The 288,358-nt window shown below is 40.0% G+C and overlaps 2 protein-coding genes, 1 long non-coding RNA gene and 2 pseudogenes across 4 annotated transcripts; 3 read left to right on the forward strand and 2 right to left on the reverse strand.

Moving 5' to 3' along the window:
* The first annotated feature begins 1,000 nt into the window (after window positions 1-1,000).
* Window positions 1,001-142,525, forward strand: HIBADH (3-hydroxyisobutyrate dehydrogenase). 2 transcript variants are annotated; one of them, XM_077996983.1, is made up of 9 exons: window positions 1,001-1,163; window positions 4,469-4,566; window positions 14,206-14,366; window positions 31,601-31,710; window positions 34,524-34,645; window positions 124,920-125,053; window positions 129,897-129,973; window positions 136,700-136,856; window positions 141,595-142,525. In XM_077996983.1, exons 2-9 carry the CDS (start codon window positions 4,491-4,493, stop codon window positions 141,751-141,753), a joined length of 996 nt encoding a protein of 331 aa, XP_077853109.1. In that variant the 5' UTR covers window positions 1,001-1,163; window positions 4,469-4,490; the 3' UTR covers window positions 141,754-142,525. The 2 variants fall into 2 exon arrangements, with proteins under 2 accessions (XP_077853109.1, XP_002803390.1); XM_002803344.4 differs by lacking the exon at window positions 4,469-4,566.
* Window positions 129,569-132,756, reverse strand: LOC144339880 (uncharacterized). The gene is made up of 2 exons (XR_013415426.1): window positions 132,565-132,756; window positions 129,569-129,815 (listed from the first exon to the last, which is right to left on the reverse strand). It is a non-coding gene; the product is annotated as an uncharacterized LOC144339880 (long non-coding RNA).
* A 26,209-nt stretch (window positions 142,526-168,734) lies between the features above and the next one.
* Window positions 168,735-169,811, forward strand: LOC100428526 (coiled-coil domain-containing protein 86 pseudogene; annotated as a pseudogene).
* Window positions 169,812-198,962: 29,151 nt separating this feature from the next.
* Window positions 198,963-200,952, reverse strand: LOC703151 (26S proteasome regulatory subunit 4-like; annotated as a pseudogene).
* Window positions 200,953-212,083: 11,131 nt separating this feature from the next.
* Window positions 212,084-212,800, forward strand: LOC698724 (2-iminobutanoate/2-iminopropanoate deaminase). The gene has a single exon (XM_015133814.3). It carries the CDS (start codon window positions 212,121-212,123, stop codon window positions 212,532-212,534), a length of 414 nt encoding a protein of 137 aa, XP_014989300.2. The 5' UTR covers window positions 212,084-212,120; the 3' UTR covers window positions 212,535-212,800.
* Window positions 212,801-288,358: the final 75,558 nt, after the last annotated feature.

A 288,358-nucleotide genomic window follows, 5' to 3' on the forward strand; every position in this document is an offset into this window, starting at 1 on the left:
ACGGTGCAGTGGCTCACGCCTGTAATCCCCAGCACTTTGGAAGGCCGAGGCTGGCGGATCACTTGAGGCCAGGAGTTTGAGACCAGCCTGGGCAAAATGGCGACACCCCGCCTCTACTAAAAGTGACAAAAAATTAGCCGGGTGTGGTGGCGCACGCAGGCCTGCAGTCTCACCTCACCTACTCCGGAGGCTGAAGTAAGAGAATCACTTGAACCCGGGAGGCGGAGGTTGCAGTGAGCCGAGATCGCACCACTGCACTCCAGACTGGGTGACAGACTCCGTCTCCAAAGAAGGAAAAAAAAAAAAGGACTGTCTTTCTAATACACATACATATACTACTACTTTCTGGATTTTATATTTAGTTTTGCTTACAAAATGGATTTAGGCTGTAGAATTTTCAAGTATTAGAGAAATACTTGAAATAGAAAGTGCAAGTTTCTAGTAATTCTTCCCTTCAAAGATAATGTTACCAACTTCTTTTCCTACTATTTTTAGAATTTATTGAGAAACTGTTGTGTTAAACAAAATCAAATGAATTTAAAAGTTATTACACACATGGTAGCTTTCTGAGTGTTTTTCAAGCTGCGAGTCAGTTTTGTCCTTTTAAACACGCAATACAGCTCTCCGCAGGACGGTTCTGGGGACAGGTTTTCCAAAGAGGCGGGAGCCAGAGACGGCCACCTGCTCCCACACGCCCTCTGCTTTGGTAAACAAGCAGACTCCCGCCCGCAGGCTGTAAATGAGGCACGAGCTTGGGGGCAGAGCCAGGGCGCCTGACGCCACTGTTCAAAAAGACCTCTTATTGGTCCTTCGCGCAGCGGCGGATCTGGGAGTTCTGATTGGTCTGTTTCCCTGTCCGTAAGGGGATTGACAGGCTCTGCCGCGTCAGGCCGCTCCTCTCGGCTCCGCGCTCCTTCTGTCGCGCGTGGGCACCCGCCCCCGAGCGGTGAGAGCGCGTGCGCGCGCGGCTTTTTCCGTGGCCGAGCCAGCTAGTCCCGCTGCACACGCTCGCCGTCTGTGGGCCCTCCAGGAGGCGGCGGCGGTCACCGCGGGGAGGAGGGGCGGGGGCAGCATGGCAGCCTCCTTACGGCTCCTCGGAGCTGCCTCCGGTCTCCGGTACTGGAGCCGGCGGCTGCGGCCGGCAGCCGGCAGCTTTGCAGCGGGTAAGGACCTCACGCCTCCTCCCCCTTGTCCTTCTTTCGGCCGCTCGCTTCTTCTGTCCAGACGGCCGAAGAAGTCTTTTCTCGGGAGGTGCTGCGCTTGGGCTGGGGCTTAAAAACCAATATTTTGGCTGGTCCTAAAGGCCTGTCCTCTTCTCCGGCCGCCACTCCGCGAGTACCCCCCTCTGCCTTACCTCCCTTTCTCCCCGGCTCCTGATGAACGGGTTCAGCGCCCTTTTCGGTATTTAGGAAGAGGTGGGGAAGAGCTTGCGCTGAAGGGAAGAGTATTTGGGACCGCGGCATGCTGCTTTGGAGTTAGGACTCCGAGGACTTTTGGAGGGCCCAACTCCAGGGGCAACCCCGCACTCACCCCAGCGCCCCCTGGCCTTTCAGCGCCCCCAGGGTGCACCTTGGATTGGGGACACAGTTGGGCAGCAGGGCCTGATGTTTAACCACTTGAGTACGAGGGAATGGCCTTATTACACAAGCGGTGTCTGTACAAGCCAGGCAGTAAATCTTCCAGCAAAGTTTGAGTCAGCCTTGACCAGCAAGACGGGCTTCCCCCCTCTACTGTAACTGTGCCATCTAAAAAATGTCATTTCTGTCAAATTATGAACCAAAGCATGTTCAGCGTCCTCAAGATTGTGGGCGGAATTTATCCTGCCTCCCTCCTCTTATACTATTGTAAATTGTGGAAGCTAGCCATGAATTTATGAAGAGACAGTTGTTAGAGCCAGGATGAAGATCCACAGTCTTTCATATTCCGCACGAGGGACATGAGGCCCCTTGGATAAGTGAATCAGGATATTCCCAGCAAGATCTAGGAAGTAGTTCTCAGTTCTACCTAATTCCTTCACTTTCTATCACACCAAGACTCCTCTTTAATTGAAAAATTGGTTGATTTGTGGGGACACTGCCGTTTTCTTGTGAAAGTTTGAGAGTTGTAACAGTGCACCTTGTAGCAAGATGATACTGAGGATTAACCACAAAAATATCTTGGCATTAATTTTTTCTAATGTTTGGTTAAAAAAGTGTGGTAGGTTAGGATTTGAGCCTCCCCCATCCTGCCCCCCCCCTTTTTTTTTTTTTTTTGAGACAGGGTCTCTGTCGCCCAGACTGGAGTGCGGTGGCCCAATCACACTGTTCACTGCAGCCTCGACCTCCTGGGCTTAGGTGATCCTCCCACCACCTCAGCCTCCCGAGTAGCTGGGATTACAGGCATGCGCCACCATGCCCGTCCAGTTTTTGTATTTTCACTAGGGACAGGGTTTTGCCATGTTGCCCAGGCTGGTCTTGAACCCCTGGGCTCAAGTGATCCTCCCAGAGTGCTGGGAATATAGGCATGAGCCACCGTGCCTGGCCTGGAATTGTAAGAACTTTCTCTTAAAATTCTTAACAGCTTGCCATTCTCCCCCTCAGTGAAACTTCTGAATTTCGTTTCTGGTTGGAGGACAGAGGCTTGGCGAGATGCAAGAGAGCACGTGTCTGATACAGAACCACAGTAACAAGATAAAAACTCAGAATGTGCCAAACCTGAATGTAATCACTATTTGAGCTTATATATTGAGCTACAAAAATGCTCCCGACTTTTGAGATAACCTTAAAAAAAAAGACACTTTTCCACAGTAGCAGCACTTTTCACATGAATTCACAATTCTTTCAGTTCTAATTAGCCAAGGAAGACATATTTGCTGTTTAGTGGTTTTACAAGGTGTTCTAATGGTATTTTAATGAACCCTTGATGTACCTTTTAGCGTTATGAAAGTTCTTACCAGTTCATGGTGAAAGAGCCTGAGGCCTAAGACTAATAGGTGCCTCTGTAAACTGGGAGGTCCTACCTCAAGAGTGCTGATTAGATTACTTTGGCATATGGTCTTGTACTTTGGGTTCTTTGGCCCAAAGATATTGTAAGAATGTAGATTTCTGATAAATTTTAAATAGTTCTTTTGTGACAAAGTGATTAGATCACTTCACCAATTGTTTTTTTCTCTGGAATTTTTTTTTTTTTTTTTTTTTGAGATGGAGTCTCGCTCTTACCCAGGCTGGAGTGCAGTAGCGTGATCTTGGCTCACTGCAAGCTCCGCCTCCCGGGTTCACGCCTTTCTCCTGCCTCAGCCTCCCGAGTAGCTGGGACTACAGGTGCCCACCACCACGCCCAGCTAATTTTTTTGGTATTTTTTAGTAGAGACGGGGTTTCACCTGCTAGCCAGGATGATCTCCATCTCCTGACCTCGTGATCCGTCCGCCTCGGCCTCCCAAAGTGCTGGGATTACAGGCGTGAGCCACCGCTCCCGGCCTTTCTCTGGAATTGTTTTAAACATTTAAATTTCTGTTAATTTGAGTTTACTGCAAAAGTGTTAACTTTTTTGACATTAGATTCTTAAAGAGTAGAAAAAAATCTACCTGCAAGTTTGGAGTCAAATGACATTAAGAAAAAGAACCATGTTCAGGCTGGGCGCGGTGGCTCACGCCTGTAATCCCAGCACTTTGGGAGGCCGAGGCAGGCGGATCACGAGGTCAGGAGATAGAGACCATCCTGGCTAACACGGTGAAACCCCGTCTCTACTAAAAAATACAAAACAAAATTAGCCGGGTGTGGTGGCGGGTGCCTGTAGTCCCAGCTACTCGGGAGGCGGAGGCAGGAGAATGACCTGAACCCGGGAGGCGGAGCTTGCAGTGAGCTGAGATGGGGCTACTGCACTCCAGCCTGGGCGACACAGCGAGAGTCCGTCCCAAAAAAAAAAAAGAAAAGAACCATGTTCAAATAATAATGTGTGATGTTCTGAATTCTCTTGGATATTTGTAGTATGTTTAAGATGTTTATATCATACAAATGATAATATAAGGATCTATATAATTTATTTACTGTTTAAAAAAATGAAACCTGAAAGTTGCCAGTTAGTAGCACATCTTTTTAATTTTTTTATAAATACGTTTTAGAGACAGGTCTCCCGGTGTTGTCCAGGCAGGAGTACAGTGGCACCTACTTAGCTCATTGCAACCTTGAATTCCTGGACTCAAGTGATCTTCTGCCTCAGCTTCCCAAGTAGTTAGGATTGCAGGGGTGCACCACCATACCTAGCTAATTAAAAAAAATGTTTTTTGAGACAAGGCTAGTAGCCTACTACACTGGTTTAGAACTGCTGGCCTGAAGCCATCCTCTTGCCTTGACCTCCTTAAGTGTTGGGCTTGCAGGCATTAGTCACTGTGCCCAGCCTGCCACATCTTAATTTTTAAATGTTTGTTTGTATGTTTGTTTATTTATTTATTTATTTATTTGAGATGGGGTTTCTCTCTCTCTTGCCCAGGCTGGAGTGCAGTGGTGCAGTCATGGCTCATTGTCACCTCAACCTCCTGGGCTCAAGCAATCCTCCTGCCTCAGCCTCCCAAGTAGCTGGGACCACAGGTGCACACCACCACGCCTGGCTTTTTTTTTTTTTTTTTTTTTTTTTTGTGGAGATGGAGTCTCACCATGTTGCCTAGGCTGGTCTTGAACGCCAGGAGTCAACTGATCCTCCTACCTCAGCCTCCTAAAGTACTGGGATTACAGGCATGAGCCGCTGTACCTGAGCCTAATTTTAAAATACTTAAAGCATTGAAAGGGAAATAGAAGAATGAGAAATATTAAATTGTATGTATATTACTATTTCATCACCTGTTTGATACAATTGTGTATGTTATTTTACAAGGTAATTACATTTAGTTTCAGACTTATTTATACAGAGAAAAAAATCTATGGATGTAGGCCCTCTACAAAATGTCTTGTTGTGACTCTCCAGCTTGTACATGGAAAAATAAATCACATCAGATCATCTTGAAGTGACCACCTGACCAAAGGTAGAATGGAAAAGTTAGCATCATGTATAGAAACAGGAATACAATTTTTAATATTTTTGGTCCTTCTGTATACATGAAATTTACTTTCAAAGTAGCATAACTCATTGGATAAATCAAATATATAATGGCGGTTTTTCCCTTTACCTTAGCTTCTGGGGCTGCACATGAAGTTCTGAAAAGCTGCTCGTGGTCCTGGGACTAAAAGTTGACCCTAAACTTGTGAAATTACATAAGGAGCGTATTTATTACTAAAATAAGTTAACTGAGACCATAAAGGCCTTTATAGAGAAAGTCCTCACCCTTAGTTTAGTAACTCTTAATAGTAAAGCAGATAGAGTGCTTATGATGCAGTATTATGTGATAAAATAGACATACATTGTATAGAAAACCTAATGATACAATGAAAAATGCAGTCGAAAGACTGAAGGTCCATGCAAAATGTTTTTATTTTTGTGTAATGAGATTGTTTCCCCTTATGACTATATACTTTTTCATTCTAGTTTTCTACAATGAAAATGCATTACTTTGAATAGAAAAGAAGCCTCAGAAATGTAAAGTAATTAACTTGTTACCAGTTTTTGCATTTTGACACTTAGTGAAACCTGGTTTTTGGTAGCACTTAAGGTTGTCAAGATACGGATAACTCCCCTTGTTACATTGGAGAAAGAGGTCATGATTGGTAAATTTGCATCTATAAATTTAGAAACAAACTTTGCCAAGTTTTCTAGCTAGTTTCTTTACATTGGTCCCCAGTAATAGACACTAATGCTAGTTTCTTAACCGGTCAACCAGTATCACCTTTGTATTTTGTTGATTGATTTTCTCCCAGTTTGGTTTTATTTATGTTTTAACTCTACTTTTTCCACTCTCTACTGTCAGAAGTTATTTAAAGAGAGATGCGTTATTTAGGTTTGAAAGTTTTTAGGGCAATAATCATTCCATTATGCTCATGGATTTCTGCTCCTTTGGTTGCAAATTCTTTTGTATTTGCCAAGTGCTTATTCAGGTGCTTCACCTTAACTAAAAGCTTTCTTTCCCCAGATACAGGGCTTCTCCTACAGGCATCTATTCCTTTTTCTATCTCTTTGACTCTTACTTCTAACCCACTAGGCAAAATGGGGCAGTTGGCATAGGACTTCACCTGTACTGCTACTTCTTGACCAATTTTAGTAAGAGTAAGTAATACGTATTATCTGTCATGTGTCAGGCACTGTTGAACGCTTTATATGCATTATCTCAAGTAATCTTTACAATAACCTTCTGAAGTAGGTACTTTTATTGATCAAACAATGTCTTGAGAAGTTAAGTAACTTGTATACATCTGAGAAGTGAAATTATCTGGATAGGAACCTAGGCCTTCCCAACTCAGAGAAAATTTTAAACATTATCACTATCAATAAATAACTTCTTCTCTTTTGACATCAGGTCATCTAATTATACTGCCCTTTCTTTAACTTTGCCACAGGCAAAGATGAAATAAAGAGAGCTGAGCCCTTTGAAAACTTTATCTTCATTCACATTCATGTTGGCCCATCCAACATGGCCTCATTGTTCTTCACTTCTTCAGCTTTAGTAACAAACATCAGCACTCTACTTGAGCTTCTCTAGGATCTTAGTAGTGGGAGTGATTCTCTTGCCGAGATTTCACCAGCAGAACTAGTCTTCTGGTTGATTTAACCCCCTCTGTGATTCTTGTTCTAACAAACATAATGTTACATAATGCTCATCACCTGGTCCTTTGACTCCCTCCGTTTTCCTCCAAGTACATAGACATACTTTCTTGTTTCCTCATTTCGTTAGGTCTCTCTCTAGGTTTGTCTGTATCCAGTCTCAAACTTATTTATAATTAGGAATTTCACTGATGCCTAATACTATTTTTTTCAGCCTCTTGTTGTATTTCTCGATAAATCCGTTGTTGTGGTCTGTTTGTGCCTTTCCCCAGCTGTCACTTAGCTTAGTGGTATTGAGAGTCACAGAAGTTTGCTGATTAGATACAATGCTTTCATTAATTTCTTGTTCATTCCCCATTACATTTGCAGACTTTCCACAGCATTTCTAGAACTTTAACTTAGGGCTGGCAGCTCCTGAACTAGTCATTTGGCAGAAGGATGACATTACCATGTATTAGTTTAGGCAGTTTGGAACTTGACCTCGGATCTAGGGGAAAGAATATTGGAGAGTCAACCTGCAATGTGTAATGATTGCTGTGACACTGTTTACCTTTACACAATCCACTTTTATCAGCATCATTACTTTGTAATTGCTTTAGAACTGGCTTTTATTCCCATATGCCTATTTGATGAAACTTACCTAGTTTATTATTCATTCACATGGCATATATTAAATTTCACTGTGCCACTTTATGTATTTAATTTTATTATAAAAGTAGTTACAAAAGTTACATGCTCATGGTAAAAAAATGGGAAAGGTTATAAAATGTAATATTTTCTTCAACTCTGACCCAGTAGTCCAACTCTCCAGGTGTAAGTACTGTTTCGTGTGTCTCCATACAGAAAATCAGAAAACTTAATGCGTATGTATCCTTTTTTCTCCTCTCATACTCTATCCTATAGATAATGTTCAGCGTTTTGTGGGGTTTTTTTTCCCACTTAATAACTTATCCTGGAGATTTTTTCCTATAATTTTAGATAAATATATCACCTTTTTTTTTAAACATTTGCACATTTCATTGTGTTATTTACTGTGAATTATCAAGTGCCCTACAATGTATATTTAGTTATGAATTAAGTGCCCTATTAATATATAATTAGTTATGAATGAAGTGCCTTATTAATATATATTTGCAGTTTTTTGGCTGTTACAAGCAGTGGTGTAATAAACTGTATCTTTGTGTTGTTCAGAATTTAATACATAGTAGGGATTGCTATGGCCCTTAGTTGGGCACCTTTTTTGTGAATAAAATTGTATTGGAACACAGCCATACCCATTTGTTTGTATGTTGTCTATGGCTGCTTTCAAACTAGAGTAGATGAATGAAATAGTTGTAACAGAATGAAATAATTGTAAATAGATGAATGTAATAGTTGTAATAGTTGTGAGCCTTATGGCTCACAAAGCTGAAAATAATTTACTGCCTGACCCTTTAAGACAAAGTTGGCTGGCCCCTCATGTGTACTATATATTCTTAGAAATGGAATTGCTGGGTCAGAGAGTATGCATGTTTTAAATTTAAATTTTAAATAAAAGTTCAAATTTTTTTTTTTTTGCCAAATTACCATCCAAAAGGTTGACCTAATATACAGTTGGACAGTATATGAGAGCATATGTTTTCATCAGTTATTTCTTACCAAGAGCAGTTTTTATCAAAGAAATAAAACGTATCCAACAGGTGAAAAATAGTATTACATCATTTTGTTTTGCATTTCTCTAATTATGACAAGTTGGGTATATATTTAGAGGGTTTTTTGGGAGGTAATTTACAAATTTTCTGTTGTCATTTCGTGATTTTTGCCTACTTAAAAAAATTATATTTTCTTCCAGATTTTAAAGTTATTTTACATATAAAACAAAGTAGCCCTATTTTTGTTATGTGTTGGAGTATTTTTCTTGTTATTTGTATTTTATCTGTTTGTGATATTTTTTCCACATAGACGTGCTAAACTTTTCCCCTTTGTTTTATTATGAAAAATATGAAGCAGAAAGTATTGAAAGAATAATATAACTGGCATCCATATACTCTTTCCTTAGAAACAACAGTTGTTAATATTTTGCCACATTATCTTTTTTTGTTCCACATATATACGTATTCCACTTGAATGTAAATTGCTGACATGACACTTTAACCCTAATGCTTCAGCATGAATCTAAGAATGAGGATATTCTATGTAACCAAACTACCATTGTCCTACCTAAGCCAATTAGCAGCAATTCCATGGTATCATCTAATGTACAGTTTATATTCAAGATTTCATTATTTTTTTAAAAAAGTCCAGCTTTTTTTAAAAAGGATCTATTCAGACTTCCTACTTTACATTTGATTAATCTATCACTTCAGTATTTTTTAATTGAGAACTGTCTTGTTTGATTCTATAAATATGGTACTGACTTTAAAAACAGCTTTGTTAGCAATATAGTGACATACGATAAATTGTACATAAAGTATACAATTTGGTAAGTTTTGATGTATATAAGCCAGTGAAGCTATCCTCACAGTCAGGATAGTGTGGCTTGGTGCGGTGGCTCACGCCTACACTCTTAGCACTTTAGGAGGCTGAGGCCTGTTGATTGCTTGAGCTCAGGAGTTTGAGACCATTCTGGCCAACATGATGAAACCTCTTCTCTACAAAAAAATACAAAAATTAGACTGGCGTGGTGGCATGTGCCTGTAGTCCAGCTACTTGGGAAGCTGAAGTGGGATATCTGAGCTTGGGAAGTTGAGGCTGCAGCGAGCTGTGATCACGCCACTGCACTCTAGCCTGGGCGACAGAGTGAGACCCTGTCAAAAAAAAAAAAAAAAAAAAGTAAACATATCCATCACCATATCCCTGAGATTTATTCATACCTGTGGAATATACGAATGTTTGTATATTTTTCCTGGTTATAGATTTCTAGCTTGACAGTTGTTTTTTCCTTCTAGTGTTTAAAAAATGTTGCACCACTGTCTTCTCACTTGCATTGTTTCTGATGAAAAATCTGCCTTTATCCTTATCTTTTTCCCTTTCTACATAGTGTGTCTTTTTTCCTGTGGCTGCTCTTATGTGTTTGATTGTGATGTGTCTTGGTATGGTTTTCTTCACGTTTTTTGTATTGGGGTTCATCCAGTTCCTTGGATGCGTGGGGTGTTTGTAGTTTTCATCAACTTTGGAACATTTTTGGCCATTCATTCTTCACATATATTTTCTGCCCCACTTCTCTCCCCTCGTTTGAGGACTCGAGTTACATATGTGTTTGGGTGGTTGAAGCTGTCTCACAGCATATTGATGCTCTCTTTATTTTTTAAATTGTTTTTTTTCTCTGTGTTTTAAATAGTTTCTATTGATTTATCTTCAAGGTTATTAATCTTTGGTATCTATTCTTTGGTTAATCTTCTGGTATAATTTTCATCTCACACATTTTATTGGTAGATTTCAGCTCAAGAAATTTAATTTGGATTGGTAAAAATATCTTTCATAATTCTACCTTTGGAATATATGGACTACAGTTATAATTTTTAATGTCCTTGTTTCCTGATTCTAACATCTGTTTCAGCTTAGGGTTGGTTTTGACTTTTGAGTATACACATTCTCTTGGGCTTCAGAGAGGTTCAGCTTTTGACCTTCAGCCTCTTTATACTCATCTGGTGATTTTATTAGCTTTTACAGATTTCATCTCTTACTTTGAGACAGGTGGCTACCATGTATATCTCTTTTTTCTCATCCTATAACTGAAACCTTGGTCATGATATTTCTAATAGTCTGTTGGACGTCTTTCAGCTCATTGACAGTTCATCGTTGCCCTGTGTAAAACTGAGCCAGATCTCCTTGATTTTTTCACTTAGGTATTGATAACACTATTCTCTTGCTGTCATTTTGGACCTCACCCTTATTTTAGCTTATAATCCAATCCATTGTTATATCCTTTTACTTCTGTCTTTGAAGTATTTTTTATACCTGTCTTTTCCTGTGGCTACCACACTTTATTAACTTTGACTTTGTTATGGACTGAAATTTTATGTCCCTACAAAATTTTTATGTTGAATTCCTTTTTTTTTCTTTTTTGAGATGGAGTCTTGCTCTGTCACCCAGGCTGAAGTGCAGTGGTACAATCTTGGCTCGCTGCAGCTTCCACCCCCCTGTGTTCAAGCGATCCTCCTGCCTCACCCTTCTGAGTAGCTGGGATTACAGGCGCATGCCACCATGCCTGGCTAATTTTTGTATTTTTAGTAAACACTGGGTTTCACCATGTTGTCCAGGTTGGTCTCAAACTCCTGACCGCAGGTGATCCACCCACTTTGGCCTCCCAAAGTGCTGGGATTATAGGCGTGAGCCAATGTGCCTGGCCAAAATTCGTAACCCTCAATATAATGATATTAGGAGCTCGGCCGTTTGGGAGGCAATTAGATCATGCAGGTAGAGCTCCTGTGAATAGGATTAGCGCGCTTATACAGAGAGACGTGAGAGCTGCTTCTCTTTCTGCTCTCTACCGTGTGAGGATACAGTGAGAAAATGGCCATCGGGAAACGAGTAAATGGGCCTACCAGACACTGGATCTGCTGCCACCTTCATGTTGGACTTCCTGGCCTCCAGAACTATGAGAAATAAGTGTTCGTTATTTAAGCCATTATGGTATATTTGTTATAGTAGCTCAAACTAAGGCATCTAGAGGATTACCGTTGCTTTTATATTGGTCTTCTTGCCTCCAGACTCTTTAAGTTCATTCATTGTGCACTGCTGCCTCTTTTCTGTTCCTAAAGTATTAAGTCTCATCTGTCATTTCTCTTGCCCACCATTTCAGTAACTACCTCTTGCCTACAAAATACCAGTTGTTTAGCATCCTTCCATCCTTCCACATTATGGTTGCATTTTTTAAAAAATCTTAATCTCTTGCTGTTTTGTTTCTTTGTGCATTCTTTAGGAAGAATAGAGGGCAGTATCATATAGTGTTTACAAGTGGAGACTCTAAAATTAGAATGTCTGGATTTGAATCTTGGCATTACAACTTAGTAAAGTATTGGGTATTTTACTTCAGCTCACTAAGCATCAGGGTTCTCAGCTGTAAGATGGGCTTCATATATAGCATATGGTAATAAGTCTGTTTATAAAGTGCTTAGTACAGTGTCTGGCATGTAGTAAAATTGCAGCAAGTATTAACTATTACTGTCATTTCTTCATGGCTCTTCTAGTTCCTTGTGTATATTCATGTTCCTTTTTCTATTTGGAACTTTTTCTCCTTACCCTCCTATCCATTTGAAATCCTACCCCTTGCTTAATATCCAGGTCAGATGCCACCTTCCTCAAGTTCCCACACCATGAATTCTCATTTTTCATCAGCATTCTGTTTATCCTTAACTGTCTTATGTCAGTGTTTATGTACATGGTTTATTTCTTCTTGGGTTTTAAGCTTGTTGAAGGCAAGGACTGTGTCTCTTACCTTCTTTGGCATCTCTTTTGGTACATGTGATAGTTGCTTAATATTTGTTGAATTTGTAATGAATTGTGGTTCTACCTGACTGTACTTACGAAGTGTTTGACCTAGGGTGAATTGCCTGTTAAATTAACTGTCTTTAAATTATAATCTTCCTAGTTTCTAATGTTTTTAGATTGCTAAATTATACCTTTTCAACCTTAACACAGTAGTCAGGCACAGTAATGCCACATTGTCTTTCTGGCTATTATTGCTAGTTTGTTTGTGAGCATTAGTTAGAGTTCTCGATGAAGTGTACTCATTTTTTTTAAATATCAAAATAAAATTTCAATTAGGTGTCACTTTTCTGTTACTGAATTCCTCGTGGGCCAGAAAGACAAATTATACCAATGTACTATTATATCAGTGTATTAAACTTAGCACCTGTTAAATGATGTTGCACGGAAATGACACCCACATTTAATGGGAGTGTTAGTCAATCATTAAGTTAAAGGAATTAAATATGCTTCTAACCCAAGAAGACCTCTAGTTCTTAAGCATTAGGGCTTCAAATAATTTGCTTTTAACAAGTCTCATTCCATTCAGATTCAATTCAGGGAAGAGCAGATTAAGTTCAGTTGAGGGGACCTGAAACTTAAAAGAGGGACTGTGATTAGTTGTTGCACTACAAATTTTAAAGCTGGAGTTCTTGAAAGAAAAAAGAAAAAGAATTCTGGGAAATGAAAGGGCAAGGAGAGTTATTTCTCTTTCTTCCCTCACTAGACTGTGAGCTTTTAAAGGACAGGGACCATACATTGCTTGTGTCTATCTCTGAGCTCTGTCGTAGTACTTCATGCAATTAATATTTGTTGAGTGGAGTTCTCAATCTAGAAAGTGAAAAACTGCATCTAATGTTATTTCCATAGTAATGTAAAGCCTCCCCACTCTGTAACGCATTACTTTGATTCATATGCCCACAGAGTAATTTCAAAAAGTCTTATATGAAAAAGAAAAGAATAAATAAAATCTGTATAGTTTTTAAGGCTTTTTTTTTTTTTTTTAAATGGCAGTCTGGTCAACAGAGTGAAACCCTGTCTCTATTAAAAGTACAAAAATTAACCAGGCGTGGTGGTACGTGCCTGTGATCCCTGCTACTCCGGAGGCTGAGGCGTGAGAATTGCTTGAACCCAGTAGGCAGAGGCTTCAGTGAGCCGAGATTGCATCACTACCCTCCAGCCTGGGTGACAGAGCAAGACTCCATCTCAAAAAAAAAAAAATAAAATAAAATAAATAAATAAATAAAATAAGGAAGTTTCTCTTTTCTGAAAGTTCAGAGTTGTTAGACCAAGGTCCTGATACTGTTATACTTGCCATTTAAAGCCTATGGAAGTGTCTCCGCTTTCTCCCCCAGGACCACCTTTATAAACCGATGATTCCATTCTACTGGGTTTAACATCTTTTTGAGATTTTTTTTTGTTTTTTGTATCATTGGAGGAGATGGTTTCTGTAACTGTGGGAGTGGGAAGGTGAAAAGCTTTTCCATTCTTGGAGCTGGTCCAAGACATAGGTCTTATTGAATACTTCTGTCTTTTATACACATTATTAAGGGAGATAATATAGAATACTTCACATTATAAGTGAATCACATATTAGGTGTTTTGTAAATGATAATGTTATTTAGTTTAGTGTTAAAAATGGTAAAGGAATGTTATACAGGTACAAAACAGGAAAAATGCTTAAAATTTTGTGACTGTGCCCCAGAAAACTAAATAATTAGAAGTTAGTCTGCCTGCACATTGTTGATAACTTTAAATGTGGTTAGGTCCATTAGTTTAAAATTAACCTTTTAAAAGTTAGTGGGATTTTTTTTTCTTAAATAAATGTATTATTATTTTGTGTATTTTTGAGATGGGATCTCATTGTGTTGCCTAGGCTGTTCTAAAACTCCTGGGCTTGAGCAGTCCTCCTGCCTCAGCCTCCCAAGTAGCTAGGATTATAGGTGCGCACCACTGCACCTGGTCCTAAAAGTTTCTTTTAGTTAAAAAAAAAAAAAAAAAAAACCTAACAATTGACTTGCTAATATTAAATGAATGTTTACAATAAAAAATATTATTTGCCCCTATTGAATATAATGTATTGAAATCAGTGTGTTCTAGGTCAGTGGCTTCAAAGACTCCAGTTGGATTCATTGGACTGGGCAACATGGGGAATCCAATGGCAAAAAATCTCATGAAACATGGCTATCCACTTATTATTTATGATGTGTTCCCTGATGCCTGCAAAGAGTTTCAAGATGCAGGTGAACAGGTAAGACCTTTTCTTTAGATTTGTTTTAGATTTTGAGGATTAAAAATGAATGTACATTCAAATAAGTGACAGCTTGTTAGAAGTATACCCAATGGAGTTGTAAACCTGATTCAATGTTAATTTTATATATATGTAAACATCCAACATCCAGATTTGCAGTAAAGGAGAGTTCTCGTCAGACACTCAGGGGTATCTATTCTTTGGCGGTGACTTGGAACATTTTGCACATTTGGTGAGAGGGCCTTGCTTTAGCTCTGTATCAGTTTTCTGAGATAGTAACTTTACTGATTGTGCTGTTAAAGTATTTAGTTTGGTGGAAATAATCTCCTGTGTTATTAAAAGCACAATTGTCTTTAAAACAAGAGTAGACTGAGAGATATAAAGCTTAGTTTGGGTTCTAGTTCAGATAGTTACGTGCTTTCTTACTGGGGGCAAGTTACATCACTTCTGCTGATTTCCTCATTCTTAAAAGGTGAATGATGACAACTTACGCCATTAGGTTGTGAAGCTCAAATGAGAGAATGTATGTGAACATACTTTGTAAACACCATATAGCAGCACTTTGTGCATAATTATTAGTTATTGGCCATAAACCAGGAGACAACCTAAAAACACTATGTCTTGTAATGAAGAGTTGAGTTATAGTGAATCTCTAGTGTTTTGTTTTTAGGCTATCATTCATGTTAAAGAATTTTGGTACTAGAGTTTATCATGTTGGATGATAGTATCTGCTGGTTAAGTCTTGAGTTGTTTGGATTTGTTAAACTTTATCAATAACTCAAATTATAGGAGACCATGTATCAGTATCTGAATATAGAGTTTGTTTTTTCTAGATATGAGGAAATCCTTCTTGGTCAAGTTGTAGAATGGTAACTGAGGATAGTATGTGACCCCAAAACAGAGAATACTAAAAAATTCCTGAGAAAAAGGTGAGAGAAAAAAATTAGTCAACTTCTAGATAATAGACTTGAAAATAAATACTGATAAATGCTATACCTAGATACAGAACAGCTTTAGGTAACTTAGAGGCCATTTTCACAACTAGATATCTGAATCTTTTCCCTTTCCGTGGTTTTTGTGCCATATGGAAATTGCAGCAGTGTAGTGTTAGGGTGGAAGTATGACTTTGGAACTTTTCAGCGTAGTGTTGTGGCTGCTTCTGCCTGTTCAGTCGCTGAATACAGATACTATACTCCCAGTACAGCAGGCTTATGGGCTTAATTAATGTAGGGACTTAGTAGCCTTGTTGGAGAAATTTGATCAGTTGTATAGTAGAGAATCTGGGAAAGGTGGCCTTTTACCATCTTCAGAGATGGTGAGCATTTCAAGTTGATATTCAGTCTGAGATGAACCAATTAGTAGTTATTTTGAGGAGATGGTTATTATTTTCTGGGATAACACATCTATTTGGTATTGCCGTTTTACAGTGGTTTATCTGTTAGTAAGAGTAACAAGGGTACTTCATCTCTAAACAGAGGAAATATCTTCAATTAAATACAAAATTTGACCAAAGAGTGGAATAGGAATTGAATGGAGACTATTACCCTAGACCGGCAAAGCAGAAACTTGTGACCTTTTAAATTGTTACCAACACAAGTACTTTCCCTCTATCCCTGTAGCACTTCCAGCTTGTCTGTGGAACAACTGTAATGATCGTCACTGCTTTGTGAATCTCTCCTGTGTTTTCCCAGAATTCTAGAGCTTTCTGATGCCCTACCTGAATTACCTCATACTCTGAAGTTACCAGGCCTACCTCTATTTCCCAACAAGTTTATTATTTCTTTTGTGTTGCTAATTTTAGGTAGGTATGAAGGAAGCCTACCTTAAGAATAAGAGAATCTGGGAAAGGTGGCCTTTTACCATCTTCAGAGATGGTGATTCATCCTGTGTGAATGAGATATTTATTTTCAAATAGGTATTTTTGAAATAGATATTTATTTTGAAATAGATATATTTTGACAGATATTTTGAAAGGCAGAGAAAAGAATCTAATACAGTATTTAGTGAGCACCTACTATGTGTCAGGTCTTTTGCTAAATATTTTGTGTATATTATCTCATTTTGTCTTTGCAACAGAAGTGTTATCAAGAAATTGATGCTTGGAGAAGCTAAATAATATCCCTAACGTTATACAGTGGTTCTTATTATCTGTAGTTTCACTTTCTACAATTTCAGTTACCTATAGTCAAATGTGGTCTGAAAATGTTAAGTACAAAATTCAAGAAATAAACAATTTATAAGTTTTAAATTGCATGCCGTTCTGAGTAGCATGATGAAATCTTGTGCTGTCCTGCTCTGCCCACCCTGGATGTGAATCATCCCTTTGTCCAGTGTCTCCATGCTGTAGACACTCTCTGGCCCATCAGCCGCTTAGTAGCCGCCTCAGTGATTGGCTGTTGTGATATTGCGTGCTTATTTTCAGGTAATCCTTATTTTATTTCATAATGGTCCAAAGTGCAGGAGTAGTGATGCTTGCATATCGTTATAATTGTTCTATTTTATTGTTGTTAATTTCTTACTGTGACTAATTTGTAGATTAAAACTTTATCATAGAAGTGTATATTTAAAGAAAAACTGGCTGGGCGCTGTGTCTCACGCCTCTAATCCCAACATTTTGGGAGGCCAAGACAGGCGGATCACTTGAGGCCAGGAGTTCAAGACCAGCCTGGTCAATGTGGCAAAACCCCGTCTCTACTAAAAATACAAAAATTAGCCAGGCGTGGTGGCATGTGCCTGTGATTTCAGCTACTTGGGAGACTGAGACATGAGAATCACTTGAGCCCGGGAGGCGGAGGTTGCAATGAGCCGAGATTGCACCACTCTGGTCCAGCCTGGATGACGGAGGGAGACTCTGTCTCAGAAAAAAAAAAAAAAAAAAAAAAATTAGCTGAGCGTGGTTGTGTGTGCCTGTAGTCCCAGCTACTTGGGAGGCTGAGGTGGGAGGATTACTTGAGCCTAGGAGGTTGAGGCTGCAGTGAGCTGTGCGCTGCAGCCTCGGTGATGGAGTGAGACCTTGCCTTAAAAAGGAAAAAAAAAAAAGGAAAACATAGTCTGTATATTTATATAGACTATGTTCTATAAACATATAGAACATGAAGTGAAACATATAGACTATGTTCTATAAACATATAGACTATGTTATAGGATTTGGTACTGTCTGTGGTTTCAGACATCCACTGCGAGTCTTGGAATGGATACCTCTCAGAGGAAGAGTTACCACTGTGCAGTGAATGAATAGCAAGAGCCAGTGTCTAAACAAAGGTCTTTGACTTTGGAGTTTTGGTTCTTTTAATTACGTGATGTATAGTCACTAATTAGTGAAACTAACGTGAACGACGTTTTTGAGTGTGTGTGTGTGTGTGTGTGTGTGTGTGTGTGTGATCTCTGTTGATGATTCTGAAATGTAGCTACCTGTTAACCTATTTATAAACTAGATTGCTGGAAAATAAAGTACCTAGATCAGTCAAGCCACTGATCATTTGTCTCCCTTGCCCCTTCTCTTTTGTGGTTCTGTACCCATGGAGTTAGAATTTAATAATAATTATCTATTGTATGGGTTGTTTAGTGGGTTGAATAGTGGCCCACCTCCCCAACCCCCAATGACGTCTTATAAAATTGTTAGGAGAAAACACAGAGGTAAATCTTTATGACTTTGGATTTGGCGAAGGATTCTTAGATATGACATCAAGAGCATGAGCAACAAAATTACAAATAGGTAAATTGGACTTTATCAAAATTAAAAACTTGTTCTCCAAAGAACATCATCAAGAAAGTGAAAAACAATTCACAGAATGTGATAAAATATTTGCAAATCATGTATCTGATAAAGGAATTTGTATCTATAATATATGAAGAAGTCTTACAACGGAAACATAAGACAAGTAACTCAATTAAATAGGCAAAGGATTTGAATAGACATTTCTCCCAGGAAGATATATGAATGGCCAGTAAACACGTGAAAAGATGCTCAACATCATTAGGCATCATAGAAACGTAATCAGAACAGCTGGGTGAGGTGGCTCACGCCTGTAATCCCAACACTTTGGGAGGCCGAGGCAGGTGGATCACTTGAGGTCAGGAGTTCAAGACCAGCCTGGCCAACATGGTGAAACCCCGTCTCTACTAAAAATACAAAAAAAATTAGCCAAGCGTGATGGTGCGCATCTATAATCCCACCTACTCAGGAGGCTGAGGTGGGAGAATTGCTTGAACCCAGGAGGTGGACGTTGCAGTGAGCCAACATTGCCACCACTGCACTCCAGCCTGGGTGACAGTAAGAGTCTGTCTCAAAAAAAAAAAAAAAAGTAATTAAAACCATGAGACACACCCACTAGAATCTAGATTAAAAAGTTAGATAGCAAAATGTGTTTGTGAGGTTGTAGAAAAATTGGAGCCCTCATATACTGCTAGTGGAAATGTAAAATGGTACAGCCACTTTGGGAAAGAGTTTGGGAGTTCCTCAAACAATTAAGCATTAGAATTATGCCATGACCCAGGAATTTCACACCTAGCTATATACTCAAGAGAAATGAGAAATTTGTATCCACATGGAAATGTGTATTCAGCAACATTATTCATAATCACGAAAAAGTGGAAACAACCCAAAAATCTATCAGTGGATAGAATGTCCAAACAAAATGTGTTATATCCATACAATGGATGATTATTCAGTAATAAAAAGAAATGAAGTACTAATATTTGCTGCAACATTGATGAACCTTGAAAACATGTTGCGTGAAGGAAGCCAGTCATAAAAGACCACATACTATAGACTTCCCAGGAAAGTCCAGAATAAGGAAGTCTGTATAGAGACACAAAGTAGATTAGTGGTTGTTTAGCACTGGGGAAGAGGGAAAGTTGGGCATAGAGGCATGATAGCTAATGCCTATAAGGCTTCTTGTTCTTTGTTTTTTTTGAAATGGAGTCTCACTCTCACCAGACTGGAGTGCAGTGGTGCGATCTCAGCCTACTGCAACCTCCGCCTCCCGGGTTTAAGTGATTCTCCTGCCTCAGCCTCCCGGGTTTAAGTGATTCTCCTGCCTCAGCCTCCCGAGTAGCTGTGACTACAGGCACGCCCCACCACGCCCAGCTAATTTTTTTTTTTTTTTGAGATGACGTCTTGCTCCGTTGCCCAGGCTGGAGTGCGGTGGCGCAATCTTGGCTCACTGCAACCTCTGCCTCCCGGGTTCAAGCAATTCTCCTGTCTTAGACTCCTGAGTAGCTAGGATTACAGACACATGTCACCACACCCGTCTAATTTTTGTATTTTTAGTAGAGATGGGGTTTCACCATACTGGCTAGGCTGGTCTCGAACTCGACCTCAGGTGATCCACCCACCTTGGCCTCCCAAAGTGCTGAGATTATAGGTGTGAGCCACCGTACCTGGCCAATTTTTTTGTATTTTTAGTAGAGACGGGGTTTCACCATGTTGGCCAGGATGGTCTCGATCTCTTGACCCTCGTGATCTGCCCACCTCGGCCTCCCAAAGTGCTGGGATTACAGGCGTGAGCCACCAGGCCCGGCCAGGTTTCTTCTTGAAAAGTTTCTGAAATTGATTGTCATCATGGTTGCATATGTCTGTGAATATGTTAACAGGGCCTTTGGTACACTTTAAATGGGTGAATTGTATGCAAATGATATGTCAGTGAAGCTATTAAAAAAGATATATTCAAGTTCTAACTCCTAGTACCTGTGAATGTGACGTTTTTGGAAGCAGGGTCTTTGACGATCTAAGTAAGTTAAGAGAGATCATCCTGGATTTAGGGTGGACCCTAAAGCTAATGACAGGTGTCCTTACCAGAGACAGAAAAGAAGACACAGAGACACAGAGGGGAAGGCCATGTGAAGATGGAAGCAGACATTAGAGTTTCGCTGCTGCCAACCAAGGAATATCAGGAGCCATCAGAAGCTGGAAAAGGCAAAGACGGATCCTCCCCTAGAGCCTTTGTGGGGAGCGTGTCTCTCTTGACACCTTGATTTCAGACTTTTGACCTCCAGAGCTGTGAGAGAGTAAATTTCTGTTTTAAGCGACTGTGCTTGTGGTAACTTGTTGCAGCAGCTATGGAAAACTAATGCAGCAAACATTGGGAATCTACAAAATGTGTGGGTTTTGAATCTTTTTTTTACCACTTAGTATCTGTGCAATCTTGGGCAAGTTTTTCAGTGTCTCTATACCCTTTTCCACATGTATGAAGATTAATCATACTGTTTTCATAAGAGTTGTTACAGGGATTAAGTGAGTTAATTATGTATGGAGCTTAAAATAGCATTTGGCACATATTAATCACTGTATGTTAATGTTAACTATAAATTAGTTTCTGTATGCCTTAGTTTCATCTCTGCTGTACACAGCTGTTCCTTTTCTCATGTTCTCCATTCAAATGGTAGTATCAGATATTCTCTTCTGTGAAGAAAAGTTACTTTTTATTGCTCTAATCACTATGGGTTAAGGCTACTATAGACTACCTTAGCAAAACGGGGGATAGGACCTTCATTAAGTCACTAATTTAACAGATGTTTCTCGAGAACTTTCTATGTGCCAGGCACTGGGAATACAGCTCAGAACAAGATAATCACAGTCCTTGCCTTTAGGGACCAATAGGGGGTGTTAGATTGTCAAATCACACAAATATGTGATTCCAAACTGTGATAAGTCTAAAGAAAAAGTAAAAGGTCACATTAGTTTTTAATAAAAATCTGTGTTACATTAGGTGAGAGGGTGGTTAGGGGAATTCTCTCTAAAGACTAGATATTTAGGCAGACAGCAAAATAACAAATAGGATTTATCCAGATTAAGAATGAAGACAAAGGAGCAATTTCCTCAAGAAGTGGAGCCTCAGTCTTTGCTGAAGACTGTTACTTTAGGTCATCAGAGATAGCTTGAGTAACTACCATATGTCTAGTAGTTTACCTAATGCTCTTGGGGAATAAAACAGGTTGAGTTGGATGTGACAAGGTGTTGGATATGCCTTAGGTGGCAAGACCAACTAATACTGCAAGGAAGTTTCTACTAAAATTGTAATTTGACTATAATTAAGTGCTAAGGCAATTTTTGAGGTAGAAAAAAATAAGCAACTCCTAAGGGTCATTTCATTTCTGATAGGGAATTACAGGATTAATTCCCTATTAATATAAACAGGATTAATTACAGTAAAGATTGCATATAATCTTTACTCACCCAACAAAGATTGTATTATCTTTGTAGTCTGAAATGAAAGTCATGAAGGACAAGGTCTCCAAGATTCCTGCATAAAAATTTGAGGGTTCCAGGACATAGACTCAGTTACTGGGTTTTCCTTTTTCTTCTTCCTTGCAATATGTCACTGGTTGTAAAGAAGGAAAGAAGGTGGGTTCTGGGTCAGTGCTCCTCCCAGATTAGTGAATAGCAAAGACTTAGCTTCTTGTGTACAGTTGCCACTCCTCCCCCAATACACAGTGGGGAAAATTCTGTGTGTGGTTCACACTGAGGCAGGAAGCCTGGAAGACAGAATCTTCTTGCCTCTCTTCCTCACATCTCTCGTTCTCTTAAGCATCTTGACTCTAAGAGGTCCTTTGAGTATTGATTTTAACAGCAGTGGAAGGTAGGACAATGTGAAATTCAGATGAAGTGAGAAAGGTAAAGGGTGAAAAAGCTTTGGTCCTGAGGGCAACAGAAAATGAAAGCATTTGTTGATAAATGATTTATGTTGGCAGCTTAGAGAATGTTTGGAACAGTGGCGACATCATCAGAACAAGTGTGATTTCCTAAGAGCACTCCTTTAAAAAGTAATATTAATTTAGATAGGTTCTGATATATTAAAATGTCAACATTCTTATTTCATAGCTATGTTTAGTTTTTTAAAATGTTGGATAAAAGAAAAAATGAATTTCATTCTACTACTATAAGGCCAAGACACAACTTGGGATGAGATGGAAAAGTATGTGTGAAACCTTGAAACTTTTTGCCACAATAGTGCCCTGAAGGGTTTAAAGGTTAAAAAATTCAGGGTATATTTGAGTTGACTCATACATTTTTAAGGATGGGTGTCCATTTCCTCCTTCTGTGTTACTATATCAAGTCAAGCTGATGAAGTGAGAGTCAAAGAAAACAAGCCCATCCCCCAACACCCTGCCAAGATTGCAGAAATGCTGGCTAGTTGATTTCTAATGTCAACTGTTCTTTCAGTGAGAGATTTGCAGGGAGGAAAATCAGATGTCGTTTTGAAGAAGTGCTTTTCTTTTTTTGAAAGCAAAAACTGAGAATTTATTGTTTCATGTATTCGAAGAGTTGGGGAGTGGTCTGACCTCTGGCAGAGTTGAATTTAGTGACATAGATATAGCCAGATTCTTTTCTTTTCTCTTTGCCTCTTGAGTCTGCTTTTCTCCCTTAGGCTCCTTTCTCCCTTCAAGGTGCAAGATGGCCACCTGCAGTTCCAGGTGAAGAAGTGTTTTAGAATATTATGACCCTGGAGGCTTTTCTTCAAGTTTTAGTAAAACTGTAGTCATGCACCTCATGAGGATGTTTTGGTCATGGACTGCATATAGGATTGTAATAGAGTATTTTTACCGTACCTTTTGTATGTATAGATACATTAAATACACAAATTCTTACATTATGTTACAGTTGCCTACAGTATTCAGTACAGTAATGTTGCTGTACAGGTTTGTAGCCTAGAAGCAATACACTATACCATGAAGGTCTGTAAGTGCTTTCTCTGACGTTCGACACCATGAAATAGCCTAACAACTGTCAACCTTAAATAACGATTCAGAAACTGTGATTAGGTATAGAGTTTATTCAAGCCCAAAAGGTGGAAAATGTCCACCTGGAAGCATAAATTCAAGTTGCCTTGAATATATGTGATTACCATATGTTACAAGTGATTTTGTTTGTTCATTTCTTTTGAGACAGGGTCTCTCTCTGTCACCCAGGCTGGAATGCAGTGGTGGGATCACAGCTCACTGCAGTCTCAACCTCCCAGACTTAAGTGATCCTCCTGCCCTGTCTCCCAAGTAGTTGGAACCACAGGCGTGTACCACCATGCCCAGCCAATTTTTGTATTTTTGTAGAGACAGGGTTTTGCTTTGTTGCTCAGGCTGGGCTTGAACCACTGGGCTCAAGTGATCAGCCCGTCTTGGCCTCCCAAAGTGTTGGGATTACAGGTGTGAGCCACTGCACCTGGCCCCAGGTGAGTTTTTAAGGAAAAAAGAAGAGGCAGTTCCTAAGTTGTTTAGCAAGAGTTTACGTTAACATAAATTATTAATTGGCTGTACACTGTTCTTTGTATTCCAGATTTCAGGAACATGACCGTAATAAGTGAGGCAGCTAGTCAGGAACAAAAATGCCTTTAAGTAATTACCACTGGGCACGGAAGGTGGTGGTGACCAAAGTCCTATGCTCACGTCTCTCTGGGCCTGATAAATTTTGCAAACCTCACATAGCTCAGATTGCTCCAAGTTGTTTTTCTTTTCTCACAACGCATTTCTCAGAACGTATCTCTTTTGCATGACTGTATGTGGATTATTAGGGAAATAAAAACTTTGATATGTTTAATACGTTTTACATGACTACTTAATAGCTTGTTTATGCCTTGAAGTGTTAACCTATTCTGATAGGGCATTTATAATTGGTTGAACTTGTTGTGGTCATTTTCATAAAATATGTAGACATTTCTATTTCCTTACCCCCTTTTTTTTTTTTTGAGACGGAGTCTCGCTCTGTCATCCAGGCTGGAGTGCAGTGGCGTAATCTCGGCTCACTGCAACCGCCACCTTCCAGGTTCAAGCGATTCTCTCGCCTCAGCCTTCCAAGTAGCTGGGATTATAGGTGCTTGCCACCACACCTGGATGATTTTTGTATTTTTAGTAGAGACGGGGTTTCGCCATGTTGGCCAGGCTAGTCTCAAACTCCTGACCTCAGGTGATCCGCCTGCCTCGGCCTCCCAAAGTGCTGGGATTACAGGTGTGAGCCACCGCACCCGACCTTATCCCTTTTTTTAAATTTAAAAACATCAGAGGGAAGTTATTATTATATAAGCGTTTATTAAAATAAGTTGGGCAGAATGATGGACTCAGAAAATGAGTGTGTTTGTAGGGCAGCCTCCAAGCCCCGCAGGAAGCTTGCAGTTGAAGATGTTTTTTAACTTTTAGGTTCAGTGGTAATGTGCAGGTTTGTTATATAGGTAAATTGCATGTCACAGGAGTTTGGTGTACAGATTATTTTGCCACCCAGGTAATAAGCATAGTACCTGGCAGGTAGTTTTTTGATCCTCACCCTCCTCCCTCCCTCCACCTTCAGGTAGTCCCAAGTGTCTGTTGTTCCTTCCTTTGTGTCCATATGTACTCAGTGTTCAACTCCCACTTATAAGTGAGAACATGTGGTATTTGGTTTCTCTCCCTGGATTAGTTTGCTTAGGATAATGGCCTCCAGCTCTATCTATGTTGCTGCAAAGGCCATGATCTCATTCTTTTTTATGGCTGCATAGTATTTCATGGTGTATATGTACCACATTTTTTAAATTCAGTCTACCATTGATGGGCATTTAGGTTGATTCCATGTCTTTGCTATTGTGAATAGTGCTGTGATGAACATACGGGTGCATGTGTCTTTATGGTGAACTGTTTATATTCCTTTGGGTATGTACCCAATAATGGGATTGCTGGGTTGAATGGTAATTCTGCTTTGAGTTCTTTGAGAAATCACCACACTGCTTCCACAATAACTCATCTAATTTACATTCCCACCAGTGGTGTATAAATGTTCCCTTTTCTCTGCAACCTTGCCAGCATGTTATTTTTTGACTTTCTAATAACAGCCTTTCTGACTGGTGTGATACTGTATCTCACTGTGGTTTTGATTTGCATTTCACTAATGATTAGTATGGTCACATTTTTTCATATGCTTGTTGACCATGTGTATGTCTTTTTTTGAGAAGTGTCTGTTCATGTCCTTTGCCTACTCTTTAATGCAGTTGTTTGATTTTTGCTTGTTGATTTAAGTTCCTTATAGATTCTGAGTAGTAGACCTTTGTGGGATGCATAGTTTGCAAACATTTTCTCCCATTCTGTAGGTTGTCTGTTTACTTTTTGTTGATAGTTTCTTTTGCTGTGCAGAAGAAGCTCTTTAGTTTAATTAGGTCCCATTTATCAATTTTTGTTTTTGTTGCAATTGCTTTTGGTAACTTTGTCTTGAAATCTTTTCCAGGTCCTATGTCTAGAAACAGTATTTCCTAGATTATCTTCCAGGGTTTTTATAGCTTTAGGTTTTACATTTAAGTCTTTAATCCATCTTGAGTTGAATTTTGAGTATGGTGTAAGGAGGGGTCCAGTTTCAGGTTTTTGCATATGGCTAGCCAGTTATTCCAGCACCATTTATTGAATAGGGAGCCCTTATTGCTTGTTTTTGTTGACTTTGCCAAAGATCAGATGGGTGTAGGTGTGCAGCATTGTTTCTGGAACTCTTTTCTGTTCCATTGGTCTGTGTGCCTGTTTTGTTCCATGCTATTTTGGTTACTATAACCCTGTAGAAAAGTTTGAGTTTGAAGTCAGGTAACATGATGCCTTCAGCTTTGTTCTTTTTGCTTAGGATTGCCTTGACTATTTGAGCTCCTTTTTTGGTTCCATATAAATTTTAAAATAGTTTTTTTCTAATTCTGTGAAGAAAGTCATTGGTAGTTTGATAGGAATAGCATTGAATCTATAAATTGCTTTGGGCAGTATGGCCATTTTAACAAAATTCATTATTCCTATCCATGAGCATGAAATGTTTTTCCATTTGTGTCATCTCTGATTTCTTTGAGCAGTGTTCTGTAATTCTTGATATAGAGATCTTTCACCTCTCTTGTTAGCTGTATTCCTGTATTTTATTCTTTTTGTGTCTATTGTGAGTAGGATTGTGTTCTTGATTTGGCTCTTGGCTTGAGTATTATTGGTATATAGGAATGTTACTTATTTTTGCACATTGATTTTGTGTCTTGGGACTTTGCTGAAGTTGTTTATCAGCTTAAAGGGCATTTGGACTGAGATTATGGGGTTTTCTAGATATAGGGTCATGTCTGCAAACAGGGATAGGTTGACTTCCTCTCTTTGTATTTGAATGCCTTTTATTTCTTGCCTGATTGCTGTGGCCAGGACTTAAAGTACCATATTGAATAGGAGTGATGAGATAGGGCATCCTTGTCTGGTTCCGGTTTTCAAGGGGAGTACTTCTAGCTTTTGCTCATTCATTATGATGTTGGCTGTGGGTTTGTCATAGCTTATCCCTTTATTATATTCGTGTTTCTGTTGGAAACAGATGCATCATTTCAACTTTTAGCATCTTTTTAAAAAATGTAACTGATAATAATGATCAGATCTTCATATTTTAGAAATTTTGAATCAATAAATTGTGAATGTAGTGATTTAAAAACATAAACCTTGGAACTAAACTGTCTGGGCTCAAATCTCAGCTCTGCCATTTGATAGCTGTGTGACTTCAGATGACTTAACCTTTCTCTGCTTAAATTTCTTACTCTTATATAAAATGAGGATAAGAGTATCTTTCTCTTAGCCCAAAATAACCTGGCACATAGAAAGTACCACTACTGCTGCTGCTACTGCTATTATTGCTGCTGCTGTTGTTATTACTGCTGCTGCTGCTGTTATTGTAGCTATAGCATTTTTCTCCAAAATCTTTATTCTCCAACACACCTCAAACACCACTGTCTCGGCTGCATTATTGAGTCCAGAATATGTTGAAAGAGAGTCATAGATATATTTTCATTCTTGATTATAGCCCAAAGGCCAAGAAGTGATACGGAGACATATTTCTAAATGAAAGAATGAAGATACAAATTAAAACCAAGCTAGGCGGTAAAGTGATTTGGCAGCATTCCTGTTTGAGTCTATTCTGCACTGCCCCTTCTGACCCACCTTTATTTTGCGGAAGATACTGGTTTTTCTTTTTAACTTAGGCCTTAGCATCAAGGACATGCGACTTGTGCTTTGTTTTCATTGTCTAGGATTTTCCTTGGAGATGCTCCTGATCTATGCCAAAAGTCTGGGATGTATGCACCACTTCTGTGTGAGTTTTCTGATTGAACTAGGCTTAATTAGATTCTCTTTTCTTTTGTTTTCTCTTTAAAAACTTGGAAACCATTTTGTTGTTCCTGAGTTGTAAGGCTGAACATGTTTGCTTAAGTAAATCTCTTGGGATCTAATCTGGCATCCACTCAGGTCTTGTTAAATGAGAGCGTTAAAAGCCTCTTGCTGAGTGGGCTCCATCATTGTTGACCAAATGTTTCAAGATGTAGGCACAAAGCACTTTTGTCAGTTTTCCAAGTGTAGTGTAATTTTGAAGTAATTGTGCTTTTCTACTTTTAAAGTATTTAAAAAGTACTTTTAAATAGTACTTTTAAAGATTAAAAAACACAGGAGTGGCAAGTTTAACAAGATCAAGTTCTTCTTGTTTCTTTGTAAATTTCTGTTACCCATCTGGTTTACTTGGAAGCAGTGCTGAACTTGACTTACGTGACTGTTTTATCTAGAAGAGGCAGCAAGATTTTTCCCTTCATGTAAAGCAACTAGGTAACAGTTGTCTTCTCCCAATGGATATGTAAAAAGAGGGTGTAGTCCCTTCAGATTACTCTTGGCTCTTCACCCCCCTCCTCATGCAGCAAAGCAGATTTTTGTTTTTATTAAACAGATCTTTAATTTATTTTAGCAGATTTTTAATTTATTCAGTCCTCTGCTCTTTATATTAACACACCCGCCGTTGATGCATACTGGCATACAGATGAAGTTAAATTCAGATAAGTTGGCTGCAAGAAATCTTAAAGACTGTGTTGTGGTATACACAGAAACCAATTTCCTATAGTCAAAATTGAGATAATAGAAGAGTAGAATTGTTTTAATTCATAATAGTATAAGTGTGAGGCAGTTGGAATTAGCAGATCTGTCTGGGGCAGCCTTGACAATCAGAGCAGAGCCATGTCCCAGAATCAGCCAGGCCAGTGACCATCCCCGGTTATGGAGGTGTTGAAAACCTGCACGGTGAAAGTCCTGCTAATGCTGTGCATTTGTGCTGAATCATTGCACGTGCTTCCAGTCCCCTCAGCCCTTTTTCATGGGAACTATACCTTCTTAGAACTTGAGATTACTAAATATGAAAAGTATCTCTGCCTAAGTTTCCTTTTTACTTTGGGGATGGGAACGCTGAGAGATAATCCAAATCACTGTTTTTATTTTATAGATTTGGAAACTGAAGCTGGAGACGTTACATAGTTTACACAAAATCACCCGTGACTTCTTGGCTGAGCTGCAACTAAACCTGGGTCTCTGGCTTCCCAAATTAGTGTTCCTTTCACTGATCCATGCTGGCTTTGCTTATCCATTCAATTAGCAAATGTAATTGAAGGGACTCTAATTAGTTTGGCTTCTAAAGGCTTTTGTAGTTGATGTCAGACTGGCAACAAGGTTGATTTTTTTTTTTTTCCTCCCAGCTTTTGAGTTGTGGCCAGATTTGTCAGTCAGTTATTTCAGGGTCTTGAAGTCATCACATGGATGGTGAGATTATTTGAATGTCTGTTTATCTGTCTAATAAACATGCCTTTGTAGTACAAATTAGAGACTTAGGATATACCATATATACATGTATATCTGTATGTCTATATATCTACATATATATATAGAGAGAGAGAGAGAGACTGTGTGTTATTAGATTTAGAGCAGCTGTGGCCAGTACAGTGGTGACATTTCCAGCTATCACTACTGTTGTGTGTTTTTTCTGGGCCTGTGAGCTTTGACACTACTTTCCTGTATAATTGAGGGGTTAACAGTATTCTGGCAATGCAACTATCTCAAGAAGCAGATGCTAGAGATGCAGGGGGCTGATTGGCCACCCCATGCACTTGGCAAGTGCCTGAATTGGCACTGCCAGTTCATGGGATTAGGAAACTTGGAGGTGTGAAACACCCTTGACCTGTGAACTAATTGTTGGTGCCCTTCAGGGCCCCTCTAAAGGAGTTATGTAGATGGAATTTAATTTCCTTCAGTGAGAGAGAACTCAATTCCTAAGAGGAAGTCTGGAATTAACTCTTAGACCTCATGGCTTACTGATGTCCTTGAAAGATCTAGAAGGATGGAGCTGGAATAGAAGGAAAGTATGCCATTGTTTTGCATTGTGTTTATTAGAGTAGGATGAATAAATGGGGCCGTCTAAGTAACATATTTTTGGTATAGTATAGGAATAGAGAAGTATGACTACTACAACTTGTTTTTCTTATTTCACTGAGCTCTATTTTTCTTGAGTAAACTTCAACTGTTTGCCAGGAAATAGTTGCCTCTTCTAGAGTCTCAATATTTATGAAGGTGTAGGAAAGGTTTTCATGCAACTTAAGCATTTCTTTGTAATTTGATGGAAAATTTTTTAATTTTTAGAATTATTTGTAGCAAATCCTCATTATGTATCAAAATATACAGGTTGAATGTATCTCATTGTAGATTCTAAAATGCTGCATTGTCTTTAGAGTGAAACATTAAAAGAGAGTTTTTGTTTGTTTGTTTTAGGGTCTGAGATGTTTTATAATGTCATTTCCTACCTTGTTAATACACCATATGCCAGGATACTTGATTTACTGAAATTTTAAAGTGTGACTTATGAAACTGCTTTTTGTTAAAGCTACATTTATCTTGAATTTGATTTAGAAACTCATAGTCTCTTGTGGAAATTGAAATGTAATTACTTCTAGCTCTTAATATTTAGATTACACACTCTCTTTGGCTTCCTATTCTTTTACTTTCATCAAATGCACGTAAAATATAAAATGTGTAAACTTCTACCACATGAAAAGCAGAGGCGTTCCTATTTGTAAGATGCTTACATGTCACTTCACATTTTCTAGTAGAAAATACATGTTTCTACATGCATAATGTATGTAGAAATATGTCTCTTTTTCCATATGTGACTCATTCTGGAGAGAAATCTTCAATAATCTGCCTGATAGTCTTTTGTCTTTTTTCAACGAAGAGAAAAAAGGCTTTACAGAAGATGTTGTGACAGTTGGGATGCCGGATTTCTTTTTTAAGAGACAGGTCTCGCTCTGTTGCCCAGGCAGGCTGGACTACAGTGGCGTGATCATAGCTCACTGTAACCTCCAACGCCTGGGCTTTTTTAAGTTATCCTCCCATCTCAGCCTCCCAAGTAGCTGGGACTACTGGTGCGCACCACTGCACCCAGCTAATTTTTCTGTTTTTTTGTAGAGATGGAGTCTTGCTGTGTTACCCAGGCTGGTCTTGACCTCCTGGGTTCAGGCAGTCCTGCTCTGGCCTCCCAAAGTGCTGGGATTACAGGCATGAGTCATCATGCCCAGCTGATTCTTTCTATTAAAGGGTAATTTGAGTCAAGGAGGGAGCTCCTGGTCTCTCCTGACCTCTTTGGTTGCCAGTTGACTGGCCAGGTTTCTCAAGTTGAATATATGGAAAAGAGCGAGAGAGCTGGGGGTGGGGGATTTGAGCGACAGTGCATCTACTCATGCATGCACCTATACAAACAGGATAGACAGTGCAGCTTTCCTTTGCAGTATGTTTGTGGTCGTTAATAAAGCAGAAATGAGGGTTGAGAGAGTGCCCTGATGCCTATTCATATATCTTTATTCTGTATGTAGTTTCCACATAAGTTTAGGTAGCTCATACTGTTAGCCTTCCTGGTGGTACTTGCAGTCATTGTAGTAAGTGTTTATGTCCTTGTCCTGACCTTTTCTTTTCTGAAACAGACTTATATTTTCTTCTTTTTTTGCTTGCAAATAGAGACTGGAGGATGGTGGGGATTGGGACTTGAGATTTTGTTAAGGGATTTTGCTGCCCACCAAATCACTAATGAGTCCTACAGTTGAGTTACCAGCGTTGTTGTACTATAATATTTTTCTTAGTCAAAGTGTATACCAAAGATTATGCTGTTTAGGAATCCTACTTGGAAGAACCCATGAGAAGTGTGTCTGTTCCCAGGACTGCTGGGTTTTGCCCTTTTACCCTCAACTCTCTTCACACTTTTAAAAATAAACGATAGATTTGATTTCACAGAAACTGCATCTGTATATGTATAATGATGTGCCTTTATTTTGGGCAGTAAGCTTTTTTTTTTTTGGTCGTTTGCAAACAAGGATTAGTTTTTATGCACTGTCACTGTTACAGGCATGCATGAAAAGTGGATCCTGTTTGTGCTCTAGAAACTGCTTACGTTATAATTTAAATAATGTGCCTTTGCAATTTTTTTTTTAAAGGTAGTATCTTCCCCAGCAGATGTTGCTGAAAAAGCTGACAGAATTATTACAATGCTGCCCACAAGTATCAATGCAATAGAAGCTTATTCCGGAGCAAATGGGATTCTAAAGTATGTATTTCTCAACTGTGGATATTTTCTTGTTATGATAGTTCATGAATTTCACGTGTTAGAACTATTAGGAAATTATAATTGTGTTTGTTAAACCTTTCTATACTGTTCTTATTTCATACAGTGAATAGTGTGGTTTTCTCATTGTAAAGGGCTTATTTTTTTTCACTGAAGTCAAGTATGTGACATTGTGTATAAATTTTTTTGGTTTCATTTTTTTCCTTTAACTCTTGGATTTTAAACTTACCCTTTCATTGGTAACATGTTTAGGAGACTTTTAAAGCTTACATTTTAAGCTGCAACTATTAATAATATAATTTTCTTACAGCTTATAGAAATTCAGGAAAAGAGTTTTAAGAAAAATATAGCCAAACATTGGAAAGAACACCATTGTTTAACATTTTATTATATGAAAAAAGTTATCGTATGTCCTGTGGGTTAGTATGTTTTTAGTAAGAACTTTGGGAAGTTGGAATTAAAGGTTAGCAGTAGCTCTTTAACCCGTTTATGTTGGAGGTTGCAAATTTTTTTGTGAAAAATCAGACCTTGGCAATGACCTTGAGCAGTAGGATGTAAATAACTCCAACAAACTTAGTGTAAATGGAACAGTAGGCATAAATGGGCTAAGTAAAATAAAGTTTAGGTCAGAGTTTCCTAATCTGTGCCTGTCTTCCCTGGCTCTGAGAAACCTTTTGGTTAATTGCTGCTTATGGCCAAACCCTTGTGGTTATGTTAGGATGATAGTGTTTGAATTCCCAACTTAGTTTTCTCATCTCACTGTTTCTATTCCTAACTTATTTTGTTGTTGAATTTCAACAAAGAGCTAGAGCAAACTGGTAGATGCTGTAGTCACAAGAAGGGCTAAAAGAAAGGGTTTGATTTCAGGAAACTGTAATATGTGAAATTTGAAGTTTTTGGAAATTGAATTGTGTTGGAAAACTAACCAACTTGGAAGGAAGCAAAAGACACTTGGATATTAGGCAGAAAACTGATAAGATAAATGTTTAGATTTCAGGGAAGGTTAAAAGACACTCATTTTGGATGGAGCTCTCAGGGCCACAGTGTGTGTGGTCCAGAGGCATCCTAGCTGTCCTGTTACCTAGCCTGTTTCAGTTATGGTCCTGCTTTGCCTCTGAAGGAAAAGTTACTAAAAACTTCTGAGGAGACATAGCCCTATATTTGTTAATATCCTTTGCTAAGGAATATGGTGACTAGCTATCAGAGCAGTTTGGTCCAGGATGTGTTTTTAAAAAGTTTGACTTTACCTTGAGCTATAATTTGCTTCTTATGGGTGGTTATTTTTTTCTGGGTAAGGATCATTTCCATACACCCACTGCATGTATAATTTTTTGGATGATTTTCCATTGGTTTGAAGGTTTAAGATCTTAAAATATTAAGATCACAGATTGATAAACTTAATTCTTATTTTTTTAGGCTAAAGAGAAACCTACATACTCGTAGAGTATGCTATTTCTCTTCTGTGAAATATACCCAACCATTGCATTTGAATTGTAACAATTCATATGTCTAAAATTGTTTAAACAATTTTTAATGTATATATTTTTCTTTTCTTTTTATTTTAGACGAGGTCTTGCTATGTTGCCTAGTCTGGTCTCCAACCCATGGCCTCAAGTGCTCCTTCTGCCTTGGCCTCATAGAGTGCTGGGATTACAGGCATAAGCCACCATGCCTGGTTATGTTTAAATCATTTTGTGTGCTATTTTTTTAATAGAAAGATTTTTCCTTTTAGTAGTTTTTATCAATGATTTTTCTGTTTTCTTCTTCAGTGTTTACATTTATTCAGTTTTAATTTTCTAATCATGATTCCATGTCCTCTGGGTTAGTATATCTATAGTAAGAACTTTGGAAAGTTTGGCTAGGCACAGTAGCTCATACCTGTAATCCCACCACTGTGGGAGACTGAGGCAGGATGATTGGTTGAGCCCAGGAGTTCAAGATCAGCCTGGACAACATGGTGAGACCCCATCTCTATAAATATAAAATTTAAAACTTAGATGGGTATGGTGGCATGCACCTGTGGTCCCAGCTACTTGGGAGGCTGAGGTGGGAGACCATGTCTTAAAGAACTTTGGAAAGTTTGAATTAAAGGTTAGCCATACCCTTTAAAGAAATTATAATTTAGGTTAGAGTTTCCTAGCTAGTGAAGATAGACAGTGCCTTATAGTGTATATACGTAAGTTACCCTAAAAAGCCAAAAAGACTGTGAGATTTCCAGATTCTTTCATATATTTTCCTTTCTACCTGTTTGATATTTTATTTTGTCATTAAAAAGTTACAGTTATAAAGTAATATGCCATCTCAACACAAATGACTAGATTTTAATTGCTTATGTTTATTCTTCATAGTGGAAATAACACAGATATATGAAATTTGCAGTATGGCTTGTTAAAGACAAATAAATTACTTTTTAAAGACCCAACTACTTTACAAACAAAAATTTAAGTCCTATCTAATACCCTTTTAAAGTTAATAGGTGTTTTAAATTGCTTACGCCTTAGCTTCGTGTTTATTATTGTGGTTAGTGTGTACTTCACCTGAAATCAGAATTTATACCATGTAATGTATCAGGTTTTTTTGGATCTTTTGAAAGAGTTTGGCTTTACTTTTGAACTATAATTGATCTCAAAAAGAATATGAGATTTTTAAACCTATTCTAAAATAATGTTTTTAATACTAAACTAAAATCCTCCTTGATATATGGCAGCTTTTTAGCAGATTCTAATTCTATAGGTAGGTGCATGAAATTTTTACTCGGAATTGTAAACTAGAAATATTTTTATTTATTTACTTAGAAAAGTGAAGAAGGGCTCGTTATTAATAGATTCCAGCACTATTGATCCTGCAGTTTCAAAAGAATTGGCCAAAGAAGTTGAGAAAATGGGAGCAGTTTTCATGGATGCCCCTGTTTCTGGTGGTAAGTGGTAGCTAAAATATATGCAAACCTATTTATGTTTATCAGAAGTAGCAATTATGGTTTTGTGGTACCATATGGTTTTGTGGTAGTTATTTTTAGACTTGTTACAGGATTCTCACTCATTAAAAATAAAAACAAACCGACATGTTATTTAGTACTCTCAAGTCTAAGTAACATTGTTAGTCTTAAATTCAGATAAAAAAGTGTCATAACTTTGAAGTGTTGTGAATTTTTGGTCCATTTACTGTGGATAGGAATATATCAGTTTTTAGAAAATTTTTTTTGGAACTAATGTAAAAAAAAATCAGCTTAAATAATCCTGTAACTGTTAAATTGAACAAGTGGAAAAAAAGAAAAACAGTTGTTTCACAAGGGAAACATTGGCTCAGATCATTTTACAGATGAATATTACCAAAATTTCAAGGAGCAGATCATCTAAATTTTATACAAACTTTTCCAGAGAATAGGAAAAGAGGAAATACTTCCCAATTCATTCTGTAACACCTGTATAACTCTGATGTTTACACCAGATAGAAATGTTATAAAAAAGAAAAAATAAATGTAGATTTATTTTAGTTATGAATATAGATGTAAAAACTTTATATTAGCAAACTAAATCCAACCATGTATGAAAGAGATTAAACACTATAACCAAGTTTCCTTTAGCCCATGTATGCCAAGATGGCTTAATTTTAGAAAATCTGTGCATATAATTTACCATGTTAACATGGTTAAAAGTCATATGATTGTCTCAATTAGAAGAAAAGACCCAGTAATGAAATTCTAAAAACTTACTATTAACTCATATATTAATAGTGGGTATCTGGGTAGTTTGGAATGGCAGGATTATAGTATGGCTTTTCTGTAATTTCCAAGTTTTCCAAAATTACTGTGTAATCAGAATTACTGTGTACACATTTATATTATGTATTTGTAGCAGTATAGCAGTAGGCAGCAGAATATGAATTTTATTCCAGTTACATTAAACTGGATTGTGGGCTTTAGAATTAAAAAGTAAAATATAGAAATTTAAATCATTTTGTATTTTTTTTATAAAGAACTTAATGATCTTGTAAAGGTACCTTATATCCCAAATGATTTTTGAATATAGGTGGAGGAATAAATAATTGCTAGCTCTTCTGATTGTTATATTGAATTACTTAAATAGGATTTAGGTATAAAGATTTATGATGTGGTATAGGTACTTTGAGTAAAAGTACCTACAAAATACTAATAAGCGGTTTTAAGGTTGGTGTTTGTGTGGTTTTTATTGGTTGGAATTAATAAACTGAACAGGTCTTTCTTAGAGTGGTTCTACAGTTGAATTTGAGAATTGATATGGTACAAATGTTCTTGCCATTGATTGATTTTCTTTGGCCTCAGGAGTACAACCTGAAATTATAATCTGATAATAAAAAATACCAATTTGAGTTTTAAACATTGTTTTAACCTTTAAAATACAATCTTGTGAGAAAACTTTGAAATTACTCTTTAGTTCTTGTCAAGCAATTTTTAAACTTTGGTTTGTTGTTTTAGTGTACAAAAATGCTAATATAACTGAATACACCTGAATCTGCACTATACAGTAGATTAAAAGCTTTGTGCAGGGATGATTTGTGGCAATTTATTGGTTGACACATGATCATTATGAGGTTAACCAGTATATAATAACAGCTTATTTATATTGGTCTTATTGTTATTATGTTTATATTTTTTTTAACATGGTGTGTTACAGACTGTTCTACCTTCCCACTTAAATGGGCTGGTTTAAAAATTATTGTATTTTAACTAAATAAAGTTAAACCAAAGTGTTATAGGACTACTGGGTTTGATTGCTTGTTGCATGGTAACAGACCAGTATGCAGACACAATGGGAGTTGCAGTAGAGAAAGAATTTAATAATTGTAGGGCAGTCAAATGAGACAGAGGATCCTTCAAATCCTCCTCCCTCAAGGGTTTGGGGATGGAGCTTGTAAAGGGTCTGAACAGGTAGGGCTAAAATGTGGGGATTGCTGATTGGTCAGGAAGCAAGGGGTGAATTCCTGGGACAGGGAGATGAAGAAACCGCATTCCTGTGCAGAGTTCTTTGGTTCCTTGGTTGACGTCTTTAGAATGGCTTCAGCCATTCTGCTGGAATTCAGGACCTGAAAATGCCATAAGCAATTCTTGGGTAAAAAGGTCCAGTGTCAGAGATTCTGTCTATAGGAACAATGGGGGAGCAGGTGGTCAGCATGCCACATGACCCTTGGTTAGTTACCAGCTACAGGGAAATGGGTTGAAGTGCCCCAGTGCACCCTGGTCAGTGCCTGACTATAATTCTGCCTAAAGCCTGGCTTGTACTTCTCCATCAACTCTGTGAGGGTGGTGGTTTCAAAAGGGAGGTGGGAAAAGCATGGCTTAGATAACGAAAATGGGCCCACAGTTTTATAGAAGTCCTGTGTTCATCAATCTTGAAACGTAGAGTATTTGAGATCATTTGAAAAAAACTTGAAGAATTTCTCCCCATCCCTTTCTCCCAAGTCTTCATCTATTTCCTATTCCAGACTTTAAAAAATGCATCATGGATTTATATATAGGTACATACAAATAGAGTAGTATTCTAAAACTGTAAATGGAAACATACTATACTTCTATTAGTCTATGGTTAGTATTTTTAAAGAGAAGTTTTTTTTAAAAAACTCAGATGAATTTAAAATAGTATTGATTTTTGAGAAGCAATTGGTTTATTTAGTCAAGTGTTTCCCCCTACTTCCTGCTAAGTATTATTCTGGGGAGTAAAGTAAGAATTATTACTTAATCATTGTTCTAGCCTATGGAGTAACAGATTGAAAGTTTTCCTCAGGTTTCATTTTGATACTTATTAGACCCACTGTGTAATGGCTCCTGCATACATTATCCTTATTCGAAAGAATACAATTATATTTAAGTGCTGTATGACTTCTTCTAAAAATCAAAAATAAGTAATGCTTAAACTTGTTATATTTATCCTGAAACCAGTGTGAAGAACCACTTTAATATTGGTGTAGTTATCACTTTATGGTATAGATAGTAGTTTATAAAGCACTTTGGCATGCCTCAGCCTATTTGGTGCTGCTATTTGTTTGTTCTAATTTTAATTTTTGTGGGTATATAATAGGTGTATATACTTACAGGGTAGATGAAATGTTTTGATACTGGCATGCACTGCGTAATAATCACATCATGTAAAATGGGCTTGGTGCTTCTTTTTGAAGCTGTCAAACTGTACATCTTTTTTTTTTTTTTTTTGAGACAGAGTCTTGCTCTGTTGCCCAGGCTGGAGTGCAGTGGTGCAATCTTGGCTCACTGCAACCTCTGCCTCCTGGGGTCAAGCAATCTTGGCTCACTACAACCTCTGCCTCCCGGCATCAAGCAGTTCTCCCTGCCTCAGCCTCCCGAGTAGCTGAGATTACAGGCGCCTGCCATCACACCCGGCTAATTTTTGTATTTTTAGTAGAGACAGGGTTTCGCCATGTTGGCCAGACCTTAGGTGATCTGCCCTCTTCAGCCTCCCAAAGTGCTGGGAATACAGGCGTGAGGCACCATGCCCGGCCTTGATGTGTATGTCTTTATCAGAGCCCACATCACACTGTGTTTATAGGCTATGATTCTCTTCCTCTTGAGTTTAAGCTTTTTAAGTGCAGGGAGTAAGTTTTTTTCCCCAGTTTTTAAAATTAAATATTGAATATATGTACAAGATATTTATAAAATATATGTGCAGTATAAAGTATACATTGAACTAATACGTACCCCCTACTCAGTTTAAGAACTAGAGCCTTGCTATTTATTTCCTTTGAAGTTCTTGCTTCCCTGATCCTATTTTCTTTTCTCTCTGATGAGAGGTAACCAGATTCCTGAATTTCATGTCACATTCCTTTTTTTTTTTTTAAATAGTTTAACTCCGTATGTTTTTATTTCTAAACAGTAGTTTATTTTCCATCTTTGGAACATTGTAGAAATGGAATCATAATGAGCATATTCTGTGACTTGCTTTTTCACTTTACATTGTATTTCTGAATTTCATCCCTGGTGTTACTGGAGCCACTGGCTTACTTGGTGCCTGTGTGAGAATTAGAAAGGGCACCTGTCTGTACCAAAATATCCCTTCAGATGAGCAGAATGAACCTTTGTATAAAGAAAAAGGTATGCCTTTCTGTGGACACATGTGACCTTACGTCAGGCTTTGCGGTTTGACACACTGAATGTGGATTAAATGTCAGCCCCTGCTCACCCGTTTGGCTAGATGCCCATGTGCAGTACATAAAATGTATCTCTATTACATGGTTGTTACATGTAGTTCATTAATTTTAACTGCTCTGTAGTATTCTATATAAATATATCACTATTTCTTCTTTCTATTGTGATATACATTTGGATTATTTCCAAGTTTTAAAAAAATTCACATTCTTACACACTATGAAATGTGTCTTTTTAGTCTCTGTTTTTCCAGTGTAATGCTTAGAACATGGTTGGTCTTCAGTAAATGTTTAAAAACTTGGGTTGACTTCAACTGGAAAAACAACCATGTGAAAATAGACAGGATAAGCAGTGATACTCCCATTTTACCAAGGATGGAAGTAACACCAAGAGATATTAGATAACTTACCTCAAGACCATACTATTAATTACTGGCAGAATTGAAGGACTGATATGATAGTTCTTTTGTTGTTGTTGTTGTTGTTTTTTTCAACTTTTAGAAACTGATGTTTATTTTTCATCAACCATTTATCCATGTTGCTTAAGAGCCCGTGCAAGAACAGCTTAAGACCATTCAGTGGTTGCTCCTACCCATTCAGTGGCCTGAGCAGTGGGAACTGCAGACCAGTCTTCCGTGGCAGGCTGAGCACTCCAGTCTTAAGTAGGGAACTGCTGAACAGGCACAGAGGGCACCTGCACACCTTCAGATAGTCTGCAACCTCAGGCTGAGTAGCAGTGAACTCAGGAGCTGGAGCAGTCCATTCACCCTGAAATTCCTCCTTGGTCACTGCATGATAGTTCTTTAATGCATATTCTACTGTATTAGGAAATAATATTTTCTAAAGAGTTCTCATGTATTTCAAGAGGGAAATAAAGATTGCTAAATACAAGAATTAGTGACCTTAGGGCTGAGCAGCAGATGAACATTCCAGCTAGACTCAATCTAAAGTGCTTATCAACAGAATTGTGAACAAGTAAGGCCACTAAATTTGGGGGTGGGTGTTTTGTAGCAGTAAATAATGGATGCAGCCAATAAAGTTGATATTTCCATAATTATGTAGTAATGTTGCTTGTATTATCAGTGTGCTACCTGTGCTTATTTAGTACAAGTGTTATAAACTCTTTCTGAAGGAGAATAATTGTAATGTGGTTTTGATATGAAGGCCAGCTTGACATTACTATAGCCTTGGAATGTTTTGAAGTCAGGTAATGTGGCGTCTCTAGCCTTGTTCTTGTTGCTGAGGATTGATTTGAATATTCAGGCTCTTTTCTGGTTCCATATGAATTTTAGGATTTTTTTCTAATATTATGAAAAATAACTTGGTAATCTGGTAGAGATTGCATTGAATATTTAGATTGCTGTGGGCAATATGGTCATTTTAACAATATTAATTTGGCCGGGCACGCGGTGGCTTATGCTTGTAATCCCAGCACTGGGAGGCCTAGGCAGGGGGATCACCTGAGCTCAGGCATTTGAGACCAGCCTGGGCAACATGGTGAAACCCTGTCTCTACTAAAAAGACAAAAATCTGACTGGCCACGGTGGTGTGCGCCTGTGGTCCTAGCTACTTGGGAGGCTGAGGCAGGAGAATCAATTGAGCCTGGGAGGCAGAGGGTGCAGTGAGCTGAGATCGTGCCATTGCACTCCAGCCTGGGCAACAGAGTGAGATCTTGTCTCAAAAAACAAAAAACAATATTAATTCTTGTGATCTATGAGCATGTCATGTTTTTCCATTTGGTTATATCATCTTCAGTTTCTTTCATCAGTGTTTTGCAGTTTTTCTTGTAGAGATCTTTTACCTTGTTAGTTAAATTTATTCTTAGATACTTTATTTTTCATAGCTATTATAAGTGGGATTGCCTTCTTGAGTTTCTTCTCGGCTAGATCACTCTTGGTTTATAGAAATGCTACTGATTTTCGTGTGTTGATTTTGTATCCTATAACTTTACTGAATTTACTTATCAAATCTAAGACTTCTGGGTTGAGTTTTAGGTTTTTCTAGGTGTAAGATCTTATCATCAGCAGAAAGGGACAATTTAACTTCCTTTATTCCAATTTAGATGACTTTCATTTCTTTCTCTTTCCTGACTGCTCTGGCTAGGCCTTTCAGTACTTATGTTAAATAGGAGTGGTCAAAGTGGGTATCTTTGTCTTGTTCCAGTTCTTAGAGAAAGTCTTTCAACTTTCCCCCGTTCAGTATGTTGTTAGCTGTGGGTTTGTTTTATATGGCCTTTATTATTTTGAGATATGTTCCTTCTATGCCTAGTTTGTTGCATGTTATTATCATGAAGGGATGTGGAATTTTATCAGATGCATTTTCTGTGTCTATTGATCATACGGTTTTTGTCCTTCATTTTGTTGTTGTGATGTATCACATTTACTGATTTGCATAGAACCATCCTTACATCCCTAGTACAAATCTCACTTGATCGTGGTGTATTATCTTTTTGATGCGCTACTGGATTCTGTTTGCTAGTGTTTTGTTGAGAATTTTTGCACCTGTGTTCGTCAGGGATATAGGCCTGTAGTTTTCTTTTTTTGTTGTGTCCTTGTCTGATTTTGGGATCAGGGTGATTCCAGCTTCATAGAATGGGTTAGGCAGAATTCTTCCCATTTTTGGGAATAGTTTCAGAAAGATTAGTATTAGTTCCTCTGTACGTTTGGTAGAACTCAACTGTCAGTTTGTCTGGGCCTGGACTTTTCCATGTTGAAAGATGTTTTATTATTCATTCCATCTTGCTAGTCATAATGTCAGTTCAGGTTTTCTATTTCTTTCTGATTCAATCTTGATAGGTTGTATGTTTCTAGAAATTTTTCATTTCCTCTAGGTTTTCCAGCTTTTTAAGCATATGATAGTTCATAATAGTCTCTGATGATCTTTTGTATTTCTGTGGTATCAGTTGTAATGTGTCATTTTTCATTTGATTTTATTTGAGGCTTCTCTCTTCTCTTCCTGGTTAAAACCAGTGGTTTATCAATTTTATTTATCTTTTTGAAGAGCCAAATTTTTGTTTTGTTGATCCTTTGTATTTTTAAGTCTCTGTTTCATCTAGCTCTGCTCTGATCTTTATTATTTATTTTCTTCTGCTCATTTTATGTTACGTTATAATCTTTGGGCATTTATTGCTATAAACTTCCCTCTTAGTACTGCTTTTGCTGTATCTCACAGGTTTTGGTATATTGTGTTTCTGTTCTCATTTGTTCCAATAAATTTTTTAATTTCCATGTTTTCTTTTTTTTTCTTTTTTCTTTTAAATAACTCTTGCCCTGTCATCCAGGCTGGAGTGCAGTGGTGCAATCACAGCTCACTGCAGCCTCGACCTCCTGGACTCAAGGGATCCTCCAGCCTCAGCCTCTCAAGTAGCTGGGACTACAGGTGTGCACCACCACACCTGTCTGATTTTTGTAGAGACGGATTCTCACTGTGTTGCCCAGTCTGGTCTTGAACTCCGGGGCTCAAGTGATCCTCCCATCTTGGCCTCCCAAAGTGCTGGGATTACAGCCATGAGTCATGGTGCCCAGCCTTTATTTTCATCTTAATTTCTTAGTCAATTCAGAAGCATGTTCCCCCCCAACCCCACCCATGTATTTGTAGAATTCTTCTTGGTATTGATTTTAGTTATATTTTATTGTGGTATGAAGAGATACTTAACAGGTTTTCAGTTTTTTGTTGTTTGTTTGTTTGTTTTGAGACTGAGTCTCACTTTGTCGCCCAGGCTGGAATGCAGTGGCGCCATCTCGGCTCACTGCAACCTCCACCTCCCAGGTTCAAGCAATTCTTCTGCCTCAGCCTCCTGAGTAGCTGGGATTACAGACTTGTGCCACCACACCTGGCTCATTTTTGTATTTTTAGTAAAGATGGGGTTTCACCATGTTGGTCAGGCTGGTCTCAAACCACTGACCTCAAGTGATCTGCCTGCCTTGGCCTCCCAAGCTGCTGGGATTACAGGTGTTAGCCACCACGCCTGGCTGTTTTCAGTTTTTTAAAAGTTATTCATACTTATTTTGTGGCCTAATAAAAGGTCTATTCTGGAGAATGTTCCATATACTGATGAAAAAAATGTATATTCTGCAACTGTTGGATAAAATGTGCTGTAAATGTCTGTTAGGTCCGTTTTGTCTGAACTCCAGTTTAAATTCAATGTTTATTTCTTGACTTCCTGTCTAGGTGAGCTGTTTAACATTGCGAATTGGGTGTTGAAGCCCCCAACTATTATTGGATCTTTCTTTTAGATCTAGTAATATTTGCTTTATGAATCTGGGTACTCCAGTGTTGGGTGCATATAAATTTGGACTTGTTATATCATCTTGCTGGATTGATTCTTTTTTCATTATTTAATGCCCTACAATTAATGATTGTCTTTTTTTATTGTTCTTTATTTAAGTCTGTTTTTTTCTGATGTAAGTATAACTATTCTTGCTTGCTATTGGTTTCTGTTTGCATGGAATATCTTTTCCATTCTTTAACTGTGTATGTGTCCTTATTAGTGAGGTGAGTTTCTTGTAAGCAGTTGGATTTTTTTTTTTTTAATCCATTCAACCATTGTGTATCTTTTAACTGGAGAATTTAATCTGTTTAGTTACTATCAAGGTTATTATTGATATGAGAGGCTTTGTCCCTGTCATATTGTTAATTATTTTACAATGATGTTATATATTTTGTTTCTTTTTCTCTCCTTGTTAGTCATTATGGCATGGTGGATTTCTGTATTGATACCATTTGAGTCCTTTTTTCTTTGTGTGATTGCTTTGCCAGTGAGTTTTATACTTTTGTGTGTTTTCATGATGGTAAATGTCTTTTTGCTTCCAGGTTCAGGACTCCCTTGATTATTTCTTGTAGGGCTGGGCTAGTGGAATTAATTCCTTGAGCATTTGCTTCTCTGGAAAAAACTTTATTTCTTCTTCATCGTGAACAGTAATTTTGTTGGATACAGTATTCTTGGCTGCCAGGTTTTTTTTTTTTTCTTCTTCCTGTCAGCACTTTGAATATATTATCCTATTCTCTTCCGGCCTATAAAGTTTCTGCCGATAAATCTTCTGTTAGTCTGATGGGGTTCCCTTTATAGGTGTCCAGGTCCTTTTGTCTTGCTGTTTAGCTTAGATCTTATTTATTTTATGGCCAGGCACAGTGGCTCACACCTGTAATCCCAGCACTTTGGGAGGCCGAGGTGGGCGGATCAAGAGGTCAGGAGATCGAGACCATCTTGGCTAACATGGTGAAACCCCATCTCTACTAAAAATACAAAAAATTAGCCGGGCGTGGTGGCGGGCGCCTGTAGTCCCAGCTACTCGGGAGGCTGAGGCAGGAGAATGACGTGAACCCGGAAGGCGGAGCTTGCAGTGAGCCGAGATTGCGCCACTGCACTCCAGCCTGGGCGACAGAGCGAGACTCCATCTCAAAACAAACAAAAAAGACTTTATTTATTTATGTATTTATTAGAAACTAGGTCTCAGTCTGTTGCCCTGGCTGGAGTGCAGTGGTGTGATCAAAGTTCACTGCACCCTTGAACTCCTGGGTTCAAGTGATTCCCCCCAACCCCAGCCTCCTGAGTAGCTAGAACAATAGGTATGCGTCACAATGCCCAGCTAATTAAAAATTTTTGTAGTGATGGGATCTCAGTATATTGCCCAGGCTGATCTCAAACTCCTTGGCTCAAGCGCTCCTCCACCTTGGCTTCCTAAAGTGTTGGGGTTACAGGAGTGAGCCACCATATCCCGCTGGCTTCGACTTTAGCCAGTCTGATTAAAATGTGTAGTGAAGAAGATCTTTTAGCATTGTATCTTTTTGGGAATTGCTGAACCTCCTGTATCTGAATATTTTAATTTCTTGCTAGACTTAGGAAGTTTTCACCTATTCTTTTGTTGAATAGATTTTCTAATCTTTTCACTTTTTCTGTGGGTTTGGAGATACTGATAATTTGTATATTTGGTCACTGTATGTTATCCCAAATGTCATGAATGCTTTACTCATTCTTTTTAATTACTTATTTTTGTCTGACTGCATTATTTAAAAAAGTCTATCTTCAAGTTCTGAGCTTTTTATCTTCTGCTTGTCTAGTTTATTGTTGAAGCTTTCTAATGTATTTTATATTTCCTTCGATAAATTCTTCAGTTCCAGAGTTTCTACTTGTTGCTTCTTAAAGATATCTATCTCTTTGGTAAATTTCACATTCATGTCCTTAATTGTTATTCTGATTTGTTTGCATTGTGTTTTAGAATTAATCTGTTTTTTACTGAGCTTCTTTAAAATCAATATTTTGAATTTATTATCTGGAATTTTGAAGATTTTAAAAAATTAATATATATTGTTGGAGAATTGGTGTATTCCTTTGGAGATGTCATATTTCCTTGCTTTTTCATGTTTCCTGTCTCCTCATATTGATATCTATGCATCTGGTGTAATAGTCTCTTCCTCCTATTTTTGAATTTACTTTTTGTAGGGGAAGACTTTTTCTTAAAGATGTATCTGTGGTTTCATGATTGAGCAGGGCTCTTTGGCTTTGATTATGGTTGCATGCAGTATTATAGTCACTGCATGATTTCCTTGGCTGTAAATAGCTTTACTGGTATCTGTTATTTCCTTGGAGGATTAGGGTGAAGTTATTAGTGGAAGCTGTGGTGAAGTTGCGGTGTGGACTGGGAAGCCAGGTAGGCCAGTCTTCAGGCCCTAGTGGTGGCAGCAGTGGGCTGTGCATGCTTTGTTCCCCAGGGCAGTGTGTGATTGGTACAGTTTGGATATTTGTCTGCCCAAGAATGTAATCCCCAGTGTTGGAGGTGAAGCCTGGTGGGAGGTCATGGGGGCAGATTTCTTATGAAAGTTTTAATACCATCCCCTTGGTGCTGTCCTCGCAATAATGAGTAACTTCTCAGGACACCTGGTTGTTTAAAAGTGTGTGGCACCTTCCCCCTTCTCTCTTGCTCCCACCTGGTCATGTAATATGCCCTCTCCCCCTTTGCCTTCCACCATGAGAAAAGCTCCCTGAGACCTATCCAAAAGCTGTGCAGATGCTGGTGCCATGCTTCCTGACAACCTGCAGATCCAAAAGCCAATTGAACCTCTTTTATTTATAATACCCAGCTTCAGGTATTTCTTTATAGCAATGCAAGAACAGCCTCATACATGCTGGCACCTGTGTCAGTGGTTATGGCGGACCAATTCTTGATGCCTTCACATGGCTTACTCCAATGCCAGTAGTGGCAGTGGGGGCTGGGTAGGTGAGCAGGTTCTCATATCCCTGGCCAGCTGGAGTGGTTTGGGCAATGGCAATATTGGTGGTTTGATTACCTTCTGGGTCCCTATCTGTGTGGGCTGGTGATGGTGGTGGCTGCAATATAGGGTCACCCCCAACAGCCCCAGACATGCTGCTGCCAGGCTTTCCTGCTGTCTATAGCAGCAGTGCTGCCATGCTATACAGAGTGGTGTAGGGGCCCTGCCTTTGCATGTGAGCCTTAGCATGGAGGCCATGCTGCCAGTGGGGTTTCAGTCACCACTCACTGCCCCTCACTGGTAGCCCTCCAGCTTGCCTAGCCCAGCCTCCAGTGATAGCAGGAGCAAGTACACAGAGCAGGGGGAAGGGTACCATGCTCTGTGTGTGTGTGAGAGCTTGATCACAGAGGCTGTTCCACCCGTAGAAGAGTTCACTCTCCCTTTGCAAAGCCAAGCACAGGGTTTGTGAATTGCTGGGCTTGGAGTCACTTCTCACAGCCCCGGACAGGGAGCTCTCAGACACTGTAGAGTGTGCTTCGGTTTCCTTTGTCCCAGGTACTGCCTTTCAGTGCACTGTACCATTTTTTTCCTGGGGAGTAGTATACCCTGTGGGTTAAAGTCCTTTGGATTCAGCCAGTGCTGTGCCACCACGGCCATTCAGGTCTTGGGGGATGGCGAATGACCCAGGATGAGTTTCCTGTCTGGTGCAGTGCCTGCCCTTGCAGCGTCTGCAGATCTCCACCTGCGCTAGTGTCAGGGTTCATGTAGGTAGAGGAGCTCTCTTGTGGTTCATCAGATCGCAACAGTCCGTTGCAGAGACATGGACTGCTGAAGCTCTTTTACTTACCATTTTCCTGTAATACAGAGTCCCTCGGGGCTCTTGGTTGATCTTGGTTAAGCTGACTGCTTTCTTTCTTCTCTTTCTATGCCTCTGGTGTTTGCTGTGAATTCACCCGTGGACTCTAATGTTCTCTTCTACTTGAGGTATTTTTATTCCTAATTTTGGCTTTTCTTTCTGGAGAGGGTGGCTGTCTGATATCTGTCGTCAGCCATCTTCAACCAGGTAACTGAGTTTTGACCAAGCTGGTGAAAATTTAATAAAAGTTGTTATAGTGTTCTTCAGACTGCTGGGATAAATGCAGTGTTGTGTCACTTAATGTAAAGCAATTTCATCATTGTTCAAATATCAGAGTGTACTTACACAAATCTGAATCTAGGCTGTATGGCCATAGCCTATTGCTCCTAGGCTGTAAACCTATACAACATGTTACTGTACTGAATACTGTAGGCAGTTATAACACAATAGTATTTGTGTATCGAAGCATATCTAAACCTAGAAAAGATACAATGTTAAATACAATATAAAAGATAAAAAATGGCACACCTGTATAGGGCCACTTACCATGAATGGAGCTTGTGAGTCTGGAAATTGCTCTGGATGAGTCAGTGAGTGGTGAGTGAATGTGAAGGCCTAGGACATTACTGTACACTGCTGTAGACTTGATAAACACTGTATACTTAGGGTACACTAAATTTAGAAAACATATTTTTCTTTCTTCAATAATCAACCCCAGCTTACTGTAACATTTTTACTTTACTAACTTAAATTTCTAAAAAACTTTCTGACTCTTGTAATAATACTCAAAACAGCAACACATTATACAACTGTACAAAAAATATTTTTTTCCTGATATTTTATAAGCTTTTTTCCTATTAATTAATTTTTTTCCTTTTAACTCTTTTCTAAAAAAGGAAGACACAGGGGCTGGGCGTAGTGGCTCATGCCTGAAATTCCAGCACTTTGGGAGGCCAAGGTGAACACACACTTGAGCCCAGGAGTTCAAGACCAGCCTGGGTAACATGGCAAGACTCCTTCTCTGCAAAAAATACAAACATCAGTTGGGCGTGGTGGTGTGCACCTGTAGTCCCATCTACTTAGGAGGCTGAGGTGGGAGAGTCGATTGAGCCTGGAAGATTGAGGGTGCAGTGAGTCGTGATGGCACCACTGCACTACAGCCTAGGCGACAGAGCAAAACCCTATATTTAAAACAAAACAAAAAAAACAACGAAGACATGAACACACACATTAGCCTGGGCCTTTCCTAAGCCTTCACATTCACTCATAGGATATTACTGTGCTCTGGTTTGGATGTATGAGCTCTCCAAACCTCATGTTGAAATTTGATCCCCAGTGTTGGAGGAGAGACCTCATGGGACGTATTTGGGCCATGGAGGCAGATCCCTCATGAATAGATTAATGCTATTTTCCTTGCAGGTGAGGAGTGAGTGCATTCTCAGTCTTAATTCCCGCAATATTGGGTTGTTAAAATGAGTTTGGCTCCTTCCCCTTTTTTCTCTTGCTTCCTCTTTTGCCCTGTGATGTCTGCACATGCTGGCTCCCCTTCACTTTCTGCCATGAGAGGAAGCAGCCTGAGGCCCTCAGAAAATGCATTGGTGCTAGTGCCATCCTTCTTGTGTAGCTTGCAGAACTATGAGCCAAATAAACCTCTATTCTTTATAAATTATCCAGCCTTGGGTATTCCTTTATAGCAACACTAAATGGACTAAGACACACTGTCTTTCACTTATACGTCTTATCTCACTGGAAAGGTCTTCGGGGGCAACTAACAGGCATGGAGATATAATGTCTTAAAATAACAGTGCTTTCTTATGGAATACCTCCTGAAGGACCTGCCTGGGGTTGTTTTGTAGCTTACTTTTCTTTATCAATAGAAGGAATATACTCTATTTATTCTAAAATTATAGTAAATCCATCAACTAGTAGCAGGGTTGTTTTATTTTCATCAGCAAGTATTATGTGCTGTACGTAATTGTTGTGTGCTACACTTTTATCTGACTAGCAGTGCAGTGGGTTTGTTTATACCAGCATCACCACAAACATGAATAATGTATTGTCCTGTGACATTACTAGGTGACTGGAATTTTTCAGCTCCGTGATGATCTCATGGGGCCAATGTTGTATATGCAGCCTGTCATTGACTGAAGTGTCATTATGCAGTGCATGGCTGTAGTATGTCTAGCTGTTAAATGTCTCTTGTGCTCCTAGACTTCAGTTTTATTATTAGACAGGACCTTACTAATAATTTAATTTAACTCTGTTAACATTTTATAGATGGAAAAATCGAGGTTCAAAGAGGGTAAGTGACTTGCCCAGGGTTCTCTAGGTTTTTAGCAACTCTAGGACTAGAATCAGTTTTCCAGCTAAATCTAATGTTCTTCCCACACTGTGTCACACCTTCCTCCCTTCAGTCTCATTCCATGGTGGCATCCTCTCTTCTTCATAGCAGTCATACTTATCAGATCGGAAGGGATTCTCATAACTCCATTTGTATCCATTTTATTTACCCCAGCAACTGCTCCCCATCTCCTATGTTGCTAGCCGATGGGCACTGGCATGTAGTAAAAATAGGGAATCGCCATATTTCCTAGTCCTCAGAGGCTAGCTTATAATCTGAAAGAGGCTTAATACTTCTGTGTCAGATTCACATGAGAAGGAATCATTGAGAAGCCACTGTTCTTGAATCTGGAGAACTCAGGAGAGATCAGATCAGTCCTATTAGGTTATGTCCATCCTGGAATGTTTGTTAACTGGCTCTAAGGGGCATTTGTTCTGTGGATGGATTGCGATGGAACCAGTTTTTGGGGTCTTTCCTGATTGAGATCCACCTGACTAGTGCTGTTTCATCAAATAAGCCTCCAGAGAAAGAGAAAGTAAAGTGATACCTTGACATATCTTTAACATGTTTTAGTTTAATGGGATAAGATCTGTTTTTAGGTATAAGGATTTGTGAATTGAACAGAATTATAGTTGAAAGCAAAGGGATGAGAGGATTTTTATATAGCAACAATGATAGTACAGAATCTATGCTATTGCAAGGACAACTGTGTTACACTTATATTTGTGCCTGTCTCTTCTGCTAGACTGAAGAGGGCAGACACCATATCTTATTTAATTTATATCTCCAATGTATATCTCCTTGTAGACATTTAATAAAGTATGGTTGGTTGAATCAAGAATCTTTTCTTATTTTAAAATTCAAGACTGATGTTAAATATTTTGAGCTGAGTTAATTCATCTTTCTGAAGCTGTCCTCCAGGTTATCTCCAGATTATTTATCTCTCTGTGAAGTGTGAGCTAACTGCCTCTACATTTTGTTATCAGTCAGGTAGCAGGTATATACTATGTTTAAAATATTGTATTATAATATTAGGTGCCATTGTGGTGAGTGTGATTATGATCAATGTAGTAGGGATGAGATAAGAGAAGTAGAGAAATACTCAGAACAACTTAAAGAGGAAGTTCTTACATTAAAAGTTTAGAATTTAGAAAAACATACTAATACTTGCAAATAGTTACGGAATGCAAAATACTGCAATATGGCAGTATTCCCAGTATTTAACAAGCAGAAATGGAACTCCTCATTACCAGTTTAATCTCTAACAGCATTCTAGGCACTGTAAAGAAACAGTCCTCATCCCATCTCGGTTGACTATTACTGTTTACACTTTTATCTCCTAGTCAACTTTCTGGATGTTTAAAGAGAGTAACACTAGATTTAGGCCGGGAGCAGTGACTTATGCCTGTAATCTCAGCACTTTGGGAGGCCAATGTGGGTGAACCACTGGGGCTCAGGAGTTTGAGACCAGCCTGGTGAAACCCTGTCTCTACCAAAAAATGCAAAAATTACCTGGGCATGGTGGCATGTACCTGTAGTCCCAGCTACTCAGGAGGCTGAGATGGGAGAATCACTTGAACCTGGAAGGTGGAAGTTGCAGTGAGCTGAGATTGTGCCACTGCACTCCAGCCTGGGTAACAGATGAGACCTGTCTCAAACAAAACAAAACACAACAAAACAAAACAAAAACCACAACAAAAAACCCCACTAGATTTAATCTATACAGCTTATTCCAGGCCAACAGAAGGACTTTTAGTTCTGGAAATGGAATGTTTCTGTTAAAGATCAACTGGAAATTTTTTAAGATGCTTCCCAGTAACAACCTGGGGGAACCAGTGGAATTTGGAATTAGATTTGACAGTTCTTTAGTACATATTCTTTAAATAAAGAAGAAAGGGAATTAGTTCATATAATTCTCCTACCACCTTTAGGTTTTTTGTTGTTGTGCTTTTATTAAAGGATAAATTGAAAGAAGTTTCCTTGGATGGTAGAAAGAACCTGGTTCATACATACATATATATATATATATATATATATATATATATATATATATATATATATTATTTATTTGGAGATGGTCTCCGTCATCTAGGCTGGAGTGCAGTGATGTGATAATAGCTTACTGCATCCTTCAACTCCTGGGTTCAAGCGGTCTTCTGCCTCTGGAATATCTAGGACTAGAGGCATGCACCACCATACCCAGCTAATTTTTTAATTTTTTTGTAGTGATGGGGGATCTGGCTGTGTTGCCCAGGCTGATCTCCAACTCTTGGGCTCAAGTGATCCTCCTGCCTTGGCCTCCCAAAGTGCTGGGATTACAGGTGTGAACCCCTGTGTCTGGCTGAGCCTGGTACTTTTAGAAAGAGAATGTAATTGGCCAGGCGCGGTGGCTCATGCCTGTAATCCCAGCACTTTGGGAGGCTGAGGCGGGCGGATCACCTAAAGTCAAGAGTACGAGACCAGCCTGTCCAACATGGTGAAACCCCATCTCTACTAAAAGATACAAAAATTAGTTGGGCTTGGTGGCAGGCAGCTTGATCCCAGCTACTTGGGAGGCAGCGGCAGGAGAATCGTTTGAACCTGAGAGGCGGAGGCTGCAGTGAGCCGAGATTGAGCCATTGCACTCAAGCCTGAGGGACAAGAGCAAGACTTCTCTTAAAAAAAAAAAAAAAGAAAATGAAAAGAAAGAGAATGTAACTTTAAAAATCAAGGTCTGCATTTCTTTCTTCAACAAAATATCTTGTACTTGAAATTATTTATATAGTCCTTACAAGATTATCTACTTGTTTCTGATTATACACTTTAATCTCATCTTCTGTATTATGCTGACAGCATCTTCACCACAAGGGACTTGCCTCATTTTCCAGTTCATATAAAGAAGGTAGAGAAATACTCAGAACAAGATGAAGGGATAAGGCTTTAAAGATACTCAAAGTCCTTTGCCTCTTGAAACTTACAGAGGAATAGAGAGAGTTAACATAAAAATAATTTCAGTGATAATTGCTATGAAGGAAAAAAAAAAAAAGGAAGAGTAACAGTTTGGGAGATAGAAAGTATTGAGAGTGCTCTTTTGGATAGAGTGGATGGGATGCCCTTTCTGGGGAAGTGATATTTAAGCAGAGGTTTGAATGAAAAGGTTTAGGGAAGAGTGTTTCACTGAAAGGAGTTGCTCTGTTAAGAGCTCCGAGGCATTGAACTGGCTTGGTGTGTTCATGGAACATTTATCTTTGTATCACCAGACTTAGCAGTTGTTTCCCTCAGAGTTTGTTAAACTGAATAACCTGTACCTGACTCACCATATGTCTAATACTATGCCTTTGTTGATCAGTTTGTTGTTTCCAAAGTAAAGCGAACTGGGCTTTATATAAATTAGCCCATGACACAGGTCTCATAAGTATGATGCCCTATTAACTTGTGCAAATCACATTTTTATGAAAGTTGTAATCCTTATATAATGTCTAATGTTGTTTAGTCATGCCATTTTGGATACATGCACATGTGTGTATGTATGTATGTGTGTGTGTGTGTGCACGCAGTGGGTCTGCTACCACAGCGTTGGTTCTAGCTTGATCAGCTCTCATCTATAATGAATGCTAGACATAGAGCAAATTAAAACTAAATTAAAAACTATTGCTAGTGACTGATGACCAAATACTGTTCAGTCTGCTCCCAGGGCATCATTATAGCTGTGCTTGAATAATTGAAGAATAAACTCACTGATTGCCCAATACATCTGTAGATTTGCCCAGAGACCTTAAGTTGAAGTGATTCTGAAGTGGCGCTTGTAGTTAGCCCCAGGCACTGCATGCTGGCAAGCCTCATTGATTTGCTAAACTGTATTGTTCCAGGTAGGAGTTAATGTCAAAATTAAATAATTGAACTTGTGTGTACGTGTTTGTATAACAGTTCCATACCAGAAAACCAAATTTTATACTCTACTTGGCTGAGTTAAGTTTTAGTAATTTGTTTGAGGCATTCTTAGAATAAGCGCAAAACCTATTAAGAAATTTCTCTTAGAGTGCTAGGCTTGCTTGGTAAATCTCAGTGAGTTTCCTATAGACTTCATTATTGTTTTTAAAATCAACCATTCAGGCTTGGCCTTTACTGCTCACTGAACTGGATACCTACTGTTTTTCCACTAGATCTGTACCTAATTTATGGTAAAAGGACCACAAAAAATTATTTCTATTTTGGCACCTAACACTATTATAGTTAAGGGTCTGTTGGCATTTCCATTAAAACGTTTTCTTAGAGAAGTTTGTAACTTGGCAGTTTTACTTGGCTTTGGGCTGAAACATTGCTATTTTTGTCCAAAAAGCAAATTCTTCTATCAAATTTCATATAACTGAAATTGTAATGTGTAGAGGGGGAAGAGCTATCAGAATAGGTCTTTTTTTTGATACTCTCACAAGTGCTTCGATTATACAGTAGTCTTGTGTGTGATATTTATTCTTACGTTTTATTCTTATCTCAGTAAGAATTTATTTTTGTTATGCAAGATAAGTAAGTTCTAGAGAGCTGTTGTAAAACATAGTGCCTATAGTTAACAATACTGTGTTGAGTATTAAAAATTTGTTAAGAAGGTAGATATCAGGATAGGTGTTCTTACCACAAAGCAACCACCACTACCACAACATGTGGGGCATGAGGAAACTTTTGGAGGTGATGGAAATGTTTATTACCTTGAATGTGGTGGTAGTTTTATGGGTATTTGCATATGTCCAAACTCACCAAATTGTATACATTAAATATGTACAGTATATCAGTTATTCCTCAATAAGGCTGTTTAAGAAAGAATTTTTAAGAATGATTTGAAATATTTTGGTAAAATAATTCATCCCCATGGGTTCCTCTCTTTAAAGAGTTATAGTACTATTACATATTTTAAAGTTACTTTTGACCAGGCGTGGTGGCTCACGTCTGTAATCCCAGCACTTTGGGAGGCTGCGACGGGCAGATCACCTGAGATCAGGAGTTCGAGACCAGCCTGGCCAACATGGTGAAACCCCATCTCTACTAAAAAAATATAAAAATTAGCTGGGTGTGGTGGCATGTGCCTGTAATCCCAGCTACTCAGGAGGCTGAGGCAGGAGAATCGCTTGAACCCAGGAGGCTGAGGTTGCAGTGAGCCAAGATCGCACACTGCACTCCAGCCTGGGCAACAGAGCAAGACTCTGTCTCAATAAATAAATAAATTTTTAAAAAACTTAACTTTTTAATTAGCAACTTCTGTTATTTATTATAAAAATTAAAGTACTTTGTGCATTGACTATTATATGAAAGGCTTGAATTATACTATCTTAAAAAAATTAAGTAAAATAAGACTTTCCTTGGTCTGACTTTCTATTATTTAAAACTTCGGTGACTGTCATAATTAAAGTATCCCTTACGTTGTTTGAGGGACAAATCCATTTCCTTAGAAATGAGTTAAGATTCATCAGTACTAGTACACAGAACTGGGTCAATTATGTTAGCCATTTACATTTTCCCATAATTTTACTTATCACTCTGTATCCATAAAGTATCCTTTCTGTCTCTGGAGAATATCTTTAGCCTGGGATTTTCTACAGTTTGCACAAGTAGTTCAGAAATGTTTGGTAAATAAATTCCAAGGGTTTCTTTGAAATTAGTCCTGAAGAAGAGGTGCCCATAAAAATCTCTTTTTACATTCTTTGGCATGCCTAAGACTGCCTTACAACAGTTGTCATAGACAAGAATTCGTTATATAAGGTGTTAAGTTCTTAACACATTCAAAGAAGACTGCTGACTCACTGCCCAAGATAACATGGTTGAGGCAGCTCCAGCAGTTTGTCTCCTAAGAAAATTACAGAAGAATGTGTTAGAGAAGGCAAGGTGATCACTTTTACAGTATTTTCTTATTATTGCTTTCATTATTTATTGTTAGTGATAATTACTATTATTGCCAACAAGCTACTTTATTTCTAAAATTTTGCTTTCACAGTTTGACCAAACCTGAAGGCCAAATATTAATTGCATTGTAATTTCCAATCAAGTAACCATGACACCGGCTGCTCTTGCCGGGCTCTATTCTGTGGTGGAGGGGGAACCTGTGTTCTCTTCACATGGCTATGCTGGAAAGTGTATGGATAAGGCAGGGGTCCTGCCTGAAGTAATCCCAGTGTATTTTTAATGTCCTTTAATTGCCATTCAGGATGTAAGTCAGACCAGACACAATTGGGTCTGGTCACAGTTTAGGACTACTGAGCCCTGTTTATATAAAGGTGAATTTAGGAAATAAATCTGAAGCTATTACTTATGTACAATTTATTTTTCTTTAACATCTATTGATTTCTAAGCAATGTGAAACTAGTTCCAGAATACTCTATGTATTATATGTCTTTATTTGGCTTTGTTTGTGACCCCTGGATAGCATTGGTAGTGAAGTGGGAGGAGCAGATGTAATTCAGAATTTGACAAGGGCCTTGCTACCATAATCAAACTGAAACCTTATCAGACTTATTTGAAGTTTTCAAGAAGTCCGATTTTCTTAAAATTTGATAATGTTAACAGATGAAAAGTATATGAAGTTTTAAGTCTGTCTTTCTATATATTTGCCATAAAATTCTGTTTTGTTTTGCATTGCTTGGGTGATGTAGTTGTGAACATTTTAAATTTACATGCAAATTTCATAGTAGTCATCTTTCCTTCGGGTCCAAGGAAAGTATGGCAGCAGGTATGCCTTCTGTCTTCTGCCTTGGAAGGATTTTGACCTGACCTGAAGATTAGAAGATTGTTGCTGTTTTGCATTTAGCTTGGGTTACCTACAGGGATAGGAAAGATGTGGATTCCTTAGAGTACTAAGAATTTTAACATTAGCATCTGACATCTTTTTACACTGAGTTATTATTGACTGTTAGTTTTGGTTACCATCATTGTTTATCTACTATAGCCTCTAGGAGGACATTGTTCCTAGGGAGATTTTAAAAACCAAACTTAGTATGAGGCCAGAATACAAATAATTTTATCATTAATTACATTTCATTTCCCCTAATTCTTCTTATGTGTGAGAGTAATACTTGTTCTTAAGTGACCAACATTTTAAATGTACTATGTGCATATATTAAAAGAATAGAAACCAGTCTTGGCAGACACTGGAATAGTTAATTGGCTTTTCCAGCCAAGATAGGTTTGTAAAACTTTGTGAAAATTAAGAAATGGGAGGAAAAGTATGTTTCTATGCACTAATGGCATATTTTATTAACCCTTTACCTTAGGCTATAACATTTTTTTTTTTTTTTGCAGCATTCTTTCGTTAGATAAGCAGCTGGAGGAAGGAGGCTAGTTAGTTTACTGTAAGTGTTAAATATCTGCAAACATTCAGATAGTTAAAATAATTATTTTCATATAAAATCCTGGGTAGAGATGAAGTTTTTCTAAAAATAAATGATAATTTTGAGAAAGGAATAAGAGCAGTGACATAATTCTGACTTTGAGACCTGTAATCTTTAATAGCAAACTTTTTTTTTTTTTGAGACAAAGTCTTGCTCTGTCGCCCACACTGGAGTTCAGTGGCGTGATCTCAGCTCATGGCAACCTCCGTCTCCTGGGTTCAAACGATTTTCCTGCCTCTTCCTCCCATGTAGCTGCCATTATAGGCATGAGCTACCACGCCCGGCTAATTTTTTGTATTTTTACTAGAGACATGGTTTCACTGTGTTGACAAGGCTGGCCTCGAACTCCTGACCTCAGGTGATCTGCCTACCTCAGCCTCCCAAAGTGTTGGGATTATAGGCGTGAGCCACGGTGCCCAGCTGCAAACTTTTAAAAACAGCATTTAGAAAGGTTTGATGATATCATATGGTCTTTAATTGGACTGAACTTTTATATTCTTATTAGTACACGTATAAAATCAACAGCTTTTCATGATTCGGCATTTACATCTTAAATCTTGCACTCTGCTCTGTTAGGAAATAGAGCAACACTGGATATTTTGAAGCCAATAGGAAAAGTCTACATTTGTTATGTAAAAGTTACCTTACGCAATATTCAAGAGCAAGTGAACAAGGGTTGGGGGATGGGGGTGCCAGAGAGCAGAGCATGCAAGAATGAGAGTGCGATTACATTGTCCTCTTCCATTTTAGTTGGTAGTTTGTACCGAAAACTGTAAAGTCAAACTTTTTGGAATTGTAACTATCCCAAGTGGGAATGTAAACTATATTGAACAAAATTTATTTAGCCTGTTAAAAAGTCAACCTAAAACTATAGTTAATTAGTTTATATTGTTACATCACTTTTAATAGAGACTCACAATCAGTGCAGAGTAAGAGGAGCTATTATCAGGTGAGCTGACTGCTACCCATATGGGGCTTTAAGATAATGATGAGTTTAAATTTCCTCTTAGAGCTAAGTGAGAATAAAACTGGAGGCAATAAATACTCTTGGCCAAAGCCATTAAATGAAAAAGCTGGGAATTCTCCAGCTCTTGACTTAAATTGTTTGTTTATCAGCTGGCGCCTAGTCTGGAGTCAAGAGCTGGAGATTTCTATCTGTGACAGAACTTTGAAACTCTTGCAGGACACTTTCATTTCAACTTAAGGTAACTTGAGTTTATAGCTTTGGCTTTAAAGATTACTAATGATTTACTCATTTCCTTACCATTTAACCAGAGTGGACTTTTTCCCAGGAAGGGATCTGTGTTTATTTAGGGCCTTTGTCTGCGGAGGGATTAAAAGGCAGCCCACCAGCATTGTGAACTTGATGGTAATAAAAGGTCACCAAAACACACCATAAAAACATTCTTACCATGGAATTAATTATACAGTGTAATTTTACAAAGCAACTTGGTTACTCCATCTTATCCCCTCCCCCATATTTAAACATTTCAACTTTTAAAAAGTAAATCTTTGGTATAATTTTGGTTTATGAAAAAAACGTTTTTTTGTTTTATGATGTTTAAATGCTGAGGAAGTTGTCATGTGCATATGTACAGTTTAATTGCTTAAGAATCTTAAAAGTTTTTAAATAAAAATGATCATTTATTGTTAAACTATGGGATGAATAACTTGTTTGGGAGGAGGTTAGTCAGAAGGGTTGGTTAGTATTTTGTAGAACAGCTCAGTTTCTAAAAACCTAAGTCCAGCTAAGAATTTATCTGTGCCACCAGGTGGCATTGCATCCAAACCTGCTAATGATAAAAGGATTATAAAATATATTTTTTTGTTAAAGATATAAAGATTTTGCTTTTGAAGTTAACTTAAAACTACATCTGATATCAAGGTTAAGTATCTCCAAAGAATTGAAAAGATTTCTAAACTCTGTAAATATTTTTTAGGTTGTTGATATTAAAACGAAAGTAAATGAAATTTAAACATTGAGGGGATTGCTATTTTTCATTTAGTAAAATAAGCATTTAACATTTGGCTTTTTTTTTTTTTTTTTTTTTTTTTTTTTGCTCGTCTAAACACTGGAGAGGGGAATCCAGCCTATAAAGATTCTCACAAATATTTCAAATCCCCGCCCCCTACCATGTGGCAAGATTCCACCCCCCTCCTTGGGTCTTGTAAAAAAAAAAAAAAAAAAAGTGTCAGCAGGTTTTACTGTATGGGAATTTTTAAAAAGAGGGAGAGACCTCTGAAAGGTGCAAGTTGGTCCTTTTCACAAGCCTCACTATGAGATTCATTAGGAGTTCATGTTCATGTCTTAAAAGCTGTTTTTGGGAAAGTAAATTCTTGAGTTTCCTGTACTGGTTTTCAGGGAGTCTTTATAGTCTTTTGAATCAGCTCATTTTAAAACAGTGATAATGTAAAAAGCACAATAAAAAAAGGCTCATTATAAATTTTATAAAAGTGTGATTTTTTTCATTAAAATACGTATTCATGTTCTATTTTTATGAAGCCATAAATATTAGTTAATAAACTGTAGCAGAAACAATTAAATTACTTAATACAGCTATCCAGGTGCTAGGATATGTTGTCAGAATAAATAAAGCTCAGTGTATATTCTATTGATTTTTATTCTTTTAAAAAATGTATTCACCATGCAGAGAGATGTTTAATGCTTAGCTTTGATCATTTATCAAAAAGCTTAGTGCTACTCATTTTATACTCTTGCCTCTTCTCTGAGGCTTCTTAATGTGCACAACCTGTTTAAGAAATGTATATGTTTTCAAAGTAAATGTTTGACCTCCCACCTTGATGTTCCCACTTAAAAGCAAAACCCTTCTCTCCCTTATATTTTGAATAACTTGATGAGAATGTGTGTTGTACTAAAACTAAATATACGTACCCTTCAGTATTACCAAAAGAGACCTTTTGGTTTTAAAAATTAGGAAATTTCACATTTGAAAGTAATCTAGACAAAGGTACTCATGACATTTGACCCTGAAATTTTTACTTTTAAACTTGATACAACAGTCTGCTTCTTAGCTTTGTTGTATGCTAATATTTCTACTTATTTAACATCAAAAAGCTGTCGAGGTTTCTCTTTATAGATTAGGCCTGTGTTCTGGAATTGCCTCCTGCGGTCCATGAATTGCTTCTTGGCTTGTCGTGTTAGAATTTCTCACCAGGGTCTTTTGTGAGCTATGTAGCCAACATTTAAAAAAAAAAAAAATCAAATTTGATAGAGCAAACTGGATTAGTAAAAATTATACTTACTATTCATAATTATAATTGAGGTTTCTTGGCTAAGCATATCAATTTTATGCAGTAAGAGTAAGCACATGCAAATCTCATGTAATGATATGCATACATATAGTTGCCCACAATGACTGTATTTTTCTACTTATTTCTATAATAAAATGATGATTTTTTTGCTGAAATTTCAGAAATCTAAAAACATTGAAAAATACTGATCATGAGAAAAACAATTCTTACTTGTTAGGGTATATGTTATTTAGTAATGAAGCATTTAGATTTTGGATTCTGTAATTTCAGTTGGAAATAGTATTGGTGTAAGTGAGTGTTGCCATGGGAACCTCCACATAGATATAAAAGGCAATACTGTCTAAGTGGAGGAGGAGGGGCGATGTACTGAAATACCAGTGGCCTAAATGATCTATTTTATGTATGTGTTGGTGTGGGGGTGAGAGCTAGGATGAAAAGGGGAGAGAAAGTACTACGGAAAGTAAATGTTACCAGTCAAAGCAATTTACTCATACTTTTGGATTCTTTTAGATGGAAGTGTTTTAAAGCTTGAAATGTGATTCTTAATTATTGGTATCATTTGCACATACTGGGGAGTCTTTGCATACCTTATTTTTAACCTACATTGGAGTATGTTTAACTTACTTGGTTTTAGATAAAATTTAATTTAGTGAAATTTGAGAGTTAGGATTTCAGTCTTTGAAATGGCTTTAATTATACATGTTATTAAAGATGGTTATCATATTTAATTCTTTTTAAATATCTGAAATTTAGAAAAACTAAACTGACTAGGACACAGTTAATGTGACTTTCAAAGAAAAGCTAGCATTTTGGCTTTATAGTATTTTTAGTATTAGATTTTTAGTAATTTTCTATAAATATATAGGCAAGGAAACAATGACTTACTGTATCTACATGTATAATATTTTATGGTTTAAAAAAATAAAGAATGAAAACAACAAAACCTAACATAAAATCTTTTTATATCCCTTAGGAGCACATAAAGATTATAGAGATAGAGATGATTAGAGAACAACCAATTTAACTGCATGCAAAGTAACATTTTTGTTTTTTGTATGCTTAGGTTACAAAAAAACAATGAAATTGTGCCCAACCTGAGTTAGCCTGGTAAAATGCAGCAGCATCATCATGGCAGTTTTAACACTATGGATTCTGGTTGTCAGATACAAGTATAAAAAAAAAGAAGAGATATTAACCTGACAAAAACTGTTTAAACTTACCTTTTTAGTCAATCCAGAGAAAAAGCTGCCAAGGTAATAAAATATCCAGAAGTTTTTAAGTTAAAATGAGTAATTTAAATTAAAAGAGGTGAGGGGGCATGAGCAAGCAAGCGAGAAGAAAGAGGGGTGAAAACGACAGGCACTGTGCTTCCCGGGCCTGGCTGTATCTGATGTAAATTAACCAGCAGTGGGGAGTGTATTGTTTCCAACTCCACATAAACAATGCTGGGTGTCTCTTTGGGAGTGGGTGGGTGCTGGGATGGATGGGGGTTGTTGAGAAGGGAACTGGCAAGCAGAGTTTATAATCTATTAGTGGATTTTTTTGGCATGCAAAACATAGTAGGAAAGAGAGTAAAGAATGAGAAAGTATGTTTGCACCTAAAATGGATCAAGTGAAACCTTAAAATGATGTGAAATAATTCATAATTGTTAGAGAATGCTTAGTTGTCAGTAATCTTCAGGTTAAAAAAAAATTTTTTTTAAAGACTGACGCCTTATAATGTAAAACGTTCAGCAATGAAGATGCCCAGTTTTAAGTGTACTTTTGGCATAGTCGGCTTAGCTCTAAACATGGCTTCTAAAAACTAAAAGACTAAGGAAACTTGTGTTTCTTGGAAAAACAGGTAACAAGGGATGAAAAGTCAAGTTTATTTTTAAAAATAAGAGAATGAAAGTAAGAGCTACAACATCCGTGTTGCTTTTCTGTTTCAGTTTTTGCCTGCTGCTTTTTCTTCCCCGCACCTTCTTGGAGTAAAATCTGATAGTCTTAACGGAGTGGAAAGTGTGAAAATGCACACAGCCTTATCAATAAGTAGATTCAAAACATCTCTAATCACCTTAAAGTTTTATAGTGCAGAATTTTCTAGAAGTCAGCTCATTTATTAAGTACTTTTTGTGTGTCAGGTTACCTCACTGGGTTGTTTCTGTATTTTAAAACATTTCATCCTTATAGCATCCCCATGAAATGCAGATTATCCTAAATTTTTTTTTTTTTTTCCAGTGAGGAAGTTGAGTCTCAGGAAGGCACGATAGGACAATATGTAATTTTAAGAATTAGCCTGATTTAGCAAAAAGAAGACAATTTAGGTAGAGGATTTTCAATATTATGGCAGGACTAATACATTCAAGTTTGGAGTTTCTTTGGGTTGCTAGAATAACTAAAAGGCTTTGGTTTGTTTCATTTAAAAACAAAATAGAGAAAAATACTTTTTCTTGCTCTATCAATATCACACCATTCAATGACCCCAACTCCCACACACGTACCCACAATCAAAATACAGAAAGAATTGTTAGCCAGCCAAAAAAAGTTCACATAGGTAATCTAAAGTAATTTTAGTTTTGGTTTTAAGTGCTTTAATCTAGTTAACCAAAGGAACAGGAAGGGCAAACATGTATAAACAAGTGAAAACCAGAACTTTTAACCTTCTAACATAATTTCCTTCATAGGTCTTTTAGCAATTGGATTAGGAAAAAGAGCCAGAATATCTTATTTAGTCATTAATTGTAATATGAGCACACAGGACAGCTTTACATATTTTCCCCTTTACCTTATATTTTTAAATTTTTATTTTGCAACATTACCCAGTTAAATGCTCTTTTGTAACTTTTTAAATACCCAAAATTGACCTTTACAAAATATCAATGAGAATTTCAGTATTCAACATTAATCACTGATAAGCTTTTTTTAAGTACGTTTATAGTATAGGTATTTAATGTTAATACATGATTAACAGTGTATCAAGCTTATTGCACGATCATAATAAAATACACCATTCAGTGCTAAGTAGACATTGCAATTATCATTTGGTGTTATACTGAAAGACTTATATTGGTAACTGATGATTTTCATCTTGTTAGTATTTTTAATCCCTCTCAACATATGTAATCTTTCAGTAGTTTCATCAAAAGAAATCTGTTCCGACAACTTTAAACAGAGGACCTTCAAGAGTGTGAGATGTGTGTGTTTTAATAGTTTTATCTTGAAGAGAACTCAGTGAAAGATACTTTCTAGAGTATGTTAGAAAGACCCAACCAACCAGCCCATACTATCATCATGACTTAACTTTTGGAGTTTTATACATAGGTTTCATTGAAGGCTGTAAGAAAATCTGATGTTTATAACATTTTCCTTTGCCAGTATTTGTCTGAATTTTGCAAAGATCAAGTATCCAAAGTACGAAATGCTAATGTATTTTCGGAAAACAAACCAAAATCCACTTGCCCAGTATATTTTACATATTTTAAGAATGAGAATTCAATAGTCTAATAAGTCTGGCTTCATAACTCATAGATTTCTTGCACCAAATAAGATTGTCAGCAGTTTGGAAAAAAGAGTAAAGAAGAGGCTCTTCTTCTTACATTGGTGTGTTCAAAAGTAAAATATAAACCAGTATTTTTGTTACTATAGCTTGGAGCACTAAAGAAGAGCCAGCTATCAGTTTCCAGATTGTTTTAGAAGTAGTGTATGAAGACCTTTTCATTTCAACTTGTTCTTATTCTAAAGATTCCTGGCTCGTTATATACTAAATTGTTTCTAGAAATGCTTACTAGATAGGTTGCTATGAAAGGAAAGGTTTAGAAAAGGGTGAGTAGAGAAAATTACTTTTGAAAATATATTCTGACCCTGACCCTCAGTGGGATAAAGTTCCAAGGGAATAAAGATTATTGCTAGCCAGAAAATTGCCCAACTAGGTAGTGATGAAAACTGGAGTTTAGCCAACTCTTATTTTTGTGTGATTTTACTCACTCTTTTCCTGTAGTTGGTTGGGTTGGCAAAGACGTTTAGTGGGTTGTTTGATTATGGCAGGACCAAGGTCAAGTTTAGCTTTGCCTGACTTCAGTGTTATCTTTTCAAACCAAAATGCCTTATAATAATGAGATTCTTCATTGGAAAAAAAAATGAACAATTCTTTATCTTTATGCATGTTTTAAGTGATGTGTTTTTTGAAGATAGAGGCTGTAAGTTTAAAAGGGTGGATTGTTATATTCTAGGAAGTATGCTAAGTGAACATGACAGTGTTTTCATAAAGGAGAGATGATATGGGAAAACCATAGCAATGAAGGTGAAGAAAAATAAGGAACGTGAAAGAAGACCCTTTCTATTTTTGTTGTTTAAGGGAGAGAACTCCCTGACTCTGTCAAAACATTTTAGCATCTAAGAAATAAGAAGTGACTTATCTCTGTTATTTCTTCCATATCCTATAGTAACTTAAACTTTGATTTTTTTTCCCATTGGTGACAAAAATGTGATATAGCTTCCTTTTATTTATGTCTGAGTTTTGAATTTTTTATTTGATTATAAGACAATGTATACAATTATAAAGGACCAACAAACATTTACTTATAATTTTCCATGCAAACCTTTTTTGAAGAAAAAAACTTTCCTTAAAAAAAAAAACAAAACACTGAATCTTTTAAACAATTGGTATTTGGTTTTATTTGTATTATTTTACTTTCTCTTGTTCAGTTTTAATCAATTTTTAAAACTAATTAAAAATTGAAATACAAAGGATTTAAAACAAAGTTTGGGAAGGGAAATTGATCTAATTGACTCTGCTGTTTTTCTGCGTTTTCTATAGAAATTCCTTTAAAAAATGTTCTTTCATTTTAATCCTTCTTTAAGTTCAACCTAAGGAACACATTTGATAAACTTTTTTATTTGGATCCAAAATAGCAACTCTGATGGACTAATTGGTACATACCTCATATGTGAACACATCTTTGATACGATGTTTGCTTTCTGAAGGGCTGCTTAATTATTCCCCCCCGTAATGAACTAAAATTGTTGAATGGGATCAATCACATATCATTGTAAGGTGTTCTGCATTTGACATAGATGATTATGCTACTGTATGTCGAGTTTGAATTGTACTCACTTTATGCCTCTTGGTGGTCATACTTTTTCTTTTCTTTTCAGTGCACACTCAGTACATAAAGCTTGTGTGGGAAAGAAGTCCTTGTTTCCTGTCTTTGTTGGTATTTGTAGGTTCCTAATCTTCCAAGAGTCTTGGGATGTAGATCTGTACATCACGACTAGGGTTGGGTAGTTTTTATGGTGAGGAAGAGGGGAAAAGATAGTATTGAAGCAATTCCTGTCTAGGTCTGCAAAGTGCAGATTGCATTTCTCTTGCAGTGGTGTTAGGTATATGGCCTTTTTTTGGGAAAGTGCTATTAAGTGTTTGGAGACCTTTATCTTTCTCTGTTTTGTTGTAGCAGATGGAGTTGTCCTGTGGTGTTTTTGCTAGGTATGATAAATGTTGTACTAAAACTGCTTGGTGGAAGTTTGATCTGGAAAGATTACTGTTCCTTTCAGTTTCCTGAAGAAAATGGAATCATAGTATTCAAACCATTGAGCAAACAAGTCCATGAGCCAGACCAGCAATAATAATGTGTACTTCTAATTGATGCTTGTGATTCTTTTTCTTTCTTTAAAACAAAAGGTTTAGGAATAAAAACCAGGAATGATTGTTAGTTTTGTCTGAAATAAAACAAATGGTAGAAATAGTCAAACCTTTTTCTTCAGAGCTTCTAGAAAGAAATATCTAGATAATGAAGGATTGTCCTTATTTTATAAAAGAAAAATAAAAGCAAAGAAGTTACTTGGTTCTTTCATATTCCAGAAATAAAACATTCAATTCTCCCATTCATGTAGCATAGCAGTCTTTAGTTTTATTCTGATTAGTTTGACTAATAGTATTTTTAGATAATTGTGTACTTCTAATAGCTTTTATGCAATCTGTAATTTATCTACACTTGTGTTGAAAGCTGTTAGCCACCACTTACCTATTGGATGGAAATAAATTTTTGATTAAATTCTCCCAACAAATAAACTTGTTACTAAAAACAAGTAGGAGGTTCTAATCAAATTGCTTGGCATTTAAAGACAGAGTTTCTTTCTTCTTTCTTGGGTGATTCCCACTGCAGATATGCTCTGACACAATTGGGAGTAAATTTATAGCCTGAACTGAGTCTGTGGGGTGATTTGCAAACTTTTATTATCCTCCATCTCAGCTATTTGCCGTTAATATTTTCTTACACTAATATAGGTAATTAGAAATTGATGTTGGATCTGAAACTCCCTCTTTGAATTCCTTTATATTTTATTTTCTATCTTGTATGTATTCTTTCCTTCAATAGTTAGGAGCAAAATAAGATAGCAGCAGCATCCGCAGTCTTAAGCCCCTCTTTTTATTGGTGTCGGGGGAAAGTGATGAACTATGATCAAAACAGTAAGTGGTCTCAGTGGTATCTGGAGTCCACTCATGTCTTTGACTGTGATTACGGCATCTGAGATACAGGATGCAAAGGAGTCTGGTTAGGGGGATTCTGGTAGTGCCTCTTACAGTGGTGTTGCCTCTGTACCCAGCATACTATTCTAAGCCTGAGAATACAGGATTATTGACTCAGAGCATCATGGTTTTTTTTTTGTTTTGTTTTAACTGAGGCTATGGGAAGCTCGGAGTTACATTTTGGTACCCCATAATAATCATCGTTTTTCCCCTGGCCTTCCCTTTTTCTGTGTGGTTTCTATTTTCACTTGTGTCTTTAGCTTAAAAAATATTTATTTAGTCCCTGCTATCTGCTAGGCACTGAGAATACAATGGTATACATGAGAGACCTGCTTTCCTTCCTCTTAGTACTTATGGTCCATATGTTTGTGTCATCTTACAAATTATCTCAAAATCCTTTTTGGAAGTAAATATATGAATTATAGGGCCATCAGGTTTTTGTGCTGCTCTGTCTCTTTTTAAAATCTTTCTCTATGTACTTTTATTCCTGCCTTAGTTTTTATTTTCTTTTCTAATTTTTAAATAAAATTAAGACTCCCTACCTCTACTTTTCTCTTAACTCTTGCCTTAATATTTAAAAAAAGTTTTTATTGCATATATATGCATATACGCACTTCTTTAAAAAACAAAAATGGGATTTTTTTTTACAAATTGCTTTTTAAAAATTTCATATATCTTTTTTTTTTTTTTTTTTTTTTTTTGAGACGGAGTCTCGCTCTGTCGCCCAGACTGGAGTGCAGTGGCGCGATCTCGGCTCACTGCAAGCTCCGCCTCCCGGGTTCACGCCATTCTCCTGCCTCAGCCTCCGGAGTAGCTGGGACTACAGGCGCCCGCCACCACGCCCGGCTAATTTCTTTTTGTATTTTTAGTAGAGACGGGGTTTCACCGTGTTAGCCAGGATGGTCTCGATCTCCTGACCTCGTGATCCGCCCGCCTCGGCCTCCCAAAGTGCTGGGATTACAGGCTTGAGCCACCGCGCCCGGCCTCATATATCTTTTCATATATACAGCTTGAGCATCTGAAATCTGAAATGCTCCAAATCTGAAACTTTTTGAGCACTGACATGATGCTCAAAGGAAATGCTCACTGGAGCATTTCAGATTTTGGATTTTTGGATTTGGGATGCTCAGCCAGTAAGTACAATGCAGATACTCCAACATCTGAAAAAATCTGGAATCCAAAACACTTCTGGTCCCAGGCATTTTAGATAAGGGACATTCAGCCTGTAATAAATTTACTTTATACTTTCAAGTTACTACAAAATATTTTATATTGTAGACAGCCTTCTGCTATTACAGAGGCTACTCTGAATATTCTTGAGCAGAGATATTTTCATGCAAATGCAAATTTATCAGTAGGAGAAATTTTAAGGAATGGTATTTCTAGGTCAAAGAGTATGTGCATTTTAAATTTTGGTAGATGTTGCCAGTCTTTTCATCAAAGTTTTTACTTCTACCAACAATCTAGGAGAATTTTGTGGTCTGAATGTATCCCCCAGAATTCGTGTGTTAGAAACGTAATTCCCAATGCAACAGTGTTGGGGACTTTTGGGAACTGTTCAGATCATGAGGGCTCTGCCCTTGTGAATGGATTAATAATGTTAGAAAAGGGCATGGTGGAGGGAGTTTGGTCCTTTGGTCCTTTTTTGCCTTTCTGCCTTCTGCCCTGTGAGGACACAGCATTCCTCCCCTCCAGAAGACACAGCATTCAAGGTAACTTCTTGGAAGCAGAGCTGGAACCCTCACCAGACAACAGACCTGCTGGCATCTTGACTTGGACTTCTTAGTCTCAGAAATGTGTGAGAAATACTTTTCTGTTCTTTATAAATTACCCAGTGTCAGGTATTTTGTTGTAGGATCACAAAAGGAAAAAGAGTATTTATTCATACGTTTGCAACAGTCTGGTTGGGGGAACTGATACATTATCTTTACATTTCTTTTCTTCTAGTCTAATAAGAAGTAAAAAATAGTATAGTGTGGTTTTGATTTTCTTTTCTTTTTTTCCTCCAAATTATGATCTTGTTTGAGCATTTTAGGAACACTTATTGGCCATTTATTTGCCTTTTTAAAAAGTGATTGCGAATTCGTGTCCTTTATGCATGATTTTATTAGATTTATTCATTCAGCAGCTATTTCTTGATTATGGTGTGCCAGGCACTGTGCTAGGCATTGATCTTTTCTAATCGGTATGTATGAGTATCAAATGCTCATTCATTTATTCAATAAATATTTATTATCTGTCATATACCAAGTACTAGTCTAGGCCTGGGAATATAGCTGTTCACACACACACACACACACACACACACACACACACACACACTCCTGCCCTTATGGAAATTACATTTTTTTTTTAATTAAAAAAAAAAATTTTTTTTGAGACAGAGTCTCTTTCGCCTAGGCTGGAGTACAGTGTTGCCATCTAGGCTAACTGCAACCTCTGCCTCCCAGGTTCAAGTGATTTTCATGCCTCAGCCTCCCGAGTAGCTGGGATTACAGGCACGTACCACGACGCCTGGCTAATTTTTGTGTTTTTCATAGAGACCGGGTTTTGCCATGTTGGCCAGGCTGATCTCGATCTCCTGACCTCCAGAAATCTGCCCACCTCAGCCTCCCAAAGTGCTGGGATTATAGGTATGAGCCACTGCGCCTGGCTGGAAATTACGTTTTAATGAGTATGAATATGTGTGGGAAGATAAAAATGTTGCAAATATTTTCTGCCAGTTTGTCCTTTCTTTATTCAGTTTATGGTAATTTTTAAAATATGGAAGCTTGGAATTATTGTACAGTTGAGTGTATCAGTCTTCTCCTTTATGGCTTCTGAGTTTGATGTCCTATCCAGAAAAGGTTTATTGTCACTAAATTTGTAAAATTAAAAAGAAATTTATGTATATCTTCTTTTAGTTATTTTATGATTTCATTTTTAGAAACTTAAATTTTTGATTCATTTGCAGTTTATTTTAGTTGAAGGGGTGAGGGTAGAAATCTAGATTACTTTTTCTCTTAAAAATTTCTTGAATGAAAATCTTTTTTCCCTTCATTTCAAATGCCCCATTAATTTCATACACTCAGTTCCAATATGTATTTGGGTCTTTTTCTGAGCTCTCTGTTGATATCTCATTGTTGAGTGTTTCCTGAGTAGGACAACTTTCCATTGCTTTATTTTACTGTCTGGAAGGGTAGTCGTCTTTCATTGCTCTTTTTCCCTGCTCAGAATTTTTCAGACTACTTCTGCTTGTTTATTGTTCCAAAGAGACATGAAAATCATTTTATCATGTTCCTCCCAAAACATACTGTTAATATTTTCGTTGGGATTGCACTGAATTTATGGATTAATTTATGGAAAATTTACATAGCTAAATCTTTCTATTTAAGAATAAGATATACTCATTGATTTCTTTTTGTGTGTCTCTTACTAGGACTTTTAGGTCTTCTTTAGGCTGGGCGCAGTGGCTCACGCCTTATAATCCCAGCACTTTGGGAGGCCAAGGCGGGTGGATCACCTGAGGTCAGAAGTTCGAGACCAGCGTGACCAATGTGGTGAAACCTTGTCTCTACTAAAAATACAAAATTAGCCAGGTGTGGTGGCTCATGTCTGTAATCCCAGCTATTCGGGAGGCTGAGGCAGGAGAATCAGTTGAACTCGGGAGTTGGAGGTTGCAGTAAGCTAAGATTGTGCCATTGCATTCCAGCTGGGGCAACGAGTGAAACTCCGTTTCAGAAACAAAAAACAAAAAACGTCTTTATGTAACAACCTAAACATTTCTTCAACAGCTTATTCCCAAGTCTTTTTACCTTTATTGTTACTGGTATTATTTTATTTATTTGTTTATTTTTTTGAGATGGAGTCTCGCTCTGTCACCCAGGCTGGAGTGCAGCGGCGTGTTCTCGGCTCACTGAAAGCTCCACCTCTGGGTTCACACCATTCTCCTGCCTCTGTTAGTGGTATTGCAAACTGACTCCTCTTTAAAAAAAAAAAAAAATTTCCATTGATATTTATACATATGAGAGGTATTGATTTCTATATATTAATTTGAACCCTACTTCCTTTTTGAATTCTCTTATTCTACTAGTTTTTCAGTGGTTCTCTGATTTTCTAGGTCTAAAAATGATCATTTTGCGCCTTTTTTTCCTAAATCATATTGCCTCTTTTTGTTTTTTCTTTCTTTCTTAACTGGTTATTAAACATTTGGTTAATACTTCCAGAATAATATTGAATAATAGTAGTGATAACAGGTGTTCTCGTCATGTTCCTGACATTAATGAAAATGCTTTCATTGAGTTAATTTTGAACACAGTGGTAGCTTTGGTTTGAAGGAGATTTTTGAAAAATTATGTTGAAGAAATATCTTTTTTTAAATGTATGTTTGCATTATTAATTTCCTCAACCAATATATAATGTTTCTAGTATGAGTCAGTCACTGCATTGGCCCTGGAAAGTGAGCAATCAGAATAGGCACAATCCCTGCCCTTGGAACTTACAGTCTGTTTGGGAGAACTGATACCGATTGATTATAGATTTGCCAAAATGCTTGGGACCTGAAGTGTTTTGGATTTTGAAGTATTTGCAGAATACATATCTGGATGAGCATCCCTAATTTGAAAATCCAAAATGCTTTAAAATCTAAAGCTTTTTGAGGGCTGACATGATATTCAGAGGAAGTGCTCATTGGAGCATTTCAGATTTCAGATTTTTGGACTGGGATCCTCTCAACCTGTATTAATCATATAATCATAAAAACTGTACCATATTTTGCCCTGTGCTACAGCAGGGTTACATTGAACCATAGGAGTATTTACCTAAGGTGGATTTTCTTGGAGGTCAGGAAAGTCTTGCTGGAAAAAGTAACCATTGATTGTGACCTTAAAGGAGAGTTTGAGTTAACTAGACACAGAGGAAGAGCATGCCGAGCACCTGGTGGCACATTTTAAATAGGGAAGTATGGTGTTGGGTGAGGCTGAAGAGAGAGGTTGGGCTGGACTATCAAGACCTTTTTCACCACGTTACTAATTTTGTTCATATGCTAAGAACAGTGGGAAGCCATTCAAAGTTTTAAGTAAGGAGACAGCATAATCAGATTAGGATTTCTAAAAGATTATGGTAGCTATAGTGTGGAAAACTTGTTAGAGACAGGGTGTGAGTAAAAGCTGGGAGACAATTGGGAGTCAGTTGTAGTAGTCCAGGCACGCAGGGATGGTAGCCTGAGCTACAGATATAGAGATAGAGAAAAGTTGTCAGGTTTTTTTGTTTGTTTGTTTTCTTAAAAGTATCTTAAGTTTAGGCTTTACAAGAAGTCAGCCTATAACATTCACCAAGAATAACTCATAGGATGAATGGGGCCGGGTGAAGGTGTGGCTTTTGGGATAAAAAATAACCAAGTTGGTCTGAGTACTTTTTGTTTTATTTTTATTCTCATCCTGCTCTTTTTTCTCATCTTTCCTATTTTGGTTTCTGACCTAAAAATTCAGTCTCTTTTCTTCAGATAGTCTCTTCGTTATCTTAAACATCCTTTCATCCAGCAAACATTTGAGTACCTCTTGTATCATGCATTCTGCTGAGTGCTGAGGAAAAAGATAAATGGATGCTCAGGGACCTCAAGATCATCATAATGTATTAGGTGAGACAGATGCATATTCATAAAAAACACATTGCACTAAATGTAACCCACAAAATGAAGCTGTTGATACATTTGAGGCATCATTTGGAAGCCTTTCTGGAATAGGTGAGGTTCAAATTACATTTTAGAAGATTAATAGAGATTTTCCAAGTGAGGAAGGGGAAGGCTGTTTTCAGGCAAAGGGAATATAGCATTTACAAAGACACAGAAGCGTGAAATAATACAATGTTTTTGCTGAAATTTGGAAGTTTGAAATTTCTGGATTTTGGCATTTCTGGTTGTAAATGGAGAGGGAAGTGGGAAGAGATGAGATTGGCTTGATTGACAAGACACTCACATGAAGGTTCTTCTAGAATCGCTGTATTCAGAAAAGCATTTACATTGGGGGATATAAAAAGCTAGCATGAAAAATTAACATAGCAATGTATTTAGATTTTAGAAGCCCACAGCTCCATTTAAAAAATGCCCTTTTTACCTAGGTTAACAAGTAAATTGTTAAACTCAGTTTCAAGGGGACGATTTAGTTGTACTTTTTAGAAAATACTGTCTTGATAAATGCCTTACATTGTATGTATATGTAAATGCTTGCAGATGAAACAAAATAATGAAAGTTAAACAAAATCATGAAATTCCCATGCTCTTCACTGAAAGCAGTCAGAACTTGTGGTGGGTTAGGTGATAATCTTAAGTGAGCTGAAAGGGCTCAGGTCCTCACCAAACTTAAAATTTACTTCTAAGGAGAGACTTGGAGAGTCTCTGAGATTCGTAGAGAATTTTTTAAATGATGTTTTGATCGTACCCATTTAACTAACTGAATTTATATAGTGCCTCGATTTAGGAAAACTGAAAGCTAAACTTCAAATTAAAAAAACTTAGATGAGACCAGTTGATACCAAAATATGATGGTATCAGTTAAGTTCCATATACAAGGAAAAATTGACTTTTCTCTTGCAGTGTTAGTATTTTTCCTGAGCTCCTGTCTCCTCCCTTTAAGCATTTTTCTGTTATTTGAGGGAGATATTCAAGGATTGAAGCTAACAGAGTCCCTCACTGAAAGGCTGGAAATATAATTTCACTTAACCATACCTGGTAGCATCTTCTTAAATGGTATAAGAAAGTGCTTTTCTAATTCAAATGATTCAAATAATAATAATTGCTAATATTATGACCAAACTTTGAAGAAAGTGATAGTTGTATTTTATAGAATTAAGTGAGATCCTTATCTGGGACTATGAAAGGATTAACAGATACCTTCAGAATGCTTTACACCTGAGGTGTATGTAGATCGCTGTAGAGCTCTAAAGGGATTAGATGGGTGGTGGTTAAGTAATAGCAGATGTCACTTTTAAAATCTGCAAACCAGAGGTCTATTAAGTACAGTGCTTAATTTTTGCTGACTTGGTTCCATGAGAAACCTTGATGTTTGTAAGTGCTTCTGAAAGTATCAAGAAGAAACTATTCAGATGATTTGGAAATTTGGGGCCTACTCTTTTTGCTTTGTAAAATGGACAGTTTTGGATAAGCAGGAAATTCTGACTGATGGGCAGCAGAACAATTAATTACAGTATAGAAGTGCATTAGGTATAGTCAAGAGAGCACTTACATGAGAAATCTGAAGATAGATCTGAGTTCTGTTACTTCCTCTATCTGTTGTGTGACTTTGGGCAAATTAACTTTTCTGAGCCTCAGCTTTTCTGGGTGTAAATAAAAGTGATGGGACTGTTGGTGCTGAGTCTAAATGCATTGCTTATTTTGAGACTTAAATAAAATGATGTACCATTGAATCTCTTGGAATGGGCATATTCCTTTCTCTAATGCCATTTTTAGGGCCTGTGCTTTTTGTGAACATCAAATGAGATTTTGATGTTTTCTTTTTTTCTCACCGAAATCCTAACCTCAGGGATGACTTTATCAGAATGTTCTAATGTAATCATTGTGGAAAGATACAGATTAGTACTTAATTGAGAATGTGATAACCCAAATCAGAACTCTTACTCTGGTTCACAAAATAGGACTTCTGGAACTTTGAGAAGAGGCAGTTTGGTGTGATGGAACGATCACGGGATTTGGATTCAGGACTCCAATGTAGGTCACTTACTAGTTGTAAACTTGGGTATGTGTGAACCACATATTCAAAAGTGAACCACAGAGTCTTTGCCACAGAAAAGGTTGCTCAGAGAACACAACTGTCTTCATTTTATATACAGAGAAGTATTTCCCCAGATTGCCTTTTTACTGATTGTCTTACAATCAAGTGTTTGATTTCAGTTTTCCTTTTAGTTTCTACCATACATTTGAAGACAATGGAGTTAGAATCACTTTCTCTGATGCATACTAGGCATATGTCCTAGTTATTTAATATCTCTGTGCCTTACTTTCTACATCTGTAAAATAGACATTATTATATAATACATACCTCAAGGGTTGATTTCTCAAGGGTCTAGAAAAGTACCTGATCCACAGTATGTGCTGAATAGTGTTAATTACTCCCATTGTTATTAAAATCCCTGTTGGAATGATTAAGGGGAAAACACGAATTTCTCATTTAGTCAATAAGAATTTGAGAGCTAGCAGCATAGTTTAAGGATAAATTCTAGTTACTGCTTTTCTACTTGTGTATAAAGATTTGAAGGAAAATATATTATTCACTATAAAAATTTAAAAAATTAGGTTTTTCCTAAATCAAATATAAGCATTTTAGTGATTTTTAAAAATGTAATAGAAGCATACTTACCCTTTTTTGTTAATCTGAATTTATAAGTGGAAATATAACATGTTGATAAAACCATTTTGTTACATAAAAATACACATTTTCAATATACTTGTATTACCTAATAATGCCATTCCCACATTTTAAAAGTCATTCCTGTGGGATAGCTATATGTCCCTGCAAATGCAGATAGTTCCTAATTTTCATACATATTATTCACATACTTGAGTGAAATAGTTTGCTTTCAGTTTTAACTAGTATAATTTAAAATAACTTTGGTCGGGTCTCTCAAAATGTAAGAGATACTGATTTTAAAAAATGATTACAAATGAGGCATTTGAAAAGCAGTTCCTAAACAATTGGATTTTAGGGGTTTAAGGCCAAGCATATAGGCACTCTACTTTTTCATTTCTGATCAAGAACAGAGTTCAAAAGTAAAAATAATTAGAGAATATAACACTTTATGCTTTTAGAGTACTGATTGCTCAGATGGAATTGAGAAAATTTTAATAATTTCTAGAAGCAAAATTATAGAGTTACTAAAATCATCTTAGCAGAAAATAAGATGGCTTCATGATCTATTTTAAAATACTCTTATACTGGGCCAGGTGTGGTGGCTTATTCCTGTAATCCTAGCACTTTTGGAGGCCGAGGCAGGAGGATCACTTGAGGTCAGGAATTAGACACCAGCATGGGCAACATAGCAAGACCTTGCCTCTACAAAAAAATTTTAAAAACTTAGCTGGGTGTGGTGGCATGCACTTGTAGTCTAGCTACTTGGGAGGCTGAGGCAGGAGGATCACTTGAGCCCAGGAGTTAGAGGCTACAGTGAGCTATGATCATACCACTGCATTCCATCCTGGGTGACAGAGTGAGACCCTATCTCTTAAACAAAAGAAAATAAAAAAATAAACACTGTTTACCAAAACTTCTTGCTTGTATTTATCCTGGATCTCCTTTCCTTACACATTTTCCAAGTTCACTTAGAAAATAAAGCAAACCAAAAAACCAACAACCCTCCATTGTCCATAAGCTTTAAACTTGAAACACGGTTGCATTTGACTTTGACTTGTGCCTGGCCAGCAGTCTTTTCATTTTTTTAGTTTTGTAATCAACAGTTAATTGTTATTTTCAGAGTAAAGATCCTAAAGATTTGTGCATTAGAAACATTCCTTGGGGACTGATGTCCAAATATCACTCTCTCTGTAATACCTATTTTAGCTAAATTTCTGTTGGTATTTCGTATCATTGCATGATTCATAAACAGACATTACTTATTCCCTTTCTCTTCTAAACTGCTGTACTCACTCATGTTTGGAAACTGCTATTTTGAAAGTGTAACTACTGATGGACTCTTTTTCTCTTAACCTCTTCAGTTTAAAATGTCTCATTTTGTGATGACGTTGCTTGGGTGAGACTCTTGGAATTACAGCTGTACCTTGGAATCTTTTCTCAGTTGTCTTGAATGGATTAGAAATGGTTAAATGCCTTCAAATACTTATCTCAACCTTCAAATCACTGCTGGTTTAAAATGAATTATTGAAAAAGAACAAAACCTCCTAATTGTAGCTGTAAGGCTAGAGGGTATAGGCAGTGGGGAGAGGGAGTGCACGTGTTTGGGAGTGGCATGGCTAGGGCTAGAGGGTGCAGGGGAGGGGAGAATGTAGACAAGGCAGTGAGCCATCAACATGAACTTTACCTGATGAAATGTCTTGTCACTTCTTTCCTTTTTATTTAAAAGTAGGTATTAGTAAATGCTACTACAGCATTTTCTCCTAATAATTCTTTTTTTTTTTTTTTGTCTAATATAACTTGTTATACCAGATTTTCCTTTCGGTCATTAAGATTTAAATTTCATATTTCTGGTAGTAAAATCATCTCTGTCAAGTGTAGGGAATCTGCAGCTTTAACACCACTTCATGTCTGATTAGAAGGTTTTCTTTTTGCAATTAATTTTCCTCTCAGCTCTTTGTGGAGAACAGTAGCCCACTGTAGAGAGGTTAGAATACCGTGGACTTTGGCTGTTCAGCTTTAATGATACAAGGAGGTAGCAAAGCAAGAATAAATGAGGTACTTTTTGGTGAACAAAAAATGTGAACTGTCAGTGTGAGATCGGTTCTAGGAGCAGTTAGCCAGCAGTAATAGGGCACACTTGAGTAATTGAATTTGCATAACAAGGCTTGCTGAAGAGATCTGACAGGCATAGAGATTTGTCTAGCTAGAGCGCTCCAGATGGACGTGACCATGCAGCAGCTGGGTGGCACGTTGCTCAGCGTGGACAGCACCGCCCAGACTGGCAGCTGGACCCTGGCGACTGCAGGGCTGTGGCAGGCCAGCTGGTGGCTTCTGACAGCCAGTGGCCCTGTTAAAGAGCCTTTTTATAATGGCCTGTCAGGGTACTGTACCTGCAGGGACTGGCAGGAGAATGTCACAAGTCACCAGTGAGGGTGGTTAAGCTGAATAAATCTGTCCCAGGAAAGTAGAGATGGTCACTGTTGCAACCACAAAGCTAACACCTCATAGGGTGATTTCCCTCCTTTTCTAAGAGTGCAGGCCTCTTTTCTTTTTGTCTCCTCCTCCTCCTCTTCTTCCTCCTCCTCCTCCTCCTCCTCCTCCTCTCTCTTCCTTCCCCTTTCCTCCCCTCCCCTTCCCCCCTTTCCTCCCCTCCCTTTCCCCTTTCCTTCCCCTTTTCCTTCCATTTCCTTCCCTTCCCCTTCCCCTCCCTTTCCTTCCCTTCCCCTTCCCTTTCCCCTTCCCCTTCCCTTCCCCTTCCTTCCCTCCCTCTCTCCTCCTCCTCCTTTCTCTTTTTCTTTCTTTCTCTTTTTCTTTTTTTCTTTCTTTCTCTCTCTCTCCCTCTCTCTTTCTTCCTCCCTCCCTCCCTCCCTCCCTCTCTTCCTTCCTTCCTTCCTTCCTTCCTTCCTTCCTTCCTTCCTTCCTTCCTTTATACTGCAGTCACTCTGGATTATTGTAATATTCTTAAAACCTTGAAACCTAGTTGCCAAACTTCCTGAGCGCTCGTATAGACGATCAGTTGGAATGGAAAAAGAACGTTCCTTTTTGTGTTTTCCTTCTGTTTTTGCATATTCGCAACAAGGGCATATTTGTTTTTTTTAGAAATTGGTGATAATCTAATTTATATTAAATGTATTGTTCATAGGGAAAAAAACATGTTTAAAGAATAAATTGCAGAGAAAAATGAGTGAACTGATGTGAAGTCAGTTTAAGTCACCTCCCCCTTTACGTCCAGGTGGACTGAATTTATGTGGAGGAATTACATAACCCCATATCTTCTTAGATTAGAATAGAATAGCATGAAAGAAGGCCAGCTCTCTACCTGCTAGTAATAAAGTTTACATCTGTGTTATTAAATTGAGAATTTTGTCATCTTATAACATTTTCTCCAAAAAAATAAAAAAAATAATAAATCATGTACCTAGAAAATACAACCATTTTTAAGGGCAGGAAAACTCTAGATTCATTTTTCACTAAAACAGAAAACTTAAATGTTACAAGCCTGAAAAGCCCGAAACTCACTCACTTTTAAGGCAACCAAAATCTAGTGAAAACAAACAATTTATATACTTCCTTTGAGTGTGTGGGCCACACAGTCTTTCTGGCAGTCAGGATGGTTCTGAAAAGTTGTTATGTTTAACCTTCAGATTGGCAGAGATACAAAAGTCTAGTCTTAGCATAGATAGGGAAGGATGTGTAGCTTCATAGACTGCTTTGGTGATGTAAGTTATTTGAACCAACTCAGAGAACAGTTTGGTAGTATGCATCAAAAACTTAACTTTTATGCATACACACGTGTGTGCATATACATATATACACATGTGTATATATGCACGTATGTGCACATGCATATACGTACATGCACACATACACACGTTTTATACATGTGTGTATTTATACACATATACATATATAATATATAAAAAACACCTGTATGTATGTGTAAAAGCTATATATAGATCTATAAATTTACCTAGTAATTTATATATGTCTATTTTTACAAATATATATAATTTACCTAGTAATTCCACTTCTAAGAATTTATCCCCCCAAATTAAGAATACTTGTAAAGATTTAACTGAAGTTAAATCTTTAAATCTTTCTTTAACTTTAGTTAAAGGTTTAACTAAAGTATAAGAATGTACTTTTAGCATTGTTAAGAACATTGGTTCTCAATGTGCCCTCCATGGATCCCCCAGGAGGCCATAAAGTGAAAATTATTTTTCTAATAATAGAGTATACTCATGGTGCAAAAGGAATGGTGAGTAAAACTGCTGCCCTTAGCAAGAGTCAAGACAGTGATATTGTATTCTTAACAGCTACACATAATGCAGTTCCACTTAATGTTCCTTGATGAAGGATTAACAATTATTAATTTTATTAAATCTTGATGTTGAGTACATGTCTTTTGTATATTTTATTTGACATAATGGAAAATATGCCCCAAATGATCCTGCTAGTGTTGGTATTGGGGTTGCCTTGAGAAGTATTTAGGTGATTGAGTTGCCAGCTAAACTATCTGCATTTTTGTGGAACACCATTTTTATTTCAAAGAAGAACAAGACATTTTATAGAAAGAAAAAAGTGAGTCTTACTTCAAGGAAAGCATATGAGGGTATTTGTAGCTAATGATAAAACTGGATCTTTAAAGTAAAAATTAGAATTTTGGAAAACTTGTATCTGACCATATGAACTTAATAACTTTCTAATCCTTAAAGACTTTTGTGAAAAGATTGTTGGTGCAGTTGAAGAATGTGTTTCTGCTATTGTATACTGGGAATTTGGAATATCTGCATAACTAACTGAACCAGTATTTTCCAAGTGACCATTGTATGATGTTACAAAATTATGCCTAGATAAAAGATGAAGACAAAGTACAAAATAGAGGGATAGATTTTAATGTAACATAGTATAAAAAGTTCTTTCCACATTGCAACAAGCCTTTAAGAAACCACCATTTGTCAAGTTTGGGTTTAATATAAAAGAAGGATATCCACAATTATCTGAAAAAGTTATTAAAATTCTCTCCTACTTTTTTAAACTGCATTATCTATATGAGGTCAGCTTTTCTTTATGTATTTCAACCAAAACAACATATATCTGCTTCTGCATTTAATCTACTATGAAAATCCCAGCTGTCTTCTATTAAGCCAGAACTAAAGAGATTTGAAAAATTGTAAAACAATGCTACTCTTCTCACTAAAGTTTTTTGCTTGTTATTTTCCCCAAAATATGTTAATATGTAGTAGGTTTATGATTGTTTTTAAGTCAATTGAGAAATGTTTTTAAAATTTGTTTTGATTTCTAATATAGTAAATACCAATAGATGCAATTCATATAAACAAAAGCTTTTGTGTCCCCCAAAATATTTAAAGAGTATAAAGAGATCCTAAGACCAAAAAGTTTAAGAATCACTGGTTTAAAATGATAAGGACTTGGAAATAACCCAAGTGTCCAATAAGGGAGAAACGATTAAATTACATATTATGAATCAGTGATGTAGATAAACATTTGACATGAAAATATTTTACAGTATTTTGTTAGTAGTAAAAGCAGGTTATGAAACAATACATGATTTAATGTCACAAAAAGTTAATATATAATATACTTAATATTGTATTCTATAATACTTAGGTATTAGGCAGCTTTCTCTTGAAAAGGAAGGTAGAAAAAGTTTTTTTGAAGTTGTCATAAGAGTATTAGACTGATTCGTGAGATACTGTTTCCTTCTGGCTTTTGATGAAGGTATTTGCTCTTTACTAGTTTTGTAACATTGGCCAAGCCTGAATTTTGTTCTCCTCACTTTAAAAATCAGATCAAGCTTGTTAACAGAGTAAGCTGTTCAATGTATTTTACTTCCCTCTAACATCTCCCTTAACTTTTAAAATTCTGTATAATAGCGGTGTATCTGTGACATTTAATGCTTAATAAAGTTTCCCTTGAAGTCAAAATAAGGGTCTTTTGAAACAAGAACACATCATGTAAATATCATCTTATTTCTGTGGAAAAAAAGGTTTTGTGGAATAATAGCTGTAATACAGAAAGTAAATTATCATCATGCAGATGCTTATTGATAAAGATAGGTAAGGTAGCTTATGATTATACACTAAGTACTAGGCCAGGTACTTTATAAAATTGCTAGTACTTTATAGACATCATCTCATTTAATCCCCACAAAAGCCCTGTGAGGTCAGTATTGTTGTTATCCCCATTTTACTGACGTGGAAATGGTCTCATAAAGAGGTTAAAGAACTTGTCCTACTCATTTGTAGTGGTGGAGCTAATTCAGACATGAGCCTGGATGACTGTAAGGTTTGTGTTTTTTATCCATATAATAATCTCTGATTAAAGAGAAATGAAAAACCACCATATGGACACAAAGAGCAGCTAGCCCAGCTTCTTACTCTGGGAGACCAGATTGATTTTGAGGTGGGGAGAAGCCTGGATAAAGTCCCATACACTTAGATCTCTAGGTCGTAAAGATTCATTCCACAATGTTCAATTAGAATAATGTAAATGTGTAAAACCCAGTGCCTGGTATATAGTAATTATTCAGTAAGTGGGAGTGAACTATTACAATCATTCTAAGACTAAGCCAGAAGTTTAGGTTCCTGTTCATAAAATAGGAAAAGAAAAACTTCCCATAAGCCCACAATCCCTTACTTGAAACTCTTAGAGTCATGTGAGTTTTGTTTTAGAATTATAGAAAGATAATATGTATATTTACCATATACTGTGTAACATCCCTAGCAGAGACCAGGGCAGCCCCCTGTAATCAAAACACATTAATTTATGCGATGAAATATATGCATATTCACACTAAGCAGAAGAAATGAAGACTGTAGCCTTAAATCAGTTCAGGTAAAGTTTTGCTTTCAAATGAGTGAAGAAAAACTCTTTTGCATTTCAGAGCTTATTGTATAAGAGTTGAAGGGAAGGGATTGCATACTTGTAAAGCATATAACAACATTTCAAGAATAAAGAAGCATCAATTACTTTACTAAGTTGAATAGACAAGTGATAGCTCTGTTCAAAGGACTCTTAATCCTAAGTCAAAGCATTAAGTCTTTTTGGCCCCTGATTTCAAATGCTAATAGTTACATCCAAAGAGAGAAAACAAGCATCTCTTATTTTATCTTCTTTCAAATAAGTATGTGTCACTTTACATGAAGTTGGGGACTAATATCAAGTACCATATTTTTTTCTAGAGGATCTGTGTTTATTAAAGAAAACACAAGAAGCTAAATCCATTTGAATTGGTCTTTCTTTGTAGATTCCTTTTCATAATAGAATCTCATTTCTTTTAAATGAGAATGAAAAAATGATATTCTGTATGGTGGTCTTTAAGTGCTGAAGGATCCACAAATACTAGATTCTTCTGAACTTTGAAAGAAACTAAGTTTGGCCACTCCTGAGCAAAAGTAATCTAGAAAAAGCGGTAAGTATGTAAGGTGATGGATATGTTAATTAGTTTGATTTAATCATTGCACAATGTATACATTTATCGAAATATGTTGTATATCATAAATCTATAAAATTTTTATCAATTAAACCTTAATAAAGTTGGAGGAGAAAAAGAAATCTATCTTCCATCCTTCCGTAAAATGAATTGAATAATTCTAAAGGAAGGGAATTTCAAATTTTAGGAAGATAAGCAGTTATAGTTGATGGCAGTACCTGTTGTAGATAAAACTGAAGCAGAATAATTAAATACGTTATTCTTTATCTATACCCTCTTCATGTCCTAACTTCCTTCCCTACTGGTTTATATTCCACTGTACATGATTACACATCCTCAGCTCCCTCATTCTTCCTTCCCTTTATTGAATTTGACCCCATCCCTGGTCAAATCCAACTGTTCATTTGCCCTGCATTGGCCCTTGAGTAGCTGAACATGGTTGGAGTAAATGGATGACCATGTGGGTCTGGCTTGAATTTTAAATTAATGATCAGTAATCCCAAGTTGGCCTTTAGGGCTGCTTGACAGTTCCCCTTCATTTCCGTAGTCCATTCACTCTTTTCCATCACCTAAACAATTATTTCACACCTTCTCTTATCTCTGCGCCTCTGGTATTCTCTCCCAGTGTCAGCTGATGACCTTCCTTTTTACTTTCACTGAGAATAGACACAGTCGAGAAAGAACTTCCACATGATCCACCACCCCTTAACCTGCATGCATTTGTATGCACATACTCTATCCTCCTGTCACAATTGGCCAAGCATTAGTGGTCTCTCTGAAGTCAGCCTTTCTACTTCTGCTTTGATCTCCACCTCTCTTACCTTCTCCCCAGTTAAATCAATTTCTAAGAGTTGTTCCTTAATACGTAGTTGGGATTGAGAACCACTCTGCTAGAATATAAACTCCACAGACCAAAGATTTGTTCTCTTGCTCACTGCTGTATTCTCAGTGTCTGTAACAATACATAACCCAACAGTAGGCACTCAGTCTTGTGTTGAATGGATAGATGAGTGAATGGATAAATGAACGAATGAATCTTTCTGGTAAAAAAGATATAAATTACAGTACAAGCTCTGAAGAGCACAAAACACACTTAATAAATAATCTTTCCTTGTGTTGTATGATCAAATTGGAGCTAAACTGTTCATCTTACAATGTTCATTTAAAGAGTTTTCTGCTGATTTACTGTAACTGTCCTCACCTGAAAACTTTTCCTAGAATTTTTATGCAGACAGTCCTAGTTATCTGGATTTTTGTTGTTGTTGTTACTGGGAACTGAGATTTTTCTGATTTCTAAGTGGTTAAGCTTTGGTTTTCAAACGAATTTCTCTGGTGGCAGTTTCACAAGTGAATAGATCTGTACAAATCCAGAACTGTTCATTTTACTCATTACTGCTACTTCGAAGACCTGAGTTCAACTGCCTGCTCCATCACTTTGTCTCACTGAAGTGAATCTGGGCATGATTCTTGTATTAAGAAATGCCTAGTATAGTCTCAATATAATTGATTGCATTTCTTTCATTAAAATCAGGGGAAGCATGTTTGTTTCCCTGACACCTGTGTTTCATGAAAAATCATAGGAAAACAGCCACATTTTTAAAATTTGGTTCTATATCTCTTTTCCCTGAATCCTAATTTGTAGAAGTATGGCTGTTCAAACAGACTCTCATGTATTTTGAAATACATGCAGTGCAGTTTTAGTATGGGAGCAAGTATTATGGATTTTCTTGGGCTATAACTTAGTAACGTGGCAGTATGTTATAGAACCAGTCCATGAATCCTGCAGTTCTTACTAATGTGAGTCAAATGGTATTATGATAAAGATGCCTCGCTTCTTTTTTGGTGGCTGTGTTTTGTAAGACAACCCTAAAATGGAACTCAGCTAGGTCATTTCTAAACATAATGTTGTAGTTGATAGCCTAGAACAAACACGATTAATGTGGTTAGTCATTTACTTGGAAAGCTATTGCCAGGGCAGACTCAGAGCTACTAGAGACAGAAAGCACATACGTAAACCTGCTTGTTAAAGTGGAGATAAAGAGTAACTCAGCAATGTAATAATAGAGTAACGCAGCAATGTAATAATATAAATTAATGGTTAAGTATTCAGTTTACAGAAATTTGACTCAGATGTTTCAATAAAATATCCTTTTTATAAATCAAAAGATAACTATTTACCTCCATTGGTATTTGGGACCAAAGTTTTTCTCCTTCACTTTCTGCCCTTTTGGAAGACACAGTAAAAGTAGAGTTCATGAAACATTTCTAAATAATGAGTGTATAGAGATTCTCTTTATGTGTGGTATCAGTGCTCTGCTATCTAATTATTTGTTATATTTTACATTTCAATTTATGTGTTCTCTTTTGCCCCCTTCAGCCCCCTGCCACACATAATTTTTTTTTTTTGGTGGAACCATTCAGCCTTAAACCATTCATACTTAAAATACTTTTAGTATGTATCTTCTGAGAATAGGGACATTCCTCTATATAACTCCAAGACTGCTATCACACCCAAGAAATTTGACTTTGATTCAGTGCCATCTTATTTGTGTAACCCATATTCACATTTTCTCAGTTGTCCCACAAATAACTGGACTTTCTAATTTTCTTTGAGCCAGCATCTAATAAAAGCTCCTGGATTACATTTAGTTGTTCTGTTTCTTCATCTTTCTTTAATGTAGAACAGTTCCCATGCCCTCCCTTTTAAAATTAAAATCTTTCTTTACATTTCTGGAGTCTAGACCAGTTATTGTATGAAATGTTCTTCATTCTGGATTTGTCTGATTATTTTCTTACTGTTAATTTTAGGTTAAATCTTTTTGGTTACCATATAGAGTCTGATTATTTTTTAAGAAGTTTAGCATTCAGTTATAGAGAATCTTGACTTGTTCTGCCTGCTTGCATCTGCTTTTCTTAGAGTCCTAACCTCTCAACTCAGGTGCAAGGAAGCAGAGTTTGACTACTTTTTATGGGTACTAAAGACCTAGCTTATTGTAACAACAAAAAAAATTTCATTTTATTTTTAGTAAAAATTAGTGTCCAGTATGTGCTCTAAATATAATCTGGTTATTTTTGAAATTTATGTTAAGAAGTAAGCATTTGGCTGGGCGAGGTGGCTCACATCTGTAATCTTGGCACTTTGGGAGGCCAAGACTGGAGGATTGCCTGAGTTCTGGAGTTCGAGACCAGCCTGGGCAACATGGTGAAACCCTGTCTCTACTGAAATATAAAAAGTCAGCCAGGCGTGGTGGTGGGCGCCTGTAATCTCAGCTATCAGGAGTCTGAGGCATGAGAATTGCTTGAACCTGGGAAGCGGAGGTTGCAGTCAGCTGAGATTGTACCACTGTACTCCAGCTTGGGCAACAAAGCGAAACTGTCTAAAAAAAAAAAAAAAAAAAACTAAACATTGAACTTTAGAACCAAAATGAAATCTTACTGTAACCCTAATATACAGTACTAAGAAAACAAATATTTTCATTGATATATTGAACTTATAAAATAATGTATCTTCAAAAAAAATTTCTCTTGGTTTTAACAAATATGTTTAAGTAATGTCTTCAGCTTCACATTTTCAGAACCCTATTGACTCTCACTTAGCAAAATTAGCATACTGAACTCTAAACTATTTCTTTTATTTAATGATTTGATTTATATATTTTCATACTCATGAACAATGGATGCTAATAACAGTATTCTGTGAGGAGTAAGGTTTTTTTTGAGGTCAGCAGTGTTTAGATTAATCAGGTTGACATTTCTTGCTGGTGGGTCATGAACTGTTGATAATAGCATTAAATGGTGATTCAGTTGTTGCAGAAGGTACAACTCATTATCCAGCTACTATATTAAATCATTACAGGAACAACTGGCATTCCACACCCATGTGTTCTGCAGCAGTGGTACATCAGGGAAGTATATTTGTTTCTTTTACTTACATCTCAAATTTTTTGGAGGCTTACTTACATTCTCAAAGGATGCTACAGCATTGCCACTACTTTAGGGAACCAGGATGATTATCTTGACTGATTTGGGGGGATGAAGGGATATATAATCCTTTTAATAACACACCCAAAGTCTTCTCTTTATGTTGTGAGCCTTTCTGAAACCTTGTTTTCATAATGAGTGTACCTGGGTTGCAAGTAATAAAAACAAATATATTTGTGGATTTTTAAATTGGGTTTAAATTTAACATAAATTATTATTATAAAGATATGGGTCTTTTAAAAAGATTTGTATTCATTTTAAGGGAGAAATGATGCTTGGAAAGTTCACAAATGTGCTGTAGAAGTAATTTCTTCCAAAAGGTCATTGTTATAGAAATCTCTTTACGAAAAATTTAAGAGATGAACTGGATTTGTTTTTTATAGTTGTTAATCTATTGCCTTTTAAGATAAACCTCAGTAATTTGGTATGCATTGAATCAGAAATTATTGATGTCTTTGAATTTTAAAATCAGGTATGTTTTCAGTATATCCCGTGTGTATAGGCAGTGAATAGATAGTAGCATGACAATTGTATTAATGTTGATTTCATTTCTCATTGGATAGTAAAAAATTAGTGAAGTCAGTTTCTAATTATTCATAAAATATCCCAAACACCCAGCCCCTGGGTTTCACAAATAGGTGCTCGATCATAATTTGTTAATGAATGTGTGACACTTTGGGTAGAAGCAGGAGAGCTTTTTGGCATTTTGTATTTGCCAGAATATACTTTAAGGAGCTAAGTGCAGGAAAAAGGAATATTTCCCTTTATAATGAAAAGGAATATTAACATCTTCAGAGTAATTGCCTTATTTAGGGTAAATAGGTTCTTCAAATCTGTGCTGACTCTAAGAGAAACAATATAGCATTGGAAAATTATGGGCCACTAGAGGTCACTGTTTAGTAATCAACTTTTAATGAACCAGAACGATCAGGAGAGCCAATAAATTACAGTGTTGGTTTTTCTAATTATGGATTCATATTTAATCATTCAATGACAAGTTAACTTTGGAAATGGTTCTATGTACTTTGCATACGTGGTTATGCTAATACACTATTATATTTCTCTGACGTTGGTCCTCCATCATTAGAATGGAACATAGCCAAAGGCTTTGTTATATAATCTTAATTACTAATTATGAGACATAATTAACATTACCGCCTCCACATCTTTTGTGGGCCACAGGGTTTTTGGAAATAAAGTTTTACTCTAAATAACAATTACTTTTAAGTGAACATAGGTGTAATGGTTATGATCAGTTCCTTCTTCTCCCCCATGTCTTGTCTTCCTGCTTCATTCTTGGTTTCTGTTGCTCCCATCCCTGTTCTCTGCTCTCTCATTCCTTTCCTTCCCTCCTTTGGATTCCTTTTCCACTTTATTTTGTCAGTGATTGAATGTTTCTTCTCAAGCTTTCCAGCCTTGATTCAATGAGTAGAAGAACGTGACTTTTACTGCATATGTTAAAGTAATCCTAGGGTGGGCAACTTGAGCTGAGCCAACCAGCAGTGCAAAGGAAGATTGTATGCATATAAGCAAGCATGCTGCTGCTGCTGTTGCTGCGAGCAGATGGCTGTCTTCAGGCTGTCCAGCCCAGAATCCATTCAGGAAAAGGCAGATTTCCGTACTTATGTGATAAAAACTGTTTTCCTCCTTACAGGCTAGGCTAGTTGCCCAAGAGGAGGCCTTATGATCATAGGGAAAAAACAACATGTGCACATGTGTTTCCTTTTTTTGAAAACAGCCCTGTGCATTCTTTCTTAGAAAGCAGGCATATCACACCATTCCTTGGACTTCCTCTACTTCTTGCTGCTTTTACCATCCCTGCTGCTATGCCAACTGCTATACAGTTATATCCCCCTCACTGTTCTGAGATTTGTTTCAGTCTGCCCAAGATATACTTCTGATAAATTGTTCAGAAACCTTCTCTGGTTCCTGATGCTCACCCAGTCCAGCCCAGTCTTCCTTCTCAGCCTGCCGTTCAAGGCTCTCCACAGTCTGGATCCAACTTACTTTTCCATTCTTATTTCCTGCTACTTCTTTCCACATGCCTTAAATTCTAACCAAACTGGACTATTCACTAATTCTTATTTACTCAAGTCCCTGGTGCTTATTTACGCTTTTCTTCTACTAGGATTTTAACCTTTTCTTCATTTTTTATCTGTCAAATTCTAAGCCCAATGTAGATACCACCTCCTGTGATCCCTCCTTAGGTAGAGGTCACCCTCCCTGTGAAGCACCATGACAGGTAGGGTCTCACCTCACATTGTAGTTACTGTGTACCTATGTTCTCAGCTACATTGTAAGTCCAGAGATTCTTGACAAATAAATCAAGAGTGCTAAAATTTCCAATTAAAAATCCTATTTGGCAGAGTATCTGGCTTTCTAATTTTATTCTGGGAAAAGTAAAATAATTTTATAATGCTAAGGTTTGTAATATTAGGGAAGACTGTGAGATATCCTTTGCTAGAACTCTCATCTACAAAAGATAGGCCTTTGTCCAATAAGTTGAGCTCTGTCTGAACACATGAGAATAGTAGTCAGCTTGCCCTTCTCGATTACCTGCTTTGTAATATCACTGGGAATACAAACAGTTCTATATTAAATCTCCTAAATGAAAAGAAAATGTATTTTATAATTTAAAATGGTATGTACATTTTATATGTACATGGCTCTATTTTGAAGAAATTGAGTTTTGTTAAAAACAATCTTTTGCTTATAACAGCTCCAGATGGCTTGTGTTTTGGTAAAAATAAGATATGTGGAAGATACATGAATTTTGAACTTGAACTATATTTTGGGGGCTCTTTTCAAGTATTATTTCCAGTGGCTGAGTACAGTATATAAATTTTCATTATTATTAGAGGGGGAGATGTGCATAACCCCTTTTTTCCTCTATCAGAGCAGCAATAATAAAGTTCTGCATGTCTGAACCTATCTATGTCCTTAGTTATGATAGAAGCTAACTTGCAGTGTTTTTGGTTTACAAGTAAAAAAGGTTAAGAGTTACCTGTTAGAAGTTTGGAATGTACTTTTCCTTGGAAAAATATTTTCTAATATATTTAGGTCCTTATTTTCAACCTCACATATATTCAGAATATCCCTAAATTATAACACAATTGTCATCGTATTTCTGTAGGAAATGATTTCAGAGATCCTTCGTGGGATACCAGCCCCTCCTATCCTATCCTTTGAGGAAAAAAATCACCTACTGTCTCTTCCTCCCCTTTTCTAAGCTGTGGGATCTAAAATTTTCTCTGGGGATTCACCTGCTTTTCCAAAATTCCAACTATCTTGTTTCTAAAGAGATTTTCTAACTCTGTATTTCCATCACAGACTTTTCTGATTTCTGGATCTGCATTTTTATTTATTGGACCCCTTCAATCAAGCTCATTTTTGGAGTCAAGCTTTTCTGTTTCAGTAAAACCACCTCTTCCTCTTGGTCCTCTATAGTATATTACAATTTCAATTTTTCTGATCTTTTAGGTTCAGATTCTGAAAGTAGCACTGTCCAATAGAAATGTAATATAAGCCACATGTGTAATTTAAAATTTTTTAGTAGTCACATTAAAAAAGTAGTTAGAAACATAGGTGAGGATAATTTCAGGAATACATTTTATTTAACCCAGTATATCAAAAATATAATTTCAACATGTAATCAATATAAAAATTAAGATATTTCACATTTTTTCACACTAAGTCTTTGAAATGTGTGTATTTTACACTTAAAGCACATCTGAATGTGAACTAGCTATATTTTAAGTTCTCAACAGCCACATGTTGCTAGTGGCTACTCTGTTGGACAGGACACAGCCTTAGAGTCTGCCGCTACATTTTTCTCTTAGCCAATGACATTCTGGTTCTGCACTGCCTTTCAATGTTCGTTAAATACATGCAAGGAAATTTACAGAATTTTTCTTGTTCCTTTTTTCCCATACTTCCTACATTCCTGTTTTTAGAATAATATGTGTATCAGCCACTTTGTTAGAATAAGTCATAGCCTTTGCTCTCAAGGAGCTCATACTGTAGTCTAGAAGATGCCTAGTCAGTGAGATGGGCATGGAAAAAGATACTGTGTTATAGTGCAGATTGGTAATTGCCATAACAGAGATAGAAACAAGTTCCACGATGAGACGATGATGTAGTTAGGGTCATCCACATTTACCAGATCTGATTGCTAGGCAGTTGCTTTCCTGAAGAAGTAATCCATGTTTACCATATATATGGGGTTGGAATGAGGACATTCGAAGAAGAGATAGTATTCAAAGTTGAGAATTAGAAAAGGGCATGGCATGTTTGAAGATTAAATGAGAGTCAATGTTTCTGGAGTTTTGTTTGTTCTAACTTCAGCTACTTAGGATTTTCTGTACAAATCCCCTACTTTTTTCACCTTTAAGCATTTGCTTTTGCAGATCACTTTACATAGAATTTCTCTCTCTGTCCCAAGTCATTTCTTACCAGTATATATAATCTTAATCATCTTTCATGGCCCGTATTGATCTGATCTTTTTAGTGAAGCTTCTTTTGCTCTTCTGTTGTAGTTTTATGCCCCAAATGAATGTGATATTTCTCTTCTTGGAATTTTGAACATTTTAACTTTTGTATGACAATATTTTTTGTATTAAAGTTAATTTTATAATGTAGTAATAGTCTGGATCACCAAATCAAATTCTTAATTTGAGCAAGAATTACATATTAATTATTTTTGTATACCCTGAAGAGCTGAGAGTGGGTTCCTTGTATACAGAAGATATTCAGTAAATACTTGATTTGTGAATAATAAGTATTTTTATGAGATATTTAAAACAAAAGCACAAAATTGAAGTTATCTAGAGATTTCAAGTACCTAATGTTTCTTGTAGATTACTTTCATGGAAAGTCTTCATTAACATGATTGACTGCTGTATGTAGTTAGATGATTTCTTGATTTCATTTGTAAAAGTAGATGCCATAAAAGCAACAGTCTGCTGTAATAGTGAATAATGAAGGTGCTAATGGTTAAAGATGAAACCTGTTTTATTATGAGAAAATAGTTAAGAGTATCTTGGCATAAAAATACAATGGAAATGAATTTTTCGTTTAACATTTAAGGGCCTGTTTTGTTTCTTTACATAGCCGTCTACTGCTTCTGGCAATATGGTGGACTAGGGTATATTAAAATACCCTGCTGCAATAAAATACCTGTGCTGGATATATTACAATAAATGTACTTTTAACTGTACTTTACATTTCTCAGTAGAGAAGGGAGATCTTCAATGACCAAATAATTGAGTAGTAATCTGAAATAAGAATAATAAATATAGCCGAAAGCTCTGGCTGACCTGGAAGCAAATGCTGATTCCAGAAAACAGGGGCTCTGGATGTTAACATTCGTGAGTGAAACAATCATGGGGTAATGGAAACCTAGGCCCTATGCTCACACAAAGTGAGGAAGCCAACCCTTATGCCCCAACAAAGCCAGATGCCCAAAGAGACCATAACTTCTGGGAGAAAGGGTGGTCTGTGGATAATAAGCCTGCTAGTTAAAGAATCCAGGAAGTCTGTCTGTCTATGCTGGTTATAGGTTGAGAAATAAAGTATATTAGTTTCTCCTGAATCTTTATAACAGTAGCTCTGAATTTGTGGGCATAAAGTTCAAATTTAAATTACTCATCCAGTTGGGAAGGTACCCAACGAATAATTAAATTAAGACCTTAATTTGGTAGGGCTAGCACTTGTCATCCATAGAAAGAATAAAAATTCTTTCTGGAGAAAATCATCCTTAATCCAGAAATCTTAGAACTCATAAATATCAAGTATAATAAATATAAGCTCACAGTTAAAAAAAAAATTACCAGACACATAGGGAGACAGGTCACCAGACAAGCCAACAGGAACAAAAATATTCAGTCTCTACAAACTGTAGACACTGACGTTTCCAAAACAGAATGTGAAATGACTATACATAAAACATTTAAAGAAATAAAAGATAGCTGGGAGCAGTGGCTCACGCCTGTAATCCCAGCACTTTGGGAGGCTGAGGCAAGTGGATCACCTGAGGTCAGGAGTTTGAGACCAGCCTGACTAACATGGAGAAACCCTCTCTCTACTAAAAATACAAAATAATTAGCCAGGCCTGGTGGCACATGCCTGTGATCCCAGCCACTTGGGAGGCTGAGGCAGGAGAATCGCTTGAACCCGGGAGGCAGAGAGTAAGTCAAGATCACACCATTGCACTCCAGCCTGGGCAACAAGAGCAAAACTCTATCTCAAAAAAAATTAATAAAAATAAAAAGACTGAAAATGAATAAGGATCCAGAAAATGTCAGACATGACTGAATTTAGAAAAATCATTGAAATTTAAAAATTAATAGATAAGTTAAATGGTACATGGGAGCTGAAGAGACAGAATTAGTAAATAAGGAGAGAGATCTAAAGAAATAAAGATACTACAGAAAGAGTTGGAAATGGAAAATATGAAAGAAAGGTTGAGCCATGAATAGAAAGCTAGAAAGAAAAAGTTATACATGCATCTAATTGGAGTTCCAGATAGAACAGGGAGAGAGTGGTCAACATGATGAAATCTGAGAATTTTTCAGAATTGACAAACCCACAGAAACAGGAAGCACAATGTATATCAAATAGGAGTTTAAATTTTTTAAAAAAAGAAATCTTACTAAGTACATGATAGTAAAACTACTAAGTACCAAATACAAATGTTTAAGCAGCTAGGAAAAAAAGACACATCACCTATAAAAGAACAATACAGCCTGTTACCATACTTACTTTTTACTCCCCCCACCGCCCCCAGCATTATTGAGGTATAATTTGTATACAGTAAAATTTACCTGTTTGAAGTGTGGAGATTGATGAATTTGGACAACTATATATAGTTGTGTAACCGTCATCACATTTAAGGCAGAGGGGAGTTTCTGTCACTACAGAAACTCCCCGCATGCTTTTTTGAAGTCATTTCCTTCCTCAGCCCTAGGTAAACACTGATTTGCTTTCTGATACTATAGTTTTGCCTCTTCTAGAATATCTTGTAAAAATACCATGTAAATATCATGTACATATGCATGTAGAATTCATACAATAGGTAGCCTTTTGTGTCAGTAGCAAGACTTCCTAAGAACAACTGAAGCCAGAAAACAGTAGAACAGTATCATCAAAATACAAGTAACTGTCACCTTAGAATTTGCATCCAACAGAATCAAGAATGATAGTAGGTTCCAGTTGTGGTTAAGATGAAGTGAATACACTGTCCTTTCTCTCCTACTGAATGTGGCTAAAAACCTTGGGCAGAATGCCTGGGGAAGCTGTCTGAGGACTCTGAAAGGTAAATGATAGCAAGTAGCTTGGAGAAGAAATAGAACTTTAAGTACAAAAGCTCTGGTGGTGAGTTTCCTGGATCCTTTCCCCACTTTTTGTATCTCCGAGTCTGAATTCAAAGACAGCATGAATCCTAGGACTGTGCACAGGTGCAAACAACAAGAATTCCAAGGGAAATTTCTGATCCAAGGAGCAGGAAGAGAGGCTCTATGAGACAGAAAGTGGAAGAAATGCTATCTCTTGTTTTTCTTCCCTCCCAGCGCTGCCACATGATCCTCACTTCTGAACCTGCAGTTTTGTGGTAGCAGCAGTAGCCAACCAGACGCTTAAAAATCCAAGGGAGGTGAATACTCTCTGATCAGAGGAACTGTGGTCCAAACAGTGCAGAATGATTTCTATTGCTTTTTTCTTTTTTTAATTCTCTTGCTGTTTGGCCCCAGAGACAGATATAGTTGTAGGAAGTACAAGACTTTCTAGTCAGAGGACTGGGTGGCAGTCGGGGATGGAGGTGGGGTAGTAGAGTGTCAGAGAGTGGGGCCCTTCACAGGTAAGAGGGAGCTCATAAAAGGGACCACATGATGTTATGTATGAACTTCAGGGCCCACCCTTGAGCCATACAACATGGATCTGACCCTAAACAGCATATCAAGCAGCTATGGAATAGACAGCAGACTGACTCCTGACTGATGCACATCTAGGACAGAGTCAAATACATCCTGTTCGTCATAGAATTTGAGCAAGATCTAGAGTCTCATAGCATTTTATATCCCAAATGTTCATGATATGGTACAAAATTACTTGATGCAAAAAGAACCAGGGAAGTCCGATTAAGTCTCAAGGGAAGACAAGATACCAACCCTGAGATTACCCAGATGTTTTGTATGAGGCAGTGATTTTAAAACAGCTGTTATAACCATGCTTTAAGAAATAATAGTCTCAGTTAAGAAATAGAAGCTATAAAAAAGAACCAAATGGAAATTTTATAACTGGAAAATAGAACAATTAGAAATGTGAAGAAAATCACTGGATATGTTCAAAAGCAGAGTGCGTGTGACAAAGGAAAGAGTGAGTTTGGAGATAGAAATTACATGAATGGAAATTATCTAATCGGACCAAAAGAGAGAAAAAACTGTAAGAAAATGGACAGAGCCTTGGGATACTCTGAGATAATACCAAGAAATATCTAACATTTGTGCTAGTGGAGTTTCATGCAGAGATGAGTGTGGTACAGAAAAAAAGGAAAAAAAGGTGGCTGAAAGCCTCCTAAGTTTAGTGAAAGACAAACTTAGAGATTTAAGAAGCTCAGTGAGCCCCAAATAGAATAAAGAACTCTATGCCCAGATTATCATAAACTACTGAAAACCAGACACATAGAAAAAAATGCCGGCTGGGCGCTGGCTCACACCTGTGATCCCAGCACTTTGGGAGACTAAAGTGAGTGGATCACCTGAGGTCAGGAGTTTGAGACCAGCCTGGCCAACATGGTGAAACCCTGTCACTATTAAAAATACAAAAAAAAATAAAAAAAAAAGTTAGCCGGGCCTGGTGGCAGTCACCTGTAATCCCACCTACTCGGGAGGCTGAGGCATGAGAATTGGCTGAGCCCTGGAGGTGAAGGTTGCAGTGAGCTGAGATCACACCACTGTACTCCAACCAGGGTGATAGAGACTCTGTCGCAAAAAAAAAAAATAAAAGTCTATTTAAAGAAATAACATTTTTTGAGATCAGCTAGAAAAAAAAAGATGCATTACAGGGGAACAATGATTGCAACAACTTCAAAAAAAAAATATAGGTCAAAAGACCAGTGGAATAACATTTTTGAAGTGTTGAAACCAGAATTTTATATGTGACAAAAATACCCTTCAGGAATGAAGATGAAATAGAGATATTCACAGGTAAAGGAAAACTAAGAAAATTCATCTCCAGTTGATTGCTTTGCAAAAAAAAAAAGGTAAAGGAATTTCTTCAGGTAAAAGGAAACTGGTAACAGAACTATAGAACCTCAAGAAAGAAGAAAAAGAAACAAATTGTAAGCATTTGGATAAATACAGTATTTTTTCTACTTTTAAGTTCTTTAAAATATGTGTGATGGTCGTGATTAAAAATTGCCAATGCTCCTTGACTTACAGTGGGATTACATCTCGGTAACTCCTGCATAAGTTGAAAATATTATAAATTGAATATGCATTGTCAACTTAGGATGGGTTTATCTAGATGTAGCCCCATGGAAAGTCAAGGAGTGTACTGAATGCATATGGCTTTTGTGCCATTGTAAAGTGAAAAAAAATTGTAAGGCAAACTAAGTCGAAGGCCATCTGTTAAACATTGGTGGAATTTTGTATGTATGTAAATGTAATACAGATGGCAATTATAATATTAAAGGTAGTAAGGGCAATTTTTCTACATTTTGCTTGATGTAAAATATTAATTTTCAATGGACATGAAAAGTTTAGTATGTATATTGTAATCCCTAGGTCAGTCACACACGCGCATGCACACACACACACTCTATACAGAGATGCAATAGGTAAATTAAAATGGAATATCAAAGAAATCCTCAAATACTGTAATGCAGAAGAAGGTGGGAAAGGAGAAAGAGAGGAACTAAAAACATAGTGGACAAGCAGAAAATAAACTGGTAGACTTAAATCCAAGCCTATCAATACTAACATTAAATGTAAATGACCTAAATACACCAACTAAAAAGCACAATATTATCAGATTGGACTTAAAAAAGAGACCAGGCTGGGCATAGTGGCTCACGCCTGTAATCCCAGCACTTTGGGAGGCCGAGGCAGGCAGATCACGAGGTCAAGAGATTGAGACCATCCTGGCTAACACGATGAAACCCCATCTCTACTAAAAATACAAAAAATTAGCTGGGCGTGGTGGTGGCTGCCTGTAGTCACAGCTACTTGGGAGGCTGAGGCAGGAGAATGGTGTGAACCCGGGAGGTGGAGCTTGCAGTGAGCCGAGATGGTGCCACTGCACTCCCGCCCGGGCAACAGAGCAAGACTCCGTCTCAAAAGAAAAAATAAAAAATATTAAAAAGAGACCAAAGTGTGTTTACAAGCAATCCACTTTAAATATAATGATGTACGCAGATTAAAAGTATAGAAAAAGATATACCATGTAAGTACTAGTTGAAACAAAGAGCAAGGAAAATTACCAAAGGTAAAGAAGGACATTACATAATGATAAGAGTCAATGTACCAAGAAGACACTAACAGTCCTAAATTTGTAGGTACCTAATAATAGAGCTTCAAAATACATAAAATAAAAACTAGCAGAATGAAAAGGAGAAATGAACAAATCCACAATTATTATTGGAGACTTCAACACTTCTCTCTCAGTAATGGATATGACAAGTAGACAGAACAATCAACAACAATATGAAAGAATTGAGCAACATCGTCAATCAAATGAACCTAATTGACATGTATAGAACACTCTGCAGCAACAGCAGAAAACACATGCTACTTAAGTGCACATTTACCAAGATGGATGTTATCCTGGGTCAAAACCACCCTTAACAATTTGAAAAGAACTAGAATTAAACAAAATGTATTCTTTAACCATAAGGATTTAAACTAGAAATCAGTAACAAATATATATGGAAATTTACCCCTCAAATATTTGGAAATTGAATAACACATTCCTAAGTAATCTATGGGTCAAAGAGGAAATGTCAAGGGATATTAGAAAATATTTTGAACGGAACAAAAATATAAATACAACATATTTGTGGGATGCCCCTAAAGCAGTGCTTAGAAGGACATTTATAAAATTAAATGCTTGTATTAGAAAAGGAGTCTCATATCAGTAATTTAAGTTCTATTGTAAGAAACTAGAAAAAGCAGAGTAAAATAAAACCAAAGCAAACAGAATAAAGGAAATAATAAAGAACAGAAATTAATGAAATTGGAAACAGAAAAACATTAAAGAAAATCAATAAAACCCAAGGTTGATACTTTTGAAAAACCAGCCTAACCAAAAAATAAAAGACACAAATTGCCAATGTGAGGAATGGAGCACTGTAAGTAACTTTATTGACATAAATTTTGCAGTGTAAATGAAAGGGACCTTTTTTTTTTTTTTTTTTTTTGAGAGCCACAAACTACTAAAAATTACTTAAAAAGAAATTAAAGCATGAATTTGTAGTTAAAAACTTTCTGAAAAAGAAAAACACAAGCCTAGATGTTTTCTCTGGCGAATTCTACCACATTTTTTCTTATTTAAAGAAATACCAGCAGTTCTACACAATTTCTTCTAGAAAACTGGAAGAGTATGCAGTATTTCCCAACTCATTTTTTGAGACCAGTGTTACATTGATAATAAAACCAGATAAACTATAAGAATAGTACAGATTAGTATTCTTTATACTGTACACATAAGAATTCTGATCAACATATTAATAAATTGAATCAGCAATACATAAAAAGAACAATACAGCCATGTGGGATTTATCTTAAAATGCAAATCTTGTTCAACTGAAATCAATCTTTGTAATATTAATAGTCTAAAGAAGACTTCATGCTAATATGTGTGTGTATATATGTATACAGAATATGTATGACATATATAAGACATATATCTATATGTCAGAATTCAACATCCATTCATGATAAAAGCTCTCAGCAAACTAGGAATAGAAGGGAACTTCCTAAAACTGATAAAGGCATATACCAAAACAAAAACAACCTATAGCTAATGTTATACTTTACAGTGAAAGACTAAATGCTTTCCCCCGAGATCAGACAACACAGGATATCTACTCTCACCAGTCTCTCACTAGAAATCTTAGCCAGTACAATAAGAAAAAAATGAAATAAAACTATTCATATTCACAAATGACATGATTGTCTATCTCGAAAAGTTCAAGGAGTCTACAAGTAAATGCTTATAAACAGTAAATGAGTTTCCTAAGGTCATAGAACACAAGGTCAACATGCAGAAATTCATCATATTTCTCTATACTAGCAATCAACATTGGTGTTTTAAGATACAGAGTTTATTATTAAGCAGGTATAGTGAGGCCAACAGATCAGGACACCACTACCATTGAGAAGATAGTTTATTACTCACAGTTCAAGAGGAGGGGCCATGTCACACCACACAAGACCATATGGGTATGCATCAGGGTCTATCAGGAGGCAGAAGGAACAGGAGGAAAACGTGGGCAAGAGCCTTTGTAGCGGTTTCCACATGAAAGAATGTGTGAGGCAGGGTAAGCAGGCTTAGGCTTGGCTAGTTTGAATAATTTCAGCAGTTTTGGGGTATAGGGGCTATCTCTAAGTGTCTGGTACTTGGCCCTGGGGTGATTAGGGCAGAGAAATAGTAGCCTGGAGCATAAGAGCTGTATAATGGAGGTGGTTGGGGATATGAGCTTTAGATTGGTTGGTTTGCATATGAAAGGCACGCTTAAAGGTTAGTCTTTTACTCTCTCTAGGAATTGATTAGCCCTGGGAGGGGCAGTCTCTCCAGGATCAGCAAGGGCCCAGATTTCAAAGCATCAGAAATAAAAGGCATAATTAATGCAATTGGTAACTAACATTTAAAACATTATTATTTACATTTGTTTAAAAAACTAAATTACTTGCTATAAATCTAAATGCGCAGAACACGTGAAAACTACAAAAGTTGATGAAAGAAGTCAAAGAAGACCTAAATAAATGAAGTGTACTGTGTTCATGGATTGATGGATTTGAAGACTCTGTGTAGTAAAGATGTCAATTTCCCCCCATTTAGCACTATTACTTTTTATTGCATCTATAGAGGTTTGTTACATGTGTATACATGTGCCATGTTGGTGTGCTGCACCCATTAACTCATCATTTACATTAGGTATATCTCCTAATGCTATCCCGATCCCTCCCCTAACCCCACAATAGGCCCCGGTGTGTGATATTCCCCCTCCTGTGTCCAAGTGATCTCATTGTTCAATTCCCACCTGTGAGTGAGAACATGCGGTGTTTGGTTTTCTGTTCTTGAGATAGTTTGCTCAGAATGATGGTTTCCAGCTGCATCCATGTCCCTACACAGGACATGAACTCATCCTTTTTTATGGCTGCATAGTATTCCATGATCTGTATGTGCCACATTTTCCTAATCCAGTCTGTCATGGATGGACATGTGGGTTGGTTCCAAGTCTTTGCTATTGTGAATAGTGCTGCAGTAAACATACGTGTGCATGTGTCTTTATAGCAGCATGATTTATAATCCTTTGGGTATATACCCAGTAATGGGATGGCTGGGTCAAATGGTATTTCTAGTTCTAGATCCTTGAGGAATCGCCACACTGTCTTCCACCATGGTTGAACTAGTTTATAGTCCCACCAATAGTGTAAAAGTGTTCCTGTTTCTCCACATCCTCTCCAGCACCTGTTGTTTCCTGACTTTTTAATGATGGCCATTCTAACTGGTGTGAGATGGTATCTCATTGTTGTTTTGATTTGCATTTCTCTGATGGCCAGTGATGATGAGCATTTTTTCCTGTGTCTGTTGGCTCTATAAATGTCTTCTTTTGAGAAGTGTCTGTTCATATCCTTCACCCACTTAAAATGGGGTTGTTTTTTTCCTGTAAATTTGTTTGAGTTCTTTGTAGGTTCTGGATATTAGCCCTTTGTCAGATGAGTAGATTGCAGAAATTTTCTCCCATTCTGTAGGTTGCCTGTTCACTCTGATGGTAGTTTCTTTTGCTGTGCAGAAGCTCTTTAGTTTAATTAGATCCCATTTGTCAATTTTGGCTTTTGTTGCCACTGCTTTTGGTGTTTTAGACATGAAGTCCTTGCCCATGCCTATGTCCTGAATGGTATTGCCTAGGTTTTCTTCTAGGGTTTTTATGGTTTTAGGTCTAACATTTAAGTCTTTAATCCATCTTGAATTAATTTTCGTATAAGGTGTAAGGAAGGGAACCAGTTTCAGCTTCCTACATATGGCTAGCCAGTTTTCCCAGCACTATTTATAAAATAGGGAATCCTTTCCCCATTTCTTGTTTTTGTCAAGTTTGTCAAAGATCAGATGGTTGTAGATGTGTGGTGTTATTTCTGAGGGCTCTGTTCTGTTCCATTGGTCTATATCTCTGTTTTGTTACCAGTACTATGCTGTTTTGGTTACTGTAGCCTTGTAGTGTAGTTTGAAGTCAGGTAGCATGATGCCTCCAGCTTTGTTCTTTTGGCTTAGGATTGTCTTGGCAATGCAGGCTCTTTTTTGGTTCCATATGAACTTTAAAGTAGTTTTTTCCAATTCTGTGAAGAAAGTCATTGGTAGCTTGATGGGGATGGCATTGAATCTATAAATTACCTTGGGCATTATGGCCATTTTCACGATATTGATTCTTCTTATCCCATGAGCATGGAATGTTCTTCCATTTATTTGTGTCCTCTTTTATTTCATTGAGCAGTGGTTTGTAGTTCTCCTTGAAGAGGTCTTTCACATCCCTTGTAAGATAGATTCCTGGGTATTTTATTCTCTTTGAAGCAATTGTGAATGGGAGTTCACTCATGATTTGGCTCTCTGTTCATCTTTTATTGGTGTATAAGAATGCTTGTGATTTTTGCACAGTGATTTTTGTATCCTGAGACTTTGCTGAAGTTGCTTACCAGCTTAAGAAGATTTTGGACTGAGATGATGGGGTTTTCTAAATATACAATCATGTCAACTGCAAACAGGGACAATTTGACTTCCTCTTTCCCTAATTGAATACGCTTTATTTCTTTCTCCTGCCTGATTGCCCTAGCCAGAACTTCCAACACTATGTTGAATAGGAGTGGTGAGAGAGGGCATCCCTGTCTTGTGCGAGTTTTCAAAGGGAATGCTTCCAGTTTTTGCCCATTCAGTATGATATTGGCTGTGGGTTTGTCATAAATAGCTCTTACTATTTTGAGGTACGTTCCATCAATACTGAATTTATTGAGAGTTTTTAGCATGAAGGGCTGTTGAATTTTGTCAGAGGCCTTTTCTGCATCTATTGAGATAATCATGTGGTTTTTGTCTTTGGTTCTGTTTATGTGCTGGATTACATTTGTTGATTTGCATATGTTGAACCAGCCTTGCATCCCAGGGATGAAGCCCAATTGATCATGATGGATCATGATGGATAAGCTTTTTGATGTGCTGCTGGATTCGGCTTGCCAGTATTTTATTGAGGATTTTTGCATCGATGTTCATCAGGGATATTGGTCTAAAATTCTCTTTTTTTTGTTGTGTCTCTGCCAGGCTTTGGTATCAGGATGATGTTGGCCTCATAAAATGAGTTAGGGAGGATTCTCTCTTTTTCTATTGATTGGAATAGTTTCAGAAGGAATGGTACCAGCTCCTCCTTATACCTCTGGTAGAATTCAGCTGTGAACCCGTCTGGTCCTGGACTTTTTTTGGTTGGTAGACCGTTAATTATTGCCTCAATTTCAGAGCCTGTTATTGGTCTATTGAGGGATTCAACTTCTTCCTGGTTTAGTCTTGGGAGAGTGTATGTGTCCAGGAATTTATCCATTTTTTCTAGGTTTTCTAGTTTGTTTGTGTAGAGGTGTTTACAGTATTCTCTGAGGGTAGTTTGTATTTCCGTGGGGTTGGTGGTGATATCCCCTTTGTCATTTTTTTATTGCATCTATTTGATTCTTCTCTCTTTTCTTCTTTATAAGTTTTGCTAGCCGTCTATCAATTTTGTTGATCTTTTCAAAAAACCAGCTCCTGGATTCAGTGATTTTTTGAAGGGTTTTCTGTGTCTCTATCTCCTTCAGTTCTGCTCTGATCTTAGTTATTTCTTGCCTTCTGCTAACTTTTGAATGTGTTTGCTCTTGCTTCTCTAGTTCTTTTAATTGTGATGTTAGGGTGTCAATTTTAGAGCTTTCCTGCTTTCTCTTGTGGGCATTTAGTGCTATAAATTTCCCTCTACACACTGCTTTAAATGTGTCCCAGAGATTCTGGTATGTTGTGTCTTTGTTCTCATTGGTTTCAAAGAACATCTTTATTTCTGCCTTCATTTCATTACGTACCCAGTAGTCATTCAGGAGCAGGTTGTTCAGTTTCCATGTAGTTGAGCGGTTTTGATTGAATTTCTTAATCCTGAGTTGTAGTTTGATTGCACTGTGGTCTGAGAGACAGTTTGTTATAATTTCTGTTCTTTTACATTTGCTGAGGAATGCTTTACTTCCAACAATGTGGTCAGTTTTGGAATAAGTGTGATGTGGTGCTGAGAAGAATGTATATTCTGTTGATTTGTGGAGAGTTCTGTAGATGTCTATTAGGTCCACTTAGTGCAGAGCTGAGTTCAATTCCTGGATATCCTTGTTAACTTTCTGTCTTGTTGATCTGTCTGATGTTGACAGTGGGGTGTTAAAGTCTCCCATTATTATGGTGTGGGAGTCTAAGTCTCTTTGTAAGTCTCTAACGACTTGCTTTATGAATATGGGTGCTCCTGTATTGGGTGCATATATATTTAGGATAGTGAGCTCTTCTTGTTGAACGGATCCCTTCACCATTATGTAATGCCTTCTTTGTCTCTTTTGATCTTTGTTGATTTAAAGTCTGTTTTATCAGACACTAGGATTGCAACCCCTGCCTTTTTTTGTTTTCCATTTGCTTGGTAGATCTTCCTCCAATCCTTTATTTTGAGCCTGTGTGTGTCTCTGCAGGTGAGATGGGTCTCCTGAATACAGCAAACTGATGGGTCTTGACTCTTTATCCAATTTGCCAGTCTGTGTCTTTTAATTGGAGCATTTAGCCTATTTACATTTAAGGTTAGTATTGTTATGTGTGAATTTGATCCTGTCATTATGATTATAGCTGGCTATTTTACTCACTAGTTGATGCAGTTTCTTCCTGGCATCGATGGTCTTTACATTTTGGCATGTTTTTGCAGTGGCTGATACCAGTTGTTCCTTTCCATGTTTAGTGCTTCCTTCAGGAGCTCTTGTAGGGCAGGCCTGATGGTGGCAGAATCTCTCAGCATTTGTTTGTCTGCAAAGGATTTTATTTCTCCTTCACTTATGAAACTTAGTTTGGCTGGATATGAAATTCTGGGTTGAAAATTCTTTAAGAATATTAAAAACAACAACAACAAAAAAAAAAAAACAATGTTGAATATTGGCCCCCCACTCTCTTCTGGCTTGTAGAGTTCCTGCTGAGAGATCCGCTGTTAGTCTGATGGGCTTCCCTTTGTGGGTAACCCAACCTTTCTCCCTGGCTGCCCTTAACATTTTTTCCTTCATATCAACTTTGGTGAATCTGGCCATTATGTGTCTTAGAGTTGCTCTTCTCAAGGAGTATCTTTGTGGCGTTCTCTGTATTTCCTGAATTTGAATGTTGGTCTGCCTTGCTAGGTTGGGGAACTTCTCCTGGACAATATCCTGCAGAGTGTTTTCTAGCTTGGTTCTATTCTCCCCATCACTTTCAGGTATACCAGTCAGACATAGATTTGGTCTTTTCACATAGTCCCATATTTCTTGTAGGCTTTGTTCGTTTCTTCCTACTCTTTTTTTCTCTAAACTTCTCTTCTCGCTTCATTTCATTCATTTGATCTTTAATCACTGATACCCTTTCTTCCAGTTGATCGAATAGGTTATTGAAGCTTGTGCATTTGTCACGTAGTTCTCATGTCATGGTTTTCAGCTCTATCAGGTCATTTAAGGACTTCTCTACATTGGTTATTCTTGTTTGCCATTTGTCTAATCTTTTTTCAAGGTTTTTAGCTTCTTTGTGATGGGTTTGAACTTCCTCCTTTAGCTCGGAGAAGTTTGATCGTCTGAAGCCTTCTTCTCTCAACTGTCCAAAGTCATTCTCCGTCCAGCTTTGTTCTGTTGCTGGCGAGGAGCTGTCTTCCTTTGGAGGGGGAGAGGTGCTCTGATTTTTAGAATTTTCAGCTTTTCTGCTCTGTTTTTTCCCCATCTTTGTGGTTTTATCTAACTTTGGTCTTTGATGATGGTGACGTACAGATGGGGTTTTGGTGTGGATGTCCTGTCTGTCTGTTAGTTTTCCCTCTAACAGTCAGGACCCTCAGCTGCAAGGTCTGTTGGAGTTTGCTCGAGGCCCACTCCAGACCCTGTTTGCCTGGGTATCAGCAGCAGAGGCTGCAGAAGATTGAATATTGCTGAACAGCAAATGTTGGTGCCTGATTGTTTCTCTGGAACCTTCGTCTCAGAGGGGTACCCGGCCGTGTGAGGTGTCAGTCTGCCCCTACTTGGGGGTGCCTCCCAGTTAGGCTGCTCGGGGATCAGGGACCCACTTGAGGAGGCAGTCTGTCCGTTGTCAGATCTCAAACTCCATGCTGGGAGAACCACTACTCTTTTCAAAGCTGTCACACAGGGACATTTAAATCTGCAGAGGTTTCTGCTGCCTTTTGTTTGGCTATGCCCTGTCCCCAGAGGTGAAGTCTACAGAGGCAGTCAGGCCTCCTTGAGCTGCAGTGGGATCCACCCAGTTCGAGCTTCCTGGCTGCTTTGTTTACCTACTCAAGCCTCAGCAATGGTGGGCGCCTCTCCCCCAGCCTCACTGCCGCCTTGCAGTTAGATCTCAGACTGCTGTGCTATGACAGAGGCCCCATGGGCTTGGGACCCTCCGAGCCAGATGCGGGATATAATCTCCTGGTGTGCCATTTGCTAAGACCCTTGGAAAATCACAGTATTAAGGGTGGGAGTGACCCGATTTTCCAGGTGCCATGTGTCACAGTATCCCTTGGCTAGGAAAGGGAATTCCCTTACCCCTTGCGCTTCCCGGGTGAGGTGATGCCTTGCCTTGCTTCAGTTCTTGCTTGGTGGGCTGCACCCACTGTCCTGCATCCACTTTCCGACATGCCCCAGTGAGATGAGCCCGGTACCTCAGTTGGAAATGCAGAAATCACCTGTCTTCTGTGTCGCTCACGCTGGCAGCTGTAGCCTGGAGCTGTTCCTATTCAGCCATCTTCTAGAATCACACTTCTAAAGAATTTTTTTTTTAGTGGAAGAAGTCATAAGAAAAAATGTTAGAACTCAACAATAATGAAAATACTGTCTAGTAAACTGGGATGCAGCTGCAGCAGGACTTTTAAGAAACTGAGAATGCAAGTTTTGAGTGGAATTTGAAAATATAAGGGGGCAAGGTGAGTATAAGAAAACTTGAATTTTTTCCAATCTAAAGTACATAGTGAAAACTAAAATGAACTCAACAAGAAGTGAATAACCCAGCTTAAAAATAGACAAAGGATTTGAACAGACATTTCTCCAAAGAAGATATACAGATGACTAATAAGCACATGAAAATATGCTCTACATCACTAACCATTAGGGAAGGACAAATCAAAACCACAAAGAGATTATACTTAACACGCATGAGAATGGCTATTACTAAAACAACAAATAGAAAACAAGTGGTGTTGAGGATGTGGAGAAGTTAGAACCCTTTTGCACCGTTGGTAGGAATGTAAAATAGTGCAGCCACTGTGGAAAATGATATTGGTGGTTCCTCAGAACATTAAACATGTAATTACCATATGATCCCGCAGTTTTACTTCTGGGTATATGCCCAAAGAATTGAAAGCACATATGTTCATAGCTGCAGTATTCATAGCAACCAAAAGGTGGAAACAACCCAAATGTCCATCAGTGGATAAATAGACAGACAAAATGTGGCATATGCATGTAATGGTGTGTTATTTAGCGTTAACATGGAATGAAATTCGGATGAGTTCTACAATGTGGATGAACCTTAAAGACATTATGCTAAGTGAAATAAGCCAGACACAAAAGGACAAATAGTGTATGCTTTTCCATACATCAGATTCCTAGAAGATAGAAAATAGAACAGTTGTTAACACAGGCATGGTGGCAGGTAGAATAGGGAAATATTGTTTAATGGGTACAGAGTTTCAGTTTGGGTTAATGAAAAAGTTCTGGAGATGATGGTGGTGATGGTTGTGTAACAGTGTGAATGTACTTAATGCCACTGAACTGTACACTTAAAAATTGTTAAAATGGTAAATTTTATGTACATTTTACCATAAAAAAATCACTAAGTAAAAATCCAGGAACGAAACTTTTTTTTTTTTTTTTTTTGAGACGGAGTCTCGCTCTGTCACCCAGGCTGGAGTGCAGTGGCCGGATCTCAGCTCACTGCAAGCTCCGCCTCCCAGGTTCACGCCATTCTCCTGCCTCAGCCTCCCGAGTAGCTTGGACTACAGGCGCCCGCCACCTCGCCCGGCTAGTTTTTTGTATTTCTTAATAGAGACGAGGTTTCACCGTGTTAGCCAGGATGGTCTCGATCTCCTGACCTTGTGATCCGCCCGTCTCGGCCTCCCAAAGTGCTGGGATTACAGGCTTGAGCCACCGCGCCCGGCCTCAGGAACGAAACTTAAATGATTAACAGTCATGACTGACTTGAATTTTACTATGAGACAAGATTCTCAGGATTAGAGAACAAAATGCAGCTCTTTGCTCTTTTTAAGAAATATCTGAAACAAAATTATATTAAAGGCTAACAATAAAAGAAAAAACAAAGACATATTTATTTTGGGTATAATATACACTACTCAGGTGACAGGTGCTCTAAAATCTCAGACTTTGCCACTATACAGTTCATCCATGTAACCAAAAACCATTTGAACCCCAAAAGTTAATGAAATAAAAAATGTTTAAAATAAATGAATAAAAGGCTGGGTGCAGTGGCTCACACCTGTAATCCCAGCACTGTGGGAAGCAGAGACAGGTGGATCACTTGAGGCCAGGAGTTCAAGACCAGCCTGGCCAACATGGTGAAACCCCGTCTCTACTAAAAATACAAAAAATTAGCCAGGCATGGTGGCGTGCACCTGTAATCCCTGCTACTTGGGAAGTTGAGACAGGAGAATCGCTTGAACCTGGGTGGTGAAGGTTGCAGTGAGCCAACATCGCACCACTGCACTCCAGCCTGGGCAACAGAGCAAGACTCTGTATCAAAATAATAATAGAAATATAAACAAGATTTGATGGCAACATCATATTACAGAAACTAAAACTTAGGGCAAAATTTGTGATGAACAGGGATGTCTTACAATGGAACAAAACTGCGCAACTGTGAAGAGGAAACAAAATTATGCACTTTTATGCATATGGCATCATTATATATCAGTGAATACATAAAGCCAAAATCTTTAGAAATTTACGAGTTTGATTTAAAACTACAATTATTTTGGAAATTTATAATAGTTCTCTCAGCATTTGACAGATCAAAATGACAACGCATATAAAAGTAACAGTGATGCTTAGTTTAATAGAATACTACAAAAATAGAGAATATACTTTCTTATCATATTTCCGTGGGGAGAACTGGCCACAGATAAAACCTTTAAAGATTCAGAAATAGAAAATCCTGTCATATTCCCTAATCACAAGGACGTGTATAGTTTTTGTGATTCCCCACTCATAAGGACAAGTATAGCTCTTTGTTGTTGTTGTTGTTGTTGTTATTGTTTTTTGAGACAGAATCTTGCTCTGTCACCTAGGTTGGGCTGCTGTGCAGTGGAGTGATCATACCTCACTGCAGCCTCAACCTCTTGGGCTCAAGTGATGCTTCTGCTTCAGCCTCCTAAGAAGCTGGGACTATAGGTTTGGGCCACCACTCCTGGCTAATTTTTTTATTTTTTAAATTTTTTCTAGAGATGAGATCTTGCTGTTTTGCTTAAGCTGGTCTCGAACTCCTGGGCTCAAGCAATTCCCCCGCCTTGGTCTCATAAAATGCTGAGATTATGGCATGAGCCACTGTGCCCAGCCTAAATAGAGTTTTAAGCTGTGGTTTTGGGTTGATTTGTGGGCTCCCAGAATTCCTATGTTGAAATCCTTAACCCAAGTATCTCAGAATATGACCACCTTGGAGATACGGTCCTCACAAAGTTAATCAAGTTAAAGTGCGGTCATTAAGGTGGGCCCTAATTTGATTGTTCTCCTTATAAAAAGGGCAAATTTGGACACAGACACACATAAAAGGAAGATGATGGGAAGACACAGGGAGAAAACAGTCATCTACAAACCAAGGAGAAAGTCCTGAAACTAATCCTTCCCTCACAGCCATCCAAAGGAACCAATCCTGCCAACACCTTAATCTGAGACTTCTAGCCTCCAGGACTGTCAGACAGTAAATTTCTGTTGTTTAAGCCACCTAGTTTGTGGTACTTTGTTATGACAGCCCTAGCAAACTAATACAGCTACCATTTCAAACTTGAAAATATTCTGCTGGATAGTTTGAAGATCAGAGAAGTTTTAAGCTAAAGTAAATGAAAATGAGAACATTTTACATTAAAAATGTGAGGGCTTCTCCTTTCCTGAATGGGATTTGGCCCCCTTATAAAGTTAAAACTGTAGAAGAGATTTTACAGACTTTAAGTGCTGGTGTTTTGTTTTTGTTTTTTGTTTTTGAGACCTGGTCTTGCTCTGTGGTCCAGGCTGGAGTCCTGGAGTGAATATGGCTCACTACAGCCTCAACCTCCTGGGCTCAGGCAGTCCTCTTGCCTCAGCCTCCCATGTAGCTGGGACCACAGGTGGATTGCTTGAGTTTAGGAGTTTGAGACCAGCTGGCAAATGGCAAGACACTATCTCTACTAAAAATAGAAAAAAGTAGCTGTGTGAAGTCATGCGTGCTTGTGGTCCCAGCTATTTGGGAGGCTGAGGTGGGAGGATTGCTTGAGCCTGGGAGTTGGAGGTTGCAGTGAGTCGAGATTGTGCCACCGCACTCCAGCCAGGGTGACAGAGCGAGACCCTCTCTCAAAAAAAAACTGAAAATAAGCAGAGCCTCTCAAACTCAATAAACTAGAAGAAAACAAATATAAATCTATTTAAATAAGAAGATAAATGTGACAAATGTGGTAAGTGGAATTAATTAGGAAATTAGTTAGCAACAAGAAAAATAGAATCGTTGAATAAAACCAAGAACTGGTCTTTCAGAAGACAAATCTTTAAGAAGTTTCACCAAGAAAAATAGAGAAACCATCAACATCAAGAATAAGATAAGAGATTTCACACAGATATGGATGAAATAAGGAATTATAAGTTTGGGGGCAGAAAAGTGGAAAGTCCAGAGGAAATAGGTGATTTTCTAGGAAAAAAATAAGTTACCAAAATCGATTCAAGAAGAGGTAAACACATAAGTAAACTTCCAATGACCAAAGGTATTCTAACAGCCATTACTAAGGAGGAACAAAGTAAAGATGGTTTTAAAAGACAAGTCTTATGTAGTCTTCAAGTAATACTTAGTTCTTGTATATTGTGCTACGGTTTGAATGTGTCCTCTCCAAAATTCAGGTGTTAATACTTACCGGCCAATGTAAAGATATTAAGAGGTGGGGTCTTTAAGAGGTGATTAGGTCATGAGGGTTCCTCCTTTCCTGAATGGGATTAGGCCCCCTTATAAGAAGGCTTCATGGAGGGAGTTTGTTCTGCTTGCCCTTCTGTCTTCTGCCATGTGAAGACACAATGTTCCTCCCTTCTGGAGGGGATACAGCAACAAGGTGCCATCTTGGAAACAGAGAGCAGCCCTCACCAGACAGCTGAACCTGTTGGTGCCTTGATCTTGGACTTCCCAGCCTCCGAAACTGAAAAAATACATTTCTGCTCTTTATAAATTTCCCAGTCTGTGATATTCTGTGATGGGAGCACAAAACAGACTAAGACAATATGTAACTATATAATATAGTTTAATATTATTCTAGGTTCTAAGGTCTAGAATAGTACTTAACAAATTTAACAAGAAATGTGTTAAGACCTATATGAGGAAGATGACAAAACTATAAAGGCAAAATAAGATCTGAATAAATGGAGATACCACTTATCTGCTTGGGAAAGCATGTAAACATGTCCATTCTCTTGAGATAATATATAAATTTTAATGCAAAACCATGTTATTTCTTAAAAAACAAAAAACAAAAAACCTTAAGCTCATCTGGGAGAATTAAGTAAATAAAAAATGCCAGTTTTTTTTTTTTTTTTTCCTTTTTAGACAGGGTCTCACTCTGTTGTTCAGGCTGGAGTGCAGTAGTGTGAACATGCCTCACTATAGCCTCAACCTCCTAGGCTCAAGTGATCCTCTTGCCTCAGCCTCCTGAGTAGCTGAGACCACAGGCATGTGTTACCATGTTCAGCTAATATTAAAAATTTTTGTCGAGACAGGGTCTCACCATGTTGCCTAGGCAGGTTTCCTGGGCTTAGGCTCTATCCTCTTCTACCCTCCTTTATCCTCTATCCTCTGCCTTGGCCTCCCAAATATTATAGGCACCTGCCCCAAAAAAAAATTTTAATAAGGCAGTTAGGACTCCATAAATATCAGAACACAGTATAAAGTTACAGTGATTAAAACAGCATGATATTTGTTCAAGAACAGACAGACTGGGAGACAGAGTTAGGTCCCCAAACAGACCCTTGTATGTATAGGTACTTAGAATCTGAGTAAGGCAATCAGATCAGTGGGGAAATGAATTATTTAATAAATGTTGTTAGGACAATTCATTGTGGGGGCAGATCCCTACTTCACCCCATACACTGAAAATAAATGGCAGATGGATTAAATAACTGTTTAAAACAAAAGTGTAAGAAGGCCAAATAAAAGTCTAAGAGAATATTTTCAAAATCTTAGAATGAGAAAAACCTTCCGAAGCAAGACAATAAAAAAACCATTAAAAAAAATTAACAGATCCAAGAATTGCAAACACACACATCTTTGTGACAAAAAGAAAAGTTAAAAGGCAGCAACAGACTGAGGGAAACTCTTTGCAAAATATATAACAGAGTAGACATGAAATCTACTATAATTAACAAGAAAAAGACTAAGAATCAGGAGAAAAGTAGAGAAACATATAATAGGCAATTTACTGAAGAGAAAACCCAGTGAACTATGTAAAAAGATACTCGACATTTCTAGAGGACACAGAAGGACTATCGTATATCAAGCATCGCTTATGTAGTCTTTCACAGTCCTGTCAAGGCAGGTATTACTCAGTTCATTTAACAAGTGAGAAAAGCGAGTCTTAGAATTAGTAACTTATGGTGGACATTTTTTCAAATACTGTAAGGCATCGAAGTGGAATATTTTTTGCATTAAGTTAAAATCCTTTATTCTCTAATTCACGACTATCTTTAATATAAATTTTGTTTTCAGAATACACTTGAAGGTGTTTATTTAGTATAGCCCCTTGAAGAGAAAGGGCAAGGAAAGAAATGCAGTTGGCTACCCTTGATCATGTGACCCTAACAGGTTAAGTGTTCAGGACACACACTTGGATGCATATATATTTGACTTGAGAAGATAGACAAGATTTTTACAAGGATTTGCTTCTATTTTACTTTGGCAAATACTGCATGAATCATGTCTCTAGATTTTGACTGGTTGGGTACTTTTTTTATATGCCTGAACTTCTTGGCATAGTATTGAATTGTCTTTCAAGTGATCCAAATAAATAATACATATCTATACATTTATATCACTGTAAATTTGGAAATGCTGCCATAAGTGGGTAATGGTAATATCATAACTGAATGGACATGCATGAGACCAATTTGAGGTCTATTTGAGGAGAAGGTAGGACGACAAAAGCTGTTTGGACATGTTGAATTCACTGTGCTTCTAAGGGCCAATAGTAAGAATTAGCTGATAGTTGAAATTTTGACTCTAGACTTGGAACTGAAAGTTGAGTCTTGTCTTTGTACTCAGTGTTCTACTGAAACAAGTTGTATGTAGTCAGGAGGTGGGTTGTGTTAAGGGCTGAGGAGGGAGAAGGCCATTATCCATGATAGGTTTATGTATTTGGCTTAGTCTTTATTTAAAAAAAAAAAAAAAGTAGAGCAAGAAATGTTCCTTTGGCTATGATTAATTCTCGTGAAACCAGAACAGTTCTCCCCACTTAAATTACTACCATTAAGCAGTGGTTGCCTTTATCGCACATACAGAATTCTACAAAAATTTTGTTCCAAGGTTATAGTACTTGAAGTAGCCCAAAAACATAATAATTTTTTAAACTACTTCCCAGTGGAGTGTTTTTCTGCTCAATAAGGAAATAGTCACGTGGCATCCAAACTCGATACAAGCAGTACTGCGTTCTTTGTCCTCATGCAAATCTGGTTACCCTTCCTTAATGTTATGTTAATGCACCATCAGAAATGGTTGCAAAAGGCTACGCATTGGCTGAGGAGCTAGCAAGAATGGCAGAGTGGACCATACTCAACTCATATGTAGGAGTTGGCACCGTCTTCAACTGTACCCCAACCCCAAAATATGAGAGTCCACATTTTCAAGGGATTTTCACATGAAAGAGATGATAATTCCTGGTTAGCCAAGTGTAGCTTCATAGCACGGCCTTCTCTTAATCTTTGGTTTTTTGCTGTCCCCAGTTTTCTACTATTTGCTGCCAGGTTATCATCTTGCCTTTTGCTTATTTCTTCTTACTCTCTTCCCTCCTTTCTCTGACAGCCATCACTTCTTTATACCTACCTTCAAAGTTATAACAAAACTCATGTGAATAATCAGTTCTCTTTAAAATAGAGGGCACATGATTATTATGCCTGTTTTTCTTCTCAAGCAAACTAGACAGATTAGGGATGGGAGGATACCCGGAAGGGTGTGGTATTGGTGGTAATTGGATTACTGGGAATTTGGTTATTGGCCTTGTTTTACTTTGTGATTGTTAATGCTGAATGAAAGGATGCATGTGAAACTTACAGGAAAATAGCCAACTCCTGTCATAGAAATGTTACAAACTATGTGTTGCCTAAAGAAAGTAAAATAGAAGGACATAACGATTGCAAGCTATTTGGCTTTTTTTTTCTCTCTCATTTGGCTTTTAAAAATGACTTTTGGCTGGGCACGGTGGCTCACGCCTATAATCTCAGCACTTTGGGAGGCTGAGGCAGGTGGATCACCTGAGGTCAGGAGTTCAAGACAAGCCTGGCCAGCAAGGTGAAACCCTGTCTCTACTAAAAAATACAAAAATTAGCCAACTGTGATAGTGGGCGCTTGTAATCCCAGCTACTCGGGAGGCTGAGGCAGAAGAATCACTTGAACCCGGGAGGCAGAGGTTGCAGTGAGCTGGGATCACACCATTGTACTCCAGCCTAGGCGAAAAGAGCAAAACTCTATAAGTAAACAAACCAACCAACCAACCCAGCTACTCGAGAGGCTGAGGCAGGAGAATCGCTTGAACCCAGGAGGCAAAGGTTGCAGTGAGCCAAGATCACACCATTGTACTCCAGCCTAGGCGAAAAGAGCGAAACTCTATAAGTAAACAAACCAACCAACCAACCCAGCTACTCGAGAGGCTGAGGCAGGAGAATCGCTTGAACCCAGGAGGCAAAGGTTGCAGTGAGCCAAGATCACACCATTGTACTCCAGCCTGGGCGACAAGAGCGAAACTCCATCTCAAATAAATAAATAGTAAAAATAAAAATGACTTTTAAAGCTGAAAGTTACATTATTTGCAAGACGGAGTTTTAAAAATCATATTCTCCAGGGGCATTAAGTTAACTCTCTTTGTGCTCCAGCTATTTAGCTTTCAGGAGCTTAGCGTTTTATTGTAAACCAACATTGTGCACCGTCTTGATCTGAGGTGAATGCCAGGGAATTGCTTTTTAAAGTGATTTTTAGAATGAAAGAAAACCATTTCATTCTCTGATTTGCCCTCCCTTTAAAAACCCCACTCTGCATTTCTGTCTTACGGCTTCTGTACTGCATCGGTCCTCCTCAAGCCGGCCAGCTCCATGCGGAACATTCTGTTGCTCTTTCAGCATAAGCAGGTCTATTGTGATATTTATCTGAATTCAAGCAAGGCTAATTAAAAGAGCTGCTGACAGTTGTTGTGATCTGACTTTGACTGCAGCTTGATGGTCATTATGGGTAAATAATGAACCAGGTCTGCAAATGTAGCAGCTGCCAACTTGGGCTAGAAGAACGGCTATTGCTTCCAATTTAAGGATCTATCGACCGCTTCTCTTCTCCCTGCAGATCTTCTGCAGAAAACTAATGTTTTCTGCTGCTGTGTATTGTGGTTTCAGCTGTTTCAGATATAGCCTATAATTTCCTTCTTTAATATTTAACTTAGGACATTATTAGCTTTCAGAGTCAACAACTTTTCTATTTTGAAGAAGTTCAGCTTTGTCCTTGTGTACGCTTTAGCTAATCAGCTACAGTTTATTTATATGCATTTAATTTGTGTATTGTGCAGGAAATGGCTAGTCTCTAAGAGCAAGGTATAGCTTTATTAAGATGTGTTACAATCCTATGTAGATGCCTCTTCTAAAAAAAGAGAGAGATGCATGTCCCTTGCTTTTGTTTTCTTAAAGATAAACACCTACCAAATATCAGTTTTGAGTTTTGTTCACTTTGTCAATGGCTTATGAAATATTTTGATGCAGAACTCTATTTATCAATTCAGAGGAACTGCTGCAGTGACTTTCATTAAAATGCAATACTGAATATATTGTCACTCCATCATGAGCTTTTCCTTGTCCTATTAGCAAGTAGGAACAGGTGCATTAAGGTAAGAGAGAAGGCAAATTGCATTCATAGATTAATATTCTTCCTCCAGATTTTTCATACTTGTGAAATACAGTTTCTGGATTTAAAAGTCATATTCTAGAATTTAACACAAGCCAGCACTTAACAACATATCCCTAACATTTATTCAACTGCCATAGAAAAGACTGTGTGCATTATGTAAAGTCTGAGGATACAGTGGTGCTTTGTGCATAATATAGCAGAGCTTTGAGACGTTGCTGGGAGGAAATGATCCCAAACATGCTCCTGAAAGACAAGTCTTACTCTAAAAAATAATGATGAAAAATTGCTTATTTCTTCATGTATTTGTGTCTGTGTTTATTTCAGGAAAAGCTAACTAAACTTTGTTTATCTGACTCCAGAAGAGTGCTGTGAGTGTTTTTGCTTTTCTGTTTCCAGCTTGGATAATGCCAGAAATAGTGTTAACAAGGGGTTATGTTATGCTGGCTTATGTTAAACCAGATCACCCCTAACATGTGCAAAGCCATTCATCTGTGTCACCAAAACCCAAGAGAACATCTGACATGGACTCTGAAACAGAAACAGTGATCACTTACAAATCAAACATGGCATGCTCTAAACTGATTGTGCACGGCAATCTTTTCTAGAAAGGACAACTAATTGAACATGATAAAGTGTAAAGTTAATTAACACCCTTAAATTTGTTGATTACTTTCACGGGATTATATTGTTCGTTGAGTAGCAGCTTTCTTTCCCAGCTGTCGCCTTTTTCTGCGAATGTCGCTGGTAAACAATAGAGACACCATAACAAGTCGTAAATGGTCCCTGTGACAGCAGCCCCTTGTGAGGCTGCATCTGTAGAAAATGATTAGAACAATTGCATTTTAAAGATGGCTCACATTGCAGCCCAAGTCCCATTGGTGCCCTTCTTGATGTCTTTTGATGGCACACTGGTTAAAACATTTAAGTTCTTTTGAGTAAATTAAGTGATTTACTATGTTTGGCTATATATCAATGGAAGTGCTTTGGCGGCAATATTTTTATAGTGTTAAAGACAAATATAATTTGAATTGTACTTTTTAGTTTTCCATCTCTTCCCTCTTTGGACTTGAAGCCTTCTTTCCAATAGCCATAGAATTGAAAATGATCTCCTTATTAGTAACTTGGGAGTGGTTAATCTAAGTTATCAGCACCTGCATCATTATTTATCTATCATAATTCTTTGGGTCACCTTTTCAGTAAGGCTAAATTCCAAATTTCAGCTCTTTGCTACTGTTAGGTCAAAGACTTTGACATGTTTAAGCTGAATAAATGTACTTGTTATGTTTAAATTTTTTATAACATTTGTGTAATAGCTGTATACCTTTCCAATGTATTGCTTGATTTGAGTGTCAAAGTTAGTGTGGCCAGTGTTTTTATCACTGTTGTCAGATGAAGAAACCAAGATTGAGAGTTGTTATAACTTGTCCAAGAGGTGGGACCCTGCCCTGTGATTTCTTTCCAAGTTTTTTAACTCAATCACGTTTTTCACTTTTAACTCTTCATAATAATGTCCCCATACATATACACTTATGCTTATGCATGCTTATGTAGCAGTAAATGAAAATGCCATTACCACATGTGAAGAATCATGCTGCCCCAAAGTTGAGCTTTTAAAAAAAGTAATTGACAAATAAAAAATTGTATGTATTGTGTGCATGTTATAAAATATGTATACCTTGTAGATTGGCCAAACTGAGCTAGTTAATTACCTCACATACTAACCGTGTGTGGGGGGGGGGGGGGGGTGTGTGTGTGGTCAAGTTACTTAAAAATCTACTCTCAGTAATTTTCAAGATTACAATAAATACATTGATACTAAAAAGTTTTTTGATAAACTAGAAAATACTGTCTTAATGAGTCTTAATGAGGATTATTGGTCATTTTATTAGCCATTGATATCTGCCTGCCTACTAAGAAGAAAATTAACATTTATCAGATACATGCCATGTGCTGGGTGCAAAGATTCAAACAGCTCATGCCCATAAGGATATTAATAAGACACACCAGAAAAATCATTGATTAGAGTAGTGTGCTTTATTAGAGATATCACCAGGAATGTTTTAAGGATAGAGAAAGAGGGGTCATGAAATACTTCTCAGAGTTGACATGAGTTGAGTCTTGAAAAATAAGCAGGAGTTAGCCAGGCAAAGAAGGCAGAGAAGGGTATTTCATGTGAGGGAACAGCCCAAGATAGGCATGGGTACTTGAAAAATCATTGCACGTTCTGGCCATTGCAAATAGTTTTCAGTGTGCATTGAGTGGTAGTTTTTGTTGCAAGGGTTAGATGAGGAGACCAAAGAAGTAATTAGGATTCACTGACAAGGAAAATAAAGATTTAAAAATCAGAGGTCATTTAAGGAGAGAAGAGAAAATTCATTGCTTCCTACAACTCAAGACAGAAGAGAGGGTACAGTGAGTTATGTAGTTCACCTTTTTGCCGAAGCATAAATATATAGGTACTTCAGAAAGAATAACTTAATGGAGAAAAAATGGGAGGAACTTTGAGACTATATAAAAAATGTTGGCTGGGCGTGGTGACTCACGCCTGTAATCCCAGCACTTTGGGGGGCTGAGGCAGGAGGATCACGAGGTGAAGAGATCGAGACCATCCTGGCCAACATGGTGAAACCCTGTCTCTACTAAAAATACAGAAATATTAGCTAGGTGTAGTGGCACGCTCCTGTAGTCCCAGCTACTCGGGAGGCTGAGGCAGGAGAATTGCTTGAACCCGGGAGGCAGAGGTTGCAATGAGCTGAGATTGCGCCATGGCACTCCAGCCTGGGCGACAGATTGAGACTCGTCTCAGATAAAAGAAAGGAAATGTTAAGTAATAGTGAATAATGTGTTCAGTTGCTGGTTATTTTCATGTTAATGTATAACTTAAGACTTGAGCCTGTTTTCATTCTCATATCAAATAAAACTGCCCAAAGATTAGGAGACAGATAAGCATAAATGTTAGAATGAGGTGATTTAAGTTTTATTTATTTTATAGGTATAAGGCTAAGATTAGCCTGGAAAGGATATAAAGCAAGAACCAAGCTTCAGTTTATCTTGGGAAAAAAAGGTCACTATTTTTGATGCAAAAATGTGGAAACATTGTTCATTACTTCATTTACTGTTCCTGCATGAAGTTCCAAATGAGAATTTTTAAAAATATGGAACTCAGTTCAAGGAAAAGATGCTTGCTCCCAAATAGGGTTTCCCAAGACTTCTAAGATACTCAGATCCACATTTGAGATTTGTTGTGAGATACTATGGTTTCTTTTTTTATTGTTCTTAATGCTGATTTTGTTTTCTTTTGAAAATTTGATTTCGTTTTTTAATTGACAAATAAAAATTGTATATATTTAGCATGTACAACATATTTTGAAATATGTACATATTGTGAAATGGCTAAACCGAAATAATTAACATATGCATTACCTCACATACTATTTGTGTGATAAAAGCATTTAAAATCTACTCTCTGAGCAATTTTCAAGAATACAGTACATTGTTATTAACTATAATCACTATGTTGTACAGGTCTCTTGAACTTCTCCTTATTTCTGATTTTCTAAAAGCTCTCTAATGTTTTTGCTCTGATAAGCATACCCACATTGGTTGTGAAGAGAGGTAGAGTGTTACGTGCATTTAGAGAACAGGCAGAACTCAGCATCTAATAAAAAGCATACCAGATTACCTGCTCAGTTCATGTTAGTTAAACTGCTCTGAACTAGATTTGCAAATGGATTCAGAATACCTATATTCTTATCAGAGTTTTTATATGCCTACCTACAGTTGACAGCAAGAATATTAGTCTTCAAGAACAATTTGTTGTTTTTTCACCCCTTCTCTTTCTGAGAATTATTTCAATGACGAAGGTTGAAAAATGAAAGGAAAGGGGGAATCAGGATTTGGTGGTGATTGCCCTCATTCATTGATACTTGGTATGTGATGCTACCTTTTGGCATTTTCTTCTGGTTATACATCTCTTTCCCTAATTATATTTTGCACTTTTTGAGTGCAAAGACTAGGTTTTATAATTACCATGACCTTACATTTTGGACTTTCTGTGATAGTCGTATTTCAAGTAGTTTCTGAATATAACAGAAAACAAGTCCTTATTTTTGATTCAGCATATATTTACTTGTTGAATCTTTACACATAGCACGAAGATCTAGCAAGTTGTTAAAGGCACTGAATAAATATTTGCTGATGATATTTTTCCTCTTTGGACCTCTGTACAACTGTATACCCTCTAATAGCACGAATCTGACTCTTTTATTAGCTATATGTATTTTCCTTATCCCTTCCGCTACCTCCATTCTCCAACGTCTCCCTCCCCCCAGCATCACAAGCACAAAATTTCAAACTCGTTGAGAACAAGGATTGTTTCTTCCTCATTCTCAGGGTTGAGGACCACTGAAGAATGGATCTCCAGTGATCACATTTTTGATGTCAACTATAAGTAGGTGTGGAAGGGAAGAAGGAACGTAGCTTAGCAAATGGAGTCATCTATGATACCTTTTTTTTTTTTAAGAGAGAGAGAGAGAGGCTGATTTAGAGGATTTGTGCTTAGATTTAAAAGTGCTTCTCCCCTATAAGGCTTACTAAAATCAAAACAGATTACCAAGAGAAGTGACAGATGTCTATCACTTTAAAATCAGGGTAGTCAGCTACCCATTTTGCGCGGTTTGGGCATTTGCCAAAAACATGTATTTGTACAAATGAGTTCAGTGTTTCCGATTCTAGTATTATGGGAGAGAAACACTAGAGACATCATCACAGGGAAGTGTTAGAAAAAGCACTAACGGCAGCCACAAATATTTAGGCTTTTTAGGGTTAATGTAGTTACATGAGAAATTTTTTTTTCTCATTTGGAACTTTTTTTTTTTGTACAAAAAAAAACATGCCATAGTTTTGTGTGTTAATATAATAAATGTGGGAAAGTGGATGATTATGAACTTGAAAACCCAAAATTATAGAATTTCAAAGCCTTAAAAGGAATTCAGTGGTAATTTTCTCTAACCACTTCACATCCTAGATGAAGAAACAGGGTGAGCAGCATTTAATGACTTGCTGGAATGATAGAAATGCTTTGTCTGTAATCCTTGGCATCTCGTGCATATCTTGTGAGAGCAGTTATCACATGGTATTACAGTTGTGGTCTGTTTCCTGGACTTTTCTTCTCTCTTGCCTCCTGAGAATCTCTTATGTACTAGAGCTGGTGGATGTGAGTGAATGAGCCAACGATTACTGCCCTCATGGAGCTAGTGTTATTCTAGGGAATACAGACCAGAAACAAATGAAAGTGTTAAAGAGGTGATAAATGCTATGAATAAAATTGAAGCAGGAAAAGGAGAGAGCGATGAGATGCTATTTTAGATTGTTAGGTTGAGTGGGGTCAGGGAAGGCTTCTCTCAAGAGGTGAATTTTGAACAGAGGCCTCAATGAACTAAACTATACCAGTCATGAATATCTGGGGGAAGAATATTTCCGGCAAAAGGAATAGCCAGTTCAAGGCTTTGAGATGGGAGCATACTTAACCTGTTTCAAGAACAGCAAGGAGGGCAGGGTGGCTGGAAAGCAGCAAGTGATGGGAAGAATGACATGAAATGAAATAGGAGAGGTAGCCCAGAGCCATGTCATGTAGGGCTTTGTAGGACTTGGGATTTTATACCAAGAGTGATAGGAAGTCTTTGGAGGGTTGGGAATAGGGAACAAACATGAGCTGGGTGAACTAGATGTATATTTTAAGAGGATTCCTCTAGCTGCTATATGGAGAACAGACTACAGAGACAAGAGGAGAAGGGAAATAAAGTAGGAGACTATTGCAGTAATCCAGGCAGGAGTTACCTGTGGCTCAGACCAGGGTAGTAGGGACGGACAGTGAGAGAAGTGGCTGAATCACCAGTGCCTAACTTCTTAGGAGCAGGGACATTTGTGATTCATCCTTCACCCAAGGGCTTACCACAGGGCCTGATTCTTAGTAGGTGCCCAGTTAATTGTGTTGAATAGATAAAACAAATGCAGATTTCTTGTGTCTTCCCCATTCACTATGCTGCCAGTGAAAGATTTTGCAAGAAGTCTTCACAGTGATGTCATCTTAACATAATGGCTGTAGACCACTAAAGTTTTACTTAACCTGAGCCACCCTGCTTCTGTTATTTACAGGTGCAGCCCAAACCCACTAATACTTAAAAAGAGAGGCTAAAATTATCCCAGAGAAGACAATGGCTTAAGTAACTAAATAGGAAAATGTCCACTTCACAAATTCAAGTTAAAAAGTAGTAAGCCCTTACATTTAAATAGCATTTTTAGCTGGGCAGGGTGCTCATGCTTGTAATCCCAGCACTTTGGGAGGCCAAGGCAGGAGAATTGCTTGAGCCCAGAAGTTCGAGACCAACCTAAATGAAACCCTGTCTACCAAAAACAACAACAACAACAACAACAACAAAAACCAAATAGCCAGGCACAATGACACATGCCTGTAGTCCGAGCTACTCAAAAGGCTGAGGTGGGAGGATTGCTTGAGCCTGGGAGGTTGAGGCTGCAGTGAGCTATGATCATTACACTCCAGCCAGGGTGACAGAGCAAGACCCTGTCTCAAAAAATAAATAGCATTTTTATTTTACAGCATACATTTACATATTCACAGCCAATCTATGAAGAGGTTATTAATACTTTTCCTGTTTTATACACTGAGACTCAGAAGTTAAATAGTCACACAATTTGCCAGCAAGTGGCGCATCCCCAAAACAAAATATAACATCTCCAGATATTTTACCCTTTCTACCATGCTTATTAGTTTATTTATCAACCAACCATTTGTTGAGTATATCATGCACTATAATAGATAATGGGGATGCTGGCAAGCCATGCCCCCAGTGCTGACTTTGTGGGAAGTTTATAATGGAAGAATCAGACAAGAAAATCCAAGATTTTAATAAAGTATGATAAATGCTGTAATAGAATTAAGCACAGGGTGGATTTTGGTTTTGTATATATAATTACTAAAATATATAGTAAAATAAATATTTCTTCCAGTATTCTAGCAGCTACCCGAGTATGCATTCTGTGTTTTTATATTTTAGAAAATGGACTTGAATCAAAATGGCATGTCATTGTAATAAATTTTTTCATTTTTGATAGACATAAAAATCTATACAATGTCTTCTGAAATCCATAAGCTGTCTTACACAGCTTTAGAGTCACAGCTTTCTAGATATTCTTTCCTAAGTTCAAAATGGTTACTTACATTTATTTCAGGATAATTTCGGTCTCTTTGTTTTGATTTTGAGACAAGGTCTTGCTCTGTTGTCCAGGCTGGAGTGCAGTGGCATGATCTCAGCTCACTGCAGCTTCCACCTTCTGGGTTCAAGCAATCCTCCATCTCAGCCTCCTGAGTAGCTGGGACTACAGGCACATGCCACCATGCCCAGCTAATTTTTGTATTTTTTGTAGAGATGGGGTTTCGCCCTGTTGCCCAGGCTGGTCTCAAACTTCTGGGCTCAAGCAGTCCACTAGCCTCAGCCTCCCAAAGTGCTGGGATTACAGATGTGAACCACCATGCCTAGCTAATTTAGGTCTTAATTCTGCCTTTGCAGAGGGACTAGGCTTGATAGTGTTGTATGATTAAAGGAATATGTATGAGAAGATAAGATTTGGTTCCAAGGAATGTCAAAACTTTAGAATTACCCATTTTAGTTAGACCCTTACTTTGGGATATAGGTTATGATGAAGTCGGAAATAATTATGATACCACATCAATATGAGGAAAGAGTCGAACTACCACAGACCTCTGAATTAAAAGATAAACTATTCTTTCTTTTGTGGTCTTCTCTTGCTTAAGCAACTTATTTCTGCTTTTTAAAATATGTGTTTGAACAAGTGAGAAAGTACACCTGTCAAAAGACTAACCAGCTGAGAATCACTGTCAACATTAATTTATTTTTTTTAAATAAATGACTCTGAAGCTATTTAGCAGTCTGTAATCTAAATACAAAGCAAAGCTATTGATCTATGATGGATAGTGCTGGATTTGTTTGTAAGCTTTGACTTAAATCTTCTACTTAATTTCTCTAGGTGAGATCAACAGGATTAGGAGGAATGGTGGTTATATGGTTTAAATAAAAATGGCTATAGAAATTGAGCAAAAGGGCCGGGCGCGGTGGCTCAAGCCTGTAATCCCAGCACTTTGGGAGGCCGAGACGGGCGGATCATGAGGTCAGGAGATCGAGACCATCCTGGCTGACACGGTGAAACCCCGTCTCTACTAAAAAATACAAAAAACTAGCTGGGCGCGGTGGCGGGCGCCTGTAGTCCCAGATACTCGGGAGGCTGAGGCAGGAGAATGGCGTGAACCCGGGATGTGGAGCTTGCAGTGAGCTGAGATCCGGCCACTGCACTCCAGCCTGGGCGGCAGAGCGAGACTCCGTCTCAAAAAAAAAAAAAAAAAAAAAAAAAAAAAAAAAAAAGAAATTGAGCAAAATAATTGTAAAACATTAATGGTTTACCATCTTGATAAAGTAAACTAGAAACTAACAAAACAACGGTCACTTAAATGTTAATAAGAATGTTTGAATGACATAGATTGGCTAACTGAATGCATTTTTTATAAATTGGGTTTTTGTATATAATCCATTTCAAAGTGAAGATATTGCAAAATAATGTAATTTAACTATATGCATGAGCATCTCAGGTTTTCAGAACATGTGGGCACTCACTATTCCAAGATTGTTTGGCTAGCATAATGCTGACCTTTTTTTGACTTTTAATCATTGGCTATGACTAGTATCAACTGTAAAATAGAAAGCAAAATATTCACAATTTGAATGAAATAGGTATTTCTTCACTTGGGCTTTTAAAAAACATAAATACGGTATTTCATTGAATACATTAAATTCAAAAGCAGGCCATTACTTGCAGCTGTCTATTCTAATGGCCAGATTTGATATATAATACAGACAATTACAGTTTCTTTGTTCTTACCGTACTGTAAAATAAGTTCTTCCACATACTTGCCTGGGAAGTTTTGAAAAATAAAGCCTAGCTTGAAAATTATGAACCAAGATTTCTTTGAATATTAAAAACAGTAATAATACTCTTGATTTTATAGTTAATAAAAATTTAGATGAATGAAGCTTCTTCCTCTTCCTTTTAGGACAAGTCTAGATCATATTTTCTGTGCTAAATAAAAAGTTGTTTCTCCAGTCACTCGAACGAATGAACATGCATTAAGTCTTTGTTAAAAGTTACTAAGGAGTAGTGAAGTCAGTGTTAAAGTTTATTTCTTCTTCTTGCTCATATCACTAAAAATAAATTGCCCAAAAGATGTATAGCAGGAAGGAAAAGAAAAATCAAATAATATTGAAAAGTACACATGAGAATAATCAGTCAAAATAAGCAACAGTTTTTCTTGCCTTAAAAAAAGAATCTACCATCTGAAATGCCTACTTGTTTAAGGAACAAAGAGCCAGGTCTCCCTCTTTGTAGATCTCACTTATAGATAGTATTTGGAGAGTGGGTGAGTGAGCAAGAACCCCAAATCCAAACGTGGGCAGCAGACCTCTCTCTGGCTGCTCCTTTGCTGATCAGGGCCCAGGTAAAACTTTTTTTGTGTGTACTTTCTGTAACTTAATAGGTTTCTTAGGAGAATAATAGATGCATGGGAATAATAATATTTACATTTTAAGTTCCCTTATCTGTTAGGCCATGATTGTGCCGAAATGATTAAGGTGAGTTGAGATTCAGAGTACGACTGAATCTATATGTCTCTTTTGGTTTGTGATTAATCTGGGTGATACTTGATTGCTGAATATTTCTGTAGAGATTTAGAGTATCTTATACATGCCTGGCAAAAATACAGTTTGGAGGCAGGATGTTTTTAGTTGGTTTCTCTAATTTTATTATATGCCTAAAAATTTTAAGAAATGTATTCTTTTGCTTCTATCCCTTTACCCCCAAATGATTCAGGTGTAGGAGCTGCACGATCTGGGAACCTCACGTTTATGGTGGGAGGAGTTGAAGATGAATTTGCTGCTGCCCAAGAGTTGCTGGGGTGCATGGGCTCCAACGTGGTATACTGTGGAGCTGTTGGGACTGGGCAGGTAAGATTTTTACATTAATGACCTTGACTTGATGATGTAAAATTGACTAATGTTCCTTTCTCTTTCCTGACCATATTTTTATTCTTCTTTCTTCAACCTTTGGATTCTTTCTTTGCTCAGATTTTTAAAAATTTATTTGGAATAAATTAGTTTTGCATCATTCCTGGTGGGCTTAAGCAGACATCAGTCAATTAACTTATTAAAAAAACTTCCATTATTGGCCAGATGCGATGACTCATGCCTGTAATCCCAACACGTTGGGAGGCTGAAGCAGGAGGATCACTCGGGCCCAGGAGTTAGACACCAGCCAGGGCAACATAGTAAGACCCCATCTCTACAATAAACAAAAAAATTAGTCGAGTGTGGTGACACACACTTATATAGTCCCAGCTACTTAGGAGGCTGAGGTGGGGGGATCACCTGAGCCCAGGGGTGGGGGATCAAGGTTGCAGTGAGCCATGATAGAGCCACTGCAGTCAGCCTGGGTGATAGAGCAAGAACCTATCTCAAAAAAAAAGAAAAAAGGGAAAAAAATTTCATTATTAGGATCTTGACATGTCATCCCAGCAACTACTGAAATCATCCTTAAAACTGCTCTTATTTTGAAGTGCTTGTTTCTGAGTTGCTATTTTCCTCCACCTAATTTTGTAATTACAGTTGACCCTTGGACAACACAGATTTGAACTCCGTGGGCCCACTTATACATGTATTTTTTTCCATAGATATATTGAAAACTTTTTGAAGATTTGTGACAGTTTGAAAAAACAGATGAACCACATGGCCTATAAATACCAAAAAAATTAAGAAAAAGTTAGATATGTCATGAACGCATTATATGTAGATAGATGCTAGTTTATAAATATGCACAAATCTGTTACAAAGATTTAAAATTTATCAAAATTTACAAACACTTATAGACCATACATGGCACCATTCACAGTTGGGAAAAGAAGTATTAAATCATAATGGCATAAAATTAACTATAGTAATACTGTACTGCTCTAATAATTTTGTGGCCACCTCCTGTTGCTATTGCAGTGAACTCACGTGTTACAAGTGTTGGACATAAAATGTCATGTGACACTAATCATCTTTGAGTGGTTCATCTCTTCAGTAAATTGTGTATCATAGTAAACACGATCTCTTGGAATTCTCTTGTATTTTTTATCATGTTTAGTGCAATACCATAAACCTTAAATGACACCATAGGACCCATACAAAGTGCCACTAGTAATGCTGGAAGTGCTCCCAAGAAGCTGAGAAAAGTCATGACATTGCAAGAAAAAGTTGAATTGCCTGATATGTACCATGGATTGAGGTCTGCGGTTGCATTTGCCCTCCATTTCAAGATAAACAAATCCAATGTAAGGACCATTGTAAAAAAAGAAAAGAATAGTCATGAACCCATCACTGTAGCTACTCCAGCAGGCTTGCACTTTTTGCAGAACATCTTTTTATCTCACATTGAAAATGCAGCTTTTGTGTAGATGCAGGATTGCTATAGAAAGGCATACTTACATCTAATATGATTCAAGAAAAAGTGAAGTCATTATATGACAACTTAAAGCAAAAAGAAAATGAAGGATCTAAAGCTGGAGAATTTAATGCCAGCAAAGGATGGTTTGATAATTTTAGGAGGAGGTTTGCTTAAAAAATGTCAAGATAATAAGCGAAGTAGTTTCTGCCAACCAAGAGACAGCAGACAGTTCCCAGGTGCCATTAAGAAAAATAATTGAGGCCGGGCGCGGTGGCTCAAGCCTGTAATCCCAGCACTTTGGGAGGCCGAGACGGGCGGATCACGAGGTCAGGAGATCGAGACCATCCTGGCTAACACGGTGAAACCCCGTCTCTACTAAAAAATACAAAAAACTAGCCGGGCAAGGTGGCGGGCGCCTGTGGTCCCAGCTACTCGGGAGGCTGAGGCAGGAGAATGGCGTAAACCTGGGAGGCGGAGCTTGCAGTGAGCTGAGATCCGGCCACTGCACTCCAGCCTGGGCGGCAGAGCGAGACTCCATCTCAAAAAAAAAAAAAAAAGAAAAATAATTGAAGAGAAAGGATATCTGCCTGAATGAGTTTTTAATCCAGACAGAAGTGCCCTATGATGGGGGGAAATAAAAAGGATGCTCAAAGGACATTTATTGGGAAGAGAAGCAAGCACCAGGATTTAAGGCAGGAAAGGATAGGCTGACTCTCCTGTTTTGTACAAATGCAGTTGGGTTGGTAATCAGGACTGCCCTTATCTATAAAGTTGCTAACTCCTGAGGCTTTGAGTAAAAAGATAAATACCAGCTGCCTGTCTTTTGGTTGTACAGCAAGAAGGCCTGGACAGTGAGAACCCTGTTTCTGGATTGTTTCCATCAATGGTTTTGTCTCTGGAGTCAGGAAATATCTTACCAGTAAAGGACTGACTTTTAAAGCTATTTTGATATTGGACAGTACCCCTGGCCACCCAGAATAATATGAGTTCAACACTGAAGGGCATCCAAGGGGCCAACTTGCCCCTAAACACAACACCCCTAATTCAGCCTCTAGATTAGGGGATCATAAGGACCTTTAAGGCTTATTACACATGGTACTCTATGGGAAGGATTGTCACTGTGGAAGAAAACCCTGATAGAACATCATGAAAATCTGGAACGATTACACCACTGAAGATGCCATTGTTATTGTAGAAAACACCTTGAAAGCCATCAAGTCCCTAACAGTAAATTCCTGCTGGAAAAAAGTGTCCAGATGTTGTACTGGACTTCACCGGATTTATGGCAGGGCCAATCAAGGAAATCACTAAAGCGACTGTGCATATGGCAGAAAAGGTGGGGAGTGTATGAAAGCTTTCAAGATACGGATCTTGGAGAAATTCAAGAGCTAATAGACACCACACCAGAGTAATTAACAGAAGAGACTTGATGGAGATGAGTGCTTCTGAACAGTGCCAGATGAGGAGGAAGATGATGTACTGAAAGCAGTGCCAGGAAACAAATGGACATTAGACAGTAAGGCAGAATGGTTCTTATTATTCAAGACTCCTTTCAACTTCTTTTACAACATGGACCTTTCTATGATACAGACACTGAAAATAAAGCAAACAGTGGAAGACAGATTGGTACCATACAAAAACGTTTTTAGAGAAATGAAACAGCAGAAAAGTCTGATAGAAATTACAATTTCCATAAAGTTATCCGGAGTGTGCCGGCCCCTCCTGCCTCCCCTTCTACCACCTCCACCTCTTCTGCCTCTGTCACCCCTGAGACAGCAAAGAGCCAACACCTCCTCTTCCTCCTCAGCCTACTCATTATTAAGATGATGGGATTGAAGACCTTTATGATGATCCACTTCCACTTAATGAATAATAAATATATTTTTATCTTCTTCATGATTCTCTCAGTAACATTTTTTCTCTAGCTTACTTTACCGTAAGAATACAATATATAATACATGTAAAAATATGTGTTAATCAACTGTTTGTGTTATTGACGAGGCTTCCAGTCAACAGTGGGCTATTAGTACTTAAGTTTTTGGAGAGTCAAAAGTTATACATAGGTTTTTGACTGCAACCGGGGGTTGGCACCCCTAACCCCCTCATCATTCAAGGGTCAACTGTACTTGCCATAGCTCTATTTGTAGTACAATCAGGCAGCAATAACTCATGGACTTCAAACTTTTTCTTGAAAAGTAACTTTAATTTAGAAATATGAGGTGATTGACAGAGACGATTAAACAATACTGAACACTGAAATCAAGCTAGTTGTTTCCCTCCCCCTCCCAATACACACACACACACACACACACACACACACACACTGTCACTCCTCCTCTTAATGCTTTTATCCTAGTCACTAGGACTCTATCTCACTCTAGACTTGGTATTATCTTATATATATTTATTGTCTCCATATTCTTACACAGTCTCCAAGCTCTATTAATTCAAATTACTCTCATTGTTGACCTTCATTTCCATTCAACACAGGACCTGGTCCAACCCTTTCTTTCAGTGTCTCACACCTAGTTTACTGCTCAGGGGGCCTAATAAGTCCCTGAATGCCAAATTTACCCCTCAGTCCAACACCATAACCCAGACCAACTCCATCAAGATGCTTGTATCATCATAGTGCTTCCCCATTCTGAAACTCTGAATAGATCCCAATTTCCTACCGTGTCAAATTTTAACTCTACACCCTAGCTTTCATAGCTGACATGTTCTTGCCCCAGTCGTAACTATCAAATTTCTCACTATTCCTTAAAACATAGGCATATTAATCAATTTTCTTACTGTTCCCCAGCAACATCCCATGTAAAATATTTAATCCTTATATATTTACCCTTCTCCCCGGATCTCCTTCTTTCCCTTTCTTGCCTGTTTAAATCCTGCCTTGGCCTCCTAAAGGATGATTTCAGGTTCCACTTCCTCTCTCTTCCTGCCTTCAGTGATCGTGTTGCTCTGAACTCCTCCTCCTATCTCTTATAGCTTCTACCTTACAATTCACCACTTGTTTTGTTGCCTTTTCATATAGCATATTACTCCCATTTCCCAATTAGACTGTAAGTTACATCCTGTAAAGAGCAGTTGTACCCTATAGTGCTGAGCCCGTAGTAGCGATGTGAAAAATAAATTTTCACATAGGCAAATGTATTACCTAGTGGAGGAGACCTGCAAGTCTGCTCTGGGATAGCATGAGGTTCAGAGGGAGCCAGGCTGCATCATGTTCTCTTCCCCACTCGAGAAAATCAACAGTTGAATGTTACTTCTTTTAGAACGTAGCCCCTGGAATTGGGCAAGGAAAAACATCCTGTGAGTTATAGCTTGAAAATACAGATATTTAATATGTACTCAATTTATTTTCAGGCGGCAAAGATCTGCAACAACATGCTGTTAGCTATTAGTATGATCGGAACTGCTGAAACTATGAATCTTGGAATCAGGTTTGAATAGTACATTTTTATACTAACATTTTTATAGGCTTTCCTATTTGATTTTCTGATGTTAAAAAATGATGTTCATGAGAGATAAATGAGTTGATCCAAGAACATTTTGAAAGTACTTCATTATTCAACTTGAACAGACTTTGCTTATTGGACAAGCAATAGGACCCAGGAGAGCATGAATACTTTTTGCCATAGCCATAAAATGTATTGCCTGTGCATTTGAAGTTATATTATCCTTTTTATATGGGAGCCCCATTTCTTCTATTATGTTGAAATGCAAGAAACATTTTTACTATAAAATTTAAACATACTTTGGCAATGTCGGGACAAATTTGTATAAGACATGGTTTTAGTGTGTAGTGAATTCAAGTGGTATGCTACCATGTGACTAGTTTATGTACCTTTTAAAAATATGGTCCCCCAAATCTGCCCTAAAAGTGTTCTTAGTGGTTCATTCTCAGGCTAAAAACTGGATAGCATTCACAAAGCTGCAGTTCATATGTATAACTCTTTCATTTTATTTTGCCTGTCGTTTAGTTACTTTGCATTAGTATGTATCTTTCTATTAAAATGGCATACTTAAAGTGATTCAGGAATTCTGTTTTTCCTATGTATGATCATCTTTTAAATGCTTAAGGTTAATGTCTTAATTTTAGCCTTTAATCTTTTGGGTTAGTAATGCTACATATGATTAATCACCTAATTAATTTTTTGAATGTTTTATATTTCATGAAAATAATAAATATACATTGCTTACTTTAGAAAATGCTTAATGAGCAGGATGCTTTACTCAGTTGCTTTCATCACATTCCCCAAAACTGCTTACCAAATATATCACAAAACAGAATAGTGTTTCCTAGCACAGCTTTTAATAAAAGTAATAAAAAGAGCCAACATACTTGAGATATTTTTGAAAACACAGTAACGGATTCACATTTCCTCTTAATTACCATATCAAGATGCTGTTATTTTATTGAATTGCCCTTGTCTCAGATGTTTAACTATCTTGACCTATTAAGTTGTCATGTTGTAATTGAGATAAAAGAGGAATTTGCTTTGCATCAGCACTAATTGGTTTATCAATATCGTGTACCATTTACATTTTAAAATTGAATGTCCATAAGACGGTAAAGCATGTCTGTACAGAGCCTTAATAAAAGTGGTAGTATATAGGCACCTTTTCAGAGTGTTATGTTTGTATTGTGGCCAGTTTTAGGATATGGGTCACTTATAATTGAAAAACTGGTTACTAGCAACTTGTTTTCATGTTCATTCTCTAGACTAATTTCATGGAAGAGGAAAATGTACATTTCTGGAACATAAATTACATATACAATTGGTGTTGACAGCAGGATTGGTATGCATATGTATGTTTAGAATTTTATTTTTATTTTCTGGATATAAATGATTATATAAAGTAAAATGCTGGATGAACTTAGGCTATACTGTACTACAACTTTCCCTCTTTGCCCACTCACTTGTAGTGGGTTCGTTTTCAAGGAGAAAATGAAAAGTGATTTAAAAAAAAAAGACATGTAAGAGAGCAGAAGCAATTAACAGAGTTTCCCTTATTTTTGGCTCTGATCAACTATGACAAAATTATTATTTAGAAATATGAAACTTTTAAATGTTTCATTTTTCTAAAACTCTACATATATACTGATATATATAACATAAAATATATTTTAAAAGTCTGAACACAAGGCAGAAACTCACTAGTTGTACTTAACTGTTAAAAATAATGTAAAAGTTTCTCGTGTTTCAGATTATACCAATGAATTGCTTATTTTCATAACATGAGGATTTTACCACTTTATCTTACAAAGATTCTCAGTGGTTTAAAGGCCCTAAAAATGAATGCTTCTGCTATTGTCTTTTCTCCATGGTTTACAGACATGGTTTAAAGTGACAGGATTTTTCTCTAATAGAGTATAGAGAGCAGCCACGATTTATTGAGCTCTGCAAGGTGAAAGAGAAAATTGGCATCAGCAAGCATAAATTCTCAAGTAGTAAATTCCCACAAAGTAGTATAGCATCAAAACGGTTTAGCCGTTTGAGTGGACATTTATATTCTGTCCACTCTGAAGTGAAATTTTTCAGAGCATTAATGTCAACATTTACAAATTGAGTCACCCATTCCTGTGAAGTGATCATCTCTGATTAATTTTATTCTCATAAATCAGTGGTTTTTCTGGAACACTTTTTTAAAAATAATGAAGAATAAAATCTTACAGTTTAAAATTCTTATTGACCCTATGCTCTTTTACAATGAGTCTTTATGGATGTTAGCAAAGTTTTTAAATGTTGTAAAAAAAAAAAAAAAAAAGTACAAAATATGGTATACAATATATTTTGAGATTCCTTTTTTATTAGACCTTTCTGCTTTCTAATTGCATTCCTACATAGGCATTAGAATCATAGTTTTATGGCCCTGAAAGTACCCTACTTGTATTAGAGAGGTTTTGTTCCTGTGTATCACATAGAGACAACATTGATAATGTTTTGTTGTTTTAAATTACCAGCTCCACTGGAAATTGATTTAAAATATATATATATTGGTAGTATAACAAGTTATTTGCATTACCAACCAGGCCCAGGCTTCTCCAGCACCCACTGTATTGTCTTCCACCAAAAGAAGCTTGAAGCAGCTGAACTTCTGGAAAGCTGTTCAAGATGAGAACTTTCCCTCCAGTGTGGTTTTATTAATAGTTTCTTGCATACTGCCCTTAGAAGATGTTGCTTTTGCATTTATGTGATGACTGGAGCCTTAGTTGTGTACCCTAATAAATATAACAGATGGCAAAGGTTTGTAATTTGTAAACGGCCAGAAAGTTTGTTCTTTGTATGTCTCTATACTGTCTGGTTTTACGTAAGAACAAAACAAATTATGTCACTAAACTGGGATGTTTGTATCACAGGAACAGATCTGGAAATGAAACATCTAAGACTATGTCAACCCAAATCATTCACTTATCATACAGATTTCTTAATAAACTGATAAAATGCCATCATATTTTATCAACAACTAGCCAATACGTATTGGTTTACTACCTACGTATACCAATACGTATTAAGTTCACCACCTACTTAATAGTTAACTACTAGCCAATACAATAGCATGTGTTTGGGCATGCATGTAGGTCTGCATCCAAGCTGTCCCACATAATTAAGCTTTTTTCGTTTATAAAATGACAAAAATAATTACATCTATCCACTGGGTTGTTGTGAAGATTAAGTGAGTTAACCCACGTAAAACAATTTCTGGCACATAGTAGGTGTTGATATGTGGTAATGATATTTGTGGTTGTGGTGAGGTGGTTATTGTTTGAAATTAAATTGTACTTTAATCTTTTTCTTCCTAACATGTCTCACTAGCTGGCATTACATATTTATTTGTCTGTTTATTACCTGTCTTCCCATCTAGAAGCTCCATGAAGGGGAATGGTTTGTTTACTCATTGCCATATCTTAAGAATATACCTGGCAGGTATTAGGCACCCAGTGAAGATTTGTCAGATAAATAAGGAGAGGAGGGAGGAGGTAGGGGAGTGAGTGAGTGAGTCTCTTGCCAAAAGTAAAAGTTATCCAGGTGGGTCTTAACTCAGCCCTCCTGGCAGACTGGCACAGCCTCCTCTTAGCTTCCTTCTTACTGTCTCCTTGGCTGCACTACGTGTAGCACTTGGGTATAGTAGATCTCAGTAAACATTGATGGATAAGTGATTAATTAAAACTGACATGGTCTTAGATGTTTCATTTCCAGATATGTTCCTGTGATATATAAACATCCCAGTTTAGTGACATAATTTGTTTCATTCTTTCGTAAAACCAGACAGTATAGATTACTCACAGATAATATAAACAAACTTTTTTGGCCCTTAAAGTCTTGGTTACATTGAAGGCAAATGTTTAATTTTTAAAATTTTTTTACAGTTTATGCATTATTTTTACTTATTCCAAAACCTCATTTAAAATTCTTATGTTTTAGAGGTGAGTAGATTTGACACAGTGACGTTTATTTGAGATGCATTATATATGCAGTCAGAGCAATGAATTCATTCTGTTTATATCAGAGAACATTCCAGCAATTGTAAAGCCACATGCATGCACGCATGCACTCTCGAACCACATCCAGTGGCAAGTTATTATGGGGACTGACAGACTGTCATTCTTTTGATGGCTTGAGCTGTATATCTTCTGAACAGCAGTGGGGCTCTTATGCAGAAAGTATCATATGTTCCCAGCCAATTTACAGGGAAACAGCAATAACATTTTATCATGGTTGAGAGCCCAGTAGCTGCTTCCTATTAAACTTGCCCTTTCAGATACCTGTCTTGGATTAATTTGTTGATTTCGAATGGAAACTCAGTCTTCTCCAGTGAAGCATGACGTTCTAGGATAGACTCTGAATGACAATTACTGTGTATTCTAGCTGGTTTCAGACCATTACAAGCCTTGGGCACAGTGGAAAACAGAGGACTTCAGTAACTGATTTTAATATCATGTCTAATTTTAACTGTCAGTTATGTATGTGCCAGAGAAAGAATCCTCAGAAAGATGAAATGCAAAACACTTCTAACTTGCTGTTTTTAATGATACACTTTGCTATGGGTGGGGGCAGGGGGAGGGAAGTGGAGAGGGAGTAACTATCTCCTGAAGGGAATCAGCACGGTGGGGAAGCATCAGATTTGAAAAGTGAGAATGAAAAACTGCCGCCTGATTTTTTTGTGTGTGCCCCTCAGGATGCTTCTAAATTGTAATGTGTTCACCACAAAGGGTTTCCATCAATCAGTACCAGTACTCTTCCTTGAACATTCAAGAAAAATGTAGGGTTTTACAAAGTTAGGATAATTAGCTTTGCTCACCATTTTGTTGAATATTATAGAAGAGAATTTCCTTAGCTGTAAAAGCTCTTGTGAGCTACTACTGAGTGTAACCTGGTAGATTAGAAAGAAGGGAGGAATTCTGCTGCTTTAAATGTGATGAACCATCTTAAAAGATCTGAATTAGGAAGCCCTGAAATTGTATTTCAAGTGGAGGGAGAAAGCGACGTTTTGGAGTCTTTAAAAGTATTTTCTCCTTATGGAGCATATTAGATGTATGCATTCTTGAACATTTGTACTTTCCAGGTATAACGAATTAACTAATTGTTAATTTGTGGTTTTACTTTTCACAATTACTCACTAAGCACACTGGCTTTATCTTTTCCTAAGTGATATACTACAATAGCATACTGATAGCCTAATCTTATTTAAAAGGAGAAAGCAAGCATCAGTAGCAAACTATACATGGAGTGAACTTGGATCTTTATAAAAGAATGAATGAAACTGTTGGGTTTCCCTCTGGCAATCTACAGTTGAACAGAATGAATGATAGCCGATTTAGACTGAGTTTCTGTATCTGTTATAATCCTTAGTAAAACCCATCACTATAACATGGGCCACCATATGAATTCAGATACTTGATATGCCACATAGCAGTCTGGGAACCACAGCTACCCCTTGAAAGCCTGATTACATAACAGTTGTATTATGTGGTAATACCATACATATTTTTGGCTGTTAGCCTCAGCCCCCTGCTCTAGCATCTGAAAAAAATGTTTTATTGGCCATGATATTCAGATTTTGAAATAAACAGACGTGTTTTAGACACACAAACAATCTAAGCATGCCAAGATGCATAGTTTGTTTAACATTTACATAAGTGTCTCTTTTCAGTGTTTTTATTTTCTGGAAGAGGTTGGTTTTAAGAAAAAGCGGAAAGCTTTTATGACAATTGTTTCATAATGGCTCTGTGTATAAAAGAAACCAAATAAAGTGCTAGGTATAAAGTTTTATTTGAAACTTGATTCAATGATACTTAGCAAAATTGTGCTTCCCAAACTGCATTATATCTTTAGAATCCAAGTAATGGAGCATTTTGATTCTATTTTTTCTAGGGTCCATACTGAACAGCCGTTTCTGCCATCAGCCCAGTGATAGAACAAATGATGTTTCCGCTTGGGCAAGCTTTGTTTTATCAGGATCAGTAACCTTATCAGCAGTTGACCCAGAACTATAATGCATGTCTCTGAATAGATAGCATATGTCACAACTCTGTGCAGACTTGCTTCATAAGCAAGATTGTCTAATAAAGATTTAATAAGTAAGGAAAAGTTTGCAGCAAAAAAAGTCTTCTTTTATAATAACTTTTCTTAAGCTCGTTTACAGCTCCTGGCTCATCTCTTGCATTTATTCTCATAAAAACTAAAGGAATAAACATACATATAAATGCATTCACACAGACTCCCATGATGCATCGTTTATCTGTCAATATTTCTTTCTGAAATATATCATTTGTGGGTAAAGAATGTAGAATTTAAATTATCATATTGGTTTAAGGTTCTTATGTGACACATAAATGTAGTAATGTCCAAAGATTAGAAAACCCATGAGTGTGATAAAGCAATAGTACTTTTATGCAATTATATATTAGTTTTTCTTAATAATAGGATAACATAGGTTTTCTCTAAATGCAAAATGGTCCTGGCTCAAAAATGTTATTTAACCAGTAGTGTTTAGTACCCTATAATTCAAAATTGGATTGGTCACTCTCATATCAATCTGCTTAGATTTTAGAAGACATATAATAAATGGAGAGAGAAGATGGAGCATCCCCATACATAAATAAGTCACGCACGACTTGTACATTTTGACACTTAACACTTCTTTTCTTTGACCTTTGACAGGTTAGGGCTTGACCCAAAACTATTGGCTAAAATCCTAAACATGAGCTCAGGACGGTGTTGGTCAAGTGACACTTACAATCCTGTGCCTGGAGTGATGGACGGTGTTCCCTCGGCTAATAACTATCAGGGTGGATTTGGAACAACACTCATGGCTAAGGTATGGTAAATGTAGACACTAACCAAGAGAGAAGGAAAAATGTTTCATGGTCTAATAACACTTTCCTTCTCTTTCTCTTAATAAAGCATATGTCTCATAGAAGAGGCAAAATTACTAGCATATTCACTCTCACTAAAAGAGTAAAAACCTAGCTTAGATGAAAATCCGTATCTTGTTCATTTTTATTCCTGGCCTTTTGGATGAGAAGAATGGGCCAGGCTGTGTGTGTGTGTGTGTGCAGGCTGTGTGTGTGTGCACGCGCGCTTGGGTTTGTTTATATGAGCTGGTAAAATTTGGTTCATCATAAACTTAGGTTAATTTACCAACTTCTTAAATGAGAGCAGTGAGAATTTTCTCATTGTTGATAATACACTGGCAGTGCATATATGCATCACAAAAGAAGAGAGGATTTTCCCATTGATAATAGATTTCCAAATACATCTTCCTGCTTTAAAATTTTAATATATGGATTTATATGTAAAAATTAGTTAAGTCATTTGAAAAGCAGATTGTCATCCTTCTCTTATTTGAGATCTCAACTTTAGAAAGTCTGTGCTGTCAACTGTAGAAAATAATTTTTAGACGAGCTAACTTTCAGATTTCTGCAGTGCTATTTTCTCCCAGTTGAGGGTGGGTTTTTTTGTTTGTTTCTGATTCAAAAGTAAGAATACGGCCAGGCGCAGTGGCTCATGCCTATAATCCCAGCATTTTGGGAGGCCACGGTGGGCAGATTACCTGAGGTCAGGAGTTCGAGACCAGTCCAGCTAACGTGGTGAAACCCCGTTTCTACTACAAATACAAAAAATTAGTCAGGCGTGGTGGCACGCGTCTGTAAGCCCAGCTACTCAGGAGGCTGAGGCAGGAGAATCACTTGAACCCGGGAGGTGGAGATTGCAGTCCGCTGAGATCGTGCCATTACACTCCAGCCTGGGTAACAGAGCGAGACTTCATCTCAAAAAAAAAAAAAAAAAAAAGAAAAAGTAAGAATACATATACCTAGATACCACACAAGCATACCTTGGAGATATTGTGGGTTCAGTTCCAGACAACCACAACAAAGCAAGTCACACAAATTTTTTGGTTTCCCAGTACATATAAAAATTACATTTATACTATGCTGTAGTCTATTAAGTGTGCAGTAGCATTATGTCTAAACAATATACGTATCTTAATTTCAAAATGCTCTACTGCTAAAAAATGCTAACAATTATTTGAGCCTTCAGTGAGTCATAAGTCTTTTTTGCTGGTGGAAGGTCTTGCCTTGAGGTTGATGACTACTGATTGACCAGGGTTGGTGGTTGCTGAAGGTTGGGTGGCTATGACAATTTCTTAAAATAAGATAGTAATGAAGTTTAAGTTTACTGCATTGATTGAGTCATCCTTTCATAGAAGATTTATGTGCTGCTGTTTGATAGCATTTTACCCACAGTAGAACTTCTTTCAAAATTGGAGGCAATCCTCTCAGACCCTGATGCTACTTTATTAACTAAATTTGTGTAATATTCTAAATCCTTTGTTGTCATTTCACCAGGAGTAGAGCTATCTCAAGAAACCACTTTCTTTGCTCATCCATAAGAAGTAACTCCTCATCCCTTCAAGTTTAGCACAAGATGGTAGTAATTCAGTCACATCTGCAGGCTCCACTTCTAATTCTAGTTCTGTTTCCACCACATCTGCAGTGACTTTCTCCATTGAAGTCTTAAAGTCCTCAAAGTTATACATGAGCATTGGAATCAGCTTCTTCCAAACTCCTGTTAATGTTGATATTTTGACCTCCTCCCATGAATCACAAATATTCTTAATGGCATCTAGAATGGCAAATTATTTTCATAAGGTTTTCAGTTTACTCTGCCCAGATCTGTCAGAGGAATCACTATATATGGTAGCTATTGCCTTACGAACTATTTCTCACATAAGAGTTGAAAAACAACTCTTTGATCCATGGGCTACAGAATGGATGTTGTTGTGTTCATAGACATGAAAACAACATTAATCTTGTACATCTCCATCAGCACCCTTGGGTGACTACGTGTACTGTCAGTGAGCAGTCATGTTTTGAAAGGAATCTTCTGACCAGTAGGTCTCAACAGTGGGCTTAAAATATTCAGTAAACCATCCCATAAACAGATGCGCTTTCTTTTAGACTTTGTTGCTCCAGAGCAGATTCAGCGTGATTCTTAAGGGCCCTAGGATTTTTGGAATGATAAATGAGCACTGGCTTCAACTTCAAGTCACCAGCTGCACTGGCCCTTAACAACAGGGTTAGCCTGTCCTTTGAAGCTTTGGAACCAGACATTGACTTCTCTTTAGCTGTGAAAGTCCTAGATGATATCTTCCAACAGCAGGCTGTTTCATCTACACTGAAAATCTGTTGTTTTGTGTGGCCACCCTCATCAGCGATAGCTGGATCTTCTGGATAACTTCCTGCAGTTTCTCCATCAGCACTTGCTGCTTCACCTTCCACTTTTATGTTATGGAGATGGCTTCTTTGCTTAAACCTCATGAACTACTCACTGCTAGCTTCACACATCTTCTGCAGCTTCCTCACCTCTCTCAGCCTTCATAGAATTGAAGAAAGTTAGGGCCTTGTTCTGGGTTAAGCTTTGGTTTAAGGGAATGTTGTAGCTGGTTTGATCTATGCAGACCACTCAAACTTTCTCCCTATCAGCAGTAAGGCCAATAGGGAGCAGTAACACATTATCATTCATGTGTTCACTGGAATAGCATTTGTAATTTTCTTCAAGAATTTTTTCTTTGCATTCTGCTGTTTGTTTTAGTTGCCCTGCCTTTCAGCCTGTCTTGATTTTCTACACGACTTCCTCACTAAGCTTAATCATTTCTAGCTTTTGATTTAAAGTGTGAGACAACTGACTCCTTTCATTTGAACACTCAGAGATCATTGTAGGGTTATTAATTGACCTAATTTCAATATTTTGTGTCTCAGGGAATAGGGAGGCCTGAGGATTGAAAGAGAGAGAGCTGCCATTCAGCGGCAGGGCAGTCAGAATACATGTGTACCACATTTATCGATTATGTTTGCCATCTTATATGCGCTTTGTGACACCCCAAAACAGTTTCAATAATAACATCAAAGATCACTGGGCGCAGTGGCTCATGCCTGTAATCCCAGCACTTCGGGAGGCCGAGGCGGGTGTATCACCTGAGGTTAGGAGTTCAACACCAGCCTGGCCAACATGGCAAAACCCTACTAAAATAACTCTACTAAAAATAAAAAAGCCGGGTGTGGTGGCACATGCCTGTAATCCCAGCTGCTCAGGAGGCTGTGGGAGGAAAATCGCTTGAACCTGGGAGGCGGAGGTTGCAGTGAGTCAAGATTGCACCGCTACACTCCAGCCTGGGCAACAAGAGAGAAACTCCGTCTCAAAAAAAAAAAAAAAGTCACTGATCACAGTCACCATAACAGAAATAATAGTAATGAAAAAGTTTAAAATATTGTGAGAATTACCAAAATGTGACAGCTGCATGGCTGGGCACATGCTGTTGGAAAAACAGTGCTGATAGACTTGCTCAATGCAGGATTGCCACAAACCTTTCATTATTAAAATACAAAAACAAACATGCATTATTTGTGAAGCATGATAAAGTGAAGCATAGTCAGACAGACAAGATGTGCCCATACTTGGCTTACTCTCCCTCATTCCCCATGACCTTTGTTCATTCTGCTTCCTGAATATGCCTTGAATCCATCCCTCCTCCCCTGCTAGCAGTACCTTGGCTGAGCCTCGTGTGTGTTGTACCACAAATACATCTTAACTGATCTTGTCTTTCAGCCTGATCTTCTCCACTTTATTTTCCACAACAAAGCAAGAGTGCGCTTCTAAAATGTAAAATCCTGATTGTGTCACTTCTACTTTGAAGTTTTTGTAGTAGTTTCAGTTACTTCGAGATTAAAGTCCATCCCTGCAACTTGTCTAACAAGCCCCCAGATGCCTTGGCTTTTGCTTGCCTCAACCAGACTGATTTCCTTTCCCATCCCCCACTCCTTGCTTTCATCATGCTGAACTCATTTCTCCCTCTTGTTCTCTCTCTTACAAACCTTCACATTTGCTGTTCCGTCTGCCAGGATCATTCTTCCTTGCCCACCACCTCCCTGCCACCCCGATGTTTTCACCTGGCTCCAGGTCTGTGCTTCACTGTCTCTTTCTCTTCACCTTTCCTAGCACCCCAGACCCTGCTTCCTTGGATCCCATGATAGTACTCCTCCTATCCAATTATACCATGTTTATTTGTCTTTCTCCTTAACACAATGTGAGTTTGGGTGGGCTGTGGCTGTTTTGCTCATCATTTTATCCCAGCTTCTGGCACGTTGTCAGCACACTTCAAATATTTACTGGATGAAGTAATATTTGTAACTGTTTCCTGTTTTGCAGTTTTATTTCTCTTTGTTTTCATTTAAGAATCTTTTAAAAAAATTTTGTCAGTCTTACAGATTTCCACAGATAAGATTACACAGGGAAATTTTTTTCTTCTTCAAATCTGTGAAACAAACAGGTATTGTGGAAGGTGGAAAAATATAAGAGAAATCAAGGTTTCTGTCTGGAGCAGTTTTGCAATTATATGAAAGCACTTACTAAAAAATGTTAACTTACCATAGTATTTATCTTATTTTTTCAGATTACATTTTTTCTTCTTTGAAACCAAAACATTAGGAACCACAGTTCTAAAGAGCCTTTACCACCAGTCTCAATGTGTTCTCTCTTCCTCTTGTTTGATTTAGGATCTGGGATTGGCACAAGACTCTGCTACCAGCACAAAGACCCCAATCCTTCTTGGCAGTCTGGCCCATCAGATCTACAGGATGATGTGTGCAAAGGGCTACTCAAAGAAAGACTTCTCATCTGTGTTCCAGTTCCTACGAGAGGAGGAGACCTTCTGAGTGTGCCCTTTGGCCACGGACACTGTTGGGAACCAAACTCTGTCTTGGAGCCTCCTTCTAGCTCACTCCACAAGTAAATGGATTTAATCAAAGGTCACCTATCTGCTTTTGATTGTCTAGGTCACAGTAATCTCTAGGATTTTTTCACCCATTTTTAACCACTTATTCTTTTTGTCTTTTTAACAAACATCTGAATTTTTTTTCTGCAAGCCACTGATAGTCTCTGCTAACTAGCTGAATTGACCTTTTACAAAGTTTGATCCCTGAGCATCCTCAACTAAATCGTTGAATCCTCCAATCAGGATATTATCTGCTTTACTTTACAAATAAAAGCAAATCTTTTGTCAACCGGATGAAACCCATCTTAAAGGAATTGGTGTGAAGAGAGAAGTTAGAGAAGGGATATGCAGTGAATTACTATCTGTGTCCATCAGGAAGTTTGTGCTGTTAACCAAACGGTTACTGCACTACCAGGGTTACTGGTTTATTTTCCAGGGAGCTGATAAAGCAGGAGAACTGTTGCAGCATGTTTTCTATTTGGACTCAGTTACAATATGGTAGGATATCCCTCACCAACTCCCAACACTCAGCAGACTTGTTTTTGTATTTTTTTCTGTCTTGTACATTCTTACTACGTATTTTTTTGACTTGAAAAGAATGACATCTTTAGACCCATTTCAGAGCCAATGATGATATTTGCTTTAGATAATTATTATATTATTATAAATATAGCCATATTATTTTGAATTCAAATAAATTTCTATACTGGTAATACTTTCTTGGTTTTTGTTTCTTCCCCATCATTTGGTGAACTAATGATCTGACAAACTGACGTTCACATTAATGGAGAAAGGATGGGAATAAAGAGAAAGGAGGGGAGGTCAAAAGGAACAAAGCTCTGAGTTGGCCAGTGGCAAGCCAGTGTTTTGCTGCTTTACCTGAATCCTTATTGAGTATTCGTTTGAATGTTTTTTAGGTCATCAGTTCTCTAGGAATTCAGCCTGTGTTAAATGTAACATGCCCCAATATGGAGCACAGTCACCACTTTTCCCACCTCAGCCTCTAGCAACATTCCAGGTAATAGACCTAGACACCAAATTTGGCAGAAGTATTATTGCTTTCATCATTTTCCTGGTGATAAAAAATTCCAGGCACTATTAAAAGTGCTGGGGATACAGTGATGAACAAGACACAAGATTTCTGCCCTTGCAGAGCATAAGTTCTGGTGTCTCATGTGTTTGTGACAGACAAGAAATATGTATTTTTCAGATAAGAACTAAAAAGAAAAAGCAGAATAAGGGGGATGGATAGGGAGTGCTGGGGTATTTTCTTAGGGTGATAAGGAAAGTTCTCTCCAATAAGGTGGCAATTGAGCAGAGGTAAGTAAGGGAGTAAGCAATGCAGGTACCTGAGGAACAAACATTCCAGGCAAAGGGAACAGAAAGTACAAAGGCCCTGAGGTAGGACACTGCTGAATATGAGGAGTAACAGGCAGGCTATAAGTGAAGTGGCTCAGAATGAGGGTAGCCAGATCATACGGGGCCTTGCAGTGTATGTTAGGACACTGGCTTTTATTCTGAGCAAAATGGGCAATGTATCACTTAGCTTTTGCTGGATAACAAATCACCCCAAAATTTAGTGGCTTAAAACAACAAACGTATTGTTTTTCAAGATTCTGTGGGTTGGCCATATTATTCTGGTCTAGACCAGCTCATTTCTAGCTAAAGTCTCTAGTTTGGCTTTGCTCAGCTGGGACTGCTGGAATGGTTGAGGCTTCTCTCCATGTGGTCATGCATTTTCCAGGAGTCTAGTATGAATTTGTTCACATAGTGCTGGAAGCATCCCAGCAGCAGCAGACGACAAGCCTTGACTTTCTAAGCCTGCGCTTGCTTCATGTTGGTACTTTCCCCTTGGCCACAGCAAATGTCATAGCCAAGCCCAGAATCAGCATAGGGGAGGGGTCTGCATGAGAGTGTGGACACGAAGAGGGGCATTATGGTTGTCTTTTTGCAAACAACCTATCACAAGCAGCCTGTGAAAGTTTTTCACCAGATTGATGTGATCTGACCTACTTTTTTAAAGGGATCACTCTGGATGCTGTGTGGAAAAGAGTCTGTAGGAGCAAAGCTGGAAACAAGGAGACCAATTCGGAGGCAATAGTAATAATCCAGTTGAGAGGTGGTAGCTGGGATCAGAATGTTAAAATGATGAAGGAGGCAAGAGGTGGTTAGATTCTGAACCTACAAAACAGAGCTACTAACTGATGGATGGCATGAGAGAGAAAGTGGGGAGTCAGGGATAACCCCATGTCAGTGGCCTGAGAAAGTAGAAGAAAGAAGTTGCCATTTCCTATATGGGCAAGATCGTGGGAGGAAGATTTGGGGAGAACTGTAGGAAGTTTAGGAGAAAAAAGTCAGGGATTTATATGAGATGCCTAATAGACATCTAAGAAAAGAACAAAAGTCCAAGGACTGAGCCCTGTGTTACTGTAACTTCAGTGGTTAGGAAAATGGGGGGGGATAAGCAAATGAGACTGAAGAGGAGAGATCAGCAAAGTAGGGAAAAAACATGGGAGCAGTGTCCCAGGAGCCAAATGAAAACAGTATTTTAAGGAGGGAATGATGATCTGATGAGTAATAGGGCTGAGAGTCATTTGGATTTGGCAAAAGAGCTATCACTGGTGACTTTTTCAAGAGTTTTGGTGGAGTCTTGGAAATGAGACCTGGATTGAGAATGGGAGAGGAATTGGAAACTAGAGAATTCTTGAAGAGCTTTGCTGCAGAGGAGAACAGACAAATGGGATAGACATTGGCAGCAAATAAGGGGTCAGGAAGAGTTTTATTATATTTTTAAAATAGGAAATATTATGGGATTATACGGATGGAAGTGGAATGATCCAGTAACGAGGGGGAAAGTAATGACACAACAGAGAAGATACTTGCTAAATGATATATTTTGAGTAGTTGAGAGGGAAGGGGTTTAACTTGGGCCAAATCTCTGCAAATTAAAGGAACCAGCAAAAACAGATCAGATCACATTTCAGCCTGTCAGCATCTTACATGAAGAATAGAATTGTAATTAATTATACAGTTTTCAACATGAACAAAATATTTGTGCTGGAAAGGAATTCCCTCTGCGTGTGACCCTGTGCAAGCCACCCTCTACTGACCATTCATTTTCTCATCTATGAAGTTGTCATAAACAGTCTAGCTTAATATTAAATGCTTTCTGGAAATGAAAACAAAAGATGTAAGTTAAGGACAATCACGCATGATAGCAAGCATATGGAAAAATTGGAACCCTTATACATTGCTGCTGGGAATATAAAATGGTGCAGCCACTTTGGAAAATAGCTTGGTAGTTCCTCAAAAGGTTAAACAGTGTTGGCACATGATCCAGCAATTTCACTCCTAGATGTATAACCAAGAAAGGAAAAAAATATCTCCACACAAAACTTATACACAAATGTTCATAGCAGCATTATTCATAATAGCTAAAAAGTGGAAACAATCCAAATATCCTCCAGCTGATGATTGGATGAACAAACTATTATATCCACACAGTGGAAGATTGCTTGACCATACAAAGGAATAAAGTACTGATCCATGCTACCACATGCATGAACTTAAAAACATACCAGGTGAAAGGCGGCAGACGCAAAGGGCCACGTATTGTATGATTCTACTTATCTGAAGTATCAGATAATAGGCAAATCCACAGAGACAGTAGATAAGTGGTATCCACGGACTGGAGAGGGGGAAATGGGGAATGACTGCTAATGGATATGGAGTTTTTTGAGGGGAGTAATGAAAATGTTCTGGAATAGTGATGGTTCACAACTTTGTGGATATATTTTAAAATCACTGAGTTGTATATTTGAAAATAGTGAATTACATCTCAATTTTTAAAAAGCCTAAGGAAAATATCATGAGTTAAGATCTTTTGATAAGTGGTTCTCAACTGGGGCAGTTTTGCTTGCCAGGGGGGACACATGGCAATGGCTGGAGACATTTTTGGTTGTCCATTTTACTGGTATTTAGTGGGTAGAGGCCAAGAATGTTGCTAAACCTCTTACAATGCATGGGACAGCAGCCACAACAATAGTTATCCTGCCCAAAATACGAGTCAGGCAAAGTTTAAGAAATGCTGCTCTAGGTGTACATTCCACAGGACCTGAACTCAGCATATCAACACCTGAGCTCCTCATTTTCCCCCAAAGCCCTGCTTCTCCTTCTGGTCCTACCCCATGACTTCTCCCAGGCTTTCAGGACCCATCCCTGACTCCTCCAGTCCTCCACCCAATCTCCACAGCTAATCCTAAATATCTAGTGCCTATTATAGGCCCTCACCAGTTCTTACCTAGGGCAGCAGTCCCCAACTTCTTTGGCACCAGGGACTGGTTTTGTGGAAGACAGTTTTTCCATGGGCGGTGGTTGGGGGAATGGTTTTGGGATGAAGCTGTTCCACCTCAGATTATCAGGTATTAGATTCTTGTAAGGAGCGCACAACCTAGATCCCTCACATGTGCAGTTCGCAATAGGGTTTAGGATCCTATGAGAATCTAATGCAGCCGCTGATCTGACAGGAGGCAGAGCTTAGGCAGTATTGCTTGTTCACTGGCTGGCCGCTCACCTGCCCTTCAACCCAGTTCCTAACAGGCCACAGACCAGATCAGTACTAGTCCTTGGCCTGGGGGTTGGAGACCCCTGATCTAGGGTACTTCAGTATCTTCAGTGACACCTTTTATTTTTCCTAACAGCTTTTTAAAGGTACAGTGTACATACAATGAAATTTGCTCCTTTTATATAATGAATGACTTTTAGTACATTTAGAGTTTTACAACCATCACAATTCAATTTTAGAACATTTCCATCACCCCTGCAAAATCCCTTGGATCCATTCGTAGTCACTCCTCATTCTCCCTGCCCCCAGCCATTGGCGGCTACTAAGCTTTCTGACTCTAGATTTAAAGCTGCTTCTTGGCCACCAGCCTGGTTTTATTTCCCAGTTGCTGAGCACTGCTGCAGAAGAGGTCTTTCTAAGACTGAAAGCCAATCCAGCCAACCCCCTGTTTAGAATGTTTGAGTCTAGGATACAGTCTGGTCTCCAAGACCCTCCTGCTGGGGCTTCTATTTCACCGGCACCACTGCCCACAGTACGTCTTTTCCCAAACCTGCCATGCTTTGCACACCTCAGTACATTTGCACATGTCATTTCCTCCATCTGGAATGCCCTTCACCGCCCCTTCTGGCACTGTGACTGGTTCAGCACTGTTATCTTCTGAAAAGCCTTCCTCAGCTACTTCAGACTCAGTTGTGGCCACTCTGTTTTCATAGCTCCTTGTTGATATCTTTCTCATCACAGGACTTGCCCTGTTACATTATATTTCCAGGTTTGCTCATTTGTCTTCCTCACCAGACTGTGAGCTCCTGGACGGCGCAGAATATGTCCTGTCAGCTTTGAGGTTTGCGTTGAGTTCAGCACCTAGCATTAAGTAAGAGCTCAATAAGCGTTTGAATAAATGAATGAGTGAAAGCTCGGGCATTACATTTATGTTAGGGGAATTACTGACTGCATAAACATTTTCTTAAAGATTCTTGCTTAGCAGACCAAGTTTATTAGTCAAAAGTTTAGCTTATGCTGTTAAAACTGGAGAAATTCTGGAAAAGAGAAAGTATGCATTTTTGGTAGCAAGCTTAGTCTAAACTTTTATGTACTTGCCTACAGTAAAGCATGCACCTATTTCCCCTTATGGAGCACAGCAGTTGCAAATGTCATCTTACATAACATGCTATGTAGACCTTGAGACATGAGGTGAATCTCAGAAGAATCTAGGTTTGATTTATTCAAGGGAATCTGTAAATAGGTGTTTGAGAGACTCTGCCATCCTGCTGATCTGACACCATTATAATGGAGCACACTGCTCAGCCACAGCCCAGTCCACGTGAAAGCGAACACCAAATGAACTGGGCCCACTCCTTAGCCCTTCTTCACATTACACAAAGTTCAATCTTGTTTTCTAAGCAATCAGAAATGTGTATAATATGTCCACATTGTAGGGGGAAGAAAGGCAAATCCGAGCAGAGAATGGGGCAAAATTATCCATGTGCATAAATTCTACCCAGGCTACTGTCAGAAGCCTGCTGCTGCTCAGGAAAACAGCGCGAGTTACTACCAGCCTCAGCTGCGGTAACTGCACCCTTGAGCATTCTCAAATGGCCAGCCAATGGAGAGGCGTCTGCCTGAGTGGGGTTTTTAGCCATCTTTCAGTTCAATTGAAGAGGGAGCTTAAGGACATCATAGGGATTTGTAACATTCCATGCAAGGTGTCAGACCCATAAACTAGCGTGTCCATCATACCGATGCGCAAGTGGAGTCGTCTCTCATTGGTGGCAGACAGACTGAAGATGACCTTTTGCTATGTAATTGTATTCATCACTTAATAATTCAAGAATATCTAAAGGGGATGAAGACTTCTTTATTCAGATTAGAGCATTAATAGGAAAACACAGTAAATCAGAAGCCCTTTGCAACCAGCCTACAGGGAGTGCTTTCGAATGGCTTGGTTACAAGAATGGTTCCTGGGCTGGGAGACAGAAGACCTGAGTTCTAGTCCTAGGTCAGCACTAAGCTGTGTGTGTTGTAGATCTGTTTCCTTCTCTTTAAAATGAGGGCATTCCATTGATCTTTAAGGTTTGTTTTAGCTCTAAAATTCTGATTCCCTGTAGTTAAGGATTTAAGAAAACATGAGGCATGTGCTTCTGACAGTTTTTGGACTCTCTCTGGTTAGGTATTATTTATTGCTCATATAGCCATCTCATTTATTAAGGTTTTTTTTATAGCCAGGAATAGATTCAGAGATCAATACATTTTTATTAATGATGGTCCGTCATGCCTGGTAAAGAGATAGCAAGAAAGCTCATCTAGAATGAGCCACTTGAATAAACCTGACACATAAGCTTAGCTTCAAGCTGCATTTTGGCAGGCCTCTCTGTGAAATAATGACATTGGCAGAGGAAGAAACTATGGAAACCTTCTTCACAGCCAGACTCATAAAATCAAAAGCAGGTTTGGGGTATGCTTCTCAGCCCTGGCTATAGATGCAAATCCCATGACTTTTTGAGTGTAGCATTTTATCTTCAAAAGGACAAAATTTGGCATTTGCTGTAGTCATTAAAAATGATAAATGCCTAAAATACTTTAGAGTTTGGATTACTGTAGGTTAGAATAAATACTGTGTCAATACTAAACAGGATTTTAGAGTGGAAAACTTCTCATGGACATTGTCAAATCAAAACTTAAAATCTTTTCACTATTTTCCCTTTAATCATATGAATTGAGCATAATTGTTGCCAGTTCTCCTTGTAAAAATGATGGTCTGGGCCTTTTGGAAGTGAATTCCTCCTCCCAGCACCATTAAGAGATAGCCTCGTGCCCTGAAAGAGTTAATTCACTTCCAGATGGAGCTTTTCATCCCCTGTGAGGAGTTCAGATGATATCAAGTTCACCAGTCTTTTACATTTGTTTTGTGCCTCTTGAACTTCGTTTGTATACCATTTATGGATAGAATTGAAGTAGTCTATGGTAATTTTAGACTATTTGAGACCTTTTCCAGAAACTTCACCTTAGAGTTCCAATCCCAGAGACTCCAGAGCAAATGCAGCTTTCATCTCATCTCTCCATCCCTCCTCTTAATGACCTTAACCCTGACCTGAGGACCACTCTCTATAAACATGATTCATTCTCTTTGCTTGGTTTAGTTTTGTTCCTTTAATGAGCCAAGATGACCAGGGAGACCCGATAGCTTATTTGCACTAATGTAAGTATGCTCTACTAGTTAACTCCTAACTCATTTATTTGGCTTTTACTTTGCCTAGAATTGACCCTCTGTCTCAGAGATGAAACATCTATGTCTTAGACAAAGAGATGCAAACAGTTAACATAAACAAGAGTCAGGATACAGACTACTACCCTAGAGTGAAACATAAAACAAACTGCTGGAGAGGGAGAGTATCTTTATATCCTGTACCTCAACTGCCATATTATAGTCCAGTATAAATGTTCATTAACATGTTTTATTATACAGTTACAGCCTAATGCGCTCCGGTTCAGACTACTTTCCTCTTGTGAGTTCTAGGAGTCATCATATCTCCAAGTTAAAAATTTTTGTGTTTGTCACTTTGTGATTCGAATGTCTTATTTCTCCAGCCTCTATAACATAATTTCTGATTCTGCTTGTGTGTGCAGGCGTGCTTTTCTGACTTGAGTTTAATACGTAGTCTCTGATTTTTTTTTTTTTCCAAAGTTGCAATGGCAGAACTGGGCCATCAAGGACGCTTAGAAGGTGATAAGCTGGAAGAGACTTTTAAGGAGAAGATTTACGATGGGTTTAGTTTCCCTATTGTCCAGCTTGCCACTTTCAGCCCAATTCATTTTGGATTGGTAGGGGTCTGTCCATGGGGTTCTGACAAATGTGTTTTTATCCTTGTGAATTTATGCTCACTTCAGTGTCCAAAAAAAAAAAAAATCTATTAAAAACTGATATGACTTTGAACAGTGGCTTGGTCCCTGATTATGGCCTTTCCTGGCCATCCCATTTAATTTCTGGCTGGACCATCTAGTGACATTAAAAGCTGCCCCTTCCAAAGCTGGATATTCCCTGCATTGCACTGTACTCATTGCAGTTTAGTCTAGTCCCTTTTATAGGTCAGTGACACCTTGAAGCCTGTATACCTGAGTCACTACAAATCTTAAAAGATGCAATTTTCTTGGCAGCTTTATCCTCCTAAGATGAATTGGAGAGTGGGAGTGAAGGACAGGGTTCTAATCTCTGTGTTAGGACCAGGGACGATAGAGACCTCTGTCTTCGCACTGGGAAGCTGCTGGCTGAAGGACTAAAAGAAGGGTTTCTTAAGTGGTTAGTTACATGCTGGAATCTTTGTTGTTTTTAAAACAATCTGCTTGTTCTCTAAAAGAACCTGTTTGTGCTTCTCCTCGAAAAGTACTAGTGGCATTCCCTCACCAACAATACAGCTTTAGGAACTTACTCTCTTCAAAAGAAATAAAATTTCAAAGAAAATTCTTCTAAGGTGGTCAAAGAGTTATCAAATCTGGAGAGTTGGGGAATCTTTTCTTGTGTTAGCCCTGTTATGCCAGATGGTTTCTTTAAAAAAAAAAAATCATGAATGTATTCTGCATGGACAGGCATTGTCATCTCTGCAGAGAACTGTCTTTGCCTAATGTCCTGTCTGATGGGCCATTCTATGTATTATATATGCTACATAATCTCACAAATGTATACTGTGGTCCATAAAACTGCCATACTGTTTTCAGAAACTAGTAAGTCACAAAGTAAACCTGAGACAGTGCTGTTAATAAACACAAATTGCAAACAAGAAGGTAGTAAGTGGAAATAATGCACTCATTTAGGAGTCATAAAGCCTTTGATCTTACTTTGAAGGAAAGAGTCTATGTTTAAACTACCCATTCAGGGACAGCCAGATCCCCATAAAGAGCAGTGCTTTTTGCTTTGATAGAAAATCACTGAGGCCTGTCTAGCAGGTCTGGTTTGTAAACAGATTAGTTAAAGGCTCATCAGGACTGATTTGCATAGGATTCAGCAAGCCTCAGTCACTTAATGAGCAATGCCATTTCCAGGTTGGGAAGAACACCATTTTTCCCCGCTAGCTATAAGTCTTAGATCATTACTTTGTGGGAAAGGGAAAGAATATTCATATAAAGTGAACGCTTGCTGTCCTTCACTAATGGGAAAATGATGACCTAAGACTTGCTTTGCTTGCTCTAAATAGTGAAGGTTGTAATGAAAGAAATAGGTGATGAGTTTGAAATTAGGTTACAAAAAAGGTTTCCCTACCCTTCTCTATTGTTAGAGAGACAAAGGAGGACTAATGTGAATTATAATAGAGAAGGTAAATGCACTGCAGACGCAGACCACAAATATGTATCCACAAATGTTTATGGAGGACCTCCTTAGAACCTGGCTGTGTGTGTGTGTGTCAAGGGTGAGACATTCCATGCTGCCCAAGGCAGAGTGAGCCTCTGCCTGCACCGAGCCTCCCTTCTGGGGCCATCATTACAGAGAAATGGGAACAGCAGAGGAAAGGAATTTGGCAGTTTAAGCACAGGTTTTGAAATTTCTACCAGTGAGCCGCCATTTGCTTGAAGATGGCAAGAACAGTATTTCCAGAGAGAGCAAATCCTCTGATCAATCTTACTGCACTTTTGGTTTTGAGTTTCAGAAAAATGGGCAATCACCTTCCTGTCAGTAATTAAGAACCTCTCTTTTCCTTAAATGTTGGAGTGAGAAAAATGTTCAAAGAGGAGGGGCGTGGTGGCTCATGCCTGTAATCCCAGCACTTTGGGAGACTGAGGTGGGCAGATCACTTGAGGTCAGGAGTTCGAGACCAGCCTAGCCAGCATGGCAAAACCCCATCTCTACTAAAAATACAAAAATTAGCCAGGCGTGGTGGTGCGTGCCTGTAATCCCAGCTACTAAGGAGGCTGTGGCATGAGAATCACTTGAACCCTACCGGCAGAGGCTGCAGTGAGCTGGGATTGCACCAGTGCACTCCATTCTGGGCAACAAAGCAAGAATCCATCTTTAAAAAAAAAAAAGAAAAAAGAAAGAAAAAGAAAAAATGTCGAAAGCAAGCCTTTGCCTATTTTGATCACTTAATAGATAACAAACAGAGCAGCTCAGTAGAAACAAAAAATTGGAAACTGCTTATTTTTAACTTTGAAAAATAAGCAGTTTCTAAGTAAAACAAAGTGATCTCTGAAGTTTTCTACTCTGACTTCCAAGCATGTAGTGAACTGCCGGGGGACAGTGGGTGCTTCTTTGTCTGGCTTGCAGCAGCATCATCCTGCTTATGGGAAATGTTTTTTAAATATTATCAACGTTGGCAACATTAACTTTGTCAGCTGGAAACTTGGGTTTAAATAGCAACCTTTGGCCTTTGGGTCCTGCCTTGTCAAGGCCAAGGACCTCAGCCTTACCCTGCTTCCTAGAAGCGAGATCAAATCAGCACTCTCCTGTAAATGTCACCTTGGATCCACTGCACTCAGGAAGACACAGTGCAGCTCTGGGAAGTGTTAGGAGAGAGCCTGGGGACAATTTCATACTGGCGTGATCAAGACTCCGGGTCCTGTCCAGGTAATTCAGATGGATAGTGGGTGTAAAGGGAGGCCATGCCCTCTGTCTCTCCAGGTGGATTTAATTAGGCTAAGGAGGAAGAGGAGGCCTTGTTAGTTTGTCTGCTTGTGAATATGGCTAGGGAGAGTATTCTAGTAAAATCTACTTGCGACCAGGTAAGACACCTGCATCCCTCCCTAGGAAAACGGGGGGTATTCTGTATCTCACAAGGGACCACATGTGAGGCCTCAGAGAGCCTTGCAGTCCCTCTTGCTGGCACCTTTCCCTAACCCCACTATTTTCTGATGGAGAAATTTCTTCCAGCTTGCCTTTGTCCACATCTCTCTCAACTTCCATAGGGGCACAGACCTGCTTTGTACAGGCAGGGACCTCCTGCTTGGAAGGAGCCCTTTAGATGGGCACTGACAAGAAGGCTCCAACCCACCTACCCACTGAGGAGGCCTCTTGATGCGTGGCAGCACCTGCATTTCTACCACAGGCTGGCATGAGGCAAATGAGCATGTCCACTGCCTGAGAAGATGTTCAAACACGAGCTCCATGAGGGCACGGACCATGGTTTTGTGACTGAGGTATCACAAGCACCTGGCACACTGGATGCATTCCACACACGGCATTTGTTTGGTGCATGAGTGAAGGAACAAATGAATGAGATGGCCCCAGTTTTTATTAGTAATTCTCTTGAATTACTAATAAAATTACTAAGGAACTAGTAATTCCCTTTCCTTTAGCTGTCCAGGAACACAGGCAAAGCCAAAGCTCCCAGGATCCTCATTCCATGGGCTCTAAAGCAGGAAGGATTGGAGGAAATGAGGGACTGACTGTAGTGAGGTGGGTTTGCCAAGTCTTAGGAAGCCTGGCCCCAATATTTGGAAGCTTTCCCTGAGTTAGAAACATGAACACATAGCCTCTGTTATTATGGGCCCAGGACCAATTCCAAGGCATCAGGAAGAGGCCCTCTAAACATCCCTTTACACACATAAAGCACTAGCAGAGTTTCTAACCTGTAGTAGATGCTTAATAAATGCCCTTGCTCTCAGAGTGACTGCATCTGAATACCAGCAGGTAGGATCTTTGATTGGAGCCACGAGCCCGTTAACACTGAAATGCTGTGTTAATCAAGCTTAGAGAACACAGAAGCCCACCATAGCAGAAGACCAGAAACGGCTTAATCTCATTTCACTTAATATATCTAAGTGAGATATGTCTAAACACTCTGCTTTATTTTACAAACTTATAATCAACTTTTGAAAATAATGATGAAAGCCATCCTTTGCTGCCCTACTCACCTCCCACATCCTTCAACACTGTATTAAAAGGTGGGCCCCGGAGAGGTCAGGCCTGAGTTCTAAACCCAGCAATACCATTTTCTAGTGTGGACTTGAGCAGGTGACTTAGCCTCTCTCGGTGTCAGTTTTCTTTTTTTCTTTTTTTTTTTTTTTTTGAGCAGAGTCTTGCTCTGTTGCCCAGGCTGGAGTGCAGTGGTGCAATCTCGGCTCACTGCAACCTCCACCTCCCGGGCTTAAGCAATTCTTCTGCCTCAGCCTCCTGAGTAGCTGGGACTGCAGGCACGTGTCACCACACCCGGCTAATTTTTAGTGTTTTTAGTAGAGACGGGTTTTCACCATGTTGGCCAGGCTGGTCTCAATCTCCTGACCTCATGATCCACCTGCCTCGGCCTCCCAAAGTGCTAGGATTATAGGCATGAGCCACTGCGCCCAGCCTCTCAGTGCCAGTTTTCTCATCATGACATAGGAATAATAGTAACTGTCCCAGGGTATAATTGAAAGGCTTAAATAACACAGTGTAGGTACAGGGCATGGCATGGTGTCTGCCACATAGTAAATGCTCACTAAAACTTACAAGCTCTTATTATGAGCTACTGGTAACCAAGAAGCCAGTTGGTGAAGAGCAAACTTGATAAATACAAGACTGCCATCAGCCATCTTCTACTTCAAATGGTTTCTGGTTAGTTAGCAAGAGGGTATTTGAATCTGCTTGTGGGAGATTTTTTTTCTCTAATGCCATAGGACCCAGTAGAGAGAGTGAATACGAAAAGCCTGGCTCTCTCAAACTTGGCAGAAGATAAGTCAGAAATGTGCTGGACTCATGGGCTATATCTGCTAAGACAAAAGCAGTGGTCTGCAAGGTCATATTCTGGGAGACAAATCTTGCTGAATGAATTCCACTCAGAGCTGGGGCTTTGGCGCAGCCCAAGGCTGTGAGTGCTCAGCCCAGTGGGGCAAATGGTGGCTTTAAGTCCTGTCTTTTGTGCAATCCTCCCCTACCCCATTCTTTGATGTGGAAAATGGACACTTTGTCAATCTCATGTAAAGTGCTATGCAGATGCAGTTTCAAAGCACTTTCCCACCTCCACCCAATGAGATCCCTGTCCCTGAGACTTTCCCATTTAGAAATTCTGAAGCTGCCAGACAAGCAGACATCACTCTAAACCAAACTGGAGATTGCTAGCTAAATGTCTGCAAACCAAGGGACTCAGCTAGTGCATAGCTGATGGGAATGCAGACTGATAAAAGTCTTGCTGGAGCATCATTTGCCAATAGATTTTAAAAACACTCATTTATAATTAAACACCGAAATATTTACAAATGTATTCATTCATCTTAGCTTCTTTTATATAATAGTATTGACAAGTGATTCAGATCCTTTTCCATGCCCTGGTCTCCTTATTGGGCTCTTTCTAGCTAAGCTTTGCCAGGCCCAGTGCGGCTGGTGAAGAGGTTTGGCTTTGGAGGTGGCAGTGAAGTGGGAAGAGCCACCACAAAACTATAGGAACCGCCAGGCACGGTGGCTCACGCCTGTAATCCCAGCACTTTGGGAGGCCAAGGCTGGCAGATCACGAGGTCAGGAGTTCAATACCAGCCTGGCCAACATGTTGAAACCCTGTCTCTACTAAAAATACAAAGATTAGCTGGGTGTGGTGGTGCACACCTGTAATCCCAGCTACTCGGGAGGCTGAGGCAGGAGAGTTGCTTGCACCCAGGAGGCAGAGGTTGAGTGAGCCGAGATTACACTACAGCACTCCAGCCTGGGTGACAGAGCAAGACTCCGTCTCAGGGGAGGAAAAAATGAACCATAGGAACCCTGGAATGTTCCCTACCACTGTTAAATTGTCAGTAAGGCATGAAATGGCTGGTGAAAATTATCTATCCATCGTCACTTGCAGCCATCCACAGCTCTCCTGGTTACTGACCTATAGTAGATGCTTAATAAATGCCCTAGGCAGGGAATACAAATAACTGCATATAGCCAGCCAAACATGCTTCCAGCATAATAGAGCCATGGAATGTAAATAGAGATCACAGTAAAATAGAGCTACTGTGTGCAGCCAGGGGAAAACAGGAAGATGGTGTTGGGAAGGAAAGAGGATGAGAGAGAGCTGCCATTGTGTAGAATAGTTATCTTAGGACATAGAGAATAGAATAGGGGCTTTGGAATACAGCAGACTTATATTTGAGTACCTGAATTGCCAATAAATAGCAAACTACTTAACACTTCTGAAGCTTGGTTTCCTTATCTATAAAATGGAGAAGCAGGCAGGCACTTTGGGAATCTGAAGCAGGAGGATCACTTGAGCCCAGGAGTTGGAGATCAGCCTGGGCAACATAGAGAGACCCTATCTCTACTAAATAAAAATGAAAATTAGCTGGGTGTGGTGGCACATGCCTGTAGTCCCAGCTACTCAGAGGCTGAGGCAGGAGGATCACTTGAACCCAGGTGTTTGAGGCTATAGTGAGCTATGATCACACCACTGTACTCCAGCCTGGGCAACAGAGCAAGACCCTGTCTCTAAAAAAAATAATAATTAAAACAAAATAGGAAAAGCAATTTGTAGAGCTATTGGCAGAATTAAGTGAGATGAAAGAGCATATACAAAGCATCTGACCCAGGGAAGGTACTCAATAAAAGTGAGTTTCATTTTCAAATACTTTGTCTTGTTGTCTCCTTAAGAAATGTTTATTATATAAGGTGTGTTGATTTCACATTCAAAAGACACAATCAGTGTGACATATCTAAAACTCTGTTGTCCCAGATCTGAATAGTCTGATTTATATCGTATACGTAGCTTCCACTATCTCAGTGGGGTTTTAAGGAATTTACCCTTGTAGTGACCTTTTTGATTAAAGACTCTGTTAAGAAGTTGGTTAAATAACAAAGTATGGATTAGTAAGTCCAAGAGCAGCATTTGAAAAATATGATTACCTAAAATGTGGTGCTTCCAGTGAGCACTGTGTTTAACATCAGGTGAGTTGTATTGGTATCTTTTGCATAACTAACAGATGGCTTTGAAGTTTACTCAAAAGACAATTAAAAAGGCTGATCAGGCAAGGGATGGCGGGATGTTTTAAAGCCTGCTTTTACCCAGGCATTCCATGCAGATAAGCACCAGGGTAGAGGAATAAGAAGAAATGGTCTTCTAAGCTGAAGTGTTCTGTTTCACTTCCTTCTGTCCCAAGTAGTTGCTAAAGTAATTTACAATTTGGAAAGCTGTGATCACCCTACCTGAAGCAGTAAAATCTCATGGTGGGGCCTCGTAATTTATCACCGGCAGTAAATGCTAACAAATTATACTGTACTAAAAGCCATTGCCCAAGAGTTTAGCCCAGAAGACACCAAGGCAAGGCCTTTATTTTTATTTTTTTTATCAGGATGAGTGAATGTTTAGTCTACTGGATATTTTTCAAGCTTACATTTTTATATTATGCCTTTTGGTTTTTTTGAACCAGATCCAAGTTTGACTTTGGTATTTGCTGTAATGTACTCTTTGTTTTCCCTTTATTTCCCATCTCACTGTTACCTCTACCCCAGTGGAGCCTTTCCAGTGTTTGAAGAGGGCAAACATTGATCTAGCCTGAAGTTAGAATAGGAAAATATGTGTGAGGAAATTGATGTTACCATTTGCACTCAGTCACTCGGTCAAGAGTCAGCTCTCTCATTTTAAAAGCAAAATATGCATCAAAAACTTCAACAGACTTCAGCGGCAATGGAAAGCAGCATGTTTGGAAACTGCACATCAGGAGGCCTACTGCTGAGTTCAGAATGATTACCATATCCCATCATACTACCTTCTAGTGAAATCTAACACTTTCTTGTTAGAGTCTTAGAAACTATTCAAGACCAATCCATTTAGCCAAAAAAAAAAAAAAAAAAAATCCTCTCTGGGTAAATTTACTGATACTAGAGAACAGATTTTTTTAAAAACCCAAGAATTCTTCTCTAAAACAAATTAAAGAAAAAAGCTTTCCTCAAGATGCTAAGGACCTGAGGCCTCGGAGGCGCTTGGTCATGTGCCAGATTTGAGCATCTTCCTCTCCCCAAATGCCACAGAAAGGGGAAAAAAGTGAGGAAATATCACTTATTCTGCCTCTTTACTGCCTTTTAGATCAGTTGGAAATCAAGTTTTTGTTGGTTTTATTTGTTTTAGATCGGGATTTCTTTCTTTCTAGTTGAGTAACAGGGTTGCTCACGCAAGTCACCCTTTCTCTTGCTCTTGTGAACTGGGGGCCTTGGGAGTGGCAGCACCTGGGGCCATGACAGACATGCAGAGCCTCAGTTGCTAGCCAGACCTGTCTGAGAAGAGCTGCTGAGTATCCCTCAGCTCGCACTGTGTCAGGAGATGCTGGTGTTTAGGGTTGTTGGCAGGTTTTTAGTTTGAAGGGATGTCCTTTGCGAGGAAAGAATCCTAGACCCAGAGCACTCCAAGAAGCAGAGGGCTTACTCATGGGATATACATGGACCCAAACTGGAGTCTGAAAGCAAGATCTGGAGGCAGCTCCAGGGACAGACTGCCCTCTGCCCCTAGCTCCTGTGTCTGCTCCACTCTCCCCACTTCACGGACCACATTTCAGCGCTTCCTCATGGCTTCTGCTGCTGCACAACTTAAGCTTTGACGTGGTCCATCATGGCCCCTCCAACCCCTTTCTGCATCAGCATCTCCTTTCAGCTTCAGCTCATACTGATGCCTGATTTCCTCCATCTCAATTCTCAAGAGCTAGAATCTGATCGGTCCAATAAAATGTTTTGCTCCCAACCTTCCACAGGTCACTGGCTAGCCTAGAATTGGACTCTGGATCAGCTCGAGGGGCTGGGGATACAAATGATCTGCATGAAGGCTGACCCTCAGCAGGGGAGGCCAAACTCAGAAGGCTGACCCTCTGAGGACCGGCAGGCAGTTTGAGAGGCCTGAGAGGTGGGCCGCTGGCCACTCTTCAATTTATCACAGCTTGTAGGAACTACAGAATAAAAAATCTCAATGCAACATGGGAAAAAACTCTTAGCTGGGTGCGGTGGCTCACGCCTGTAATCCCAGCACTTTGGGAGGCCGAGGTGGGCCGATTACAAAGTCAGGAGATCGAGACCATCCTGGCCAACATGGTAAAACCCCATCTCTACTAAAAATACAAAAATTAGCTGGGCGTGATGGCATGCGCCTGTAGTCCCAGCTACTCGGGAGGCTGAGGCAGGAGAATCACTTGAACCCCAGAGGCAGAGGTTGCAGTGAGCTGAGATCACACCACTGCACTCCAGCTTGGCAACAGAGCGAGACTCCATCAAAAACAAAACAAAACAAAAAAACAAACACACACACACATACACCAAAACAAAACTCTTACCTGCTCCCTAATGCAAATGTCAGTTTAAGTCAGGAAATAAAAAAAGTTTCTAAATTTATTTACTGCCAGACCTATTCTAGGGAGAGAAAGAAGGAAAGGTGAGTATGAGGAACTGAACATTAATTTTAAAGATATTTTGTGGGCCAGTTTTATTTTATTTTAGGGACTTATTTTTACTTTATTTTAGGGACTTATATTAAGACATAAAACTATATACCTGAGAGGCTAGTGAGAGGAAGTGTAACGAATTGAAATTTTCTGGAGTATTATGTAGAAGACAGGTACCCCCACTTACCTCTCTTCAAAGAGCCTAATCACAGCTGCATTTATGAAGCCTGGAAGAAGTTGTTAGAGAAAGTTTGAGAGTTTTAAAATTATTACTGAAAGATTTGAATCTTTTATCAGGAATCTTAGTTTTTCTACAAAAATTATAAATCCCAGGACAGATATGTCAGCCACCTGGGGATCAGAAACTAAGCCCTTTGATGCTACAAGGTAACATTATGGAAGCCCTGCAGGCTAGTTTAACAGGCACTGCCGAGAGAGCTCGTTGCAGTCATAGAGAGAATTCGGTTTGCACAATGTCTTTCTGCTGGTCAGGCCCCTCCTTTCCTTTGTTTCTCCCTCTCCGTTAGTGAGACTCATTCCCCTGCCTCCACTCCGTCCCCTCTGGCCTAATCCACGCACAGTTGCTACTTGGCTTTCCTGGAGCACAGCACCAACCAGACCTGATCTGCTCAGACCCCTGTAGAAGTTGTGAAGGAAGCAGCCTCCCCAGCCTGGCACTCGCCTTAACACTACACAGTGGCCATGCCTCCCACGACACTCTCATCTGCACCATACACTCTTGTCATCCTGCAAGGTCTCCTTCCTTAGGAGTGCTGACCCAGTCCCCTGCCCCTGCTCACTGCCCCCAGCTTTCCTATCCCTGCCTAGAACCTCCTCTGGGCTCTTTCACAATGCCCCCCACTTTCCAAGTGTTTTTTTGTTTTGTTTTGTTTTGTTTTGTTTTTTGAGACAGAGTTTCACTCTTGTCACCCAGGCTGGAGTATAGTGGCATGATCTCCTTTCCCTACAACCTCCACCTCCTAGGTTCAAGCAATTCTCCTGCCTCAGCCTCCCAAGTAGCTGGGATTACAGGTGCCTGCCACCATGCTGGCTAATTTTTGTATTTTTAGTAGAGATGCGGTTTCACCATGTTGACCAGGCTGGCCTCGAACTCCTGACCTATGGTGATCCACCTGCCTCAGCCTCCCAAAGTGCTGGGATTACAGGCATGAGCCACCGCGCTCAGCCTCAAGTGCATTTCTGATACCGCTTTCGAGATCCCCTCCTCCTTCTCACTGGTTTGTTGATGTCTCATCTTCCTCATAGCAGCTGTGATCTCACATTTCCCTTTCCCTTTTGTTTTTTTAGGTTTTCACCTCAAAGGTGCCATTCCTCCCCCATCAGGTCAGAAGTATATCGAGAATGGGAACTTGAAATCTTCACACCGAATGTGACCGGGTAGAAAAACAGAGTGGTACAGTAATGTGAGTAGGATCTGGACTCCAACTTCCTATCAGAATTCACATTCCTGGTGGACTTATTTGCTGTGGTTTGTGGGATGTTGAACAAGTCACTTGCCTCTCCCAGTCTCAGCTTCCATATCTGTAAAATAAGATAAGAATTATACTGACCCCACAAGCTTGCTGTGAGGATCACCTGAACCATATGTTCCAAAGTGCTCCGTGAACTCATCAGTACCTCACAGAACATCACTTGCTGCTCTAGTGATGCCAGTAGGTGCTCAGTAAATGCAAGCCCCTGTGCAGCCCCTGGACGGGGATGCTGGAGCCTCCAGGGTTAGCCAACAGCATTAACCTGCTTGTCCATCAAGACTTTTATAAGAGCTGCTAACAGGCAGGAAAATTGCTGGATTTGAGTTTCACCTCCTCCCCTTAACCAGGTCACCTTCTGGAGGAGGTGCTAATGAGCAGCAAAATGACCAAAATGTGGGCGGTAAGGGAGGCAGAGAAGGAAACAGCCTAGGAGCTTGGACAGCCCTCTGCTAGCTACCCAGCGCTTGAAGCTAGGCCTAACAGGCATCCCAGAGCCCAGCACAAGGCCCCTCTTGGCACCAAGGGGAGAATAACCATGCAAGGGCCGGAGATGTGGCTTTGGTTCCGGTGAAGCTTTGGGGAAAAACCCAGATCAGGCCCCTCTCTCTCTGGCCATATAAACTTGCAGTCTCCAGCCTCCACAATCGGCACACTGGTGCTTTAATAATTGCTCTTTCTCTTAAGCAGGTTCCATTTTAACTGACCACCTTCTTGACAAATATTGAGCCACAGAATGTTCCTGGCGAGTGGCAACCTAAGAGTGCCACCAGCACTGGAGGGTCTCAAGTATTCCATTCCAGACCCATGGCCAGCACAGGCAGGTCCAGGAGGGGCAGGCATGGGACTGGCGGCTTCCCAGACATCCATGAATAGATGTGGCCTCCTGTGAGTCTTCCCTTACCATCTGTGGTGTCAGCTTCAGGGTTCCAGGGTGAACCTGAGGCCTTGAAGCAGCAGGCTGGTGAGCCCCAGCATTCAGTAACCATGACATTTGCTAACAAACTTCACCCATCAGTGGCTCTCAAGTCTGACTGCACATGAGAACCACCTGGGGTGGCGATGCTGCTGTCGACCTTGGAAGGCTGCTATGTATTGAATTGAGGTAATGCGTATTCAATACTTGGCACTTAGTAAATACTGCAGGTCCTCAAATAACGTTTTTCTTCCTTTCTTTGAGACAGAGTATCACTCTTGTCACCCAGGCTGGATTGTAGTAGTATCATCGCAGCTCACTGCAACCTCCACCTCCCGGGTTCAAGTGTTTCTCCTGCCTCAGCCTCCCATGTATCTGGGACTACAAGCGCACACCACCACGCTCAGCTAATTTTTGTATTTTTAGTAGAGACAGGGTTTCACCATGTTGGCCAGGCCGGTCTCGAACTCCTGACTTCAGGTGATCCACCCGCCTTGGCCTCCCAAGTGCTGGGATTACAGGTATGAGCCACCATGCCCGGCCAAATAACATTTAGTTCAACATTATTTTCTTACCACGTTGACGAGAAAAGAAAAATGAATTCCAGCTGGGGCCACTGTCTATGTGGAGTTGGTACACGTTCCTCACATCTACATGGGTTTTCTCTAAGCACTCTGGTTTCCTCCCACATCCCAAAGGTGTGCACACGGCATGTCTATCTGGCCCCAGAGTGAGCAGGGGTGTGTGTGAGTGCGCCCTGAGATCTGATGGTGTCCAGGCTGGGGCAGGTTCCGTCCTGCACCCTGAACTGGAATAAGTAGGAAGATAATTATCTTGTTCTTATGAATTTGTCTTAAGTGTATGTATTGCTCATATTTATTTCAGTGTTTACTATTAGGCGCATTTTGGTATTTATTTAGAAGTTTGGTGATGTTTTTCTGATTAGAAATATTCCAGGAACTTAGCTCCTGTTTATACCAATTAGCTTGTGGGAAAATGGATTTTGTTTTATGGCATTTCATCTAAAGTTGCAGTTTCCAAGAACCTATTGGCAACATTAAGTGAGGACTTACTTCATTCCTTTTTTCTGTATTTGTGGCTCTATACCTTACAAATAACAGTATATAAAATTAATATAGTCTAATAAAAACCAGACACAATTTGAGGTGACACTCTAGGGTGCTTGGTCTATACTTTTTCACCCTGTTGTCATTCTACTGATATTAAATCAGAGATTCTCAATTGAGAGGAAAGGAAGCATTCTTAGAAAGGGGGTAGAAGCGGGCACAGTACACTTTGCACACATCATGAACTGGGCTTGATGCTAACAGACTTAGATTGGATCCAGCCTCCATGTTTTACCTAGGATAGAAAGTGTGTGACACACTGATAGTCTATGATCAAAACGTTTTTTGTGTATTTTTTTTTGAGCTGGAGTCTTGCTCTGACACCCAGGCAATAGCACAATCTTGGCTCACTGCAACCTCTGCCTCCCAGGTTCAAGTGATTCTCCTGCCTCAGCCTCCCGAGTAGCTGGGATTACAGGTGCCCACCACCATGCCCGGTTAATTTTTGTATTCTAGAGATTTTGTATTTTTAGTAGGTTTTGCCATGTTGGCTGGGCTGGTCTCGAACTCCTGACCTCAAATGATCTGCCTGCCTCAGCCTCCCAAAATACTGGGATTAGTATTTTATAAAATACAGGCGTGAGCCACCACTCCCAGTCCAAAATGTTTTTTAATACCAAAATAATTTTTCTTGTAAAAGTACTATTAGATTGATTTAAGTCAGGATATTGATAATTCAAATGTTTAAAGAAGAATTTTGAGATTTTAATATTTACCAAAGGGGCATGGGCTATTTCTCATGACAACAAGTAGGAAAAGTTTTGCAGTGGGCTTTCAGGTGGGGAAAAAATGTGTACCTAGAGAGGTTTGCAAAACTCTCAAGCTTGAATTTGTTGTCTTCTCACAGGAGCCCTGACTTTGAGGCATGTTTCTTGATCCTTTAATTTTGTGCTTAGAACACGTCCTTGGATGGGGGTCAAAGTTTCATAGAAAGAATTTAATTTACTTAAAAGGTGTAGTTGCTCACTGGAAACCCTGGCACCTTTGGGTTTCCGACAGGTGAGAATGAATTCGGGCTGTGAAACAGAGCATTTTGCTTCTTGAGATGAAAAGCCAGAGCAAGACGCTCATGGGAATCACTGGAGAGCTTGGTAAACCAGAATGCTGGGTTCTGCCCCTAGAATTTCCAATTCAGTGCATCTGAGTTGAGAGCTTGGTCATCTGAAAATGGGCATGTCTAACTAATTCTCACGGGGCACTCGTACTATAGGCCTGGTGGCCACACGTTGAGAACCACTGCTCTAACCTAAAGAGGGAAGGAAATACAGAGCCTGGGCAAGCTCAGCTGGGAGCAGCTGCAGAGTTTTGTACTCCAGGGATGGGGCAAGCCCAACATGCAGTCAGCTGGTGAGGTCTGTGGGCAGTCCCTGGGTATGGTTCCTACCTGTCCCTGTCTCTGGGCCTTCCTGGGAATTAGGCCATCTAACCAACCTATCAATGGTGAAGGAATTTGAACCTAGGAAATTAAGAACTATGAAGGGTCTGCGGTTTTACTCTACTTGTAATCTAACAAATTAGCCTGCTACAGTTTCATGGATTGGCCATAGACACAAAACTCCTGGATCAGAGACAAAGAGCAGTTTATTGCTCATAGCAATACCAGTAGGCAGAGCATCAGCATTTTCTTGTGCTGGTTTCATGAGCCTCATTGCCACAGGGCAACACAAAGAGGGCCAGTTGATTCCTTTACATGTGGTAGGTTGAGTTATAGGAGAGGAATACTGAGATGAGGGAACCTGAGTCTTTTATAATGGACAGAGAGTATGCCTAATCTCTTCTCCGGTAAGAGACACTGTATCTTTGAAGGCTGACCACTCTACAACATTTTTCAAAAGTGAAATACTTTGGATGTCCCCTCCAAATCTCATGTTGAGATGCAGTCCCCAGTGTTGGAGGTGGGGCCTGGTGGGAGGTGTTTGAGTCATGGATCTCTCATGGCTTGGTGCTGTCCTCAGGGTAGTGACTGAGTTGTTGTGATGTCTGGTTGTTTAAAAGTATGTGGCATCTCTTCCCCACTCTCTCTTGCTCCCAAAGTGGGAGTAGGCCTTGTGATGCTCCTATTCTTGTTTCGCCTTCTGACATGAGTAAAAGCTTCCTGAGGCCTCTGCAGAACCTGAGCCACTTAAATTTCCTTTCTTTATAAATTACCCAGCCTCAGGTATTTCTTTATAGCAATGTGAAAGAATGGTCTAACACAACAAGATAATTTAGAACAATGTTATTTGGTATCTCTGCATTGCTAGATGTGTAGAAACATGAAAGACCCATGGATAATTGCCTCCCAACAAGTCTAGGCTCTTAATACCTTACACTGGAGTTAGTAACTACAGCCCACCAGCCTTCAGCCTGTTTTCCTACTGTCAATGAGCTAAGAATGTTTTTTACATTAATAGACTATGACACACACACACACACACACACACACACACAGAGAGAGAGAGAGAGAGAGAGAGAGAGAGAGAGAGAGAGAGACTGAGAGAGAGACTGAGAGAGAGACTGAGAGAATGAATATACAACAAGAATCTTACATGGCCTGCAAAGCCTAAAATATTTACTACTGGCCCTTTAAGGAAAAAAAAATGCCAACCCTTGCCCCATGCAGTACTGCTTCTGCAGCCCTGGCTAGACTTATGCCAAGAGTCTACATGAACCTGACTTATTCTAGCAGTTTCTGTAACCATTAGATACTCTGGGACAGGTGTATGGCAGATTGAATTTCTTAGCAGGCAAACTCTGAGATGGAGTTTAATGTGCAGATATTTATTAAGGAGCACTTCTGGTATTGACACCTGTGGAACATAGGGCAAGGAAGTTGGACTAGATAGAGAAGCTGGGCTGTGATGCAGCCCCAGCAACAGACTCAGCCAGTCACACAGGGAGCTCTGAACCTGGAATAGCCTCTCAGACTGTTCCTAAGTTGGGCTGAGATGCCCAGGCCTTTATACTCATGCATCAGACACTCATTGGATGGAGACCACCTGTGAAGACCAGGCCAGGTGGTTCTCGGGAGCTGAGGCAATCCCTAAAGGGTCTGACAACTGAAAGCTGTCTGCCCACCCCTCCCAGTAGCTGGGACAACTGGTCTTTCATTGAAGGGAAAATCTCAGAGGAGCATCTCAGCGTTCATCACATGGTGCAAACATTTTAGGGCCATGACAGTGGCCTCTGTTAGATCATCATCCTTCTATAATGATTTTTCTAATCTCTCTCTTGAGACAGGGTCTCACTCTGTCACCCAGGCTGGAGTGCAGTGACACAATCTCAGCTCACTGCAACCTCTGTCTCCCAGCCTCAAGTGATCCTCCCACCTCAGCTGCACACATAGCTGGGACTACAGGCCTGCACCACCACACCCAGCTAATTCTTTTTCTTTTTTTTTTTTTTTTTGTAGAGACAAGAGCTTTGCCATGTTGGCCAGGCTGGTCTCGAACTCCTGGGCTCAAGTGATCCATCTCCTTCAGCCTCTCAAAGTGCCGGGATTACAGGCGCAAGCCACTGTGCCTTGCCTAACGTTTTTAATCCCCTGAAGTACTATACTTAGCAAAAGGTCCTGCAAGTGGTAAGGTCTAATGAGTATATATTCAATGAGGAGGTGAATGAGTTTTATGGACTAAATGTTTGTGTCCCTCACAGATTCATACATTAACTAATTTCTAATGTGATGGTATTAGGAGGTGAGGGTCTTTGAAGGGTAATTAGGTCATGAACACGGAAGCCTCATGAATGGGATTGGTGTCCTTATAAAAGGGACCCCAGAGAGCTCTCTCATACTCTTTTATCCACGTGAAGATACAACGAAAAGATGACAATCTGCAACCCAGAAGAAGGTCCTCACCAGAACCCTACCACTCTGTCTCGGACTTCCAGTCTCCAGAACCATGAGAAATAAATTCCTGTTGTTTCAAAGCCACCCAGTCTGTGGCACTTTGTTATAGCACCCCAAACCAAGCCAAAGAGTAGGGGAGTGAGTGGGTGGATGGATGAGTTACAAAAGGAACCCAACACTGAAGTCTTGGATACTGCTGCAATTACCTCCTCCCGGGTCCTACCTCTGTTCATTAGGAGCCCTGGAGAGGGAAGCAGTGTTATAGAATGCCGCCCCACCCACTATCCTTCCAAAGACTGTTCTTAAAATCAACTCAAACAAAAAAATAACTGTGATAGACTTGACCTTTGAAAAAGAAACATTAGATCCTCTTTCTGGTAGCTGGGAAATTCAGCACTAGCAACAAAATTGTGTGAATCACTGACAGAAAAGGGGCCAGTAGCTGTAGCTCTCACCAATACAAATGAGAGGCAGGCAAAAGGCAGATTAAAATATGATCTTGTTGATGCTTTGGCTTTGCTTCCCAGGCCTTTGGTGTGTGGAATTGTAGACTGCATTTTTCTTCTTCTACAGAGCCCCAAAGCATTAGAATTAGGACAGTAGATCTAGGCCACGACAGGCTTTCATCCATTGGCAAAAATTAGACCCCAAAGAGGAAGAGGCAGGGCAGTCTGCACTCAGGGAGACATCAAGAGGCACTCTTGTCTTGGGTCCCAATTGGCCAGGCAGTATCATGGATGAGTTTCTGAGCAGTAAAGTGGGATATAAGTAGATGAACCACAGGAGAAAGAATCCTTGAGCAGTCCCAGGCAGAAGTAATTTTCTACAGTTTTGGTTGGCAATTCTTTTCAGATTCAAAGGAACAAAGGACAACCAATTCAACAGTAATAAGAAACAAAGTGGCAAATTATTCAGTAATAGGGGTAAAAAAAATAGTTATAGAAGCCCTTTAAAATGAATTTCATAATAGATATCAGACTTCTGCTTTCAGTAGTGGCAGAATAGGATATTTGGACCAACCTACCTATCAGTGGAAGACCATTAGAAAAGCTAACAAAGTAGTAAAAATCCGCTTGAAGGCATTAGAGAGCAAACAAGGCAGAAAAGAGTTACCAGGTTAAGATTTGGGGAAAGGCAGAAACACAGAGCAATGGAGACCCAGTGGCATTCAGGACTACCTCTGCCAATCTCAGAAGAGACTTATGGTTGAGAGGTTAAAAACATAAACAGGGCTTTGATTGCTTTGCAGAACACAGGGGAACAGAAACTGAATTCTATAATTTGAGGTGATACTCATAATTATGTATACTCTGGAAGAAAAGATGAACCAGAAGTAAACTAACTTTCAAAGGGACTGAAACTCAGCTTCAAATCCTCTCATTCCTGAATTTGGATTAATGGGATCCTAGGTTGCTAATGCCCCAGCTATCATCCAGATGCACAGATAAATCCTTTCTGAAGACATGGTATACCATTCTTCTAACTTTTAATTTTTTCTACTATTTTTTCATAACCAATTTCAGGCACTTATGCAAAAATAACCAGGCATATGAGAAAAAGAAAAGTACAGATGAAAATGGAGAGAAAGAACAGACCCACGGGGGATCCAGACAAGGAAGGTATTAACATAGACTCTAAAATAACCATGCCTGATGTTTAAAGATAACATTGTGGATATGTGTAGGGGTTTGGAAACTTACAGCTGAACCATGGATACACCGCTAAGGCACAGCCAAGGGCTGGAAGGCCTAGGGCCTGAATCCCCCGAGAGCCTCACCTCAGTTTTGCGGGTGAGATGGGTCCTTGTGGAGTTCGAGTCAAACCCAGAAGAAACGAGGGAGCCCGGGTCTCCTCCGAGTGTGCAACAAGCTGACCTGGGGCGCCCCGCTGAAAGGTCACTGGAGACAATCCAGGATCACCCAGTCTTTGCAGCAGGGTGCAGACTTGGAGCCCCCCCAGGGGCGGCCAGAATCAGGCCCAGGGTCCCCACAGCGTCAGCAAGACCTACACCTGGAGTCACCTCAAAGACAGCTGGAGTCAGTCCTGAATCCCCACGATGTCAGCCGAAGCCAAGTGAGGAGGCACCCAACTGTTCTCAGGGCGAGGGAGTACTGGCCTCGGTGTTGGCCCAAAGTAAGGAGGAGCTGACCCCAGGGGCCTCCCAGCATCAGCTGCTGCCAGGCCCAGGATCACCAGAGCCTTAACCCCATTCAGCAAGCTCCGGGTCCGAAGCCCTCTCAGCTACTACTGGAGCTGACACTCGAGGCACCTGGCTTCCCCCGGGGTCAGGGTCAGCACGAGCAGAGCAAACCACCTCCAGCTGGGGAGGTGGTGACACACGGCTTCGGCAAAGAAGCGAAAGGGTTCTTCATCCCAGGCCCCAGCGTCCAAGAAGCTGAAGAAAGAGCAGCTTTCTGTAATCCCGAAGGGGAAGCCCAAATCGGGCTGAGTGTGGAAGAACCACTCCAAGAAAAGATTCTCTCTGATGCTTCAGGACAAGCCCCTGCGCCCATCGTGGCAGGGGAAGCTGAAGCAGGAGAGGAAGCTGGCCTAGGACTTTGCCCCTCACCTGGAGGAGGAGTAGGAGAGGCGCCGCCAGGAGAAGAAACAGCACCGGGCCGAGAACCTGAAATGCCCGGAATGAGCCAAAGGTGGAAATCGTCCAAGTGATCTGAAACCCCACCAAGCTCAAGCAGGCAAAGCAGGAGCAGCTGCGCTGCATTAAGAAGCAGGACACCCTGACCCTGCTGCAGAAGCAGCCGGCCGGCAGCCAAGATCTGAGCTAAGGATGGCCTGAGGCCTTCCATGGCCAACAATAATGTCAGGCCGCAGCTCAGACAACTCTGCTGGAGCTGGGACTCCAACCCCATGGCTCCAGAACAGGGACCCCCAACTGGGGTTCCTAGGCCTTTGAAGGCTTGCAGGCAGGTCTCTTTGGGACAGAAGCCCAGAGAGGAGGCTGGGACCTGACAGAGATGGGGTGGGAAGAGATTCAGCCCCCATCTCTCCTTCCTCTCCTTCTCCAAGTGCCTTCAAACCAAGAACAGTACATTATTCTGGTTCCTCAGTGAGCTGGTGACTGGCGGGTGACTCACCTAGTGTTGTATGTTCTGTCTCAGCATCCTAGGTCCATCCAAGGCCTGGAGGCTGGCAGTTGGGAATCCAGCCTCCCCCACACCTTCCCAAAGGCTGCTCTGGGCACCTTGGCGCCCCACTGGCTCTCTCCCCAGCAAACTCAATCTGGCTCCTCCCCACTTTTCAACACTGAAAGATTAAAATGCGAGGCTGCAGGGAGCAGGGTTTTTCCCTAGCACCCCCTTTCCCAAACCAGACTCTGCAGAAGCCCCAGAGAATCACTCACGTCCATCCAGTGTACAGCAAAAATATTTATATTCATTGCGTGCCTGTTGCATACAGGCACAACCCTAGGCACCAGCCAATACAGACAGTAGACCAAAGTCCCTGCTCTCGAGGTGCTTTCATTCTGATGGAGAGAAAACATAATAAACAAGCAAATGCAAAAATAAATAAGTAAATAACATTGTGATTTTTCACAGAGAAAAATCAAATGGAATCTGTAGAACTGAAAAATTCAGTAACTGAAACTAATTAATTGAGTGCATTTAATAGAAGAATAGACGCAGCTGAATAGAAAATTAATGATCTGCAAGATAGACCATGAAAAAATATTTGGAATGATGAATGATGACAGAGGAAAGAATAAGAGACATGGAAATACTATGAAGAATCTAACATAATGTGTAATTGGCGTCCCAAAAGTAGAGGAGAGACATTGGGTGGATGCAATATTTGAAGAGACAGTAGCTGAGAATTTTCGAAAAATGATGAAAGACATTGAGCCACAGGTTCAGGAAGTACTACCAACTCCTAGCAGGACAAATAAAAGCAAAAGCAGACCTAGGCACATCACAGGAAAACTGTTCAAAACATCTTCAAAGAGTTGACAGAAAATCAACCAACTGAGGATCCTACACTCAGTAAAAATATCCTTCAAGAATGAAGATGAAATAAAAACATTTTCAACCAAAAATGGATAAATTTGTCAGCAGAAGACCTATACTAAAGGAATACTAAAGGTTATTCTTCACGCAGAAGGAAAATGATTAAAGACAGAAATTGGAGGTGTAGAAAGGAATGAAGAACAATGGAAAGTGTATGTAGGAAATATAAATAAATATTGATTATCAATGCTTCATGGAATTTATAATATCTATGGAATTAAAATGCATGGCAACAATAATATGTAAGGTCAGAGTGGGATGGAAAGGGTAAATTAATAAATTAGTATTTTAAGGCATTATCAGAAGAGGGCAGAAGTACAAAATAACATCAGGCTTTTATAAATCAGGATGTATACTGCATCTCTGTGTTAATGACCCAAGGACTACTAAAAGAGTACCACTCATGACACATGCACTCATACCCAAGCACACATGCACTTGCATGCACACAGAGAAAAATCATGGAAAGCCTCCACCAAAATGTTAACTGTGGTTATGTGTGGGTGGCGGCAGCTGGTCAATTTTTCTCTTCCTTTGTTTATGTGTATTTTTAATTTTTTCCTAGCATATAGAAAATGAATCATTACCCCATTGAAAGAGCTCTACCTTCTAATTCTATGACTTGTCTACTTCTTTTTTAGCTCTTCTGAGCTGTAGATAGATGATTTAAAGTAAAATTTGTCATTAATTTGAAGTCTGGTTTGGTTTTGTTTTACTAAATAATATAACCTTAATATCTTTGCCTGTCATTAAATTCTATTCTATAATATCTGAATGACTGTAGAATAGCCCTTTGCACAGCTCCTCTATAATTTAGCCATTTTCCTATTGTTGGACATTTGAATTATTTCTAATTTTTAGAATAAATATTCCTAATGGACATTCCTACATACATGATTTTTTCCTGAGAAGATACTTCTAGAAGTGTAATTGCTGGGTTAAAGGGTCTATAAAATATTGTTTTTAAATTCATATTACCAAATTACCCTCTGTGAGGGCTGTATTTAGGTGCTTTTTAATTGGCCAATATAAGAGTATGAAGGGGGTTATAGTAATTGTTTTGACAGTGTGCACAGGGTCTATGTCTATGACAGTTGAAGGTTCCCTCCACGCTGCTGTGGTCACACCTAGAGAACTATGCCACGCAGTGCATGGTTGCAGTAATGGGCATAAGGGCTAAAGGAATTCACAGAAAGGGAGCAGTCTTATGGGTCTGGTTGAGTCTGGAGAAGCTTTGGGGAGAGATGAGGCTTGAGGAAGGTCTTGAAGGTGGGTAATGGACTGGTCCAGAGGTGGAGAAAGCCGCTGATGTGAAGCAGGTGCCCTCCAGACCAGCCCTGGCAGGTGTGGGCACAGAGTGGTGGGACGGGAGAAGGTGGCATGTTGTCTCCAAGTAATGCTGAACCAGGCTGGACTAGATAAGATGGGTCCCGGCAGACAAGGGGGCTCTGGAGCAAGGCAATGGTGTGATGAAAGGGACGTCTGTGTCCTCATTTGACCCCCACATTTGATGATTCCTCAGAAATGGGAAGAAACTGGGGCTTTTCTACTTTTTATTATATTAGGAAAAAAAAAAAAAACCCTGCCAATTTGCCAGTCTTGGAAGGATAATAAAAACAAAACTCTTCCTCTCTCAGCAGAATGGAATTAGACTCACCTTGTTACAGATTGTGCTGCTACCAATTAGAGAGAGAAAAGATACTCTGCTGAAAAGTTCTCCACCTTCCAGCTGCTCTTCTTTAATCCATGTAGTTTAAATACCCCAAGGACCTTACACTAAAGCAACCACCAAATATTGAAAAATAGAACTGTGAGTTGGGACTGTAAAGAATGCCTTTTGTTTAGGAAAGGAGGGGACTAGGGAGGATTTTAAATGGGAACCCCTTTAAAGGTGAGGAAGAAAGAAGTTTAGGGTGCCCTTCTTTCTCCCCAGGGATTTCCAAGCAAAGACTTGTAGACTCCAAGAATCCTGCGGACAGCACTAGTGTCTTGTTAAATCAGCTAGGGAACTCTAAATTAGAGATTGATGAAAGCAGGTGATCTCCCAATTGGGAGAAGCCTGAAGGAGCCAGGCTGCGCTCAAGGATATCCCCTCAAAGGCCCTGCCTGGGGAGGAGATGTTTTGCATGTGTGCCCAGAAGCAGATGTCCTGAGCCAGAGTGGACATAAGGTGACGGTTGGTGGGGCAGACCCTCACCTCCAAGAACAGGTCCAATGAACCCCGAGGTTATCCATACACACTGCCAGTCTGCCGAGAGAAGCTGCTTCTCACTGTGGCAGGTCAGCTGTGACCACATCTCTTCTCTGGAGGAAGGACAAGGAGAAGGTACCATCCATGGGACAGCAGTGGGCAGCCGTCCCCTCTCCTGCATGCAAAGGCACTGGGTGCTGTCAGAAGATTTTGACTTCATCTCTTTTACCCTGCATTGCTTGAACTACAGGACCACATCACTGAAATCAAGCATCGGACTTTAGGGGGTCAATAAATGGGATTTTAGATCTTTAACTTTTGGATGTGTTGTTTAAACTACTAAAAGAGCAATGAGGGGTGGAGGGATGGAGTCAGGCTGCCCAGTTGAGTTTGGGTAACTTGCTTTTTTTCCTTTCCAAACCCATCTCCTCTCTGTAAAACAAGGCTAGAAATAGCGCACACCTCAGAGGATGCCGTGAGAAGTAAGTGAGACGATGCCCTTGACCGCCCAGCGGGTCCCGGCACATAGGGAACACGTGGTGCAAGTGGAAGCTCATTTGCACTCCAGTGAGAGGACGTTCAAGCTGGGACACGGCTTCCACTGCAGTCCAGGGGTCAAGTAAAAATGATAAGACGGGCCGGGCGCGGTGGCTCAAGCCTGTAATCCCAGCACTTTGGGAGGCCGAGACGGGCGGATCACGAGGTCAGGAGATCGAGACCATCCTGGCTAACACAATGAAACCCCGTCTCCACTAAAAATACAAAAAAATTAGCCGGGCGTGGTGGCGGCGCCTGTAGTCCCAGCTACTCGGGAGGCTGAGGCAGGAGAATGGCGGGAACCCGGGAGGCGGAGCTTGCAGTGAGCCGAGATCGCGCCACTGCACTCCAGCCTGGGCGACAGAGCGAGACTCCGCCTCAAAAAAAAAAAAAAAAAAGATAAGATGCTTCTCATTAAAAGACAAAAGTCTTGCTTTAGAAAAAGTCTTCATGTGGGGCAGAGTGTTCCTTCCAGACAAGCCATCTCTGAATCCAAGTATTAAGTGAGATTCAGAGACAGGACAGCCCGTGCAGTCATCTGTAGGACTCTCGAGCCAGGTGAGTGTCTACCAGGTGAAACCAGGCCCCAAAGAAATCCAGGGGGCTGGATCCTAGCACCTGTTTAGATTTAGTGCCCTGCTGCTCTGGCCCAGGTCTTTACTTCCCTGGTTTTCTCTGGCTCACCTGTGTGTACTTTTCTGGTAATTTTGGCTTGTGGGAGAAGACCAGGAACAAATGATAGGCAACGAGATGGAATTTATTTATCTGCAGTTTCAGTCAGGGAAACCGACTGAAACCCTGCACTCCACCCACTCTACACAATAGGACTTAGAGACCTGTGCTTTAACTTGGCCTGGTTCAGGCTCTAATCACTGTACTCTAGATGACCAGCCTCCAACAAGAGAACGGCCACTGTGCCAAGGAGGCCAGACTCAGTTCATCACAGCAGGTGGTTGTGGGAGGAGGTCCAGGGCTATGACTTCAAGGAGGTCACTAAGATCCCTGGCCCATTTGCACATGGGCCACCAACGAAGATGAAGTATGGTCTTGGAGGCCATGGAGGCTCCCAGAAGGCTGGAGGCTGGCCATCTCTGCTTAGCTCCTGGGGCACAGGCTAAGCTTCAGTGGCACTGGGTGGCAATCAGGTGGTGGGGCACACAGAGCTCCCTGCTGTGCAGCCTTTCCGTTTAGAACCAGAGAAAGGGCAAGGCATGCTTTCTGAGGATACCTCAAAGACCTCTGCTGCTCCCCAGTCAAGGCCTTCGCTTCCCAAGCATTTCCCACGCTTCCTCACCTCTGCATTCTTAACGCCATCCTATTTTGCTAAAATATGCTAGTAAATGACACCCTGGTAAAGAAGAAATGGAGAATGCCATAGTCTAATAATTGGCCTCCTAAAATTCACACCCTTTTTGCTAGATGGCAGGAGTGAGAATGACCTTTGATGTGGATGGTTGGCAGAGACACCCAGTGAGAGACCCCTCCTTGCCCTCAGAGACCTCCCCATGGAGCTGCATCTCCCAGCAGAGGAAAGCCCGAGGTAATGTCCATGCTGCAAGCCCTCCTGTAGGTGGATTATCCCTCTCCATTTCCTCCACATCCCCAGAAATCTTAGCTTTACAATCATTAAAAGTATGATACCTAAATATTAAATTCTAATAATGCGTTAGCATTATTTCTTCAACCCTAAAATGTGTCCTTGAATTGTACAGAACAGGTATCCATTGCTATGCATTTATTGTATTTGGATTTTTATTTCATTAATTTTACTGAATAATACATGCACATCGTCAAAAGCTAAAAATGTCCAAAAGAGTATATAATGAAGATGAGGTCCCTTTCCTCGCATTCCTGCCCCACTCCCCAGGCCTTTGCTTCCCCTGCACATGAAGCAACCACTGTTTTGAGTTTTTTCTATGTTGTTCCAGAGATAGTCTACATGTATACCAGCATGTATGTATGTGTGTCTGTATGTTTATACGTGTGTGTATACACTGTATCCTTTTCAAAGTACAAGAGGTGGCACATTGTTAACACTGCTTTGCATATTGATTTTTTTTTCCATTCAACAGTGTATCTTGAAGCTTGTTCAACATCACCACGTATAGATTGTGCCATAATTGAACCAGTCCCCTACTGATGGACAATTGTGTTGTTCCTAATTTTTTGAAATTATAAACAAACCGCAGAGAACATCCTCAAGCATACTTATTTGGATGCAACACACATATCTGTGGGTTAAATCCTAGTATTATAAAATGCAAAACTATAAAACTCCTAGAAGGTAACAGAGGACAAGACCTAGATGACCTTTGGTATGACATGACTTTTTAGATACAATACCAAAGGCATAATTAATGCAAAAAAATTTTAATGCACTTCATTAAAATTAAAAAACTAGGCTGGGAGTGGTGGCTCATGCCTGTAATCCCAGCACTTTGGGAGGCTGAGGTGGGTGGATCACCTGATATCAGGAGTTTGAAACCAACCTGGCTAACATGGCAAAACCCCGTCTCTACTGAAAATACAAGAGTTAGCCGGCATGGTGGTACACACCTGTAATCCTTGCCACTCAGGAGATGGAGGCACTTGAATCGCTTGAACCTGGGAGGCAGAGGCTGCAGTGAGCCGAGATGGCGCCACTGCACTCTAGCCTGGGCAACAGAGAGAGACTCTGCCTCAAAAATTAAATTAAATTAAATTAAAAATTTCAAATGTCTGCAAAAGACATTTTCTTTTTCTTTTTTTTTTTTTTTTTGAGATGGAGTATCACCCTGTCGCCCAGGCTGGAGTGCAATGGCGCGATCTCGGCTCACTGCAACCTCCACCATCAGAGTTCAAGCAATTTTCTTGCCTCAGCCTCCTGAGCAACTGGGATTACAGGCACATGCCACTACACCTGCCTAATTTTTTGTATCTTTAGTAGAGATGGAATTTCACTACGTTGGTCAGGCTGGTCTCGAACTCCTGACCTCGTGATCTGCCCGCCTTGGCCTCTCAAAGTGCTGGGATTACAGGTGTGAGCCACTGTGCCTGGCCAAGACATTATCAAAAGAATGAAATAACAAGCTACCGATCTGGAGGAAATACTACATTTACAAAAGGCATACCTTATAAAGCACTTTTATCCAAAATACACAAAGAATTCTTAAAATTCAACATAAGGAAACAACCTAATTTTAAAATGGACCGAAGACCTTAGCAGATACTTCACAAAAGAAGATATACAAATGGCAAATAAGCACATGAAAAGATGCTCCACATCATATGTCATTAGGGAAATGCAAATTAAAACAATGAAATACCACTATGTACCCATGAGAGCAGCCAAAACCCAGAACGCTCACACCACCAAAGGCTGGTGGGGATGTGGAGCAAGGGGAACTCTCATTCATTATTGGCGGGAATGCAAAAGGATAGTACTTTGGAAGACAGTTTGTCGGCTTCTTACGAAACTAAACATAATTTTACTATACAATCTAGCAATTGTGCTCCTTGTTTTTACCCAGTGGAGTTGAAAACTTAGGTTCACACAAAAAACAGCACATGGGGCCAGGCACAGTGGCTCACGCCTGTAATCCCAGCACTTTGGGAGGCCAAGTCAGACAGATCATGAGGTCAGGAGATCAAGACCATTCTGGCCAACATGGTGAAACCCTATCTCTACTGAAAATACAAAAATTAGCCGGGTGTGGCAACATGTGCCTGTAGTCCCAGCTACTTGGGAGGCTGAGGCAGAAGAATTGCTTGAACCTCGCAGGCGGAGGCTGCAGTGAGCCGACATCACACCACTGCACTCCAGCCTGGGCTTTAAATATAAAAATACAAAAATTAGCTGGGTGTGGTGGTGCGCACCTGTAGTCCCAGCTACATGGGAGGCTGACGCAGGAGAATCACTTGAACCCGGGAGGCGGAGGTTGCAGTGAGCCAAGATTGTGCCACTGCACTCCAACCTGGTGACAGAGTGAGACTCCATCTCAAAAAAAAAAAAGACAGCACATGGATGTTTATAGCAGCTTCATTCATAATGACCAAAACTTGGAAGCAGCTAAGGTGTCCTTCAGAAGGTGACTTGATAAATAAACCATAGTACATCCAGACAATGGAATATGATTCCACACTAAAAAGAAATGAGTTATCAAGCCATGAAAAGACATGGGAGAATGGAGGAATCTTAAATGTATATTACTAAGTGAAAGAAACCAATCTGAAAAGGCTACCTAGTGTAGAATTCCAAGCATATGACATGCTAGAAAAGGCAAAACTGTGCAGAAAGTAAAAGATCAGTGGTTGCCAGGGATTGGGGGTGGGTAAGAAAGGGAAGGGTAAAATGGCAGAGCACAGAGGATTTTAAGGTCAATGAAATGATGCTGTATGGGGCTATAATGCTAGAGACAGGTCATTATATATTTGTTAAAACCCATAGAATGTACAACACCAAGAGTGATCCCTAATGTAAACTGCAGACTTTGGGTGAAAACAATGTGTCAGAGGAGGCTCATCAATTGTAATAAATGTACCGCTGTGGTAGAGGTGGTTGATAATGGGCGAAACCATGCATGTGTGGGGGCAGAGGCTATATGGGAACTCTTCATGACTCTGCTCAGTTTTACTATAAATCTAAAACAACACTAAAAAATAAAGTTTATTTACTTATTTATTTATTTTTGAGATGGAGTCTCGCTCTGTCACCCAGGCTGGAATGCAGTGGTGCATCTCGGCTCACTGCAGCCTCCGCCTCCCGGGTTCAGCAATTCTCCTGCCTCAGCCTCCTAAGTAGCTGGGACTACAGGCACATGCTGCCATGCCCAGCTAATTTTTGTATTTTTAGTAGAGATGGGGTTTCACCATGTTGACCAGGATGGTCTTGATCTCCTGACCTCGTGATCTACCCGCCTCGGCCTCCCAAAGTGCTGGGATTACAGGCGTGAGCCACTGCGCCCGGCAATAGTCTGTTTTAAATAAATCCTAGTATTACCATTGCTGGGTCAAAGGGCATGTGGATTTTAAATTTTGACTGGTAATGTTTTTGTCTACCTGAAAAGTGTCAGGGGGATGAAGGTTAAAGAATAACTAAGAGGCATGTTATTAAAATTGCACTAAAAAGTATGTTTTAAGCAACTTTATACTGTATTGAAAAAGTACAGAGCTGTTCACATATAAACTATTCTGTGAAAACTTCTAGTGCACAAAAACAATAGTAGCATTTATCAACCCCTTACTACCCAGAGTAGCACTCTGCTTGCTACATACAATCTCATCTTATTGTTAGAACACTCCATGAGGTGCAATCATCATCCCTAACTTCTGAATGAGGGAAATAAAAGCACAGAGATGTTAAGTAACTCACCTAAGGCCACATAGCTAATACGTGCCAGGGCCAAGACTTGAACCCAGACTATGTGATTCCAGAGCCTCAAGCTCAACCACCATGCTGCCTGCCTTACAGTAATTCAGAGGGAACACAGAAATCCTGATTTCTAGATGTATTCACATTAAGATTTTTTTTTTCAGAATACTACTATACCATTAGCATAAAGCCAGAAATAAGCCTCAATAACACAAAATTATCGCTGCTTATTCTGTGCCACTGGATCTTGAATGTAATAAATAGGTTGAGCCTATCTTTTCTAGATTCTGGGTTCTTTCATTTAGGGCTGTGCTCCAGGTTCATCCTCTACCCATCTGCACCCTGCCCTGTGTCTCTGGGGGCTGGCATCTAAGGACAGTGTCACTGGCTCTGGTTTGGTTTGGCCAATGGTAGGAAGTGGAAGGAGATGGAATGGCAGGAGTTGAGAAAGGTCAGGGTATTTATTTTACTGTTTCCCCCTCTTCTGGGCTGAAGTCTACAATAGCTAAGTCTTTACATCTGATTCTTGCTTCAGACCACTAACTCTCAGATACTGCTTATGTGATTTGCTCAAGGAGCAGCTTTTCCAACCTGAACCTTGGATTGCTTTGGGGGACTCTGTTTACCCTACTACACTCTCCAAAATTCTAACTCTGCCGGCAGAAGTCACCTGTCTCTCTAGACGGAGTGTGTGTGCTTCCATCTTCTCAGGAACAGCCAATAGTTTTCTGCATGCTATGACAAGAGAAGGACTGTTTTGGAAAGATTCTTTTGGTGGGGTCACTCCCTTCTTGTGATAGGGGATACTCCCACCTTCGCCTTCCCTTTGTGCAGATACGCAACGATCCTGTGCAAAGCTATTACCTGGCCCTCTAATAAAAGTTTCTTTGGGTGTTACTCTCTCTTGAATCACTTTAATCACAGATTATATTTCTTTTCTTTTCTTTTTTCTTGAGACAGGGTCTCACTCTGTTGCCAAGGCTGGAGTGCAGTGGTGCAATCAAGGCTCACTGCAGCCTTGACTCCTGCTAGGCTCAAGCAATCCTCCCACCTCAGCCTCCCAAGTAGCTGGGACCACAGGCATGCACCACCACACCAGGCTAATTTTTGCATTTTTTGTAGAGACAGAGTCTCATCATGTTGCCCAAGCCGGTCTCAAACTCAAGCAATCTGCCTGCCTTGGCCTCCCAAAGTGCTGGGATTACAGGCATGAGCCATGGCACCTGTCCCGCAGATTACATTTTCAACGATAGATGCAGCAATACTCCTATCCCAGGTGCTTCTACACTGTGACCTTGACGCTCCTCCCACTGAGAGGTGGGTTTTTTGCAGCCTCCCCCTGCCCCCACCCCCGCCACCTTGGGTCTGAGTGAGCTTGTGATTGTTTCTACCAGTAAAGTACACTAGAAGGAATGGGCTGTGAAGAAAGGGCCATGGAGCTTTGGCCTAGTCTTTTAGAATTCTGCCTTTCCAAAGGCCCCCTATCAGGACCCTTCCTTTCAAAACTGAGCCTCCAGGCTGCGAGATGCCCACACTGTGTGGGATGCTGTGTACCACAGGTCCAGTGGAGCCAGCCGCCCACATATCAGCTCAGGCACCAATGAGTGAAGAACCCATGCGGGAAGTGGATCCTCCAGTTACCACGACGTATCATACTACATACGGCCCCTAGCTTATGAGGGCTCAACTTAGGAGTTTTCAACTTTAAGATGGTATGAAAATCATATGCATTCAACAGAAACTGTACTTTGAATTTTGATCTTTTCCCAGCCTAGCGACATGCCCTGTGATCCTCTCTCATGCTCCCAGCCAGCCACGCAATCACAAGGGTAAACAACCCATACCCGACCATGTACTGCGTTGCCAGCATTTCTTAGATACTGTGTTCCGTGTTTTCACATCCCATCATGTCTGCGAAACACCCATCTGTGTCTAGGCTAACGTAAGTGTTCTGAACGTGCTTAAGGCAGGCTAGGCTAAGCTATGGTGTTTGGCAGGTTAGGAGAATTAAATGCATTTTCTACTTAGCAATATTTTAAACTTATGATAGGTTTCTGGGGATGAAATTCCATTGTAAGTCAATAAGTGTCTGTATTCCAGCCTCTCACGGTTCATATCTTCCCAGCTGAGGCACCAGGCATCATAGAACAGAGAAGAACCATCCTTACTGTGCCATTCCTAGTACTTGGCCCTTGGAACCTGTGAGTATAATACATGGCTGTAGTTTTATACCACTGAGTTTGGGGTAGCTTGTTATGTGTTCACAGTAATAGGGACATGAGCACACTTTATACCTAATGCTGGGTGCTCATGTTCCTGTCACTGTGACTGTGTAACAGTACGTGGTGACTGATTCATTTAGAAACTGATTCTAATCAGCAGCTGGCTGATTCATTTAGAAACACATAATTCCCAAGGCCCAAACTGTTTTTATTTTTATTTTACTTTAAGTTCCAGGATACAAGTGCAGAATGTATAGGTTTGTTACATAGATATACATGTGCCATGGTGGTCTGCTGCACCTATCAACCCATCATCTAGGTTTTAAGTCCCACATGCATTGGCTATTTGTCCTAATGCTCTCTCCCCTTGCTCCGCACTGCCTAGCAGGCCCTGGTGTGTGTTGTTCCCCTCCCTGTGTCCATGTGTTTTCATTGCTTAACTCCCTCTTATAAGTGAGAACATGCAGTGTTTGGTTTTCCATTCCTGTGTTAGTTTGCTGTGGATGATGGCTTCCAGCTTCATCCATGTCCTGCAAAAACAGATCTCATTCCTTTTATGGCTGCATAGTATTCCATGGTGTATATGTGATACATTTTCTTTATCCAGTCTATCATTGATGGGCATTTGGGTTGGTTCCAAGTCTTTGCTATTGTAAATAGTGCTGCAGTAAACATACGTGTGAATGAGTCTTTAGAGTAAAATGATTTATAATCCTTTGGGTATCATACAGAGTAATGGGATTGCTGGGTCAAATGGTATTTCTGGTTCTAGATCCTTGAGGAATCGCCACACTGTATTCTACAGTGGTTGAACTATTTACATTCCCACCAACAGTGTAAAAGTGTTCCTATTTCTCCACAGCCTCACCAGCATCTACTGTTTCCTGACTTTTTAATAATCACCATTCTGACTGGTGTGAGATGGTATCTCATTGTGGTTTTGATTTGCATCTCTCTAATGATCAGTGATGTTGAGTTTTCTCATATGTTTGTTGGCTGCATAAATATCTTCTTTTGAGAAGTATCTGTTCATATCCTTTGCCCACTTTTGAATGACTTATTTTTTCTTGTAAATTTGTTTAAGTTCCTTGTAGATTCTGGATATTAGACCTTTGTCAGATGGGTAGATTGCAAAATTTTTCTCCCATTCTATAGGTTGCCTGTTCACTCTGATGATAGTTTATTTTGCTGTCCAAGGCCCAAACTTAAACAACATCCCCCTCTCCACCTTTATTTCAGAAGGAGGTGAGATCAAAGAAGTTCATATGTTTCTCCAATCATCCATTCAGTGTTTTGAGAACAAGCATGAGTATTTAAAATCAAAAGAATACTATAAACCTCAATTCATAATGCTAAAATTCTGGTGCTACTTTTATAATGTGGGGTTGCAAGTTTTCTTTCCGTTGCTACAGTTCCCTCTAATCTTGCAGCCAGCTGTCCCTGCCCTGATGAAAGTATTATAGAATACCCTTTTGTCCCTGACCCTGCTGGGAATACACACGTTAGCTTGAACCACATGAAATTGCCATTTTGTAGGTCATAAATGGTTAAATATCAGTAATTGTATGTGGTTCAACCTAATAGTAACTTCCAACTCCATATATATATATATATACACACACACACACACATATACACATATATGTATATATACAAATTATATATATATCTCATTGAATTATACCCTTAGCTCTCAATCTAACTGGTACTTGCTTCCTGCCTTCCGCTTCTGTCTCCACCCCATCTACGCTAGATTTTTCTATATCATATCATCTTGTTCTTTCTTCCACAGCATTTAATTATGAGTGTGTTTATTATTTAATGTCTAATACTCTTAACTAGACTTACATAAACTTTACAAGAGCTGCATATCCCTGTATCCCAGCCCCTGGGACAGACCTGGCACATCATAGACACTCAGTAAATGTAATCTGAATTAATGTATATATAATGTGGCTCTCTTCATCTGCAGACAATGTTTTTTTCTGTTGCCAGAGTGTCCTGTACACAGTGTGGTCCTTGCCATTGTATCTGGATTGGAATTTAAGCTATTAGAACAACGAATGGTTCTAATCCTATAGAGAATACTCAAGATACCACGTAACTCTTCCTTTCCTGTCTTTCCAGCTCTTAGGATACTTTAAAAGTCACAGTTTAGTGGGGATTCACACACTCATCCATTTAATCTTTTTTGTATTCATCTATCCATGTATCCATTCATCTATCTATTTGAATGCTGAGCACTCACAATGTAGCCTTTTCTACTTGCCTGGAACCATGTCTTACCCATGAGAGGGGACACCAAACTCAATAAGGCTTGGTTCCATCCCCAGTGAGCTCATGTAAGCAGAAATTGAAACAGAGCTGATAAGTGCTATTACAACAACTCGTAAAAAGTATCATTGGAACACAATGAGGGACATGACTAATTACTGGCAGGAGAAGTAAAGAAGGCTTCACAGAGGTAGTATTCACTGGACCTTGAAAAGTAGGAGTTCACTGGGTTGGAGGCAGAAGCTATACAGGCAAAAGGAAAGCCTAAAAAAATAGAATAAACCCAATAGTCTTAGATGTGACCAAAATAAATCAGGGAGTAGATGAGTATTTGTTAACCCTTTATTCTGAATGTAGCCTCAGACCACAGAGGGTTCTCTCCTTATTTCCTAAATATAGAACATGTTGTGCATTTGTTACCCACATTCATGCACAACTAATTCCATTTTCATAAACTTTATTGATTCTACCATGCCCTTCACAGCCACTGATTTTATATACTCTTCCCATCAACTTTAAGTTTATCATTTCACTTTGTACATATTGTAGTAATTGGATTGCGTGCCTTAATGGCGCGATAAGTTTTTGCACACTTTGCCAGTGACACTGCTGACTTAACACAGTTTGTCTCACTTACTTTACTGCATTGTTCTTATTAATTCTTCTACAGCCAACTAAGTATTTCTCCTGGGAATTGCCTGGGAGATAGAAAGTCTTATTTCTGTCCCACTTTGCTATTCCTAGAGATGAGTAGAATTTCAAATTATTCTTACTTTCCAGTAAATACAAATCAGGGGTTGTTTCAGTTATCTATTGCTGCATAACAAACAACCTGAAAACACAGTAGTCTAAAATAACAGCGGGCATTTGCTATATTTCACAATTCTGTGGGTTGACTGTGCTCAACTGGGTGGTTCTTCTGCTTCATGTTGGTGTTGGCAGGGTCTATAGTCATTTGGAGGCTTCACTGGGCTGGAATGTTGAAGCCGGATCACTGACATGGCTGGCAGTGGTCACTGGCTATCGGCTATAAGCTCGATGCTGTTGACCAGACCACCTTAGGAGGACCCCTCCATGCAGCCTCTCATAGCACGGTGTCTGGATTCTAAGAGGGAACATTTCCAGCACATAAAAGCAGAGACTGCAGATCTCTCAAGGCTTAGCCTCAGAAGTTATGCAGTGTGACTTCTGCTACTTTTCATTGGATGAAACAAGTTACAGGGCCAGCCCAGATTCAAAGTGAAAGAGTACAGACTCTGCCTCTCCATGAGAGTAGTGGTAGAGAATTTGCAGCCATCGTTAATTCATTACAGGCAGATCAATTCCTTTCTGAGGACATAATGTACCACAAAGGGTATCTCTGACATTGCCCTATTGTTCTGCAAATGTACTAGTGCATTACATTTCTTAGAAAATCACCTAAAGGCCCGGCCCTTCTCCCACTTTTAATGTATCTTACTATTATGGAAAGTAATTAGGTTCAGGAACTGTGCATTTCTTTGCACTTCTAGCTCATTGCTATTGATGACCATTAGTAAATAAAAGCATTTCATTTTTTAATTTCTCTTTTGTCTTTATTGCATTCTTGGTTGAAATAATACCTCTATATCCTGTATGAACTAATCAAAAAGAGCTCTAATCAATGCAGGGGAGCATATGTAAATAGTCTCTCTTGAAAACAAAAGTGTAAACATAAGCACAATTTGCTAATTATTCTGATCTCATGTTGAGATGAACTCTTAGTCATGACATTTATCCAAGACAATATTTTTCTAAACAAGTATTTTTCTAAACAAACCTGGTATTTCCTTTAAATTCATTTACTCCTTCCTTCCTTCCTTCCTTTTCCTTTCCTTCCTTTCCTTCCTTTCCTCCCTCCCTCCCTCCCTTTTGAATGCTTTGACTTGCATCGCCCACTTTGGCACTGTTGATAGAAAGATGAATGAAACAGAGACCCTGCCTTCAATGACCTCACTATCTGAGGAACTAAAATGTATACAACTTTATATACAGCATGCTAGATAATGATGAGGGCAATCATGGTATAAAGCAAGGGGTGAGGAAACACAGGAAAAAGGGAGTCAATTCTGCCCAGGAGCATCAGGGAAGGCTTTGCAGAGCATATGGGAGAGTGACCCATGCCAGCAGAAGGGCAGCAGAGGACTGGGCAGCACAGGGTGAGGCTACATTGAGAACAGCATTGATTGCCGCACTTTGGCCAACTTCTTACAAGTGGTGATGAGAGAGCAAAGGCTTTTGGTGGGTTTTGTTTTTGTTTTTGTTTTTTGAGACAAGGTCTCGTTCTGTCACCCAGGCTGTATGTAGTGCAGTGGTGTCGTCATAGTTCACTGCAGCCTCAAACTGCTGGACTCAAGTGATCCTCCCACCTCAGCTTCCCAAGTAGCTGGGACCACAGGTATGTGCTACCATGCCTGGCTAGTTTTTTCAATTTTTTTATAGAGATGGGGGTCTCACTATGTTGTCTAGACTGGTCTCAAACTCCTGCTCTCACGGGATTGTCCCGCCTTGACCTCCCAAAGTGCAGGTTTACAGGCATGAGCCACTGCACCCAGCTGGCAAAGACTTTTAATAAATGCCTCCAGGTTGGTCCCACTCTGTTGGGGCATATCTGGGCACTAGGCCCTCCAGTTTACCTCTTTGTACCCAGCTGCTTCTCCTGCCCATGGAATCATGATGTGATTGGACTTCCTTCTCAGGCTTCCCATCCTTCTTGGCTCTCATCATTGTGCTCCTGCGTCGTGGGGCTCCCCCAGCATGTCCCATCAGAGATGTTCCCTCTGCCACTCTGCCCTCCCCCAGCATCCCCATCTCCTAGTAAGCCATCTGATCCTTTGCCTTGTTGGGGTAGGAGGTTAGAGAGCCAGAGCCTACGCAAGCAAGGTCACTGAAATGGTCTCAAAAAAGAGAAAATAGAAAATGTGAAGACTTCTTGTTGTCGCCCCACCTTTATGCTTCCCACTCTCTGAGGTCCTGCTCCCTGGAGAAACCCTCCTGTCCTTCAAGGATGGCACCTCTGTGACGTGGTCCCTGATCTGTCGGGGTCGCTGCAATTTCCTCTTAACCCTGACAGCATTTAAGCCTTTTAGGGAAATGATCACGGTCTGCACTTGTGTCAGAGTTGTCATTTTTCAGTTTGTCTTGTCCCATTTCCTGCCCACTCACTCTATCCATGTTTTTTGAGGGCAAGATGCATCTTGAATGCTTTTAAAACACTTCAAATAAACAGGACATGGGCACTGTAGTAAATGCAAATAAACAAAAAGAAGGAAAGAAAAATGATCAATGATGCCACCACTGTTAACATTTTGGTATGTCTTTTGTCCTTTATTTTGATATGCCTTTTTTTCTTTGTATATTTATATATGTAATTTTTTAAAAGCCCCATTACATGTGCTGTTGAGCCTTGTATGTATTAGGACCCCAGGAAATGTTTGTTAGATGAATTTTCAGTGAGTAAATGAGTGAAAAGTGATCTACTGAATGATTCTTTGGAAATCTTCCCAGGAGATAACTCATCCCGAGAAAGAATGTGTGACTGACTCCTAAGAGGAGAACGGCTCCAGAATCTTATCTAAATGTGTAGCAAATGAAGATAATTTTGAAACTTAATTCACCAACTCATCCACTTACTTGTTGAGTACCTACCAGGTGTTGGGCTTCTATGCTGGTCATTAGGTGCAGTAATAGTGGAAGCTCTGGTGACCGATTCAGCATTTTGGAAGAGTGTAAAGATGAGTTTGTGAGAGAATTTCAGCACTGTTATGTGGGGAGGGGGGTTCCCAGCTGTTAACATTCATCCTCATGTCTGTTTGGTGGTTATAGCCTTGGAGCGGACCTGTGTCTATCAGGGGCTCTTAGCTCAGTCACTTGGCCCTGCCAACCATCCAACCTACTTTTCTTTAATTCCTGGGGCCTCCCAGGAGACATTCCCTCTGAAGATAGAATGCACAGAATGTCAGCCGACTCTCCTGATTCTCTGGGCAGAGTGTGTTCGTATATAGCCAGCCTGGCTTACTAGTCAGTCTCTGGGGAGTTTAACAAGGATGGGGGCCCCCTGAATCCTGGCACCTCTTTGAAAACTAACAGAGCTGAAGACCAGATTCTGTGGGCAGGTCAGGGCAGTCAGAGGCAAGGACCTGGGTGGGTCACCGTTTTTCAGCCTGCCAAACCCTCCCAGTCCCCTACGATACAATGTTAGGGCCTGAATGACGTGGCTGCTGAAACTCTCGGCCCCAGGAACAGGAATCAGAATTAAAATTTCAAAGCCCTATATAATCTGTAAAGGTGCATGTAAACAGTATTACTGCCGTCATTATGAGTACCAGAATTCTGCAAGTGCTTGGCGGTAAGGAGCCTGTGTGTTTTTCATTTCCTCTAAGACACTTAGAATAGCCATTTGGTGGCCAATATGTTCTCAATAGCTGCTGCTGAATAGTAATAATATGTGGTTTATGCAATATCCACGCTTATACCTTCAAATAAACATTTTTTTCCCAAGCATTGGAATCCATGGACAACTTTGAATGGTGCACCAAAGTTCCAGAGTTCTTTATTGATCTTTTCTTTCCATTTTGGGATTTTAACAAAACGGTTGTTGGATATTAAAATCCACATAACATGAGAGCATAGGAGCATCATTAAAGATGAGAAATTATTGGGACAATGAGATACCTGACACCAGTCAGGGTGGCTATAATAAAAAGATGGATAATAACAATTTCCACATGGAGATGTGGAAAAATCAGAACCCGCATACACCAGTGATGAAAATGTAAAGCAGTGCAGCCACTTTGGAAAATAGTTTGGCAGTTCCTCAAAATGTTAAGAATAGATTTATCACACGACCCAGCAATTCCTCTTCTAGGTCTATAACAGAGAGAATTGAAAGCAAGTGTACAGAAACTTGTACATAAATGTTTGTGGCATCATTATTGATACAGCTCAAAGGTGGGAACAACCCAAATGTCCATGGATGGAGAAATGGGTAAATAAAATCTGGTACGTACATACAACGGAAGGTTATTCCACCAGAAAGAGGAGTAGATGCTGATAATGCTGCACCATGATGGACCTTGAAAACAGCGTGGTGTGAAAGAAACAAGTCACAGAAGAATATATATGGTATGATTTTGTTGATATTAAATGTTCAGAGACAGAAATAGTGGTTTCCTGGAACTGCATGGGCATGTACGTGTGTGCGTGCGTGCATGCGTGTGTGTGTGTGTGTGTGTGTGTGTGTGTGTGTGTAGGGGGAATGGGCAGGTAGAAAGAGAAAGGAGGGTGACTACTAAGGGGTATGGGGTTGGGGGATAAAAATGTTCTAAAATTGTGGTGATTGCACAACTCTGTAAATACACTGAAAAATATCAAGCCAGGTGCAGTGGCTCACACCTATAATCCCAGCACTTTGAGAGGCCAAGGTGGGAGAGCCCTTGAGCTCAGGAGTTCAAGACCAGCCTGGACAACATAGCGAGACTTCGTCTTTACTAAAAATAAAACATTTAGCCAGGTGTTGGGGTGTGTGCCTGTGGTCCCAGCTACTCCCAGGGGGATAGTGGGGGGGGGGGTAAGGTAAGAGGATTGCTTGAATCCAGGAGGTTTTTAAAAAGCAGTTGTTTTTAAAAAAGATGATCAAGCAGATAATTTTAGAAGCAGCTCAACTTTTGTTAATGTTCATTTATCTTCTAGTTTGATCATCCTTTCATAATGAGCTCCACAACTGCAAAACTGAAGCTGTGACACCCACTACACTTGTCTCCCTGGACTCTGGAAGGGGCTGCAAGTGAGGTTTGCATCTGACTCAGCCTGCCTTCCTTTCCCAGAATCCTTAGTGGGCCGTTTGCCTATTCTGCAGCCTTCGCCTTGGTCCCTTAGGCTCTATAAATCACACTTTCCATTCTGACCTCTCATTTTAAAGTGGTCTGAGATATTTTGAATAAAGGATGAGGCAGCACATAAAAATAACTAGTATTGTACCGATTTGTCTCATCTGGTAGTTTGTGATACATATTTGTAAAGTTCTAGCAAATGTGAGAAGCCACAGAAAATTGCCTTTTGTCCGAATACAGGAGCTAGATTTTTTTCTTTTATGTTATTGATCAGTGAGGTAGGTGCAATGATATTTTATTTCATAGTTTTCCTGCAGTAGCAACACCCACCCAGCCTGCTGCAACTGCCCGGCCAACTAAATGAGCCAGTCATTCTACAGGAACGTCAGCCATGGAAAAGTCGAGCTTGCTGGATTCATGGGCCAGGCAGCTCCATTTCCCCAAACTGCAAATGCAACTTGAACTATACGACTTACTAAGGGAGCACTTTGTTACAGACAAGTTCGAAGACTCTGTTTGACAGTTGAAGTCAGACCGTTTTGATTTTTACATAAAGATAGTTAAACATTGTCTTGACAGGTTTATTCTAATTTGGTAAAGGCAATAATTTTATGGGATGGTAACTGTTTCCTTGCAGTCATGATTCCTGCTGTTACTCTTGCATTTTCTTCTAATTGGCAGATTGATGGGTTCCCAAGAATTTGCTTAAAAACCATTTGCAGAGGAAGAGGGACAAATCAGAGGGTCGTGCTTTCTCTCCTGAAAGACCACTTCTAGTAGTGTGGGCAAGGGGTCTATTTTTACTCACAATTTACAAATTATTTTTGGCATATTAATAGACTTTTGCCTATTTAAATTTAATTTGTATGAAGGCAATAAATGTGCTTAGTTTAAAAGTCAAATAATACTACAGGACTTATGAAGAAAAACAGCAATCCTTTCCCGACTCAACCTCCTCCTTCAATTCCTGTTTCCCAAAGGAAATTCCTTTCATCTCTTTAGCCGTTCCTCCTGCTATGTACCTTCATATTTCTAAATAACAACATTATACTGTTTTCTCTTTTTCACTTACAGATATCACCCACTGAATTCCTGCTATGAAAGATCAGAATTGAGCTTTCTTATATTCCTCTGCCCCGTTATCCTTGAAACTTTTTTCCTGCTCTTCTGTGGAAAATCCTCTGGCTTTTATTTATTTTTATTGTGGTTGTTGTTAATCTCACGTCTTTCTCTTTCTTGACAACAGTCTTGGTTTGGTGGAGTGCGTCTTCTAGTGACTTCTCAAAAAGTGATATATGGAAGGTACATTTTGAGGCCTTGTCTTAACCCCCTCATCCTCAATTGAAAGCTTAGCTGAGTATAAGATCCTAGTTGGAAATTATTTTCCCTTAGGATCTCAAAGGCATTTTTCCATTATCTTCTAACATGATGATGATGATGATGATGATTATTATTATTATTATTATTATTATTTTGAGGCAGGGTCTCACCCTGTCATTCAGGCTAGAGTGCAGTGACGTGATCACAGCTCACTGTAGCCTCTATCTCCTGGGCTCAAGCAATCTTCCCACCTCAGCCTCCCAAGTAGCTAGGATGACAGGCATGTGCTACTACACCCAGCTAATTTTTTTTATTTTTACTTTTGTAGAGATGGAGTCCTATTATGCTGCCTACGTTGGTCTGAAACTCCTGGGCTGAAGTGATCTTCCCACCTTGGCCTGCAAAAGTGTTCGGATTGCAGGCATGAGCCACCATGCCCGGCCTGACTTCTAATTTCTGGTATTGGTATTGAGAAGACTGATCCCATATTTATTTCACCTGTGACCTGTTCTCTCGCTCCCTGTTAGAGCTCTCAGGATCTTTTCTTTATCCTCAGAACTCTGAAATATCATTATGAAATGCTTTGTTATGAGTCATTTTCATTAAGTATGCTGGGCTTTTCAGCCCATTCAATCTGAAATACTACATCCCTCAGGAAAATTTTTTGTATAATTTTTTGATAATTCCTTGGTCCATTTTATCTGTCCTGTCTTTCAGAAATTAGACCTTCTGAATTGATTCTCCAATTTTCTCTTCTCAATTTCTTTGACTATTTATTCTATTTACTGTGAGAGTTACTCAATTACCTTCTAATTCGTTTATTACATTTAAAATTTCTGTCATCATGGGTTTAATTTCCAAGAGCTTTGTCTTGTTTGCTGGATCTTCTTTCTAGTATCTGATTTTGCTTACTCTCTGAGGATATCAATCTCTATTCTGGAAGCTTCCCCCTGCTCCTTGCATTGTTTCTGTGTCCTCTACAAAGCCTGCATTATGGGACAGCTAACTCAATGTGCAGCTTGAGCCAAAGAAACAGAAGGAAATCACGATTGAAACCTGCTTCTTTTTGCCCCTGAAGACACTGCTCCATAGTGAATCTCTTTGTAAAACATTTGACTTCTCCTTCCTTTCAGTGCTGTTGCTTTTTCCTTAATCAAGTGTCTTAGTCAGATTTTAATCAAAATTGGTATTGGTCAGGACTCTCCGGAGAAACACACACACACACCCCCACACACACACCCACCCCCTAATGGTTCTCTCTCTCTCTCTCTCTCCATGTATATATGAAACTTGGAAACCACCTATTTGTCATTCTTGTTATGTATATGCATATGGAGAGAGTGAGAGAGATTATAAGGAATTGGCTAATGAAGGCTGGCAAGTCCCAAACCTGCAGAGTAGACCAGCAGGCTAGAGACCCAGAGAAAAGCTGATGTCGCACTTTAAGTCCAGCTATCATTTGGTGGATTTTCTTCTCTTCTAGGTCTGAACTTAAAAAGAAAAGAAAAACAAACAGAAACTCTCTGAAACTGTCCTTATTCTCACAGCTTCTAATATCACCCCTGTGGGAATCCATAGTGCCTCAACGTGATTTCTAAATCGTTCTGTACACAAGACCTGGTTCTGCCTCAACTACCACCTACAGGACAGTTCCCCTTGAAGATTTTGGTGCTTCAAATGTAACACTTTCACACCAATCTAATATCAAACCAATTTTCCACAATAGGAACTTCTCGCTCCAGCAGTCACTCTTCTCGCAGTCTCTCAGGTTGAGACTCAGAAACCACATGTTCATCATTCTCACCTTGTCCCAACAGCCATTAGCACCCAGCTGATGCTCCCTGGGAACTGTTCTCCTATTCCCTCCCCATTCGCTGTTACCCTCTCGATGTGGGATGTGCTTGGTCATGTTCTGTGCTCCAGGGACTGTAGTGAGGCCCAGCACTGTGAAAGGTATAAGACATGGTCACTGTTCAAGGAACTCACAATCTACAACCTGGAAGCACATGACACGGCTGGCTTGTAAGTCACCTCAAGTTAGGGGTGTGTCTGGGCATTGTTTAGATGCCTGTTGTTGCAGGTTGGTCTACCCAGGAAGCAGGCTCTGAGGCGTAGATGAATTTGAAGGAGCTTTGTAGGGGGTGCTCTTGGGATGACACCTGAGGGAAGGGAGGGGAGGGAAGCAAGGTTGGGCAGGGGGAGGAGTCCAGCTTCGGTGTGGTCTCAATGGCAACCTTGGTAGATGCTAAGGAGAGTTCTGAAGCAGAACTTTTCAGAGTTGTCCCAGTTGGGGAATAGGGGCCAGGATGTTATACCTCCAAGGACCAGTCATTGATGCAGCAGGCCACCCCGGGAAAGGGGGTGACCTTGGATGAAGCGGCTCCCCATTGGGCGAGGCAATCTCTGAGGGCTTCTTGCCAGCAGCAGTCCCTGCAGCTGTAGAGTGGCCCTTCATCCCTTAAGGGGCCTGTGGGTGACGCAGGCCTGTGGCACCCACCAGACCTGTGGATGCTGGTATAGTCTCGACACCTCAGCATAGAGAACAAATAGGGGTTGAGTAAGTAAGCAATTCAGGAAGACTCAGGTAATCTTTTGGTAATCTCAGGTAATGCATTCTGTTTATTACATACCTATTCCCACTTCATCAGAATGGGTTAGGGATTGAATTAAAAAATGGTACGATCACAGGCCCTGCCTGAAAGAAAGAAGCTTATAGTCCGACAGGGGCTACCAAAAGGTAAGCAAACAGGACAACATAATGAGAATCAGAAAACAGAGGGTTATGGAGTAAAAACACATTTTCAAAGATGTCTTAGGACATGACAAAATGCTAAATAAAAAAAAGAGGACACTGACTATTTGTGTAAGCACTCATTTTCCAGCACACACTTTTGTTATACTGGTGCCAAAAAATCCCTTGTAATTTGATTTTTAAACTAAGCAATTTTTTAAGTTGCCAGTCACCTAGAAACAATAAATGCACTGAACTTTTTATCAGTCAAGGTTCCTTCCCCATCTTCTTACGGCATTTTTTTCTTTTCTGAGTATGAAAGTTTTACAAATATATACATGGAAAAAATACTGGAAAGAAATTCATCAGAATGTTAACAGTGCTTATAACCCCCAAATTGTCAATTTACATGTATTTTTTCCCTTTAAGTTTTTTTTTTTTATTTCCCATATTTTCTACAAGTGTGAGTGACTTTTATAATCAAGCGAAATATACTTTTTAAATATAGGGTGAAAGTGTTGTGACAAAACTGTGTGAACACAGAAGATGAAAACGCAGAGCAGCAGGTGAGGGAGAGCTTCCTGGACGAGATGTCACCTGCACCAAGCATTCAAGGAGAGCTGGGGCTGGGTGAGGAAAGGATGGTGTGCATGGTGCTGCACTTGAAGGGCACAGGCAGAAAGAACAAAATGTGCCATGAGTGTGAAGAAGCCCTAGAGTGTGAAGAAGCATGTTGGGTGAAAGGCTGAGAAACAGGGAGCCCTTGAGAGGGAAGAGATGAGGCTAGAAGGGCAAGAAAGGGCAGAGGATGAAGGGCCCCCAGGGATTAGGGATGCCGATCTGGAAGCCCACGCCAGACACTTGCACTCAACCTCTTCCAGCTTAAAAGGCTTCATGATTGAACAGGGTATTGATTAATGGATGCTGTTTTGTGGAACTAATTTAGAAGTAAAAACTGATTTAGAGTGTAAAGCTTCATGCTTGACATGAAGTTTCTCAGCCTAAGCAAAGTGACCTGACTCAGGCAGAGAAAGTGGTCTGTCAATGCGAGAGATGATATAGACATGACTACACACACACACACACACACACACACACACACACACACACACCACCCCACACCCTTAAGACTCTGGAATCTATATTTAAGAAAAAAAAAAGAAGAAAAGAACCAGCTCAGGTTCACTTTGCATACTTTAAAAGTAATAACCAAGATTTGCAGGTAGCCCTTATCCAGGGATCTGAACTCTCCGCAGGTCATTAACAATGTTAACTGTTAGCAGCCTGGGAATCCATTAAAAACACATGTCGGGGGCTGTGGTCATCTAATGCTGCAGGAATGCATTTGGCTGAGCACTTAACTTGCCTTTGCAGAACTCAGCACCTCTCTGTCGTCCTGTGTGCCAGCTGGGCTGGGTTCGCTGGAGACGCCCTTAGGGCTGTTTTATCTGGGGACACCCCAACTATTAGCACCCACACTCGTTTCCTGTTCCTGCCTCAATTTTGTCTGTGTCTGGGAAGAACTAGTGGGCACTGCAGGCCACTGGTTTTTCTCCTAGCCCAGTCCCTCCTTCCCTATCCCTGTGGCACTCACTGCCTACTTGGACTCTTACTACATCCAATCAGGATCTGCAATCCGCTTCCACTTGCAACCTTGCTCCCCTCCTACTTGCTTGCACCTGGCCACCTGGGCGATCTCTGAAACAGAGTTTAAGGAGTCCTTCACTGGCTCCAAACGTGAATGACCCCCAGTTACCTGTGGCAGAGTCCAACTTCCCTACCATTTTTTACATAAACCTCCTACATCAAGGTCCTTCATGGTCTGGCCAGATCTTACCCTCTGCAGACCCGTCACCTACCATCCCCCTTGGACTCCCTCCGTGCCAGCTGGCCAGGAGCACCCTGTCCACAGAGCGCAGACATTGCTGGTTCCCCCCGAGGACACTGCTCACACTTAGCTATTAAGTTGGTGCAAAATTGCAAAAGTAATGACAGTTTTGGCTTTTTTTTTTTTTGAGACAGAGTCTCGCTCCGTCACCCAGGCTGGAGTGCAGTGGCGCGATCTCGGCTCACTGCAAGCTCCGCCTCCCGGGTTGACGCCATTCTCCTGCCTCAGCCTCCCGAGTAGCTGGGACTACAGGCGCCCGCCACCTCGCCCGGCTAGTATTTTTTTTTTTTTGTATTTTTTAGTAGAGACAGGGTTTCACCGTGTTAGCCAGGATGGTCTCGATATCCTGACCTCGTGATCCGCCCATCTCGGCCTCCCAAAGTGCTGGGAGGCCATTTTTTTAAAAAAGTAATTGCAAAAACCACAATTACGTTTGCACCAACCTTTTCCAACCTTTTTTTTGCCTTCTTCTCTGCCAGGATGTGGTGGAAAGGATAGGCTTCAGAATCAGGCCGGCCTGGGTTTTAATCCTGTATTAGCATCACTAAACATGTGATCTAGAACAAGGTATTTCATCTCCCTACACTTCCTCATTTGTAAAGCAAGGATCTTATTCTCTCCCTCAGAAGGCTATTGTGAGGATTATATCCAATGTTTACATAACAAAATGTACAGGGGGACATATCCTGTTGACTTAGGTTTTGACTGAATTTCCAAATGGAGACATAGGGGGAAAGGAACTCTGTATTTGAAAGAGTGGAACAAGAAACGTCCCTCCGGATTCACAAAGGGATTCAGCAAGCATGACCCTAGCAGACTTTGCAAGAGGAGGCTAGAGCTTCACTGCACTTCATAGGGCTTACATATTAAGTTTACCAGGTAGCCCCACGGGGGCCCTACTTCACTGGAGGGGAGAAGGCAGAAACCTCCCTCATAATAGATGGCAAAGCCTTTTCTAAAATACCTTCCTGCAACCCGCCCCCTATATATATAAAATATTTATTTATTTATTTATTTATTTATTTATTAGAGACAAGCTCTTGCTCTGTCACTTAGGCTGGATTGCAGTGGTGAGATCATAGCTCACTGCAGCCTCAAACTCCCGGGCTCAAGCGATCCTCCTGCCTCAGCCTTGTGAGTAGCTGGTATGCCAGTCATGCACCACTGTGCCTGGTGTCTTTACACAAATAAAGATGTTAGTTAAAAATCATGAAACCACAACACATGAAAGTTTCAAGGTGGAAAGGCAGAGAAAGGCAGCTGATTCCTGACAGAATGACAGGGCAGTGGCCAGGGTTGAGGTGGCAGTAGCCAAAGTGTCTTTTTTTCAAAATCTCTGCTGAGAATGTACTGTCCATCTTCTTCTAGTCAGGGATTGACTAGTTGGTTGTAAGGTTGCCAGCTTGCTCAAATAAAGACAGGAGACTATTAAACAGGTATAGGAGTGGCTCATGGAAGTCAGGAGCAGCTGGTCTTCATGGGGATTACAGACGGCAACTGGGAAGCTGTCAGGGACTCAGGCAGATCTAAACTGCATACGAGTCTGAAGTTTTGTTTTAGGATGACTTGGACCTTATCATGTCTGCAATTAGGACTGTTTTATTTCTATTTGTAAAGGCTGGGTATCATTCTGTCATCCAGGCTGGAGTGCAGTGGCATGATCTTAGCTCGCTGCAGCCTCAAACTCCTGGGCTCAAGTAATCCTCATGCCTCAGCCTCCCAAAGTGCTGGGACTACAGCACTTGGCATGAGCCACAAAGCCTGGCTAGGACTGTTTTAATAGCTGACAGTGACCGGGAGAGACAGGCATCTAATATTGTCCAATTTCTGATAGACTGTGTTTGAAGGAGATAAATTAGGAAGCTTCCAGATTAAAGCCTACTTCTTTGGGCCCATTTAGTGAATAATTCTCTGTCATGTGTAAAAACATTTAGCACAATATTCGGCATATAATAAGTGCTCAATATAGTAGTAACAGTTATTGTAGTATTTGCACCTGGTGCCTGGCACACAGTATTATTATTAAATAGTGTTATTTAGTAATAATAATATTGTTATTATCCAGGTACACATCTCTCCCCCAGCTAGACTGGTACTCCGTTTGCTGAATTAATTTTGGCAGGTAGGGGAAGAACAGGCAGTTTGAACATGGATTCTTTGCACTCACCAATGAAGAGACATGATGTACACAGAAAATAGTGGGAACTAGAAGAATTTGTCCAATAGCAGAGCGCTACGTTTGTTGGCTCTGACAGCTGTATCTGGCTCAGATACCTGGAATTCTGCATTCTCTTCAGAATAACTTCTAACAAGAAGTAGGGGCAATAAGATACACACAAAAGAGAGAGAATGGAAGAAAAAGGACATTTCTCCTGGTCCACACTGTGCCAGAGACCGTGCTGAGCCCTTTTCATTTGTTGTCTCATACAATCAGATGCAATAACAAACACGTGCGAACTGTGGCTGGCATTACCCCAGTAAAACATGGATACATTTTTAAAACGTGCAATGCTTGTACAGAAAACGATGAGCCTATTTTTTCCATTATAATTTTTGTGTAAACATGAAATGACAAGAGTTTAAAGATGGAGCCTCCCTGAGCACAAGCTTAAGAGTTCCAAATATAATCAAAATCCTCTTATTTATTTTCTTGCCTAAGTGGCTTATCCCAGGAGGACAGCAGTTGCATTTCCTTCATTGTGTGCCGCAGTGGTTGCAAATGAATGTGCTTTACCATCAAAACAACTTTATGCACCTCTGCAAGGATAGTTATCTCATTCAATAATAGTTACAGCCTAGAGACAGTGCAGTTTTAAACCCAAATCTTAGAAATTCCGAGGAATTAGTCACTCACTTGAAGAATAGGAAAGGGTAAGACTGCAATAAAACAACACCTTGTTCCAAATAATATCTCCTTTATGCTTCTAAACTTCACCTGATCCATAGGCTAGTGTGAGTGGATGCATGTGATAAATGGAGACAGAAGGTGGAGAATGGGAAAGTTATGAAGAATTAACAAGTTCTTCAACCTTGAGTTGGGTTAAGGTTTTGAATATAAGCTGGAGAATGCCTTTACTTTCAAATTGCAATGGGAAGATAAAAGCCTAAGAAAAAGTCATAGAAATTTAGATTTATAGATAATTTTGGTATCAACATATATTTGAAGTGCATTACATCAATGATGTCTTAGAAGATTAAAGTCATTGCTATACACAAACCTATGGAACTAAGTCACACCAAAACAAAAATCTGTTAAATACGTTTATTTTTTCCTACCTGATGTTTGTTAGCCAGGGCATATTTTTCTGCTTAGCAATTGCTTATATGAAAAACTACTGGTTCTAGAACAAACATTTCTCGTTTTTAGTTCGTGTCTGTGTGGAGAGAGAGAGAAAGAAAAAGCACAGTTTATTGGGAAGCAGAATATTGCACAGTGACCAACAGACAAAAACAGCCCAGTGGATGTCTTACACATCATACTGCAAAAGACTCACAGGATGTGTTGTTAATAAAAATAAACTGGAACACGAATTCCTCTGGGCAACTCCCCCAACCTCATCCCTTTGAGGGCTTGGGAAATCTCCCAGCCATTTTCCTGATGGCAACTGTGGTTCACTAGAGACAGAGCCCCTTGGGGGTGTCTTCCTGTTCTTTATAAAGAACATTTTCTTGAGATTTTTTGAAGGTTTCATTGTTACTTTCATTCCATGTTCTCTTAAGGCCATCAGACTAGCTTCTGTGCAAATTGCCTTGATGTCAAGTGTCAAGTTGTTCCAGGGTTACATCACTGGCCAGTCTCATGCTGCTTGTGTGCATCTGAAAGATGCACTTCTTAGTCTTTTCATCAGGCAGGGGGAACTCAAGCTTCCTGTCAATGTAGCCTGGTCTGATAAGTGCTAGATCCAAAGTTTCTATTCGGCTTGTGGATATAAATTTCACATCTCCCCTTGAATCAAATCCATCCAACTGGTTCAACATTTCCAACATTATTTGCTGAATTTCTCTCTCACTACCAGAATTTGAGTCATATCTTTTGTCCCAATAGCATAGATTTCATCAATAAACATGATGGAAGGTGCATGTTTTTCAGCAACTACAAACAATTCCCATGTGAGTTTGGGCCCATTACATAGGTATTTCTTTTTTTTTTTTTTTAATTATACTTTAAGTTCTAGGGTACATGTGCATAACGTGCAGGTTTGTTACATATGTATACTTGTGCCATGTTGGCGTGCTGCACCCATCAACTCGTCAGCACCCATCAACTCATCATTTACATCAGGTATAACTCCCAATGCAATCCCTCCCCCCTCCCCATGATAGGCCCCGGTGTATGATGTTCCCCTTCCCGAGTCCAAGTGATCTCATTGTTCAGTTCCCATACATAGGTATTTCTTAATAAATTCAGAGCTGATCACTTGCAAGAGAGTGACTAAGGTGTGGTTTGCTACTGCTTTGGTTAACAAGGTTTTACCTGTGCCAGGTGGACCATAGTGAATGACCCCCTTTGGGGGCTTTATACCCATCTCTTCATAATATTCAGAATGGATTCCTTAATTTCCTGAATTTGGCTGTCCAACCCCCCAATATCAGCATAGGTCTCCTGGGGGGTCTTTTCCACCTTCATCATTGTGACTAGGGGATCCGTGTCATCCATCAGCAACCCATATCATGGCATGCACCTTGTGGTTGAGCAGGAACCGAGCAGCCACGTTCCAGCAGACCCCTGTCTACAAATCAAAGAATGCTGACATAGTGCTCTGAGCCCACAGATGTAGACATGATGGCATGATTGTCTTCAATACTCTCTTCCAAGGTTCCTACTGACATCAGGCTCCCCCTCAGATCATCTACTTTTGATCTTTCCTCCTCTTGCTTTCCTTCTAATAGTTTCATTTGTTCCTGATTTCTAATGAATTCTTCCTTCATGAGAAGACAGTCTTTAATTCCAACTTTCAATCATTTTAACCTGCACTGAGTGTGAGGTGTCATCAGTGGCAGTTTGCCGGCAGCATCTGGTCCCTTGGTTTTCTTCTTCTTCCTCACTCTAGCTGGTATAGGAGGTTCATATTTCTTTTTCTTGTCCTTGTCATCCTTCTTGCCAGCTCCAAGACCATGAGCACCACTCTGACTTTGACCCATCTTGCCCTGGCCACTCAAGCTGCCTAGTTTTTAAAATTTTTTGTACAGATGAGGTCTTGCTATGTTGCCTGGGCTAGTTTTGAACTCCTGGGCTCAAGCGATCCTTTTGCCAAAGTGCTGGGATTACAGATGTGAGCCATCGCACCCGTCATAGAACAAACATTTCTTGACATGCTTCCAGAGACTTGGCTTTTAAAAGCCTACTGAAGATAGAAGGTGAATTCAGCCATAAGTACATCTACATGATTTGGTTCAGTAAAATTCCATGTGCTCTGTGAAGCTATTATTTTATCTTTCACTACCTGTGTTGAACAATTCTAAAACATAACTATTTTGTTGACTTGGTTTCAGGTTTATATGGAAAAGTGGGCATAATAACTCCTCTGTAGCTCACAACTCATGGGATGTATGGCTAGAAGTCTTAGGTTAGTGTCCCGAATTGTTCTAAGTGGCTCTGTGAGAATCTCTGTGGCAGGCACAGCTGGCAGCCTACTAGTTATTACTCCCTTTTCACCTTCCATTTCAGAAACATTTTATCTAGAGCAGCAATGTGTCCTACTCAAAATATTCACATCCCCATACTTCCTTGCAGCTGGGGCTGATACTTCATTTTCTAATTATCTTATTACTACTGAGTAATCCCTTTAATTGCAAGCATTGTTCTAATCTTGATTTTATTCACAGAATATTACATTAAAAAGGAAATAGTGATTTCACCAAGACCCCAGTGAGATGACCCAGGCTAAACCTTTGCCCATAACTTATTGTCCACTTATCTGAAAAGGAGTCATTCTAGAACTAAGCTTCATTTGAAGTGTGGCATCAGGGAGCTTTGACACTAGAGCAAGATCCTTAGCAGAATAATGAATCAGGGTTTAAATCAGGAAATCTTTAATTCAGAAAAAAGTGTTTAACATTTAATAAGATTTCAAGTAATGTTCACTGTTGGCTTTTTAAAAATAAACACCCCGGCCAGGCCCAGTGGCTCACGCCTGTAATCCCAGCACTTTGGGAGGCCGAGGTGGGCAGATCACGAGGTCAGGAGTTCAAGACCAGCCTGGCCAACATGGTGAAACCCCGTCTCTACTAAAAACACAAAAATTAGCTGGGCGTTGTGGCACACGTCTCTAATCCCAGCTATGTGGGAGGCTGAGCCAGGAGAATTGCTTGAACCCAGGAGGCAGAGGTTGCAGTGAGCTGAGATCACGCCATTGCAGTCCGGCCTGGGCAACAGGGCAAGACTATGTCTTTAAATAAATAAATAAGACCCCAAGATTGAAGAATCATAGATACTTTAAAAATTTTCTTTATATTTTCCGTATGTTTCAAATTTTCTACAGTGAAGATCTACTACTTCATAACCAGAAAATAAAGTTATTTTGCAGTATAATAAAAGAGTTTAGAAGAAAAAAGAAAGGCCTAATAAATATAATTTCCTTAGAGAACACTAGACGTTACATAGGATAATATTAAGAAAAACATCAACCTTAATATTTCCATCAGGTGTGTTTTTGAATGTCAGTTGCAGTTTGTTTCTGCCATGTGTGTGTTCCAAGTAGCTGAAGTTTTTAATGTCCAAGAATTCAATAATGTACTCTGTAAAATTCCCACTGATCTAATAATTTTTCTCCTTAAGGACAGGCATGAAAAGCCCATTATCTTCAATGCAGAATTCTGCTCACAGAAATGGCCTAAATCTTGTTGGAAACAATAAGAATTGAGCAATCCGAATAACTCCAGCCTAACACTAGTATGACATTTGGTTAGGGAAGATGTCCCAAGAGAAATGTAAACTATTTGAAAACATTCTGTTACCAAAACTTGGACATAAAAAGAATGACAAATGGACTGGATGCAACAACTTAATTCTAAGCACGCATGGGTTTGGCTGCTGAGAATGCATTTTAACACGTACTATTTTTCATGTTCTCTTATATGGATATCATCCCTACCATATGAAGAAGGATCAATTGACATTTACTACTTGCCGAAGAACAGGTTAGAAGCAATCAGCAACCTCACTCCTGGCCTGGAATCAAGCCGAGTGAGTCACAGAGTGCTGGACCTTGGTGAGAGTCCCATCCAACTTCCCTCCCCAAGTACACCCCTGGGGACCAATTACAACCATCTGCTTAAGAGTTATTACTCTGTCCCCCAAATTAAAAGCTACAAATTGTCAAACAGAAGGAATACAACAACAACAGAGTAAAATGACCACATCTTAAACCATTTGTAGAATGAATAATCCCCAGCTTCGGATGCGTGTGGCTGAGACCTTAGAAGGTGCAAGTCAAGTGTGAGGGAGTGACGGGCAGAGGCTTTGTTTCCATTCAAATGGGACAATAGATGGGTCCAGGAACCCCAGACAGTGTGTGGATGCTATTGCTACATCGTCCCTGCCTACAGTCCAGCTCCATTTGGGAGAGTGTGTACAAAGGCTTTTTGGTCCGAGTGGTTTCTTTATGGGCAGATTTACTCTTGCAAGACATGTTTTAAGGCAAAGGAAGTGTAATAGGAAACCTGCAGCATGTTAAGAGTTAGCTATTCTCTTGGAAAAAGTGGAATGATTCAGTGAACACTTTGAAGCATGCAATGTGTGATCAATATGTGAGGAGAGAGGATCAAGATGAGGAAATCCTAACAAGGAAAAGACAAGAGAAGAGGATTTCAGTGTTAACACCATTTAAAAGCCAAGCATTCCTCTGATAATGAACTCTTGCTACAAACCACAAGGCACAACTGCCTTTTGCTTTATTAAAAAATAAAAAGATGGGGATGTCTAGACAAGAAAAATATTAGAGACCTTGTCTTAAATGTTCTTGTACTGGAAGATATAAAACCATACACCCTCCTTTCTCACTTTCCTGCTTCTTTACAACCAAAGCCCAAGAAGGAAAAAATCGTGGAAGAAATTGTCTGGGTCCCAGGGCCATTCCCACATACAGGAAAAGCAGGCGCCTCAATGTGACTGAAATATTTCTTCTCATCTTCTTTTTAAGATAGTGAGTGTGTGGAGGGTTGGGTCTGTGTTGGATTTTTAAACCCCTCCCTCATAGCACTATATCAGCCACAGAGCAATCTCTCAATAAATGCTAGGTGAAAGGAATGAATGGAATGGAATTATTATGACTTGGACTTTTTGTTGTTCTTATTCTTTAAGTCATATTTTCTGTGAGTTGCTGTTTAGATTGGAGTTTTAACAAGAATCATACACATGGCTGAGGACAGAATAAAGAAATATGAAGAAGGAGGACTGGAGAGCGTGGGATAAAGAGTGTGATGTGGCTGCAGTTGCCCTCATCCCTTAAATGAGGAAGGTGGGCGAGAATGACCTCTAAGTTCCTTCTAGCTTCAAAGATTGTGAATTTTCCTGCATCCTCCCATCTCATTAATACTTTAGCTTTAAGCACCTCCCAATTCAAATCTCCTCTGCAATATTGCCTTTTCTATCCATTCCATCACTGTTAATCTAACATATTGGCATGTCTAACAAAATGGGGACTTCAAATGTTTTATTAAAGTATGAGACATCTCTATAACAGAATGCTGTCAACAGTGTGGCTGTTAGCATTGACAATGCCACTGGATGGCATTGTTCATAATTTTTAAAAAGTTTAAAACAATGATATGATAGTAAATTAACCCTAGAATATCTGGAAGGAAGGAGAGTCACCAATATGGTGATTATCCATGAATGGTGGGATTATGGGTGGTTTTTGTATTTCTTTTCGAGTGAATGCATTTTCTAGTGTTTTTTACAATGAATGTAAGTTTCTTATGTTACAAAAATAGGAAAGAAATCAAAGACTTCATCTCAAATGATTCTAAAAATGATGGCCTGAGCTATTCTTTTTCTTTTCTTTTTTTTTTTTTTTTTTTGGACACGGTCTTGCTCAATTGCCCAGGCTGGAGTGCAGTGGCATGATCATAGCTCACTGCAGCCTCAAACTCCTGGGCTCAAGGGATCTTCCTGCCTCAACCTCTCAAATAGCTGAGATTACAGGTGCCTGCCACTATGCCTGGCTAATATTTTTTTCAGAAGGTTTTGCTATGTTTCCCAGGCTGGTCTTGAACTCACGGCCTCAAGTGATCCTCCCATCTTGGCCCCCCAAAGTGCTAGGATTACAGGTGTGAGCCACCGTACCTGGCCTCATTTTTTACTTGCTATGGAAGGAGATTCTATGCCTTCCATTTATTCATTGAAGGCCGCTGGGGTTTCTTGTTGTTTTCACAGCAGGACTAAAGCTCTCTCCACTTCCAGAATTCACCTCCAGTTTGCTCTGGCACCACTTTCGCTCAGGCTCTTCACAAGCATTGCCTCTTCCCCAATTGTTCTGTGCCAGATCCACTGAGATCCACCTAGTTCTGTCTCCTCTCATGGAGCTGGAAGGCTGATAGCTAAACTCTCAGACTCCTAGACTATGGTTCTGGATGTGATTTAGATTCTGCAGTGAGATGCCCTTGCATAAAGATTAGAAAGAGAGAAGCAGAGGCCATCTTCCTGCAGCAGTGCTGCTTGACGAGCAAGCACTGTTGGCAGCAGCTGGTCTCTAACAGTTTCTTGGGTGTAGGATGACTGTGGCAGCAGCCAGAGCAGAGGCAGTTCAGTTTCCGGCAGTTTCCTGACCTCTTCATCATAGTTGCTGTGATGTGACCTTGAAGCCAATCATCTAGCCTAGCGACACCATGACTCATTCCTCCAGCCCCTCCAGTGACTTGTAGGAAACTCATTCCCTGTGTTTCATTCCTTTCTTTTTGATGTGCCTGAAGTTGTCCCACCTCATCCCCCAGGACAGAGCCCTGCTTCAGATCCCATCTGTTTCATGAAGCTCACTGAAGATTTTGGGAGTCTAACAATGGCCTCACCTTGTGGATCTTGATTCCACAAAAATAGAGCAGTGACAATAAGCTGGGAGGGCCCCTGTGCAGAGCTGGAGGAAAATGAAAGGAGGCCTGAGAGGATCCTGGGGCTTTTGTTTTCTCTTTGAGGTTTCATGTTAAAGGTTCCTTGAACAAAGTGTTCCACAGCTACAGGAGCTTTGAAACCCTCTTCTTTTTTTTGACATACAGTCTCACTCTGTCGCCCAGGCTGGAGTGCAATGACATGATCTCGGCTCACCGCAACCTCAACCTCCTGGGTTCAAGTGATTCTCCTGCCTCAGCCTCCCGAGTAGCTGGGATTACAGGCATGTGCCACCACACCTGGCTAATTTTTGTATTTTTAGTAGAGACGGAGTTTCACCACATTGGCCAGGCTGGTCTTGAACTCCTGACCTCGGGTGATCCACCCACCTCGGCCTCCCAAAGTGCTGGGATTACAGGTGTGAGCCACTCCACCCAGCTAGACTACTCTTAAGAATCTTTGAGCACAGAATATCTGTGATGTTGCAACCCAAAGGAATAGAGACAAGAATAGGGTTCATTCTATGCTTTCCTTGAGATGGGGGACTTGCATGTTTCATTGCAACTCCTTTCAGGGATATAAACCCTCACAACCTCCTGATTCAGTTAAGCCAGGCCCCATCTTCAGTGACACTGTCAACAGTTGGTCACCATCGTCTCTTTCGCAGCCTCTCCAGTCTAGCAGTCCCTCTTCTCTTTTCAAATTTGTGACCATTCAAAGTGAAATTTGAAACTTTCTGCAATAGGATTGGATTTATATTATTTTGTACAGAAGGCTAGAACTGCAAGAAAATTGATTTCTAACCAGACCCTGCTGTGCCCTGTCCCATCACAGTAAGGCACAGTAAATGAGAGGTTGAGATAGAAATGCCATTTTTTACCCATCAAGTTGAGTACTTCATCTGACATACCTGCAAAACTAACAGCTGCAGATTTAACACATTTTTCCATAAATACATTTCTCTGTAAATCTAGACTCACAAATACAAAAAAAAAATTAAAGTGCAGCTCCTATAGATGTAGGAATCATCTCTCAGTCCTGAAAGATGAAATTTTTAAAAGAACAATGATGATGATGATAATGATTCATGTTAACACACTTTTCATCAAAAGCATTCCAGTAACATTTTAAACTTCATGTAGGGGTTGCATCACGCATTTCTGGTCATCACTGTCTTTGGGGTGAAGCATAGCAACTGTTCCATGACATGGCTAATGCCTGGTGATTATAATGTTGGAAGCATTGTAGAATCTGGTCTCCAAAGAAATGCTAAGAAGCAAAAAAGTAACTCTGGGCAGTATTACACAGAATACCTGTGTAAAATACCGGCAGTATTTTTTTTTAATATTATGGACTTTTTAAAAGCATGTCAATCACATGTATTAGAGGGACTTCCTTTACCCGCCCCCTTGACATACACTCACCGAAGTTTGTGTTTGGTACCAACCCATGGGGAAGACTGTTTCCTTCCAAAGGGACATCTCATGTGAGTTTGCATTTAGGCTTGAGATTTGGGTGGCAGACACACGCAAAATAACTAAGTCAATGGGTGCTCAGAGAATTGGGAGAATATAGAAGAATGTAGCATTATTATTATTTTAATTGAGTATAAATTTCTTATTAATCAGTATTTGCATAATACTTGGTAAAGCACTTAGCTAATACATGGTTATATTCGCAATTTAATTCACCCAGAATATTTCTATTCAGCATTTATATAGCACCTATTGGTTTATGATGCTAATATAGTAGATTCATGTTTCTGTTAAGGCTTAAATGAAATAAGTTGAAAGCCAAGTCCATTATATTACCTTCTTTATATAGAACCTTTCATCATGAAGGATTCCAAATTGCTTTACAAAGTACAGTGAAACCCTTTTACAATGAATTCCTAAGGGGACAGCTAGAGCAGTGTTAGCTGTGGCATTTCATTGTATGAGCACTGTATTCAGCATTATGAGATTGATGGGGAAGGAGCAGATTTTAAAATTGGTATAGCCCTTGGGAACTCAGATTGTGTTATTTGCCAAGATGTCTGCAGTCCAGAGCAAAGGAAAAGTTAAGCTGTTATTGACCTATGAATGAAATTTTTAGGCTTACAATATAAAGAATGAACAAGGAAAGCATTTAATACAAAAACCCCCACCTTCATACAGTGTTAGAAATACATCATATACAGAGAATCTGCTAACAAATATCATGTGATAATTAACAGATTTTTTTCAAGAACTCATTCAATTTTCCTTTTTTTAAAATATTTTGCTCAGATGTAACATTCAGAAAAATGCATAAATTGCAGTGCGGCATATCAATAGATTTTCACAAGTGAACTCACCTGTGTGGCCTGTGTACAGCTGAAGAAATACAATGTTACCAGGATGCCAGGATGCCCAGGGATCCCCATATGCCCCCTTCCTAGTTATTACCCAATTATAGGGACCACTCACTAGACTTTCAATATGGTAGATTGGTTTTGCCCGGTTTTGAGCTTTATGCAAAAGTATGTACTCTTTTTTGAAAGCTTCTTTTTCTCAATATTATGTCTGTGAGTTTATACACATAAGTGTATGTAGCAATAGTTAATTGACTTTGATTACTCTAGAGTAATTCATTGTATGAAGGTCCTGTAATTTATTCAACAAAAGACATATATATATAAAATATATTAAGAACGCAAATCAGTAAGACAAAAGGAGACAAGTCAACAGAAAAGGGGACGAAAGTTTGATTAGTTACTTTGAGAGAAGTGAAACGATGATCAGTCTCATTAGTTATCAGGGAAATGCAAACTAAAACACCAGATACCATTATACTCCCACCATAATGCTAAAAGGAAAAAGACTGACAATACCAGATGTTGGGAGGACGTGGTGATTTTCACAGAGTGCTAGTTGAAATATAACATGGCACAACTACTTTGGAAAACTGACAGCTTTCTACAAACTGAAACATCTACCCTATTCCTGTTCCACTCCTAGGTACTTAAGAGAAATAAAAATACATGTTCGGCCGGGTGCGGTGGCTCAAGCCTGTAATCCCAGCACTTTGGGAGGCCGAGACAGGCGGATCACAAGGTCAGGAGATCGAGACCATCCTGGCTAACACGGCGAAACCCCGTCTCTACTAAAAACACACAAAATTAGCCAAGCGAGGTGGCGGCGCCTGTGGTCCCAGCTACTCGGGAGGCTGAGGCAGGAGAATGGCGGGAACCCGGGAGGCGGAGCTTGCAGTGAGCTGAGATCTGGCCACTGTACTCCAGCCTGGGCGACAGAGCGAGACTCCGTCTCAAAAAAAAAAAAAAAAAAAATACATGTTCGTATAAATATATGTGCAAGAATACAACTTTATACATATAGCCTCTAGCTTCAATCAGGAAATAACCAGAATGACCATCAAAAGTATATTGGATAAGTAATTTTTTCTTCTTTTTAATATGACAAAAAAGCTTTGTTAGCAAGCAGAAAAAAAGGCAGCAACAAGGATTAGTGCAGAAGTTAGTAAAATAGAGAACAGAAAAACAATACAGAAAAATCAATAAAACTGAAGGTTAGTTCTTTGAAAAGATCAACAAAATTGATAAACTTTTAGCCAGACTAAACAGGAAAAAAAGAGATAAATCTCAAAAATGAAAGAGGGACATTACTGCTGATGTTCCAGAAACAAAAATTATAAGGGAATACTATAAAAAATTGGATGCCAACAAACTAGATAACTGAGATCAAATGGACAAATTCCTGGATCAAATGGACATATTCCTGGAAAGATAGACACAACCAAACTTACCTGAGAAGAAATAGAAAACGTGAATAAACCTAAAATAAGTAGAAATTAAATTAGTAATCAAAAAGCTTCCTACAAAGAACAGCCCAGGATCAGTTGACTTCATTGATGAATTCTACCAAACATTTTAAAAAGAGTTGACACCAATTCTTCACACACTTTTCCAAAAAACAGAAGAGAAGGGAAGACTTCCCAACTTGCTCATGAGGCCAGTATTACTCTGAAGGCAAAATCAGACAAAGACATGGCAAGAAAAGAAAAATTACGTATCAGTATCTCTTGGAATACAGGCACAAAAGTCTTTGACAAAATATTAGGATAGGTAATATAGAAAAATAATTATACACTACACTCAAGTGGGATTGTCCTAGGGATGCAAAGCTGGTTTAACATTGGATGGTCCAAGATGGCTGAATAGGAATAGCTTCGGTCTGCAGCTCCCAGCATGACTGATACAGAAGACGGTGATTTCTGCATTTCCAACTGAAGTACCTGGTTCATCGCATTGGGACTGGTTGGACAGTGAATGCAGTCCACGGAGGGCAAGCTAAAGCAGGGTGGGGCATCGCCTCACCTGGGAAGCACAAGGGGTTGGGGGATTTCCCTTTCCTAGCCAAGGAAAGCCATGACAGACTGTACCTGGAAAAACGGGACACTCCTGCCCAAATACTGTGCTTTTCCCACAGTCTTAGCAATCAGTAGACCAGGAGATTCTCTCCCATGCCTGGCTCAGTGGGTCCCATGCCCACAGCAATCTGAGATCAACCTCCAAGGCTGCAGCCTGGCAGGGGGAGGGGCATCCACCATTGCTGAGGCTTGAGTAGGTAAACAAAATGGCCCGGAAGCTCGAACTGGGCGGAGCCCACCACAGCTCAGCAAGGCCTACTGCCTCTATAAACTCACCTCAACAAAAGGCAGCAGAAACTTCTGCAGACTTAAACGTCCCTGTCTGACAGCTCTGAAGAGAGCAGTGGTTCTGAGAATGGCATTAGAGTTCTGAGAATGGACAGAGTGCCTCCTTGAGTGGGTCCCTGACCCCCAATATAGCCTAACTGGGAGACACCTCCCAGTAGGGGCCAACTGACACCTCATACAGGCAGGTGTCCCTCTGGGACAAAGCTTCCAGAGAAAGGATCAATCGGCAATATTTGCTGTTCTGCAGCTTCCACTGGCAAACAGCATCTGGAGTGGACCTCCAGCAAACTCCAACAGACCTGCAGCTGAGGGACCTGACTGTTAGAAAGAAAACTAACAAACAGAAATGAATAGCAGCAACATCAACAAAAAGGACAACCACACCAAAATCCCATCTGTAGGTCACCAACATCAAAGACCAAAGGTAGATAAAACCACAAAGATGGGGAGAAACTAGAGCAGAAAAGCTGAAAATTCTAAAAACCAGAGCACCTCTTCTCCTCCAAAGGATCACAGCTCCTTGCCAGCAACGAAACAAAGCTGGATAGAGAATGACTTTGACAAGCAGACAAAAGTAGGCTTCAGAAGGTTGTTAATAACAAACTTCTCCAAGCTAAAGGAGCATGTTCTAACCCACCATGAGGAAGCTGAAAACCTTGAAAAAAGGTTAGACAAATGGCTGATTAGAATAAACAGTGTAGAGAAGACCTCAAATGACTGATGGAGCTGAAAACCATGGCACAAGAACTTTGTGATGCATGCACAAGCTTCAGTAGCCGATCCAATCAAGTGGAAGAAAGGATATCAGTGATTGAAGATCAAATTAATGAAATAAAGTGAGAAGACAAGATTAAAGAAAAAAGAGTAAAAAGAAATGAACAAAGCCTCCAAGAAATATGGGACTACGTGAAAAGACCAAATTGGTTTGATTGGTGTACCTGAAAGTGATGGGGAGAATGGAACCAAGTTGGAAAACACTCTTCAGGATATTATCCAGGAGAACTTCCCCAGCCTAGCAAGGCAGGCCAACATTCAAATTCAGGAAATATAGAGAACACCACGAAGATACTCCTTGAGAAGAGCAACCCCAAGACACATAATTGTCCGATTCACCAAGGCTGAAATGAAGGGAAAAATGTTAAGGGCATCCAGAGAGAAAGGTGGGTTACCCACAAAGGGAAGCCCATCAGACTAACAGCAGATCCCTTGGAAGAAACTCTAAAAGCTGGAAGAGAGTGGGGGCCAATAGTCAACATTCTTTTTTTTTTTTTTTTGAGACAGAGTCTCGCTCTGTGCCCCAGGCTGGAGTGCAGTGGCGCAATCTCGGCTCACTGCAAGCTCCGCCTCCTGGGTTCATGCCATTCTCCTGCCTCAGCCTCCTGAGTAGCTGGGACTACAGGAGCCCGCCACCGCGCCCGGCTAATTTTTTTGTATTTTTAATAGAGACGGGGTTTCACCGTGGTTTTGATCTCCTGACCTTGTGATCCGCCCGCCTCGGCCTCCCAAAGTGCTGGGATTACAGGCGTGAGCCACCGCGCCCGGCCAACATTCTTAAAGAAAAGGATTTTCAACCCAGAATTTCATATCCAGCCAAACTAAGCTTCATAAGTGAAGGGGAAATGAAATCTTTTACAGACAAGCAAATGCTGAGAGAGTTTGTCACCACCAGGCCTGCCTTACAAGAGCTCCTGAAGGAAGCACTAAACTTGGGAAGGAACAACTGGTACCAGCCACTGCAAAAACATGCCAAATTGTAAAGACCATCGATGCTATGAAGAAACTGCATCAATTAACAGGTAAAATAACCAGCTAACATCATAATGACAGGATCAAATTCACACATAACAATATTAACCTTAAATGTAAATGGGTTAAATGCCCCAATTAAAAGACACGGACTGGCAAATTGGATAAAAAGTCAAGACCCAGGGCTTCTTCTCCTGAAGGGGCTGCAAGAGGGAAGACTTAGCCATGTCGTCCTTGATCAAAAGGGTGATCAGCACCACAAAAGCCCCAGGGGCCATTGGACCCTACAGTCAAGCTGTGTTAGTCGACAGGACCATTTACATTTCAGGGCAGATAGGCATGGACCCTTCAAGTGGACAGCTTGTGTCAGGAGGGGTAGCAGAAGAAGCTAAACAAGCTCTTAAAAACATGGGTGAAATTCTGAAAGCTGCAGGCTGTGACTTCACTAATGTGGTGAAAACAACTGTTCTTCTAGCTGACATAAATGACTTCAATACCGTCAATGAAATCTACAAACAGTATTTCAAGAGTAATTTTCCTGCTAGAGCTGCTTACCAAGTTGTTGCTTTGTCCAAAGGTAGCCGAGTTGAAATTGAAGCAATAGCTGTCCAAGGACCGCTGACAACAGCATCACTATAAGTGGGCCAGTGCTTTGTAGTCTGGAATTGTTAACATTTTAATTTTTACAATTGATGTAACATCTTAATTAACCTTTTAATTTTCACAATTGATGACAGTGTGAGCTTGATGAAAATATCTGAAGTTATTATGGAAATACCATATAATAGGGAGAATTGAACATGAATTGAAGATTAGAGAAGGAATCCAGTTACTGTTTTAAATTACATCTGTATTACTGAATATAGGAAAGAGATACCCATTACATAGTTACTCAATAAATAAAAGAGAAATAACAAGTAGGAAAGAAGAGTAATTATTCCTGAGAAATAATCAAGAACATATCTAATTCAAACTAATGATGTGAACGATTTAGTTTTCATGTTAGGTATGTGATTCTACTCTTACTTGAGTAAAATTTAAGTGTTTAAATTTGAGGTCAAGGAGAAGAAAGTGGACCAAAATTTAACACAGATAATATTTTTCTAATGGAAATACAATAGACATGCAGATTTCAAAAAAAAAAAAAGTCAAAACCCATCAGTGTGCTGCATTCAGGAGACCCATCTCATATGCAGAGACCCACATAGGCTCAAAATAAAGGGATGGAGGAACATCTACCAAGCAAATTGAAAGCAAAAAAAAAAGCAGGGGTTGAATCCTAGTCTCTGATAAAACAGACTTTATATCAACAAAGATCAAAAGAGACAAAGAAGGCATAATGGTAAAGGGATCAATTCAACAAGAAGAGCTAACTATCCTAAATATACATGCACCCAATACAGGAGCACCCAGATTCATAAAGCAAAGTTAGTTTAACATCCAAAAATCAACTGGGGTTGATTCTATTGATACTACATCAATAGAATAAGGACAAAAACCACATCATCAGCTCAACAAATACAGAAAAAGTATTTGACAAAATCTAACAGCCTTTAATGATGAAAACACTCAACAAACTAGGTTAGAAGGGAACTTCTTCAACCTGATAAAAGATAACTATGAAAAACCCATAGTGAGTGTCATACTTAATGGCAGAAGACAATGTTTTCTCCCAAAGATTAGGAACAAAACAAGGATGTCCATTCTTGCCTCTTCTATTCACCATTATACTGAAGGGTCTAGCCAAGGTAATTTGGCAAGAAAATGAAATAAAGTATATGCAGATTGGAGATGAAGAAGTAAAATTATCTCTATTTGCAGGTGACATGATCTCATATATAGAAAATCCCAGGAAATCCATTTAAAAACTACTGGAAATAATAAATGAGTTCAGTAAAATCAATTGTATTTCTGTGCAGTAGCATTGAGCAAGCAAAAATTATATTAAGAAAACTGCACTCCAGCCTGGGTGACAGAGTGAGACTCCATCCCCCAAAACTAAAAATAAATAAAAACAAAAAGGAAAACAATTCCATTTATAATAGTACCTAAAAGAACAAAATGGCCAGGCGCGGTGGCTCATGCCTGTAATCCCAGCACTTTGGGAGGCCAAGGTAGGCAGATCACGAGGTCAGGAGTTCAGGACCAGTCTGGCCAACATGGTGAAACCCCGTCTATACTAAAAATACAAAAATTAGCCGGGTGTGGTGGCATGTGCCTATAGTCCCAGCTACTCAGAAGGCTGAGGCAGGAGAATCGGTTGAACCCAGGAGGAAGAGGTTGCAGTGAGCCGAGATCACGCCATTGCACTCCAGCCTGGTGACAGAGCAAGACTCTGTCTCAAAAAAAAAAAAAAAAAAAGAATAAAACAGCAGTAAATTTAATAAAAGAAGCACAAAACTCATACTCTGAAAACTACAAAATAATGCTGAAAGGAATTAAGGAAGACCTAAATAAACAGAAAGCATCACATGTTCATGGATTAGAAGATGTGCTACTATCGAAAGGCAATATTCCCCAAATTGATCTGCAGATTCAACATCATCCTTTTCAAAATCCCTGCTGACATCTTTGTAGAAATTGATAAGCTGATCCTGAAATTCATAAAAAATGTAAGGGACACAGAATAGACAAAACAATCTCTATTTTATCTTCTAAAATTTATAAATGACATAAAATTGTACATATTAATGGGGTACAGTGTTATGTTTCAATGCATGTGGACATTGCATAATGATAAAATCAGGATAATTAGCATATATCCATCATTTTAAACATTTATTATTTCTTTGTGGTGATAGCACTCAAAGCCCTCTCTTCTAGCTATCTTGAAATATACAATATATTGTTATTAGCTACAATCACTCTACTGTGTAACAGAACACCAGAACTTAATTCTTTCTGTCTAACTGTAACTGGCTAGATGTTAGCTAACATCTGCCCATCCCTCTTCTCCCCTTCCTCACTCTCTGGTAACTGCTGTTTTACTCTCTATTTCTATGAGACCAATGTTTTTAGATTCCACATAAGAATGAGAATGTGTTTATCTTTATCCTTCTGTGCCAGGCTTATTTCACTTAACCTAATGTCTTCCAGGTTCACTCATGTTGCTGCAAATGACAGAATGTCTTTCTTTTCCTCCCTCCCTCCCTCCGATTCTCCCTCCTTCCCTCCGATTCTCCCTCCCTCCCTTCCTTTTATTTTTATTTTTTGAGACAGCGTCTCACTCTGTTGCCCAGGCTGGAATGCAGTGGTGCAATCATGGCTCACTGCAGCCTGAAACTCCTGGGCTCAAGCGATCCTCCTACCTCAGCTTTCCAAGTAGCTAGACACTACAGGTGCATGCCACAACACTTGGCTAATTTTTTTTTTAATTTTTAATTTTAGTAGAGACGAGGTTTCACTATGTTGCCCAGGCTGTTCTCCAGCTCCCAGGCTTAAGTAATCCTCCTGCCTCGGCCTCCCAAAGTGCTGGGATTGTAGGTATGAGCCACTGCACCTAGCCAATGACAATATTTCATTCTGTTTTATGGCTGAATAGTATTTCTCTGTGTGTGTGTGTGTGTGTGTGTGTGTGTGTGTGTGTGTGTGTGTGTATAAAATTTCCTTTATCCATTCATCTGTAGATGGACACTTAGGTTATTTCATATCTTAGATATTGTGAATAGTGCTGTAGTAAATATTAGAGTGCTATCTCTTTGATATACTGACTTCCTTTCCTTTGGATACATACCCACTAATGGGATTGCACTGGATCATATAGTAGTTCTATTTTTAATATTTTGAGTAACTTCCGTACTGTTTTTCCATAATGACTTTCCATAATACATTCCCACCAACGGTGTCTAGCAAGTCCATTTTCTCTACAGTAGCTCATTATTATTTTTTGTCTTTTTTGATAACAACCATTCCAACTGGGGTGAGGTGATATCCATTGTGGTTTTGATCTGCATTTCTCTGATGATTAGTGATGTTGACCATTTTTTTGTATGTCTGTTGGCCATTTATATGTCTTCTGTCAAAACAGCCTTGAAAATAAAGAAAAACTTGGAGTATCATATATCCCAACTTCAAAACTCACTACAAAGCTACAATAATCAAGACAGTGAGTTATTCTCCAAGGATAGCTATATAGATCAGTTAAAAATTTAAAAAATAAAAAAATTAAAAACTGAGAGACCAGAAATAATCCCCTGAATTTCTAGTCAATTGATTTTCTTGACAAAGGTATCAAAACAATTCCATGGGGAAAAAATAGTCTTTTCAACAAATAATGTTGGAAAATTGGATATTCACATGCAAAAGAATGAAGTTGAACCCCTACCTCACAGCATATACAAAATTAACTCAAAATTGATCAAAAACGTAAGTGTAAGAGCTGAAAGTATAAAAATCTGAGAAGAAATATAGGCGTAAATCTTTGTGACCTTGGATTAAGCAATGGGTTTTTACATATATATGACATCGAAGCACAAAGACAAGAAAAAACAGATGAACTGGACTTCATCAGAATTACAACTTTTATGCTCCAAAAGACACCATCAAAAAAGCAAAAAGACAACCTACAGAAAATTTCATAAATCCCACATCTGGTAAGGGATTTGTATCTAGAATACATAAAAATCAATTACAATTCTATACAGTAGTTCCTCCTTGTCCATGGTTTTGCTTTCTGCAGTTTTAGTTACCCACAGTCAACCATGGGCTGAAAATATTAAATAGAAAATTCCAGAAATAGGCAATTAATAAGTTTTAAATTGCAAGCCATTCTGAGCAGTGTGATGAAATCTCATGCCACCCCGCTTCACCTCACCAGGTAAGTGAAGCATCCCTTTGTCCAGCATATCCATGCTGTGTCCTCTACCCACCCATTAGTCACTTAGGAACCTTCCTAATTATCAGATCAACTGTCAAAATATTGCAGTGCTTGTGTTCAAGTAACCTTTGTTTTACTAAATAGTGGCTCTAAAGTGCAACTGTAGTGATGCTGGCACATTTTTATAATTGTTCCATTTATTATTAGTTATTGTGAATCTCTTACTGTGCCTAATTTATAAATTAAACTTTAACACAGGTATGTATGCATAGGAAAAAGCATAGTATATATAGGGTTTAGTACTCTTCTCAGTTTCAGGCATCCACTGCGGGTCTTGGAACATATTCCCTGTGGATAAGAGGGGACTACTGTAATAAAAAGACAATCCAACTGAAAGATTGGCAATGAATTTGAATCGACATTTCTTCTAAGAGGATACACAAATGGCCAACAAGCCCATGAAAAGATGCTCAATATCACTAGCTGTTAGAGAAATACGAATCAAAACCACAATGCGATACACCCCAGTAGGATGGCTAGACTCAAAGACAGATAATGATTAGTGTTGGGGAGAATGTAGAGAAATTAGAACACTCAAGACACTGCTGGTAGGAATGTAAAATGGTACACCAACTTTGAAGAACAGCCTCATAGTTCCTCAGATGGTTAAACAGATCTACCACATCATCTAACAATTCCACTCACATGTGTATATATATGAGAAATGAAAATGTGTGTCCACTCACATAATTATAAATGAATGTCCACAGCAGCAGTAGTATGTATAATACGCAAAAAATAGAAACAACTCAGATGTCCCTGTAGGGGAGGGAAGGTGTGGTACCTTTCCTCATCCATCATAAGAATCACAACCAACATTCCTGTAGCAAAAGAGGAGTTAACAAGACAAAGCATAATAGTTTGTTTAATCAAAGTTTTATGTGATATAGGAGCCTTCAGAAATAAAGATCCAAAAACCAGGGAAACTGTTTATTTTTATGCTTAGGTTTAATGAAGAATGGACAGCCGTGCAGAAATGTGATTGGATTAAAAGGGTATGATCTAATAGTAATAGATGGAGAGGAGGAACCCAGCAAGACCTGTGTGTTCAAATTCTTCTTGGCCTCTCTGTGTAGCATTCCTTCCTTGAGGATTGGGCAAGATCCCTCTGGAATGAGAGTCTTTAAGGGAGAAGGGAAGAGCAAGAGTGATCTTCCTAGGTTTTATGGCTTGCTTTGGGGAGAGGAGTTCTAGGTTCTATGACTCACTTTGGGGAAGAGAAATTCTAGTTCCTATGACTCACTTCCAGGGGTAAAGATTTGGCACATCTCTCAACTGGTGAATGGATAAATGAAATGTGATATATCCATATGATGAGATGCTATTCAGCAACAAAAAGAAAAGAAATACTGATACATTCTATAATCCATATAAACCTTGAAAAAGCCTTATGCTACATGACAGAAACCACTCACAAAAGACCACATATTATATGATTCCATTTACATGAAAGGTGCAGAATAGGCAAATCCATAGACATAGAAAATGGGGGATGAGGAGTTGAGGGGGAGAGCTAAGGGGTGTGAGGTTTCTTTGGGAGGTAATGTTTCTAAAGTTGACTGTGGTGATGGATGCACGCCTCTGTAAATACACTAAAAGCCATTGAATTGTACACTTTAAGTGTGCGAATTGTATGGTCTGTGAATTATATCTCAATAAAGGTGTTAAAAAATAGCTTTGTTTCCAAATGACAAAATCAATACACATTCTTTGTGGAAAACTTATAAAAGATTGAAAATACAAATGGATAAAGTAAAAGTCACCCATAATTCCACAGATAACAAGAGGGAACATTCTGGTGTCTATCAAGGACATGCTTTGGCTCTTCTGAAGCAAGGAGCAAATTCCTTTACAGTGGAAACCATCAAGAATGTTACTGGCTTTACTAGTCCCCCAAGATATGTGTTGGCATATGACATTGCTTTCACAAAGCCCTGATACTGTAGAAATTGGTTCTGTCTCTGAGATGGCTCATAAACCATTTTTAATTTAGCAAGTGAGATCTCTTGAGGCCTTGGTGGATGGGGACAGCAAAAGTTGAGTTTGCATGGGAGGTAGAAAATACAATGTCTGGAGCTTGGGCATCTGGGAAGTGTTATGGAAAGACGAACCCCTGGGAGAGAGGAAGAATAAATGTAAGAGTGAAGTAGAAGTCTAGGGGCAGGGGCACATATTTGAAAACAAGCCTTACCTATTTCACTGTTTTGCACATAGGGGTAGTCCAAGATCTGACAAAAGAGGAGTGTTAATAATCATGTCTAAAAAACCTTCCTAGCATTAGTATTACCACTAACAATAACCCTTTCTCCAATGAATAGTGTACCAGATTGTATTTTCCAGAAATTGCAGTATCTATAAGGTTCTTCTATCCCATGCACGCTCTTTTTGCAAGATGCCTGACACTTCTTCACCAAGAGATGGGAGTCTATGTCCCCTCTCCTCAAATCTTGGTGTGACTACCCTAACCAATGGAATATGGTGGAAGCAATGCTATGTGACCTCTCAGGCTAGATCATTAAAAGGATATAGCTTCCACTTGGCTCTCTCTTTCAGGACACTTGCCTTTGGAACCCAGATACCATGTTTTAGGGAAGCCCAGGCCACATGGAGAAGCCACATGTGGGTGTTCTGACCCACAGTCCTAGTTAGACCTTCAGTCAACAGTCAGCATCAATTGTCAGACATGTGAGTGATAAGCCTTCGCACGCTTCTGTTCTGAAGCTTTGAGTTTTCCAGCCAAAACCATCCACAGTGAGAAGCAGAGACAAGACATCCCTGCTGGGCCTGTCTGAATTCTTGACCCACAAAAACTGCAGAAAATAATAAACAATTGTCTAGTTTTAAGTCACCACATATATGGTAATTTTGTTACAGAGCCATAGATAACTAATACAAATAGTGTTGACAGTTTCAAAAGTTTTTCACAGTAATATGTTAGTTCATGCAAGCGTAATCAGGAAAGTTCTTTCCATTTTACAGATAAAGAAATTGAAAGGCAGAGACATGTCTCTGGTGTTTTTTATTGCATGTGTACATATGCTAAAAGTTTTAAACTACATTATTTATTTTTCTCATTACTGTTAACTAGAGATTACTTATCATAATTATATTTTATTAGAAAGGGAAATTTTGATTCCCTTGAAAGGATAAAGGTAAAAAATAAGGCAAGAGTCAAGGAAGTCAGACAAATTGTTCCTTCTTCTTCCTGAATTTGGTACCACTTATGCTCTAGTGTCCAACACTCAATAACCTTAACGGTGAATCAGTTTTAGAACTATATGACCACCTGCAGAATCCCACCATCTTAAAAAATCTGAATCTAACAGATCTACCATCTCATGCCACAGTGTCTCAAGTTACATCTTAGGATATCTAAATTTCTGTAGATGATAAAATATGCTTTTGAGTTTCACAGGATCCCTAATGAACTTTTGCGTTTGCTAACTGTTCCAGACACGTGTTTCTTCTGCAACATTTTGCCTGTTGTCATGCTAGGCTACCTATGGTAGGTAGCCTATGTTAGGTGAGTAAGGATCTCGGTTATGAAAAACACTGAACAAATGATAAGGTACTTGCTCTGATTTGAGATTCAATTAAGAACCATGACTTTTATACTCAATCAGTATCTTGGACTTTTTAAAAAAAAAAAATAGCCAGTTATTTGTTAAGTCAGCTTCCAGATCCTTGACAGATCATCTTCGATCAGAAATACGGCTCAATAGAACATATCTAGAAAAATACACAAGCTGTGCATCTTGCCTATCTCCTCTGAGAAGTAGGTCTGGAGGGAAAGAAGTATTCCTTTTTACTCTTTTTTATTTGAGTTTTTATTGTAAGCATGTATTGACTTTATAACAATAAAAACAAAATAAACCCCTCCAAAAATTAATTTGTAAAAAGGACCCTGCTTCTGCAAGATGTTCATTTACCTTCACCTGGATCTAATTTCTTAATTTCCCTCTGTCTTTACATCTGTGTTATGACTATAACAAAGAAAAGTTCAGAGTCATTGGCCTTTGCCATGGAAAATAAAGATCTCTTCCAAAAACCCCAGCCACATTCCCCAGGGAATGGTGGGTGCCATAAGCACTTGGGGGAAAATGTTTTCATTTTCAAAGGCTTTGACCTGGACTCTGCAGCACTAACCAAGGCCTTAAAATTCCTTTGTAGTTCAAGGTGGAGATTTGAGTTCCTTCTTGAAAGTTTGAGCTCTTAATTAGGATGAAACACTTCAACAGACATTTGTTATTTAAAGATAAAACCCAAATCAAATTCTACATTGGAGGTTTCATGATAGTTTTGGACAGTAATATAAACAGGTATCTCCACCTTATGCATTGATATTTTATTTGATCTGTGGGAAAGTGGAAGGGACTCCATCTGGGAGAAGAAAGAGGACCTGCGACATGGAGGCTGGAGTGGGAGGGGCCGGGGTGTGAGGAAAGAGATCCAGGGGCCACCTCCAGCAAGGGCCATTGCCAATGAACTCCTAGTGTGGTTCTATCTGAGGTACAGTTTTACCCTTTTCTTCCCTGCTTTGTAACCCTTTTATAATCCTAAGGAAATGTCTGGTTGAAAGATACTAATCTGTAGAGGATTATTTGATGGCCATGCAGCATACCAAGTTTTCTAAGTTACGTAGATTTTAAAAATATCATCTTGTACAATATTATTTTGGCAGACTCTAGGATTATTTCCACTGAGTTTGTTCTGGTGTACTCTCCTCTGTTTACACTGAAGGACTCCCAATAAACAGCCATGTGAGGTCATTATTGCATTTACTGTTAAGATGTTGTTAAGTCAGTGTTTCTGAACAAATATTAAATGTCCCCTATGTAAAGATGCATGTGCAAAACTTCTTTCAGACCAAATCCCAGGAAAATCCTTTATTCCCCTGAAAAATTAATACTTTTCCTCATGGACAATTAATCACATTATAGATTAGGCTTTCTTTTTTTTTTTTTGCTTTGACTGCCAGGAAGCTCACAGCCAGATGTGCCACTCAATTGTAACAGCTATTGGATCAAATGTCCAGCATCTCTCTGCTTCTACTTAAACCTTGGCCTTGTTCTTCTATTCTAAATTTTTTACTGGCCCTGTTTTTTAAATCTATTTTCTATTTTATACTGCCCATTCTTTATAAGCTGCCTCAAATCCTTTAGTAAAAATAGTCCATTATATGTAAATAAACAAAATAATAGAACAATTTAAGGTAATCAGTTTTTTTCTGCAGCTAACAGGGACTTAAGAAACAATCTAATCTGGCCGGGTGTGGTGGCTCACACTTGTAATCCCAGCACTTTGGGAGGCTGAGGCGGGTGGATCATTTGAGGTCAGGAGTTCGAGACCAGCCAGGCCAACATGGTGAAACCCTGTCTTTACTAAAACTACAAAAATTAGCCCGGTTTTAGTGGCAGGTGCCTGCAATCCCAGCTACTCGGGAGGCTGAGGCAGTAGAATCGCTTGAGCCTGGGAAGTAGAGGTTACAGTGAGCCGAGATCATGTCATTACACTCCAGCCTGGGTGACAGAGCAAGACTTGGTCTCAAAAGAAAAAAAAAAAAAGAAAGAAAGAAACAATCTAATCCAACTTGCATATTTTATCAATGACTAAAGGGAAATCCAGCAAGGCCCACCTTGATTTGCCTGGGACTGAGGGGTTTCCAGGCACATGGGACTTTCAACACAAAAATCAGGATGAGCTGGTCACTCTACTGGGTCAAGTGGCCTTTCTAAAGGCACACAGCAGTAAATCGCAGAAATGGCACCAAAGCCCAAGCCTCTGGCCCTCTTTCCTTATTAAATGTCATTTTAGAATCTGGTTTTATGAAAGCAAGAGTTTAAAATATGTATCTAGGAACAATTCAGTATCCATCTCTTAGTTCTTATGTTTAAATTTTTTTCTTTCATAGGGAGTTACACTTGACTCTTTCCTCCTGTGTACAGGTGTATCCACAGCTAGAAAGGTACAAGCACTCCCTGAAGATAAAGTCCCCATCCTCACAGCTTCCTGGCAGGTGCAGCTGACTGCACTTCTTGGAATGAGAAAGGAAACTTCCCTATGGCCCACTGCTCCAGGCCTCCCTTCTGTTCTCCAGGGCAGAGGCCGGAAGACCCCAAACTAACACTCACTGGAGCTTTGGGAATCACATGAGCTCCTGTGTCTTTTCAATAGAATACTGTCCATTTTGAGAAAAGAAAACAAAAACTGTCTCCCCCTTCCACGCTTAACTTTTTATAATACGCCCTCAGCCAGATCTAAGAACTGAAAATTACCTCCAGTAGTTTTCTGAACAAAATAACACCTCTGACAGCTTACTGTGGAAGCAGATTCTGGGAATGTTTTAGGATCTCAGCTTATATCTGAAACTCTTCTCTTATTGGTCTAATACGCAATAATTCAAACCAGTGTGAAGCAAAACTTAGCACATTTTAAAACAGAAATCTAAATAGTTTTCTCACCAGCTTAGGGGGACAATGAAACATGCAAGATGGCTTGGGGCACAAAGATTATTCTAACTTCTGCTTGGCACGGGGTCCTTCTGGATCCCATGTCAGAGCTGATGAGGTAACTACACAGGAGACCCTCAGTATGCTTGTTCCTGGCCTCTCTAGGGAGGCCTGGCAGGGTCCCAGCCCTAACGCAGCTGGTTACCTTGCTTACTTCAATGGATATCTGATAGAATGTACAAACAAAATGGTGTCATCTCAAAGGACTCTCTGAATTTTTAATTTTGACTTTATCTTTTTTTTTTTTTGATACAGAGTTTTGCTTTTGTTGTCCAGGCTGGAATGCAATGGCACGATCTCGGTTCACTGCAACCTCTGCCTCCTGGGTTCAAGCAATTCTCCTGCCTCAGCCTTCTGAGTAGCTGGGATTACAGGCACGCACCACCACGCCCGGCTAATTTTTGTATTTTTAGTAGAGATGGGGTTTCTCCATGTTGGTCAGGTTGGTCTCGAACTCCCGACCTCAGGTGATCCACCCGCCTCAGCCTCCCAAAGTGCTGGGATTACAGGCATGAGCCACCACGCCTGGCCAATTCTGACTTTATCTTATGAGGTTCTATCAGAAATAGAAAATAATACTCAGCCCCATTGCTCAGTAACCAAAGTGTTCACCCTGCCCAGCAATTTCTTCCTCCTTTCCTCCCTCCTTCCTCCCTGTTCTTTCCCTTCCTTCCTTTTTTGAGAAGGATGTTATAAATTTGGGGAAAACTAATTAAATCTATGCTTAGATTGACAATAATATGAATAATATTAATGATTAATAATAAGAGAATCATGGATTGAAAACTAATTAAATCTAAACATAGATTATTTGATGGCCATGTAGTATATACCAAGTGCTCAATGCATGATTCTACTATTATTCTCCCTTTTTAGAGTATATTAATATGTTCTGATGGCTGGACATGGTCACTCTTTCTAAAGCTATCTTACAGTTTCAAAAACAATTTAAGTGAATTGTTGGTGAATTATTATTAGAGTAGGGTAATTGTAGGGCTGCAAGATATCCCTATTAAGATTTTTTGCAGGAATCTTGGTAGGGGTTTATGACTGTCCTGACTACGTCAGTTCCTCTTGCTTATACATTTATTTAATTTTGCATTGCGCCACGCTTGACATCATGAAGGTTCTACCTGCAAGGAACTTGCAATATGGTGAATAGAAACAAAAACATCAGCAAGATGGAACAAAATAAATACTACTGGGTTGGTGCAAAAGCATTTACAGTTTTTGCCACTGAAAGTAACAGATAGTAATAAATAGAGGCGTGAACAACATGCTTTTTTATGTCACGGTGTGTGTGTGTTTCTATTAGAGAACACGCCCCTGTGAAAAATAGCCTTTAAACTGGAAGTGCATTTAATCTCCAATCTTGGGCTACCCTTCTCTCTGGGTAAGGACAAATGGCTGCCAACATGCTGTGGCCTAAGGGGCTCCAAAAGCTCCTTTGCCCCCAAATGTCTTCCATCTAGAGTCTGTCATGATGCCTGAATTCCCATTATTGGGCTCAATCCTTTGATTCAAGATGCTGAGGCTGCAGAGGATACCAATTAAAAAACCTAAGCATGGTCCCTTTGGGAGAAGTAACACATTTTACCATTGGGCACACATGATATCAAGCAGGTTATCAGATCAGCTAGTTGTCACCCTGGAAAATGAAACACAGGGTAAGTACATTTTACTGGCGTCCCAAGAACACATTTGGATCTTGTACCAGGACAATGGAAATGGTAGAGGCACGGAAGGAGACCCACAGTACAGAGGATGCTGGCAAACAGACTTCATTCATGAAACACAGATGACCTTAGCTCTTTTCATCCACTTTAACCAGGGGTCTACAAGTGTGTATGTGTGGGTGGATGTAGGTGGGTTACACTAGCAGACACCTTTGTGGGTATTAAGTCCTCAATATGATCTTGCAGACACAAAGTGAAGCTTCGGGGCATCCAAAGACCCAAGACTGGCAAAAGGATGTCGCTAATGCTCACATTTTTTACCAACCACCATAACCAAAGGATCATTAACGGAAAATACCCAGTGTTCATTCTTCCATACTACTTCCTACAGCACCCAATTTTTTCATCTGGCAGCCACCTCTTGCCCACGAAGCCCTTGTGCTTGGGGGTAATCTCCTCCCTTGCCCAACTCAAGGAATGGGGCCTGATGAGCATAAGCAAACTTCACATAGCCCATTCCACTGACAGTGACTGGCTCATGGGTGGGCATATGACCTAAGCTGGTCCAGTTAGGGTGAATTCTCAGAGCTCTGCTTGGCATTCCCTCACCAGATGAGAATGAAGAGGCCAGTAGCTCATATTACAATTGGAAGCTGTTACAGGAGTACTAGATGAAACATTGTTTGGCTGTAGCCAAAGCTGTAGCCAGCAGTGCAGAGAAATGGAAAGAAACTGGGTCCTCAAGGATGAGGCGAGCCTCTGGACTGAGAATCCTGGAGCGCACCCTTACAGCTGTCTTGTCAGTCACATGGACTTAAATACTCCAATAAGTGTGGTCTGAGGACCAGTAGCATCAGCATTACCTGGGAGTTTTGTGGAAATGCAGAATCTCAGGTCCCATCCTAGACTTCCTGAGTCAGAATCTGCATTTTAACAAGATCCTCAGCTAATTAATGTGCACTTTAAAGTTCAAGAAGCACTGCCCCAATACAGTTTAATCCTGTTGACTTGAATTTTCCATGACTCTCGATTTAACAAATCCTAAAAATCGCAGGCTCCCTCCACTGGTGACTCTAGGCTTCTCTCTGCTTCTGTGGTCTTAATTAGCCCCTTTTTGTTCCACCACAATGAACTCCCTAGCCCCTCCACTTCTTTCTTCTTACCATTGTCCATTTAGACAACCATCTGGAGATGTCTTGTTTTCTCTGTTGACCTCTTAATCTATTTCTTAAACATCCAACAGATATGCAAGTTGGACCAATTCCAAATGGTTTTTAGAGCAGTGAGAGGGAGTTTTGTACTGACTAGCAAAAGACAACTTTACTATTTGTTTATTGCCAGGGTCAGAAGGTTAGCTCTTAGCTCACCAACCCAACTCTTGCAAGTGGTTTCCACTCAGGCCACCAGAGGTGTAGAGTTTCTGAAATACTTGGAAGACACAGATTCATTGGTTAGTTCCATTGTTGTGTCTGAGCTTTAGAGGAAACTTTTTAGGCAGAAGAGAATGGAAGGATCTCATTCTCCTCATTTGTTTGGGGGAGATGGGAATCCCATCTGCAAGCTTACTGATCAGGGCAGCACTTGACAGATGGTACATGCTTAATAATTACGTCCTGTCATTGGTTCCCTCTTTAACATAGGCACAGCAATCACGCCCATTTCAAGAGGGAATATCCTGATCATTTGGCCATCAGCTAGTGTTCTTGCTGAGATTGAGGCTGTGATTGCTGTGCAACCCACTGTGTGTCATATTTAAGGTGGAAGTTGTGACTTTTGCATTGGATTCCACTCAGCATCCAAGTTTTCCTGGAGAGGCTCTTGGCCTGTGAGTCCAAGATCTGCTTCCCTCTCTGGCCCTACACGAAAGTGGTTGTGTGGCCTTGGGCAATCACTCCTTCTTCCAGCCTCAGTTCCCTCCACTGTCAAAGAGGGGAATGGACAGGATGGCTGCTCAAGTCCCCGCCAATATTCTAGGAGTCTGTGACTCTGCTGTGGTCGCTTCCACAGCATCTCTCTCAATAGCCCTCCTTACAAGTACTCTGTTTAGAAAGCCCCATTTAACAGGAGGGAAAAGTGGAGCACAGAAAAGCGAAGGGTGTGCCCTGAGGTCTGACTATAGAAAGTTAGAAGTGGAGCCTGTACCACTCTTGCACCAGCTCAGGACCTGGAACTTGTCACATGATCACATTTGTCTCCAGCGACTCCATGGCAGAGAAGAGCTAATGACAATACATTTATTCTATTTCATGAAATCTAATTTTTATATAAAATGTCTGGATTAGAATGTGGTTTTTTTTAGCATAAAAGGATGTTGTTGGCCTATTAGAGATAGTTTATATCATTCGCCAAAAGGTTTACATGGGGACAGACGTCCCCAGGTCTTAAGATGCTGCCTCAACTGAATGGCGTTCCTTTTAATCCCATACTTGCATAATAAAACCAGTTAGCAGAGCAGCCAGTGTGTTTGCTCTGGGGGGCTATTCATCAAGGTTATAATGGAAGGAAGAGCACCTGGTAACACTGCAAAAGCGGACTTCATTTCCCTTTGTAATTACAACTGTAAAATAACTTCCAAAAACCCAAATTGCTATTGAGCACAAGATAAGGCAATTCTCAGTCTCCACCCCCATGAGTAACAGTCTCATTTCTGCTTAATTGAGCAGCAGTCAATTTCTTTTTGTAGCCAAGGTGGTAGCTTCAGCTTGTTGTCACTTGGTTATGATGGTGGGCACGAGGTGGCCTCATCTCAACCTTGCTGGTGCTCATTTGGTGATTCTGCCGTCTGCCCATGCAGACTGGGGCGGCAAACAGTGCTCCTAGTGAGTGCTACTGTAACTTGTAATTTATTAAGGAAAGCAGATAATCATCACAGAGGGTAGCTGCGTGACACAGTACCTGCTCTAACAGTGGTCAATTACAAACAGCAAGAATTCCATAAATGGTCTCTCTTAGGTTGAAACAAATAGATTGAAATTTTTTTCACTTACTGAAAAATCTCAGCATTAAATTTAATCAACATCAGCATATGACATGACTAGGTTGGATAATTTTTGGCCTCCACACTGACTATAAAATGCTGTCAATTACCCTCCTACATTCTCTCTCGTTTCGTTTTTCAGAAAAAGGCTATTACTACAGAAATAAGTGATTGTAGTCTAAGGGACAGCAGCTGTTTAATTTCTGCTCTAATTTTAAAATCCTGGCCATACTGCCATTTAAAAAATCAAACTTGGAGTTAACCATATGTAAAAACATTTAAGTTGAAAACAAAACATTTATGTATATGTTTCTTAAATAAAATACAATGCCCTATTTCTAAATGTTTATTATAATCTTGCATCCCAGCTTCATCACGTTCCAGCTATATGTCCTTGGGCAAGCTCCTTAGCCTTGCGATAACTCAGTTTCTTTACCTGTAAGGTGGCAGTAACAGCTCCTGTCTCACAGGGTGCTTGGAGAATCAGGTAAGATATACATGAAAAGTGCATAGGACAGTACCTGACAGAGAGTAAGTGCTCTATTACATGTTTTCTATTCTTATTCTTATTATTTACATTTTCTGCTCATTAAAAACTCTTAATTACAATGATTAAATCATGTGATGCCCAGGAGTATAAATATATTCTTTAGTGCTTCCTAACCTAGTTTAGCACATAATAGAATCTTTAGGCTGCAGAATGCTCCTCTGAGGAGCCTGAGGAAAGAAATGGACAGAGGAGAGGCCAGTGATTCCCAGGGAATGTGGTGGTGGGGATTGAAGACAGGGATAGGATTGGCCACCTTCATCAGTTTAGGCTTTGTCTTGGCAAAGTGCAGGTGCATGCCATCCTCTAACCCTAGATGGAAGGAAAAAAGGGTTTAGAAAGTAAAAACTGTTGGAGGGAGCGGGGAAGGCTGAAGGGGCTTGTGTAGAATAGTCTTAGTCTGACTGGGAGAGGACTGTATCCAGGGTACACATGAGAATAACCCAGGCCAGTCTCCACCCCATTAGGACCCACTGAGACCCAGGCACCTGGATTTTTCAGGCACCCTGGGGGTGATTCCAATGTGCAGCCAGGGTTGAGAACCACTGCCCTAAAGAGTAGGTGAAGAGGTAGAGGAGGGTCGGGTGAGACCTGAGTGGAGAAAATGTTAAACCACTGCTGCTGTGGCGAAAGTCCCAGGGAGTCAAAAAGAGATGCTCAGTAAGTGCTGGGCTGTAGTGACGGACAAGTCATCTGAGATCACACAGTATGGCTCTGTGCAAGACCTCACTGTCATTGTTTCTTGGCAGCCTCAGCTGAGGTTCCTGTGGTTTGTGAAAGGTAGAGGTGCACTCTGGCCAGCATACGAGGAGAGAGGAATTTATTGGAAAGACATGGGGGTATTTCAGCAGAAGCCAGGAGAAGCGAGGGAGGCAGGGCAGTGCTTGGGGACTTGGCATCAAGAAGTCAGAGATTCTTTCTCCCAAGTTCTGCCATTGATCAGGATCGAGTCAAGGCCTCCATTCCAGATGTCAAGTTCCTGGGAGATGGAATGATGGGCCCAGCCTAGGCTACGTGTTCACTCCTAGACAATCAGCTACAGCCAGGGCACAAGGGCTCACTGGCAGCCCATCTCTGTGTACTGGTGACAGTTCCAAAGAACAGGGATCACAGTGAGTCTGACCAACACACCAAGAAGGGTTCATTCTCCCCTAATAACACTTGGCATCCTAGCTGTGGGAATGGACAAAACCAACTTCTGGATCTCCAGGACTGTACATTGTGAAGGCAGGCATGGCCGACTGACCATCATCAGTCAGGAGGGGAGGGGAGGGAAGTCGCACGGTCAGAGATGACTGAGAATAAGGAGAGTACTGGTAAGGACAGCAAACCCCTACACAGTGCTTACATGTATCACCCCCACAACCTTATGAACTAGTATTATGATCCCCATTCTTCAGATGAGGAAACTGAGTTGTTAGGTGACTTACCCCAAGGTCACACAAACCCAGTCAAGCTCCAGCATCTGTGTTCCTGTCTTCTGAATCACTATACTTGTCTCAAAATATACAAAGTCCTGGTGAAGCTTAGAGAGTGGGGTACAGGAAAATCAGGAAGTAACGGGGATATGGTGGGAACTGTCTCTGAATTCAAAGTCTCAGAGGGAGAGCAGGTCTAACGGATGAAGACCTGTGCTGTTGGGTGGCTGAGGTATTAAGAAAGAGGACACGAGAAGTTTGAATCCACATGACCCCATGAAATGATCCTTTTTATAACTGACCTGCAATTATATCACTATCTGAACAGTTCTGCTGAAACACTATTGATGAACTCTGTTTTGCTGTTTGACTTTTTGGTGTTCGTAAGACTATAAGCTCCTGTGGGCAGGAACCACCCCAGTTGGTGCCCTATAAATGTTCTATTGGTGATCTAAGTGGAGAGTTTAGGCCAGGCATGGTAGCTCACGCCTGCAATCCCAGCACTTTGGAAGGCCGAGGTGGGCAGTTGCTTGATGTCAGGAGTTCAAGACCAGCCTGGGTAACATGGTGAAACCTCATCTCTACAAAACACACAAAAATTAGCCAGGCGTGGGCTCAGTGGGAGGATTGCTTGCACCTGACAGGTGGAGGCTGCAGTGAGCCACGATCACACCACTGCCCTCCAGCTGAGTGACAGAGCAAAACCCTGTCTCAGTAAATAAATAAATAAATAAATAAATAAATAAATAAATAAATAAATAATTTTCCTCCACCTTCACTGACTGGTGTGGAGTATTTAGCCTGATGTAAGAAAAATGTACTAACCAAGAAAGTTTCTCCCCTTCATATTCTATCTTCCCTTAGTGTTTTCTTACTGTCCCTGCAGTGATTTGCTGCCACTGAGACTGTGATTTAATTATGCAAAGTGTGACAGATCATTTGAAAGTTATTAGTTGCTGAGGAAGCACATTTATGATGTGGAAAAAAAAGTCTTTGCATTTTGCTAAGTTTCACATCCTCTCTGAACACTTTTTAGAAGGAAATGACTTAAATTTTAAATGATTACCCTGCAGATTTATGAAATATTTCAATGAGATGTGACAATGAGAATGTGCTCAACTGTCTCCAGTGGTAAAAAGAAAGAAACCCTGATTCTATGACTGATGCAAGACATGTGAGTTCCTCACCTGCTGTCAGCATCTAGGCTGTATCCACCATGTCTCTTTCACACCTCGGAAGAACGGTAAGGTAATCCTGCCTGCCCTCTGGCCAACTGTGCTGGGAGGTATACACACTCTGGGCCTCAAACAACTCTTGGGTTAAAAAGACCAGAGCTAAGTCTATATGTGGTAAGGGAATCAGGCTATGAGTATCTGTTGATAGAACCATCCTTCAGTTGTCATACTATAATCAGAAGTGCTGGAATACTTTGTCCTCAATGTGCCTCCTAGCACATCAGCCTCACCTGGAAGCTTCTTCAAAATGCAGGGTCTCAAGCCCTGCCCCAGACCTACTGAAGCAGAATGCACATTTAACAAGATCCCCAGGGCACTCCTATGCACATTAAAGTCTAGGAAGCACTGGCAAACACACTGATCAGTCAAGAGTTCCTCAAGAGCAGGTTCTGTGTCCATTTGTCCATGTATCTCCCACGCTCAGAACAGTTAGTGGGAGCTCAGTTGTTATTTGTTGTATTAAAATGAGTGGTTTATATGCAAAGGTACACACCTATGAAAGTGTTGGGGCTATGGAAGAATGTAGAGTGGCTGGAGTATACAAGAAAGCAAGGAAGTCTCTTTCATTCATTCCTTTGACTGGTGTTTCCTGAGTGCCTGTGATGTGCCCAGTAATTTTTGTGTGTATTTTTATTTCTTTTTAAATTTTTTTTTTAATTTTTAATTTTTGTGGGCATGCTAGTATTGTTGTAGACACTAGGGGCACAGTGACAACCAAGGCGCCCCAGTGTCTGTCCTCATGGAACTTATCTGCCTGGGTATGCAATAAACTAGCCTAAGAACTGCTCTTCGAACCAAAGGTGAATAGGATCTTTTGGTTATTGGTTGCTGGAAACTTAACCGCTTTTGGCTAAAAATTAAGATATCTCCATTATTTTTCTGTTCATCCATTCTTCCTCAGTTGTTTCTCTCTCTGTCTCTCACTCTCTACCTGTAAGAATGGACAGAGGCATGATTTTCAGTCATTATTCTTATTGGCAGCAATGCCACATCTCAGTTGTATTAAAAGTCTAAGTCAGGAGATTAGAATGGCTCTTTCGTGCTTTTAATGCTTCCCAGCTTCATGGCTTTAAGACTCACTGCCTGTGCCAGTTGTGTTTCCTGCAGAATGCAGACCTCTCTCAGTTGTGCTATCTCACGGTATTCCTTCTGTAACAGTTGGGTGTCTGACAACCACAAGACAGGAAAAATTTACTTCCAAATGTCCTTTCCTTTTTTCCACATTAAATTACAAATCTTGAAACTCTGAAACATGAGGCTTGAATTGATCCACTATATTTTTCATGTTGAATGTGTGTCACTCTTTTCATCACTCATCAAGTATTTTTGGATTGTCTACTATATGCTAGGCACTGTGGATATAAGAAAAGGATTAGCTTTATAAATTAGGAATGTAGTAAAAATTGAGTTTGATGTCTTTAGTCTTAGAAGCAGAGAGCTGGCCAGGCACAGTGGCTCAGGCCTGTAATCCCAGCACTTTGGGAGGCCGAGGCGGGTGGATCACCCAAGGTCAGGAGTTCGAGACCAGCCTGGCCAACATGGTGAAACCCCGTCTCCACTAAAAATACAAAAATTAGCTTGGTGTGGTTGTGGGCACCTGTAATCCCAGCTACTTGGGAGGCTGAGGCAGGATAACTGAATTGCTTGAACCCGGGAAGCGGAGGTTGCAGTGAGCCAAGATCACACCATCGCACTCCAGCCTCGGTGACAAAGCGAGACTCTGCCTCAAAAAACAAAACAAAACAAAAAAAAGCGGAGAGCCACTGAAATAGAAGTATTATGGGATATATTTTAGAGCAATGTATCACCATTTAATAAACTGTGTTCCTCCATTCAGTAGACTACTATATAGTCACTAAATTAAGAATATTAAATATTAATATTTAATAACATGCAAAGATAATCCTGATATATAAGCCTCAGGAGTTAAAAATAACACATACAGCCATGAACTCATTTTTGTTTAAAATAACAAATGTAAAATATCTGGAGGGAAATACGTCAAAATGTTATGAGTATTTATCACTGCATGATGGGGTAATGAGGGTTATTTATCAGGATTACATGTTCACTTTTGTTATCATAAGGAAAATAAAAAATATATCTAAAAAAATACATCGTCCTTCTCCCTGAGCCCTGGAATCTCTGAGACCCCTACGGGATGAACTGCAGTGAAGCTGTCTTGGAGCTTAAAGAATTTCTGGGCTCCACGCATTGGTTCAGAAGTGGATCCAGCATCAATAATTGAGTTTAAATGATGGCTTCTTCCTTCCCTTACAGCTCTCACCTCAACCTTGGTTTTGCCCCGAAAAAAACAAGACTATTAATAATACTCTAGTGGACATTTCTGCCTGCTCAGCAATCTTTTGCACAGCCTTCCTATGTTTGAAATTCCCACACTTCCCCGAGATGCCATCAGAACTTACTTTTCTTTTTTTTTTTTTTTTTTTTTGAGACGGAGTCTTGCTCTGTCGCCCAGGCTGGAGTGCAGTGGCCGGATCTCAGCTCACTGCAAGCTTCGCCTCCCGGGTTTATGCCATTCTCCTGCCTCAGCCTCCCGTGTAGCTGGGACTACAGGCGCCCACCACCTCGCCCGGCTAATTTTTTGTATTTTTAGTAGAGACGGGGTTTCAACGTGTTAGCCAGGATGGTCTCGATCTCCTGACCTCGTGATCCGCCCGTCTCGGCCTCCCAAAGTGCTAGGATTACAAGCTTGAGCCACTGCACCCGGCTAGAACTTACTTTTCTAGTCTCTTGCTTTTCTAGGAGCTCCGAGCCTGTGTCTGCCACTGTGGGAGGTTCCCCCACAAGGCTCTGATGTGGAAGACAGTTCTGTAAGAACTCCTCTAGAAAGGTGCTGGAGGAGACATCGAGCTTTGGGGAGCTAACTAACATCCTTAAATAAATTTCTTTTCTGCTTGAACTGGCTAGCTAGAGGGGTTTCTGTTGTTTGCAACTGAGAACCCTGGCAGAGCTATCTATTCAGATGGTTTTCATTAATTTATGTCAGTGATGCTCAAACTTTCTAGTTTCAGGATCTCTTTACTGGCTTAAAAAATTATCATGAACTCTGAAAAGTTTTTGTTTAGATAGGCTATATTTATCAATATTTACCATATTTTATATTAAGATTTAAGAAAGTATGTATCTAGTAATTCCTTTACAAACAACAATAATAAACCTATTTCACATCAACAGAAATAATATAATTTTATGTTTTTAAAATAACATAATTTTTAAAAAAATGTTTCTAAAACAAAAAAAGTAGTGAGAAGTATAACATTATTTTTGCCAATCTATTTGATGTCTGAATAAGTAGAAGTCAGTTCAATTTTCATATCTTCTAAATTTAGTCTGTTGCAATATGTTTTGTTGCTTTGGTTGACATATATAAAGAAAATCCGGTCTTACACAAATATTACTAGCTTTTCAGATAATTCCAGATAATTCTTCTTTGATATTACACCAAAACTTGAAAAGTAGCACTTTCTTGTTAGTTGCAATGTGGAATCTAAAACCATTATCAATGAACTTTTCATACTCTGTTACATTACAATATATCGGTATCTCTTTCACTTTGATGAGATCACTTACCCACACACAATTTCGAAACATCATACATTGGTCATGTGGAAAATATACTTTCAACATTTTATTATAGGATATTTAAAAATTATATCCATTACTGTTATCTCCAATTTCATCAATTCAACCAGTCCTTTTCCTCAAGACAAATGTCATACTGTCATGCAGAAGTGCTTTGTGCAGGAAAACAGGCACAGAGGAAAGGCCATGTGAGGACACAGGGAGAAGGTGGCCCTCTGAAATCCAGGAAGAGAGGCCTGACCAGAAACTTGCCCTGCTGACATGCTGAGCATGGACTTCCAGCCTCCAAAACTGTAAGAAAATAAGTTACCATTGTTCAAGCCACCCAGTCTGTGGTATTATGCTGTGGCAGTCCAAGCTGACTGAAACAGCCACACACAAGCTGGGAGCAGGCTTCCAGCCTGACTCACTCTATCCATGCGGTCCCACACTCACTTGCTTTCATATATAGTAAGGGTTCTCCTCACCAGTCAGGCAGTTACCTGACATTGTATTATTTAGGATGCTTTTAGGCACAAGGAATATAAAAGTGTCTTAAACTGACAGAAACCTAACCAAAAGTGTCTGGAACTAAAAGAACAAGAAGTCCAAAGGCGGGTGCCTCCAGGATTGTAATTCAGAGGCTCACAGGGACCCAAGGGTTTCCCGTTTTCCATCTTTCTATTATCCTGCCCTCTGGATGTGATTATCCCACACGATGGCAAAGTGGGTGCAGAAGTTCCAGGCATCAGAAGCCGACTGTAAGATGTCTAGCAAAAAAGAGGGATGCTCTCATCCAGTTATCTCTCTTATGAGCAAGAACATTGTTTTCCAGATGCCTCGCACATCCACCCTCAACTTTCTCTCAAGTTTCATTGGCTGAGACCCGGACATATGGCCAAGTGGACGCCAATCTTCAGCAAGAGGAATGAAACCACCAAACAAGCCTCCCCTCCAGGGTCTGGGTGGGTGGGCCCAGCCTCCTATGATAAATGATCCAAAGGGGAAACGAAGGGCTGTTTTTGTCATCCTCTGGCTCCTGGTGTAAATTTGCGATCATGTTTTAAGCTTGTAATTGTGCCAGAAGTCTGCTACTATGTCCCTGAACTTGGACCTTTGGTCAATAAAGTATAAATGTTATGATGCAAATCCTAACAGATACTCTTCGCGTCCCATCCACATCCCTCAGACCCCACCATTTCTGGGTGCTCCCCAAAATACAGATGACTTTCAGCTGCCAGTACCTCTCCTCGGAATTAACAACCCCTCCTCAATGCCTTCAACCAATGACTGACAGGAGTTGGTGTCTAAATGTCCCAGTGTGCTCACCTCTGGAGGTCTAATTATGGGCTATGTCCTAGCCCATTTCCTAGACTTGGCTCCAGCTGCCCACTGGGGCAGCTGGCTTACTCAACGCACCTTTTACTGGCTGCCTCCCCTGTCCCGTTTCCCCTCTCCCCTGCTGATGCTCCCTTCCCTGCCCAAAGAAACCATTTGCATTTGAACCCTTGTCTCTGGGTCTACTTCTGGGGAAACTCCAAGATACAAACTATTCTATGCTATATAAACCACGCCAGACTTAGAGTATAGGGAACTCCCAGGGTGAGTTTCAACTCCATCCTGAACTATGAAAGATGGGAGGAATTGGAACTCATTGGACATGTGGGCTGACCACATCTCATCCGGGCTGGAGTCAGACTCAGCTCTGATGTTATAATATCTCTTAAGGGAGTTGTCTTGCCAAGGCATCCTCATTAAACACGTCCCCCAGGAAGTTAGGAACCTATTTTGGGGCATAGGCAGTGCCAGGGGTGGGGAGTGTGAGGAATCCCCAGAGACAAACAAAATGACTTCATACTTTCAAGGGCAAATAAACACAGTGCAAGCTGAGTGGGCATGAAAACTAAAAGGGAAGCAATCAAACATGGGAGTGGCTCAATAGCTTGGTCCTTAGGAATATGGACTCTGCTAGTTTCTGACCTGTACAAGGATTTTAGAGAGTGTTCACCTGGTTTTTGACTAATTAAGTGCAAGAAAAAATCTACAGTCAATAATAGAGTGTTGTAAATGCTGAAGGAAGAAAATCTTTAAAACCTCTTTATATCATTTTGGTCCAATTTTCAATTTCCACCCATTGTTTTCTATGTCTCAGCATACTCATTGTTACGCTTTTTTTTTCCTAAGAGCACCTCACTCTCTGAAGTGTGTTGTCATATTTGTATCAGTTTTCCCTCACAACAGTAGGTCAGTATCATTTTTCCCTGTTCAAAGAAGAAAAAGCAAGACCAGAGAGGGAGAAATGCCTTTGGCTCAGGTCAGACAGGGAGTTACCAGGAACCCTTTCCTGCCGCCTGCGGGCAAGGCACCTCCGGGACATGTGTAAACAAGATAAAACAAGACCAGTTACTTCCTTAAGGAAATTAGAACTCCTAATTTGGAAAACTTTCTCCCTGAAGTTTCTCCCTGAAGCTTTATGTCTAGGTCAACATTACAAGTGCAATGAAGTTCCCTACTTTCATCTCTTTGTCTAATTTCTCCCTAGATCAATCCCCACCTCCTCCGGAAAGTTCTCCTTGATTATGTCAGCCTTTAGGAGTCTCCCTCTCCTCTCTGCACTTGACCATACTTTGCCATCACATGGCAAGTGCTATGTGTTCTGTGCAGTTTTTTCCTGGCCCCTTGCATGATCTCTGGCACATAGAAATCCAGTATGTATTATTTAATGAATGCATGAAGTTTTGTAACAAATACATTGCATGTGCGCGCGTGCGTGTTTGAGAAATGGTAGGAGGCTGGGAGCAGTCCCACCGCAACTTTAATCAGTCAAGTCAGGTGAAGTCTGAAGACCACAGTGCCGTGGTCACAAAGTGACTGGGAACCACAAAACCGTGTCGCTTCCTGCACATTCCTGACAAAAGTAATTCTATCTTTGAAGTTCTTATATTCCTTACCATCACAGTGCTTGCAAATATTACAATCGCAGGCTAGCAAATGAGCCAGTCTACTCAACTGACCATCCAACAGAAAGCTCGGTTATACTAGGCGCTGCTGGAGGCAGAAGCTGGCAAAGACTGCATTGCAGGGGCCAACTGTCTTACACACACTCGCACAGGCATGCTGGCAGAGCTCAGCCACATCAAGTGCTCCTCCATTTCCCTGCTTCTTAGGTTCACATTTGGCCACTAGTCATTAATTCATCCGCAAGAGTGCTCCTCCATTTCCCTGCTTCTTAGGTTCACATTTGGCCACTAGTCATTAATTCATCCGCAAGAGTTTACTGGGAAGCTACCATGTGCCAGGCCCTAAACCAGGGACTGATGAGCACACACAGGTCCTCTACACCCACATTGGCAACCGTTCAGGTGTTCACAGTTTCTGGTCGGCTGATGACTCACCTTGCTTTCCAGAGCTGTTTTATTTTCTTCATTGTTAGTATATAGTAATGGTTATCGTAGATGGGGACGCTCTGTCTGAACTTGATCTAATTCTCCTGCATAATTAGTGGACACTCTTTGTTGCTTGGTGGAGAAAAGGCAGCCACAAAAGTCATGTCCCCATTTTGGTTCTCAGTTTCTTTCCTTTTCTTTTTTTTTTTTTTTTTTTTTTGACAGGGTCTTGCGCTATTGCCCAGGCTAGAGTACAGTGGCGCAATCACAGCTCACTGCAGCCTAGACCTCCTGGGCTCAATCTATATTCCTATCTCAACCTCCCGAGTAGCTAGGACTACAGGTGTGTGCCACCATGGCCAGCCTTTTTTTTTTTTTTTTTTTTTTTTTTTTTTGTAGAGATGGGGTTTTGCCATGTTGCCCAGACTAGTCTCAAATTCCTGGGCTCAAGTGATCCACCAGCCTCAGCCTCCCAAAGTGCTGGGATTACAAGTGTGACCCACCATGCCCAGCCAGTCCTCAATTTATCTGTATCATGGCTGAGCACACCAGGTGGTCAACAAAGCCAGCACTTGGCAGCAATAGTAGGCTAAACTCCTGCACAGTCTTGATTCAGCAGTTTCGAAGCCATTCCTTGCAGTTCTTTGCTCAGGGGCCTCCCTCCAATCCACTCGGAGACTCACACTGAGTAGGATACAGAAATCACCGGACGTGGCGCTCCTCCCCACTGAACGCTTCATTATAACCCAACAGGGAAGAAGTTTAAACTAAACAAATGCTCTCTTTCCTTTTCTTCCCCCACCCATCAGTCTCTGTCATCTTGATAGAGAAAATATGGCTGTTAATAGCCTGCAGTGGAACAAACATTTGCATAACTGTTACCTCAGAGCCCATAATTCTGAGCTAATTGGCTGATGGTGCTTAAAATGATTAAGTGATTGTAATTTATATGATTAACCAATTAAACCATTCTCCAGTGATTGGCTCAGGGTAGGCCTTGAGATGTGCGCTTGTCTCCCAGCATGAAGGCCAATGCTGTACAGTGTTAAATGTTCTTCCAAATGCTGAGCTGTTCCTCTGACCTGCAGGTAAAATCCTTTACACTGCGTGGTTAAATTTGATAATGTTCAGTGAATGGCTACCAAAAACTCAGTGCCTGGCATAAAAGAAATGGGAGACAGGGCAATGATTCTTTAAGAATAACATAAAGGGACAAAGTGGTTGTGTTGTTTCCTAGAACCATGGTTGTTAGTTGAAAATAGCCCAATTCCATGAAAGTGAAAGACACGGTTAAGACTGAAAACTTGGGAACCACATTGTCCCATTCCAGCTCTGGGGTGAGCAACTTAGCAGCTGTGTTGTGTGATCAGGTTATCAAACCCCTTTAAGCCTGTGGATTCCTCTCCTATGAAATAATACTCTTACTTACCTCTTAGGATTATTAGGAAGATCATGTAAGGCTATGCATATTATAATCCCAGTAAGTATTAGTGGTCATTATTTTTAATTTTGTTATGACTCAATTGCTCCACTGGAATATAAGCTCCAAAGACATCCTCACTTTTCTATTCCTGGTGTTCAGGAAGGTGCCTGGCACATAACAGGGACTCAAAAATATGTGTGGATGATTGAAATGATCACAGTGAACACAGAGCATTAAACTCACACTGGGCACTGTTCAAAATGCTTTACATTCGTGAACATGGGCAATCCTTGCAACAAGTCCATGAGGGAGGTACTGTTGTTACCCTCTGCATTTTAGAGGTTAGGAAACTAAGGTAGTGAGAGGTAAATTAATTTGCCCAAATTTCCACTGCATGTGGGAGGTGGATTTGAGATTGAGGCCTACGTTATGGTACCTTCGTAACTAGTAAGTAGGAGGATGTTTAGACACGTCCCACTATCCAAAGTAAAAATGTCATTGCCAAATGGGAATAAGAAAAGAAAATGTTTTGGTTCCTTGCATTTGGTAGAAGAAACAAACTGGGTTAAGTTGCCAGTGATGCATTTCAAGGACTCGTCCAATTTGGCAAATGAAATAAGGAAGAACTAACTTGAGTTCTCAGAACCAACCAGGCAGGTAGGCAGAAAGCAGAAATTGAACATATTATTTGTTAATTTGTTAGGTAAACTCCATTTCACTGTAATCCATGTAAGGCTTCCCCCACCACTGCGCCCACTACCAGCAACCATGTTACTTCCCCTGTGCCCCAGGCTAAACATACCACCTTCTTCCCAAGACTTCCCCCAGCTCTTTAACCACTGAGAGATCTGGAAAGCCCAGCTGGTGGCTAGTTTGTTCAAAAGCATAAAGAGAGGCAAGTAACCGGCATCCCCATTCTGGGAGCTGTGGCCAACATACCAAAGGCAGGATCTCATGGGTATCTCTCTCCTAGGCCTTTTCTAGTTATTAAATGTCAGCCTAATAAAGATAGCAAGTGTTCTGCATCCATTTACAGCATAATGTGCAGTTGTGCCATGGGTACTACCAGGGATGAGAGGTATTATACTGCTGCTGCTACCTACTGCAATAAACATGGGTGTGAGGCCAGCTGGAATTCCACCAACAGAACCGAACACTTTATCAGTTCAATAGCATCTGACTCGATCCACCTTCCTTTTTCATTCTACAACTCCCCTTCTTTTTCTCCCCTTTCATCCTGGCCAGGATTTATCTCTTTCTCCTCCCTCTTGTCTTCCTTCCTTTCCTCTCTCTCTCTCTTTCTTCCTCACCCATTTCTTAAACATGAATGCTTAATCTACCTATTTTCTTTCTTTCTTTTTTTTTTTTTCTTTTTTTAATAGAGACAGGGTTTCCCTTTGTTGCCCAGGCGGAAGTTCAGTGGCACGATCATGGCTCGCTGCAGCCTTGAACTCTTGGGCTTGAGGGATCCTCCAGACTCAGCTTCTTAAGTAGCTGGGACTGTAGATGTGCACCATGGTTCCTGACTTCTACCTATTTTCATGGGACAAACTACAGTTCACTTTGATGAATATGGCCATTCAGAAGTGACTGGAGTATGCATGCTATGGAAGTTGAAATTTTTATTGTTAACCTAAAATTAATTCCACTTTCTTTCAACATGGATTCTTAGCGTTATGTTAGTTAGACTTTACCTAGGTTCTTTTATTTTAACTTTATTTTCTCTTACAAAATTAATATATGTTCATATTAGAAACTTTATGAAATATAGAAAAAGAAAACATAAAAATCGCTCTGGCATATCTCCTAATCTTTATTCGTCCCTTAAATCCTTCTAAACTAAAAAATGAAAAAAAAAATTTAACCTGAAAGATTGTGCTCCATATGCATGTGTGTGCATAAGAGGAAGGACAGGTTTTGGAGAAAGGCCCTTTGTGATTCACTGGGCTTGAAGAACTATATCAAGATATTTGACAAATTTAAATTATGGTTGGGTTCCCACAACACTGACCTCTGGATCCCTGATCTTTCCCAGCGTTTAGAGAAACCATTCGCTGGCTATTGCTCGGGAGAGAGAGAAACCCAAGCTGTGGATATGGCAGGTCAAAGCTATTCAATTCATCTCTAAATCTTTACAAATCCACGAATTTCTATGAAGTCATCATTTACTCTAAACTTGTCCATTGCTTTTTGTAAAGGAGAGGAAAGAACCTTGCTTTGGTTAAACGTCAGCTCCTATGAAACCAAGCGTTGAAAGGGGGCAGAGTCCGTAATTGACTTTCTGACAGGTTATAAAATATTAAAAGATGGTAAAGTTTTAAAACTAATTTTTAGGTATCCGTCTGAAGCCATGTCCAGTTGGCCCGCAGGATCAATGAAACAACATTATAGAGAAATGCTGAACTCATACTCTCCTGGTTAATCTATATTTCAAAGATGAGATTGAGCTCTTAAATGACCTACACGCAGAGGGAGCCGATTCCCAGTTTAAACCTCCCATTTGGAACCTTGGTTGCAAAGATTAACTATTTCAAGGCAACGAAAGTCAACACACCCCTGCAGTCTTAGCATGGTAAGAAGGTGGGAGAGAATTCAGACAAACCGTGGAAAACAGGGCAAGTAAAGACCCACAGGGTCTTAATGACAATTTAATGTCAACTTCTTGGGATGAATTTTGGCTTTTTATTTTAGATATTCTAGTGTACCTCTTGCTTTGCAGGAGACATGGGGCACAGCCTTTATCTATTCCTGGAGGTCCCCTCAAGCATAGTATCTAGCCCATTTGACCTGACTGCTAAAATAAAATTATATATGCTGAGTGGCTTATATACAACAGAAATTTATTTCTCACAGTTCCCACAGACCTTGAAGTCCACAATGAAGGCAGATTGAGTGTCTGGTGAGGGCTTGCTTATGGCTTCTGGGTGGGACCTTCTTGCCATGTCCTCGCATGGAAAAGGAACACTCTGGTTGCTTCGGCCACTTGTAAGGGCTCTAATCCCATTCTTGAGGGGTCCACCTTCATGATCAAATCACCTCCCCAAACCTCATCTAATACCATTACATTGGGGAGTAGTTTTCAACACATGAATTTTGCCGGAATATGTTCAGTCCATAGCAGGTGGCATTATGGAAATTTGTCTGACCTTATGTGCAAATGAAGTCTGTCCTAATAAGGGTGGGAGTGTTTTTTAGTTTCTTTAGCTCCATCTCCACCAGGAAGTCTTACCTGAGGAGCACAGGAATTCAGGATGTAGCAGGGTTTCAGGCACAGGATATGAATCAGGGATGTGACCTTAGGGCTTCCAGTTCTGTCTTGACCGCTATCATCAAGTAGCCTTGAAGCAAAGGGGAAAATTCTGGACTGAGGTAAATTTGGATGGGGATTCCATCTAAGCATTTCTGGAAACTGTCTCTTCTTCTTCCCTCTCAGGCTGGGCCTCCCTAGAATGCATTCTACCTTGTCAATGTCCTGACCCTCTCAGAAGGTTCTCCAGTAGTTTCTAAACCAGCCTTCCCTGTGGTTTCTGGCCATTGCTCATTGACCTCTCCATGACTTTGGGGATTCCTCACACTTAGGCCCAGTATTTAGATGCTCCTTCCTCCTCTTCCCATAACCCCCTACTTCTACTCCCTCATTTCATGCTCCCCTCTATCCCCATCCCCAGGACCATAAGCTCCTTGAAGGCAGGGATTGGACCTAGCTCATTTCTATTCCCAAAACCAAGTACCAGGCACCATGACCCTCTGACTATGTTTGGTCATTTATTTTCTTTTCTAGCTCCCTATCTAGAGTGTAAGCTTGGCAAAGGCAGATTTTGCCGGATTTGTTCACCTCTCTCTCCCGGGGTCTAGAAGAGTGCCTGGCACACAGTAGGTCCTCAGCACACATTTGCTGATGAAAGGACAGGTCAGCTGAGGCACAATGCACAGCAGATGTGTGGATGGGGTACTATGGGGATATAGTTCCAGAAGCTATTTGTTTTTAAAGGCTTGAAAGGAATGTTGAGAAAGACTTAGCTGAAGAGTTGGAATTGCATCTAAGCTTTAAAGGCTCATGAGCCTCTGTGGCTTAAAGGTGAGGAACTGCACAATAGCCAAGATTTGGAAGCAACCTAAGTGTCCATCAGCAGATGGAGAAAGAAAATGTGATACATGCAGAATGGAGTACTATTCAGCCATAAAAAAAGAATGAGATCCTGTCATTCGCAACAACTTGGACGGAACTGGAGGTCATTACGTTAAGTGAAAAAAGCCAGGCACAGAAAGACAATCATCACAAGTTCTCACTTATTTGTGGGATTTAAAAATCAAATCAATTGAACCCATGGAGATTGAGAATGAAACATCCTTTCATCCTTTCCAGCTACTAGAGGCTGGAAAGGATAGAGGGGGGTTGAGGGGGAGGTGGGGATGGTTAATGGGTACATAAAATAGAATGAATAAGGCCTAGTATTTGATAGTACAACAGGGTGGCTATAGTCAATAATAATTTAACTGTACATTTAAAAATAACTAAAAGAGTATAATTGGATTGTTTATAACACAAAGTATAAATCCTTGAGGTGATGAATACCCCATTTACTCTGATGTGATTATTACACACTGCATGCCTGTATCAAAACATCTCACGTACCCCATAAATATATATACCTACTATGTACCCACAAAAATTAATTTTTACAAAGTGAGGAATTGGAGCCAAAGCAGGGGTGGAGACAGGGGTGTGGTCAGGGCAGAGGGGGCATGATCCCATTTGGGGCACAGAGAGAGAAGGTGGAGGGGACTAGACCATTCAGTCAGAGACTGGGGTAGAGGGGGCTACCCAGGTGACTGAGGCCAGATGGTGAACGGTCTGGAGTATCCTAACAGGCATTGGGATTTTATCCTCTAAAGCTGTTGAGGGTCTTAAAGAGAGGAGTGATAGTTCAGATCTCTTTACAGAAATGGTGTAGATGATGGAGAGGCTGTGGCAGGCAGCAGGCTGGTGGCAAGGAAGCCAAAGAGGAGGGTCTCGTTATGGGCCAGGGGGTGGGAGACAGCTAGATCTCACCTAGAGTCTCGTCATCCTGTCCTGGCACACAGGAGTGGCTCCACAACAAGTGGCTGAATGAGTGATGCTTAATGAGTGCTGAGGTTTCTGTGAGTTTCTCTTAAACACATGTATTTAAGGTTTCTTAAACACATGTATTTAAGGTTAATTCAGTGCACATGAGGTCACTGGTTCTCAACATGGTGATTTTAGGCCAGGCACGGTGGCTGACGCCTGTAATCCCAGCACTTTGGGAGGCCGAGGCGGGCAGATCATGAGGTCAGGAGTTTGAGACCAGTCTAGCCAACATGGTGAAACCCCGTCTCTACTAAAAATACAAAAATTAGCCGGGCATGGTGGTATGTGCCTGTAATCCCAGCTACTCGGGAGGCTGAGACAGGAGAATCTCCTGAACCTGGGATGTGGAGGTTGCAGTGAGTCGAGACCATGCCAGTGCATTCCAGCCTGGGCAATACAGCAAGACTCCGTCTCAAAAAACAAAACAACAACAATAACAAGAATCCATGGTGATTTTGTCATCTAGGGCAACGTCTGGAGACATACATTTTTGGTTGTCACAGCTGGGGTGATGCTACTGGCATCTAATGGGTAGAGGCCAGGGAGGCTGCTACATACCCTGCAATGCACAGGACAGCCCCCCATAGCAGAGGACTGTTCAATCCAGGATGTTAATAGTACCAAGGGTGATACAATTAACGGACTAATTAATAGACTAGATGTGGGTCCCTGAAAATGTATGGTTTTACTTTGCTGCAGGCAAGATCTTCATCCAAGAGTGACTTCTTGAAGTCATTTAGACTCCAGAGAGCACTTTAGAGTTGGGGTGACAAACAGCCTGAGGTTCTGACCTCCGCAATTTTGACATTAACTGCATTAACTTGTTGCAATCAGGTGAGTGTCAACAGAGGCACTATTTTTTTTTTTTTTTTGAGACGGAGTCTTGCTCTGTTGCCCAGGCTGGAGTGCAGTGGCATGATCTCGACTCACCACAACCTCTGCCTCCCAGTTCAAGCGATTCTCCAGCCTCAGCCTCCCGAGTAGCTGGGATGACAGGTGTAGGCTACTAAGCCCAGCTAATTTTTTGTATTTTTAGTAGAGATGAGGTTTCATCATGTTGGCCAGGCTGGTCTGGAACTCCTGACCTCAAGTGATCCGCCCACCTTGGCCTCCCAAAGTGCTGGGATTACAGGCATGAGCCACCACTCCTGGTTAGCACTATTAAAGCGAGAACACCCAGAAGCCACAAGCATTGTGCTGGTCACAGGGTGCCCCTCCAGAAATGCCATTCCTGTCCCTCTTTCCTTTTAATAACTTGCCCTGATATTTCTTCTGATTCCAATCCCAGTTTGTCCAGGAAGCACTTCCTCAGATCCATCAGAGCAAGGATCTTTGTTCTGCATAGTGTTACATCCTCAGCACCCAGAACAGAGCTTGGCACAAAGCAGATGCTCAATACATATTTGCTGAATGCCTGAGTGAATGAATGAATGAAACAAATCCCAGTTCCCAGTAACCAGAGATGTCGCTATGGTAAGCTCTGTGAAGGTTTGCATTTTCCTGTGATGGACATATGATGAATGTTTCACGAGCAAGCTGATAGGAAAAAAAAAAAAAATCCATGAACTGCAGAGGCCAATTTTTCTCTTAATGGGAGGCAAGTTGCAGAGGCCTGTGTGGCTCCAAATTCTTACACATGTGAAGGAAAGATTTTCCAGGCTGATTTTGTTCACTCACTCTCTCCACTCTCATGCAGACCCCTCTACAGGGAAGGTGGCCTGTCAGTCCAGGATTTTTCTTCTCTGAGTCTACAAGGTCCTATCAGAGCTGCTAGTCCCATAATCAAATTTTAATGACTGTCTGCTTCCCTTCCTAGATGTTTATAGTCCTCTGCACTCTGATTAGATTTTTGGTCCCGCAAGATAGTTAAAAGCCCACAATTTGCGCTGGTGTTTTATTTTTTCTGAGTTAAGTGAGTGGGTAAATGTTCCTTTGATCTTCCCGACGTGGATGAGGGCTGTTTGTGTTTTTAAGGCCCTCACCAATTATAGGAAATGGTCTCAGGGCTGGGTTGGAGGCTGGCCTTCTGGGTGGTTCAAATGTCCCTCAAAGGTTTTTATTCTTTCTCCTCCCCTCTCCCCTACACCCCAGGTGCTAAAGAACAGAGGAAAAGTCAGCAGCAAGAAACTCTGGGAAGAAAAATGAACTGGATGGTGTAGGCCAATGGAGGGTGAGATTTCTGAGCCAGTGTTCCAGGAGGTCAGAAGCGTTTCTCTCCGCAGGGTTTCCCTCACCTTTGACGGGGTTTGTTGCCAGTGGTGGGGGGAGATTGAAGCTACTTGTGGCACCCAGGTTAAATCACCATCCCCATGGAGTTCGATAAGTAGCTCTGCGGGAAGACTGACCAGGAGGAGACAGACCATCTCCTGGGCTGGATTTGCAGCTGAAACCAGTAACCAGCAGACCTCTGTCATTGCACTTATTCCAGCAATTATGTGTGCAGAGGAATGAGGAACTGTGATCCCAGGAGAGAAGGCAGAGGACCTCAAGAATCATGCGCAATACCTTGGGGCTTTCCAGGTGTGTCCGGATTGAAAGATGAACCCCATGCTGCCCGGTGACTTGTTTGTGGCACCTATACAACATCCTCCGTGTGCCACAGCGAAGTCACATGCAGTAGCACTTCATTATTTGAATTAAGCTTATTGCAAGAGTAATCATCATTGCCATCAGTATCGATCAGCAGCAGTTTTACCAATTATGGCCATAAGTGGTGACAGTCTATGTTGATAATAAACGATCACACCTCTAGCTTGAATTGACACTTCACTGGCCATTGTGAGGCTGTGCCAAACACTCTTGGGCTTGCTATGTAAAGAACTATTTATCTGTGATAAAAGCTGAGTCTATCAGGTATTTGTTTTCACTTCCCTAATGGATAAGTTCGTAATATTTGCAAAATTCATCCTTTAGTAGATGACAGGCACAGAGTCCAAAACACATTTAGAAAGAAGTTATATGCTCTTAGCTCAGGGCTGCGGCATCACAGCCATTCCCCAACCTGTCCTAAACGTGTATTCGTTGAGTTATGGCTCTTTCTTCCAAATGGACATGGGAAATGAAGTTGTTTCGATCACAAAATGGCTCTTGGCTGTTTCCTATTTCTGAGCGAAAGCAGGAGGAAAAGAACCTGAAGGACAACAGCCTCACTCCCTTTATAACTGGCCCTTTCTGGCATCTGACACGATTGAAATTCTTCAACATTTAAATAAGACGTCTCCTGAACAACAATAACCTAGTTGCTTAGTATTCTTGTTACTGCACTTCCATGGTTTAAAGCACTCCCTGGTCTCAGCCATTTGTGCTACAAATAATTTTAATTGAGCCGAGAAACCCTTGACATTTTAGAAATTACCTTCTATTTATAAGACTTTAAGAAGGACCCTTCCTGGCAGTCCTGACCTCTGTGTGATTTGGCCTTTTTTCCCGACTTTGAGTTTAGTTTTTTATTTTCATTGAACCAAATTACTTTCATTCCTAATTTAATTTTGCAGTAGCAAATAAAAAGCCAATTTGATATCCATACAATCCCACACCAGCTATGAAATACCCAGGCTCCTTCAACTTACACACGTCAGAAACCTGCTCATCTGAAGTCAGTTCTGTTAAGGTTGATGAAATGAGTTCTGGGAAGCTGAATGAACAGTGCCATTTGGGATGAGAGTCTAGAAACAGGCTCTGTCAGATCCTAAAATATCCTTTGAGGCTCACAACAGTTTTCCAACTGAAAATTTTTATTGTTATTTGCTTTTTCCAAATATCACAAATTCGATTCTACTGGTGTAGACTTTGGTATATCGAGGAAACTTCGTTTTCATATGAATAACCAAACATTGTACATTTGTACAGGACCGTCATATTCATTGTCTTTGATCTTCAAAATAACTCATTCATTTGGTTCATGTTTATAGACCACCTACTATGTTCCAGGAACGACTCTAGGCATTTTGGATGTAGCAATGAAAAAAATCTCAGGGAACTTACATTTTAGGGGGAGACAGATAATAAACAAATAAAGAAGACATTGTTTGGTATTATGTGTGGAATGGTGTTAACTGCAATGTAATATAAAACAAAAACTAAGCAAGAAAGAGGGATAAAAACTGCCAAGGTGAAAAGACTTTAAGGTAAGATGACATTTGTGTCAAGACCTGGAGGAACTAAGTACAGAAGCAACCTTTCAGGTTGGAAGAACAGCAAGTGCAAAGGCCCTGAGGCAGAAACAGAAAGAAGACCTCCGGGCTTCGAGTGGAGTGAGCAAGGGACCATGGGTGGTAAGAGGTGTGACTGAAGCAGCAGCAGGCAGGCTCTCGTGTGGGACCATGAATGCCAGTGTCAGGACCTGGCTTTTACCCTGAGTGAGCTGAGAGCTCTGGAAGGGCTGGTTTTTGTTTGTTTGGTGTTGGTTTTTTTTGCGACGGAGTCTGGCTCTGTCGCCCAGGCTGGAGTGCAGTGGCACAGTCTCTGCTCACTGCAACCTCTGCCTAGTTCAAGTGATTCTCCTGCCTCAGCCTCTCGAGTTTTGGGATTACAGGCGCCCACCACCATGCCTGGCTAATTTTTGTATTTTTAGTAGAGACGGGGTTTCACCATGTTGGCCAGGCTGGTCTCCAACTCCTGACCTCAAGCGATCTGCCTGCCTCTGCCTCCTAAAGTGCTGGGATTACCGGCGTTGAGCCACCGTGCCTGGCCTCTCTGGAGCGCTTCGAGGAGGAATGTGGTGGTCTGCCTTAAGTATGAAAGAGCCGGTCTTATGCTGGGAAGAGGGCACAGGCAGACGCAGGGGGATCAGTTAGGTGGCCATTGCATTTGTCAAGGAAAAGATGATGGTGGCTCAGACCCAGAGAGATTGCAAGTGAGGGGCTGCCAAGGCAATCTGTTTCTGCACATTGAAATTAATTAAGAAAAATTTTGTTTAGTCTCATTTTAAGGTAAGAAAACTCAGCCTCAGAACTGACTTGCTCAAGAATATAGAGCAATTGTGTGACACAGTTGGGTTTGAAACCAGACATCTTGGTGGGAGTCCTTCCACAGCACCCTGTGGAGACCACCTGCCCATTGAATAGAGCCCAAATATCCATCTCAGAGTTTCTGCCTCAGAACCTTGGTTATGTTCTCATTAACATAATAAATAAGGAACCAGGAAGAGCAAGGGCACCCCAGTCCCCAGGATACTGGTACAACTAATGCTACCTGACAAGTAGCAGGTTGGAGCCTAATGAATGGCTGTGAGGAGGAGGAGAAGAAACATTTGCTTCTGGGGAGGAGGGGAGCTCATTAGTGGCCTAGCTGCTCAGCTGGCTCAGGTTCTTGTTCCAAGCAGACCCCTGCACTGCTGGGCGTCTTTCTGGAAACAAACAACCCTACTGTAGCTTTGGGGTTCCATGGCTTTTTGTTTTTTAATTCAACTGAGGTGAAATTCACATGACATAAAACCAGTTTAATTTTAAATGGACCATTCAGTGGCATTTAGTGCATTCACAGTGGTGTGCAACCATCACCTCTGTCTAGTTCCAAAACATTTAATCAACCCAAAAGGAAACTGCATACCCATTAAGCTGTCACTCCTCATTCTCCTATCCCCACCCAGGCCCCAGGCAACCACTGATCTACTTTCTGTCTCTCTGGATTTATTTATTCTGGATAGCCCCTATAAATGGAATCATGTAATATGTGATCTTTTCGTATCTGACTTCTTTCACTTAGCTTAATGTTTTTGAGGTTCATCATGTTGTAGCCTGTGTCGGTGGTTCATTCCATTTTATTCCTGAGTAATATTCTATTGTATGTATGCACCACCAGTGTTTATCCATTTATCCAACTGTGGGCATTTGAACTGTCTCCACCTTGCAATTGTGAATAATGCTGCTATGAACACGTATGTCCATGCACTTCAGTACTTGTTTTCAGTTTTTTGGAGTATATATCTGGGAGTGGAAGTGCTGGGTCATACGGTAATTCTATATTTAACTTTTTGAGGAACTACCAAACTGTTTTCCACAGCAACTGAGTTGTTTACATTCCCACCATCAGTGTATAAGGATTCCAGTTTCTCCATATCCTAACACTTGCTATTTTCCTTTAAAAACAAAAGCATAGCCATCTATGGGTGTGCAGTGGCATCCCACTGTGGTGTTGAGCTGCAGTTCCCTAATGTTAGAGGTGTTGAGCATCTTTTCATTTGCTTGTTGGTCATTTGTATATCTGCCTTGAAGAAATTATCTATTCAAGCTCTTTGCCCACTTTTAAATTGGGTGGTCTGTATTTTCATTGTTATTATAGAAGAGAAAGTACATACTGGGGGACAAAAAAACTCAGTCTCTAACATTAGAAGTCCAGCTTGATTAACTATCGGAGTAGTAGTCTGAGTAGTGTTGCTGACGTTGGGAAAACTTCAATGTCATTTTCACCCAGTAGTTACTTTCCCCACTACTAAATGAGTCTCCCTCATGTTTTCTTCATACTGGGCTACTTGGGAAGGAGGACAAAGCTTGGTACTAAGATAAGTCATTCAGGAAAGGAATTAAGTAAGGACAAGGAAAGGGAGAAGAGAGGAAGTCACTAGTGATCAATTTTAAGGAGCACATGGATGATGAGGTAATAGAAGGATGCCCAGTGTGTTTGTATCAGTGTCTATTTACTGTGGAAGATTTTTATGGGCAGAGATTTCCATCTGAAAGGCAAACCAACAATAACAAAAATCAAACAGATGTGGGGTGGTTTTTTTGCTATTTTATAGGTTTTAAAGTGCTTTTACTTAATGACTCATTGAGTTGTTATAACAGCCTTAAATACCACAAATGGAAGATAATGTTACCTCCAGTTTGCTTTCATGATAAGACAGAGTCACAGAGGTTAGGAAGTCTTATAGTTATGAGGTGGCAGAGGCAGGATTCAAACTCAATCCCCAACCCCATCTTCCACCACCATCTTGTATTTATTCATTGAAGGACCTTCCCATAATGCTCTTTTCCAATCATGTGCACAAATGGAGCTACTGAGGCAGAGCACTTGAAGCCTGCCACACTCTCCAGGAAGGCCTAGAGGTCCTACCTTTGGGCTTCCCATCTTTCCAGACCCGCTGTTAAACTCTAAAGTCTTGGAAGGCTCCTGTATTGTCAGCCCCACTTGTCTGTGTTTCCGGCCTGCTGTGAGGGTAGTATGGACAATGAGGTAGCAAGCCAGGGGAAGAGGGATACTGGAGTGAGGGAGGCCAATGAATATGCTGTGGGGAGCCTCCGTGACCTATTGGACAAAATGGGAGCTCCTAGCCCTGCATTCATGTGAAAGTCGTTACCCGGGGCCCTAGCCAGGGCTTGCAGCCAGTGCAGTAGAAAAGTCAGAGATGCTCACATGCACATCCTGGTGATTCTCCCTCAAGAAAGTCCATTCTCCATCTTGGGAGACCACCTTAGAGAGGCACAGTGTACACCTTGTATTTGCTGCATGAACAAAATGCAATAAAACATCTTATCTAATTTTATTATTTTTATAATTATTGTTTTTCCAATCAGTTGGTGAAGGTTTTGATAACAATAACAGGAGGTTATGAACTGTGGTTTCTTATCTGAGGACCAACACTGCTTCCAGGAAAAGACAAGAAATTTGAGGGCAGAAGTTCCACCACTAACTGATCATATAGTTTTGGGCAAGTCATTTAGGCTCACTGAGCCTCAGTTTCCTCATCTGAGAAATGGGAGCTAATGGTCACCACAACAGCAATAACACACATCTCTTAAAAAGTTCATGGATCAAATTTTTTAAAAAGGTAGAAAATTGCTTCATAATCTGTAAAAAGATACATAAATATTAAATATTATTATAAGATAAACTTAGCCTTTAAATGTCAGGCCAACACAAGGTTAGGAGAGAATATAAGAATGAGAGAGAAGTTCAAGGACAGCCATCTGACTACTGCCTGGGCTTCAGCCCTGATTTGCCGACATACCTTGCTTCTGGAAGGGTTTGATGTCATCATGGGTGAGAATTATTTGGATGAGAGATAGCAACTGATAACCTCATCTCCCTATACTGCTGCAAAACACAAAGTTTTCCAAAGTACTTCACTCAACTTTTCACAAAAATATCATCCCTGTAAATGTCAGGAAAGACTCTTTTTTGCTGTTGATAGTAAAGGCTTATTTGTTCATTCCCAGGCAAATAGATTTAGGGCTCCTGGTAATTTTTAAAGGGACAAAAACATAGAGCATGGGAAAACCAGCTATTGTAGAAATCACAGCAATTTAAAAAACAATTTTTCCCATGTAGGGGTTTCTGTTACACAGTTGTCTTTCGTATTATTTTTAGTATGTATTTTTAAGCTGTTTTCTCAGCAATTTTGGTTCCTATCAAGGTCTAGGCCTATACTTATTTTAAGCAGTTCTGAAAACAAGGCCTCTATTAAGATATTTGAAAAGAAGGGAACACAGACCAAACTGTGAATAGTGGTTACCTCTGAGAGGGGTTGGAGTGGAACTGGGAAGGTGGGGAATCCATTGCTTCTTGACTCTTTTACAGTGAGCATATAATGTAGTCAAATTTCAAATATGCATACATATATTAACATAATAAAAATAGAAATTGTTTCAACAAATACTCTATTTGTCTGGATAAATCCTCGTATTACCTGGAAAAATATTAACTTAGGAACCCCACGTCATTTCTCCAGCCCCTCTTCATGCCTTCACCTCTCCTCCCCTGCAACACATTGAATTGACAAGTCATTGCGAATTATTGAAAATTTGGGAGAGGAAATAAAGTTCAATTTTGGTACAAGTGGCTATACTGGCAAGCCTAAAACCCGAAGTCCCTAGACTATATACTCCTCAAAAGCAGAGCCTTTGTGTGTTATTCTTTAAATCATTCATTCAACTATTCCATACATGTTTACTGAGTGCCAGGTACTGCTCTAGATACAGAAATGCAGTGGCTAACAAAACAGATAAAACTCTCTGCTCGCAATTAACTTACTTTCTAGTATTGATACACAGTCTTAACACAAATGTGTTGAATAAGTGAATTTGTTAATAAGCAATTCTTGAGCACTTACTATGGCCCAGGGATTATTTTAAGCATTGAGGTCACAGCAGTGAATTTGACACAGCTTATATTCCAGGGAGGGGAAGCCAGACAAAAGCCAAATATGTCAATGCGGAGATGTCACATGGTAAACTGTATGCAGCTTGGCTCTTGGTGCTGATACCATTTCCTGCCTATACAACTACAGCTTCACAAATGGGAAAATCTCAGACCTTCCTTGCTGCCTGCTGGTTTAGGTCTTTGAACGTATCATGGCAAATGGAACTAAAATTCCATTGACATCATATGTGGCCTTGGGTCAAATCTTCCCATTCTTCTGCCCAGTCCTCCCACAAAGGTAGCTTGCCTAAGATGATGTCAGGCAATATATTAGTTTTCAATTGCTGATGTAATAAATTACCAGGAAATTGTTGACTTAAACAATGCAAATTTATTCTTACAGTTCTGGAGGTCAGAAGCACAAAATAGGTCTAATGGGGCTAAAATCGAGGTGTTGGCAGGATTTGTTCCTTCTGGAGGCTCTAGGAGAGAATGCCTTTCCTTTCCTCGTCCAGCTCCTAAAGGCTGCTCACATCCCTGGACTCGCGGCCCCTTCCTCCATCTTCAACGCCTGCAACATCCAGCCGAGTCCTTCTTACCAGCCTTCCCTCTGCTTCTCCTCCACTGCCTCCCTCTTCTGCTTTTAAGGACCGTTGTGCTTACATTGGATGCACGTGGATAACCCAGGACACTCTCCCACTTCAAGGTCAACTAATAACAACCATAATCCTATCTGCAACCTTCATTCCTCTTTGCCACATAGCCTAACACATCCACAGGTTCTGGGATTCAAACATGGCCGTCTTTGGGAAGGAGACAGGGATTATTCTATGCACCACGAGCAGGCTAGAAAGGAAGGACCTGCTTTTTGTGCTTCAATCTCCATCCCCAATTTTTGGGACAGTGTTGAACAACTAGGACATGACTAGCTTATACATGATGATGGTAAACAGAACAGAAAATGCTACACCTTCCAGACATCAGGAACACAGAGCTTGCACTTATTTGTGGCACCACATCAGTTTTCCCTGGCTGACAGCTGTAGGAGGCAGCAAGTTCAGTAACTCTCAAAAAAAAAAAAAAAAAAAAACTTCAAAAACTTCTTGCAAAAGGGTCTTTTATCACCTGCTACTTTTTTTCATAACTGCTTAAGCATCAGGAAGATTCCTTCTAGCAGCAAGCTCACATATCGTATCTTCATATTCTTCCCCTTTGCAGCACTTTCTAGAGCACTTCCACATTCTCTTGCTTGACCCTCATGAAAACTCTGTGAGAGGAGGAGTAGGAAGTACACTGTCTGCATTTAGCAGTGAGGAAACTGAGCTTAAGGTGGGAGGGATGACCTGTCCAAGATTATGAAGCCAGGACGTGGATCAGGTCTTCTGACGCCAGTGCCTATACTCTCTCCACGACAACATGCTCTCTCCAACACGCATTTCTCTTGGTTCAGAACTCTGGAGTCCCTGGGCCAAGTTCCATCTGCACCACACAATCATTATCACCATCATCACCACCATCGTCATCATCATTTCGATGAATTTCCTCAAAGTTACTCATCAGCAGATATCTCCTTCAACTGTCAGTAACCACCTTTAGTTCTGTCTGTGAGGGGAAACCATGGCTGTGCGTATCCCCTCATTTTCTGATTCAAGCCATCAATATGCCAAGAAATCAGTAATTCTGATCTCCGTTTCTGTGAGTGATCCTTTATTAAATGTTCTCCTTGGTGACACCCAGACTCAGTCCTCAAATGGCTGAAAGAAAATTAAGAGTGGTCCCCCATCAAGATCACCAATACCAACCAGGCGCAGTGGCTCATGCCTGTAATCCCAGCACTTTGGGAGGCCAAGGCAGGTGGATCACCTGAGGTCAGGGGTTCAAGACCAGCTTGACCAACATGGCAAAACCCCGTCTCTACTAAAAATACAAAAATTAGCTAGGTGTGGTGGTGGGTGCCTGTAATTCCAGCTACTCAGGAGGCTGAGGCAGGAGAATCACTTGAACCAGGGAAGCAGAGGTTGCAATGAGCTGAGATCATACCATTGCACTCCAGCCTGGGCAACAAGAGCAAAAACTCTGTCTCAAAGAAAAGGTCACCAATAAAAGTCACCAATACTACCAGCCTCAACATGCATCCCTGGCATGACTGTTCCAATGATCTATGGCTAGAAAACAAAGCACCCCAAACTCAGTGGCTGGAAACAACCACCATTTTATGTGCTCATAATTCTGCAATCTGAGCAGCATTCAGTTGAGTGATCCTTCTCTCAGTCTTGTTGGTGGCTGCTCATGTGAGAATGAGAATGGAAAAGGCACATAGTGTCTTGGAATTATTACAAAAACAGTTTTGACCTTACATACCACCTTAAAAGGGTCTCCAGGACCAACCTTCAAAGGGTCCCTGGAACACACTTTGAAGACCACTATCCTGCCCATTTTTGGTTCTCCATTTTGAGATTGGAACCATAGCTTGTTTGGGAGGAGGAACACCAGCTAGTTCTAGGGAAACTCTCTAAAGTCCCAGGGGTGCTGGGGAACTTTCATCATTGTCAACGGTGATGAGGAGTAAGTCAGTGCCCAGCCTGCTCTGAGAGCATTAAACTTGGTTTCTAATCTCTGGAGCTCTTCAGCCTCTCACAGTTCTCTGATGTACAGACTCCAGCTAAGGCACTATGTCCAAGGCAGAATTCCTATCATTTTGTTTCAAAGTATGAGGGATTTGTTTTGGGTCAATTTTTTTTCTCATCAGAATTTAAAATTTCCACCATCCAGCCCGAGCCTTGCTCCATATTAGATATTCCATGACATGTGCCATATTTTCAAATTGTCTCTCAGCGACATCATTGTTCCATTTATTAACAGAGGAGGGACTGGGCCATGCAGCTCTTATTAAAACCCATGGCAGTCACACTGCTTTGAAAATTTAGTGGTTAGCTAATATAAAAGTCATAAAAGGTTTGGGGTTCTGAGGGCTTCCATAAACTCTGAATTTTAGGTGCCCTGAGATGCAATTTCTGAGCAATTTCTTTGATCTCTGGCTGCCCTGGTAAATCATTTATTAGGGTAGCCTTTTTAAACAGAACCCTCTCAACCTCTCCCACAAGATACATAAAATAATGTACTCTGCAAGCAGTCATCAACTCCCTACACTTACTGTATTCACTGATTACAAACCGATGGAGAATGTTAGAAGTTTTTCCAACCAATTCTTTTTATTCTCAGAAATCTGCAGAAGAGACAGTGATGATGTGCCACGTGATGCCAGACTGCAACTGCCTGAAATTTCCAGAATGGGACATGACACACTAAGAATATTTCAGTGGTATTTGTTTTTTTACAGACTAAGATATTTACGACTAATAAAGTTCCAAGTTTTACTGGGTCAATCTCCAAGCCAGCTTGGTCACATCATTTTCTTGTAGCATCCTGCATTTTCACTCCCCTTTTCCCCTGATCACTGCAGGGCCCGTCCTCCCATTCTGTCTGCCATGATTTTTAGGGATTCCAAGTGGAGAGAAGACTAGTCATATGTCTATAGCCACAGCCACCTTGCCTCCCGCATCCCACCACCCACACTTGTCTCCCTGCTTTGCCTGAGGACTTCAGAGAAGTCAAAAGTAGCTGACAGGAAAAAGTTTAGAGATTTTTGGCTTAGAAAAATGTGTCACATCACGTACCAACTGCTCAACATGAAGTGAGAAGAGAGATTTTGGGGGAAGAAGCCTTGGTGAAGGTTTGGAAACAACACATTTTCAAGTCACCACCACTGTTATATTCAAGGCCAAAAGTTCCAGTTTTGTGGATTAAGAAAAACACTGGAGGCTGGGCATGGCGTCCCATGCCTGTAATCCCAGCACTTTGGAGGCTGAGATGGGAGGACCACTTGAGACCAGGAGTTTGAGACCAGCCTGGGCAACATAGCAAGACCCTATCTCTAAAAAAAAATGTATATTTTTAACTTAGTTGGGTGTTGTGGCACACACCTGTAGTCCTAGCTACTTAAGAGGCTGAGGCAGGAGGCTGCAGTGAGCTATGATGGCACCACTGTACTCCAGCCTGGGCAGCAGAGTGAGACCTTGCCTCCAAAAAAAACAAAAAAAGAATGAACAAAAGAAAAACCTTGTTTAAGTCACCCTGAAAAGAGTTACTCTCATGACAATTTAAGTAGCAATTCATGTCTCAAAATGAGGGAGAAAAACCTATTCCCAAATTTGTAAATGTTGGAGAAGGAAAGACCTTTCTAAGCAAGGCAAGGAGCCATCATGGAAGCCATAAAGAAAGAGATGGATAGATTTAGTTACATGGAAACAATGTGTGCAGCATGGCCATGTGCCTGCCTTAGCTGCTGTGCATGTGCAGGTGCTGAATTCCAGGTCACTTCCCCTGCATCCATTCATTCAACAGAGGTTTGTAAATCCCAGGGGGCTGGACAGGGTGGTGGTAAAGACCACAGATGTTAGAATCAAATAGGCTCCACCACGTATAATCTGTGATCTCAGGCAGGTCACCTAATTTCTTTGTGCCTCAGTTTTCTCACCTGCAAAATGGAACTGATAATGACATTATTACAGGGTGTTTGTGAAGATTAAGATAATACAGGAAAAGTACTTAAAACAATGTCTAGCACATAATAAGATAAAAATAATGGTAGTTTTCATCATCACTATTACCCTGTATTAGATGCTGATGCGAACTGAACTGTGTTCCCTCCAAAATTCGTATGTTGAAGCACTAACCCCCAATACCTTAGAATGTGCCTGTATTTGGAGACAAGGTCTTTAAAGAGGGGATAAAGTTAAAATGGGGTCATTAGAGTGGGCCCTAATCCAATATGACTGGGACTTGTATGTCCTTAAAGAAGAGGTGATTAGGACATAGATGCATAAAGAAGACCATGTGGGCCCGGCACAGTGGCTCACGCCTGTAATCCCAACACTTTGGGAGGCCGAGGTGCGTGGATCACTTGAGGTCAGGGGTTCGAAACCAGCCTGGCCAACATTGTGAAACCCCATCTCTACTAAAAATACAAAAAAATTAGCCGTGTGTGGTGGTGGGTACCTGTAATCCCAGCCAATTGGGAGGCTGAGGCAGAAGAATTGCCTGAACCCGGGAGGCAGAGGTTCAGTGAGCCAAGATTGCATCACTATACTCCAGCCTGGGTGACAGAGTGAGACTCTGTCTCAAAAAAAAAAAAAAGAAAAGAAAAGAAAGAAGACCATGTGAAGACACAGGAAGATGTCGGCCACATGCAAACCAAGAAGAGAGGCCTCAGAAGGAAGGAGCAACACTGCTGACACCCTGATCTTGGATTTCTTCTAGTTTCCAGAATCTTAAGAAAATAAATTTCTGTTGTTCAAGCCACCCAGTCTGTGATGCTTTGCATGGCAGCCCTAACACACTAATACAGATGCCTGCTGTGTGCCTGATAGCTCCCAAGGCACTGGATGCACACTGATGAAGATGGCAGCCCAAGACCCTGCTCTTCTGGTGGTCGAAGTCTGGTAGAGATCAATAATGAACACACAAGCACACCTAGGAACAATGTAATTTCAAGAAATGATGGGTTCTATGAAGAAAATAGTAATGGTGTCATAAAGGCAGTAGCGTATATTTAGACAGGAGGGTTGGAAGGACCCCTCACAGAGTAGACAGGAGGAAGCCAGCACAGGAATACTGGATCCGTACCATTCTGGGTAGAAGGAACCTGCTTGATCTGTTTGAGGAACTAAGAGGTAGCTGTTGTGGTTGGAGGGTTATGAGAGAAGGAGAGGGGCTGGAGAGGAACGGGCCAGGTCACATAGGGCCTGTAAGCCAAGGAAAGACCTTGGATTCATATTTTAAAAGCTCACTCTTCTGGGAGGGGAATGAGTGAGGGACTGGAGTAGCAGCACGGAAAGCAATCAGAAAGATGGAGACCTTGGACTGGGGGATGGGGCAGAGACAGAAAGAACAGGGATGGAGGTTTGCAGGACTTGCTGGTGGCTTTAATACCCAGTGGGAGCAGGGGAATATCAGAGAGGGATTAAAAACGTGTTAGGCCTAGTTAGAATGGCAATCATTAAAAAGTCAGGAAATAACAGGTGCTGGAGAGGATGTGGAGAAATAGGAACACTTTTACACTGTTGGTAGGACTGTAAACTAGTTCAACCATTGTGGAAAACAGTGTGGTGATTCTTCAAGGATCTAGAACTAGAAATACCATTTGACTCAACCATTCCATTACTGGGTATATACCCAAAGGATTATAAATCATGCTGCTATAAAGACACATGCACACATATGTTTACTGCAGCACTATTCACAATAGCAAAGACTTGGAACCAACCCAAATGTCCATCAATGACAGACTGGATTAAGAAAATGTGGCACATATAGATCATGGAATACTATGCAGCCATAAAAAGGATGAGTTCGTGTCCTTTGCAGGGACATGGATGAAACTGGAAACCATCATTCTCAGCAAACTATCGCAAGGACAGAAAACCAAACACCGCATGTTCTCACTCATAGGTGGGAATTGAACAATGAAAACACTTGGACACAGGGTGGGGAACATCACACACCGGGGCCTGTCATGGGGTGGGGAGAAGGGGGAGGGATACGGATAGCATTAGGAGATATACCTCATGCAAATAACGAGTTAATGGGTGCAGCACACCAACATGGCACATGTATACATATGTAACAAACCTGCACGTCGTGCACATGTACCCTAGAACTTAAAGTATAATTAAAAAAAAAAAAAAGGTGCTAGGCATTTTCATGAAATAGCTGCATGAAAGGTAATTCCATTTGCTAGTTTGGGGAAGACCACAGGGGCTGAGGGACTGGGGAGCAGGCCAAGGGTGGGATTTAGAGCCACACTGCGGCCAGACCATGACCGAGGTGCCTCTTATACATGCCAGCTGGAAAGTCAGGGAGCCTGTCAGTATAGGAGTTAGAACTCAAGGAGACGGAGTGTGGAGATACATATTTGTGATTCAGCTACAAAGACAGGCGGGACCACTGAGGAAAGCACCAAAACAGAATGCCTGGGACTGGGACGAGGTTCTCTTAAGAGCATAAGAGAAGAAAACCAAGAGCCATCAAAGAGGCGGGAGGAAAAGCAGAAGTGTGCGTCCTGGAAGTCAAGAGGAAATGAGAAGAATGACCACACTCATGGACTAGCGATAATAAGTATCTCTGGGAATGAACGTGCACTCGAAGATGGCCTCCACGCATGTGCGTGCGCACAATTGTGGGGCTGTCTGTTGGTGTACAGAGTTACAGAATCCAGTGCTTCTAGGGTTCGAGGCTCTCTTTTAAATTACATTTTACACATCAGTAAACTTGTAATGCAGGAACTGCTTTCTTAGGGTTATTTATATCCCTGGGTTGCAGAAGGATTTGTCAGGAAATAATATGAATGTTATTTATCTGACCGTTCAGCTTTATTGACTGCTACATTTCACATCCTTCAGTTCTTTTTGGCAGAGGAGTAAATAACACTGCTATTAACCTCTAACACCGGTATAAAAATAGGCAGTTATTAAGGGGTAAATATTACTTTGACGATTATTGCCCCAGTCTGCTTTCTCTGGGAGAGGTAATAAATAAGGCCTCTCATGGGGTCCACAAAGTTCCCAATTTTGTTGAGGGAGCTGGCAGTGCTTGTGGCCATGGGCTGTGATTTGGTGCCATGTGGAGCCTGTAGAAAACGCTTGAAGAGCTATTGCTCATTTCTGAAGGAAATCAAGCCAGCATTAATGCCCTGCCATGGCTGGGCATGCAGGACCTGAAGGTGTTAGGTCCTAAGGTTTCCACAAGGAGAGAATTAGAGACGGCTGAGATCCCTGTTAGCAGTGAGGCTGCGGAAAAAACGGAGCCGGGCTCGGGAGCAGGTGAGTCTGTAGAAGCCCAGGGTTGTTACATGAACCTGCCGTTGGGCCCACGCTATGGCTAGAGAAGCTTTGTGCCCAGGGTTTCACCACGGTCATTTTTTAGTGACGAAAAGGGTCACCCCAGGGAGTTGCCCCATTTTGGAGGTGGGAGATGAAGACTTATGGTACCAGTCTTACGGACTTGCACTAGAAGCCGAGAGCACTATAGTCTCAACTCTATAACCTTTACTTGTCTTATGGTCCTGGGCAAGTTATTTGCCTTCTCATGCATAATAAATGAGGTAGTCAATGTACATGGTTTTCCAAGATTTCTCCAGTCCAGAAATACTTTGTTAATAAACCAGTTAAGTCTAGTTGGATGTACCCACCAGGTGTAGGAAAGTACTACTGAACAGTGAACCAATGCCTAGTGATGTCTGCCCATACAGTGGACATGATAGTGTTCCTTAGCCAGTGACTCCCTCATTGATCTACCGGAAGCCCCAGCAGTAGTGGCACCCACGTGCTCAAGCTGGCCCCAGACTACAACTTGAATGGAGACCTCTTGGCTTTTCCTTGCAACTCTGCCAGGGGCTGCTGTAACACTGGAAATCCTTGTACACTTTGTTTGTTCCAAGACTAAATTTTCTTGGCTCAAGATGGTTTTTGGTCTTGCTGTATCCTCTCATTACATATGTAAAAACCTAGATAATTTTTTCCTTGAAAAGCTGTTAAATCTAGACCTCATGATTTAAAAATAGTTGGAATGTTTCATGCAGAATGAGAGGCATGCCTGCTTCATACTGTGCAGGAGATTAACTTCTGAAGAGCTGCCTTCCCATGAATGCATTCTAGGAACCCGCTATCTAATGAAAGCTTTGTAAAATGAAACATCCAGCATTAATTTAATTTGTGTGTTTGGGAAGTTTGGATTTTTACGTATTAGCAATGTGGAGGCGGTGATTTGCAGTAAGGCACATCTCTGCTTTTCTACATCTAAACTGTGCTAAACTTACCAATTGGGGTGTTGCTTAAGCTGTTTGTCTCTTTAAACAAAACCTTTAAGAATGTGAACAACCTGGCATCTCCATTCTACTCCAAAGCATGCAATACTTAGTCAAGAGAGTTGTGTTTATGAAGCAATAGAAATACACATAAAAGAGTGAAATAGATAATATGGGAGGCCCATTTGTTATAAATCGCAGCAGAATGGTTTGGAAATTCTGGCCTCATTTAAATTTTCCTGGAATTTACTATTTTATACTATAGAGCTGGGTGCAGTGGCTTATGCCTGTAATCCCAGCACTCTGGGAAGCCAAGGCAAGAGAATTCCTTAAGGCTAGAATTCCTTGAGTTCAAGACCAACCCGGGAAACATAGTGAGATCTCATCTTTACAGGGAAAAAAAAAAAATTAGCCAGGCATGGTGGCACCTACCTGTAGGCCCAGCTACTATGGAGGCTGAGGTGGGAGTATTGCTTGAGCCCAGGAGTCTGAGGCTGCAGTGAGCCATGACCATACCACTGCACTCTAGTCTGAGTGACAGAGCAAGATCCTGTCTTAAAATACACACACACACACTGCAGTATGTTAACAGACACTGTGCCAGTGTTTTCTGAAGGTTGTATATTACTGCATATAGACATTTTAAATCATTATGAAGGCCGCTTTAACTGTTAGTAGCTTCTCAACACAACAAAAAATGTGCATTTTGGCAAAGAAAAAGATAATTACGTGTTTAACAATAACATAGGGTGTAGACACATGCCACATCTATGTGTACATCTTACACACATATGATGGGAATGGAAAAAATGGAAAGAGGAAACAGAGAACCTGGAAACACGATGAGAAGAATTTATAGAGAGATTGGTTCAACAGACGGAGGTGGGGTGCTCCCTTAACCACAGAAACCTTTACTGATGAGGTTTCTGCACCTAACATCGCCCAGTCACATCATGTCCATTGCAGGATGAGACACCCCATCTGTGAAGCCATCTGAGGAGGTTCTAAGGCCCTGTACTAACATACTGCAAGCGAGTCCAGCCCTCCCTGCATAGATATAGCCCACTGATCAGAGTCTCAGGCAGTGTTCCCACTGCTGAGGAGACTGTGGCTACAGAGGTCCCTGGCATGAATGCCCCCTGAGAACTCTTTTCCTCCTGTCTCCACATACTCCTTTTTCTACCAGGCTTGCCCTGTTCTTTCTAGCAACAAAACAAAGCTTGGTATGGCTGTGGTTCCTACTAGAAAATGAGCAGGGATTCAGACAAGGCTGTTGCCTTGGTGGGGTGGGCCCCCTGAATTTTTTTTTTATTGTGAGCCATGAAGACCTTCCAGAGAGAACTCATTATAAGGGACGATGAAACCTAACACCCTGAGTTATAAGAACTGCTTGGGACCAGCGATTCTGAGGACAGGATGGTGTCTTTTAGCTAGAATGTCTCCTGGCTGTCCCCTATTGGAATCACTGCGGGTCTGGTGTAGGGCTGGGGTTTGGGGTCACAGTATAAGGTAACAAAGCTAATCAAGAGAAGAGGGAGAAATGAAATGACCACGGGGCAGTTAACTGGACATGCCTGTGAGCCCACGTGACATACCCCTAAGAACTATGACAGGACTACTGGACATATTTATAGCACTCTCTTTCCATGAGTGGGGACGGGAGTGTGGTACACCTGTGAGAACTGGCTCAAATGAGAGCTGGTGGCATTTGAGTTGCAATTGTTATGTAATTCAATTTGTACTCCAGGATGAGGAGCCCCGGAAATATCAAGTCCCCAGTGTTCAATGAGATGCTCCCCAGGATGCACCGTGCACATGGTTTAAAACCAACATCATTTCCACCATGTGGTCTTCGGTTGGCAATATCATCACCACCTGAGTTCTCATTAGACCTGCAGACTCTCAGACCCCACCCCAGACCTACTGAGTCAGAACCTCCATTTAAGAGGACCCCCAAGCTTCCTCTGCACATCCAAGTTTGAGGGGTGCCGCTCCACAGCAGTGGTCCTCAGTGTTGGCCATACAGCGGAACAATCCAGGGAGCTTTAAAAACTCCTGATGCCTGGGTCCTATTCCTAGAGGTGTTTGCACTTATGATCCCAATTACAGGTATGTTTTAGCTTATGCAACAGAAATATTTATGAAAAATAATATGCAATGACATGTTAGTAGCTTGAACCACATTTTCATAGCTATATTAACATTTCAAAAGCCCGTTAAGTCTGTGCCTTCTCTTAATATTTTATGTCATATTAACATAAGACATACTTATTATTTTAAGCATCTTTTGTTGTAAAGCACCTATTTATAACGTAACAGCCCCACCTAACTTTTCCGAGATTAAATTTTCATACACTAAGCTTCTTTGACATGAAGGTTTATCAGACACCTCACATGTACGTTGCATGACCTTGTCACTTTAAGTATCTATATTTTAAATATTCTCATATTTAAATCTCAGACTCAGCCATAATAAATTCTCCCCTTCTCCCTGTGTGCCTGAAAATGTCCCTCTGTGACAGCACCTTCTTTATTTGCCAATGTCCCTCTGTTAAAGCACCTTCTTTATTTGCTCCGCCACAGATTGTGTTCTGTGGCCTATTTATCTTCCTCCCACTAGACTTTACGCTCCTTGAGGAGTGAGACAATGTGAGCATCTCAATGTTATGTCCATACAAGGTGCTCAATAAATGCTTGCTGAGCGCATGATGGGTGGGCAGGTGTGCAAAGGAATGGTGCCAAAGGGAGATGTGGGATGTCCTCAGTGCCTCCACCACCTGGTCAGGGAGGCCACATTGCCCTAGTCGAGTACTGTTGAGAGCTGGGTAAGCAAATCTCCCCCGGCTTCTCCTACCTGTCCCCTTCTCTCCCTGCTGGAGTCCATAGCAGTGGCCCTGCTCCTACGTAGGGGTGCTGCTGTTGTTTACCTGTGGGCACGAGCTTCAGTCTCTGCAGTGCTTGCTGGCTCTCACTCAGGGGCCTGGGTTTTCCTTTTCTATTGTGTACAGTGGTATTGTCACCTTCTCTCTCTTTTTTTTTTTTTTTGGAGAAAAGAAGACAAACCCCTTCTCTAACATTCCATCTTTCCTCAAACATCTCCATAGAAGGTGCCCAATAGGGAAGACCCAGCTGAATCAAAATAAATGTGCTAGACAGGATTTGTGGCCACAAAGTCCATGTGGCCAAGACTTCCTCTGACTTGACCAGGCAGAATTAGGTCATCAGTCAATGGGAGTCATTTCAGGACAATGCTGGGATGATGATCAAAATTGCCACTTCGCACAAATTTGATTTTGAAGTTAGTGCTTTGAATGTCATAAACAATACTTACTGATGGAAGGAGGGAAAAGGAAGGAAAAAGGAAGAAAGAAAAGGGTGGAAAGGACAGGAGGGTGGAGAGAGGAGGGGAGGAAGGAATTTGTTCTTATACTCAGAAAACATTTTTGCCCATGAAACCAAGTGTTGCATTACAAGGAAAAAATTGGAAAACACCCTGTGGTGGAAAACTATACATGGAGTGATGAGTAGAATAATTTATTCTCCAAATAGCTGACATAACAGAAAATATCACCAAACAGTGTTGCTTTCCGCAAATGTTCGTATTAGATTGCAAAGAGGAGGCTAGAAGAGCAGGGTCATCCTAACCTTCTGGCGTGACTGATGGAATTCAACTTTGCAATGTGGGAAACAGAAACTCTGACATCTGTGTTTTTCTATCATTGGTCCTTTTCTTGTTAATAATTTTTAAAATGTAGTTAATGACTAAATTTTCCATTCGAAATGACATACTTTCCCCTATCTCAAGTGTAGCTTCATTTTTTTGGTTGATGATACAACCCTTATACGAAACAACAGAGTACTTCCCTTTGCCTTTGCTACGTTAGTGTTTCCTCTTCTACCTCCAAGAGGTATCAAAGGATCAGGCAGAAGCAAGGTTAAAAAACAAGCATTGACTATACAATGAGAAATAAGAGAAATGCCCAAAGAAAAATCTAGAAAGTCTTCTAATCAAAGTAGCATGCGTCTCTCACATCTACTTCTCAAGGCTGGTGTGTACCACTCCTTTCCCTCCAGCTCCCTCACTCGCTTGTGTGTGAACCTGTGGCAGGACGATAGGAAGTGATGGTTAAACCCAGGGAGCCCTGGGGTACCAGCTTACCTCAGATATGAGGGAGAATTGGAGCAGATGTCCCCCATCCACACATACACCCTCCAATCCATTCTGTCAGAGTGCAGGTCGATGCCATCCTGCTCCCATTCAAGCCTCTGTTGCCCCTCACGTGCCAGCCCTCCATAACATCTCCTGCCCATTCAGCCTCATCCTTCAATGCCTCCTCATCAATGAAGGGCAAGGATCCTTCTCTCAGTTTCTCAAATTCTCCACTCTCTCCCCTGCCTCGAGGCCTTCACTCCTGAGCTTCTGTGGAGAAAGCTCTGCTCTTTTCCAGCTGATTCCAGTTTAACTGTCACTTCCTGAAGAAAACTTTCCCTAATCCCCCAAATTTTGTCAGATACCCCTGCTTTATGTACATATATCACCCTGTACGTCTATCTCCCGGTGCTTATGATATTGGAAATTAATGGATTCATTGGCGAATTCATTTCAACGTATATTTTGCTCACCAGATTGTAAGCTGCATAAGAGCAGAGCCCATGTTTATCTTGCTCAGCATTATAAAAACAGTCCAGAACCTCATGCATAATAAGCACTCAGTAAATATCTGTTGCCGTTGTTATTGAATAAACAAATAAAAAAAGGGGCATTTTGATCCCAATGTTGGTTTCCACAGTGGTGCCCATTTCTCAGGATACATATGCGCAGCAGGGAAAAAGCAGCTGTGATTGTAACAAAAGATCACAGCCCTGGGATAAACAGGAACCTTTGTACACAGCACAAAGGATAAACGTAGTTTTAGAAAGAATCATGGAAAGATATGAAGATGGGGAGAAGGTGACAAGAAATACTAAGTGCAGCAAGTATAAGGAACATAGCACCCTGGCTCTGTGCCATCGGAGGGCCTCTGAGGAGGCCCTGGGTGGGGCCTCCTGGAAGGGTGGAGGGGGAAGGAACTCTGGTCAGTGGCAGAGGGACAGCTGGAAGCCTCTGATATTAGCACAACAAATTCATCCATCCAGGTCAACCTAGGCAAAGTCCAGGGCCACATTTAGATGCTACAGAAAAGGTTGACTTTCCTAAGGCCAGGAATAAAGAACTGCTAGCAAGAGAGGAGGCAAGGAAGAAAGTAAGTGAACTGTAGAGATCTCTGACATTAAAAATAAAATCATAAAGTGAATGTATGTGACTAACAGGCCAGCAGTAGCGTCAATGTTAAAAGGCCATTTGTTTTTCCATATCACAAAATGCAAATTACTAAATTTGCAATATGAATGCTTTATTGTACTCTAAAAATTCTGAATTCTTTAGACTGCTCTTTTCCTGTTCCAAAAAAAAGCAATTTTAAAAGCTCACATTAGAATATTTTATAACTCTTTTATCCCTCCTGAACATCTGTGAACTGGAAAGAATATAGTATATTACAGAAACAATCCATTTAAAGAAAAACAATTAAAATGAAAACTACTTCTATTTCTGTGGCATAAAACTCTAATTCTCTCTCCTTTGCAATTTTATTACCAACCTGACATGATATAGTCACAGCTTCACTTACACACAATGTTAATTTTACTCATATGCTACTTAATCTTCAAAACATTGCAGAATAACATTTTTCTTTAGTAATTTATCATTTACTATGATAAGGCAATGTGTTTAGAGGATGTTAGAGTTTTTTAAAAGTTTGCATTTATCTCAGTCCTGAAATGTGCTCTGGGTGCTATTAAAATATATCATTTATACACTTTCACATTGAACTATATTAACTATACCTTAACCAGACATTTATTAAGAGCAGCATATTTATTTCCCATTCAGGACTTTTTAAATCTGCAAAGTCAGCTCTATGGAAATGAGCAATTTTTGCCAGCCTTACACTGTGTAATAGGTTAAACTGAGCAGAAACCTCAGGGCTCCACTGTAGTAGGGTACACAATTGCATATCTTTTCTCAGCTTCCTTAAATCATTTTCTGATGCAGGACTTCTCATCATTCCACCAGCTGCCAGGGATATGCTATGAACTCTAAATTAAGTTCATGACAGCTCTCCCATTCACTCATTCATTCATCATTTATCAAATATCTTCTATGTACAGAGATTAAAAGATGAACACATCTGACTTCAAGATCCTTCTCTTGAGGTGAATAATGAAAGCCTAATTTCTTCTTGTTAATTTTATTTTTACTTATATAAAAATATAACACATGTGCACATAGCTTTGTAAGTTTTCCAAAGGCCAGCACTTTTAAATTTTAGCCATTTATTTGAGCTTTTACCTTCATAGCTTCGAATACTATGCTTCTACTGCTATATTTTGATTTTTCAGTTTTGTTTTATTTTATTTTTTTCAGACAGAGTCTTGCTCTGTCACCCAGGCTACAGTGCAGTGGCGCAATCTCAGCTCACTGCAACTTCCGCCTCCTGGGTTCAAGCAATTCTCTTGCCTCAGCCTCCCAATTAGCTGGGATTACAGGCATGTGCCACAATGCCTGGCTAATTTTTGTATTTTTAGTAGAGATAGCGTTTTACCATGTTGGCCAGGCTGGTCTCGAACTACTGACCTCAGGTGGTCTGCCCACCTCGGCCTCCCGAAGTGCTGGAATTACAGGCATGAGACACTGTGCCCAGCCATGATTTTTCAGTTTCAGATAGCATTCACTGATTCTCAGTTATGGAAGATACTGGTTTTATTTTCTTAAACTGTCTCCTCCCCACACACACCAAACACTTGCCCTCCTGTTGAACATCCCAATATATATAGCATTATGATGAATAAGTAAATACTAATCACAGTTAAAACTTAGAAGTAAAATGTAATTCCATTTCCTTTTTTGTATAGCTGTTTGTTTTCCCTGGAGATTATAATTGCTTTGTTTTTGCATTTATATAATTAATGGGACCCTAAATCCTCTGACAGAACTGTAAAATCTCCGAGTATGTTCAAGTACACCAGGTTGTTGCTGCTCCTTCTACTTCTTTAACACCTAGAGAAATGGTTCCTGAAAGTATCATGTTTTCCATTTCTTTAATACATTACCTTTGGACTCTTATGTTCCCATGCCACCAACTGGACTGGTTGCTCCCTAGGCCTGTTAACCTGTCAGGCTGAGATTTCCCTTTACTCTCATCCTGGAAATGTCCTTTATCTCTCTCCTGTGTTAGATCCCTGTTTCCCCAACCCTACATCTTTTTCTTCCTTGACCTCTACCCTGTTTCCGTGGAGTACATCCTCCAGTAACTTCCTGAGAAGGGCGCATGAGAGGCACAAGGTGCCTCCAAATCCTGAGCCTTTCTAGGGAGCTGTGGTACAAATAGCTTGTTTCTAATTGGCTTCTCCCCCATGGGCTTAGGTGTCAGCTTTTTCCAGCCTGACAAAATCATCAAGGTGATCACCATCAAAATTTTGTTGAAATCTCTTGTCTGCTGCTGTCTTCTCTCTAGTTCTTTTAGTCTTTTAGAGTTTATGCCTTTTATATTATTTTTAGAGGCATTTCTGGAGGGAACGGAGATAAACGTGTTCCATTTACCATATAGTATACCTGCAGTATAGTAGTTTCCTTTTATAATACTGGAATTTAGTCCTGCAAATATGACAATTCCTCTATTCTTTCATTTACTCAAATATAGAGAGAGCATCTACTATATGCCAGGCATTATTCTATACCCTAAAGATACAGCACTAAACAAAAACAACAGAACTCCCTACCTTCATGGAGCTTACATTCTAGAGGAGGGAGGGACGGACAATAAACAAAATAATGACTGAAATATATATATCAAGAAAGAACAAAAATATTGAGTGACTTAGGGCAAACCTGAGAAAGTCTGATATTTACCTTAAATTGGGTCTTTCTTGACACAGTGTCTTGTTCTGTCATCCAGGCTGGAGTGCAGAGGTGTGATCATGGCTCACTGCAGCCTCGACTTCCTGGCTCAAATGATCCTCCTGCCTCAGCTACCCAAGGAGCTGTGATCACGGACACAAGCCACCACACCCAAGCTTTTTTAAATTATTATTTTTATTTTTTGTAGAGTGTGGAGTCTCATTGTATTATTGAAGCTGGTCTCAAACTGCTGGGGCCTCAAGTGATCCTCCTGCCTCAGTCTCCCAAAATACTGGTATTACAGGCATGAGCCACTGCATCTGGCCTAAAATAGCCTCCATTTCTTATCCTACCCTTTGGCTTTATTTTGTGCTTGCGCTTCTAATTAGAAACAGAGTGATGGAAAGAAACACTGCAATGTTTAGAATGAACACTTCTAGCATATTCTCAAGTTGCATTTCCCTGTTCAGCATATTTTATAATCTTTATTTCATCTGCTAATTATAACAATATAAATCACAGACTGTCAGCCCAGCTTGCAATACAGCATAATTGAATGTAATATGTTTTCAAAGGAAAAATTCAAATTCATTATCATTTGAAACTCCATTTTTTAAAAATTATACTTTAAGTTCTAGGGTACATATGCACAATGTGCAGGTTTGTTACATATGTATACACGTGCCATGTTGGTGTGCTGCACCCGTTAACTCATCATTTACTTTAGGTGTATCTTCTAATACTATCCCTCTCCCCTCCCCGCCCAACCCATGACAGGCCCCGGTGTGTGATGTTCCCCTTCCTGTGTCCAAGTGTTCTCATTGTTCAATTCCCACCTATGAGTGGAAATTCCTTTTTTTTTTTAAAGGAAAGTCCGAGTTCTCTTAGCACAGGCATGTTTACTAAAGTATCACTTTGTTCAGTTTCAAAAGCTGAAATTTTAGGAAAATAGGAGTGGATGGGAATAGACCTTTCAATGCTAATGTCACCCATTTCTAGCTTGCCAGATGAGGAAGGAAGAAGAAACAGCAGCAACAGTTAGAGGAATTGTGGCCAGAGGTTGACTGAAGCTGCAGAGCCACTACTACAACAATGGTATGCTAGTGAACATGCGAGAATTTGATGGATGATGCTAAGGGTCAAATAAAAGTGAATTAACACAAGCAGTAAATGATGTGGAGGAACCAGCAGGCAGGGAGAGACGGAAAAAAATTGACATGGAAAACTTTGAGCAGCAGCAAGCCAGAAAGAGCAAAGGGGGGGAAAAAAAGAAAGAACAGCCGAGGCTCTTGGGACTCTTCCACAGCAATTCCTAAATGTTGAGCTAAAATTGGCTGCTTGGATGAAGTCATCATTACCAGTTCAGTTTAAACCTTTTTATAGAGGAAATTAAGATGCTGTAAAATCATTTAAAATGTTTCTTATTATGTTTCTCTACCCTTTAGTGTTTTGTGGTTTTTTTTTTTGGTTTTTTTTTTTTTTTTAAGAAACTGAGGGTGAAGTTTCATATAAACATGAATTGAAGAAGTAAAATGGACCTTGGGTAATCACCAGGCCCAGGTCTCCCTTTTTTATACTTTAGGAACCGAGGTCCAGGTTAAATTGGCCAAAGTGAACACCACATAGTCTTTTCTAATTATTTGTAGCTCTCCCACTAGACAGGTCAGGTCTGATTCGCCGATGGTGTCCCTCCCATCAGCCAGCACTCGCCTAGCCCAGCACAGCTGAAGTGCTCAATAACATTTTTGTTGAATGAGAAATTGCAACTCACTGTTTCTATTTGGGGTTACTCCTCAATGGCCTGTCTTTACAAAAGACTGTCCTATTCCCTCTAACTCATGATTTCTAGAGCACAAAGAACTAATGGTTATTAATAGGGGAAGAAATGTCTGCAGTGTGACAACCGAAATTTAAGAAAGTATCTCCTTATCAGTCAGAAACAGAGAGAGCCCTCCAGAGATCACAGCTCCAGGGATCTGTGGCATCCGTCCCCCACCACACACAGGCGGCCCCGAGGGTGCCACAGTGGCCCTTGTGAGAGCTGCTCATCCACAGAGCTGGCCAGTGACTCATGTAGCTTTAGGTTCATTACCTTATTTTTCCATGACTCCATTTTTTCTTGTTAACCGGAAGTCCGTGTTACTAAGTCCTAGGGAGTTATTACGTACTCCTTAGATACAGTTAATACAGTTTCAAGAGCTGGCAGAGAAACCGACCAAAGTCAGTTTGAGCACAAATGATGATATAGTATTAGTCAGTACTGTTTTCAATTTGGTCCAGATCTCCCTGCCAATCTTTGACAGCTAGTAATGTGTTGTGATCAGGAGAAGGCTTAAATATACCAAGCAACAGATACCCACACATAATCCTATTGAAGCAGCACAACAACCTTCTAAAATAATGTTATTATACTCTGTCCACATCTAAAGTATTGAAGGCTTGGCAATGATAAGACCTTTCTCAAAAGCATGCAGAAGTTCAGGTTCAAACCAAGGGTTCAGTCTGACTCCAGCACCCTTCCTACACTCCATACATTCCCATAAGCGGGAATTCAGTCAAACTGAAAACATAATGAGGGCCAAGCAGGTGGCTTTGAGGTCGGGAGAAAGATTTACAGACCCTTTGGAAAGGCTGGTCTTTGGAATTAGCAAGATCTGTCCTGAGCATTTCTTGGATGTCTCTCTGACCAAATATATCACTATGTAATCTATACAGTGGTGTTTTAACGGACAGAGCTCTTACCTGTAATAATTTTCTTTGAACTCATATGTGCTAAGAAATGCCAATAAACTCAGTTGAAGTAATTTCTTACCCACAGGACATGCATTTGCACAGAAGGACCCTAGATCTTATGAACAAGAGAAGAACAGCCCACAATGTCTGCACCATTACATGCAAAATGGCCGTTTGAAAAACAAAACATTTGACCCTTCCATTGATTAAACTTTCCTTCCAAGTGCCCTTCAGGGACTACTGAGCTGGTTGCCAGGAAACAGAGATTCTTTTCTGGAATCATTTCTTGCCATTCTAAGTGACTTACAGTGTGTCACTTATTAGAATCTTGGTTCCCAACTTACAATGGGGGTGTGTTCTTCCTCTCAGGCTTCCTCCACCAAGAAACCTCAAAAGATTAGATTCAGAATGTATCTGTAAAGAGTTACAAGATTATGGCTAGGCACAGTGGCTCACACCTGTAATCCCAGCACTTTGGGAGGCCAAGGTGGGTGGATCACGAGGTCAGGAGTTCAAGACCAGCCAATATGGTGAAATTCCATCTCTACTAAAAATACAAAAATTAGCTGGGCATGGTGACATGCACCTGTAGTCTCAGCTACTCAAGAGGCTGAGGCAGAAGAATCACTTGAACCCAGGAGGCAGAGGTTGCAGTGAGCTGAGATCCCACCACTGCACTCCAGCCCGGGCAACAGAGCAAGACACCGTCTCAACAACAGCAAAAAAAAAAAGTTACGAGATTATTATGAACATATGAAACAATGATTTTTTTAAATTGTACATTATAATGGAGCTATTTTCAAATATGTCATTTAAAAGATGCAAGTGACAGCAGTTGAAATTGCTAAAAAATATTATCCACATTGGTTCTATGTAAATGTGAAGCCTCCCTTGTGGTTCAGATATGTTTGAGGGAGCCTGGAGTTCTGAACAAGCTTGGGTGAAGTGATCGAAATTCATCAGCTCTGCGATGTCACTCAGTATCTCTGTGATGTAGAGCCAGTGTCTCCACCCGCCAGGGGTCGATTTCCTTACATGAAGTGAGCTTGGGCGAGATAATCTTAAAGGCCCCTTATAACCCTTCCCTTATCCTGTAATTGTGTCACTTCTTTCTGATTACACAACATGCAAAGCCCTTGGTCTCAAGTATTTTATAGTCCAGAGGGGGAGTTAAAGAACAAACAAGTATACAAATGAATGAGTAGCATCATTACACATTGTGATAAGTGCCATGAAGAACTGGACTCATGTGGTGATGGAGTACAGAGGTGACAGGGATAAGAAGGGCAGGAAGGTGCAGAGGACAAGAGAGAGTCTTGCTAATTTGCCTCATTTTTCATAGCAGGGTGTCGAAAAATATTGCTTGAACTTGACAAAGCAAGAAGTTTTCAATATATTAAAAGTTACTAGGGGCCAGGTGCAGTGGCTCACACCTGTAATCCTAGCACTTTGGGAGACCGAAGCGGGTGGATCACTCGTGGTCAGGAGTTCAAGACCAGCTGGCCAACATAGTGAAACCCTATCTCTATTGAAAATACAAAAATTAGCCATGCATAGTGGCACACGCCTGTAATCCCAGCTACTCCAGGGCTGAGGCAGGAGAATCTCTTGAATCCAGGAGGTGGAGGTTGCGGTGAGCCGAGATCACGCCTCTGCACTCCAGCCTGGGCGACAAGAGTGAGACTCCGTCTCAAAAAAAAAAAAAAAAAAGGTACTGGGGTATCATCAGAATAATAAAAACCAAAATGTCAATCTTAAAAACTAGTAGAAGATAAATACATTTACTCAGGGCATAAAGCAATAAAACCTAAGCCATAGAGCAAACAATAAAAAAAGAAGAGTAAGATAGTAAGTAGCTAGATGATAGAACTAAATTCAAAAATAGTTTAGCAGTACATGTAAATGGGAAACTCCCCTTTTTAAAAGAAAAACACTTTCAGATTGATATAAATCTGAAATCAGATATCTGAATATATATCTCACCTGAAATAAGATATAAATCAGCCACATTACACATTCAAGAAATACGTTTACAATAAAACTACTCGGAAAAGTTGCTAGCAAAAGGTAAAGCAAAGACATGGAAATCAGGTGCAAGCAAAAAAATAGCAAGGATCATGATATTAAATTCAAGAGAAAAAACACACTATACAAATCAAAGATGGACAATTTATAATGGTAAACACACAATTTAGTGAATGTTCATGTAGCAAATAGCATTACTTCAAAATGCATAAAAGAAAAACTGCAATAAAAACAAAGAGAAACAGACAAAAAGGCAACTGTGGTGAGCACTTTTTCAGGCCATGACAGATCAAGCAGACAAAAAAGAATTCTACCGACAACTTAAATCCCATAGTTAATAGGGTGGAGTGTGTGCACACACACGTGTGTATATCTATATCTGTATATATATATACCTCTAAACCCTGAATATAAAGAATATGCCCTTTATATAATTGTCCTTGAAATATTGATCAAAATAACCCTATTTACAAGAGTCAAAAAAATCTTAACCACCTGGAAACTTAGAAGTTCTCTCTTTAACTCTTGGACCACAGAAGAAATTCAAAACAAAATTTAAAATGCAGTATCTAGAAAATATTGATAATGCAAGCATCGTGTATCACAATCTTTGGGATCTTGTCTCTCACCGCATAGTTCTACTAACTAGTGTTGTGAAACAGAAGAGAATGAAAATAATTAATAGGAGCAGTCATTCTGGCAAGTTATAAAAATAATAATAAATATAACTAAATATGGCAAAAGGAATTAGTTTTTTAAATGGAACTAAAAATGGATCCAAACGATGGTACTAGGGATAAATAAACAAAGAAAACAATAAAACAGATAACAAACCATTAGCCAACCTAGTTAAGTAAAAAGATGAAACAACATACACAAAATTAGAAATGGGTAAGGGAAGTAACCACAGATAGAGTAAAATGTTAAAATAGAAAACCAACAAATAAATCCATGAGCTACTTCTCTGAAAACAGAACAAAACAGAAAAACTGCTGGCTAAAATAATTTTTAAAAATATGAACATAGGCTAATACAAAATCAAAATAGTACACTGGGAACTGTTTTGTATGTATACACAAAATAATTTTGAGATATTTCTTTGCTCAGCTCTACTAAAATAAAGCTGAAAACCTGGATGAAATGGATGGCTTTCTACAAAAACATAAACTACAAAACCCAATCACAGAAGTTACAGAAAATCTAAATAACCAATGATTAGAGAAAAAAAATAGCATATATTATCAAAAATCCAACTCGCTCAAAAGCACCAGAATCAGACACTTCATAGGTGCAAAGAATGTCTTAAAGATCATTCCAGGACTACTTAAACTGTTCCAGGCCACAATAAAAGAAGAAAAACTTTCAAATTGGTTTTTGAAGCTAACGAGATATCAATTCCAAAACTCGACAACGATAGTATATACACAGAAAAACTATAGTCCAAAGCTATCTATTAATATCAAGGCAAAAAATCCATTTAGATAAAGTGTTAGCAGACAGAATCCAGTACACTTTACGAGAGTGCTACCACTTGATGAGAATTTCAAAGACCGTTGCTGAGAGTATCTGGTAAGAGTATAGATTCGGGAGTCAAACTGCCTGTGTTCAGATCCTGGAACTGGTACTCGCCAGGTATAGGACCTTGGACACATAATTATTTAACTTCTCTGTGCTTTCGTTTTCTCATTTTTCAGGTGGGGTTAATTACAGTATATTGAGAGGATTCCATGAATTAACACATGCAAAGTGCTTAGAATAGGGCCTGGCACAAAGTAAACACAGAATAAACATTATCTATTTATTTTCCAACACTGGAAAAAGCTTGGACTACAGTTTAACATAATAATAGATCAAAAGAGAAAAATCATAATTGCTTCCCTTGATGCTGAAAAGTCATTTAATTATCTAATATTCATTGTAAAATTTGTATCCAACTTTTAACAAAATATTATTGAGGATGCCTTCATAACATATTAACTCAATAAAATAACAAGATCATTCACCAAAGCCTGAATCATACAGAATGAGGAAGCCCTAGAAGCCTTCCTAATTCAACTCAGGAGCAGGACCAAGACATCCATTCTTCCCGCTATTATTTGACAGTGTTCTAGATGCAGTAGCCATTACAATAGAACAGGTGAAAGAAATAAGTGGACGCATGGGAAGAAGGCGGGCAAAATTACTACTTGCAGAGAGTACAAAAAGATAATCAATTGAAAATTTACTATAGCAGGTAAAAGAATTCAGAAAATTGATGGGTATGAAAATAAGATACAAAATATACACAGGTTAGAAAACAAAATGAAAAAAAAATACTCATTCATAATAAGAAACTGAAAAATATTCAGGAATGAACTTAACAGGAAATGTTGAAGTTGTGCATGAAGAAACTTTAAGATGCTACTAAGGGACACAAAAGAAAACTTGAATAAATGGAAATGCTAACCTTGTTATTGGATAGAAAGACAATAATCATAAGTCAATTCTTCTTAAATCAATCTAAATAGATCATTTAATGCAATCTCAATAGAAGTACCAACATGGTAATTTTCAATTCCAGGCAGATTTTCAATTTTCTACACAAAAGTAAACATGCCAGTGTGTCTAGAAAATTCTGAAAAAGAAGAGTAATGGAGCATACTTGTCCTAGCAGATGCTAAAATGCATGATAAATTTGCTCTATTTCTTATAATGAGATTTTGGCAAATGAATAGACCAATCAATGGAATGAATACAGATTCCACAAATAACACACTCAAGTTCAAATGGGAATTTAGTTTACAACGGTGACATTGTATATCAGTAAAGAGTAAATGGGCCATCAGTAAGCAGTGCTGAGACAAGCGGAGAGCTATTGGGAAGCAAAACAAAGCTGTATCAGTACCTCTCCCCTTATACCAAATTAAATGTTAGAAAGGAACCACAAGACTATAAACCACAAAAGTACTAGAAGAAAGCAAGGAATATTCTTTTTCATTTTTAATAATCTTGAATTGACATAGAACCCAGAAGTCCCTAAGAAAATGCATGATTATATTTAACTATATAAAAATAAAAAAATGGCTCCATGGCATAAAACACTTTAAACTGAATCAACAGAAATGACAAAATGGGGAAAAATACTTAAATTATTACAACAGAATATACATGTGTGACAGACAAAGGCTAATTCCTGATATATAAAAATAACCTACAAAAAAAGCTCAACAACCAATAGAAAAATGGGTCAAAGGATATATAAACAAACTTCAAACAAACACAAATGGTACTTACACATATGAAAAGGTGCACGGCTGGGCGTGGTGGCTCACACCTGCAATCCCAGCACTTTTGGAGGCCGAGGCAGTGGCTCACGAGGTCAGGAGTTCAAGACCAGCCTGACCAACATGGTGAAACCCCATCTTTGAAATACAAAAATTAGCTGAGCCTGGTGGTGCGCACCTGTAATCCCAGCTACTCAGGAGGCTGAAGCAGGAGAATCGCTTGAACCTGGGAGGTGGAGGTTGCAGTGAGCTGAGATGGCACCATTGCACTCCAGCCAGGGCAACAGAGAAAGACTCCGTCTCAAAAAAAAAAAGTGCTCAATCATAAGAAGAGAAGTGGGAATTAAAGGTCTGAAGATTATAGCATTATTTTTGCCTATAAGGCAAAAATTTCAAAACTTGTCAACACACTATACAGGCAAGCATATGTAGGGAGTCATTGGCACTCTTGAACATTGTTGACAGGAGTGAGAATTGGTGCAACCTCTAGAATGCAATCTGTCAAAATTAAAAATATACAAACCTGGGCCGTCACAATGGCTCATGCCTGTAATCCCAGCACTTTGGGAGGCCAAGGCGGGCGGATCACTTGAGGTCAGGAGTTCAAGACCAGCCTGGCCAACATGGTGAAACCCTGTCTCTACCAAAAATATAAAAAGTTAGCTGGGTGTGGTGGCACACACTTGTAATCCTAGCTACTTGGGAGATTGAGGCAGGAGAATCACTCGAACCTGGGAAGCAGAGGTTGCAGAGCTGAGATTGTGCCACTGCACTCCAGCCTGGGTGACAGAGTGAGACTCTATCTCAAAAGAAAAAAATATATATGCAAACTTTGACCTGGTAACCTCACTTCTAGGAAATCTTGTATTTGCCAAAATAATGAAAGATGTATCTACCACACTGCCCAAAGTACAAAACTGGAAATAGTAAAAAAACCATAAACAGAGAAGTGATGAAATAATTTATGGTATATCCTTAGTGTATGTGCTGATATGAAGAAACCCCAAGATATGTCCTTAAGTTAAAAAACGTGTGTGTGTGTGTGTGTGTACAAATATATGTTTGGAAAATCTCTGAAAAGTACATATGAAACTATTGTTGCAGGTTTATTACAGGAAAGAATTGTTATACACTATTTTGTGCTATGTAACTTTTTTTACTGTGTAATTGTTATATAATACTAAATAGTAATTTTTTTTTAATTTTTATTTTTTTTTATGGAGTCACGCCCTGTCGCCCAGGCTGGAGTGCAATAGCGCGATCTTGGATCACTACAACCTCCACCTCCCGGGTTCAAACGATTCTCCTATCTCAGTCTCCTGAGTAGCTGGGATTACAGGTGCCCGCCACCACGCCCAGCTAATTTTTGTATTTTTAGTTGAGATGGGGTTTCACCATGTTGGGCAGGCTGGTCTCGAACTCCTGACCCCGTGATCCACCCGCCTCAGCCTCCCAAAGTGCTGGGATAACACGCATGAGCCACCACATCCAGTCACTAAATGGTAATGTTTAAAATGATGAAACAAAAATAAAAAAGATAAGGACTCAGGAGTGATTTTATAAGGGATTCTAAGTACATGAAAGACTGTTCACCACAGCCAGTGGCTAGCCATTCTCAATTTTCACAGAAGATATCCTCTCCAACAAAAAGAAATAGCAGATTAAACATGAATCTATATATATATATTTGGACTGGAGAAAAAGAATAATTTCCTGGTGAAGGAGAGCTGTAACATCCTCGGAAAGACTTTGAAAGGAGGGTTTGAGTCTGGGATCGGTGGTGGGTGACGGGGGGAGGGAAGGACCCTGGTGGCCAAGGGAGGCCTCTTTCCACCCCTGGATGCTGTGACTCTCTTTCCAGGAACGACACCTCTCTGCTGGCTGACAGTTTAATGAGCATTTTACCCAAGGCATTCACGCCAGTAGGAAATGTTGTGAGATTTACAAGTGCCCATTAGTTAAAAGTTCTCAGAGCCACTGTAGACTCAGCACTGCACAGGTTTCTGTTTGGGACTTCCTTTTGCTTCCAGTGTTGGAGATTCAGTGCAAAAAAGGCCACATCTTAGGGAGCTTCTATGTTCCCTTAAGCATTCTAAACAGCCATGGGGATGAAATCTTGAGCTCCTCATAGTTGACAAATCATAAAACCCCACCGCTCTCCCACAGAGAGCTCTAGCCTAAAGGTAAAAATGTGGTTCCCTCCATAAATGAATGATCCAGGATACTTCGACGATGAGGGGGAGCATATGGAGAATAAATAAGCCAGAGTAAGCAGAAAGTCAACTGAGTCCAGGTCGCTGCTGTTGGTCTCTGCTGCAAAGCGTACTCCATCGTTCATCCTCTTGGTCTCAAATTCTGGTCCCTGGAACAGGAGCATCAGCATCATCTGGAAATTTGTCAGCAGTACAAATGATCAGGACCTTCTCCAGAACTGCTGGATTAGAGACTCCTAAGGTGTGGCCCGGCAATCTGTACCTTGAGAAGCTCTCAAACAAAGCCAGTGCTCAAGTTTGAGACCCACTGCTTTAGGCTTCTGGAATAAGACCACCAACAGGAATGAGCACTGGCTGGACTCTATATCCTTCCCTTCAAGGGAACCCAAGGTGACCTTTCAGCTTCATGGTTCGTCTTCAGCTCTGGCTGTTCATTAGCTACCTGCATCCCCTAAAAGGAACATCCTCTGATGATACTTGTGACCTCACAGAAGGCACAGCCATTCCAGCTCCTGTGCCTGGTGTGGACACATTCCAGAATGTCAAGGGAAGCAAAGTTGACCCTATGGTCTTATGCTAGCTACGATAACACCTAGCATCCCAAGTATATGCCAGTGACTGTAAGGCATTAACTCTCACCATCAAGGGCTGGAACATTTGTGGTTCAAAAATCTCCTGTTAGGATGTTACCTTAAACAAAATCCTTGAAACCTTGGCCCATGTCAGTTTGCAGATTGCTGCTTCCACTTTCCTATCAGCCTAAGGATTTAGTTGTTATGAGAACAAAACAGAATGGGGGCAGGAGATGACAGAAGAGGCAGCCATACCCTACCACCGCAGTTCTGGTTCTGGGAGTCAGTAAATGTTCTTATTGTTGAGGCCAATTTGATTTGGATTTTCTGTTATTTGCTGCTAAAACACCCTACTGATAGTGAGGGTTATTATTCCTCTGTATATATGGGGAAACTGAGGCACACAGTGGTTTGGCGACTTTGAGATTAAACTTTGTGACTTTGTGTAAATGTTATGACCACAGCTCTGCAGTACAAACACCACCTTTTTGCATCAGAAATTTGCTGCCCAAAGTACCCTGGGATAATTCATCAGATTAGGAACTGGGGACACCACCCACCGCACCCTTACCTTGAGTAGCACTCAGCAAGGCTGAATTCAGAGCAAGCATTCAGAAGCAGCTCCACTCCCTCTGGCCCCGTGATAGGGAAAGCAGGGTTGTTTTGAGGCTGTAAGCGCCCCTCCCCCATCCTATCTAGGGAAGTTGCAAATCAGTGTTGCTTGGTGGATAGCAAATCAAGTTTCAAGGTTACAGACAATACAGAAAGGAAAAAGGTAAATGGGAAATCATTTATCAAGACCATATTTAAAAGAAAAAAAAAAAGCTCAGGTCAAAGATGTAATACAATCTCTTAGCTATGTTCCCCACTGGTGTTGGCAGAATCTCAGGGTGCTGGGAGATTTAAATGCCATTTTCAATGGGTTTTGAGATTTTGGGTCAGATAGATCATAAATGTTCTTAGTTACAAAGTTTAATGCATTTTTCCTTCAACTAAAAGGGATCAAATGGCTTGTTTTCCAGTGTGAAGACACCAACAACTTTGGGGGCTGCTCGGGGGCCTGGTTCCCTGATCTATACCCTGACTTTTTAGTTAATTACCTTTCAAGTTAGACATATATGTCCAGTTTAATAAGGAATGCAGTGTCTGGAGGAATTCATAGTATTTGGGAAGAGATGCAAGAATAAAAAATCCCATTGTGAGGTTGCAGGGTCAGGCTGGTCCACAGTTAGTGGTTCAGGATGTCTGATGTTAAGTTCGTTCTGTGCTGGGCATTTATCCTCCTTCCTCAGACGTGAGCAGGCTGAGGCTCAGAGATGCTGAGGGTAGTGTCCAGGATCAAACTTCATGTTCCCAAGTGCCATATGACATAGGTGATAGAAATGAGCAGGGGAGTATAACAAATAGAATATATGAGAAGGACACTGTCTTCACCTCCCACCACTGTGGCCACTGATAAACCCTGGCCTGGCAATGAGCCGGCTGATACTGGTGCAGAGTGGACTAGGCCACCCGATCCTGACCCGCATGACCTGTGCATAGCAGGGGCAGGTGGGCACCACATCTTATACCACCATATCCCAAGCAGGAGCCCCTCCCAGGGACAGTTCACACATCACCAGCCCAACAGCAACCATTGGAGACTTTGCTATCCTCAGGACACAAATAGAGTCTGCAGTGTCTTGGTTTGAAGGACCCACCCTAGTTCTCCCCACACCCCCTCCCAAGTCTAGGCATCTCATCACCAGAGCCTAGACACAGGTTCCCTGCTTAACAATAAAACTTTTCCACATAGTGCTCAATCTTCGACTTCATACGCTTTATTTTTTCCTTACCTCCATCAACTAAATAACGCTGTCTCGCCCACTGCTGCCACCATGGGCCAGAGAAAGGTACCAGAAAGACAACAGCTACCTATGCCCTTAGTTGAATGGAAGCCCTCAGCAACCTTTTCCCTTTCCAAATCACATCTCTTTCAACCCAGGAAAATGGACTCTTCCCATACAAATCCCCAAGTGCCTTGTGTGGAGGTGCAAAATATGCGCAGTGGGGCTATTTTAGGTTGCTGGAGCATAACCCTTTTTTCCACCAGAGAAATGAAATACACTGTCATTAAAACACACTGCCATTAAAAACACCATCAGATCTTTGATAATCTCTGTAATAATAAATGAGGCGATTACATTTTATATTATTGCAGTGGATTTCATCCTGGCACTTGAAAACTTGCTTCCAATTTTTGAACCAGAAAATACTTCTGGTGGCAGTGTATTCAAGCCATCATTTGAGCTAGAAGACTGATGATTATATAGACAGTTGAAGACCATTACAACTTCCACTGCAGTTACTTATCTTCTCCAACCCAATTTTTCTTAATCAAATGCTTGGTATTTAAAAGATAAATGCTTGAGGGGATGGATCCCCCATTCTCCATGATGTGATTATTACCCATTGCATGTCTGTATCAAAACATCTCATGTACCCTATATATACATACAACTACTCTGTACCCATAAAAATTAAAAAGTAAAACATCAAAAACATATATCTGATACTTTGTCACTTCCTTTGGTAGCGGTTGAGGAAATCATACTTCCTGCAGGCTTAGCTGTTATTAATGTTGACTTACATCTGACTTTCCAACATTTTGGGTGTTGAATGAATACTTGCATACTGTACAAAGATCTGCAAAAGGACTTGTTCCTCATTTAATATATGTCCACTGTTCAGAAAATTAAACAGAAAAGCAACAGGACCATACCTTCTGGGTGGCACATATAATAGGGAGGAAGGAAGTGTGACACTGCCCTGATGGTTCTTTATGCTACCTCCAGGCACTTTTGTAGTTAAAAATGTGGGCTGTCACCTGTCTACCCCTACCCTCCTGATGGCAGGCTTGCACAGGTTGGGAGAAGCCAAAATAGCTGTATAGCCTTTCTGCAGGTTATCTGTCTTTCCTGGCACTATTTCTATTCTTCCTGGGTTTAGTTGTCTAACATCTCTTGCCAATGAGAAGCTCCTATCGGCTCACATAAGGATTGAAAGCTGTAAAACTGAGAAGCAAGTAAAAATGCCTACAAGACCATTAACCTCTTTGTACTTGCAGCCAGAGTTTTTGGATCCTAAGAACTAATTTAAAATCCATTTGTCCTTCATGTTTGGACTATGAGTCCCCAGAGGCTTAATCAGAATGAAAAAGAATCAAATACCCTATCAGCAGTTCAGCCTCTTGTACCCAGCTCTTGCCTGTTGACCAGCAGGAGATTTAGATTTCCACATATTCCCTAAAATCACCTCAGAGGCAGAAAAGAAAAGGCTATTGCAAAATTCAGTTGCAGCTACTTAACGGAGGGAAGATGGGAATGGGACAGTGAACAAAAGTGACCTACGTATGGTTCTAAGAATCACCAAATGGGGACAACGCATTTTAGCTTCCCCAGTCAGGGTTTCAAAGAGAATAGGTGGGATGGGCATCTTGAGGGTGCTACAGGCCATTATAAAATGAAACGTGATATGCAAGATTTCCCGCTGTTGGTAAGTTAATGAGGGCAGATTAGAGTGAGAGTTAAAGGCTGCCATAGCAGAGGGTCTATCTGCCCAAACCAAGTGCAGACAGGAGGGCCCAGCTGCTTTTTTATGGGCTGCATGAAACAAAAGACATCAAAACCATTGCTAGATTCATTGTCTAGCCCAGAGCCACAATAACATTCTCATAATAAGGAACCAAAGGCTGAGAGTTTCCAATGGCTCGTGGAATGTGAGGCTCCAACTTTGTCCATTTAAGGGAGCCCTCTAGCTACTGAACATGCAGCTTTGAATCTGCATGTTTACCAAAGAACAGTAAAATCATCAGCCCCCAGGTACAGCTCAGCAAGGGGCAGGAAGCAGCTGCTGGCTTGATCTCTGGGAAACTGTAGAAGAAAATGTCCTGGTTTGGAACCTGGCTTGAAAATGCAGTCTCCACAGCTCTTTTTCCTTCTTTTTCCTTCTCAGACATTCTTTCCACGCCAGCAGGCTCTGGAAACGTCAGTGAGGAAAAAGAGGGAGTACCTTGAAAAGCGCCTTGTAGAATCCTTGGGAGCTGCTAATAATTGGGAAGGATGTTCTGAACCAGTTCATTTTTTAAAGTACTTTGTGATTTTTCATGATCCACCTAATTAAAGGAGAGAAGTCAGGAAAAAAAAAAGGCTCTCATTATGTTCACTGACATAGAAAAGTAAGGTCGCCTCTTTTATAGAGATGAAAAAGTAAACAAACAAAAAAAGTATCTGCACTAATAGGGTCTCATTCATTCATTTACTAAATATTTAAGTATCTATGAACCAGTCCCTTTACGGGGTAGAACTAGGAGCCAATGAAGGGTGATGAGGCAAGGTCACTGCCCGCAGGCAATGACCTGCAACCTGGGGCAGGATGGAAGCCAAGCCATTTAGCAGAATGAGCAAGGACAAGATACTGGGAGGGCTCTGGGGTGCGGGGGGGGGGAGCACCTAACTGAATTTGGAATCAGGAAGGAGCTCCCCAGAGTGGAGATGTCTAAGTGGACATCTAACTGCGATGATAGTCAAGGACAGTTTGGAACAAAGAAGGAAGAAGTTTCAGAACAAGGGAACAGTTGGTATACTGTTTGATGGGGCAATCCCTGTCTCAGCTCCCCAGTCTCATGCCCAGAAATGTCCCCAGATTTTTTAGGAGTAATAATGAAAGCAGTTTTTCTTAGCTTTATAGTCTGGGTTTAATCCCATTCTGATATGGTTTGGATTTGTGTCTCTACCCAAACCTCATGTCATATTGTAATCCCCAATGTTGGAAGAGGAGCCTGGTGGGAGGTTATTGGATCATGGGGGTGGATATCTCCCTTACTGTTCTCCTGATAGTGAGTGAGTTCTCACAAGATCTGGTTGTTTAAAAGTGTGTAGCTCCTCTCCCTTCTCTCTCTTCCTCCTCCTCCAGCCACGTAAGATGTGCCTGCTTCCCCTTTGTCTTCCACCATGATTGTAAGGTTCCTGAGGCCTTCCCAGCTATGCTTCCTGTACAGCCCGCAGAACTGAGAGCCAATTAAACCTCCTTTCTTTATAAATTACCCAGTCTCAGGTAGTTCTTTTAATACACACTCCTTTCAGTGTTTCTGAATTCCAAACTTTTAAAACAGGTTCAGGCTAGGTGCAGTGTCTCATGCCTATAATTCCACCACTTTGGGAGGCTAAGGCAGGGGGATTGCGTGAGCTCAGGAGTTCAAGACCAGCCTGGGCAACATAGGGAGACTCCGATCTCCACAAAACACAATAAATAAATAAATAAATAAATAAATAATCCAGGTGTGGTGGCACACGCCTGTGGTCCCAACTTTGCTGGAGGTTTAGGTGGGACGATTGCTTGAGCCTGGGAAGTGGAGGCTTCAGTGAGCCATAATTGCACCAGTGCACTCCAGCCTGCAGCCTGAGATACACAGTAAGACCCTTTCTCAAAAAACAAATCAAAACAACAACAACAAAACAGGTTCAACTGACAGTTTAGACTTTAGTTTGTCTTTAATTACTTCATGTAAATTAACCTAAAATTATGCAAAACAATAGAAAGTCTTTTGTACTGATTACATTGAGAAATTTTATAGCAGCCTCAAGAATAATAGTTGAGTCTGTCTAACATGAACTTTGAAGTGTGTTGCCCGGAGGAAACAGGAGTGGAGATTCCTGCTGGTCATGTAGAAGCAGGACCTGGAAAAACTTCCTAAGGGAGATCTACACCCAAATTCAGTATAACAGTTTTGCCACAGTGGAAGTAATAACCCAGGAGTAAAAGAATGTTAGAACAGCCTCCCTAATGTGTTTACTGCTGAAGTGCAGCTAACAGGGGTGAAAAAAAGAGATTAACTGAATGGTAAGTAACACCTGGGGAAAGCTACAAAAGCAGCCGGATTTATTTTGAGAGAGAATGAAGGAATTACACTGAGATACACAAAGCAAGTTATCGGGGATCTCCTTTTCTACTTAAAGTCAATGTGGTCCTGGAATCAGACACATAGATTCTGGAGTCAAACCACCTGGGCTCAAATCCCTTCATAACCACCCACTAGCCATTTTAACTCTGACCAGTTATTTAACATCCTATGCTTCTGTTTTTTTCCATCTTGGGCCAGTTATACCAGTTCTTAACATCTTGTGCCTCGTTTTTCTGTATCTATAAAATGGGGTTATAATAGTACTTTCCTCATGAAGTTGAGGAAGCATGCCTAGACTATAGTGATGCTCAATAAATTTAGTTATTGTTATTACTATACCCCACTTTTTGCCAGAAAAGAAAGAGAAAAAATGGGCTTACTTACCATTTTTAAAGCAAGGATGTTAGTCCAATATAAGAAAGAATTTCCCAAGTGTGAAGATGTTTAACAACATGAGGTGGTTTTCTTAGACAAAGCAAGTCTCAGAAAGTTTCATCATTAAAATCTGTAGGAAAGAAACTGACCCTGACCTGCTGAAGATGAGCAAGGCGAGGTGGCAAAGAGGTCTTGTTTTGGGGCAAGAAGAGGATGGTGCTTCTTAGATCCAGATACTTTGTGTTCAGATCTCCACTTGCACAAATCAAACATATTCCCCTTGGGCAAGTCACTTACGCTGAGGTTTGAATTCTCCTTCATACTACTGTCCTAGGGACGCTCCAAAGATCCAGTATGTGAAAACGCTTTAAGCATCAAATGCTATAGGGTAGTCAGTACCACAATATCAAGGCATAGTACTCTTTTGTTCAGCTGGTGAGGAATGGAATGGAAAACGATGCCCCTTGACTCTCGGGTACCCTCTCAGCTCTCCATCCTAAATCACCCTCCAAGGGTAAGAAAAAAAACCACACCAGAGGGGAGAGGCAAAGCCCAATGTAAATTCTTCCTTAGGGCCAGTGCCACCCTCTGCTGTTACGCACATTTTATTGACTACCAGGAAATGTTACCCTGAAAGGAAAACCTGTCTTGACTTTGAGCAGTAGACTCAGGGACACCGGGGAAGTGGGTGAGTGTCTGCTAGACACTCTCTCTAAAGT

Source organism: Macaca mulatta, chromosome 3 (assembly GCF_049350105.2).
Source record: "Macaca mulatta isolate MMU2019108-1 chromosome 3, T2T-MMU8v2.0, whole genome shotgun sequence".
NCBI classification, from domain to species: Eukaryota; Metazoa; Chordata; class Mammalia; order Primates; family Cercopithecidae; genus Macaca; species Macaca mulatta.

Coding starts and splice junctions, on each gene's coding strand:
- HIBADH (XM_002803344.4), top strand. CDS start 1,073: ATGGCAGCCTCCTTACGGCTCCTCGGAGCTGCCTCCGGTCTCCGGTAC. Junction 1,164..14,205: donor AGCCGGCAGCTTTGCAGCGG/GTAAGGACCTCA, acceptor TATTGAAATCAG/TGTGTTCTAGGTCAGTGGCT. Junction 14,367..31,600: donor TTCAAGATGCAGGTGAACAG/GTAAGACCTTTT, acceptor TTTTTTTTAAAG/GTAGTATCTTCCCCAGCAGA.
- LOC698724 (XM_015133814.3), top strand. CDS start 212,121: ATGTCGTCCTTGATCAAAAGGGTGATCAGCACCACAAAAGCCCCAGGG.